The 287,286-nt window shown below is 36.5% G+C and overlaps 1 protein-coding gene across 1 annotated transcript; it reads left to right on the top strand.

The window, feature by feature from the left end:
• The first annotated feature begins 61,986 nt into the window (after positions 1–61,986).
• BMP5 (bone morphogenetic protein 5) lies at positions 61,987–235,885 on the top strand. Its single transcript, XM_036769333.1, has 7 exons — positions 61,987–63,164; positions 136,324–136,516; positions 177,854–178,002; positions 210,165–210,359; positions 218,649–218,725; positions 222,395–222,505; positions 234,073–235,885. Exons 1-7 carry the CDS (start codon positions 62,672–62,674, stop codon positions 234,220–234,222), a joined length of 1,368 nt encoding a protein of 455 aa, XP_036625228.1. The 5' UTR covers positions 61,987–62,671; the 3' UTR covers positions 234,223–235,885.
• Positions 235,886–287,286: the final 51,401 nt, after the last annotated feature.

Below are 287,286 nucleotides of genomic sequence, written 5' to 3' on the forward strand. Positions count from 1 at the left end.
GTTTGGACCCTTTTCAGATCAGTTGTTGTTTATTTTTCTAGGCAGTTGCCAAAATGTATATACTAAGATGGTACTTTGTAGGTGTTAATAGTCCTCCAGGTTACCATCCTCAGTGCTCAGGTCATACAAAAATTGTTACCCAGGTTATAGTTAATAGACTCCTGATTAAGAGCATGAAAATTACTTTTACTTTCTGAATTTCATTCCATATATTTAATCATTGATGTCTTTAATGGGGTGATATGATGTACAGGTTTTCTACAGGGTGTTCCTAAAGTCTGGACATGGCAAAAATGCATATTTTCAAGAAATGAAATGAATGAAATTTTAAACAACATTTTATTTAATTGGGATAGTAACAAATAATGTCTTCAATATGATTTCCATCATTTGTAATGCAAAAGTTGGTGCGCTTTGCAAGATTCACATGAACTCGATGCAATAACTCCACATTGCCTTCAATTTTCCTATATGTCCAGTCTTTAGGAACACCCTGTCTTGTGTATACTAGTTAAAAATTGACACAGTCTTCCAATGTCTTTCTTCAGGCTTTGATTTTATTTGGGTTGCTTCCATAATGATAATGTTTGATGCCTATTCTTAGGAGAATTCTTAGAAAACTCCATCTTTTCTCCTATATCTATGTCTTTAAAAGACAATAGCCATTGTAGATACTCTTGTATGCAGGTCTTGAGATTATTTGCATTCTATGTCAAATATTATGAGAAAATGCATTCATTCATGAAGGATAGAGCAGTTATCAAGTATTTTTTTAAATTTATTCTGTTTGGGTATAGTTTGCTGTTAATTAGATATAAGACAACAAACTCAAAAAGGTCTTTTAAAATTTCATTTAAGTATGCCATTTCTTCTATTTTTCAGTTTTAATTTTTTTTATAAAGCAAACACAAACATTTTCATATAAAAAGAAGAAATGATTACATACAACTCTGTTGAATAACAGCTTACTTCCGAAGTATGTATTAAACACAATAAAAAGTACCATTTTGCCCTCCTTGTCATTGTTCCCTTGTGAGCTACATTTTGTCTTCTTCTTGTGCTTTAAATCTTGCTTTGACACTCTTTTCCTTCTTTTCACATATTGGCCAGGTCTGAATAGGTGTCCCTCATTCTTTAACTCTAATCTATCAATTCTCTAACAAGAGGTAGGAAACATGATTTAATAACAGTGTTCTCCAGTTATGATTGGTCACCGCATTAATCAATTTTCTTGAGTTTTTCAAAGTTGTTTTCCCAGGTTGTAATTGTAATCATTGTATCAACTGCACTCCTGGTTCTATTCCATTCACTCTGTATCAGTTGATACAAGTCTATCTCCGTTTCTCTGAATCTGTCCTTTTACCTTATCTTTTAATGTAATAATATCCTATTACATTCATGTAATATAATTTGTTTATCCAAAGATCAATTGACAGGCATCACATTTGCTTCCTGTTCTTTGCCATGACAAAAAGAAAGTACTGCTATGAATATTTTTATACCTATGGGTCATTGCCATCTATATTTGACCCCTTTAGGATACATGCCTCCTAATGGCATAGCTTGGTCAAAGGGTTTTTGTTGTTGTTCAGTTGTTTTCAGTCATGTCTGATTCTTCATGACCCCATTTGGGTTTTCCTGTGCAAAGATATTGGAATGGTTGGCTATTTCCTTCTCCAGCTCATTTTACAGATGAAGAAATGTATTGGTAATTAAGGTGGGACTTTTTTTACTGTTTTCTCTTTTGGAGCACTTAGGTAATCAAGTTCCTTTGATGAGTCTGGCCTTTGTTTCTTTGATTAAATCGGGAGAATTTGATGACCTGCTTACATCAAGGGAAAGCCTAGTTCACATAGGTTTGAGTCGTAAGATTGTGATGCCCTTTGACCCTGAACAGGGTATATAAACTCAGAGGTTAGCTTTTGATTGGTGCTCTCACTTACTGGAAGAGCGTCCTGTGATTTGACTAGATGAGACTCTGGGCAGCCATTGTTAAGAGCTGCCCGCACCCCGGCTTTGAAAAAACCCAAATGTTGGTGCTTCTCTGGTAACTACGTATTGCTATAGATAAATTGGTTTGTGTTATTTGCTGTGTTTATAATGTATGCTTGTAATTTCTGTTTGTATTTTCTCTGAAGTTCTGGGTACTGGCTTTTTTCCCCTGAACTAAGTAAATGATATATGTTTGTTTGATTAAAGTGAGATTGTTAAGCCCTTAAAGTGGCTTCCCTTAAAAAAGCAGATCAAAGAATCTGTGCTAGCAGCCTTTCTGTGTCCTGGTGTTGTTGGTCTTTCACCCCAACAGCAGCGACTAGCAACATTGTTGTTAGAAGAAAATGAGGCAACAGTTTCAAATACAATACTGTTTCATTTCAACTGCTCAATGGGTCTGCATAGTTTAATGACTTGTTTGAGTATTATTCCAAATTGCTTTCCAGGTGGTTGAATCAATTAACAACTCACCAATAAAGAGTTAATATCCTTTTCCTCTTTCAGGACTCTCCAACAAATGCCATTTTCTTTTTTGTCATCTTTACCAATCTGATGAGTGTAAAATGAAACCTCAGTATTGTTTTAATTTGCATTTCTGCAGTAATTATTTGGGAAATTTTTCATATAGTTAATAGCTTGGATTTTTTTCTTTGAAAAATGCCTGTTCATATCCTCTTTAAGAAGTGGTTCTTGTTCTTGTATTTATATTTCAATTCTCTATATATGTTGAATTTAGTTCCTTATCATAACTTTGCTGCAAACATTTCCACCAGGTTACTGTTTTCTCTTCTACTTTTGTGTTGAATTTGCAAGTATGAACATTTTATCAAAATTTTATGTAACTGAAATTATCCATTTTATCTTTTGTGATCATCTATTCCATTTTAAATCAAATGCTCTATAGTTGTTAAATATATATTAAATATATATTTGTTAAATATATGTTAAATATATAATTTGTTTATGACATGAACTTTATTATCTGATCACCTATCAAATTGGAAATAATTATACTATGTGGGTGTGAGTCTGAACTTAATCTCGGTAACACTGCCTTACAATTTTCCCATAAATTTTGTCATTTAAGAAATTCTTATACCAGTACTTTGTGTCCTTCAGTTTGTCAAACACTATGCTTTTGTATTAGATTGCTTGCATGTCAAATCTGTTCTACTGATTAACATATCTATTTTTAACCACTAACAAATGGTTTCTGTAATTATTTATTTGTCATAGAGTCTGAAATCTAGTATCACTAAGATCATTTTTAGGTAATATTTTTCAATTAGTAAAAATCCACCTTCTCTCCATCCCACCAACCATCCTCCCCCAGACTCCCACTGAAAAAGAAAAAAAAACCCTGTTACATACATACATCATCAATCAAAACAAATTTCTATGTTGACGATGTCCAAAAAGATGTCTCATTCTGCATTCTGAGTTATTCCCATATCTGTTAGGAGATGGTTGCATGTCTCATCATGAGATTTCTGGAATGGTCCCTGGTTATTATACTAACAAGAATTCCAAGAATTCCAATTGTTTGTCTTTAAAGTGTTTTTGTCATTGTATAAGTTATTCTCTTGGTTTAACTCACCTCATTGTGCATCAATTCATTCATGTCTTCTCAGGTTCATCTGAGTACTTCAGTACTTCTAACAACGTAGTAGTATGCCATCACATTTATATATCATGATTTGTTTAGCCATTTCCTAATATCTTGGCACCTTTTTCTTTACCACCCCAAAAAGATCTGCCATGATTATTTTGTACATCCTTAGTGTTTGTTTTGCTTATGACTAATCCCTCCCTTCATCTATCCTCTCTCTTAACTTGCCTTCCTATTTCTCCTTTTCCTTCAGTTTCCCTGTTTATTGAACTCTCTCTCTGTACCCAATTATATGTGTCTTCTTCCTTTCTTTAAATAGTTTATATAAGAGTAAGGTTCAAGTGTCACCCATTTCCCCCACCCAGCCCTTTCTCCTTGCTTATATAGATTCTACTTGTGAGCTCAGATTATGTGAGATTATTTTCTCTAACTTTCCCCTCTCTTTTCACCCTAGTGTATTTCCCTTCCCCTCCCTCTTCATTATTTTTTAAGATCATCAAGGCACAATAAAACCACTTCCAGGTCCTCTGTCTAATTATACTCATTCCATTACTCTTGATTATTATGGGGTTCAGAGGAGACACATGTTATCACCTCCCCATATTAGAATATAAATGGTTTATCCTTATTTTAGGTCCTTATGATTGTTTTACACATCTACTTTTTTGTATTTCTATTGTGCTTACACTTCAACAAATCTACGCATCTGGTTATTTCATCAAGAGGGCTCAGATGTTCACTATTTCATTTAAGGTAATTTTTTTTTCTATTTTACAATTTTACTCATTTTTTCATGGTAAGTTATTCTTGATTCTAAGCCTTTATCTTTCTCCTTCTAGAATATCATATTGTAATCTCTCCAGTCCTTTATTTTGGTGCAGCTAAGTCATGGGTGGGTCTGACTGTGGCTCCTTGGCATGTGGATTCTTTCTTGTCTGCTGCTTGTAGTATTTTTAAAAGTTTATTTAACCTTGAATCTTTGGATTTTGGCTATAATATTCCTAGGTGTTTTCATTTTGGGATTTTCTTTCAGAAGGAATCAGTGGGTTCTTTCTTTTTGCTTCTACTTTTGTTCTCTAATTGTAACAGACAGAGGCAGTTTTATTTAATGGCTTCTTGAAACATGAGGTATAGACTCTTTTTATGACCATGAGTTTCAGGTAGTCCAAGAATTCATAAATTGTCTCTTCTCAACCTGTTTTTCCAGGGCAGTTATTTTTCCTATGTGGTAGTTTGCATTTTTCTTCTATTTTTCAGTCTTTTGACTTTGTTTTACAATGGCTTGTTGTCTCATGGAGTCATTAGCTTCAATTCAATTCATTCTAATATTCAGAGAATGTGGTGCTTAAACAAGATTTTGCACTTCTCATGCCAACTTGTTAATCTCTTTCCAATTCTTTCTTCCATAGCTCTGTTTTAATTTCCATTTTCCCTCTATTGCTCTCATTTCATTTGTAAAAAAAAAAATTAATGATAGCTTAAAAAACCTCTTGCTTTACTCTAGGAATTCTAACTGACTTTCTGTCCAAGCTGTGTTTTTCTTTGAGGCTTTGTTTATGGATGTTTTGGAGTTATTCTCTTCTGCTAAGTTTGAGTCCTGAGAGTCCCTGTCACCAAAATAACTTTTTTATGTTGGAATTCGTTTGTATTTGCTTATTTTTCCAGCTTCCTTTGAGTCCTTGTGTTTTATATCAGGGCCAGGCTCTGTGCATTTTAAGAAGAAATTTCTGGGCTGGTCCTGCTACTTTGTTTCTTGGGGTATTGAGTATTGTATAATTCTAGGGTCTTAACACAGGCTAAGGAACTGCCAGCTTTCAGTACTCCCAAGGTCACTGCATCCAAGGCAAAGTCTCATTGCTATCCCATTCTCACCCTCACCCCGCCCCACCTCTTTCTGTGCTCTGAAGTTCCTGACATCCAGGTCAGGAACAACAAGCTGGTGGGTTTGTCCTATTTGGAATTCAAGTAGACTGCTGCTATACTCAGCCCTTGTGAGCCACCTGGAAAGTTTTACTAATTCAAAGTGAAAGAACTTCAGGCTTCCTGTTTGTCTGGAATTCCTGCTCTATTTATTCCCATTCAGGCTTCAGACTGGGCTAGAAGTTAGAATTAAGATCTTTTCCTCCTGGGGTCCAAACCACACAGCTGCTGCTTGCTTCTGAACTTATTCATTGCTCATTACATAGCCTAAGATGTGGTCACACCTTACCTTGGACTGCCACTTTTGCAGGCAGGTCCATCCTGGGTCTATGACATAGACCGAGGTAGTAAAAATAGAGTTGCCGGTTGGCACCTGCTTGTCTGCCCTATACAAATTTAGGTTCTTCTGTGCTTGATCTGGGATCTCTTCTTGACCTGATGGATATTCTCTCCTTGTGTTGGAATGCTCCCAGATGTGTGCCTTAGCCAGTCCCCATATTCAGTTTCTGCAAGCTTCATTACTGTTTCCCTATGCAGACCTGGGCTGGAGTGGGGGAGTGGGGAACCACCACCACCACCACCACCAACAACAACAACTATGATTTATTTTTTCTTGGATTTCCCAATGAAGATTTGGTCTGGTATATTTTCCAGATTTGTTTGGAGTAGTTGGGAGTGGGATTTCTTCCTACTATCCTGCCATCTTGGCACTGCCTCCTGGCATCCATTTCCTCCAGCTTTTTCATTTTTTTTCTCATGAGATTCTTGACCTTTTATTCCTTCAGATATATTTTGTTCTTCTTTTATCTAGTTCTGTAAAGTAATCCTTTGGTAGTTTAGTTTTTATGACACTCAATCTGTTAATTAGTCCCGAGAATGAAATATTAGAAATATCAATAAATAGGTGATGCCATTCCCACATCCTTTTTGGAAGGGTGTAGATCTGAATCTCACTTAGGTGTGTCCTTTCTAACCAGGCTGATTTAATACTCATATGTTATTTTAACAGTTATTTTACTTTTAACTTAGGGACAATATAATCATCCTTAGATACATGTAGCCCTCATGTTTTCTGTCCTGTGGAGTTTATATAAGAAGATAATTTATCTAATCAAAATTGGGCAAGATTTCGTCTTTCATTGTAAACCTGTTGTTTAGTCATCTTTCAGTTGTGCCGGACTCTGTGACCCCTTTTGGGGTTTTCTTGGCAAAGATACTGGAGTGGGTTGCTATTTCCTTCTCTGAATTATTTTACAGATGGGGAAACTGAGGCAACATTTTCTTATTCTGAGCTATTTTCTCCTATTTTTCTTCCTTCATAGCTTTGGTTTCACTTCTAACTTTATTCTCTAATCTTTTTTTCTTGGAAGCCCTAATGGGTAGGCAATACTTTTTTTTCTGAGCCTATATTTATATTCATTGTAGAGCTACTCTCTTCTTCTGTGCTTACCTTATGGACTTCTCTTAACCCATAATATTTTTTCATTATATTTGGAGTATTCTCTTATTTTCTTCCATAGTTTTTGGATTTGGACTTTGTGCCTGGGTCGTATTATTTTTTGTAAGTGGTGGGGAGGCCTTATTTGGTTCTGCCCCTTCTATAGTATGAATGCTACTACCATTGAATATCCACTCAGACCCCTGGTCTGGGATTAGTCCCCATATTCTGCTTCAATTTATGGCTTCCGCTTCCATAGTTTAAATATTAGCAATAACAGTAATAACTAATATTTATATAGTGTCTTCTAAGTGTCAGCACTGTTTATAATTATTATTTTATTCTTATAACAATCCTGGGAATTAGATGCTATTATTATCATTTTACAAATGAAGAAACTGAGGTTAAGCAGTGATCAGAGTCACACAGGTAGGTAGTAAGTGTGTGAAACTGGATTTGAACTTTGGTCTTCCTGATTTCAGGTTTTGTGAGCTATCCACTGTGCCACCTAGTTATCTATCTTTTGGTGGTTCATTCAAGGTGTTGATCTTCACCCCATCTCTGTCTCCCTTTCCTTGTACAATATTTGATTGGTAGTTATCTCTCTCTCCTCTGTGTCTAACAGGCCTCAATCAGATGATGTTAGAAATCACATCGCTCTCAGGCCACCTGGTGCAGTTTTTCTGGCCCCCTCTTCTATTGTTGTTCTGGGAGGCACATTGGCTTCCTTATTCTTGGAGGTTCCTATATAGAATTCAGACCTATTCCATAATGCTATTCTGACATTCCAGAGTTTATATCCCATTGGCTTCAAAACTATTTTCTAAAATTTGGACTGATTTCCATGTCCTATAACAAGTTCCCTCTCTAAGTATTTGAAGCCTGCTCTCATATCCCCTAAGGCTTTACTTCGCCAGGCTAAACAGCCACAAGCCCTTCAACAAATCCTCATATGACAAATTCCTCAGGCTTTATCATGCTGCAAACTCTCTTTGGGACATGCTCCAGCTTATCTATATTCTTGCTAAAGTGTGATACTCATAACTAAATACAGTATTCCAGTAAATACCCTACAAACTCTGCTCTAAGAGCCAGTCTCAGAGCCCAGAAGACTTGTTCAAATCCTGGTGGCACACAATGGTGTATACCTAGGAGCAAGTCATATAACTTCTCAGTGCCCCCCTGTTAACTTTCAAAGACTATAAATTGCAGAGAAAGTAATAAACTGCATTGTTAAAGTGAATTACTTCATTGGGTTTGCTATATCAATGAAGTCATGGGTCCAATCCCTATTCCTCTCTATGTTCCATACCTCATTACTAAAGAAGATTACTCGGCAATAGTCAATTTCAAAATGAACCTGATCAGATCTATTAAAAACAATTTTTAGGGGGGCGGAGCCAAGATGGCCGCATGAAGGCAGCGTCTTACCGGAGCTCTCTCACAAGGTCTGTCAGATTCCTATAAAAAAGTGAATTTGAGCAGATCTGAGAGAGTCAGAAACCGCGAGCAGTCGGCGTGGGGCAAATTTCCGAGCCGGGAGAGTTTGAAAGGCCGGAGGAACGAACCTGCAGGCTCGGAGAGTGCTTGGTGCGGAGCGGCTCCAGACCAAGGCGGAAGCGGCTGGCCGAGAAATCCATGTGGGAGACGGGCTGGGAGAAAGCTGGGCGCCCGAAACCGGCGGAGATCCCCAGGCCTCCCAACACAGGACGGCAGTCTGTGGGAGCGATGAGAGGCAGCACAACGCCACCGGCCGTGAAAACACCTACTCCTGAGGCTTGCAAAACCCAGGAACTCGGCTTCTTGAACTTCCGGAAGACTCAATAGCCAGGTAAAAGGCTCTAATCCCTCCCCCCCTCACCCAGAGAATTCCTGGGGAAAAAAAAAAAAAAGAGAACTGAAACAGAGGAGAGAGTAGTGGGACCTCACAGGACAAATACTAGAAGCAGGGGTCAATGCCAGGAGCCCAGACATAACCTTGCTCCCCCAGGGGAAGTGCCAGACATCAGCTCAAACAACAAACAGCTGAGACCATTGCTGAAAAGCAAGTGCTGGAGAGCACCTACAGGGAGTGAGACGCCAGGGAGCCAGACCCCTCCTCCACACCTCAGGAAACTGAAGGTTTTAATTCTAGACTCACAACCCCCAGAATAAGAAAGCTGGGGCAGAGAGCCCAAAGATAGAAATTCATTGTAACACCTGGAAAAGGGAAAACAACAAACATGAAGAAGAATACAAAAAAACCGAGGACAATAGATTCTTTTTATGGAGACAGGCAGGATCAAAATATTGATATGGAGGATGACGGCATTGACACGGTAGATACATCAGATACCTCAAAAGCTAATATGAACTGGTCTCCAGCCCAAAAAGCACTGCTGGAAGAGCTAAAGGAGGATTTTAAAAACCAAATTAGGGAGGTAAAAGAAAACATGGAAAAAATGGAAAAGTCCCTAAAGAATAAGATTGGCCAAATGGCTACGGAGATACAGAATCTAAAGAGAGAAAATGACACCCTGAGAGGTGAAATCAACCAATTGAAAATGGAGGCTCCAAAGCAAAATGTAAACACTAACTCATTTAAAATTAGACTTGAGCAAGTGGAAGCTAATGAATCTATGAGGCATCAAGAATTAATAAAACAAAACGTAAAGAATGAAAAAATAGAAAAAAATGTGAAATATCTGATTGGCAAAACAACTGACCTGGAAAATAGATCCAGGAGAGACAATTTGAGAGTTATTGGTCTACTGGAAATCCACGATGAAAAAAGGAGCCTTGACAGTATCTTCGAAGAAATTATCAAAGACAACTGCCCAGAGGTCCTAGAACCAGAGGGCAAAATAGTCATTGAAAGAATTCACCGATCACCCCCTGAAAGAGATCCCAAACTGAAAACACCAAGAAATATTATAGCCAAATTTCAGAGCTATAAACTCAAGGAGAAAATACTGCAAGCAGCGAAAAAGAAGCAATTCAAATATTGTGGAACTACAGTCAGGATCACGCAGGATCTCTCAGCTTCCACATTAAAAGACAGGAGAAATTGGAATATGATATTCCGAAGGGCAAAGGAGCTGGGACTACAACCAAGGATCAACTACCCAGCAAAACTAAGCATAATTTTCCAGGCAAGGTGATGGACATTCAATGAAATAAGGGAATTCCAGACCTTCCTGATGAAAAGGCCAGAACTCAATGGAAAATTTGATCTCCAAATACAAAACTCAAGAGAGACATAAAAAGGTAACCAGGGGGAAAAGCCCCACAAACCTCATTAACCAATAAGCTTAGGTTGTTTACATCTTTAAGTGGGATTATATCATCTTATGTATGTTTTTTATGTATATATATATATATATATATACATATTTAAGTCATTCTTGTGAATGGTACAACTATTATGACAAATGAAAGGGATATACATAGGTTGTGAATGCCTGTATAAATTAACCGATGTAAAGATATAAAATATAAATAAGAGATATAAAGGGAGGGCTATGAGGGAAGTGGTAAGGAAGTAGTAGAAAAGGGTAAATTACACCAAAGGAAGTGGCAAAAAAACATATTATAGTAGAGGGAAAGAAGGGAGGGAGAAGAGCAGTATTTGAGCTTTACTGTCATCTGATCTAGTTCAAGAAGGGAATAACATACTCTGATAAGTTTAGAAATCTAACTTGTCCTACGGGAAGTGGGAGGGAAAGGGGAGAAAAAGGGAGGGGGGAGGGCAGAAGGAAGAGGAGAAGTAGCAGGTGGGTAACGGTTAGATAAGGGAGGGGAATAAAGAGGGAGGGTTAACTGAGGAAAGCGGCGGTCAAAAGCAAAACTTTGTTGAGGAGGAGAAGGGGAAAGGGAGAAATAAAAGCATAAACAGGGGGAATTAGGATGGAGAAAAAGACACAGATAGAAATCATAACCCTGAACGTGCAGGGGATGAACATTCTCACAAAACAGAAGCAGATAGCAGAATGGATTAAAAACCATAATCCTACAATATGCTGTTTACAAGAAACGCATCTGAAACAGGGGGATACACATAGGGTTAAGGTAAAAGGCTGGAGTAAAATATATTGTGCCTCAGCTAAAGTAAAAAAAGCAGGTGTAGCAATCCTAATCTCAGACAAAGCAAAAGTAAAGATAGATCTAATTAAAAGAGATAAGGAAGGACATTATATCCTGCTAAAAGGCACCATAAACAATGAAGCAATATCATTGCTTAACATATATGCACCAAGTGGTAAGGCATACAAATTCTTAGAGGAGAGGTTAAGGGAGTTACAGGAAGAAATAGACAGCAAAACTATAATATTGGGAGACCTCAACCTCCCCCTTTCTGAACTTGATAAATCTAACCTCAAAATAAATAAGAAAAAAGTTAAGGAGGTAAACAGAATTTTAGAAAAGGCACATATGATAGACCTCTGGAGAAAACTGAATGGGGATAAAAAGGAATATACTTTCTTCTCAAAAGTACATGGCACATACTCAAAAATTGACCATGTACTAGGGCATAAAAACCTCACAATTCAGTGCAGAAAAGCAGAAGTAGTCAATGCATCCTTTTCAGATCATGATGCAATAAGAATCATTTTTAATAAAGTACCATGGAAAAATAAGCTAAAAACTAATTGGAAACTAAATAATTTAATTCTAAAGAGTGAGTGGGCCAAAGAACAAATCAGAGAAACAATTAATAATTTCATTCAAGAGAATGACAATAATGAAACAACATACCAAAACTTATGGGATGCAGCAAAAGCAGTTCTTAGTGGGAGTTTTATATCTCTAAATGCCTACATGAATAAAATAGGGAAAGAGGAGATCAATGATCTGGGCATACAGCTGAAAAAGCTAGAAAAAGAGCAAATTGAAAACCCCCAATTATATACCAAATTAGAAATACTGAAAATCAAAGGAGAGATTAATAAAATTGAAACTAAGAAAACTATTGAATTAATAAATAAAACAAAGAGCTGGTTTTATGAAAAAACCAATAAAATTGACAAACCTTTGGCCAATTTGATTAAAAAAAAGAAAGAAGAAAATCAAATTACCAGTATCAAAAATGAAAAGGGTGAGGTCACCTCTAATGAAGAGGAAATCAAAACAATAATTAGGAATTATTTTGCCCAACTGTATGCCCATAAATTTGACAACCTTAGAGATATGGATGAATATCTGCAAAAACATAAACTGCCCAGACTAACAGAGAAGGAAGTGAAATTTCTTAATGACCCCATATCAGAAAAAAAATTGAGCAGGACATCAACAAACTCCCTAGGAAAAAATCTCCAGGGCCAGATGGTTTTACATGTGAATTCTATCAAACAGTTAAAGAACAACTAATTCCAATACTTTGTAGACTATTTGGGAAAATAGGTGAAGAAGGAGTCCTACCAAATTCTTTTTATGACACAAATATGGTACTAATACCCAAACCAGGTAGAGTTAAAACAGAGAAAGAAAATTACAGACCAATTTCTCTAATGAATATTGATGCAAAAATTTTAAATAAAATATTAGCAAAAAGATTGCAGCAACTCATTACGAGAATAATACACTATGACCAGGTAGGATTTATTCCAGGAATGCAAGGCTGGTTCAATATTAGGAAAACTATTAGCAAAATTGACCATATCAACCACAAAACTAGCAGAAACCATATGATCATCTCAATAGACGCAGAAAAAGCCTTTGACAAAGTACAACACCCATTCCTACTAAAAACACTAGAAAGCATAGGAATAAGTGGAACCTTCCTCAAAATTATAAATAGCATCTACCTAAAACCATCAACAAGCATTATTTGTAATGGGGATAAACTAGATGCATTCCCAATAAGATCAGGGGTGAAACAAGGATGTCCATTATCACCCCTATTATTCAATTTGGTACTGGAAGCATTAGCTGTAGCAATAAGAGAAGAAAAAGAAATTGAAGGAATTAGAATAGGAAAAGAAGAAACTAAATTATCACTTTTTGCAGATGATATGATGATTTATCTAGAGAATCCTAGAGAATCAAGTAAAAAACTACTTGAAATAATATACAACTTTAGCAAAGTTGCAGGATATAAAATAAACCCACATAAATCCTCAGCATTCCTATACATTACTGACAAAGCCCAACAGCAAGAGATAGAAAGAGAAATTACATTCAAAGTTACTGAAGGCACTATAAAATATCTGGGAGTCTATTTGCCAAGACAAACCCAGGGCCTATATGAACATAACTATGAAACACTTTTCACGCGAATAAAATCAGATCTAAATAAATGGAGAAATATCACTTGCTCATGGTTAGGCCGAGCTAATATAATAAAAATGACAATTCTACCTAAATTAATCTATCTATTCAGTGCCATACCAATCGAACTACCAAAAAATTTTTTTACTGAGCTGGACAAAATAATAATAAAATTCATTTGGAAAAACAAGAGGTCTAGAGTATCTAGGATATCAATGAAAAGACATGCTAGAGATGGTGGCTTAGCCACACCAGATATTAAACTGTACTACACAGCAGCAGTCATCAAAACTGCCTGGTACTGGTTAAGAAACAGGGGTGTGGATCAGTGGAATAGGATAGGTACACAAATAGGTGAAATCAACAAGTTTAGCAATCTACTCTTTGATAAACCCAAAGAGGCCAGCTTCTGGGCTAATAATTCACTATTTCACAAAAACTGTTGGGAAAATTGGAAAATGGTAGGGCAAAAACTGGGCATAGACCAATATCTTACACCATATACCAAAATAAAGTCAAAATGGGTTCATGATTTAGGAGTAAAAGTTGATACTCTAAGTAATTTGGGAAAGCAAGGAATAGTTTACTTATCAGATTTGTGGAAAAGTAAAGAATTCATGACCCAACAAGAGATAGAGAGCATTACAAAATGCAAAATGGATAATTTTGATTATGTCAAATTGAAATGTTTTTGTACAAAAAAAGCCAATGCAACAAGAATTAGGAGGGAAGCAGAAAATTGGGAGAAAATCTTTGCAACTAGTATCTCTGATAAAGGCCTCATCTCTAAAATATACAGGGAGCTGAGCCAAATATATAGGAATGCAAGCCATTCCCCAATTGAGAAATGGTCAAAGGATATGAACAGGCAGTTTTCAGAGGAAGAAATTAAAGCTATCTACAGGCATATGGAAAAATGCTCTGGATCGCTGCTGATTAGAGAAATGCAAATCAAAACAACTCTTAGATACCACATCTCTCCTGTCAGATTGGCTAAAATAACAAATCAGGAGAATGATAAATGCTGGAAAGGATGTGGGGAAATTGGAACATTGTTGCATTGCTGGTGGAGTTGTGAGCTGATCCAGCCATTTTGGAGGGTGGTTTGGAACTATGCCCAAAGGGCTATAGAAATGTTCATACCCTTTGACCCAGCAATACCACTTCTAGGGTTGTATCCCAAAGAAATCACGCAAGCGGGAAAAGGACCCATATGTACAAGAATATTTATAGCAGCTCTCTCTGTGTGTAGCCAAGAATTGGAAATCAAAGGGATGCCCATCAATTGGGGAATGGCTGAAAAAACTGTGGTACATGAAGGTGATGGAATACTATTGTGCCATAAGAAATGGGGATGATGCAGACTTCATAACAACCTGGAAAAACCTACACGACATAATGCTGAGTGAGTGGAGCAGAGCCAGGAGAACGTTGTGCACAGCCACAGATATATGGATTCCGTGAGGACCAACCCTGACAAACTGCGCTTTTCTCAGCAACCTAAGGGGCAAGGACAACTCCAGGGGACTCACGATGGAGAATGCTATCTTCATCGAGACAAAGAACTGCGAAGTTTGAATACAGACTGAGGCACACTACATGCTCGCCTTTTCTGCTTCTCTTTTGTTTTTGTTTTTGGTTTGTTTTTTTTTTTTTGGTTCTGTTTCTTCTTTCTCATGAATCATTCCATTGGTCAAAATTCTTCTCCACGACTTGACTAGTGCATAAATTAATTCAATGCGAAGTTATACATGACAGTTATATGAGACTTCATGCCATCTTGGGGAGGGAGGGGGGAGGGAGGGGAGAAAAACTGGAACTCAAAACTATGTAGAACCGTGCGTGGTAAACTAAAAATAAATAAAGAAATTTATAAAAAAAAATACAAAAAAAATTTTTTAAAACTGTTAAATGTATAAAGTACGTATTTGAGGAAGAACATATGAATATGCAAAGAAAAAACTTTTCAAAAGAGTAGTGTAATATTCCAAGGCATTTATAACGATAACTTTTATGTAGGTGGTGGTGATGGGAATAGAATGAAGAGAAAGGATTTTCCAGAGGCAAAATTCACAGGAACTAGTACCTTGAGGCACTAACACAGTTCCTGGTACATAGTAGGTATATAGTAAGCACTTAATAAATGCTTATTAGTTGAGTGGTTTGTGAGTATAAGATGTGAGAAAGAGTGAAATGTCACTGAGAAAATGCCACTTACCTAGGGGACAAGTAAATCCTGGTGATAGGCAGATAGATAGACAAACAGATAGATAGATAGCCATAATGAACTCAGAAAAGGGAGGAAATTTAGTTTAGAAGATATGAGAAGATAATGATGACTTGGGCACCTAGGTGAGCAGTAAATAGAGAACTGGGCTTAGAATCAAGAAAACTCATCTTCCTGAGGTCAAATTTGTCCTCAGTCACTTACTAGCTGTGCAGCCTTTGGCAAGACACTTAACTTTGTTTGCCTCAGTTCCTCATCTATAAAATGAGCCGGAGAAAGAAGTGGCAAACCACACCAGTATCTTTGCCAAGAAAACCCCAGATGGGGTCATGAAGAGTCAGACGCGGCTGAAATGACTGAACAGCAGCAACAATGGTGACTTTGAGATTCTGTTGAGACGTTTTTTGGAAAGTTATCATAGGTGTTTGTGGCTCTAAGCTGGAGTTTAATAGAGGTCATATAGATTGAGAAATCCTTGCATGAAAGTGGTAGTTTAATAATTATCTGTTACAATCCAACCTATCATCCATGCCAGACAGGTACGAGATAAGAGCAAACTAAGGGGATCTTTGCCAAGGAAAGTATAGCAGAGTCTCTCTGCGCCCTGAAACTGCTGCTGTAGCTGTGAAGTCTTGGCAAGATCCATGAAATGTTGGCCATTTTGGTTCTTGCATTACTACCGATGATATTAACGCCTGGTTATTATCACAAAATTGTTCCTGTAAACTAAGGAAAAGCCAAGGCAGCATAGGGTTGCAAGATGGTCATACTCAGAACCATCTTTACATGGCAGACAGCGGATCAAGTGGTGCTTTTTCATGATTTGGTATGATAAGAAGGTGAGTTATACCAGAGTATATCAGAAATTCCCATATCCCATCTGTTGGAAATATTTCAGTGGAGATGAATCTAACAACTAAAGAGGGCTCATACATGAAATGGACTGAATATATATATATATATATATATATATATATATATATATATATATATATATATATATATATATATTCATTATATTCCAGAGCTCCATCATAACAAAATGGGATATAGGGATAATCAGTAAGGGCAAAGACCACCGTTGTTTTTGTTATTTTATGTTATATAGGGTGGAAGAAGAGGTTCTAAGAAGGCATGAGACTAAAGCTGCTCAGAGACAACGGGTCAATGAAAGTGGTAACAGAGGAAATGGACTACAGACAATAGAATGAAAATGGCTAACAGAGAGTTGTTACCCAGGATAGGGGAAAAGATATTAAGAAAACACTTAGCTGTCCTGGGTCTATTCAAATTACTTGTCCTAGAAGAAGGGCATCCTGGGATAGCATGAGAACTGGCAGATGTGCTGTCATTGATATTTGAAAGATTTGGGAAATAAAGGGAGAGCTATTTCAGGACTAGAAAGGGGCAAATATTTTAGGAATTAAAACTTCAAACCTTTAGCAAATGAACTTGACTTTGAATCTTGGGGGAGGAAGGGAATCTAGAATATATTGTTAAAGAGATGGTAGTAAATATCCCAATGGAAGAGCAATAATCATACGGCTTCAGCAAGAACAAGTCATGCAGGTAACTTTATTTTCATCTTGAAAAGGGTTACTTTCCCCTGGTCGTTCTAGGGAATTCCATACATTTATGTCACCTAGACTTGCACAAAGTGTTAAATACATCATCTAATGCTATTGTTATAGAAAAGATGTTGATATATGTGCTAAATTTGGTAGATCCAGAATTGATCAAATGACTAGTCATTAATGATCTAATATCATACTAGAATGTCTCCAGTTCCCTGAAAAAATCTGTGCTGTCATGTATTGTTAACATTTTTTTTATCAGTGACATTCAATGGGAAGAGGGTGTATGTCATTGGTGCTAAACTAAACAAATAGAAATTTTCTCCTAAGCTAATTATGCTAAGAATTAAAGCTTCTAAATTGGATCATAGGATTATAAATTTGGAGCTGGGGAATGGAATGCCTTTGAAGATCGTGAGATCCCCTTCTTTTGGACCTTCCACAGAGTGTGGATGAGGACACTGAGAAGATCGGAGTGGTGCTCCTTTTCCTGGTATATGTTAGACTAGATGACTTCTGAGATCATTTCCAATTTTGAAATTCTCTGATTCTCAGTGTTTGCGATTCTGTGATCATTTAGATCCTATTTGACGTGTATATAAGTGCCCAAGCCCTCAGGTAGTATAGAGCTCAAATCTGTGACTCTCCAAGACTTTTAAACAGAATACTCTCAAGCTTCCCTGACTGACAAATCTTTAGTGGTTTTATTTTTTTTTCTGCTGAGTAAAGTTGAGCCTCCTTTGAATGTGATTTGGTGTCCTAACACATGCTGCTAATTAAAATAATCATGAGAGCTGAAGGAAAATTCTTCCTGGGGACAAGAGGGATGGGGCCAGAACCGTGATTCAAGTAAGCACAAACCCAAAGTCAGTCCAGGTCAGGAACCAGGGTTTCTTAGCAACAACAAAATCCAAAGGGCTGAGATGGAATGGAGAGAGCTGTGAGCCTTGGCAGTGCTTTCAAGCTAGGGAGGTTTGCATGGAAATGAGAAGGCATGAATCTTACCAAGAGTGTTAGCAGAACAACTATTGGCCTGATGGAGAGTGACTTACCAAAGCTTCCAAAGAGACAGGCTACTTCCCATTGTGTTTGGACAGATACTATGTATGGATTCAAGTGGTAGTCTTATGATTTAATGCTATAAGAGAACTTAGAGGTGATATAGATGAAGCTCTTAATTTTATAACTGAGAAAACTTGGTCCAGAAAAATTAAATGGCGTGATCATAGTAGAGTTCTGAGTTCTTCTGATTCCAAAGTTTAAATTCTCTCCAAAACACCATTCTACATAGAGGTTCTTAACTTTTTTTATGCCATAAACCCTTTTGGTAAAGTCTTGTTTAGAAGATTTCTTCTCAGAGCAATGTTCGAATGCATACAATAATAATTTGAATGCATACAATAAAATATCTAGGATTATGAAGGAAACCAATTATATTAGAATATATTTATCAAAATATTTTAAAATAAAACAATTTTATGTATGTCAACTTAAAATGTTCAGCAGAGTTCATGGGAGATTATTAGGGGTACCATCAAATGGCTATGTTGAATATGCCTAGAAAGGAGACAATTGGGACTAAGTCTAGGGATTCATATCTTGCATGTTGTCTCTAGTAGGAATAATAAAACTACATATTTTATAGGCAGTAGAAAGGCTGCCTTTAGGATAATGGAACCGTCAAGGGTCAAGTGATGGCCTTTCAATATAGCATATTTATCCGGATTATGATGTCTAGGGACATAGAAGATGATCAAAAAGAAGAAGATACTAAAAATAATGCCAAGGTAATTGGAAATTAATTGAGTTGCTTGGCAGTCCAAAGGATTCTTATGATCAGTGCTATTAATGATGGGGCATTTCATTCCCTTAAGATGGTAGCTCCACAATCCAATATAGTTTTGTGTACCTATAATTCCTCACATTTCACATAGTTCCTTAGAGATTGAGTCACCTTGTGATAGAAGTACACTCAGGTCCAAAGCATAGCAGTGGGTAGTCTGACCAATAAGAAGTTTGTTTCCATGCAAAGATTGGCAGGATAGGTAATTATAATGAACAGCTTCTTCAGATTTTTTTGTTGCTCAGTTGTTTCTTAGTGACCCCATTTGGGGTTTTCTTGCAAAAAATACTAGAGTGGTTTGTATTTCCTTTCCGAGGTCATTTTATTTATGAGGAAACTGAGGCAAACAGGGTTCAGTGACTTGTCCAGGGACACATGGACCAATGTGAACTCAGGAATATGAGTCTTCCTGACTCCAGGCCTGGCACTCTATTTACTTTATCACCTTCAGATTTAGGGGTACCTAAAGAGAGGCCAAGGTGAATTAGTTCTTCAAGTCATTTAATGGAACATCCACCTTCAGCATCAACTAGAAAGCTGTTGAGAATGGCCTTTAAGGTGAAATACCTAGGGATAAAATATCTGTACTACTTTACAAAACTAAAGAATTTATTTTATTTTTAAAATTATGTTAGTAGTATTTTATTTTTTCCCAGGTACATGTCAAGAAAATTTTTAGCATTCATTTTTTTTTTTTTGCAGGGGGGAAGGCAGGGCAATTGGGGTTAGGTGACTTGCCCAAGGTCACACAGCTAGTAAATGTGTCAAGTGTCTGAGGTCGGATTTGAACTCGGGTACTCCTGACTCCAGGGCCGGTGCTCTACTCACTGCGCCACCTAGCTGCCCCTAGTATTCATTTTTAAAAGATTTTGAGGTCCAAAATTTTCTCCCTCCCTCCTTTACCTCTCTTCTTCTGAAAATGGTAGGCAAAAACTGAAGAATTTCTTCAAGGGTTTTGTCCTTTTTTTCAGTTTTGGAGGTCCTTCTCTGTATTATAGCTTCCACCTTATATGAATCCATATGATTTTGTTACTGATCCATCATGTATCCAAGAAATTTTATCTGTTTGTTCTCAAATTGTAATTTTCCTCATTTTTCAAGTAGCTGGGCTGAGACAAACTCCAGCAAATAATGCTCTGTAATAAATGAAGTTATCATCAAAATTGATCCCCCCCCAGAAGTTCTTAAAATAATTGAATTCATAATTATTTGAAAACTGTGGGCTTGTTATAACAACCAATTGGCATAAACTGGGATTTAAATAGATTCTGCTGGGATAATAAAATAATAATAAAAATAATAATAATAATAATTCAATTTACTACCCTTCATATTCTGACTAGGTTGTATGTACCATGGGATTCTAATTTGCTCAATATCACTCCTCCTGAACAAGAGTAATGGGTAGGTACCAGGTCCAAATACTGATGGTATTCAGGGGTTGTTGTAGCCAATTCACAATTTACTGGTTTTCTTTTTAATGGATAGCATGTAGGGCCAGATGAATGCCTTTTTTCACTTGTTTTCTAAAGACTCCCTTAAGGCTAACATTATAACTTAGTCAACAAGTAAATCCAGCTGGCCAGGCTCTGAGTTCTCGTAAGTAGATGGGTGGGCAATTATTCTGCCTCAGTTCCATTAAGTGCATTCTTAAAGCCTTAATATTTAGGACTGGGGGAGCTCTGGCTCCTGGTCCAATTGAGAATATGGCTGGGTACAGCATAGAGTATTCCAGGCAATGGATTCCATAGTGCTTTGAGAAGACTCTCATCTTCTTTGAGTACCATGTGATGAAGGGATAAATTATTCAGTGCCAAATGACACTGCACTCTTGGAAAGATGGGAAAGTTATATTCTGGCTGAGGAACTCATAATGTATTTACATTTGGGCTTGTAGGGGGCTTTATATCTTGGTCTACCAAAGCCAAAATGTCTCTATTTTACAGGCATTTACTTTTTTTTCTTTGCAAAGGTATTTATTTTTTAAAATGTTTTAATATAAATTTATTTATTTTCAGTTTCAACATTCGCTTCCACAAGACTCTGAATTCTAAATTTTCTCCCCATCTCTCGCCTTCCCACACCCCAGGACAGCATGTATTTTGATACCCTTTCCTATAATCTGCCCTCCCTCTTATTATCCCCCACCCCCTTTTCTTATCCCCTTTCCTTCTATTTTCCTGTAGGGTAAGATAGATTTCTATACCCCATTTCCTGTTTTTCTTGTTTCCCAGTTGCATGTCAAAACAATTTTTAATATTCATTTTTAAAGTCTTAAGTTCTATCATTTTGTGGCTTCTGCTGCTCTAGAATTGGTTTAGAGTCATTTTTTACAGGGATTTCAAGAAGATTGGGGGGGGAGCTCAATCATGTCCCTACTTCTACTCCTCCATCTTGGCTCTACCCTTATTCACTTTTTTTTCGGGGTCATTTCTGAACCTGTAAAGATCAGAGTCCCTAGAGTCCAAACAGTTAAAACCTAAAATATTTTGAAGTCCAGCAAGTCAATCTGGATGGTCAAAACCCAATGGAACAGGATGTGAGGATTCAGTTTGGGAATGACTATAGGAATGCCTCTTTACCTGAGCCAGTGAGAGGGCTAGTCTATGCAATAGTCTCCTGCTTGCATGAGTGGAATTTTGTACCTGCATGGAGGTTGGGAAGTAGACCCAACACAGGAGCAGTTGACCCGCAATAACTTTTCCTTGTAATGTAACAAGGTTCAGGTCAGTCAATAATGAAAGAAAATAAAACTTGGCTGCAAATAGAGGTGGAATTTGGAGTTCATACATTGCTGAATAAATGTAGACAAATGGCAGGAACATCTCTTGGGCAGAGGACTCCCAATTGGTATTCTTACATCAAGACTCTCCCAATCCAACCTAACCTCTATATAGCTGACAAAATGATTGTCCTTAGGTGCATGTCTGACTATTCCACTCCGCTACTTAATAAATGTAATAGTTCTCTATTCCCTCTAGGAGAACACATAAACTCTTTTTTGGCTTAATTTTTTTAATATGTATTTATAGGTATCTTTTGCCTATATGCTCTTCCTTGTGACTCTTCCTAGTAACCATGACTTATAACATAGGATAAAAAAATTAAAAAGAAAAATTTAGGTAAAACTAATTAGGACATTCCAGAAATCCAATATCATATGCGATGTTTCATGTCCATAGTCCCCCACCTCAATAAAGAAATTAGCTCTTGATCAGGTCTAAGCATGGTCATTATAATTACATAGTATTGAGTTTTAATTGGTTTGTTCTTATTTCCATTTATATTGTTGTATTCATTGAGAATATCCTTTTCCTGATTCTGCTTACTTAACCTTTCATCAGTCCATATACAATACATTGATCAATCAACAAGGATATATTAAGTACCTACTGCAGGTTAGGTACTGTGTCACATGGTAGGTGCAAATAAAAAGACAAAACAATGGCATAATTACTGCTTTCGTGGAATTTGCATGCTACTGAGGGAGACAAAGACAACATGTATTTAAATGAATATTATAGCAAAATATAAACAGAATAAACACAGAGTCTTACCATGCTTCTCTGCATTTTCACAGTCACCATTTCTTATGTTGCAGAGGCATTTCATCACATTCATTTACTGGAACTTCCTTAGCCATTGCCCATCAATGGGGGTCTACTTTGTTTTTGTTTCTTTGCTACGACAAACAAAGCTGCTATAAATATTGTGGAACATATGATCCCTTCCTCTTTATCATTGATCTCTTTAGCATATATTCCTATCAGTGGGATCTCTGAGTCAAGAATGTAGACATTTTAATCACTTTATTCCCATAATTCCAAGTTGCTTTGTAAAATGATTGGACCAATTATAAGCTTCACTAATAGGGTGTTCACAGGCCTTTTTTTTAAAAAAACATCTCCTTCAATATTAACTATTCCCATTTTTTGTCATCTTTACCAATTTGTTGAGCTTGAGGTAAAACTTCAGATGTGTTTGCATTTCCCTAATTTTTATTTGGAGCAGTATTTCATGTAGATGTTAATAGTTTCCATTTTTTTGAAGAACCTTTTTCTATACTCTTTGATCTATTGGAGAAAAGCTTGTGGTCTTATATATTTCTAGTAGTTGCTTAGATTTGTTGGATATAATACTCTTTTTGGAGATATGTAATTCAAAAACTGTTTTCCCAGTTCACGATTTCCCTACTTATCCTATTTGCATTAATTTTGTTTGTGCAAAAGCTTTTCAATTCCTTGTAATCAAAATTATGTTTTATCTTTTGTGGTAGCCTCTATTCCTTGTTTGCTTAAGAATTCATCCCAGCCACATCTGTGGAAGATACCTGATCTGGTTAATTTTTAATTTTGTTTTGTATTTTTAACTTTCATATTCAAGACACATATCAATTTTAACATAATGTTACATACAGTGTAAAATGTGAGGACTTAGAGTTAAAAGACATAGGTTTAAAAAGCCAGCTTTGCCAAGTACTTCCTCTGTGAGGCTCCTTCCCCTCTCTGGGCACCAGTTTCTTCCTCAATAAAAGGAGATGTAACTAAATGATTTCAAAGTCCCTAAAAGATCTAAACAACTAAACCCATGAATCCCATTTCTGCTTCTACTCTTGGGACTTGAGATCACTGTAAAGATAATTTCTGCCAGAGTACTTCACATAAATTCTTATTGAATAGAGAGTTTTTCCTCATGTAAAGTTGTTTTCATATTTATTGAATACTCTATTATTTTGTTTCTTATTCTTCTCTATTGTTTCAGTATTTTACTTTTTTATTTTTTTACCCACATCAACTATTTTGGATGATTTCTGTTTGATGAATATAATTTAATTCATATTTTTCTCCTTTTTTAAAAGATGCTGGATGTTTTTCATCTTCCAAATTCATTTTTACTATTTTCATTAGCTAGAACTGTCAGTTAACAGCTGAGAAAGGGGGCATTCTGATTATCTCTTATATTTGTTGGGAAACTTGTAATGTTTCCCCCTTTATACACAAGGCTAGTTTTTTTCAAGATTAATACTTTTTATTTTGTTAATGGTTAATAAATAATTACTCATTAATGATCCTCCTATTTTTTGGCCTAAAAGAGTTGTAGTTTGTCAAAAGATTTTTCTGTATTTATGAATATAATTATATAATTTTGGATACTTTAAAAATTATACTGGATTCTAATATTGATTCATTCTTACATCCTTCATATAAATCCAACTTGATTGCAGTGACTAATATTTTGTATTAATTGCTGTAAAGCTATGTGCCAGAGTTTTATTTAAAGTATTTGTCATTATTCATTAATGATCTTGGTCCACAGATCTCTTTCTTTGTTTTACCTTCCCTTCATTTTAATATTAGAACCATATTTATGTAGTGAACAGAATTTGATAGTGTATTCTCTTTCTCAATTTTCAGGAACATAGTTCAATATAGATATTAATAATTCTTTTAAAGTTCAATAGAATTTTTATAAAATACATATGCATCTGTATTCCCACTTTAGTAGTTGCTTTTCAAGTACTAATTTACATTTATATGATTGAATTATTTAAAATCTCTATTTTATGTTTTGCTTATTTAGGTATTTTGTACTTTTATAAGTAATTCTCTTTATTTTTTCTCATGTGGAAACATAACTATTTGTAATAGGTTCTGGTAGTTCATTTTTTATTCCTCACCTTTACAGCATTATCTCATATTTCTTTTCACTATATACTCTATGCTCCAAACAAATGACTCTACTTTTTGCCCATCCTCTCCCACTGTTACAATGCCTGGAATTCTCCAGTCTATATCCTTTTGCTCAAACTGTTTTATATTCCTGTACTGCTCTCTTGTTCTGCCCTTCCCTTGGGGAAATCCATTCTTTAAATTCCAGCTAAAACACAAACCATTTTATTAATTTTTGAAGTTCCCTTCACCTATTAGTAAGAATTTTTTTTACTTAGACCTCACAGAATATTTAATTTTGCATTTCTCTGGTGAACACAATATATAATATTGAATATTATAGTTACTTGGGGTTCTGTCTTATCCCATTACTTTATCACAAATACCACGAAGGCAGGAACTGTCAAGTAAATTTGTATTTCTGATGTCTAGTATAGCACTCTGCAGGTATTTTTAAAAAATTGGCTTGACAGTTAATCTCACTTTATTTTTTGAATAAACTTTCTCATGATCATTCTTCTTTAATTTTGTTGGCAGTCCACAGAAAGGCAAATCATTTTATTGTATTTATTTTGAAACTTTCGACTACACTTAAGCTACCAATTGTCTTAATTCATTTATGTGAGTTTTTAAAGCAAATCATATTTGACACAAAGAAAAATATTATATTCCTCTTTGCCAAATACATATTCACTTAATTTCTTTTTCTTATTTCAGCATTATAGATAGCCTTCCTAGTACCATTTCTTATTCTGATATCTTTAATTTTCTAGTTTTCTAAGTATTAAATTGCATCCTTAATTCATTAGTCTTTTTCCCGGTTATTTGTTAATATGTATTCAGAGATAGAGTTCTTTATTATAAAAAGCTACTCTAGTTACATTTGCACATTTTTTATATGTTGTCTCACTACTTTTATCTTAAAAATATTTATATATTTTCATAATGTATTCTTTGACCCACTTGTTATTTAGGATATCATTATTTAGTCTATATGTACATCTGAATATTTGGTTCATGACTGCCTTGTTTATTACAGGTTTTATTGGATTATGGTCTACAAGAGAGGCAACATGGATAGAAAGCTAACCTCAGTCTCAGAAAGAACCAGTTTAATCTGTGCTTCTGATACATACTGGCTGTATATAGCCCTGGTTAAACCATTTTGTCCTTCAGTTCTCCTAGGAACCTCTGTATGACCTTAACTTGCAGAGTAGCAACTAATCTGCATTTTTAGATGTAGTATCCTCTTTAGGAGTTCCCTGTACCAATGAAATCACAGATTTGTTTTTAAAAAATAGTGTAAGGTATGTTTTAAATTTCTACTTTTCTTTTTTTTAATTTATAACTTCTTTTTTCCCAGGAAGTGATCATATCTTGTCAATGTGCTACATGACACTGAAAAAAAGCGTGAATATCCCATATAATTCCTAGTCAATAATCACCATACATCTATGAAATCTGGTTTCTCCTTCATCTCATTTAGATGTCTAATTTCTTTCTTTTTTAGTTTTATGTCAGATTTGTCAAAGCCTAAAATTAGTAAAGTCTCTTAAAATTTCTTAATATGTAAAATATTTTATGTCAATATGCATTTCCTTAGATTTTAGGTCATTTGATAGATTTATATTTAGAATTGATATTTTAAACTTTAATATTTCAAAGACTTGTAATTTTGTTGGTATGGGTACTCTCTATACTAAAGCAGACCATATTCCTCAGGAATTTTTCATATAGTCTTTGAGAACTAACATTGTTAAAAAAAATCACCCTGTGGCCAATCTATACTATAATAAGCATTTTCAAACTTGGATTGATCCTCAGACGATAAATGTGCAACTTATCATCAGGTCTATATTTGCATATTGTATCATCATTAGGGTCTTTAGGCATAATGAGTGTTCTCTTTGTCATTTTTGATGGCAGAAATTTTTATTTCTGGTTCATTTTAAAACATGATTGGAACTGCTCCTTTTCAGAATCAGTAGAAGCATAATAAATTTGGTTTCACTGTTACTTTAATTTTATATGTGTTTCTACGGGTTGTGTGTATTTCTTGTGTGAAGCATACTGCTGAATTCCGTTCCTTCTTATATTCTTCAACTCCCTTCCTATTTATAATTGAGTTTATTCCATTGATATTCAAACCTATAATTGCTAAGTTTACTTTGTCCTTCATACAATTCTATCATTAGGCTAGTTAAATTTGGACTTCTTTTCTGGTATCAACCTATAGATTTCTGTTTTTAAAAAGAAATTCTGAATTTGAAACACCAAATAAAATGAGCATGTCCATTTTCAAAATAGAACAGAAAAAAGAGCATTTTTAATAAATGTATGACTCTATTATATATAATTTTTTCCTTTTAAATATATAATAAGACATGAAAATTATTTGAAAATTATTTCAAAGCTATATAACAGCTTGCTTTTTTCCTTCTATCCTTTCTTATGCTATTTTCTGCATTTATAAATGTTTAAATTATTATTTCTTCTTCTTTTTATTTTTATGTTCCTTGGCAACACTGTTATTAACCTCCAACTCCTCTACCCATTCCCAACCCTCTGAGAAAAAAAAGAAAAACAAAGTTATCATAACAAATCTGAATGGTCCAGCAAATTATTCCACTATTGACTACTTCTGAAATTGTACATTCTTCTTCTGTACCTCGATGCCATCACTTCTCTGTTAGGAGGTGAGTAGCATGCTGAAGCTATAGGTCCTCTTAAATTAAATTGAATAAAATCAAGTTAATGAGCATTTATTAATGGCTTACTAGGCATGATGCAAAGCATTTAGAATACAAATATAATAAAAAATATAGTTCTGCCCTCAGTGATATACATTCTAGGGTGGTGGGGGCAGAGGAGGTGAAGAAAGACAACACACAAAATGAACCCAGACATCAAGAGTTGGGGAGAAGTACCTACATGGGTACGGGGGGCATCATGGAGAAAGTCTAGAGAGATGAGGGGAGCTCTTAAAATAATGAAGACATGGCAGGCCTGGATACTTTCCTTAAATTAAAATTATATGAGGAAGAAATCAATCACAGGAAGGGTCTGCAAGAATGAAGTGAATTTCCAGTGTGAGAGGGCCAGGGGCCAACTCCAGTTCCAAGGTGAGAAGACTACTGTCATATGGCGGACAAAGTCATAACTGGTCATTGCATTGACAAGAGCTCTTCAGGCCTTCAGATTTATTTTTCTTTAAATTGTTTTGCTATTGTATATATTGTCCTTTGGGGTTTGCTCACTTTACTGTGCACCATTTTATAAAAGTCTTCTCTGGTTTTTCCTGAAACTATGCCATTTGTCATTTCTTAAAGCATATTAATATTCTATTATATTTATACATCATAACTTGTTGAGCCATTCCTCAATTGATATACCATCCAATTGTTCAGCTATTCCCCAATTGATAAGAAAGCTGTGTGGTGAAGTGGTTAGAGTGCTGACCCTGGAATCAGGAAGACTGGCATTCCAATCAAGCTTCAAAATACTTACTAGCTATGTCACCCTGGGCAAATCATGTAGACTGTGTGCCTCAATATCCTCAACTGTCAAATGTGGATAATAATAGCATATACTTCACAAGGTGAAGATTAAATGAGATAATATCTATAAAATGCTCACTGCAGTGCCTGGAGCTTCATAGGAACTTAATAAATGCTTGTTTCTTTCCCTTCTTTTCCCTTCCCCATCCTGCAGGTTCTACTTGATCACGCTTTTTCATCTATTTCCCATAGTTTTTTTAAACAATTTTCTCATATGATTTCCTAAAATACATCATTTGGGATCTTTGTTTCATCATTTTTTTCTGAGAGGCCAATGCTTACCCAACTGTGTTACTTCAAGGTCAGATACTTTGATATAGAACTCAGATTTTCTAGTGATTTCATTTTCTTTTGCTCTGATATATTTTTTGCTCCTTTTCTGCATTTCAGTGCTTCAGCTCTCCCATTCTTTTCTTAGTGACCATTTTTTAATAAAGGTTTTTGATCATCTCATCTAAATCATTTCTCCCTTCTTTAGCTCATTCTTTAATAACTCTCTCTCTCTCTCTCTCTCTCTCTCTCTCTCTCTCTCTCTCTCTCTCTCTCCTTTATCTCTCTCTCTCTCTCCATCTGTCTCTATCTCTGTTTCACTTTTTCTTAGCCTAGTCTATACCTGCAATGTAAATATCTAAGATGAGCGCTATAGATCAACAAATCATCTGGAATTTATTGTTTGAGGCACTGAGATCCTAGGCAACTTGCCACACAGCCAGTATGTCTTAGTGTTGGTAATTGAATACAGATTTTCCTGAATTTGAAGCTTGCTCCCTATTTCTTTGTCATGCTGTGGCTTATTCCTACTTATATCTTCCTGTAACTGTGAAAATAGCACTCTCTAACCTTGTGGGTGTCCCTGCAGTTATTCTGTTTTATTTATAGCATTATTGCTTTTGCTTCAACCCCTCTCCCACCCTGAGAATTCTCCATTCTTTCATCCACTCATCTTATTTGTTGTACTCTTTTATACACTCTGTAAGATTTTCTTTCAATCAATCTATGATTTTCTTTCAGATTTTCTGGGATGGTTTCTGTCATTTCCTGTCTCTATTGCTTGTTGTGGTTGTTGCAGTTGTTTTACTTTATTTGGTCCATTTCTTGCCATCTTAAGGAGGCAAAGGGGAGCTGGGTTTGAATATGGTCACTCATTCAAGCCATGTTACCAGGAATCTCCCATTTTTTCTATTTATTTACTTTCAATTTAAAAAGAACTACTAAACTCAGTGATGAAATATGGAATAAAAAAGAAAGAAAGCTCAGAGTGTTAGCCAGGGTTTTTTTTGCAAGGGCAATTACTAAAACACTTTGGGCTGACATTGCAGGTACCAAGTCAGTTTGCTTTTTAATGTACAAAACTGTCCAGTTACAGAATTCTGAAATTTGACCTTGAAATCACTTTTGAAACTGACAAGATTGTAAAAAATATATTTGGGGCTTTATTTATTTCACTACTTTGGACCCCTTACAATATGAAGAATGATTAGATCACGCAACAATCTAGCTGTGAGGGGAAACGGATTGTGCTTGAAAAGCTATTTCCCAAAATTGCCTTCCCCTTTCCTCAAAAATCTTCCCTTGTCACTTCATTATAGTGTCTTCCAATCTTTTTGTAAGAGGACTCTTTGAGTTTCTAATCACTCTATTTTGTTGGAATTTAAATTGTCTCAATATCACATTATTTCTTGTGTAGACATCAGGAACACTGTATCTTATAGCACATAATATTATTTTATATAACTGAAGGAGGGGAAAGAGTGAGGGAGGAAAGAGAGAGGAGGGAGGGGGAGGGAGGCAGAGAGAGAAAGAGAGAGAGGGAGATAGAGATAGAGAGAGAGAGAGAGAGAGAGAGAGAGAGAGAGAGAGAGAGAGAGAGAGAGAGAGAGAGAGAGAGAGAGAGAGAGAGGAGATACTATGATGGATGTATCAGGTACAGTACTAGGCAATGTGGTTATGAAGACAAAAATTAAATAGTACCTGAACTCAAAATGAATATAAAAAAATCTAAGGGTTAAGTGGGATCTTAAAAAATATTATGAGAATCTTGGAAGAACCCAGCCTTTAGCTAGGGAGATTAGGGAGGGCCCCATGGAAGAGCTGGTACTTGAGTTGTGCTTTGAAGGAAGGTAAAGACTTGAATAGGTGACAGTTGTGATGGTGCTGGGGAAGAGGGTGGATTATAGGCACAGGAGATGGTATCATCAAAGGCATAGAGGTGGCAGAGGGAAGGATAAGAATAGAGGATAGAAACTTCTCCTGTCTGACTATATGGTAAAATACGTGAAGGGTGGCAGTCTGGATTTACTCTTCAGACTTTTTTCCTCCTTTATCTCACTTGCTTTCTTGGAGCTATGAAGAAAGTTCTGTCTGGAGGCCCTGTTCTCATGACCGATGACTCTGCCTAGAGCCACCATTGTAGGAAGAACCCCAGATAGACCTAATTTCACTCATACCTGGGCTCGTTGTCTGCACTTCACTGGCCTTCTTGGTGTTGTTCCCCTCACATGACATCCCATTTTCCATGTTTCTGTCTGATGCCTGAAATATTCTCTCTCCTCACTTCTCCCTCCTGCTTTCTTAGCTTACTTCAAATCTCAGTTTAAAATCTACCTTTTGCAAAAGGCCTTTGCTGGTTCCTCCCTCATTATTAATGCTTTTCCTGCGATATTGCCTCCAATTTATTTTTGTATATTACTTATTAGTACATAGCTGTTTGCTTGTTGTCTCCTTCATGTGAGATAGGTGAGGTCAAGGATTGTTTTTGACTTTATTTCATTAGCCAAAAATTAGTATAATGTCAGTCACATAAAAAGTGCTTGTTGATTTTGCTTGACTTATCTTTTATTTCACCTACTGTCTTGAGACCCGGGAGAAACCTCTGCCTTGAATGCATGCTCTGCCAACTGCTGACTTTCTCCCTGGTACTACCATTCAGGAAGTATTCCAGGAAAGGTTCACCTCAATCACAGTTGGACTTACTGTCCAGATTTCTGCTTTTTGCTTTCTGCCTTGTCTCCATGTGGTTACCTTCTTCCTCTTTACTAGCTCTCCAATAAGTATTGTCTTCCCCCAATAGAATATAATCTCCTGGAGGCTAGGAATTATCTTGTTTGCTTGTATTTGTATTCCCCAGTGCCTGGCACATAACAAATGCTCTCTCTCTCCTTCTGTCTTGGTCTGTCTGTCTCTCTGTTTTCGTCTCTATCTCTCTATATCTGTCTCTGTTTGTGTTTCTTTCTGTTTCTCTCTGTGTCTCTTTCTGTCTCTGTCTCTCTGTCTCTCTCTCTGTCTCTTTGTCTTGGTCTCTCTCTCTTCTCTTTAGTATAAAATCATAGAACTAGAGGTGGAAAAGACTTCAAAATCCATGAAGAGACTGAGGCCAACGGAGGATAAGTGACTTGCTCAAGGTCAAACGGTAAGTATCAGAGACAGTATATAAGGCTCTTTGGAAAAATTTGCCGCATAACAGATTATGCTTCAGTAATTTAGAAAATGAATTTATGTAGAGTATCCCATCCCTGAGCAATCAAAGATAAATGAGATGTTTATTTTTGTCTTGATAAACTTTACTCTTCCACTTTATTTACAATTAAAACGGTGGTGGTGGGGGGAGGAATACCAGGGGGAAACAATCTGTCTTCTTTTCTGTGTATGCTCTTCCCTTTGCCTGAGATAACTGGGGAGCTGAGTGACTAAAAGCTTCCAAAATTGTTTTAGAAATGGAAAGGGATTTTTAAGACTCGGAATTGTATAATATAAGGCTGTATTGTATATAGTATCTCTTTGTAATGACTGCCAGTAAAACCTGAAGCTATTAAACAGATCGAATTTATATGTGCGGAGCAAAAAATAAATAAGTCTACAATACTGTATAGTACTGTTTGAGACAACTGGATGTGGATATCTTAAGATGTGGACCCATTAGGATGTGAGTCCCTGAGGAGTCATGCTTTCAATGCTGTGTAATGGACTTAGTCTTAATATTATTTAAAATGTGGCCATTTTAGTTCTTCTGTTTGCAAGAGGGTGGTAACAATAGGCTGTTCTAAGGTTGCAGAGGGAGAATATTGCTCTCTGTCCATAAATTTAGGGAGACAAAGGTAGGCCTGGCCTATTAACAGGTGGATTTAGTAAAATTTTGCAAGTGTAGGGAAGACTTCCTGTGCCACAATAGTTTACTCACCCAGTCACCACAATGTGTGAAAATAATCCTGAGAGTCCATCCTGTTAAACTGTTAGTGACTTAGGTTCAGCTTCCTGAGAGGTGGGATCACAACTGCATGAGAACACTAGATCCCTAGATAGAAGGAGACATGAAGAAGAGGAAGTAAATGATAGAGAGAATGGCCCCTGAAGGCAAACTTTCATTACTTCACTGTAGCCCAGGGCCATGTCTGGGGGAAATTTATACTCCACTCATTAAGGCATAACACCAGTATTGAGGGTTGAAAATAATAAGATAATAGATTTAGAGTTATGAAAAGCTTAGAGGTCATTTAATCCAAAATCTTCATTTTATAGATAAAGAAACTGAGACCCAGGAAGGTTTGGTGATTTGCCCAATGTTACAACAGTAGTAAATCTCTTAAGTGGGATTTGTAGCTGCGTGTTTTAATTCTAAAGGCAGCCTCTCAGGACAAAGGCTTGAAGGCAGGCAAGGTAAGAGGTAATGAATACTTTCTTCCCAGCTTCTTTAGAGTAGAGGTTTCCAAATGTCTTTCCATGATAAATTTTTAACTCATGCACACAACTTTTACTTTTAAAGGTCCTTACTTCTTAAAACCTATAAACTTAAAGACAAACGAAGAATGTCTCTTGTCTTGGCTCTGCCTCTTAAACTCTGTGTGGTCTTGGAGCAGTCTCTTTATCTCTCTGTTCCTCAGTTTTTTCAATTGTAAAATAAAGGGTTTGTAGTAGATAACAGTTATGGCACTGGCTCCAACTCAAATACAAAAGGGGTCCACTAATCCATATATAAGGATTCTTTTGGAATGTTCATTGACTTAGTTCTAAAATGTAATGTTATCTAAATTTTATTGTATTTTTATTTATTTTATATATTAATTTATCCTGTTATTTATATTATTTATTATTTTATTTATTTTTATTGTTATTTATTTTGTAAATTTATTCATTCATTCATTCATTTACTTATTTACTTATCTATCTACCTATCTATCTATTTAATCTTGACAGGCTAAATAAATTTGTTAACAATAGCCAAACACTGACTGTTTGATAACTGCTGCTACCTTCCATCCCAGTTCCCACACTCCCAAAATGCTTCATTATCTCCTTTTTTCTGCATCCTGCTGTTCTCACAACCTAGGTGCCTCTTTCCAAGCTTCCCATGTCTTCCCTTGAAGCCACTGAAGCTATCATACTGAGAGCAGCAGATGAGGGATTGCAGATAGTTTACCAATTCTCAACATAGTTTAAGTTGGGAAATACTTCTTTAAGTTATGCTTTGGTTTCTCTGCACAAAACGTGTCTGCCCACTGCTGCCAATAGTAGTGCATTATTTTAATCAATGGCTATCTATCTTTTACTTTGTACTTGGTCTGGGAATAGGAAAAAAAGCATAAGAAAAAAATCCCTTCCTCATGAAACTTGTAATCTGTGGGACCTATGTGACTAAATGATTTCTGAGATAAAAAATCTACAACACTATTTTGTAATCCTTTTTCTGTAATTGAAATGCATATATAAAATACACAGAAACCCCACCGAATAGGAGGGTGGTGAGATACTAGCCCTCTTGCTTTTCATTAACGAGGCTCTCTCAGGTTTCTGTTGACAGTTTTCATGAAGTAGCCAGTCCTTAGGAGAGAAGGATCAGATTCTTTATTTCCCACTCTTTAGCTCTTTATACTGCTAACCTGGAGCTTCGGGCAGAATTGTTTAAAGTTTAAATTTGGATAATGCTTAGAGTCTCCCCAAAAGGGGAGTTGAAAGGTATTCATTGTACAGTGTAAATCAGATCGGCTATATAGTTCCTCCTTACAAGAAATGCTTAATACTAGAGAATCAAAGTATACAGTAACAAAGACTTAAATGAACCGAATAATAACTTATGACTATTATTACACTTTCCCAGGCCAATGATACTTTCAACATTAAAACACAAAGCATTTTATGGAACTAATGAATTAGCATTTCAACTGCACTTTGATAATGAAGTATGCCCAAAGAAATCCCTGTAGGTCCATATCATTTGAAAACCAGGCCTGGGCTTGTGCTATCAGTGGATAATTTCTATCAGCACCTCTGGAGTAGTGGTTGGGGGATTCTTCCAAAGTGCAGCTGGCACCAGCTGAAGGTGGTGATTAAAAAAGTTTCATAAGAGAAGGGATTTTTTCATATTTTATATATATGTATACATATACAAACACACATACATACACTATGTTTCTATATTTTTATAGTCTACATAGAGACTAGTAGTCTATCTATTTGAGAAATTAGGCCTTTATCAGAGACACTAACCGTAAAAATTATTACCCCCCCCCTTTCCTTTTAATTGTGAGTACTGTCTTAAGCACCATGATAGAAAGAAAGGTAACAGTATGGTTCCTGCCCACAAAGGTTATACTGTAATATTAGAATCAGGACATCACATGTGTATGGGCATATATACTTCCTGATTTAGCAGAAAATTTTGAAAAGGCATATTTTGGTTGAAGATAGGTGGGTGTGCCAACTTTCTCATGACAGGCTGAATACTTACTTCAGCCCTTTCAGCTGCACTTAGAGTGATCATTCCTTTGTAATTTCTTTTTCCACTGTTATATTCCTGAGAGTAGAAAAACTGTCAATCAGTAGAAAAACAGATTTTGATGCAGTAGCATGCTTGTATTGTATAATTTATCATTGATTTTTTATCATTCCTTGCTTTATTAGGGATATTCTATTTCCAGTGTCAGTTGTGGGAAGATATTGCTAATATCTATCTATCTATCTATCTATCTATCTATCTATCTATCTATCCACCTATCTATCTATCTGCCATTGCATTCTCTATCTCTCCTCTGTCTCTGTCTCTCTGTTTCTCTCTCTCCCTCACTCCTCATCATTTTTCCTTAGGTATCTTGTTGTGTAATAGCATATATTTTTTTGGGAGGGGGTAAATAAAAAAAGCTTTTTTTTTGGTTGGAATTTGCTACCATTCTTCCTAAATCAGGCATTAAAGTGACTCTTCACAAGCTTCAAAATCTGGGCATTATCTTTCTTTTGGGAATTACTTTCTTTTTCTACCACTTTTTCTGTTAGTATGCAGAACAGCACCTCAATAATGTCCTATTGGTGGAGTTGTAAACTAGTCTAACCATTCTGGAGAACAATTTGGAGCTATCGCCAAAGAGCTACACAAGTGTGCGCAACCTTTGACCCAGCAATGCCACTACTAGGTCTGTATCCCAAAGAGATAAAATAAAAGGGGAAAGGACCTATTTATGCAAAAGTATTTATAGCAGCTCTTTTTGTGGTAGCAAAGAATTGGAAATCAAGGGTTTGCCCGTCAGTTAAGGAATGACTGAACAAGTTGTGGTATATGATTATGATAGAATACTATTCTGCTATAAGAAGTGATGATCAAGATAATTTCAGAAGAATCTGGGAAGACTTATATGAATTTGTGCAAAGTGATGTGAGTAAAACCAGGAGAACATTGTACATAGTAACAGGAGTATTGTAAGGAAAATCAACATTGAAAGACTTAGCTAGTCTGATCAAGATAATGATCTCAGACAATTCCAAAGGACCCATCATGAAAATGCTATTCACCTCCAGAAAGAAAACGGATGAACTCTGAATGCAGATTGAAGCATACTTTTTAAACTTTCTTTATTTTTCTTATATTTTTACCTGTGTTTTCTTTTGCAACATGTCTAATAGGGAAAAACATTTTGCATAATGTCACATGTATAATCGAAATCAAATTGCTTGCCTTCTCAAGGAATGGGGAGGTGTGAGAGGGAGGGAAAGAATTTGGAACTCAATTTAAAAAAATAAATGTTACCTTTCTACATACAATTGAGAAATATTTAATGAAATAAATTTTAAAATATATTAAAAAAAAAGAAAATGAATTTATATGAGAAAACCCAATAATCAGATGGGGGAAACATCTTGGGTAGCATTTGGATGAAGATAAATGAAGGGAGAAATAGAAGTGATATTATCTTCAGAAAATAGTATTGATCATGTGGACAGAAAAGAATCAAGGGAGTTCAGTAAACAAGTCATAATCCTGACAGAGGGGCAAGATACTGCATGGAATGTAGAACAGAGAAATGGATAGGCATATCAATTATTTATTAATTTTGAGCAATGTCTCTGTGCCTCAAGCAGCACTTCTAATAATTTCTTAACTTGCCTGAATGACAATTTAATTGTGCAAAAGGTGGGGAAACCAATAAGGAGAATTATTCTTGATCTGACTCTTAGGAACTGGTTGCTAGACTTGAAATGATGGAAACTTTGGGAAGAAGTAACAATTTCATCTTGAAATGTTTGATAGAGGAGAGGAAAATTGGACATAGACTGATGTGTACCATAGTTTTTAGGGAAGCAGGTATCACAGGGATTAGAGATTGGAAAGGAAGTATCTGAAAGAATAACATTTCATAGTAGTAAACAATCGTGGAAGATGTGGAAAATTCCCAAGAATGAAATTCTGAAGACATAATGAGAGATTATTCCAATTAGGAAGAAAAGGTAAAGTTGCCTAATGAGATGAGTATGGATAGACAGGGAGCTCATCAACCAACTTAGAACTTAAAATTGTTTTAAAATAATGTAGGCACAAGAACAGATAATAGAGAACGAATATATAATGTGGCACTAAAAATGATGGGAGTCATTTAGCAGGAGCTGATAAAGTACAGAATAACCTGAGACTTGTAAGAAAAGATAAAGAAAATGGTTTTATTTTTTTAAAATTTTATTTAAAGCTATAATGGGGAAAAAAGAAAAGTATTAGAAGGGAGACAGGACTGCTTCCCAAGGTAAATATGATAGTGAACAATGGCAGAGGGAAAATAGAATAGCTGAAATCTTCTATTTCTTCTAGGTTTTTTTTTCTTCTGTCAACAACAGAACAAAAATAGTTAATATGTATTTGATATACCAGATGAATACAAGAATAGGAAGAGAACAGGGAGCTGTCCTTGATGAGTTTAAGTAACCATGCCTAAATGCATGGTAGCTTCAAATATTGAAAGATCTGGTGGATAATATTGCTGAACCACTATAATCAGTCTTTTACTGGTCATGGAGAATTGGGTAGGTACTTCAGGGTTGACAAAAGATGATTTGTCTTTGTTTTCAAAAGAGAAGAGCATAAGGTCTGACTACTCTTGGCCAGTAAAATTGACTTTGATTCCTAGCAAAAATGAACATTTGGAAAAAGGATTTGGTGATCACAAAGGGAGAGCATGGCATAATTAGGGATGAGTTTTTCCAGACTAACTTCATTCCTTTTTTTCTTTCCTCCTCAACCATTTCAGAGCACTTCATTGCCTCAGCCAAGGGACCTCATCTCACACTACACCAAAACAATTTAGGCCATTTGTCAAGAGCTCCTTATTCTCCCCTTCTCTTCACTGTGACACTGTGACATTTCACTGACATCATCATCATCAACTATTTCCTCCTTCATTCCAGTCTTTTTGTGGAAAGGTATCTCTTCTCCATGCCAACACCAATCCTTCTACATGTACTCCCCTTTCCCTCTTGTCTTCTCAACATGTCCCCTCTGTTTCTCTGCTACCTAAAAGCACTTTCATATCTACCCTATCTTTAAAAATAAGCGTAATAAACAAACAAAAAGGCAGTAGTTCTACCATCCCCACAAGTTATCATTCGATATCTGGTCTCCACTTCTCAGATAAGCTCACTAAGAAAGGAATCTATTCTCCATGCCTACACATTCTCTCTTCTTACTCTCTTCTAAATCCTTTGCAATCTGACTTCCAACCTCTTCATTGAACCAAAATTATTTTTAAACTTACCATAGAACTCTTAATTGCCTAATCCAAGCTTTTTTCAATTCTTATTGAATACTCTAAGCACTCTACACTGTGGATCATTTTCACTTCCTGTATACTCTCTGAATTTTTATGACACTGCTTTCTCTTTTTTTCTCACCACTTTTTCACCACTCCTCAGTCTCCTTTGCTGGATCTTCATCCGTGTCATGTCCACTAAGTGGGCATAATTTTGTCTTAGATCCTGTTCTCTTTTCCATCTTTATCACCTGGTGATCTCATCAGCCCCCAAAGATTCTATATTATCTGTGCTGATTCTCCCAGGATCTATAATACAACCCTACTCCCCACTGAAATCCATTCTCACATCACCAGTTGTCTATTGGACATTTCAAATCGCATGCTCTATAGTATCTCAAAACAGACCCAAAACAGAACTCACGTTTTCCCCTGTCCTTCCCTAAGCCATGCTCTTTCCAAACTCCTCTAGTATCATGCTGACTTCTATTTAGCTCATACTCTACAAAAGCCAAGATCTTTTAAAGAAAATCCATTGATCATTAAAATCCTTTCTATATGTAATCTATGATTCTGTGACTGCCACCTCCTTTCTGACTCACTGGATATCAAATCAAAATACTATCTACCAGTAGATAGCCTTCATGTTCTGTCATTTCTCAGCACCCCACAGCCCCTTCCTTTCTGTAAGTGCCACTACAGATAGGTAGCCAATAAGAGATAATCCATGTGGAGGCCAGTCTGGACCTCTACCTCTTCCCTGTTACCGCTTCGTCTTGATGAAACCCCCCACTTCTTCCTGTGGCCCACTGCTGAGATTGCCACCAAATCAGTCCCCTTACCCAATTTGGTGAGTATTTCCCACATATTTACAGTCAAGCCTAATCAACTGATCACCAAACCTACTGATAAAAGATAAGAAATTCATTTTTGTTTTCCAACATTATTTATTTATACATATCTTATCAAACTGAATGCTGCTCAGGTTTTATTTTAGGATCATAATCTAATTTCAAGGTGAAAGGCCCCATGGACATTTTTATCCACCTGGCTTATTATTAGGATTATAATAATTCCTATATATTCACTACAATCTTCACATTGAAATTCAATTATGGGAAGGTTGTTTTAGGATAGAGCAGACCTGTGCATGTTTGTAGGCAGAGGGGAAGAGCCAGGGGAGATGAAGCAATTGAAGATACAAGAAAGAGAGGATAATTGATAGACCAAAGTCCCAGAGGGTCTGGGAGGAGATGAGATCAAGAACACAGGTGGAAGGATTAGCCTTGGGAAAGGAGGGACACTTCTCCCTCTGAGACAAGAAAGGAGAAGAATCTTGAGGTTGAGGGTAAAAATCAGGGGAGCTCATGTCAGATGGCCTCAATCCGGAAGCAATTTCATCCGCTGAGAGGAAGGAGAATGGAAGGACTTTTGGGGCTGGAGGAGAGAGGATATGGTATAGAACAACCACCAAGGGGAGTGAACTGTAGAGTCAAGCAAAGATAGAGACAGAAATGCAGATTGACACGTGGGTAAAGAGGAAGGTCAGAGTGAGACCTCTGTTTGCAAGGTCAGTGCACATAGAAACAGCAGGAAGCCAAGAAATGGTATAACTTGAGAGACACTTGCCTGAAGAATTTCTCTCCTCCAAATTTTCCGCATGCCTAGGATTTTTAACATCAGATTCTTCCTCCTGGGGTTGACTGTTTTTGGAATGATCTTGCTAAGAAGGGAATGATATTGATAATAGTGTACAGGAGAAAAAACGCAGGCTTTGGACTTGGGTTCAAATCCCACCTTTAACTCTTACTACCTCTGTGACTTTGGGTGAATAACAGCTTATCTGGGCCTCAGTTTTTCTATGTGGATGAATGAGAGAAGGTCCCTTCTCCCCCGGTCTAAATCATATAAACCTTTGGTTCCAGAGGTGACTATTAGAGAAGGCTTGAATCAGAATCTTCAGAAAAATTCTAAGTAGTTAATTATTCTGAAAGCTTCTAATAATCATGAGAGAGATTTCCTGAAGGTACACTAGGGTACATTTAGAAAGTGAGATGGCACAGTGTTATTGTTTAGTCATTCCTAGTCGTGTCTGACTCTTTGTGACCTCATTTGGGGTTTTCTTGGCAAAGATACTGGAGTGGTTTGCCATTTCTTTCTCCAGGTCATTTTATAGTCGAGGAAACTGAGGCAAACAGGGTTAAGTGACTTGCCCAGGTTCAAACAACTAGTAAGTTTCTGAGGCCAGATTTGAAGTCCGAAGATGACTCTCCCCAACTCCAGGCCCCACACTCTATCCATTGTGCCACCTAGCGGCATTGGAGTTAGGAAGACCTGTGTTCAGATTCTGCCTTAGAGTGGCAGAATACAACTTGTGTGAAAATAGACATCACTTAATTTCTTTCAATTTCAGATTCTCCATCTGTAAAATGAAGAAGTTAGACTCAGCCTCAAAGGCCTCTTACAGCTTTATATCTATAATCCTATGAAATCTCAGTTGCTTATTGACTCTGTGGCCCCTGGCAGACAAATGATGGTTCTGCAACCACAACCCAGGGAATATTATACATAACACAACACCTTGGGACAGGAGATGCTTCAGTGTGATATAGAGACTTAACACAGAAGAAAAGAAACCAAACATCCCAAAACCGCTCTGCCCACACCTGAGAGGCAGTATGGGGCAGCAGGAAAAAAAATACTGATTTTGTAGCTGAAGAGCACGGGTATGAATACAGGCTTTCTCGCTTACTACAGTGTTTGTGTAACTTTAGGTAAATCACTTAACTTTCCTAACTTAAAACACATCACCCTCTGGTTCTGTGGCTTCTAAAGATGAAGCTTCCTAAATAATAAAAGTGAGTTTTTATATATGGCTTGAAGGTTTCCAAAGTATTTTATATATGTTATCTTGATTAATCCCCACAACAACCCTGGGAAATAGGTGCTACTATTATCATCCCCATTTTACAAATGAGGAAACTGAGGCTGAGAGGTTAAGTGACTTGCCCAAGGTCACACAGTTAGTGTCCAAAGTAGGATTTGAACTCAGATCTTCTTTTTCCCCCTACTGAATACATCTTAAAATTTATCATGTTTGTTTTATTGTCTTTTGTTAATTAATTTATTTTTAGTTTTCAACATTTACTTTTATAAGATTTGAGTTCCAACTTTCCTCCTCTCCCTCCCCTCCCCCCTCCCCAAAAAGGCATGCGATCTGACATAGGCTATACATGGACAATAATATTAAACATATGTCCACATTATTCATGTTGTGAAAGAAGAATCAGAACAAAAGAGGGAAACCATGAAAAAGAAAAACAAAACAAAACAGAGGAAGAAGTATGCTTCAATCTGCATTCAGACTCCATAGTTCTTTCTCTGGGTGTGGATAGCATTTTCCATCATGAGTCTTTTGGAATTGACTTAGATAATTGCATTGCTGAGAACAGCTAAGTCTATCAAGGTCAGTCATCACACGATGTTGCTATTGCTGTGTTTGACGTTCTCCTGGTTCTGCTTGAACTCAGATCTTCTTGATCCAAGTCCCACTCTCTGTCCACTACATCACCAAGCTGCCTTTAATATGCTATCTGCAGACTGTTCACTCTCTTGACTCTACGGTGAAAGTCACAAGCATTTATTAATCACTTACAATATGCTAACCACTGTGTTAAGTGCTAGGGATAAAAAGAAAAGCAAAAACAGCTCCAGGATTCAAGGAGCTCACAGTCTAATGGAATAAGCACTTATTAAGGGCTTCTTACGTTCTAGGCACTGTGCTAAGGACTATATGTACACACACGTACACACACACACACACACACACTTGTTTCTCATAACAATCCTGGGAGGTATTATTATTATCCCCATTTTATAGTTGAGGATACTGACACGGACAGCGGTTAACTGACTTGCCCAGGTTCACACAGGTTCTAAGTGTTTTGAGGCTTGATTTGAACTCATCTCCCCAAGTCCAGGCCCAGTACTTTATTTGGTGAGCCAGCTAGCTGCCTAGCTGTGGGAGACAATATACAACTATGCACAAACAAGAGTTTATACATACATACATACATATATATATAATGTATAGGAAAATTGGAGATAATCTCATACAGAAGGTAAAGCATTAAAGGGAATTAGTTAAAGCCTCTTGCAAAAAGTGGATTTTAGCTGAAACTTGAAGACACAGGGAAGCCAGCAGATGGAGCTGAGTAGGAAGGGAATTCCAGAATAGGAGAAAGCCAGTGAAAATGCACATAGTCAAGAAATGGGGTGTCTTGTATAAGGAATAGTTCAATAGGATAAGGAATCCAATGTCACTGGATTATAGAGAAATATAAAGGGGCATAGGGTGCAATAAGATAAGAGGGGACTAGGTTATAAGTGGCTTTAACAGGCAACCAAAATTTTCTAGTTGATTGTAGAGGCTGCTGAAGTATAGTGAATGAAGGGGTGGGGTTTGACATGGTGAAACTTGGTCTTCAGAAAGATTACTGTGATAGCTGAGTAGCCGATGGGCTAGAGAAGGGAGAGACTCAAGGCAGAATAAATAACCAGAAAGATACTTCAGTAGTCCAGTGGGTTGATGAAGGCACTGGCATATCAGTATCAGAGGAAAGAAGGGGGACACTTATGAGAACTTTTCTTAACTAATTGGATGAGAGTGAGGAGTTGAGGATGATAACGAAGTAATGAACATGGGTGACTAGAACAATGATGGTGCCTTTGAGAGTAATACTGAAGTTAAGAAGAAGGGAGGGTTTGGGGGAAAAAGATAATGAGTTTAGTTTTGGACATGTGGAGTTCAAGATGTCTACAGCACATCCAGTTGGAGATGTCTAATAGGTGAGTTAGAGACACAAGACTGGAAGTTTTAAGATATACTGCAGCTGGACAAGTAGATCTGAGAGTCATCTGTATAGAGATGGTAATTAAATACTCTGGAAGAAGTGAGACCACCAAGAGAAATGCTATCTGCTTCTTCCAGCAGATGATGGAGAGGTGGGAATATCCTAAATCTTAGGGTGTTTCTTAGGGAGAGTTCCAATAGAGGGGATGATGAAGTTAGAAGGAAAGGTAGATAGGAACTGAAGCCAAAAGTAGCCACTTTCACAGTTTTACCAAGGTTTGGCCCTGGCTCACTTTAAACTGCGCACACAGGCCATCTATGTCTCTCTCTTAACTGTTTACTTTGTTTCTTGCTTTTCCATGGGTTTTTTCAAAATATTAAATGTTATAAAGAATTAGGGGCAAACTAAATGCCAACACTGTGAAATTCTCAGGTTGAAATTAATTTTTTCTTTCAATTTTGAATTTCACAATCACAAACACAAATATTTCATTTGGCTAATCTAGGAGGCAACTTGCCAAAAGAAAGAAATGCCTTTATCGCTTCACTCACCATTGAGAGTAGGACATCATAATTTACATTCATCATAGGAAAACAAATTGGAAGGTATGAGATGTCTAATATTTTGTTATAGGATTGGAAAAGCATAACCTTGACATGGCTATGTCACTTAATCTCTAAAGTACCCAGCTCCATAATCTATAAAATGAGGAGGGTTGGGTTAGGTGATAGCTAAAATCTTGTCCAGCACTAACATTCTAATTTTGATCTCTGGAAGTACAAAGAAAATAGAAAACATCTTCTGAAAGTCCACTGTCTCCTTCTGTTTGAATATTTCCACTTTAACTATTTCCTTTGTAAATATATTTTGATCTCTCTTAGTTACTATTATTGTTTTTTCTTAATTTGTTAATTAGGCAGCTATGTGGCATAGTAGATAGAAGACCAGGCCTGGATTCAGGAAGACTCATCTTCCTGAGTTCCCATCTGGCCTCAGACACTTACTAGCTGTGTGCCCTGGGCAAGTCACTTAACCCTGTTTGACTCGGTTTCCTTATATATGTAAAATGAGCTGAAGAAGGAAATGGCAGACCACTCCAGTATCTTTGCCAAGAAAAGCCTAAATGGTGTCACAAAGAATCAGACATGATGAAAATAATTGAATAATTAAAAAATTGTTAACTCTAAACTCAGATAATCTTGGAACCTCAGACACTGTTCTCAAGGAGGTCTTACCTACACACACAATGACCTGCTCTGGTATGTACATATACAGGGTGTCCCAAAATTCTTAGGGCAGCTTCAACCTTTAATAGCTTAAAATTGTCCTAAGACTTTTGTAAAACCGTGCATATCTTATATCCTTTATAATGTAGCAAGGTTTAACAAAGTACTGATTGCAAAATTTTTGCTATACTGTGTGCTTATCTTTGTAGAAGATACATGACATCCAGTGGATATATACTGAGGTTGGAGATAGGAAGCTGGGTTTAAATTTTCACTATTGTACAAAGGATCTGTGATTTCATCAAACTGAAGAGCACCTGATGTGGGAATTTCTTCCACAAGTAAATCTCTCTCTCTCTCTCTCTCTCTCTCTCTCTCTCTCTCTCTCTCTCTCTCTCTCTCTCTCTCCCCCTCTCTCTCTCTCTCTCCCTCCCTCTCTCTCTCTCTCTCTCTCTCTCTCTCTCTCTCTCTCCCCCCCCCCCCCCCCCCCCCTCCCCCCCCCTCTCTCTCTCTCCCTCTCTCTCTCTCTCTCTCTCTCTCTCTCTCTCTCTCCCTCTCTCTCTCTCTCTCTCTCTCTCTCTCTCTCTCCCTCTCTCTTTCTTTCTCTCTCTCTCTCTCATACACACACACTTATGTAGGTATTATCTATTATATATGTATATAGACACACATAACATTTATTAGCTATGTGACTATGGGCAAGTTATTTTATCTCCTTTTGCTTCAGTTGCCTCATCTCTAAAATGGGGTCAGTAATAGCACCTATCACCTAGGGTTGTTGTGAGGATCAAATGAGATAATAAATGTAAAGCACTTAGCGCAGTGTCTGGCACATAGTAAACAGTATATAAATGTTAGCTATAACTATTAGTATGTAACTGGTGATTTTACATAATCTTTCTAAACTTTAGGCTCTTATTCTGGGTTAATAATATTTTCACTATATACCTCATAGAATTATTGCCTTCATCTTCTTCTTTTCCTCCTCCTCTTCCTCTTCCTCCTTCTTCTTCTTCTCCTTCTTCTCCTTCTTCTCCTTCTTCTTCTCCTTCTCCTTCTCCTTCTCCTTCTCCTTCTCCTTCTCCTTCTCCTTCTCCTTCTCCTTCTCCTTCTCCTTCTCCTTCTCCTTCTTCCTTCTTCTTCTTCTCTTCTTCTTCTTCTTCTTCTTCTTCTTCTTCTTCTTCTTCTTCTTCTTCTTCTTCTTCTTCTTCTTCTTCTTCTTCTTCTTCTTCTTCTTCTTCTTCTTCTTCTTCTTCTTCTTCTTCTTCATCTTTGTCTTTATCTTCTTCTTCCTCCTCCTTAGTATGTTTCATTCTCCCAGTGTTCTAGAAATCGGGACAAATTATTATACTAATATAATATATATATGTATATATACAATTAATTTTAAATGTTCTGTGTGTTGGTTAGTAATGGATAAAAAAACTTTCTCTTGTCTTTGAATATGAGTATTCAACTCTAAGATAATTTTCTGTAGGTTCGTTGAAAGCTTCTTTGGAATAATTCCAGTAGCAGACATGATGGCAGTGATGGTATGTACCTTATCCTCATCCCAGATGTTTTTGATTTCTTCTCTTGGGTCTCTATATTTCAAAAGTTTTTCATTCTATGTATTTTGGAAATTATTGAATATTTGGTATGGTGAAATCTATTAAAAATTTTGTTCTTAAAATTTTAAGAATCAGTGTTATGTCCAGGTGATCCAAGGTAATAGTGCTAGTTGTGAATTGAACTCTTATTTCACTACTATTTATTTGGTGAGTTATCTAGTATATTTTGGAGTCTGCATTTAATTAAGAAAATATAATATATGTATAATTATGTATATCTTCAAGAATTTATGTATTCAGAACTTAGAGGGTATAAAAGTTGCAATCTTATAAGCAGAAAAAGTCCATTGAGTACTTTCTTTTAAAGGGAGTATATCATTACTGAGAACCATTGTGTAGCATAGTGGTTTGTCTTGGTATGGAGAGAAATAATAGACATGTTCATAGACGAGCCCTAGGACATAAAAGTGCCTTTGTGTTTTTCATTACCAGACCAGTGCTTGCCATTCTTTACAAAATAAACAGAGAGAATTGTTGCCAGGTTCTAGAGCTCAATAGTTTCTGGACAAGCCAGGCTAAGCTGGAAAAGAAGTATTGAAAAGTGAGACAAGCTAAAAGAGCAACAAATGAAAAAATAAACAAACAACTCTCACCCTCAGATTCTAAACAAGACCATTTGCACAAAGCTAGAGCTTTATGAAATGAAAAAAAGTTTTCTAAGTATTTGTGCTCAATAGAGTTTTGAAGAATCTATTTCAACATTCACAATTTATAAAAACCAAAAGGTGGCAGTGTTCCATTCAGTATTCCCACATCCTTTATGTTGCAGGGGAGCATATTTCAGGCACATCCTGATCAAATTTACTCTTAAAACAGATATTAAACAATGCTACCATTATCATGTCTATTCAACAACAGCTCCACTTGAGGGATGAATTTATTTTGACAATTGCAGAGTTAAAAGATGGCTTGTATACCTAGACAGTATGCACAAAAGCATGATGTTTCCAAAAGCATTGTATGGGGTTTTCCCATCCAAGTCATGTTATTTGTTACCAGAGTATCCCCATGTCTCTTTTATACTTTGCCTTGAAAAGTGATCCCTGAATGACTCAGACACTGACACTTTCTGATCCAAGGATTTATTTTCACAATAAGATGTGTGCTATAGGGGATAATGCAGGTATTGTGTAAAAATCAGGTAATGGATCCAATGAATATGGTAGAACCATATTTTTCTTCCCCTAAGAATTAGATAATTAACATTTTAGTCATAGCTGATTGCAGTGAAAAATGACACAAAAGATTGTCCTGGCCAGTTGATAGTTCCCTGATGACAGGAAAGGGAATACAGGGAGATACAATTAAAAGAATATTTCATTCAAACATTCTTAACGTGATTTTAAATCTTTAACCAGGAAAGATCACTTGAGGCAAAATCCTCTTTTGTCCTGGCAAGAGGTGGCCTTCTAGTCAATTATTATAAACAAAATCCAGGTTTCTTAATTAAAATATAAAATATTGGCTCTGCTCCCTAGCCTGCAATAAGTTATGTCTTAAGGAGACTGCAATTACGGCGGCGCCTGGTAGTGCCACTGATGTTCAGTCTGTCATTGTTTGTATTTCCAATGCCATTTTTCAGAACTTTGCAACTATGCTGTGTTGTGGGACCTCTCCCTCCCCATCACTAAACCCTGTTAAGCTTTCAGCTGAAAAATCTTAAAGTTGAAAGTTTGCATATTTCATGTTTTGACATTGAACCAAAAAAAGGTTTTCATTTTCAAATATTAAGATTGCAAACAATAACAAGGGGGAAAATTATCCAGAAATTTTGTACTTATTACTTTTCTTTGCTTATATTTTTGAAGTTAAGACTTACTATTCTTTTCTCTCTCTCACTCTTCCAAACTCTGCCATCTCCATCATTTCTCCCCCCCCCAAAAAAAAGTCTGTAATGACATGTCTAATATCTAATGAGATAATATTTAGAACTGACTCTCTTTTAAATAAGTGAGTGGTGTGCATGTGTGTGTGTGTGTTTACTAGAAAGGCTTTTGGGTTTGGGTTTTTTGGCAAATGAATTGTTTTTGTGTTTGAGCCATAGGATCATAGATCTAGAGCTGAAAGAGAACACGGATGTCAACTTTGCCAGCCCCTTCATTTTGCAAATGAGGAAACTGAGGCCCACGAAAGTCCAGTGACTTGCCTAAAATCACACAGGTAGTAAACATCAGAGTTGGGATCTGAAACCACATCCTCACATTCTAGAGTGGAGGTTCTTAACCTGACGTCTTTGAACTTTAAAATAAAACAAAACGAAATAACTGCTTTCACTTGTAATACTATGTATCTTATTTTTTATACTTAATAATATTCTTCTGAGAAGGGGTCTATAGGATTCACTAGACTGCCAAAAGGGCAGCTGGGGGTGCAATGGAAAGTGCTGAGCCCGAAGTCAGAAGACATCTTCCTGAGTTCAAATCTGGTTTCAGAAACTTACTGGCTTTGGGACCCTAGGCAAGTCACTTAAACTTGTTTATCTGTTTCTTCTGTAAAATCAACTGCAGAAGGAAATGGCAAACCACTCCAGTAACTTTACCAAGAAAACCCCAAATGATGTGTCATGGAGAGTCAGACAGGAATGAAAACAACCAAGCAACAACAGACAATCCCCACCCCTTTCCTTTCTTTTAAAACAAAGGGCCAAAGAAGGCATCTGCTATCTTTGATTGATCAAAATAAGTCAAAAACACACTTCTCAGTTACCTCTGTTAATATTATCATGTCACCCTTAAGTCTACTGGTAATCCTAAGCCTTGAGTTAGCATGGTATATGAGAGAGTGCTGACTTTAGAGTCCAGAAGACTTGGGTTCAAGCCCCACCTAAGACACATACTGGCTCTGTGTCACAAACTTTTAATGCCTCAGGGAGGACTCTCACTAAGACTTAAATCTAAATATACTCAAATTAAGTACATATCTATGTCTACACACACACACACACACACACACACATATATATATATATATATATATATATATATATATATACACCTGAAAATATATGTATACACACATACCCAATATATATACTTATTTCTTTATCCTTTATCTATCTATCCAACAATCCAAAACCTCCTTAGTTTTAGCCTCCTTCTCTACCTAAATTAAATGGATTTGCTAGGGAGGAATCAACTGCCTTGAGTTCCTCCTCCTCTCTCTTCCCTTCCCTGCTGACTGATGAGGGGGCTAATGATCAGTGAAATTGTCTACAGGTGGTCAGGAGGAGGAAGAGAGATAATGGGTAAAAACCACAGACTGATCTTTATACTTAAATTTACAGTGTTATTCTCTTTAGGTTGTTAAGATATGATTCATTTCCCTGACCAGTGTTTCCCAAGGTATTAGCTGGGGGAAAAAGAGAGAGAGAAAGAGGGAGAGAGACAGTATTTAAAAGTTGAAGCAAATAGCGTTACTCAATGGACAACAGCTGTAGAAGCCGTTCAGAGTCTAACTATGATATAGAGTCCCTTTTGACTTATTTGTCCAGTGGCAATGCATTACATGTTAGCACAAGGAGACACCTTTGAGAAGACCAGGAAAACCAAACTAGTGTGGTCAGCAGCGCACCTGAATTGGTTCAGCTCTCTATTATCTGTGCTATAGAGAGTATATATGCCTCACTAAAAGCATATCTAAAATTCTCAGATTTTGAAATGATGCAACTAAAGACAATGTAAATGACTATTAGTGTTTTTTATATCACTTTGAAAGTTTTAAGGTCTTCATTTTCAACAATTTAACATGTGAACAAATCCCATACCTAAATTGAGAAAGAGAAAGGATAAAAGAAGGAAAGAATATATAGCTACATAAAAATTAGGGTAGAAACAATTTAAATGGAAGAATGGGGGGACTTGTACCTGCTTCTAACTCATAAACTTAGCATATTAGAATTTTTTATTCCCCAGCTTAATAATTCAGAAGAAACACTTAATACTAGCTGCAATTTCAGAAGTAAAAAAATTAATGTTTCCATTCCCTGTCTCCTCATCTGCCTTTTTTTGACTCAGAGATGATTTTAATAATGGGAAGAATGCTTGTTGAAAATTAAAAACTCCCTCCACCATTGGGAATTCAGAGTCTTTCTGTAATTTCATTTTATATAGTTAACTAGAACACTGAAATGTTAAGTGACTTGACCAGAGAGTCACACCACTAGTATTCCTCAGGGCCAGAACTTCCTGACTTCCTGACAAAGTCAGCTTTCTTTTTACTACCCTCACTGTCTCTTTGTCCCCCCATGCTCTGTACTCCCCCTCTCCACACACAAAATCTTACCATTTTATGGGATGTAGGATCATAGATTTATAGTTGAAAGAGACTTAGTCTAACCTCTTTGAGGATGTTATTGATAGGAAATAGCCTCCTGCTAATGAAGATCAGCATCTTCTCTGGAACTTAGTTTTAGAGAGTTACTTAAGACGATGAGAAATCAAATGCCTTGTTCACATAGTCCATAAATATCAGAGACTGGATGTGAAACCTGCCTTGGAGATTGGCTCTCAAGTGCTTATGCCAAACTGTTTATTGAATCTAGCATCTATTAATTAATAATCATGAACTCTTGATATGTTGGGAGACACAAAACTACAAAATCTTTAAGTAGGCTCTGTGAACACAAGGGTTCATTTTTATCAATGCTAATATACTATCCACACACATATATTAATATTTACTGTTATAATATACTAAATTATACTGTTTTATTTGTAACTCTCGTCAAGTCACTCCAATAAATATTTTGTTGTTAAATTACTCCTCAGCATTATGGATGATATAACCATACACAACTGGCATGATCTGTACCTTCAGGATGCTTATAATACAGCTTCTGCGTCTAGTTCCTTACTAAGCTGTATATGTGTATAGACATATATTTTGTATAGACATATATGTATACATTTCTATATACACATAATGCAGATACAGGGACTGGGCCTGGAATTTAATTAGTATAGATAATTCACATCCAAGGAAACTCCTTTTCCCTGTATAGGTCAGGACCTTTTCTGCAACATATTTTGAGAGAGTTGCCTAAAGCACTGAGAGATTGTGATTTGTCACAATAGGCAGTATGTGTCAGAGGTAGTACCTGAACCCAAGTCGTCTTGGTTCTGAGGCTAGCTCTCTATCCCCTAGTCTCATCCTCTCTGGGTGTCTCTCTGTCTCATTGCCTTTTCTCTCCTCCTCCTCCCTCCTTCCTCCTCCCTCCTCCTTCTCTCTCTCTTTTGTTCAAATACACACACATACATACACACACATATAAATGCATACATGTACACACATATATATAAATAGATACACACATACACACATATATGTATATGTATATATGTATGTATATATACATATACATATACCCAATGTCATTCTGAATCCATATTTCACAAGTGGCAAAATAATGCCATAAATACATAGTTTCTAATGTGTAAATATTTCGGGTCACATTGATTCAGTTATGAATTCATCACATATTACATGCCAGGTACCATCCTAGGGACGTTTTATATATAAATAACAAATGATAGTTCTTGTCGTTTCTGATAGGGAGGGTGATAAAAGTGCCCAGATAAGTATAATAGAGTTAGCTAAGAACAAAGGTGAGATCCAAACAAAATGTTCTAGGAAAATGTGAAGAGATAGAAGCATTTTTCAGCTTAAGGGAGCATAGAGTTAGCCTCCATGAGAAAGTGCCACCTAAACTGAATGAGCACCTCTAGTCCAAAAGAAATGCCTAAAGGAGAGAGATGTTTCTATAAGAATTACAGAGCCATCACTTTTAGCTCCATGATATAATCAGTGTTTACAGGTTAGATTACAACTGCAGGGCATTGGAAAAAAGACAATATATGTTGTCAAGTAAAGAAAACAAGCATTTATTAAGCAACTACTGGGAGCAAGGTGCTTTGCTAAGTGCTTGACAAGCAAAGAAAGTTTTTTTTTAATTCTGTTCTGAAGGAGCTCTGGATCTAATAGGGGAGATAACATGCAAATAATTTTATATATATATATATATATATATATATATATATATATATATATATATATATATATATATATATATGCAGGATAAATTACACTTTCTATTAAAGTTTTTATTTTTCCATCTTTCAAAATCCACAAGAAAATTGCACTTTTCTCACCTGATTTTTCAGTACAATTTTTATAATTTCTTTCTCTTCTCTTTCTTCCTCCAAGCTTATGCATGTTTGATTAAAGTATATTTTTAAAGAACTATGGAAGTGTGTTAGACTGTATGAAGTCCTTGGAATAAAAATTCCTATACAAATAGAAAGAAAAAGACTTGAAAATGGTTTCTCATTTTGGCTCTACTTTAATTCTTGAAAAAAATCTACAAAGGATAATGGATTTGCAAGCCCCAGAGCTGTAACAGTCTGCCAGAAAGCAAGAGTGGTGTTATCTCTATATATGGCTACCGTATGGGCTGATGTCAAAAAAACATTAATAGTAAGATTTGAGAAGAATCCTACTTAATGTTAAAATTCAACCTATATTAAGATAATAGAAACATTTCAGTAACTGGATGGCTTATTTTCATCATATCTTCACTATTCATTTGTAGATTTCAGTAGTATTTAGGGTTTTGTTTTGATTGGAATTAACTTCTAAAGATGTGACTATTTCGAGGCAATTTACATCTGGATCTGAGACATACAGAGCTTTTGGAGCTGGGCTGATAGATTACTAAATTTGCATCTATTTTCCTTGTGATGAACTATAGGCCAAAATGCCTTTATCAGAATAGAAGACAATTTCTGTAATGCACTCTAATGTCATTACTTCCTTGGTAATGTATTTGCAGCTGTAGAAAATGCAACTGCTGTAGTGAGAAAAAGGTATAAGTAAAGCTTTAGTTTGGAGGGAGAAAATAAATTCCCTCCATGTTGCAAGAGAGGAGTGGTGAAAGGTGAGAGATAAAGAAAGCAGAGTTACACACTTGAAAGAGAGTTGCAGATAAGGGAAATAGAGAGGATAAGAGATTTTTTTCTTAAATGGAAGCACAGAGATAAAGAGTATTTTGTAAACCAGTGAGACTAAATATATAACCAAGAGAATATAGATTTCAGCAAGAAAGAAATCAATAGATTTTCAACAGAGAAATAACCAGAGAGAGGTTTAAGGGAGGTAAAAAATGTAGAATTCAATCCAAATTTTAAAAAAAATTTATATTTTATAAATATACAACTGCTAGACTCATTTACAAATTAAACTGTAAAAACTGGAAAGTGGAAGGAAATTGATAAACCTCATATTTTCTGTAGAACCACTGATTTTAAGCAATACTGGGCTCAGATAATAGGATTTTTAAATGAATAAGAATTTAGTTTTTTAAAGATAGGTAATGAGGTGTTAATTTATACGTTGAGTTACATATAATAGGAGAGTCCAATTCAACAAGATCACGGATCCATGAACATGTTGTAGCATATGTAATAAAGGTGGTTACATGATTTATTTAGCCTTTGATACTCAAAGGACTTGTTGTTTCTTTGATTGTGGGAGCTTCTTCCACCAATTCAGGTAGTGACCCTTCTAACACAATCTCCATGTGCTGCTATAGCTCAAAAAATTTTTCACTCTGTGGCCAATTTGGTAATGAGGTTCTCTGTACTTAAGTAGGCTTGTCCTTGAATGTCAGACATACAATCCAGAATTGACAGGACCCACCAGAGCTTGCCTAGCCCTTGGGAATCCAGGATTACTTTCTTGCCCCAATAAGGAACTGGAGGAAAACTTTAGTGGACATGCACTCCATTCAGATCAAAGAAATACTGAATGAGGACCTTATGAGGACAGTTTAACAAACAGATGTTTGGGGAAACACATGCTTATTCAATGTGGAGCATGGTAGCACCTCATGCATGAGAACCTGTAGTTTATAGTCAGGATACTAAAGACAGGCTTCCAAGGAAAACTTTCTGAAAATAGCAAAACAGCTTTAATGCTTGCTTAAATTATACATGTGCATGTGTGTATGTGTGCATGTATATACACGTACACATTATATACTCATACACACATACATATTAAAACTGCATGAAAACTTTTGAAACACTGTGTATGCATACACACATATAGGGTATGTGTGGGAGTACACAAAGGAGTACACAAAGATATATATATATATATATATACATACACATATATGCATGTGTGTATAGATACATTTATTAATATATTTCTTTCCTAAAGTGAAGCTTTACCATAAATCAAGGGAAATAAGCAAACCTTATTCTTGTTTCTCAGATCTGCAACTAGCAATAGTAGGATTTTGGAGCACGTTATCCATCACAGTGCGAAGAGTTTTTGTTTGAGAAAGTTTCAGTTTTTCTGTCTTTCAGAATCAGTAAGAAAAATACCCTTTCCATCATCAAATTCATTTTGCTGATATATGTCTTGGGAAAATAGAAGTAGATGATATCCAGTGATGCTATGAAATAGACTAATACTCAAATACACAAAGGGATTGGTGATATCAGTGAATAATTTAGACACGGCCACTAATGATATAAAGGGAAACCCACTCTTCCTTAGTTACTCTTATCCGTGTTCTCTTGCAAGTTCACCCATGGTGCCCATCCAATGCGCCATCTGATTAGTCAATCAACTAGCATTTATTAAGAGCCTACTATATGCCACAGTGAGGGGGAAGAGAACAAACATTTAAGTGCCTACTATGTGACAGGCATTATGTTAAGTGTTTTACAAATATTATCTCCTTTGGTCCTCATAACAACCCTATGATGTAGGTGTTATTATTATCCATATTTTACAGTTGAGTAAACTGAGGTAGAAAGAGGTTAAGCTACTTGCCCAGGGTCATATAGCTAGTAAGTGTCTGAGACAGATTCAAACTTGTCTTCCTGACTCCAAGTTCAGTGCACTCCCTGGCTTCCAGATTCTGTGCCAAGCATTAAGAATGCAAAGAAAAGCAAAACATAGTCCATGCTCTCAGGGAGTTTACACTCTATTGGAGGAGACAACTGTGTCTATGAATGAGATATATACATGGTAAATTGGAGGTATTTATAAGAAACAATAAAGGAGACCTAGGAAAGGCTTCTTGCAGGAAGTAGGACTTTAGCTAGGACCTGAGGGAAACCAGAGAAGCTAAGAGGTAGAGATGAGGGTGTTCCAAGAAGCTTTCCATGCTTTCTTCTATATACTAAAGATAGTAGTAGAGAAATGAGACAATATGTGCCTCTCTCTATGCAACTGGCCTATCTTTCTCATTCATACATTTCCCCCCCATCCCTAAGATCATTATGTTCTATTAACGGCAAAAACCTGCTCAGACACACTTAGGAACATCTGTCAAGTTTTAAGCAAAATAGAGATAAAGGAAAACTGTAGCCTTCTTGTTTCTTGACATATGAGATGTTCTATTATCCTTTCTTCATAAAGCTCCAAAAAGAAGAGTCCATAAATTGATTAGAATAGTGGTAGTAGAAAATCATGGTGACCTCTGATCTGTGCTGGATTCTATACCACTTGCCTCAGAAACAGACTAGTTGAACTCTGGACAGTAGAAGTCTGTCAGCCTTGTTCCTTTTAAATTGTTCAACTGAGAAAGATATTCCCTCTTGCTACCCAAGGACACAATGGGAAGAGTTTTTCTAGATTCCTTGTTTGATATAGGTCCCTGCTGTTTTTACCTACCAGGAAGGCCAATTATAGTCTAATGTTTATAAAGTCCTATTTATCCACTATCTCATATGAAACACTGAACTACAATATGAGTTACTATGGGTGCTACAGATATTAGTTCTCATTCCTACTGTACAAATGAGGAAATTGAAGCTTAGAACAATTAAATGAATCATTTGTGGTCACACAGCTAATGAGTATTGGAAGTAGGATTTGAACCCTGGTTTTCCTAACTCTATGTCTGTCACTCTAATAATTATGCCACACCATTTCTCTATAGCAAGTTGAAGAATAGAAGGGTAATTGGCTGGGAAACATAAGATGCTGCTTTTGATTGTTTGTTGTTTTGTTTTTGGTTTCCTTATTGACAGACAATATAGCATTTATCACCTCTTTATACTTAAGCTGTTGAGACAATGATTTCAAAATGATCTAGCAGGCCTCTATCTCTATCTCAGAAGGCTACTACAAGAATTAACTAGAGAGTGTTTATTGATTGTTGTCTTGCATTCTGGAGCAAAGGATAAGAGAAAGGCAAGATCATTTTGTGAGAAAATGAGTGACAACGCAATGGGGTTTAGTAGATCCAGAACTTTCCTTGGAGTGAGGAAGATAGAGGATAAAGATTGGTCTCTGTGCAAGATATTGACCTCAGTGTCCCTACTCAACTCTCTTACAAAAGGATTTTTAACCTATGGTCCATGGACCCCAAAGGGATGTGTGGATAGATTTTAGGGGGTCCATGAACTTGGATGGGAAAAAATTACATCTTAATTTCCACTGACCTCTAACTGAAATTTGATATTTCCTTCAGTTATTTAAAAACATAATTCTGACAAGGGTTCATAGGCTTCCTTAGACTGTCAAAAGGTTTTACAAAATAAAAAAGGTTAAGAACTCCTGCTCTAAGATTATAGAGAAAGTTCTGATATAAGTGGGTCAAGGGAGGTTTTTGTATCTGAAATTCTATGTAACAGTGATGTCACAGGTCCAATTAAAATGTCAATAATAAGTATACATTAATTATTTTTCCTTAAAGAAATACTACTATTCATTTGACTATAATTGAATTATCCATACAAAAGCTGTAGATTTTACATTGAAGAAAGAATTAACATGGAATTAAATGGAATCATCGAACAAAGTGGGCAGTAGTATTCTTGTTCTGGGAGCTGTTACATGTAAACAATGTTCAGTCTAGTTATTATGTGGCTGAGAAACCCATAAACAGGGCCCACCCACTGCATAATTGTGAAATCAGCCAAGTTTGTCCTTAGTGCCCTATCACATCTCCTAAGAAAGCTTCTAGTCTCTTCTCTACTTGGATCCCACTTCTGCTGATCCTCACTAAAATGGTAACTAACAACTGAGAGCTTAGTTGATAAGGACTGATGTCTGTATTTTTACAAGGCCCTTTTTTTTCCCTTTGGATCTCTAGTGCCTATCACAGTCCCTGGCAAATAGGACTGCTTATTAAATTCATTTTAAATTGAATTGAATGGAATTGAAGACTTAGGAGTCTTCAAGATTTAGTGGTCCTTATGTCCATATGAATTAGGTAGCCACCTAATTCTACCTACTTGTAAAGATGGCCTTGGCCCATCACCAAAGTAAATTTTCCTAAAGTACAATTTTACCCCCATCCCTTATCTCGCTAAATTCCAGAAATTCCTTATTACTTCAAGGATCAAATAAAATCCCCTATTTATCTTTAAATGATAATCTGGCCCCATCCTGAATTTCTCATCTACTTTCACATTCAACCCTGCCCACAATCTGGAATCCAGTCACACAAACACAGAAATTCGATGATATGGTGTTTCTGTTGGTTATTCAGCAGAGTTAGATTTTCTTTTTGACTCAGATATCATACTTGTCTATCATCTGTGAAATATAGTACAATCAGACTGCTTACCTTCAGGTGAGACATAAACTAAGTGCCTTTGTGAAAGACCCTATGACACCTTAATGAATACGGCTGAATCAAGGGGTAAAAAGAGACTTTGAAATGTCAACCAGTTTCCCTGACCCACCCCCACCATCACCCAGCATCCAGATAAGACTTTTTTTAAAATATCAATAAAAGATATATGCTCCTTTAAAAAAGAAATTTAACATCTAAAGAAGAGGAATAACAAATTTCCCTTACTAATTAATCACATACAAGCAAAAGTTTTTGGTCCACAAATTCATTTAATTTCTTCGATAAATTCTTCTGTTATACAGTATTACACTTCATTATTGAATTCAGCTATGGAAACATGACTCCTTAGTTACCAGTTGGGTTAATTTAGTATCAAACTCTTTCAATCTGGATGTTTGGCACAAGGGAGCTAAAACATCTGGATGTTTGGTTGAATTTATCTGGGCTTTTGTCATCAGCTTGCAGCCAAGGTGTTAGATACCATCCAACCTTGAACTAAAATTCCACTAAATCAGTTTTAGCATTTTCATTATTACACTTTGTCCTGGAAAGAACACCGAAACCCCATTATCCATTGAAAGGGATACAAAGCATTTATTATGTAAATATATACATGATAAAAAGCACATTACAAACATAAAATAATATCCTCCTCTACTAAAAATAATAAGAAACATTTCAAATGTGCTTAGTGACTGTACTTTATTACTCATTGCCCAGGTCTTCGAAAGAACATCTAATCACATACACACACAAATAGCCTATGCTGTCCAGCTATTAAAATCCCTTTCAGGTTACTGCAAGCAAATCTAAGTCAGATGGTGGTGTTGTAGCACTACTCTGCCTTCCTCTGGACCACTACTATGCACAATATAGTCTCTGTTTATAAATGTGCAATGTTTCTGGCTCACAGAGAGAGAATGAACTAGGGGCCATATAACACAGCAGATGGAGCTCTGATTTACACTTGTACACAACTCCGTTATTATTATAGGACATAGGAAGAGGATGCCTCATCTGAACCTCTTGATTCCTGTCTCACCAATCATCTCATTGTTGTCACAGAAACAAAATACATAGACGTCTTTCCACTGAAGCACTCCAAGGCCATACCCACATAGTTAAGTGTCATTTAGTCATTTTTCAGTCACGTCTGACTCTTTGTGATCCCTTTTGGGGTTTTCTTGTCAGAGGTACTGGAGTGGTTTGCCTTTTCCTTCTTCAGTTCATTTTACAGATGAGGAAACTGAGGCAAACTGGGTTAAGTGACTTGCCCGGGGTCACCCAACTAGTAAGTGTCTGAGGCCGGATTTGAACTCACAAAGAGGAGTCTTCCTGACTCCAGGCCCAGAACTCTTATCCACTGTGCCCCCTTGGTGTCCTTGATTAGTAGACAAGTATTGTCTGGCTAATGCTGAAATAGAACTTTGTTCACTTTTTGTATCATGAATCCAATTATTATACCATTACTTTTATCAGCAGTAGCCAAAATCTTTCCATAGAAATCATTCTTGTTAGAACAATGACCCACCTGGTTTGATGCAGATTCACACAATGATTCACATCTCTTTTAAACTCACTTGTGGGAGAAATTTTTTAAAAAGGGAATTGGACAGAAAATCGGTTTCTACTATTGCGGACTAAACTTGTAAAATTATATTGGGTTGGAGTTCCTTTAATACAGTGGTTCCCAACCTTACATGGTGCCCATACCCCTTGACTTTCAATAAATTTGAATATAAAAGTACAAATAAAACAAAATACGATGTATTATTTTCCAAATAGAAACATCATTCAGTACATTTTTTTGCTACTGTAAAATTGTTCCCTCTCCAATCAACACTTTCCCCCCCACTCACACTGCTCCTTTTGTAATAATTCAAAAAGACAATAAATACATTTACCACATATTTCTTATACCTACTAGGTGAGCATCTTTTAGGTCCTGAAGGTATGCATGCCATATATATAGGTTGGGAACCCCTGGCTTAACAGAAGGGGTGATCATTGAAAAACTTTTCCTACTTAAAAATGATTATTATATCCCTTTTCAGAAGTCTTTGATGTGAGGTCCACTTTCATCCTTCCCAAGCAGGTTTTACTTTAAGATAATTGAAAGGCAACTAGGGAATGGTATGAGACAGAGACACATTAGAAAATTTCCTTTTTCAAGCTTTTGCTAGTCCTTGCCCTATCATCACTTTTCTTTTCATTCCAAATGAAAATTGCTACTGGGAATGCCCTAAGCTGAAAATAACTTTTGGTCTCCTAATCTTGGGCTGATAAACCTTGCAGTGATCTGATGCATTCTATCTTTCAAAGTACTTTCTCATGCTTGGAGAGAAACCCTATGTGTAATTCAAATGATGTGTTTGTGTGGGTGTACCATTTAATTATTAGAATTGAACTTTGGAGCTATTTTTAGTCTTGTTCATTTAGATTTACAGATACACTCCTTCCCTTCACCCCACGCCTATATTTTGTTTTTCTTTTCTTTCTCGAACATAGAGATTATCATCACAGTTTCATGGAAGTTGAGGAAAAAGGGAAAATTCTGACTTTTCTCTTAAAAAATAAAAAATAATGTATATTTGAAGTAGAGAGACACCCTATATAGCTGGTTAAGCAATTAAATGAAATTATGTTGTTTGAGACTATAAATCATCATTTGAAAAAAGAAGCATTTATATTCTTCTCATGGATATTATGCACAACCATGTACATAGGTTACACATGTGGAAGGCCATAATTCTTATATTTCTTTCCCCTCCAGTGTGGCCCATTTTTACTTTATTTTTTGCTCTGGAGCTCCTCTGCTAGGGTTCAAGGGGCAAATTCATAATCTTGGTACTTTATTAAAAAAATACAGTGGGAGAAAAACAGTCTGTTTTATCTGGGGTATGTTTTATAAATCTAAGAGAAAAGCATCCTGCCTCAAAGTACTTGATTTGAAACTGTACTAGTGACCAAGAATTCTCATTATGGTTTGGACACTAAGTGAGTTATTTGAAGTATTTAAGTGGTTTTGTAGACCAGTTCTTAAGGGAATGGTATCCCTCCACTTAGCCCAACAATTTTGCACCAGGGCTCTTTAGGATATTCCTATTTCTCAGGGATATCCTATCAACTTTGGGAATCTGGGGCTATTGCAGTATAGCACCTGACCTGAGTCTTAATAAAAAAAAATCAGTGGGGGAAATATCAGTCATTCTAAAAAGGTTTTAGCAAGAAGCATTTTAACAAAAAGCCAATTGCTTTTCTAAAAACTATTACTTTCATAAAGTGTAATGCCACTGAACTAGACCATTGAGGGAAACAACCTAGCTTGTAAAAAATATTTGGAGAGAAAACAAGAGGGGAAAAAAAATGAAGAAAACATTGCCTCCTCCACCCCTAAGAAAAGTGAAGGAAAAACGTGACACTATCCAGCTGAGTTTAGAATCTGATTCAAGCTATTCCAATGATATCAGAATATCTGAAACAATGAGATCTCTGATCCCTATGATTAAAAGGTAGTAATAAAACTTACAGCTATGCAAAAATACCCATTTGGCTAAGACATCAAGGGTTAAGGATAAATTTGCCCTATACTAATTTCTCCTGATCAGTTAGGTAATCTTAAATGCATTCACTTTCCCCAGTGATTCCCAAAGTTTCCCATCAACCTTTAGAAGAAGCGAAATTTGAATCTGTATAATTTCAGACAGAGTGCAGAAAGGTCACTTGCTTTTTGATAAATGGGTGGCTTAACAATTAAAATGTTCCACATAACAGAGTTAAAAAGTAGTAATTTTTAATTATCTATTCTCAAGTTTTATGATTTTAATTTTTTAAGATTATAAAACTATGTATTATTTCAAATTGATTCCTATGTATAGATCCATAACACACACACATATTATATCATATGTACATAACAAAGAGAAAAAGAAAGAAAAAGAGAGGGAGAGAGAAAGGGAGAGGAAGAGAGAAAGGGGGGTTGTAGTTAAAGGGATAAAAGGATCCTTTTACTAAGTACAAATTAGTTTAAACTTTTTAAACGGAGGCTGTCATAACCCTCAACTTGCTATGTTTATCATTGTGTTGGGTAAAGTATATTTCCTAATGACAGGTTTCAGTTTTATTTTATTTTAGAATATACAGTAGGTACAACTTAAGAAACAGAAAATTAACCTACTTTTTTAAAAAAATGATTTCATTTTGTATGTTTTCTCAGTGAAAACGAGTTCAGATTCTTAATTTAATCAAAACAAGAACAGCAGTCAGACATAAAGCTTAGTAATCCGATGATATCTCAGCTATTACTCAGGATTTCATATTGAAGTATACTAAATTTGTGTCTTTAAAAAAAGATCCAAAAAGAATCCTATGAAGAACAGCAGTCAGAATTTTTATTCTAATATTTGAAAATATCCATATTCTGGGACTTATCTACAGAAGGCAGCATAATGCTAAATTAGGTGTGTGGTTATAAAATGCTAAAAATGGAGATTTTTTTCTGGCAGCCAAAGGGTTAAGGTCTTTTTGCTTTACCAGTTTCAAATTACAATGAGAAGCCTCTTCTTTCCCAGCAGGGTTGTGCTTACATTAGTCTTTAGATCTCTCTTGAAGAGGGCTGGTATATTTGTGCCTGCTGGAGGTGGAAATAACAGTAAGAAGGAGAAAGGAGTTGAATGGACTTTCGAGAAGGTTTGCAAGTAAACTCAGGAAAACACATTTACTTTACTAGTACAACCTTAAGTCTCATTTTACACTAAGAGGACCCAAAAGATGTTAAAGTTATCACCAAGCTGCCGGAAAAATACATATGACAGCACCAAGGTGCAGATCAGGATAGATCTGTGATTCAGGACTTTGTCTTGGAAAGAACACAAGGGTTGTGAAGAAGTTTAAAACAAGTGAAGATAACTCTGGGAACTGCAGTTTATCAGAAGATCAACTTTTGTTAATCCAAACACCAAAGAGCTGATTGCTTTACATTTCTATAGGAATGCATAGGTCATTTGACCAAATCATATTAGCCGTCTTCTGCTACATAAATGCAGTACAAACTATAACAACTGTGGATAATTGGAAATCCGAGTTTCAGCTTTCTTAGGAATAACCGCAACTTGACATATTCCAAAATACTTAAAATAGAAAAGGAAAATCATTAAGGATGTTGTCTTTAGAAAAGTCACTGACATGAAGAATAGGTAAATTTGTTTTTCAGCTGCTGGGGAAGCATACCTCTTAGGAACACAGATTTTAAGAGAATAAGAATTAAGAACAACCACCAAAAAAAAAAAACAGAACTTTTCCTTTTGGGGAAAAATGTATTTGACTGTACTTTTACTTAGGGGTATTGTTGGTTTGCTATGGAGCTGCTGGGTTCTAGTGGGTTATGCAAAAGGAGGATTAGGAGATAATCATGTTCACTCCAGTTTTATTTATAGGAGGCTACGGAATCATGAAAGAAGGGAAATACAGAGGGAAATTCTTTCTATCTTGGGCTTACCTCACAGACCCAGACCATTTTCACCTGGAAAGCAAGCTTCTTCTGCTCCTCTTTTTATGCTGAATCTGTACAATGCCATGACAAATGAAGAAGATGCCGAGGAGGAGCTGGAATATTCAATAAGGGGATCCATGGGAAGAGAAACCAGAGGAGTAAGAAAGGGATACCCTGCATCTCCCAATGGATATTCTCAGAGAATACAATTATCTCGCACTCCACCTCTGACCACCCAAAGTCCTCCTTTGGCCAGCCTACATGATACCAACTTTCTGAATGATGCTGACATGGTCATGAGCTTTGTCAATTTAGGTATGTTATTTATTTGTTTGTTTGTTTATTTTTAATCTACGTTATTACAAAGTGGAAGTTTCACTAATGGCGAAGTAGCTGCATGGTAGGTGGTCATGTTTATATAAAGTCATTTTCTATAACTCTCCTCTCCTGGCTTCTGTTTCCTTTCTTTCATTGATGTAATGTAAATTCTTGCCTTAGGCAGCAAAGCTCATGTTTTTTAAATATAAAAAGTTAAAATTAAACACTTATGGTTTGAGTAGATTTGAGTCTTTTCAGAACTTGTTAAAATCTCAACCATGCCTAAACATATGAACAAACAGATGCCATTGTGGAAAGCAGAAATCTATGAGAACAATTATAGGGTTCATTGAAAAAGGAGCATTAAAGGATGAGAGAAAGTGAGAAAGCACTTGTTAATTTTGTTTACCATTTAAGAAATATCTTAGATGCATCTTAAATTATGCATACATTTTATATCTTTTTTAAAAATTCCTTTGCAAGGAGGATATTTATAATAAAAATTATTTTTGCTGAATTCATTATAGCCAAATAATATCATTAAATATTAGTAATATTAGGGAATTCTGATATGACATTTCTTTTAGGAAAGTGGGGGAAGGCAGACCAATACTTTCTATCTGCAATAACATACTCAATACATATTATTGTTCTGAGAAAGGAAAGGAAAATGTAGATCATGTATTTAGTGACAGTTGTTGTCCATACAATTTTTCCTTTAAATCCTGAGATTAAGCCCTGCACCCCTTCTCTAATGAAAATCTCTATAATTAGTACCATTATTAGCTAAGATGTGATACATAAACACACATATTAATTCAAGGCTAATTAGTAAGTGTTACTGATGATGTTAAAACATTGGAAAATGTTTGGAATTGATTTCAGATAATCAAAAGCATTTTCTGCATTGTTAGTATCCATTATAATTTTCCTAATAAGAACATTAGTATTATAATGTATTTAACCATAATGATTTCATAGAAGCTGTCATTTCACTTAAGTATTTCACTAAATTTTTCTATTTAATACATTGATAGCAACATAAATTATTACTTTCAGACCTATTTAGAGATAAGTAAACTGTATATTTTAATGATCAAACTTAAACATTTTATCTCCAAGTTTAACAGAAAAAAGAATTAAATTTCTATATCAGTTATCTTTTTTATAAAAATGTGTCTAACTTACTTTTAGTTTAAAGTGGATTGGCTCTTTGAGAAATTATTATTTTTTAAAAATTCTAATGCAATATAAATTTTCTGCAAAAGTCATATGGTCTCAAAGGCCAAAGAATATCTGTATGTTTTTATATTGTGTGCTGCTCAGTGGGCTCTGCTCATTTGGTATCAGCCATCCTTGCAAGAAGGATAAGGTGTTTTCTAGGGTCATATGTTTTATGTTACCAAAGATTTAAAAATTGTGAAAACTTTAATAAGGAGAAGTTTTCCAGTGGTTGAAATAATCAGATATCCTTGAAGTCTGTTCTCATACATTATAATTACCAGGTTTCATTTGGTCCTTACAAGCCATTAAAATGTAGCTTAACCCTAAATTAGTTGGAATACTCTTCCTTGCTCCGAATTCTATGTAATTGTGGTTTGTGGAGCATTTTACTTTGCAGCTTTTGTAAGAAGTATTCATGAGGAATTCAGATTAGCTGGAACAGTTTTATCTTAACATTCCTTATTTAGACATAATTAACATATTCACAAATAAATCATGGAAAGAAGGAAACAGTTTTATATGATTTAAGATCTGATACAGAAGGGCAAACTAAATTACTATGAGTGGAAAAAAATATTACCTTGGTCATGAGTTAATCTTAACAATATATTTTCAAATCAGAGGAAGTTGCTGACTGGATCTTTAAGAAGAAAGCCAAATTAATTCATATTTAAAAATCATCCAGCACCATCATTCTACTTTGTGAGCCATTTGAAAGCTTCTCTGAAGAAATAAAAAAGACCACTCATCAACCAAAAAATACAGTTTCATTCAGCAATTTCTAGGACCTCCTTGTTATCATTGGAGGACAGTTCCATTTGGAATTAATGTTTTGGTGTACAGGGAATGCTCAGTTATAATTGTTTGGATTACATTAGTAGGGTAATTCAATATGTATGTTCTGGGATATATTTGGTCATGTTATTCTGGAGGAGGAATATTAGATGTGAGCTTCAGACAGGAATATTGTTTGTATCATGACTTGCAATGAAAAATAGAAAAGTGAGCTATCCTGGGGAACAAACCACAAATTTCCCGACTTTATTGAATCATCTTAAATGAAACCTCTCACTTGAAATATGTAGGCTAATTAATTCTCACTGTAAGGTGAGTTTTTGCTAGTTGGATAAGAGAAAGTTAAATTACATATATATATATATCATTCTCAAAGCTATTTTGCAAATTCATACGTCTGAACTCTGTGATCAAGGACTATTTATTCAAGATAAATTTGATTGCATGACTTCTCCCAGAAAACAAAAAAAAAAAAAACAAAACAAAACAAAGGAAAGATGTACTAGAGTTCTCAGCATCATATTATTATGGATAATGTTCACCTATTTTGGCATGTTTAAAAAGTTGGCATTCTTAAGCATTTTTGTAAATACTACTTGGAGCTTTGCCTAAGTTCCTACCACCTTTCCATGCCCTGCCAGTAGCTGATTTTCCAGTGTCCCAAGTGGCATCTCATAAGGAGAGAAATAAGTGTAAATGAATCACATAAATAGTCCAAGGGTAATTTGGCCTGGAGTGGTTATCCGGATATAGATAATTGTCAGGAAACTAACCTATTTACATGTCCAGTAAAAAAGATGAGAATGTTCCTTATACAGCTTCCTGCTTTGATCATTGAGGAAACTGTTGGCATTTTCTGTCAAGGGACCTGTTTTCTGCTGTTATTTTGAAACACAACTAAGATATATTTTTCTAAGTTGATAACTTGCTGACAAAGGATGACTGGGTTCCATACAAAATGTGTATGAGCATTTCTTGAAAATGGCTTTAGGGGAAGTTACTTTTGATTCCTATTATTGGAAAAATGCCCTTGAATTTAAACAACAGCAAAAGTTTTGAAGGTCAATTGATAGGTTGATGGTTTCCATTTTCATACTACATATTTTTAAATGAAGTCAGCAGCTCTAGCATTAAATGTTAATATGTTACTTTAATAGTAGCATGTGCTTGTCTTACTAGACTTCTGCTTGTGGTTCTGCTTGGTTCATTTTGGAAAAGTGTTACATATGCAAACCATGAAAACCTCTGTTCTCTGTCTTCATCCCTTTCAATTAAGACATAATTATCACTGCATTCTAAGCCTTCATCAACTGTTTTCTCAATGAAACTATAAATAGCTGCAGAAATTTTAACTACATTATAGGTGCTGGTACTAGCAATAGCTTTGTGAGGGGAATATATGATTTTTTTAACCATCTATTTTCCAAATGTAAAGAATTTGGGCTTGCTTTTCTAAAACATATGAGTTCAAGATTATGATGTCAATTTTAGAAACTTAGGGAACATTATTTTAAATTCTTATATATGTATATACATATATATATATATATATATATATATATATATATCATATATGGACTCACTTAAAAATAATCCAGTCAGTCTAAGGTATTATAAGTCACATTTTATCTGATCCTTTGATTATAGTATTGTTAAAATGACACAAATATAAAGACCTAAAAAGATTAATTTTTAATTAAACAGAAATAAAAATGTGATTTTAATTTTTTGCTATTTATTATGTTGAAAGGAATTGAACTTCATTCAGTTTTTTCTGCTTAAATTCTCTAATTTAGTCATGGTTTTTGACTCACTGATGGACTTTGCATGGTGATCTCAGCACTAATTAATAAATACGGTTGATTAATACATTTAAATTCATGTGCCTAGAAGGAGAACTCATAATATTCTTTTACAAAACTATCTTGTAAAACTACTAAATACAATAATGTTTTTATAACCTTATTGGTCAATTTAATATTTAAGGTCATTTTATATTACTCAAACTTGCAAAGACATCAAACTCGTAGTTAACTGAAGGTTTTTGGGGGGAAGGGCAGAAATTATTTTCCTTGTTGACAGCTTAGAAAGGCGTTATGGCTATCTGCTATAACATATTGTTTTCAGCTTATTGAAGTATACACTGGAGAATTTTAACTAGGTAAAGTCAAATGTAACGTGTCTTGATAGATCAATGTGGAATCATACAATCACTCTGTCAATATAAAGACATTCACCAAAATTGAGGGTTTTTTTGGCAAGATGGCTTGTTTCTAAAGTAGATTTGCTTCAGTCAAATAATCTCTTGTGACAGCTAGTATTTAGAAGGGACTAACAACAACCATGACCACAACAAAGTTGTTTTGCATGGATGGAAAAGTAAAGGTGGCTAAGTTGCATCTATGATTTATCCTTTCCTTTCTAAACTATTACATTCAGAAGTCTGAGCAAAGAGTTTTTCTTTGAAGTTCCCTTGTTCTTAGTTGATTCCCATAATTAGTATTATCGCTATTAGTAGTAGCTGAATTCTAATCTATCCCAAGTTCGAACTGATGCTCAAACATAGCTCTCTGTAAATGTTTTATCTGTGTATGTGCCACATGAGGAATAAACCACAATAGTTTCAACTTTGAAAATGCTTCTGTCACCAAAACCAGCTTATTCTTTTCATTTTCCCTCTGCTACCCCACCCCACTCCTACCTTTTTTTTAAAAAAAATAACCTTCATTTCTGCAATACCTGTTTTGCCTCTGGTCTTAATGGTACCTTTTTATCTTTCCCTTTCCTTTTTGGGGGGATTTTTGGAGTCATAGTTTTTTTCATCCCCAAAGGGTTAGATTAATAGAAAATCAATTAGTTACAGTTTCATCCTTAACAAGATGCCATGGTCTGCATTCTCTGAATCTGAGAGCAAAGAGTTTAGGAAGTGCCAATTTCATCCTCCCCACCAAGAAGAAAGTTTTCCCAGGGTTTTGGAGTAATTCTGGCCATTGAAATCCTCTGTAATTAATTCCCACATCCTACTACCTAACTGCATCTTCTACTCCCCACACCCACCCCCTAGATCTCTCCTCTTTGATTTGCCTCTAGTCTTATCATGGGCAATTGAACTTTAAGTCATTGTAAGGCTTCTTCTGGCTTCTAATGCTATGACTTTGGGAAAGAGATGGATTTTTGAATGGAGAGAAATGTGAAAAAAAGATCAGGAAAATACTGTAGTGAAACAACGAAAAGAAATGTAAGAACATTGGGACTGGGATATGGGAATGGGACAAGTATTGGCAGCAAAAAGGGAAAGAAAAAACATAGAATGTGTTAAGGAAGCTAAGGGATATACAGAAAAAATCAGACAAAAGGCTAAAGAATAAAACATACAAAGGTACAGAAACGAACAAAAATGAGACAAAAAGAAAAAATGAATGAGGCGAGACCTCAAGTCCTGCTTTTCAAGTTGTGCAGGTGGAGGGTGGGTTGGAATTCCTCAGTCTACCTCACACTGACAAGACAGCTAATTCTACATCCCTAAACCAAATCAGGTCCAGAGACAAACTCTTTCATCCTTACAAACTAAAATACCTTAAAGGAAGAAAAAAAGTTTAAAAATCCCTCGATACGTGTACAAGGAGCACACAGACGGGCTACTAACATTTACAGTCATAAATAATGTAGTAGCTTAGCTTTTAAAAACCACAGGTTAAAGGATGAGGCCTGCCATGACGCACAGAGAGGGGCTGAGATCAGAGGAGCAACTAAAAGGGTTGGGGAGAAACAATGAATCCCCTTGTTCTAAGTAATATTTATGAGTGCTTCTTTGCACCTTAAGTTCATATTTTATTGGCTAGGCCATGGGGTTTCCCCATTTGCTCATCTCTTAAAATAACACCCTTGGCTAAGATTTCCTATAAAACATACAAGTAATACAGCAGGCAGAACTCACCGATCTTGACAACCAACTCATTTATTTAGGGAAAGAAGGAATCCGTTATGATTTGGGTGTCACATTTGGACTTTTGAGATCCAGCTCACACACTCAAAAATGTGTCAGTAAAATGAAAACAGTAATAGGAGTATTCACCTGCCTTTGGAAAAGAGATGGAAAGAATCTAGAGAAGTAAGATCACAAGAACTGGCAAATTGTCTAAGGTTATGCAGTAGTCTAGAAAGATATAAAGTAAACCTAATAGGACCTCAAATCTCCATATTGACTAAAGAACATAAAGGCTTATCTATAGAATTAGAAAACAGGTCGTACTCTAGGGCCAAAAAGCTTTAGTGCAGTTTGAAGGTTTTGTTACACTTTGTATAACCAACTTGAATTGGAAGCTTCTTAATTAATTGAGAAAATAGATAGGTAGATAGATAGATAGATAGATGGATAGATAAATGATAGGGAGATAGATTAAAAAATCTTAATTTATGGAAGATTAAATACAAAAGAAAAAGCTCCAGAATATCCATATTTCTCAGTTTTTGTTATAATGAAAGCTTTGTTAAGTATTATGACAAAGAGTTTCAAAATGATGATTCTTAATGTAACATTGATACATACACATGTATTTACAATATACAACCTATGTTTGATGAAAAATATGCACAAACCAATGATCAACTGATGAAAGTCATCATGAGGGTATAATTTTAATTTTTATATTCAATTATATTCAATTAATTTCTCTAGGTAACACATGTTTTTCCAATCAAATTATCATTGCTTTTGATCATAGGATCATTTATAGCGAGCTAAAGAATGATCTCAGAAGCCATCTAGTCCAGCTTTCTATTAGTAGAAACTGAGGCCCAGAGAGGTTACATGACCAAAGTCACATGGGCAGTAATTTTCAGAGTTAGAATTTGAACTCAGTCCTCTGATTTTAAATCCAGCTTTCTTTTTACTTTGCCATTATAAATAACTAACTCTTTAAAAAAATTGGTAAGACAACCTGTGGGATTTTTTTAGCACCTATCAAAAAATATCTGCCTATAATTAAGCAACAGAAAATCTGTCCCCCTCCAAACACTAAAAATTTCCATTGCCAGATATTGGACTATGTTTTGTTATGATGATGAAGATGATGGTGATGATGATGGTGGTGGTGGTGGTGATGGTGGTGATACTCATCCTCACCACCATTATTGGTTTTTTTGGCTTTATGAAAGTTGAGAGAAAGTCATAATTCTGCATACATACATGGATGCATATCCATACTTATACACATATGTATGTGTGTGTATATATATATATGTCTATATAAACATCCATGTACACATATATTTTATGCTTTGGCAAGTACCATGGAAGAAATATTATCTGTCCATGGCAAAGTACAGTTTGAAACTCTTTACTTCAGGTATTTAGCAATAGACTATGAGGCTGCACAACACTGATAAAGACACTGGAGCCAATTTAGTGAATGCAATAATTCACGGGAGGTCATTCAGTCTAAATACAATCCTAGTCCTATTTTTGTCATATAGGTATATGCATATGCATGCATGAATAAATTAAACAGTTGTTTAATTTCTAGACTGCTGACTACCTAAGGTGGGCACCAATGTCCTATGACATGGTCAAAGAAAAGAAGATTTTTAAATTTATGGGCAGATTCTCCAAAGGCTATTTGGCACTGACACTGTCCTAATTGCATAATGATGTGAAAGTGATTTGTCTAAAAGCCCAAAGGGGTAAAATGAAGTGGAAGAAAAATTCATATTGCCAATACTATGGAATGAATCTGGAAATATAGCCCATGAAACTATTCCACTAATATGTGTATCTTGGATATATGTTATTGATGGAGAATCAGACGAACAATGGAACTGAAGAGTTAGCAGAGGTGAGGCTGGCTAACATTTTTGATAATATTTAGTGATATTGATGATTTTAAATTTCTATCCATTCCATTTCAACATCAATATTCTTTCTTTAAATCCTTTAAGGGATTCCTTTAAGGTACTTGTGAGTAAGGGTATCCCTGCCATTGGTATCGGTTGCAACCATTATGCTTTCTCATCTAATGTGTTTCTTTTTCATGTTATCTCATTCAGTCCTCCATGGATGAGCCATGTAATGTATTAGAAGGAAATAGTTTGACAAAGGAGAAAGGAAACTGATTCATTCTATAGTCAGAGGACCTGAGCTCAAATCTTGCCCATGAAGCTCAATGGCACAATCTCTGTATCAAAGAATATGGACATTTTAGTTGATTTATTTGCAAAATTCCAAATTGTTTACTGAAATGGCTTTATTGTGTTATAGTTCCACAAATAATGCCCTCATGTGCCTGTCTTTCTATAACCTTTCTAACATTGATTATTCTCATCTTTCTTCATCTTCGCCAATTTCCTGGTTGTGATGCAAAAGCAAGGTAGTTCTGATAAACATTCGTATTATAATTAGTGATTGGAAGCACTTTTAATATGGATAAAAGCTTATAGATTTTTTCTTTTATTCATATCCTTTGACCTCTTATCTATTTGAGAATGACAAAAAAGAAGGTACTAAAAATGAGAGATGAAGAGAGAGAGAGAGAGAGAGAGAGAGAGAGAGAGAGAGAGAGAGAGAGAGAGAGAGAATGTACAGGCTTTGTGAAGGAGATAGAGAAGGTGTAGCCATAGAATTGAGACCAAAGTAAGACAGCATAATGTCATGGAAGACAAGGGAGGAAAGAGCTTTTATGAGGGGGTAATCAACAATGTGGAATACTGCTAAGAGATTAAGGAGAATAAAGACAAAGAAAAAAATGAGAATGATTTGTCATCGTATATATTTGTTAGTCCTCTTCGTGTCTTTGGTACCAAACCCTTTCCTGAGAAATCTGATTCCAGCCCCCTGCCCCTCCACCCCAGTCAACCACTTATCTTCTTATTCTAAATGCATTAATTTTGTTTGTGGAAAAACTTTTTTGATAACTTGCAAACAAGATTAACTCTTTTAATTTCTGTAATTACCTCTATACCTTGAGAATTGTTTAGCTGAGAATTCATGCCTTACCCATAATTGTGAAAGATGTATGATTCGTTTATCTCCTAATTGTTGTGATATGAGCTTTAATATATATTAAATGTGCATATTTAATATTTAATGAATATTAAATTAATGACCTAAACGGGGCAGCTAGGTGGCACAGTGAATAAAGCACCAGCCCTGGAGTCAGGAAGACCTGAGTTCAAATCCGGCTTCACACACTTGATATACTTACTAGCTGTGTAACCTTGGGCAAGTCACTTAACTCCAATGGCCAGTCTTCCCCTCCTCCAAAAATAAAAAAATATATTTAATGACCTAAATAGGTTGTTTATTGTTGAGTCTGGTATAAGATCTCAATGCAAAGCTAAATTCTACCATATTGCTAGGAAAATGCTTTTCTATCCCTTAAGTGCTATAAACAACATTTGACTAAATATAAGCTGTAATTATTGTGCCACATCTGTAGTATTGAGTTCAGTTTAAAAATTGTATTTTAGAGGAATCACTGTCACCTGTGCCTGGCATGTTCTGTCTCCTCATCTCTACCTCCTAGCTTCACTGTATTCCTTTAAGACTTCAACTCAAATCCAACCTTCTAGTAGGTTCCACCTGCTGCTATTGACTTCGTCTTGAGATTACTTTCCATTTGTACTGTAAATATTTTGGGTACTTGGTTATGTGAATGTTGTCTTCCCAATTAGTATTTGAGTTCTTGTAAGCAGGAAGTATTTTTGCCTTTCTTTATATCCCCAGGGCTTAGTACATTTCCTGTATATAGTAAATGCCTAATGCATGGTTGTTGACCAACAGACTGACCTTGTCAAACCAGAAACCATCCAAAGAAAGGTGGTTATGTTAGTGAGTGGTCTGGAAACTAAGAATAATCAAAAGGAAATAGGAAATTTGCACCTTTAAAATAGCCTTTTTGGAGGTAAATATGAGAGTCGCCTTCAAATATTTGAAGAGCCATCATGTGTATTATGTATTTGAATTGTTGTACTTGGTTCCAAAGGGCATAAGTAGGATGAGACAGCAGAATTTGCAGAAAGACTGATTTCACTCAAACCTGTTTTGTAAGAATTGGAGCTAGATTGCACCATGAAATAGTGTGTTCACCATTTTTGGAGGTCGTCAAGTCAGTAGATGGATGGCTATTTTTTGGGCATGTAGAAGCAATCTTGTGTTGGTTATGTGTTAGACTGATCAGTTTCTGAGATCCTTTCCAACTCAGATTTTATAATTCTGTGAGCCTGTTGCATCCTCTGGGATATGCTTCTGGAAATTACTTTTCAAGTGATCTGGGGTCAAATTCCTAGGGTTATACTATTGCTTCCACTAAATCCTGAATATTTCTTGCATGCTTTCTTCCTTTGGGGCCAAAATCTTACTACACAGTTGAAAAATACTTGGCTTGCATAGATGTGCCCATACACTAAGGAGCCCCTTTGGAACAAAGAGACATTTAAAAGAGTTATTTAATACTCCTTCCATCAACAGTATTTTTGAACATGTTCAATTTTTATAAATTTGATTCATGCGTACAATCTGTAGATAAAAATTGCTGACCTGGCAGATAGAAATTCATTCAGCTCAAATAATCATAAAGTCATTGAGTTTTATTGTGTTGTGTATGTGTTTGTATTTTGTTAATTTGTAATTGTTCTCTTACCATGTTGAATTAGTGTAATATGAATTTGCTTCTACTTGGGATCATTTAATCTTAAGTGACCTTGACCTTTCCAGGCTACTTGTTTAGGTTCATGTTATCCAATGACCATTTGACCCTCTGGTTAATTGTCCTTAATAGTTTCCTGTTGTATTATTTTGAAATAGATATGAAAATTTATGGAGCTGATCCAAGGAGAAATACAGCACATTTTAGGGCACCCTAATTCCAAGCTTGGGTAGCAAGGTGGTACAGTGGATACAGTGCCAGGCCTGGAGTCAGGAAGACTCATCTTCCTGAGTTTAAATCTGGCTTCAAACACTTACTACTTGTGCGACCCTGGGCAAGTCACTTGCCTCAGTTTTCTCAATTGTAAAATAGGCTAGAAAAGGAAATGGCAAACTATTTAGGTTTCTTTGACAAAAATACACTAAATGGGGGTCACAAAGAGTCAGACACAACTGAAAAACAACTGAACAACAACAGGAATTCCAAACTATTTTCCCAATGAAACTATGTGATAGAGGCAACTAGATGGCGCAGTGGATAGAGTGCTAGATGTAGAGCCAAGAACGCTTGAGGGTGAAGCTAGCATCAGACACTTACTAGCTCAGTCAACCTGGGAGAGTCATTTAATTTCTATCTGCCTCTTTTTCCCCATCTATAATATGATGATGATAATAGCACCCACCTCCCAGGGCTATTGGGAAGATAAAGAGAGATGATAATTGTAAAGTGCTGTGCCAACCTTAAAATGTCATATAAATTGTATTATTATTAATTATTATTCTACATAGAAGCCACACTATCTCCTGGCTCTGCCTTCATGCTAGCTGACCCCCATGCTTAAAATGCACTTCTTTACTAATTGCTCTTAGAATCTCAAGTTTCAATCACTGTCTTCTCTATAAAGCCTTAATTGTATTACATTTGCCCCCAATAAATTTAATCTTAATAGATACTGTCTGTTATTGAAGTCTGATGAGGATTTTTCCCAATCTTAGCTGTCACCTAATATTTTATGTCATCTCCAGTTTTGATAAGGAGTCGAACCATTAGAATATGAGCTCCTTGGAAGGTGGGGCTGTTTCACTCTGTTTTTGTGTCCCCATCCCCTAGAACAGTTTCTGGCACATAGCAGGTTTTTGTTAAATGCTTACTGATTGATTCATCTGTACCCTCACCTAAGTAATTTATACAAATATTGAATAAAACAGTCTATGACAAATTCCTGGATTGTTCCACTAGAGATTTTCTTTTAGTTTTTCATTAATTACTTACTACTTGTGGCTCCAGTCATTAAACTGGGTCCAAATCCACCTAGATGTCCAATGACATGGTTTACATCTCTCCTTTGTTTGTAGATATTATGAATCATAGAGGAAAAAGCAGCTTCCTTAAAGTCATGTAGGTAGCTTGTGGAAGACCTAGAATTTGAACCCAGATCATTGTACCATGTATCATCTTTAAGATTTTGTGCAAAGTTTCTCTGAAGATAACCTGTTTATATCTTACTGGCTTTGCCAGCCTTGATCTATGCTTTGATAAAGGAAATGGTAACTCAAAATGAACCGTGAAAGATTATTTTTTTGCTGACCTTGTCACATACCTTCATCATAATCATTTCTTATGGTTATGATCTGTGCCAAGATTTTGTACTGCCTGACCAAGTGGAACACAAGCTGACAAAACATAACTTGGGAGAGTCAATGGGGCCATTGCTCTCCTGGAGCCTTTTTTAAGGGGCAGGAATCTAGGTAATGAAGGGATTAGACAAAATGGGAAGCACCTCGGGGAACTTTCAGATGGTTGCATCCCCTTATCTTCCTCTCACCAAGTCTTCACTTTACAACAGGAGAAGAATTATATGGCACTGGTTTCATGATCAAAGGGTTAGTGCCAACACCATTAATTGCTCCCGTGTAGCTTCAGGATATCACTTAGTTAAAAACACAACTTAATTTAAAGATTGTGGGATCTTCCTGATGAAAGTAGACCTATTCACATTTCCATTGCCTAGCTGCCCTATTATGCTAAGACAATTTAATTGGTGGCAATAGACAGTGTTTGGATAGAAGGGCCTTATTTCTTGCAAGCCTTTAGTTTAGAAACATCCTTGAGGGAGAAGGGCACCTGTTTCCACTGTCTTTTCAATGTCTACAGAAAGGTAAAGATTATAGGTCTTTCATACATTTCTTGGAGAGAAGAGAAGGACAGTTTCCCACTGGGAAAACAGATGGAATTTGAGGTCTATAATCACGGAACATTAGAGCTAGAAAGGTCTTAAAAAGATTCATTTTTTCCTGTTCAAACTACACCCCCTCCCCCAAATTTTACAGATAAGGTACCTGGGATCCAGAAAAGTGATAGGATTTATCTAATGTCAGACAACTGCTAAACATGAGAGCTGGAAACCGAGCCTCAGTCTTCTGACTTCCAAGATGATGTTCTTTGTACAAGATCAAAAAACTCTAGGTCAGGGTTCTAGCTCCCCCTATTAAAATTCAGAATAACATGGTCCTCAGATTCCCAGCTGGCAGGGTGTGGCTCTGGGAAAGAGGGTTACACTCCTAAGAAGTATTTTATCCATCAGAATTAGGCAAAGAATTTCATTATCATGTATCTTATGTAAGCACAGTTGGTTTTAAATTACAAAGTAGTAATCCAAATTTTTCTTAAAAACCTAACTTTTCTGAAAAAGGAAGCAGATGAAAGGAAAGGGGAAGAAAACCAGGACCAAATAAAACACAAAGGAATCCACATTAAAAAGCAGAAAAAATACTGTGTGACAGAGTTTTCCAGTGTTCTTTAAACATTGGGAGAGAATGAACTTCCTGAGGGGAAAACCCCTGCCCTTTATCAACACTTGGCTGGCTTTAGAAGTGACCTGCTGCCAGGAGAAATGGGGAGGCCCCTTCTCTTCCCTCCCCCTACCCCACCTAGGGAATAAGAAAACTGAAAGAGCTAGCTCGTTCTTGAGAAGTCAACAGTAGCAACCAAAGTGGGTCACATAAAGCATGCTAAAAGGGGAAGCTTCATGGAGTCAATGGCAGGAGTGTGGTGGGGGTGGGGACCCCAAAGAATTTTACTGTATCTGCTTCCCACCAAGCACTATGGAATCTCCAGATTCCAGAGGCTAAGTGCAGACTTAAGTTCTCCTGTTATATTTTTGTGGTGTGTGAAAATATGGATTAAGGACAATATTCTTTCTGTCCTTCTAGAGTGTAACTTATGAGCCAAGCTTCACTTCCCTAAAAGTATGTAAAGAAGGATCACATTTTTAAGTGAATAAGATTGAGGTCAGCTTTCTCTTTGATTTTAAGCACAAGACAACATTTATCTCTATTAGGCTTCTTTTTACTAGATTAAAATAGAGAAGGATCACATAAGGAACTAGACCACTGCCTTAATTGGGTAAAGTCACATGTTAATACATAACTCCAAGATATTCCTCATATGATTTTCTAATCTACTGAATGGGTCTATGCCTTTAACCCATTCATCTTCATCAGGTAAAATATTTAAGCATACACTAAATAAATAGATAAAGTTTCTCAAAACAATGGCAGACTTGAATATTGAATGCTATTATCAGTCTTGGTAGAGGCAGTGTGATGTAGTAGATAGCCAGTGCTGGGAGTCAGGAAGAATTGGGTTTAAATGCTACCTCTGACACAGTGGCAATTTGATCCTGGACTGACCATTTAATTTTTCTGTGCTTTAGATAAATCTCTGTGATTTGCAAAGACAGTGCCAACATTCATTGGCACAGGGAATTTCCCCATTTGGCATTTCTCTGATTCACTAAAATCACAGGTCCTATTCCTATACCTAGCCCTTTATCAGTCTCATCCTTTGGTGATCAGCTCTTCCAGCCTAAGATAGCAAAGAAAATTATGTTATTATAGACCGATTCTAACACCATGAAGCATAATGGGATAATGGATGCAGTGTTGGACTTTGAGTCGATACAGTCTGACTTCTAATCTGCCTCAGATACTTACTAGTTTTGTGACCCTGAAGAAATCATTTAACCCCTCTGGGTATCAGTTTCCTCATTTGTTAAATGAGGCTAACAAAAGCAGCCATCTCACCATATTCTTTTGAGAATCAAAAGAGATAATTTATGCAAAGCATTTTCCAAACTTTAAACAGGGCCTCTTAACTTTTTTAGTATAATGAATTTCTTTGGAAGTCTAAGGAAGCCTATGGACCCCTTCTCTGATTAGTTTTTAAATGTATAACATACATAGGATTACAAAAAAGCCAATTATATTGAAACATACTTATCACAATTTTAAAAAATTCACAGATCATGCCTTTTTTCATAACATAACTAAGATGGAAATATGTTTTGCGTGACTGCACATATGTAACCCACCATGTATGTGTGTGTGTGTGTGGGGGGGATTTGGAATTTTAAAAAAATGTTAAATGAATGTTAAAAGTTGCCTTCACATGTAATTGGAGGAAAATGAAATCTCATTTTAAATAGTAAAATTTGTAGACAACAGGTAAAGAATCTCTTCTTTAATTTTTATTATTAGTTGTAGTAGTGGTAGTAGTAGTAGTATTTGTATTAGTATTCCTAGTATTAGCCGAACCTGTTCCTAAGTAAGAAGCAAAAGGAAAATCATAAAGCACATCCTGCATTCATTTCTCCCACAAAGATTCAGGGAGGCGCAACATGAACCTTCTGTTAAATGGGAGGCAAGATGTCAGAACTGCAAACAGCAATAGGCCTCTTTAGAAGTGGTTGGAGCTGCAAACCAAATAATAGTGAGTTCATTTGGAAACTGGAATTCCTCCAATGTACTAGCTAGGACCTAGGGCCACACAAGCAGCAGTGCCCTACAGCTTGATTGGAGCCCCTCACCCAGATCTTCGTCAGCTGAGCCCCTGATTGGCCAGGGCCACTTATGAGAGGAAGACTAGAAGAGAGGTTTGTCCTGCAGAACCCTCCCCCAGACATTAGGGGACCCCTGCTGCTGGGAATTTCCCTCTGGCAAAATAGCTCTTCATCACTCTGCGAGGTAATGGTAGAAGCCTCCTCTGTGTTCTCTGTAACACTGAATGCACACACCACATTTAATACAAACCCTCGAATTGTAGCAGCTGCAGCCCTAATCTCTTGCATGTGTCAAGTGAGCACTTTTCATGAAGTTCACACATTGTCCACATACTCTGCAATGGCTAAATATTTTATTTCATTTTCCATATGTAGTCTATGTGTTCAAGGCTAACTAGACATGTGAGGCATTTCAGAAAATCAAGATGTGTTTTGTTGATAGAATATTTAGTGCTACTAGAGTCATAAATAGAAATTTTTTCATACTTATGGAGCAGGACCAAGCATTGATTGTTGAGGGGATGGGTGAAGGTGGAGGGTGGAAGCTCACCTTGGGTGAGGCCATAGTGGAGAGGAAGCATGCCGCAGAGACACTTGGAGTTTTCTAAACTCACATTTATATGGTGTTTTACAGAGCACAATTATCCAAACGCCTTTGAGATAGGTATGACAATTTCTGTCAAGCCCGTTGTACAGGTGGGAGAATTAAGGATTAGTGACTTTCCAATATGACTTTCCAATAGTCACACAGCTAGTGAGCATTACAGTTAGATTTTAAACCAAGGGCAGTTTCAATTTTATTGCTGCCTCCCCAAATAATATTACTGCTTTATAAATGTGGAAACAAAAGTTTATAGAAGTTAAGAGATTTGACCGTGATCCCCCAGATAGTAAGTGGAAAAAGCAAGGATTCAAATACTGGGCTTTCTTGGCTTAAAATTAAGCAATCTTTCCTTTATAGCATGTTGCCACTGGCAGGTGATAATCACGTTCTTTGTTAAATAATTGTCACTCAACTATTTAGTGAGTACTTACATAAGGTGACTCACAATATTCTTGTGGAAAAGACGGAGAGATGCGGGTTCGATGATTGAACAATTCAGTGAATAGCTGATACCATGACTGAACTAAAAGAACAGTCTTATTGGCTTCACTACAGCTTGGTAGGAGGTCTTCATTGGAGCGTCTGAGGGATTTCTGCTTGGTTCTGTGGTACTTAACATGGTTATCAATGATTTGAATGGAGTGACAGGTACATTGGTTATCTAACCTGTAGATGATGCAAAGCTGGAATGGGGACTCAATATATTGAATAATAAAGTCAGGATGCAAAAGATTTTGGTTAAGTTATAGCACTGGGCTGGACCTAATATGATAAAATTCAGCAAGGACAAATGTAAAGTCTTACACTTGCGTACAATGATGGTAATAATATAATATAACATTTCTACAGCACTTTAGACTTTGCAAAACACTTCCCATATATTATCTCATTTAACCCTCACAATAATCCTGGGAGGTAGGTGCTACTATTATACCCGTTTCAAAAGTGAAGAAACAGACTGATAGAGGCCAGTGATTTACTCAGGGTCAGACAAGAAAGAAATTATAGCAGATTTTGACTCTGGTCTCCCCAATTCCTAGTCCAGTACTCTATCCACTAGGCTTCCTAGATGCCTAAAAGTCAACCTTACAACTACAAGGTAGGAGAGACATGGTTAGACAATAATTGACCTGAAAAAGATCAACTCCAAACCCAGTATGTCAGCAGTGTGAAATGGGTACCAAGAGAACTCAGACTAACTTGTGCTCCATTAAGAGTAGCATATTCCAAGAGTAAGGAGATGATACTACTGTTTGACTTTGCCTTGATTAGACTGTGCTCCAAGTATTGCATGCAGTTCTGGGAACTTGTAACAACAATGCTACTTGCAGTTGCTGTGGGGGGTGTAAGACCAACACCAGCACACAAGAGGGCTGCTAGCACACATTATCTGTTCTGCTTTTCTAAGGAAAGCAACTTTAAAGGGGTCAACAATCTTATTTTAATCAAATATACATATGTATATGTATATGTGTATGTATATATGTATATGTATATATATATATATACACATATATACATATATATAATTCACTTAGTTCAGGGGAAAAGTCAGCACCCTGAACTTCAGAGAAAATACAAACAGAAATTACAAGCAGAAATTATGTAAACAGAGCAAATACAAGCAGTAAAGACCAACAGACTGTAACTGTCTGACCAAAAGCAATATATACATAGTTATCAGAGAGAGAAGCACCAACATCTGGGTTTTTCAAAGCCAGGGGTGTCTCCTTAATGGCTACCCAGCATCTCATCTGGCTACATCACATGAACACTCTTCCAACGAGTGAGCCCAGAGCAAAATGGTAACCTCAGAATAAATATACATTTCTTCAGGGCAAAAGGACATCAAAGTCCTTGTGACCAAGGTTCATTTGACTCAGGCTTCCATGTGACTCAGGTTCAGAACAGGTCACACGGACCTATTAAGGGGTGGGGAAGATTTTCAAATTATATTAACATTACAGAACCATACATAGTTAAAAAAAGATATTGATAATAAACCACAAAGCATCCAGAAGCAGGTACTTGGGTTGATGAAGGGCCATGTTGTATGAACGTTGGTTACAGAAACTGGGGATGTTTAGCAAGGAGCAGAGAAGACTATGTGGAATATGGTAGCTGTTTTCACACACTTTTAAGGGCTGTCATGTGGAAGCAAATTTATATTTGACCTGTTTTGTGCCAGAGACAATGACAAGAAATGGTGCATGATAGTGTATAGAGGTAAATTTAGTACTGATCTCACTAAAAGGAGGAGGTGATGCAGTAGTTAGTGCCTTGGACCTGGAGTCAGGAAGATCTGAGTTCAAATTTGGCATCAGATACTTCCTAGCTGTGTGAACCTGGACAAGTCACTTGACTGCTGTTTGCCTCAGTTTCCTCAACTTCAAAATGGTGATAATTATAGTCCCTGCCTCACAGGGATGTTAATAGATGCTTGTTCTCTTCCCCTCACTATTAGAGTTATCCCAAAGTAGTACTGGAATGCTTTGGAGGGTAGTATGTTTCCCTACCATCAGAAGTCTTCAGGCAGAAGCCAAATGGCTTCATGCAGGGTACTGTTCAGTGGATGCTCTTTTCAGGTATCAGTTGAAATGCCCAGCCTCTGAGTTTTCTTCCAATTCTCAAATTCTGTGATCCTTAATTAGTATACTAAATTGAGAACATTAGTCACCCTGGATATTAGGCAAACAGCATTAGCAATTGTCATCTAAGCCTTTGATTAAGGTATGAATGACTTTCTAACATCCATAAAAAAGCAAATATAGCCAGAGTCCTTAGGAGAATAAATTGGTTTTACTCTGTTTTCCTCAATTTGATATAACTAAGTGCTTGACTGCAATTGAAGAAAGGTGGAAATCTGTAGCTTTAGAAGGTATTATAAGCTGAATATTTTTCTTTTGATTCAAAAATCTTTTCTGAAACACAGAAAAGACCAACTCACATCTTAGCATAAAACCTAGATGTTCAGATTTTACTCTTTTGACTTTTTTTTTTACTTTACTCTTTTGACTTATTTTCCAAAAACTTAGTGCTGTTCTAACTCCATACCAACACCATTCCCTTTCTAGAAAGTATGATCTGTCTCCAGATAACTTAAGATTTAAATGATATGTAAAAATTACTTTATCCTTACAGCACTGAATCCTGACTCAGGGGACCTGGGTTCTAGTCCATTCCAGTCCTTATGAGTAATCAGGAGACATGGTGGAGGGAACAGGCAGACAAATAGTCAATAAAGCAGTAGTGCCTTTTATCATGGCATGTGTTATGAGCTGTATACCAAGGAAAGCTCAAGGCTTAATACAAAACCCCCAAGGACAGTGTCAATGGAATATCAGGAGTGACAAAATAAGGGAAGGAGACAATCTGGAACATTAGCTATTATGATCTTCAAGCCATGTCAGGAAAGGGTCTTTCAGGTTGCCAGAGCTGGTCTCTTGAGCCTCATTCCAGCAGTACTTCCTCAAAAGCAACAATAGTATTTCAGAGAGATTGTCCTTGGACATGGTACAACTTACTCTGCCAAATATTATTCACTCTTCCTAATGGCTATGGCATGCCTGCTTCACAATCATGTTCATGCCAAGGCTTCCTATGGTATCTAAAAGTCATGTGTTTTAGTTGAAGGGGGTGGACTCTTATTCACATGCATTCAGTTGGTTTCCAACTTCTGATGTAACAGACAGGGACATGGAAATTCTTGCCCAAGAGAAGGTCCATTTAATAAAGAGAAAAAGAAGAAGTTTAGAAGTTTCTGGAGAATGTACAGTGTAGCATAAGTGAGCCCCATGGGTCTGAGAGAGGCTCAGAGGCTCTAGGTTTTGTGAACTATAATATGATCCTCCTTGTTTAGCCATCAAAAGTGTTGTGTGACCTTGAGCAAGTCTCTCAGCTTTTCTGGGTCTTCCCATACGTACAAACTTAAAGCAATCAGCACAATGTCTTCCACAATTCCCTGCAAATCCCTTTGCATGGGGATATGAAAATACATTGACGAATCTGAGGATGACTCTAAATTTGGGCCAGAGGGTACACCATATTGATCTGCAGGTAGGCTGGGAACACTTGGTTTGTGGCTGTTGAGATTCAATGTAAAATTAGAATGAAGGGAAGAGATCTGGGTGATTAGATGGTTAGAGTTATAGCAGTGTTCGGAAATCTCTGAAGATACTTTTTAGTTTTAACAGTGTGAGATATAATGGGGTCCATATGGACCAGGAAAAACATTTTCTCATCTACAGTATATAAAAATGAGGGCTAGAGGATGTGGAGAAATGATGAGAGGCACAGCATGAGGAAAACAGCAGAAAATTCATATTGAATGGATTTACCTATAGGTATCCAAAGGTAGGTTAGGGATTTCGTGCAGTAGACTAAAGATTTGGATGTGGTACGACCAGAATTGAATTCTAGGGAAAAGTAGAAAAATGTCTGTAGAAACAAAATACAAAAAATTATATAGGGATAGTCTTTATTGGGCAGAATATATCTTGGTTCGAGTTCTGGCTCAGGCATTTGTTAGGCATATGACTTTGAGTAAATTATTTTAACTTCACTTAAGCCTCAGTTGCATGCACTACCTATTTTAACAGATTGCTGGGAAGTTCTTTATGAACAATATTGTGGTTTTAAACATGTATGGTATTATCAGCAAATAATATAGGTGTAATCCTTTGAAAGTACAAAACATTCATTATAAGATATTGTTATCAGTGCTAATGTATGGACAGAACCTGAGTAGGTAAAAACATATGAAAATTTAGGATTGGTGCTAAGAAGGAATAGAGTACCAGCCAATGTTTGCATCAGGAAGTACAGTGGATTTGGAGTCAGAGTACCTGGATTCAAAATCTAACTGTGTTACTTCACTATTTTTGTGACTTTGGTGGTCACTTCACCTCCTCTGGGCTCAGTATCCTCATCTGTAAAATGAAGGAGTTATATTAGTTGACCTCAGAGGTCCCTTTCAACTTTAAATTATTGGCCCTTTGATTTGTCATTTTCTATGTTTCTAACATAATTGAATTAAACAAAATTTTACTGTCTACTGCATGGGAGGCACTCTACTAAGCAGCAGTCTTCAGTGGTTTACAACTGGTTGGGCTGAACTGAACTCCATTTACAGAAATGAGGTTTTTTTTTCAACCATTTTGCATGGTCTGAAAATTGTCTATCTCATTAATTGGCTATACTGACCTACAGCTGGCAGTATTCAGTACTACGCTTTCTGGCAATGGAAAGAGATCTCCCTCTTGGCATTCCAAAGACCCTTTTTGTAGGTTTCAAAAAATTGATGGATTGGCTCTGTGTTTGGACATTTTCCCAAAATGATAATGACAGATATCTCAAGGTAAAGGTATGTGGTCTTTAAGTACTTTATAATGATGAAAATAAGGATGTATGACATCTTGAAGCTTTGGGAAAAATACCCACTCCACTTTTTGCCATACAAATATAAAAAGAATACTGTTTCATTGACTTGTGCTTCCTGAGGGGAAGGCAAGCTACTCTGATACTAAATTATGTGCTGGTAAACTGAGTCTTTGGCTTGAATGGTCTTGATGGGATGTTAGCTATGCTCCATTAAATATACATCAGAATTATCATACCCTCCACCTCATTTTGGCTGCATAAGCTTAGTCAAGTTATAACCAACATCAGTCTATTGCTTTGATGAAAATCTATTGCTTTTAATGAAAAAAATAGGTTAAACAAACTATTTAAGAGTTAAATTATAAAGAAGAACAATTTAGAGCTCCTCCTGGTTCTTGAACTGGCCTGGAATAGAATACTGTTAAACAACAAGAACTGAATGACCAAATAACAGGTCCCTATCATTCCAAAGAGACGGTGTGGTGTCATAGAAAGTACCTTTTACAGATAAGAAAACTGAGACTCATGCAGGTTATAATCACTTTCCCTAAAGTAGAATTTGAACCTAGATCGGTTCTGAATCAAATACTACATAATAGGCAAAGTACTTGGCACATAATGGGTGCTTAATAAATGCTCATTGATTGGTTGATTAACCATGTCTCTTGCACTACCTGTGCAACCATGGGCATAACAGATCATTTTTCTCATCTTTAAAATGAGGGAAAATAATACCTGTGGTACTGAATGAGTCACAGAATTATTATGAGACAGATAAAAAAAAGTCACTATGGCAAAGTCTGCAAAGTTTAAAGCATTATACCAAAGCTATTTGGTTTTAAATATTTATTAAATGCCTAATAGGATATGGCATACTACAACCACCAGGCAGATTTTGTGTGGGTCTTAAAATTAAAATAAAATAAAAAGAGGAAGCATATCTTTGGCTTTTTGATGTTAATGTTTATCCTTATTTCTGTTGACTATCAAGTCATTTGAGAGCAGTCTATAAATCAGGGGTCAGCTGAATTGTAGGTAGCAGAGTGAATAGAGTGCAGGGCCTGGAGTCATGAGGGCTCATCTATCTGAATTCAAATCTGACCTCAGACACTTACTAGCTGCGTGATCCTTGACAAGTCACTTAACTCTGTTTGCCTCCATTCCTGATCTGTAAAATGAGAGGGAGAAGGAAATGACAAACCAGTCTAGTATCTTTGCCAAGAAAACACCAAATGAGGTCACAAAGAATTGGACATGACTGAACAACAACAAATTGTTTCATACATTTGGATGGGCATCATGACAATAGGATATCAGATTATTTTACAAATGAGAATATTTAAAACCCCTAAGAACTTGGTAGATATTTATAATTAATAAATACTGGCTGAAATGAATTGAAATTGCAGAGTACCTCACATAACTTTCAGCACAAAAATCTTCATGTAAATTTTTTCTTATCATTTTAGCAGTCAAACTGACAGATTGAGCTGGACAAGGGTAAATAGGGGAGGCTCAGTGGTGCAGTAGAAAGATCACTTGCTGTAGAGTCAAAAGACCTGGGTTCAATTCCCACCTTTGATGCTTCCTGTCTTTGTGACTTTAAGCAAGTTACACCACTTACAGCCTCTAGTTCTTCATATTTAAAATGAGGTGGTTCGATAGAATGGCCTCTGTAGTCCCTTCTAGCTCTGGTACACCCATGATCTTTTGATTCTGAAGAAAAAACTGCTTGTCAGAAATAAATATTCATATTTCTAAAAGTGAATTAGAAATTACAACAAGGAAAATGTATCTCTCTGTATGGCATTGGAGGTCTTGCCCTTAAAAAAATCCACAGGATTTGCAAATTATATTAGCTCCTTGTAAAGAATAGTGATTTGGAGGTAGGGCTGGATCCAAAAGTCCTTAAATTCTGATTGCTATAGTTGCCAAGGTAGAAAAACTTCGTTTCTGAGCTCCTTAAAACAAATTAGCAGAAGGGTGGTAGAAATAGTTATTTATATTTACTTCAGTACTTCAATAGATTTATTCCATATTAAACTTAACATGTGGGAATACTACTACTATGTTATAAGAAATGAGGAGCTCAGTGATCTTAGAAAAATATAGAGACTTACACAAGATAATGAAGAGCCAAATGAGCAGAACCAAGAAAACATTGTGTGTAGTAACATTAATATTATTTTAAGAACTACTTTGAACAAAGAAGTCATTTTGACTATTACATATACCTAAATTTATGAAGAATATATGAATATAATTATAACATCATATCTGATACATATGACATATATCATATGTAATATAATCATATAAGAATATATGAATATTATAAATGTGAAGAAAGATGCTATCTGCATCCAGAGAAAGAACAGATAAATAGAAATATGTATAAAAGAATTTGACATTCATATGCCTATGTACATATATATGTATGTGTGTGTGTATCTATTTGTTTCTAATAGTAGCCATCTCTAGGGTGGAAAAAAATAAAAAAATAAAAAAATACATGACATTATTCATGTCTAGGCCTTCAATAACTCTCATTATTCTAAATCCCTTTGCACATAGCAGGTGCTTAATAAGTGTTCTGTAAATTGAATTAAATGATGTCATGCCAAAATTCACACTATTGCAGAAGTCCATATCTCTATCGCCATTGTTTTCTGGGGGATACTCAATATCTGTGTTATGAAATATTATACACTTGGAAGAAATAAAATTTGCAAGTATCTGGAAGAACAATGGAAAAATGCATGGTGGCTGTACTACTTTGCCAATGGTAACATGCATGAGAAATGGCAAAAAAGTCACCAAAGATAAGTATGATGAGAAAAGGATGAAGGCAGGTGTGGAGTGAGAATTGGAGACAGTAGATGAATAGCCTGGGCACTACATTGTTACCCTAGAGTTATTTTTGAAAAAAAAATAAATAAGAGAAATGGTTTTAGGACCTTTGGCAGATCCTCTATGGAAGACTTAGGAAGGATATGGACAAGATGGAAATCACAGGGATTGTAATGCAATTTGTGCTGGTGGAAAGATTACCCTCATTGATGAGCTCATAGAGCAATCAAGGTAAAGGAAGCCTTGTGAGGACATTCATCAGCTTTCTTCTCTATTTCTGGCTCCAGAGGTTCAAAAACACATCAAAACACATCATCCACAGCCAACGAATAGGGGAAAATGTTCTTGGGTTTTCCTGTTCTTAATGTGAAGGCACAACTATTTTATCAGTCTTCTTACTGTGGGATTTGTAACAGTTAAACCTTTAAACTCTAGGCTATAGAATTAAATTGATTCCTTTGGATAGCATTTTCCTTCTAACTTTGATTTCCTACACTCAGAGAATCCCTAGTGAGCAATCTCCTTCGACCAACGTGGACCAGAGTCACAGCCAAAATATGTTGGAAGCTGGGACTTGAACCAGTTTTGTTCTGACTCTGAGGCTGGTCACTATGCCACTCTTGTATGAAAACGATCCATATATACCTGTACAATATTTTCTTCTAAAAAGTGTCTTCATTTTATCATAAATCTAGAGCTGGAAGAGACACTGATGTTTGGTCCAACCACTTCATCTGAAACATGAGGAAATTGATTCTTAAAGGAGGTAAATGAGTTATCCATGATCACACAGCTAGTATCAGGTTTTCCTGAATCAGCTTAGCATTCTACCCACTATTCAGGATAACACAGTGGGTAGTATGCTGGGCTTGGAGTCAGGAAGACCTGAGTTCATTCCTTGCCTCTGAAGCTTCCTCTGTTTCACCATGAACACAGTACTTAATTTCTCTGGGCTTCTGGCAACTCCCTAAGATGTAAGTACTAGGCCAGAAATGAAGTCTACATTGGCAGAGAGAATTCCCATACCTGGAGCTGCTGAATCTGATGAAATTACAGATCTTTTGTGTATCGCCATATTTATTAAATAGCTACATATATAAGGCTGGGCTGAACATTGGGGATTCCAATAGAAAATGAGACATATACCCTGTTTTTTAGGGAGATTACAGCTTAATAGATGGCAAAGGAGACAAACTGCTATGATGTAAAGTAGAATGAGGTCACTACGAAGCCTACAAAGTTCCATGATGGTATTTTTTGAGAAATAACTAAGTCAGAAAGATCAAACAAGGCTTTATGGTGGAGGCAGAATCTGAATTAGATCTTTAAGGAGAGGACAAATGTTAATAGGAAGAGGAAGAAAAGCCCATTTCAGATATGGAGGACAATCTGAACAAGGGTATGGAGTGAGAGGCAGAACAAGATATAGGTATATTAAATTATTGGATCATCGTGCTAACACTACATGGTAGTTAAGACAGATAGTATTGTGCCCAATTTACAGATAAGGAAACAATTTTCATATAGGTCGTATCGCTTGTTGACTATCACTCAGTAAATTGCAAAGCTGAAATTTGAACATGTGCTTCTTGACTGCATTTCCTTTATACCTTCCAATTACTCAGGGATGTGAGGGGAGAGAGAGAGAGAGAGAGAGAGAGAGAGAGAGAGAGAGAGAGAGAGAGAGAGAGAGAGAGAGAGAGAAAGGGAGGGGGAGGAGAGTTGGGGGAAAGTGAAGGGACAGAGATAAAAAGAATGTTTTGGTAAGCAACAATTTAAGAGTTTGCACTAAATCTTACCTGTTCTACTAACTTAATTTGTGAACTAGAGCAAGTTTATTCATCTCTCTGAGTCTGGACTTCAGGTTTCTCATCTGGAAAGTAAGGGGGAACAAGGATCTTAATTTTAATTCTTTGTAAGCAATCTATTATGAAGTAATAAGACTGATTAATGCAAATGTACTACAGAACATTTTGTAAAGAAGACACATTTAATAGAAGTCTCAAGAAAGAAAAAAATTGCTATTGCTAAACGTCACAAAAGTGCATGCCAAAAAAGGAAAATCAGAGATAAAGTTTCAGACACCTATGTACCATCTTAATCTTAAAAAGGATAAGACGTTTTGTAAACAGAGGCAGTCAGCTTTCCTACATTTGCCTAACGTACAGCACTGAAAATGATGGAACATTACTGTAGCTATTTTTATACCTCTCCACTGGCCAGATGGGTAGAGAACCATTTAAGGACACTTGATACCAAATGAACTGTCAACTGTATTGAAAGAAGATTAATATTAAGTCAGGTTACCTCTGACTTGAGATGAACTTAGAAAGCAAAACAGTGAATCCATTAGAAGGTACTTATGAAACCTTCAAGCTTTAAGAAGTTTACTTTGATGGCTGTAAAAGGCAGAAGGATTAGGGCCTACTTAGACAGGGTCTTATTTATTCTACTTAGTTTAAGTCAGAGCTAATGGCAGTAAGCAGTTTACACGAGCCAGGTCCACCTGGCTATTCACTAAAGGGTACTCCTATAATGATTTTTAGATTTCTCCACCTGTGCTGTAACATACATGAAGTGCTAGAGAAGAAGATAGATGTTCACATATATGCTACAGGAGATAAGTTTTGGGCTTTGGACCTGTCATCCGTATTGGTGCAGGGAAATTCCAGTGAGGAAATTCTCTATACTAATGCAAGTCATCATCTCTTCTACAATTTATAGTCAGAGATTTGCCTAGAGCACAGAGAGGTTAAGTAAATTTCTAAGGGTCACACAGCCAGTATGTTTCAGAGGCACTACTTGAAATCAGGTTTGTCTCATTCCAAGGCTGGCTTTCTATGTATTATGCCACAATGCCACTCATGTAATATTAGATTAATAAAATCTCTACCCATATTTTAAAAAAGAAAGTACTTCAATCCTTTTAAATTTATTTTACATAAAACTAGTTTTCTTTTTGAGACCATGAGCCTCAGTGTCCATTTTTCTGTTTTCTCAATTAAACCAGTGTCCTCCCATGAGATTTGAAATTTGGAAGAGGAAAAGTACGTAGAGGTTGGAGATGGTCCACTGACAATTTATCTACTCTTTTAAAGGCAGCAGCTTGTTGGAAGCTATCATCATGCCTCATTAATCTAATCTGGATTTTGGTGAAAGAAAGGAAATGTTGTCAGGTTTTCTCCACTAGATCATTAATCTAAGACAAATTTGTGAAATAATGCATATATAAACATAAAAAGTCTTATATTTGTGCATGTGCCTCCCAATATGGAAGGCATAGTTGATTAAATGTAGCATATGTTGAATCAATTAGCTATTACAAAAACTTTTGAACCAATTGTCAATATTATTATATACAAAACACAAAAGGATCATTTTAAAAATGATCTTGTCTTTGTAAAAATGATCTTTGTATTTATATTGTAGCCTCTACAAATTGTCTGATACTTGTTTACCAAAATTTCCATTCTCAAGAGAGGCAAAGGTTCATAGATTTAGAACCAGAAGGGAACTGAGAGATCCACCCCACTCACTTAAAAGATAAAGAGTCTGAGTCCTAATGTCACAGATAGTAAGTGGCAGAACAGGATTTGGTCTTAGTCTTTCTAGCTCCAAATTCAATTATTTTCAAAAACTAAACAACAGTGTCTTTAACATGATGCTGAGAATAGGACTAGCCTTGGAATCAGAAGACAGAGTACAAGTCGTGTCCCTAACATATACTAGCTCTATGACCCTAGGCAGGTCAGTTAATTTCATAATGCCCTAGACCAATCTCTAAAACAAAATTAACATCAGGGAGTTTCTAACTGGGAGTTACCCACTTAGATGAAATCTCAGATCTGAGAAAAAAAAAGTTCAAAGTAATACCTGTAACATTGCCACACCCTCAGTGCATTTGTAGGTTTGTAGTCTTAAAGCTGAAAGGAAAATGACAGAGCATCAAGTTTTATTTCCTCAATTTACAGATGAGGGAATTGAGGCATGGAGAGGTGAAGTTCCTTGCCCAGAACTGGGTGACTGAAATGGATTTGAACTCTGGTCTTCTTGACTCCAGGTCCAGTGCTCTGCCTACTTAGCCATGCTACCTCATTTTCATAAGTACCTTCCAATGAAGTAGGACTCTGTAGATTTTTCTTAATCTTTAAAAGTATATGTATTCATTCGCATTCTAACCATACCTCTCCAGTATGATATTTGTGAAGGTATTTTTAATAACTCAAGTGTAAGACTTTATGCTTACATATATTGAATTTTTTTATTAGGTTTAGTCCAATGCTCTAGCACAGTAAGATCTTTCTGGATCTTGACTGTCCTCCATTTTGTTAGCATTTCCTTCAAACCGTGTGTTATGTGAAAACGTGATATCATATATATTTTTCTAGAAGTTTTTGACAAAAAAATGGCAAGCAACACAGGCCAAGTGCAGGTCCCTGAAGTACAGCATTGGAGACCTTCCATATTAACATTGAGCCATTAACAACTATTCTTTGAGTCTGGCCATCTAACAAGGTCTGAATGCATCTGATTGCATTATTACCTAAGCTAGATATCTAATTCATTTACCTAATCCATATCTCACCATCTTTATCACAAGGATAGTATGAGACTTTATCAAAAAACTTTGCTAAAATCTAGGGGAACTACAAGTAACCTATATTCACAGCATTCTCCTCATCTACTAGTTTAGTAATCATGTCAAAAAAGAAAATGAGATTAGTCTTGCATGGCTTGTTTTTCAGGAAGTCCTTCTTATTCTTCATAATCATCACTTCTCTTATTTGATGTTTATCTCATTATGATGAGCCATCTCTATGGATCTGTTCTTGAGATGCCATTCACTCATTCAAATCACAACCCATCCCTGCCTGCCTATCTTCTATGATTTGACCATATTCTCCCATTTTTACACGATGCTCTGGAAACCTTTTCTCCTGATGGAGGGGGATTTCCAGTGGAGCACTGTGGCTGTAAATCTTTCCTCCTTTGCCCTTGATATTTCAGTAACTCATTTTCTTTTCCTTTCATACATGTCATCAATGACATCATTTTATCTTCTTCAAAGCTCCTCACTGGTTATATGTTCTAGTCAGCTCATGTCCACCATGCACCTCTCTATTGCCCTTTTGATTCCCTCTGCTATCTTCCAGCAATTGCAAACCTTCTTTAATAAACTCAAATTTCTCATAAAAGCAAAAGATTATCACTTTAATATATCTATATTACAGAAAGGTAGCAATCCAATGCTCTCAAAAGGCAAAGAAGAAGTACATGGTGGTTGTGAGCAGACTGCAATATGTAACCAAATGGGTTATGTGCCCATAAAATATTGGATCTTCCAAATAAAGATAGAATTGTCCTTGCCATGGACTGGTTGAAATAAAGCTAAAATAGTTTTATAAAATACATCGATTCACGTTTCCTCTCAATATATTTTATTACTTCATTAAATATTTCTCAATTATGTGAAAAAACATTTTAAACATTCACTTTTTAAAATTTTGGATTCCAAATTTGCTTCCTCCCTCCTTCCTTATCCTCATCCCTCCTTGAGAAGGCAAGCAATTTGATATGAATTAGACATTTTAAGTGATGCAAAGCATATGTCCAGATTAGCCATGTTGCTAAAGAAAACACAGACCAAAAACAACAACCAAAGCTAGAAAGTTTAAAAAGTATGCTTCAATCTCATTCTGACTCTTATCAGTTATTCTTCTGGAGGTGAATACAATTTTTCATTGTAAGTCTTTTTGGAATTTTCCTGGATCATCGTATTGATCAGAATAGCTAAGTTATTTACAATTGATCATCTGACAATATGGCTGTTACTGTGTACAAGTTCTCCTAGTTCTGCTCACTTCATTTGGTATGACTTCATTTAAGTCTCAGGTTTTTCTGAAGTCATACTGTTCATCATTTCTTATTCTGCAATACTGTTCCATCACAATTGTAATACCACGACTAGTCCATCTATTCCCCAATTGATGAATATCTACTCAGTTTTCAATTCTTTGGAACCACAAAAAGAGCTGCTGTAAATATTTTTGTACATTTGGCCCTTTTCCTTTTTATTTGATCTCTTTGAGACACAGAGCAAGTAGTGGTATTTCTGGGTCAAAGGGTATGCAGGTTTATAGCTATTTGGGCAAGTCACCCTTCAGAATGATTAGATAAGTTCACAACTCTATCTACAATGCATCAGTGTCCCAATTTTGCCATATCCCCTCCAACATTTGTCACTTTCCTTTTCTGTCATATTAGAAAATCTGATAGTTGTGAGATAGTATCTCAGATTTATTTTAATTTGCATTTCTCTAATCAATGGTGATTTAAAGAATTTTTTGTCTGACCATAAGTAGTTTTTATTTCTTCTTCTGAAAACTTCCTGTTCATAATCCTTTGACCATTTATCAATTAGGGGATGACCTGTATTCTTTTAAATTTGACTCAGTTCTCTATATATTGGAGAAATGAGGGCTTTATCCATAAATCTCCCACCCCCTGCCTTGTTTCTCACTTTCTGTCTGATCTTAGCTACATTGGTTTTATTTGTACAAATCCTTTTTGACTCAACATAATCCATTTTACCTCTTCTAATGCTCTCTACTCTTTTTTGGTCAAGAATTCCTCATTTATAGATCTTACAGGTAAAATCTTCCATGTTCCCCTAGTTTGCTTTTGATATCATCCTTTATTTTGAAATAATTTGTCCATTTTTTGTTCATCTTTGTATATGGTGTGAAATGTTGTTCTGTATCTAGTTTCTACCTAACTGCTTTCCAGTTTCCCAGCATTTTTTGTCAAATAGTGAGTTCCATCCCCAAAGCTTGAGTCTTTGTCTTTATCAAACACTAGATTACTACGGTAATTTACTACTATATATTATGTACCCAATCTGTTCCACTGATCTATTTCTTAGCCAGTACTAGATTATTTTGATGATTATTGTCTTGTAATACAGTTTCAAATCTGCTACTGCTAGTCTACCTTCCTTCACATTGGTTATTTTTTCTTCCCAATTTTGGTGTTTAATTGGGGATTTTAAATTTGTTCTTTTTCTTTTTTTTAATTGCACATCCAATTCATTGATCTGCTCTTTCTCTATTTTACTGATGTTAGTGTTTAGAGATATAAATTTTTCCCTAAATACTGCTTTGACTGCACTCCATAAAGTTTGGTATGCTTCTTCACTGTTGTCATTCTCTTTAATGAAATCATTTTTTGTTTCTATGATTTGTTCTTCAACTCATTGTTTAGGATAATATTATTTAATTTCCAATAATTTTAAATCTATGTTTCTATAGCCCTTTATCAAATGTAATTTTTATTGCATTATTGTCTGAAAAGATGCCTTTAATATTTTTGCTTTTCTGCATTTGGTTGTGTTGTTTTTATGTCCTAATATATGGTTAGTTGCTGTGAAGGTGCCATGTACAGATGAGAAAAAGGTATATTCCTTTCTATTCCCATTCAGTTTTCTCCAGAGGTCAATCTTACTTATCTTTTCTAAAATTCTATTCATCTCCTTAACTTCTTTCTTGTTTATTTTATGATTATATTTATCTTGTTCTGGGTTGGGAAAGTAGAGGTCCTTTACTAGTATAGTTTTACTGTCTAGTTTCTCATGTAAATCATTTAACTTTTCCTTCAAATTTTGAATGCTATTCCATTTAATTTATATATGTTTATTATGGACATTACCTCATTGTCTATGGTCTTATTGTTGAGGCATTTCAGTTATATCTGACTTTTTGTGACCCCATTTTTTGGCAATAATATTGAAGTTGTTTGCCATTTTCTTCTCCAGCTTATTTCACAGATGACAACTGAGGCAAACAGTGTTAAGTGACTTGCCCAGGCTCACACAGCTAGAGTAAGTTTCTGAGGCCTGATCTGAACACACAAAGATAAAGTCTTCCTGATTCCAAGCCCAGTGCTCTATCCACTGTGTTACCTAGCTGCCCGCTGTCTGTAGTGCCTTTTTGCAAAATATAGTTTCCTTCATTATCACTTTTAATTGACTCTATTTTTGCTTTTGCTTTGTCTGAGATTGCTACCCCTGCCTTTTTCTTTTTACCTCAGCTGAAGCATGATAGATTCTGCTCTAGCCCCTAATTTTTACTCTTTGTGTGTCCTCTATTTCAAGTGTATTTATTGTTTTTATTGCTTGCTCATTTTTTCCAGTCTATTTATTGACTTTTACCTTTATATTAAAGTTGGGCTCTGCTCTTGGGGTGGAGGGAGTACTCTCCCAAGCTTCAGGTTTTTCTTACTGCTGTTTTCAGAGCTAGCTTGGGGTGTTGGTAAATTTTTGGTGCTTTCAAGGTGGTATGATCTAAGGAGAGGTGTGGTCATTGCTCTTGTGGCTTGTGCTCTGATCTTTATGTAGGAAGGGACCTTATTCTTCTGTAGCCACAATTGCTAGTGCTTCTTTTGTTCCTGGAACTGTGACCAGGTCCCCTACTGTACTGAAGCCACAAGTGCTAGTGCTTCTTTTTGCTTTGGAACTGAGATCTGGGCCTCTACTGCCTTGTGAGTAATCACAAGCAATATTCTCCACCTTGGAACTGTGACCAGAGTCTCTGCTCCCCTGTGTCTACAAGTGCTATCATTCATTTTGGTTCTGGAACTGTGACTTGGGTGCCTGGTCTCCTGCAGCCACAGTTGCTAGTGTCTCTCTTATCCCTGGAATTGTGACTAGGGCTCCTGTTCTCCTGAATTCACAATTGCTAATGCTCCTTTCTGCTTTAGAACTGAGACCAGGGCCCTTGGTCCCTTGTGAGTGACCTCAAGTACTCTTCTCTGCCCTGAAACTATGACCAGGGCTACTGTTTCCCTGTGGCTGAAGTGCTAGTACTCCTCTTCACTCTGCAACTGCAACCTGGAGCTGCACATGGGCTATGCAGCAAGGTCCTACACCAGTGCCAGCCAAGAGTCCTCTATAATCTCTTTCTGACTGGTTGTCCCATCTTGTTACCATTTGTGGGCTGACAGCTCCTGAAGCTGCTGCTGTCTCTGTTGCAACCACCTCCAAACCTTGTTGCTGGTGTTGCCATGGTGTGCAGCACCATGTCTGACCACCACCCTGGGATGAAAGATCTTTCCTGGATGAACTCCCAAATTGTTCTGGGCTAGAAAATTTTTTTCACCCCTAGCTTTTGTTGGCTCTGCCACTCCAGAATTCAATTTGAGGCATTATTTAAAAGTTCTTTGGAAGGGAATGTTGGAGAGTTCAGGTGTTTTCCTGTCTCTACTCTTCCATTTTGGCTCCTTCCCCATTGATTCACTTGTGATAATTTATAATGGGAATCAAATAGCACAGTGCAGTGGACAGTACATTGGATTGGGAGCTCATGTCAACTTTTCTTTGTAAGACCTTGTGCAAGTCATTTTATTTTTCTAGAACTCAGCTACCATGTCTGTAAAATGAGGGACTTGGACAAGATGATCCCACTTTCTAGCCTTAACTTTCTATTTTCTTCTATATAAAAATTTCCATCCATAAACTTCCATGAATAATGTCAATAAATTAGGTACAAGTTATTCCCCCCAAAATAACAACAAAATCAGCATCAACTTCTCTTTCCTCATCCTTCTAATTCTTTTTTTCTGTTACATATAATGGTAGTTTTTAAAGAAAATGGAATAGTGGGTTTCTATAGTCACCTATATCAATAATTAGGATATTAGGATATTAGGATAAATACATGTCTATTATGCTTTGTTATAGGAAGAGGTAATACTGACATATATGGAAAAATATACCTTTGTAGGCTGGAGGAAATACTTTTTTCTGAAATTATTTTAATCTAAGGCAATGGGAGCATATAACTAGATTATTCATGTACAGAAATGAAATGAATGCTATGGCTGATCCAGACAGATTTTGTACCCCCTCACAAATCCTCTAGGTATCACAGTCACCTTAGGTACTGATAGATAGAACTCAAGTAGATTTTGCTATATTGAATACATTCTTCTAAGGTCATTGAAAGAAACGTACAGTATTTACATATCATTTGTTTGATTGTTTTGGCCAGTACTATAACTTCATTAATATAAGGAATTCCTAGTGAGCATATTCCTTGACCAATGCCAATCAGCAACTGTTCTGAAACAGAGAGTTGGCTGAGGCACTGAGAAGGAAAATGACTTTCCTAGGGTCAAAAAGACAGAATGGATCAGACGTAGAATTGGACCCACTTCTTCCTCATTCTGATGAACTCTATCCATTATGCTATTATGTATAATAGCCATTATGCTTTTCATTTATACATATCGTATAGCATATGGGGGCAGAGGGAGGAAGGAATAGGTATTTTTTAAGCACCTACTGTGGACAGCTAGGTGGTATAGTGGATAGAGCAGTACTCTATCCTGGAGTTGGGCAGCCTCATCTGAGTTTAAATCCCACCTTGGACACTTACTAGCTGTGTGACTCTGGGCAAGTCACTTAACCCTGTTTGCCTCAGTTTCCTCACTTGAAAAATGAACTGGAGAAGGAAGTGGCAAACCACTCCAGTATCTTTGCTAAGAAAACCCCAAATGTGGTTGCGAAGAGTCAGATACAACTGAAAATGATTCAACAACAATGAAAAATTTTGTGCCAGGCACTATTTGTTGTTTTCCAAATAGTAATCATACGGTATAATTTGCTTTCATTGGACCAAAATCTTTCAGTGCATAACAGTAGACCCTAATAGACTGATTGCAAATGCCCAAATGTTTATCATTGGTCAGTAACCACTATCACAAACCTTCCCCGTGGCCCACTAACATTTTAATGAGAAAAATGTAGAGTAGGAGACGTGACAACAGCCTCCAAACACACTTTTTTCCTTACATTTCTGACATTTCAAAACTAGCAGTAGGGGATCAGGGAAGAGACAGTGGAGAATATCATGGCATTGGTGGATTCTGGAATAGAGCAGGAATCCTCCCTCCCCAATTTTCTACCCTTATAACTTTGTCATTATGAGGTTTGGTAAAGTGGTCTCCTTACCATGAGAGGGACTCCATTACAAAACAGCAGGTACTGATGTGACTAAAATAAACTAAAGATCACAGCAGATTAAATTAAAATGTATGGATAACAATCATGGATGGCATGACCAGGCATATTTCCTTCTTCCTGTTTCTTCATAAAAGAATGGTGGAAAGAGAGGGCAGCCAGCAGCTGACCAAAATGAGTTCATTTGGAAGTTCGTATGGAAGGCACATCATCTCCAAACACATAAAGTATTTTCACATGGAACCCAGACCTAGAACTGGAAGGGACATCAGAGGACATCTAATCTAACCCCCTCCTTTTACAAATGAAGAAACTAAAGCCCAGGGACATTAAGAGACTTGGCTAAGGCTATACAGTTAATGGTAGACAGAAGCAAGATTTGAACTAAGGTTCTTGACTCCATAGCTAGTTCTGCTGCCTCCTACTGCTAACACATCAGGGCAGGGGCTGGGGGAGAAAAAATCTACCACAAGCTTTGAATCATGAAAAATAAGATCTAAACAAATAACAAAAAGAAAAACTATCTAGTGTGCACAAGGTTGCCATATTTGTAATTCACTGCACTTAGGCTATCAGTAGCTCTGGGCTACAGAATGTGGCAGTCTGTTCTATCATTGTGACAAACAACAGCAAGTTCAGATGGAAGAATGGCAATAGTACCATTGCTAAGAAAAAAGATGTAGTTAATACTAATGTAAGGATAGAAGCATAGCATATAAGACCTTCTCTTCTTTTCTTCTGCACACATGAATATTTTAAAATATAATTATTTACATTGATAAATTTAAAAGAACTGTTGTTCTTTCCAGTTACATGCTTCCTTTTCTGCTGATGTAGATTGCAACCCCAGTCTAGCTTTGTAATTGGTTAATAAATATTCTTATGGCTAAAGTATTCATTTCCACCCCCTTCCCTACAGCCAACCTGGTGATGATAAACATCCCTTAACTTGACTAAGCTAGTCTCAGAGAGTGGGGAAAGGTCAATAATTGTCAATCACCATGCCAAAACTTCAAGCCTTTCCAGTTCGGCAAGACTAGCTCTGGTTAGGGGCTCCTCATCTGTGGTCTCCTGGGTTAGCCTTTAAGGTTTCAGGTTCCCTGGGGCGTTGGAGTGGGGTGTTCACAGAGGAAGTGCTCACAGCAAAGGATTCATGAATTCTTAAAGTATTTAAGGATCATTAGTAACAAAAATCTCTCAGTACAAAAGATTTATAAGACTCCAATGCACAACTTACTTATTTTCAGCAATAATCAGTATGACAGAATTCCAGTGCCATCAAATAATTTGGATGGACCCTTGGAGTTCAGTGGGATGGGATTTGGTTTGGGTAAGGTTCATTAGCTAACTATCCATCAAGGCACTGTTTGGGTTGTATGGAATTCCAAAAAGCAATTTGAAAGAAAAGCATGCTGACCATACTGTTATTTCTAAGTCTTAATGGTTCACAGAGGTATAACAGTGAAAACAGTGTGAAAATACATGTATGTATCAATGTTACTCTAGGGTGACCACAGGACAGAGAGACGTATTATTAAGAGAGATATAAAGAACTTGGAGAGGGTCCAGATGAGAGCAATGAAAATAAAAGGTTGTAAAGTAGTTTTTAATGACAAAGGTTAAAAGGATTTAGATTGTTTCACCAAATGAAAATATTTAAGGATATGAAAAATTATTGTAAAATCCAGTAAAAATTTGTCCTAGTCAAAAATGTTTCACAAATACCCTGCACTTTACCACTGGCATAAAAATGAATATATTGTCATGGAATTTTGTAATCTAAAGAATAATAACAGGAAGGACTGACACATATATCACTTTAAAGTTTAAGCAATCACATATTATCACATTTTCATCTCAGAACAGCTATAGGATCTAGATAGTAAAAGTATCCCTACTTTGCAGATGTGAAAACTGAGGATGGGGATGGGAGTTAAAAGATATTCCTTATCAGGAAGTATCAAAATCAGAAATTGAACCCTAGGCCTTGCCAGTCCCTCTATGCCATTCTGCCTGGATGACAGGTGAACTACTTACTTGTCCTTAGTTTGAACTATTTTAATTTTCCTGAGATTCTGGCCAAATCCTTTTCTCTCTTTTTCTCCCCCCTCTCTCTAAATCTGAAACAAGAAGACATAATTTTAAAATGCATCAAAATTTAGGACAGCTATAAGAACTTCCTGACAGTAATCGTTAAGTATAAGAATGGAAAATTGTGAAATTACAGATACTTGAGAACAAAATTGACAATACTCTATCTGGAATGTCTTAGCTTATTTCTATGAAGGAAGGGGGTTTGACTAAGTGAGCCTGGGTAAACTTAAGCACTTCTGCACATAGCTAATATGGTAGCCTGATTCTCTCCCCATTCCTCCCCACCCCCAAAACAAAATAAAGTCAGTTTTACATGAAATCAAAGTATGGCTGATTATTGTTCTTTTTCATTATAGACATTTTATTTTTCTTTCAAAGAGATTTCATTTCAAAGGCATCACCTACATTTGAAAGCTTCTGAGTTTCAGACCAATATGGTAGATTAAGAACCTTATGTTTTCCCAACTGAAGGGGCCCTTACAAAAGGAATGCTAGAAAAAAGACCAAAAAGTCTTGTTTCCAACTCATCTCTGTTAATGATTCACTATGTGACTTGGCAAGTTACTTTTCACCAAGTCAGATTTTCCCCCTGTACAACTGAAGCATTACTCCTAGTTCCTGTACTTCCTCACAAGGGTGTTGTAAGTTTTGCTTTGTGCATGCATGTGTGAATGTGTGTGTGTGTGTGTGTGTGTGTGTGTGTGCTCTCGTGTGTGTTAATGTGCTACACTCTTCTAAGGGCATGTAAGATAACTTTCTAATATATTATGTGCTCTAACAAAGTGTTTTTTTTAATGCCAGCAATTTTAGTGCAAAAATAGTCATCTCCCTTTCCTAGGTGTCATTTTTCAAATTTAACTCACTCAATTCATGATGCGCCTCCCATGTGTCAGGCACAGTGTTAGATCCTGGGGATACAAGAAGAAAATCAGAATCTTTAAAGTAAGAAGGTTATAACAGAAGGTCTCCAAGTTCTCCTATCATTCTTACATTTTGTGAACCTAAATAATGTTTCGAGAAGTACCTATTAAGACATATATTCAACAGAATGTAGCCCATTCTCAGATCATCAGCTATTTTGTCTAATGGGAGCACTCTAGTCTCCTACCAGTCAAGTATCTGATGACCTCTTTCCATGTGCCCTCAGCATCCACCACACCTCTAAGTGCTAGGCACCTAGGGAAGTAGATAAGCTGGGTCAGGAAGCCAAAGTCTTGGCAGAGGTGCTAGAAGGCTCTTGTTGTATTTTCTGCCTCAGAAACATAGACTGGGTTAGTTAAGCCTTCCAGCTTTTCCTTACCAAGAGTTTATGGGAAGTATTATTGATATACTTAATAGTTGAAAAGGTGGATTCTTTGGTAAGCATTCATTCGCCCTGACTTAAAATACTGTGTTATTAGCAGCTGCCCAGTGGGATTGAACACAAGCCCAGTCCTTCCTTCTAATACATTAACGAGGCATCCCACATGCCTTTAACTATCTTTCTTATCTTCATCTGATAGTTTCAGTTGAAAATTGTTTTTAAAGGCAACATACAAGTTGTCCTTTATTGATGTCTGACAGCTATTTTAAAATGTCTCACAATAAGAACAACATCCAAGTACTTGTATATTGTATGTTGTTTCCTGGATTCCTCTCCTTTCAATAGAGGCAATGTTTATTAGGCTAGAGAAAAGAAAAGGAAAAAAAATGTAAGTCAGGTCCAGGGATTTTCAGTGAGAAGCCAGGTAAGTCTGAACTTTGAAATAGTGGGGCGGGGGGGGGGGGGGGAGGTGTGTGTTATAAATTAGAAAAAAGTCCAATGCCGAAGTCAAGGAAAAAATAGAAAACTAATAAACCCAAAATAAACTTCCTGTTTCTGAGCCTCAGTTTCCCTGTTGGTAAAATGAAGGGGTTAACTAGTGTTATTAAAATAGTCTCTTCTAGCTCTAAGAAAAGATATGAGAATTTGTTTATGAGATATTTCTAAAATGATGGTGGGGGCTTTATTTTATTATATCTTCATATCCCATTTTTATATCCCAGAATGCCTAAGCCAGTGACTCATTTATGTGCTTAGTGAGCATGTTTTGACTTGGATTAAACTGGATTATTATATGCTTCACAGAGGTATCTTTTTTGACTTCTAAGTAAAAATCATAGAGGAAAAATTCCCTTGGTCATGGGTCTTTGAGAGTAGGCAGAGAAGACTTACAGAAATGTAAAATAATTGCTATAAATCTGCTTGTTAGTGACTTCTTTGATTATGTTTCCAAGTTTTTTGAAATACTTTCCAAGTTTTTAATGAAAGTTTGATATTTTGCCTTCTGTTTGTTAGGAAATTGGTTGAGAAGACTTGAGTCAGTTACTTGTTATGTTACTGGATCTTATTTTCCTGTTAATTTTGTCTGGAGGGATGAACTAGGCACACAAAAAAATCACTTAACGGCCTAAGCCTCGGTTTATTTGTAATATGGAGGTAATCATTTCTATAATGCTTAATCCATGGGATTGTCGTGAGAATCAAATAAGATAATCAGTGTATAGTACCTTATAAACCTTGAAAGTATATTTATATATATATATGCATATATATATATATTATTTTATTGGATGTAATTTTCAGTGTCTTATATTATTCCACAATTGTGTATCATATCTATTAATTAATTCATTCATTAATTGATCCCACAAAAATTTATTTAGCATAGCAAGTTTACAAAAGTCATGTCCCCTTCCTACGTGGAATATTTTACTACCTCTTTACCTTTTTGTTGCAATAGATGATTATAATGTGATAATTATAATACATAGTATGCTAAAGTAACTTCACTAGAGAAGTTCAAATCAAAGTACTTTCAGAGATAAGTGACAAGGAATATATATGCCCAATCTCCCCAACTAAAAGACAAGTTCCTCAGGGGCAGTGGCCATGACTTTTATTTCTTCTGTATCCCCCAGAGTACCAAGAGCAGTGTGAGACACAATGCAGGTGCTCAATAAATGCTTATTAAGTTAAAATTTTTAAATAGGTATGATCTATATGGAAAGACATAGGTCCTGAAAAAAGTTATTTGAACCAGCTGAATCTGATGAGAAGGTTGTCCTTTGGGACAAATCAAACCACTAAGAAAATAAAGTTGTTCTTCAATGTCAGAGACAAGATGCAAGTAATGCTAAACACATGGGTAGTTCAGCTTTACTTATCAATATAGAACTGAGAAAATTATTAGGATTTTGCTGTGATTGGATTCTGGCATTCTGAATGGGGATGAATGAAAACCAGAATTTCAGGAGAAGAGAAAGGAAAGCAGCAGCTAGAGCAAAAATGTCGCTCATGACTTCTGGAGTGCAGGAAGGTTATTTCTTTAATATTTCTTTAATAAGCAAGATATCTGACACTTAGGGAAGAAGGAAAAAAGGATCATAGGAAACTCAGAAATTCAAGATTTTATAGAAACCAGGAAACATCTATTTAATTTAATTTAATATCAGCTTTTTATTAAGGTTGTTTCCCAGGTAATGTTTAGTACCCCAGGGCACACATAGATAAATGACCGATGGTTTCTGTTGTTCCTTGTATGTTTTATGGTATGGCGGGGGAAAGAGAAGTGGTGGCCTGTAACCCTGGGAAACTGTTTCATAGCCAGTTATTGCGGAACATTGCTGGCTTCTTTGATCAAAGTATTTCAACCCATTTACCCTTCATTGGGGTCACCATGGTTCTGCCAGCCCATACCAAGTGGATTCTATGGGAGACTTAATAATTGTAATTAAATATTTTACAATGCTAAACTTAGTCATCATCAAAAATAGTCATCCATATAACAAATATAAATTTTTTACACTTTTTTTAAAAAAATTATTTATTTTTAGTTTACAACATTCAGTTCCTCAAGTTGCTGTTTCAAATTTTCTCCCCCTCCTTCTCCTCCCCTCTCCCCTCCCAAGACTGCATGAAATCTGATATAGGTCCTACGTATATCTTTAAACATCAAACACAATTTTTAAAAGATCATACTTAAATGATAAAATCCTAATTATTTACAATTTAATTTTAAACTGTTTAATGTTTTATTGATGCCTGTTGTTTTTACACTAGTCATTTCTACACATCCCTCCCTTTTCCCCTCTCTTCCAACTCATTGAATCACCCTTTGCGATGAAGATTGTTGAACAAACAATAGTGAAAACAAATGTAATGATATATCACATATTTTGGGATTGATCAGTGCTAGTATTTGACATTTACATATTGTTACAAGGTTTGCATAAATAGATAAGATAAAATCTGGCAAGATAGTACCAAGAAAGACAATAGGCATCATGGTGGTAAAAGGGAATACGCATACCTGTTCCATGTATTAAAAAGCGAAGCCAAAAGTTTTGTAAGCATGACAGGATATTTGTTAGCATGACATTTTGTTAGCATGGCTGTCATGCTAAGCAAAATTTTTGTGCCTTAATAAGCTTTATAATTCACCACTATGCTTACTTCATCTCCTTCTAGGAAGCTTTCCTGATTCCCCTAGTAGTTATTTCTCCACATCTCATCTATTGATGTTCATTTGGGTCTATAACCTGTATTTGCTTACACTGAGAGTATGTAGCAGCCCTCTAATAAAATGTAAGATCCATGAAGCCAGGGGCTCACTTTTTTTGTCCTCAGAACCTTCCACAAATCCTGGAACATAGTAGGCACTTAATTAATGCTGACTATGTTTTGGTGCTTGCTTACCTATTTATCTATACGTTTGGTGAATTGCTAGAATAGACCATAAAATGCTTTTTAGGAAAATTGTTTCTCCTTTGCCTTTATCTCTAGAACCTAGCAGAGTGGTTGCCATAGTAGGTACTTAATGCAAACTTATTAGATTGAATTTAGTTGGATGGGTATCTGAGCAACTTTCTATTTCCCTTCTGCTATGGGTGCATATGCCTGTCTTTGTATATAAATAGCCTAGTTTTTTAGTAAAATTGTTGATAGCCATCTGTAACACTGATACTTATATTGACAATACCAAGAGGGGGTGTATTTTCTTGAATTCCTATAGTTTGGATTTAATGGTCTTGATTGGAGGAATGCCATTTGTCTTCAAGCAAGATTGTATCCGACTTCCCTAAAAATAAGAGGAAAATCATTATTATTAGCAGGCATATTCAAGATATTCAAGCTTCCGCCCCTAAGAATCTAACTTAAACATCCATAGAAATAAATAACTTGGACACTTAATTGTCAAGTCCTACTAATTCTTTCTTTATAATATCTTCCAAATTTACCATCTTCTTTCCATCTCTATTGCTACCCACTTTCATTCGGGACATTATGGATGTACATCTGGGATATTGGGATAAACCTGACTCTCTACTAGTCTTTTCCCCTTCAAGCAAACAGGTAAACAAATTAATCTTCATAAAAGATGGCTTTCACTTAATCTCTCACCTACTCAAAAACCTTTCATGGCTTTCTCTTTCCTATAGGATAAAATACAAACCTCTCATTCTGCGATTAAGGCCTTCTACTATTTAATACCTATGTGCTGTTGTTCAGTCATTTCGTTTGTGCCCCACTCTTTATAACTTTATTTGGGGTTTTCTTGGCAAAGATACTGGAATGGTTTGCCATTTCCTTCTCCAGCTCATTTTACAGATCAGGAAACTGAGACAAACAGGGTTAAGCGGCCAGTTAAGTGTCTGAGGTTGGATTTGAACTCACAAATATGAGCCTTCCTGACTCTAGGCCTACCACTCTATTCGCTGTGCCACCTATATACCTTTCCAATTTTATCTCCCATTACTCCCTTAAGAAAATAATTTCACTCTGGCATAGCTGCCTACTGTCATGATTTTTTTTACACATTCTTAGCCTCTGCACCTTCACACACTTTGTCTGGACAGACTCCCTCTCTAATTACCTGGAACTTATTAATGCTTCTAGCTTCAAATATAAGTCCCACCTTTTCCACAAAGCTTTTCTCTGCCCAATCCAGGCAGCAACAGATTATCTGTTCTCAATATCTAAACTGATCATATAATATGTGTCATTTATTGTATTGTAATGATTTGTACAACCTTTATATTATGCATTAGACTGTGAGCTCCTTGAGTGCAAAGCCAACATCTATGTTTCTTTGTATCTACCATAGTGCATAGGACAGTACCAAGAACACAATAGGATTCTTATGTGTGTATAGATGTTGCATAACAATTTGTATATTTATATATTGCTGTCATGTCTCACCTTGGTGTATATAAAGTAATAAAAAGCCTCTATTTTGGAGCAGCTAGGTGGTGTAGTGAGTACAGCACCAGCCCTGGAGTCAGGAAGACCTGAATTCAAATCCAGCCTCAGACACTTGACACGCTTACTAGCTGTGTGACCTTGGGCAAATCACTTAACCACAATTACCCTGCCTTCTCCCTTCCAAAAAAAAGCTTCTATTTTATAGGGTCATTCTTGCATTTTAACATTTTGTTTCGGTATTTCTAGATTTCTTTAAATGACCACAAATTGAACATTCTCAGCCCCTGCACCTTTGCACATATCCTCTGGGCTGTCCCTCTTTTCATTTACCTGGAACTTATTCTAAATTCAAATCAAATTCCATGAAGAATTAGAGTTAGAAGGGTCTTTAGAGCTCATCTTGTCCAAGACCTTTATTTTAGAGCTGGGGGATCTGAGGTGCAGAGAGGTTAGACAAGTGTCTAAGGTCTTGTGCAGTATTCTAAGATTCTGAGTGTTGGATAAAAAAAATGTCTCAGGTTTATCTAGTGATTAGAAAATGTGCTTGTATCTGTTATTGAGAGTAAGAGTAAGAGCTGGAGAGGCCTGAAAAATCTTGGCCAGCCCCCACATTTGAGAGATGAAGGAATTAAGGCTTAGAGAGGCCAATTGACTCACTAAATGTTACAGAGACAATGATTGTCATATTGCTTTTTGATTTTTCAAATATATATGTATATGTATATATATACATACATATTCATAAATAATATCTATAAATCCCTTTATCTGTATATGTGTATGTGTATATATGTGTATGAATACACATATGCATACATACATATATGTATATGTGTGTATATACATACATGTGTGTATGTATGAATACACACTTCCTTGCAATCACCATATGAAGGAGGGAGGGCAATGCTATCATCACCATTTTGTGTATTAAGAAACTGGGTCTCAGGGAGGTTAGTAACTTGCCACGGGTTTTATAACTAATAAGTGAGGCAAATCAGACTACTCAGGATTGTTTTGTTTTGTTTTTTATACATAGGTCTCTTTCTTTTATTACTCAAGGCTTGTTTTTTTCCTCAATACTAGAAATCCTAGATTGACAAAATGACGCGTAATGCCTAATTTTCCTATATATAATTTATATATATACTCAATGTCTACTGGCAGATAAAAATACATACAGATTAAAACCTTAATTTTAGATGATGGTTTCATATCTTACCTGCTCTTACCACAGCTATTAACAAGAGGAAAAATATTAAATTTCAATTAGACTTCTCTTTCTATACCTCTATTTATCCTATTCTGAAAGAAGTCTCCCGCTGCTCCAATCTAGCTGTTTCCCATGTGGGAAATGCTGGCATCTGGGAGTGTCAACAGTTGAAGCTAAGTAGAGAAACAAGGAGGATAGGGTTAGCATTACATGCTAGGGCTTGAAAGGACTCAGGCATATTCACCTTGCTCAGTGGGACAAATTGTGTATGCTCAAACTTAGGCCCAGCTGTGCATCTTATTTCTTTAACAAAAATTTGACCCCTGACTGTGTTTCCCTGCTTGTCCCTTGATGGCTTCTTGATGACCTGCCCTTCTGGTCCCTGAATATATATTCTGATGTCAGCCCTCATTTTCCTTGCTGCTTTTAACTTCCAGAATCTCCTACTTTGCGGAACCTACCTTTATCTTCCCGCACTCGTGAATGAAGTCACTACTATTTTGAAGCATCTTAGCCAATGAGGCAGAGTCAGGCATTAGCATGGCTTGTGGGATGATTTTCTTTGGATGATTATCTACTCTTAGCCATTCTCCCCCGCCCCCACCCCATTTCCTGCCCTCTTGTAGTGTGCTCAGTGACAATAAACTGGTAGGAAGGGCAAAGGATAGGGAAGATAATCTGATGGGCCTACATTATCCTTGAACCAGACCCTTGTATTCAGAAATGGCTATGTCTATGTTGAGAATATATACATACATACATATATATATATATATATATATACACACACACACACACACACACACACACACACACACAAATATACATATACATATATATATATATATATACATATATATATATATATATACATATTTTACATATGTATATTTCTCCCTGAACCAATGAAAACATAGGTCCATTCTCCTCTCCCTCCCTCCCGCCTTCTCTCTCTCTCTCTCTTTCTCTCTCTCTTTCTCTCTCTCTCATATACACACACATATATGTTATGATTTATGTTATTATATATGCTATTATATATTATATTTGGATGTATATACTGAAACATATACACACATCTATATACATATATGCATATATACATATATATTTTAATTGTCTTAAGATGTGTGTATATCTATATATACATACATATATATATGTATATATCAATTATATCTATATTTATCTCTGGAGGTGGTGCAGTGCATAGAGAGCCAGGCTAGGAGTCAGGAAGGCCCAAGTTCAAATCTGGCCTCTGATACTTACTAGCTTTGTGACTCTGGGCAAGCCATTTAATCTTTGCCTTAGTTTCCTCATCTGTAAAGTGATGATGAGAATAGTACCTGCTTCCCGTGGTTCTTGTGAAGATCACATGAAATAACAATTATAAAGTCCTTAGTGCTATAAGCACAGTGATTGGAACCTAATAAGTGCTATATAAATGTTAGCTAGTGTTTCCTGGAGAGAGTTCTTACACTTGTTCTCTATAAGAGACACTGATCAGAATCTTGCATGAATTAGATAATCTAATTTTAAATACCCTAAAATCTAAAGATAGTTCTGGAGCACGTTAAGATGTCTTTTTTCTATTTTGTAAATTTTATTACCTTAAGTGGAGTTTCTCTCATTGCTGTTCTTTTCATGTTTACACTTTGCCCAAAAATCAATGATTTAGTCAGACATCAGTTTCATTCTTACACTTTCAAAATATTCAGCTTATTTTTGCCTTTGACAACAGCTCAGGGAGGGAGAAAAGAAGGCTCCAGTCTCAAGTGGTTTTGCCCTTATTACAGAAAAGATTGCGTAGCTGGACATGGGCGCCACTGTGGGAAACAGCAGTCCTTCATAGGCTGATCATTTCCTGTGTTGAGATTAGGGCTGTCTTGACTGTGGGACACACTGAGTTTTATCAGAGACTAGAAGCCATAATGTGTGAAATTCTGCCTTTGAAGGGAGGGGACAGTAGAGAAAACAGAGAGACAGCACAATTTTGACTTAGAGTCCTGGGCAGAGTACTAGGAGAAAGGTCAAAGAGGAACACAGCCTACAGGGAACTATTTAAAGAACCCTGTGAGAGATATTTACATTGGATTGGTTCTAATTCTTAACTTGCCTACTCTTTGTCATAGCTGTATGTTTCACGGTTATAGGAGAAACTTTTACATTGATGATAGCGGTCCAAAGTGGCTCTCCCTAGTGATGTCCTTATTTCTTTGTCTTCCAACATGATGTATAATCCATGATGTTGGGATAATTCACTATTTTTTTCTCTTTTCCATCTCCTAATTTAAGCACCAGCATTCTGCTTAGGAAAATGCTACACTTGTGGCCTAGGATTGTCTTAATCTGTAGTTTCAAACTCAAATCAGCAATTTATAGTTGTTACAAATAATACGAAGGCAAGGAGTGTATACTACTGATATCCAGAGAAGGCATTAGGGATCCATGGGAAACTAGGTAGCATAGTGGATAGAGGGCTGTGCCTGGAGTCAGGAAGACTCATTTTCTGGAGTTCAAATCTGGCCTCAGACACTTAGTAACTTGGTGACTCTGGACAAGTCACTTAACCCTGTTTGCCTTAGTTCCTTGTCATGAAAATGAGCTGGAGAAGGAAATGGCAAACCACCCTAGCATCTTTGTCAAGAAAACCCCCAAATGGGGTCACAAAGATTCAAACACAACTGAAGACAAAAGAATAATTAGGGATCCCTAAACACTGTCTGGCTTGGTTTTAAAGTTCCCCAATATGGATCCTCAGACACCCTTCATGGCTTGAGCATTTTTGTTCAATCTTCTCCGTGCCCTTGGAATACCAAGCATTTTCAATAGTCAAGCAATGCCATTTCTTCCAGACTGTAGCTCGAAATTTATATGAATGGTTTGGACTCAAATCTGTGGCTTCCTTGTCCTTTAAGGGACAGTCAAATCATTATTCTTTTTGGTTTTGTGGTTCTTGGCAGAATAACTGAATGGCCTGAAAGTTATACCACCTCCCAGAATGGTTACTAAAGAATCACATGCTCAGTGACAGGATCTGGCCAATTGTGCGACTGTGTATGTATGATTTAGTGGGATAGCATATTAAATGATATTTAGATCAAGTAAGACTTTCAACACAAACTCAAGCCATTGAATAGCCATTAACTTTAAACTGGATTGGATACTTAGGGAGTTGTAAAATTGGATTTCCAAAATAAAGTGGCCTTCCATGAAACTCAAATAGCTTATCGTTCCTTCCAGGTGTGTATCTTTTGAAACTTGAAGAGTTCACATAACTTTGACTGGAATCCAGATGATTGTCATTCAGTGGTTTTTCACTGAACTGTGCTCCGAGATTTGTGGTTCACTCTAACATCCTCCCCCATGCAAAAATTAAAGCCCAGGCATATGAAACCAGATGAACCAACATATAAGAAAGTTTGCATAAATGCTTTGTGTCTTAAAACCACCAAAGCTCCCTTAACACTAATTATTATGTGTCTTGATTCCCTGATATGTCAGAAGACTTGGTAATTTCCTTATTGAATCTGGCACCTGGTACATATTTATTGAAACTAGTTCTTATTCCATAGTGGCCCTCTCATTACAGAACAACATCCTCTAATACAATATGTTGAAGTATATAATTCACAATTTTAATAAAAGGCAATACTGGAAGATTATGGACAGAGAATTGAATTGAGAGCCAGCAAGCTGGGATCTATTACTAGCTGTGTAACCTCAGGCAAATTATTTAATCAACCAGTGTCTCAATTTCTTCATATGTAAAAGTAAAGACATGGGTACCTAGCCCTTCCTACCTTTCAGAAGTGAAATTAGGCTAAATATAACCACTGACAAGCAATTAAAATAAGCAAAAACAATCCTAAAAAGGAAAACTATTTTCCATGAAATAGAAATTAAATACTTCTTAGGTAATAGAATATAATCACAGATTCATCAAAATGTTATCAACTAATAATTATAATAAATAACAATCCCTAGTTTTCTGGTTGTATAGAACACACACACACACACACACACACACACACAAACACACACACAATTATCAATATGGGTCCCCCATCCAACTACGCAGTTTCTAACCCATCCATGATTGTGTATCCTGTGTGACTCTTGTCCCTGTCCTCTCATAATATTCCCACAGGGGTGGTATCTTAACATTTTGTGGATATATTGGGATATATTGCTATGCATCAGTTATCTATCACCCCCCTTCAGCACAGAAATTGTTCATTTTGGTCTTTCTGTTGCCAGCCCTTAGAACTTCAGCTGGCACATAGTAGGTATTTAATAAATGCTTCTTGGTTGATTGGTTCATTATCCCATGACATGTTTCCTTCTTTTATGTCTTTGTGGTGACATCCTCATAAGTAATTACAACCTATTTACACCAACGGTACATCTCCACTGCCCTTCAACTGACTTTCATATTTACAAATATTTACATTTACATTTACATATTTACAAATTCTGAGATTCAATACAGTGCAATCAGAACAAAATATTGTTGTTAAGGAGATGGAATATAACTTAATTCAATTTTCCAGTGGCCTTTTAAAAACCAACATTGTTTGTTCTTGCCTATTTATTTTAAATATGTGTTGTTCAAGGTTCTTATTTTTAAAAATTTGACTTTGTCCATTTACAGTCTCTGAAAATGCCAACATCCTTTCCATGCCTTAATACTTAATTAGTTATTGTGGTTAAAAAACACAAAATACAAAAAGAGTCATTGTTGCTGGTTGGTTTTTGTTCTGTCATGTCCAATTCTTAGTGATCCCATTTGGGGTTTTCTTGACAAAATACTGTGGTATGCCATTTTCTTCTCCAGCTCATTTAACAGATAAGGAAAACTGAGGCAAACAGGGTTAAGTGACTTACCCAAGGTCACACAGCTAGAAAGTGTCTGAGACTGGAGATGAGCCTTCCTGACTCTAGGCCAGGTTCTCTATCCACTGCGCCACCTAGCTGCCCTGGTGTTTCCACCTCTCTTTTGTTAAAATATTCTTTATTTTTTTGTTTCTATGTAAAACATATTTCTCATTTGTTGCAATCTTTACCCTCCCCCGCCACAAAAGAGGCAATCTTTTTAACAAAATATAAGGAAAGGAAGAAAAGAAAAAAATGTTCTGTAGTGCTAAACAACATATCAAAAACATGTATTTTGATTATGTAGCTTTTGATTATGTAGCAAAAATTATGCAGCATCCTACCCCCATGGTCCTCTATCTCTGAAAAGGAGCAGAGGGCAATGTTTCCTCATGTCTCTTCTTCTCTGGGGTGAAGACTGTCCATAAAATTTTGATTGTTTTGTTGTTTTTCTTCCCATTTTCATCATTATTGTCCTTATGTGCGTTGTTTTCCTGGCTCTAATTACTCTGCTTTGTACCCCTTCACATACTTCTCCGCATGCTTCTCTTCAACCATCATTCGTCACAGCCCAGTAATAGTCCATTATATTCCTGCACCTCAACTTGTTAAACTATTCCCCAATTATTCGTTATCTGTATTGTTTCTTGTTTGTGTTTGTTTGAGATTTTTCAGTTAATCTGTTGCTGTGCTTAAGCATGTTTTTTTTTTCTTCCCTCCTTGGTAAGGACCTACCAGAGCTTGCGTAGACTTGAGACTCCATGGTCATTTCCATGTCATCTTGTGGCTTTAGAGGAGGACCATAGGAAAATTTACTGAGAAAGATTTTATATTTAAAGCATACATTTTCCAATAGCTAAAAATAGTGACCGTTAAACCACCATTTTTGGACTAGAATAGTGATTTCCTTGGTGAAAGGAAATTCTGATAAGGAAGCTTCTTTATCAGGATGGATTGGCTTCTGCTCTGCAAGCTATTATCTTAAAGAGCTTCCCTAAGCAGCATGGAGAGCTTAAGTGACTTAGAGTAACCTAGGGAGTGTGCATCAGAAGTAAACTCTGAATCAAGGTCTTGCTGAATCAGACGCTGACTCACTATAAACTATACCACTTTATCTCCTTAAATTACCATGGTTATAGTAACATTTGGACTGAATTTTAAGTCACCCTTCTAAGAAAGAGAGGAAGAAGGAAAGAAGGAAGAAAAGAAAGAAGGAAAGAAGGAGGGAAAGAAAGAAAGAAAGAAAGAAAGAAAGAAAGAAAGAAAGAAAGAAAGAAAGAAAAAGAAAGAAAGAAAGAAAGAAAGAAAAAGAAAGAAAGAAAGAAAAGGAAAGAAAGAAAGAAGAAAGAAAAGAAGGAAGGAAGGAAAGAAGAAAGGAAAGAAGGAAGGAAAAAAGGAAAGAAGGGATGAAAGGAAGGAAAGAAAGAAATAAAGACGGAAATAAAGAAAAAAAGTATAATCAACCTTGAAAGTATAAAGTCACCTTCCTGACTGCTATGTACACTTTCCTAGCATTCATTTCAATACATGGATTGTAAAATGGTAGCTAAATATGAACTGTTTATGTGTTCATATTTGAAAATTGGATTGTACAAAAATATTCATGTATTATTAGAAAAATAATCATTGTAGAAGATGCTAACTTATTGAAATTTTTTTCTTATTATAAATAATCATAAATATCCTCCTTACACTAGGTATGGTGCTATATGCTTGCAATCCTTACTTTGGGGAGGGTGAGACTGGTAGATTCCTTGAAGCCAGGAATTCTGAACTGTAGGAAGGCAAAAGCTAACTGGGTATGTACACTAAGGTTGGCACCAAAGTGATGGGTCCCTGGGTGCAGGTAGACACCATACTGCCTAACTACTGGTGAACCAGCCAGGGTCAGAAATGAAACAGGTCAACTCTTCTGTGCTGACCAGCAATAGGATCAGATCTATGAGCAGTACCTGCATTTTTTCAGCTTGGTTGAGATAAGGAGATTCTATCTATGGGGGAAATTCCCCCTAAAGTCCTAATATGGAACTTCATGGTGTTCCGGGTTAGGAACAAAATGTCCTATACCTATACTTGTAGAGAGGAGGCTCTGGAAATTACTACAAAGCTTATGGAAAGGTTTTAGTTATGGGAAGTGCAATGGACTGTACATGTGCAGTATCATGGCCAGTTAGGTAAGTTTGTAGAGGTCAGTTACCAGAAGCTTTGCCATCAGGCAATAGCATTTTTTGACCACAGAAACTCACGAAAACACATGTACCAATGTTGAGAGAAGTTGTGATCTATGTCAGTAGAAGTACATATGTATTTAAAATCACAAATCATTAAAGCAATTAATTTTTCTTTAAGTTTTGTTGATACTTTTTATACCCCAGGAACTTCCTGTTACTTCCAATCCTGAACTTCCTGAACTTCCAATCCCCTCTGAAAATTTGAAAACAAAACTAAACAAACAAATGGAAATAAACAGGGAAGCAAAATCAACAAAACAAAGTTAGATTGGTTTATACTGTGTATATGTATATGTATATGTCTGTATATATGTATATATATGTGTGTGTGTATATATATATGTATATATATACATATATATATGTTTGTGTGTTTGTGTGTGTACTTTTGATTTCTCCAGAGCATTTGAATAACAAAGGACTATATTATAGTACTGCATATGTGACATTTATTCTTGTAATCTCCCATCTTGCTACAATATGAAGCAAATACTTTTCATCATCTGTTTTCTGTGATCAAGAAAAGTTATTCAAATTAATCTAAATTTGGGGGCTTTTTAGGGTTGTTCTCATTTGCATATTTTAGTTGTGTGTATTTTCCCATGATTAAGCTTAGTTTGCTCTGTATCAGTGTATACAAGTCTTACCAGTGTCTTTGAATTCCTTATATTTATTATTTCTTATGGGAAAATACTTTCTTAAAGTAATTAAGGTATATAATACAAGGTTACTTTTAATGCAGTTATATATACTATTAAACTGTAATATATCACACAATCTAGAATAATGTATCAGTAAGGCAATAAACACAACATCAATGATAATCGTAAATATGCCTATGTAGCTCTGTATCACAAAGCTTGAGAGACTCTCCATATAGAAGATAGAATAAGTAAAACATTTATTCAGACACCAGATAATCATATCCCGTAACCAAATGTTCAGCTCCCACAACCCATTGGCCCACATTATCATAACAGCAAGGAACTTAAAACACAGTATCACAACGTGGAGCCTCACCATCCCAAAACCTCTCCAACCCCCTTCTGGGGTCTTCCCAAAAACAAACTCACAATGCAGCAATCATGGTCGATTTTCTTTACCTCATCTCTAATTATCACAACTGCCTTTAACAGCCATAACATCTCTCTCTCTCTCTCTCTCTCTCTCTCTCTCTCTCTCTCTCTCTCTCTCTCTTTCTCTCTCTCTCTCTCTCTCTCTCTGTCTCTCTCTCTCTCACTCTCTCAGCATTTCCTGTGGCAATTTCCTTTTCCTCTCAGTGAGTTCCTCCCACCACTTGTGACTTAGGCTTCCTGTGACATAAGCAGGTCACATGACCTATTAATGGGTGGGAAAGATCTTCAAATCTAAGTTGCTATTACATATGTGAAAATACGTTTCTTTTTTTCTAGCTGTGTCTTTATACAAGCTATTGTTTCCTGAGTAGATTTTAAGCCTATCAAGTAATAGACTGTGTATTCCACTATTTTCTATCTTTCATAGTTCAAACCATGCTAATAATACTCCACTTATTCAGAGATCAGGCTTCTGACCAAAACAAAAAATTGTCTAGAATATTGAAAGGCAAAAATTTCTTGACCTCTTGAAAGTTTTTTTTTCCCTAAAGAGGCCCAATCCAGATCTGCTCCCTTGGATACTTTACCTAAAAGAGTATGTTCCCTGATAAATCTCAAACTTAGAAAGTTAGAATGTTTAACTGTTACTTTGTAGGGAACCACCATCTTCCTAGTAACCCATTGTCTAACCTAAGTGTCCTTCTCAACTCCTCACTAACTCTCACCACCTCATATCCAATCTGTAGTCAACTATTGCCAATTCTACCTGCATAACATACCTGATTCACTCCTCTGTTCACTCTTTGTTCACTTTGTAACATTTTTGATGAATGCTACCCACCAGATATTGGTGGTACAGCTAGGTGGCATAGTGGATAGAGCGCTGGGCTTGGAGTCAGGAACACTCATCTTCCTGAGTTCAGATCTGGCCTCAGACACTTACTAGCTGAGTGACACTGCCCAAGTCACTTAACCTTGTTTGCCTCAGTTTCCTCATCTGTAAAATGAGCTGGAGAAAGAAATGACAAACCATTCTAGTGTCTTTGCCAAGAAAACCCCAGATGGGGTCCCAAAGAGTTAGATACAACTGAAAAATGACTGAATAAAAACCATTCTGGTATAGACCCTCATTACCTCAAGACTGGATTATTGCAATAAAAAATGGTTGGTCTCCTTGCCTCAAATTTTTCTTCATTTCAGTTTATTCTCCCCTCATGTCTCAGATTGGTCTTCCTAAAGCTCAGGTCTGACCATGTCACCCCTTAGTCAATAAACTCCCAACTCCTCAAGGATCAAGTATAAAATAGTTTAACCTTCAAAGTCTGGTCCCCTTCTCTACCTTTTACCTCATACTCTGAGATCCAATAATATTTCCCTCTCTGCTGCACTTCCTACAAGATACTTCATATTCCAACTCTAGGCATTTTCACAGGCTATTCTGATGCCTGAAATTCTCTCCCTCCTCACCTTTGCCCCATGGCTTCCCTGGCTTCCCTCAAGTCCCAGCTAAAATCTTACCTTCCACAAGAAGCCTTTTCCATTCCCCCTGTGTCTTCCTTTTGTTGACTTTCTCCAATTTTTCCTGTAAACATTTTATTTATACAAAGTTGTTTCTATGTTGCTTCCCAAATGAACTATGAGCTCCTTGAGGTCAAGGACTATCTTTTGCCTTTCATTATACCCCCAGTGGCCATCTCTAGTCATCTTGACTTATGGCTTGCCCCTAGACTCAGCTGACTCTGGAGGAGAGAGTGAGGCTGGTGACTTTGCACAGCTCTACCTCACTTAAATCCAATCCACTCACAAGTCAAGACATCATCTTCATGATGTGATTGGTTCTCTTAGAGAATAAAGAACCAACAACAATCTCTAGCATTTAGCCTAGCGTCTGGCACATAGTAAGCACTTAAGGAATGTTTGTTGCTCGACTAATTGGTTTATTGGTTTTAAATAATTTTAAAAGTAGGGAGAAATCAATGCCACAAAACACATGTACTTTCCTATAATTCCTCACCTTGAACATTACCAAACTAAAAGTGTATATCAATAGGTTTACTGATTTAATAAGTTTAGTTATCAGCATTACTAGCCAGTAGTTTATTAGAAATAGAGATAGAATTAGGAAGAAGATACCTGCTAGAGCCTTATAGTAGTGAAGAATGACAATAGGAAATGCAGGATTCAGAAGAATTCTAAAGGCATTGCACTCTGTATACATTTAGTGCAGGGGAAAAAAACTGAAATGCAAAATCCATTTCTCAGTGATTAGTGAGCATCATTAACTGACAGAAAAAAATTCACAGTGATCATTTTCCATAATGGTGACCCTTAGTAGTTGAAAAAGTTTAAGTTATGTTTTCTGTGCTCTTTTTTTGAGTCAAAGAAATATATAATCCATTTAAGACTTATTTTCATTGATAACCATTAGAATAAAAATAAATTTGGCATCCTGAGGGATATGTACCAGTTGTCTGGAAAATTAACTTATGTATTATACCTCATTTCCTTACAACAGGGATATCCAGGACCCAGCTTTATGTGGGAAAAGTGTACTTTTCATTTCCCCAGAGCCTTTGTATTACCAAGGTAGAGGGACAGGAGGTAGATGCCACTGAACCATGAGAAAGGGTCATGCTAGCAACATATGGTTATAACACCCTTCCTTCAGCCTTGGTCTTCCTACTTTAAATTCCTGAGAATCCAGTTCTGGGCTATGCCTCACTCCTTGTTGAAAATACCCTCAGGTCACAAGTGAACTGTTGGCAGACCCCTGGCCTACAGGGCACTATGCTTTAGGAGACACTAAGTACTTAATAAAATGTCTTTGACTGCTAATTTTTACTTTCTCCTAGAAATCTAATTCTAAGACAATCCTTTATTCCATATAAGACAGCAACGGTTCAGTAAAGAGTAGGGTGTATATCATATAATCATATTTTCCTTGTCCCCTATCCATGTAACAAATGACCTTGAAGCCTGTATAAAATTACAGAACATTTATGCTTTTGAAGATGTTTCTTGGCTGCCATTTTATTGCAAGATGTCCGATTAAATCACAATTCAAACTTTGGCTCTAGCTTGCTGGTATATGAAATGCCATCAAAAAGAATCAATTAAAGAAGTTATCACAGAAACAAAGTTGGAAGGCCCAAAGTAATGAAACAGCTTTAGTATTGTTTTGGTCAACTAAGAAAATAAATTATTACCTCTCTTGGTATTCAAAACCCAGTCATCTTTATCTCAAATATCCTTTTATTTTAAGAGCTTGAATTTGGAATCAAATGACCTGATTTCAAATCCTGCCCTGCTATGTGACTTTGAGCATGTCATCTTTCTAGGCCATGGCATATTTATGTGTATGATAAGAGGACTGGACTTGATGACCTCTGAGATACCTTCTAGCTATATATCTATGGTCTTATGGTTTATGATTCTACCCAGACAGTCTTGCATAATTTTTAAAAAAATTAATATTTCATTTTCCCTAACTATGTGTAAAAACAAATTTAACATTCTTTTTTTCAAATTTTGAGTTACAAATTATCTCCTTCCCTTACTCTTCTCCCTCCTTCATTGAGAGGGAGAACAATTTGATATAGGTTATACATGTGCAGTCACTGCATAATTCTTTGGGACTCAGTTTCTCATTTGTAAAATGGAACAATTGACTTAGTTGATCTCTGAGATCTCTTACGTCTCTACATCTATGACCTCACAATCTTCAGAAACTAGGAAGTTTTCAAAAACTTAAAGCTAACTTCTCACTTGAGTGTAGAAAAAAGAATTCCAAAATAATATAACTTCAGCTTCTTAATATACATTATAAAAAGGAGCACAGTTACCCAAATTGAGTACTGCTGTACTTCTAAATATCCGTAATTTCATTGGTATAGTTCGCCTACACAAAATATATAACAACCAGCCCATGACTTCAGCTTAGATCAGAAGACCTGAGATTCATGGATAGATTTCAAGAGGATCCAAGAAGATCTTTATCTTCATCAAATTCTAACTGAAATCTAGCATTTTTTTCAACATATGTTTTTAATGTAAGTAATAAAACTATTTTGAAAAGGAGTTCATAGGGCTTCGACCAACTTCTAAGAGGTCTATGACCAAAAAAAGTTTAAGAACCCCTGGGTTATATGGTATTTGAGTATTTTTTTGCCTGAAAAATTCATTGTCCTGAAACCAACGTGGGGATGTCTCTCTAATTTTACTTAGGCTGACCTTTAGGTATTGCACACATTGTGCATTAGCAGGCCAGTACTTAGAACCACAGATTCAAAACTGAAGGGATCTTAGAGGTCAATTAGTAACCCTTCACCTGCTCTCCCCCGCCCCCCAAACTACTTTCTACCAAACTACTGCTCCCTTTTAAATTAGGAAAATATGGTCCAAAGAGGAACAGTGACTTGGCAAAATTCACACAGTGCCAGAACATGAACCTTGGTGTCCAAGGCACTTTCCACTGTCTCATTCTGCCTGTTGGAAGCATGTCTACCTTGGCACAACTCACCGAAGCTCATTCTTGGTTGGCAAGGTCATTTTTATACTCTGAACAGGAACCTGAGGAAGACTTTTGTGGAGGAATTCCACCACCAAAGTATTTGGGTAATAAATAAAAATCTGTCAGCTCTGATTAACTATACACCTTCAGGGGCTTCACCATGTCATTTGGGGTAAAAATAATTTTGTGATGATCTGGAAAGTAAAAACAGAGGAAGCGAGAATGGATTTCAAGCTCGAGTGTTTGAGAGTGAAGAGCTATTACTGGGTATTAGCTGTTTGATGTCTGTCTTTTCACAGTAGCACAAGAGCTAATTCCTGTGGCCTTTGACCTCTGAGTGTCCTGTAACAGAGGATTTGAATGAATCTGCCGCTTATCTGTCACCCACCACATTTGATATTTCTAGGCTCTGCTTTCAATTATCAGTCATTAGGGACAGCACTGAGTCATCTCAAGAGAAAACTCAGAGAACCTTTGACCTGTTTTTGTCAGATAACCACAAATATTCGCTGCAGATAAACTATCATTCATTGTATTCCAGATGTAACTGAGGGGACTTTGTTGTGTATCAGCTTACTGTAACCTCTCTCACCTTGAGGTGGCTGGAAATGGACTGGTTTACTTTACTGGTCCTGGAGAAGAATTCACAGGGTCAAACAGTGAAATCTGGTCACATTAGAATAGTTGACCTCCAGCTGTCATGAGATCTGTTAAACCCACAGGTTTTTCCATTTAAGAAGAAACGCAATGAATTATTTACTACAAGATAGTTATCAGAAATTCACATATACTAAGTAACTCCATTATACTTGCAGGATATTTTTCTAAAATTCTTATAAACATACCTTTGACCACAATCAATTGTATTTTTTAAGAGACATTAATATTGCTTTGTTTGAGGCAGGATTTGAATCCAGGTTTTCTAACTCTAGATTCAGTACATCGTGTTTCCTTTTGCAAATGGCAAGCCTACCTTAAAATAGACATAACCTTCATTAGACAGCTTTTAATATCCATTTGTGCATGCAATAAAACAAAACTTGTTAAATGTATACCTACGAGGTACTACCCTTCTAGGATCTTATCCCAGAGAACTGTCTTGATGCTTTGTTGACATTAACTAGGAAAAATTTTTATAGCATTAGAGATGATTCTTTTGTCATTGCTGTTTACCACAGAACTAATTATTGGTAAAACTATGGATAGTAATGAATTTCCTAAGTCATTCTATATATTCTATTCCCCCATTCCTCACAGGAAAAAATCTTATAAATGAATATAACCCTATTCAAAAGCACCCATAGATGTATATACATCAGGATCATCGCTATTGGTTGGTATAATTTTTCAGAGATTATGTGAGTAGCAAGACTGAGAACTGGTTCCAATGTTCAATTGAGGTATAGAACTGAGGCACTAGAATTTTTCCAGTGTGGTCAGTTTCATTCATAGATGTATGGGCCCAACTTGTATATTTTTTATATTTATTTAGTAGCCTCAGAATAATTTGGACATTATCCCATAAAATAAATGTAGCACAGTTATCAATATGTCTATGTTCCAGATAAAGAAGTTGACTTTCAAAGAAACAAAATGACTTACTGAAGGTCAGAGAGCTCAGTTAACTGTTTAAGTAAGTAGTCACTAATTATTGTCAGAACAGTGGAGAGGAGAGTGAATATTTGTCATGCTTGGGTTCTGCTCCTATCTCTCTCCTTGGTTAACTTTATAATTATGGACATATAATGTAACTTTGCTATGTGTCTTCAGGAAAAGGAGAATTATCATGCTTGGCGTAACTCATATGGTTGTTGCAGGAATCAAATGACAAAGAATGACAAAGAGTATCATGTTTTATTTTCCTGTATGTTTGTTGTTGTTAAATTAAACATCACTCTGAACTGATTGTTATATATAATATTAAGCTCACCTGATAATAATAGACAAGCCCTCAGGCTACAATTATTTCAATTTCTAAAGCTAATATTATACTAAAAAATTCTTTATGCCCTAAGTTGTCTCTTTAAGAAATAACATTTCAATTATGTAATTGTATATTATTAAGTGAATTGTTTTCTAAAAGGCCTTTAATTTGTGAAGATTTGGCTCAATGAATTTTTAAAAAAATATTTACATGTAGGGGTATTATCCAGATAAATCAAGACTGCAGATGTTTGAAGAAATTCAATATCATTCTTAAAGACTTTCAAGGAGATAGCTGTGTGTGTGTGTGTGTGTGTGTGTGTGTGTGTGTGTGTGTGTGTGCACCCCAGAATTACACATTCTGCTGTGATAATACAGGCTCCTAGTATTACTAACCTCTGAAATTTGCCACATTCTGCTTCTATGGAATTAACTTGTACAAAATGCTTATCTTAGTTACCTGTCTACAAGAATGAGGTACAAACTATTAATAAAATTTCATATGGCTAGCCTTATGTTCCTTAGCAGAATAGCCAATAGGGGATGTTGCAGAATAATAGATATTTATAACCATTTAACACCTTTCCCCCCATTTCTTATAAAATACAGCATAGATAAGTAATAGTTTTGTAAGTAATCTCTTAATGATTTTTACACTCAGCAGCAAATTATGATCTGTATTCTTTCAACAGCTGGTTGAGTTCCTAGGAGAATACTATCTATTCCATTGCGCTGTCTATTACAGCTACTGAAGTTGTTTTGGTCTTCCAAGTTATAATTCTTGTGTAAGAGAATAAGACAGATTGCATATGGATGTCATTCCTTACAAATTGAAGTTAAATAGCCATACAGATAAAACCTATTATCTCCTGTGTTAATTCCTCTCCTCTGATATTGCCAACAGACACATTTGCTGCATATAATTTTTACACAATGCCTGATATGATAAAAACATCCAGACAAAACTTCATTGTTTAAAAAAATTATCACTCATTATTTCCTGCTAAATTGTATCTCAACAATAAAAGACTTCAGCATACATCTTTAAAAACAAGTTTAATCTTTGTGTAACTTTTCCAATTTTAGACAGTGTTGGCGCCCATATGCGGATCGAATCCTGTTTCTTTTCACTGTCAACCCATTTATCGCTGTGAAACATTCTATGCACTTTATCTTTCCTTTTTACATTGATATTACCCTTGTAAAATAAGAAATAAAATGGCAAAACAGCCCATCTTTTTTAAACTTCAATCAGTATGGTTTCGGCCATCCACCTTAAACAGGTGAAACATGTCAGCAAAATGGAGTACTGAGATACAGGTTAGAAATTTCTTGTCAGAATTATTAAGCTATTTTAAGGGCAAAGATAGTTTAAAATCCACCTCTCCTCCCTATAACCTTTTTCTTTTCCTCCCCCACCCCCATACACCATGCTATGTATGTCCTTTTAGCACTGAAGTATTTTTTTAAAGCCCACTATAAACACAGATAATAAGAACATTCTCTTTTCATTCCTGACCTGATTTAAGTGGTGAATGGCTGAGTTTGATGTCTTGGCATTCATGACCAACAACTGAAATAGCTTCTTAAGTGGAAAACTTCAGAATATATAGATAATACTAGGTGGAGGGAATGGGGGTAGGGAGGAAGATACTGATAACTTTTCTCAAGTATTTGAACGGCTATCATGTGAAAGAGAAATTAGACTCATCCTGTTTGGCCCCAGAGGAAGGGATAGAAGCAATGGGTAGAAATCACTGACTGAAAAATCACTTAACCTCTCTATATCTGTTTCTTGTTATGTAAAAGGAGAAAGTTGAACTAAGAGATCACTAAAGTCTCTTTCAGCTCTAGCCCTGTTATCATAGACCCCTGTCTGTAAAGTGGCTCTTTGGGATAATGGCGATGTCTTTGGCTCAAAGACAGAGTAAGACTGACTGGTCCAAAGGGTTACCTTTGATTCCATTTGCATGGTATTATAAGTATTTGAGCCTACTAGCAAAATTTGGCAGTTGCTTTGCATAGAATTATGGACCTGAGGTTGAGGTTAATGAAGTAGGTTGGGGAGAGGTATATTTTCTTGCCCTAAGAAAGCTTTGTAGATTGAGTTTATAGGTTTAAATGAACGAAAACTTTCGCTTGAAGTTAGAAGAATTGACCGTTTCTGTTTTCTCCCCAAAAGCATAAAAATAATGGGAAAACATACTGCATTTATTTGAGAATATTGTGTTTTTCAATAAGAAATGTATCTTTTCCTGCAATGATTAATGAAACGATTTGAGAAATTTAAAGGTTATTAGTAAATAGAAGTATATGTTGAACCATGAATAAGAAAAAGACAACACATTGAATAGATTTAGAGCCAAGAAATAGAAACAGGAAGACATAGATAAAAGTCTTGCTTCATACATATGCTAGCCATGTTATCTTAGATAAGTTAGTTAACCTCCGAGTCTCCAGATTGGTCTCTAAGACTACAAGTTACTACAGAACTTCTAGTCTGCAGTAATGAAGGGAATTGTCATACAGTATTTTACCTAACCAATAAAATAGAGGTCTGGGCTAAAAATCATAATAACAGCACCAAAAAACCATAAAAAATAAAGTTATTCATGTCCTATGTTATGCTTTTTTTACATACCTTTCCATGGTCCCAAATGATTCATTTTTGAGTTTCAATGCCTAGTTTATGGTTAGTTTTTAAAAAAGGAAGCAAGTAATTTAATGTTTACAAAGAGTTCAAAACAGTACGGTCTACATAAAACAATGTTTCCTTTCACCCCAAATGTGCGTTTTAGGAATGTAGTTCAGAATCTTAACTCATTCTTCTGTAGGGAGGCCAGCTACTTTTCACCCCCACAGGAATCTATGGGAACCTCAAGAAATGGCAGGAGAATTTTCTCTATTGCTACCAGTTGAGCTGCCATTCCAGTGTATTCTCTGCACTGTTAACTTCTAGGGATAGCACCGCAGTTACATTGAACTAATTATTATCAAATATTTTTTACAAAAGGATGTTTTCTGAGAGGATATAACAAAAGCATACATTAAAAAGCATTCCCCCCCAACATCAAGGGGTTCACTAATTCTATACTACCTCTGTTGCTGGGGAGAGTGGGCTCAAACTTAAAACAGTTTTTATATAGAATTTATTCAATCCACCAAATTCACTTTGAAATTTGGCATGGGCAATGCATGGGTAATTCTCTTTTTGTTTATACTGGGTCAAAAGAAGATCACTCGGTATTTGGGTCCTCACTGTCTGGGTTCTGAAAGACTTTAAGCTCATACTCCAATTCCAAAACCTTAGGGGGTCCAAATGTCCTGACCTTTTGCAAATTTGCACAGTCATAGCCATCTCCAGTGCTTCTTCATCTAAAAGCTGGAGAAAAATAGACAGAACAGAGGTAGGATTAACAGGAGCGCCATTTCCAGGTTGTGTTACAGACCTGTTGCAAGATAAAGGTCTAAGACCCTTCTCCTGATGAAAAGGCTCATTCCTTCCATCTGTATTCAAACATAGCTAGGCAGGAATAGACAATGTCCAAAAGGCACTAGCTAGTGTCTTTTGAATGGACTCCAGTACTAGCTTAGCAGCGAATCAATAGTCTGTACTTAACAGACCAGAACCAATTATAAAAGGCTTGCTCTTGCCCCAAATTAGGGAGAATGGCCTTTCCATCACAAATTATCATGCCTTCCTATTTGAAGACTCCCTATCTTCTTCCAAAGGGAGACTGAAACAGCTAAGGATATTGCACATGCTTATAAGGACTAGGCTGAGCCAGTCCTCAATTATAAGGAATGAGAGTGGACTTATATTGTTATGCCTTTTGATAAGCATGCTACATATATTCTTAGTGTCTTTATTCTTGATATCTGGAATACTCTACTTCACCTCCAACTCTTAAAATTCCTAGTTTATTTCAATGCTTGGCTCAGATAATTTGTTAGATGAGACAATTCCAGACACTCCCCACCTCCCATCTGCCACCCCGAGGTATGCGTCCCCATTACCTAGTATTTTTAATATGTTTTATTTATACTCATATATGTATGTGGTGTTCCTTCACTGATAGATGTAAGCATCTCAAAGTCTGAGACTGTTTCATTTTTTTTGTATCCTTGACCCTTATCACAGTGGCTGGCATACAGGAGCCACTTAACAGAAGCTGGTTGATTGATTAGTGCTTTGGTGAGTTTTTTAACCCTCCAATTTGTTACATGTTGCAGTGGTTTTTATAATGGGTAGCTTGTCCAGAATGAATCTTACAATAATAAAGGATGGTCATGTGAAGCCGTGACACTCCTTGATTATAAATGGCATCTGACAGTCCATTCAAAATCCTTTCTGGTACGAAGGAACAATTATTTGGATGTGGTTTAGAAACATGTGATGGTGGAGTAGGAAGAGTGATAGATTTGGAATCAGAGAATCTGGATTCAAATCTCATCTCGGTTCCAGGGTGATGTTGGATGATGTGAACTCTCCTAGGCCTCAGTTTCCACATCTGCAAAATAAGAGTCTTAGACCCAATGATATTTATGGTCCTTTGCAACTTTAGAGGCCAGAGTGTCTTCAAATTTGAAGCTTGCTAGCTGTATAACCTTAGACAAGTCACTTAATCTCCCTATTTCCTTATGTGGAAGTAATAATAGCACCTAACTCACAGGGTCATTATAGAGTTGAAAATGGTCACTTATATAGAGTACCTCACACATTAAAGTGCTAAATAAATATTAGTTATTGTTGGTAATTAAAGAAATTTAGAGGAGATATACATCCTATCTCTGTGCCATCGAATACAAATAGGTTTCCTTACATAGAATATATATAATAATGGATGAGTTAATGAATAACTTAGGTATTAAGTAAACAAAGATTATAAAATATCTTGGCAGGTATAAAGGGGAACACTTCCCTTATAAGAGGTAACACAGAAAAATGTCAAAAAAATTGGATAGATCCTGATAGAAGCAGAGAAAGGAATGGAGAGAAAGAGAAAGAGAAATATAGAGACAGACAGTGACAGAAGCAGACACAGACACAGAAAGGCAGATGGAGACAGAGACAGACACAGATAGAGAATGAGATAGAAATGGAGGCACAAACAGAGATAGGAGGGAGAGAGAAATGGGGGAGGGGACAAGATAATGAATCCCAGTAGAATATGCTGATGTAAGTTAGGGAGCCTAATTATATAAAGTTGGGTGATAGAATAGGATGATTTAGGAGTACAACCACAGTCAGATGACAGACAAGTCCCTGAAAACAGAGATCTCCCAAGGAGTGAGTACAAAGGGGAAAAAAGATATTGATGATCCAATTTGTGATGGTAAGAACACTAGGTTGGGAGGCTAAAGACCCAAGTTTTAGTCCTTTAAACTCCCTGGGCCTCTGTTGTCTCATTTGTAATGTGAGAAACAGTGCTGTAGTAGATAGAGATCTTGACACCAATGAGATAAGGGTTCAAACTCTGTCTCTGACACATACAGCCTATGTGACCATGTACAAATCACCTGATCTCTCAATGTCCCCAGAAAAGTCTTTAAGAATATAAGTTACAGAGCAAATTGTGGTAGAGAAAGTTTCCTCCCTGAGAGTTCCCTGAACAAATAAAAACCACATTGGTATAAAAAAGTAAAGATGTTGGACTAGATGATCTTAAAGTTCCCTCTCAGCCCTGATAGTATATGATTCTATAAATACCAGAAGGATACCTCTAGCCCACAGGAGGGATGAAAAAAGGTCAAGTTCATATCCAGGACAGGTATAAGAAGACAGTGGAAAAAATGAGGAGCTTTTGATCCTACTCCTGGTTGCCTTGTAGTTTTCATAATTTACTGTCTACATCTGTATTCCAAAATGACTGAAATCTTAAAATGTAGCCCCAAATGTACTAAATTCCAAAAGGGGAAAATAGACGTAGAACCTTGTTATGTAGGTGGTATGAGCTACTGAATGCGGCTTTGTACTGGGTATTAGGAGACAGAGTTCTGTCACTAACTTGCTGTCATCACCTAGCTTCTCATTCATAAAATAGGGATATTAATTCTTGTCACCTCCTACTCTCATTGATGGAGGCAATCGAGACTACCTTACTGAATATTTTGGGCTTCATTAGGAGAATGAGGCTATGTAAATACCAGTCTCATTCCATTACTCTTTCCAAAGTGCTGCACGGAATTTATTGGCACAATTATGATCCAAGTCAGTGGGATTCAGGCATTTGACATCCTGGACAAATCTACAATGCAACTTTATTCTGTGTGGTATGTTTAATATAAATTTTATGAAACCCTTTGAAAATGTGCCCCCTTAGGGTTTAGGTTAAATAGCCTGGATTAGAAAACTGAAAATTTATAATAAAGGATGAAATTCTAGCTTTCCACTTTATTACACTAACATTTCACAGGGGAATTTTGAACAGTAGATGACTTTACATAATATGGATTCAATACTCATCTGAACTATGCAGGTGCATACTTTATAGCTAGTCCTAAGAAACTCCTTGCTTTGTGGTTATTCCCAGGAATACACTTTTTCCTACATTTCAAATCGGAAATTAATTGTAAATATGGTGTAACATTATGTAATATCTCAAAGTTTGAACTTCAGACTTTTCAGATGTTATCTGAAGACTGTGATGATGGTGATTTCCCTTTTGGGAAGGTCTTGTGATGGAGTTTACAGGTCCAAGCAGAGCTGAGTCTATTCATTGGAAGAGATGCAGTCTTCTCAGAAAACAAATAACTAGAAAATTGTAATATGTATATTATACAACAATAATATATGTACATGTATGTATGAATATATACATATTCATGTGTGTATATATACATTCATTATGAATGCACACATAAGGAAAATATATAAAACTTGCTCAGATATATTTCTATGTTTATTTCTGTGAAGCCAGCTATAGTTGGTTGGATGAGGGCTCAAATAACTGTAAAAAAGAATAAATGTAGGAGTGAAAAGGGGAGAGTGTATTTTTGGGTTAGGTGAGGGCCAACTCCCACCCCACCCCCTGTCCCCAAACAAAAAAAGGTAGAAGAAGATAATGGAAAATCTAGAAAGAACTTTTAATCCTACTCCTGGTTCCCTGGGAGTTTTCATATTTTATTGTTTATATCAGTGTTCAAAAATGACTAAAATTTAACAATGATAGGAGGAAAACCCTTGTGTGTCTTCCCAGTGGAGGAAATCCCTGTTTGAAAATCCAGATATCACCATTCTGAGCTTGACTGAGCCACTGATTTGTTATGAAAGTTTTTGGCAAGTCCTTTAATCTACCTACGCTTCAGTATCTTTATTTTAAAAATGAACCTCACAACATTTCTTTCCCTCTCAAAGTTCTAAGATTATTTATTTTTCCATTAAAAAGTTACTGATGACTTGTTTTTAGACAACAATAGTTTTCCCACATAGCCCCTTTCCCATTTAACTCTCTCTTATAACGAAAAACAGTAATTAAGCAAAACCTATGATGAAATGAGCACATCTGACAATGTGTGCAATATTATAATTCTGTGGCCCCTAGCCTCCTTATCAAGAGAGAAAGGATGTGTTTGTTCATCTATTTTCCGGGTTTAAAATTGGTCATTGCAGTTAATCAGAGTTAAGCTATTTTTAGTGGCTTACATTACTACAGTGATTGGTGCATATTTTTATCTTGGTGCTGCTTACTTCACTCTGTATCAGTGCATGGAAGTCTTCCCATGCTTATCTGAATTCCTCATATCCATAATTTCTTATGGTGAGGTAGGAATTCATGCATTCTTATGTTACAATTCAGGCAATCTCCAATCAGTAGCCGCCCATTTTGAAAATTTCTCTTTCATAGTTTCTACAACAAAATGCTAAAGGAGCAATGGAAAAAGTTATGGCAGCTGTAAATGGGTGGCAGTATATACCTGTCAATATTTTATATGCAAGAAGAAGTTGCAGAAATGATACCTAGTGCATATATCACTGGAAACAGAAGACAGCTGTCTATGTAGAGAGAATGAAGTACTATAGTTGGACAATCCAAATGCCATATTGTTAACATCCAGATATTCTGGAACAGTGAGTAAGCCCTTTACAGAGGTTTTACCGAAAGTATAGATAAGAATGATACAAAATAAAAAGCTATGGAGGGGTTGCAATCTGCATTGTGTGAGGATCCTTCACTCAGATGAAATAATAGATGCATCTAAATACTAAAACAATGAAGTATTAAATACTTAAAAAGTAGTAAAAGGAAAACAACTGAAAATATTAAATACTGCTAACATTACGGAACACAACAAAGGGGCTATTTCTTTGTTTGGATTTACATTTAGAAAAAGCCAGATGAGAGAGAGAGAGAGAGAGAGAGAGAGAGAAAGAGAGAGAGAGAGAGAGAGAGGCAGAGAGAGAGAGAGAAGCAAAGAAGAGAGAGGCAAAGAGAGAGAGGGGCAGAGAGAGAGAGGGGCAGAGAGAGAGAGAGAGGATAACAGAAAGTTAGATGACAGATTGTTGTTGAGTTGTTCAGTTGTGACCAAATCTTTGTGACCCCATGTGGGGTTTTCTTGGCAAAGACACTGGAGTGGTTTGCCATGGTCTTCTCCAGTTCCTTTTACAGATGAGGGTATTGAAGCAAATAGGGGATGGGTGGCTTGGCCAGGGTCACACAGTAAGTATCTGAGGCCAGTTTTTAACCCATGAAAATGAGTCTTCTTGATTCCAACCCTAGTGCTCCATCCACTGCACCACCTAGATGTCCCAGGTCATACATAGATAATAGATACTGTATATAATTATTTAATCAATGCTTTTTCACTTTCTGTGATTCTTTATAGGTGACAAAACACTTTCCTCATAGCTACTTTGCAAAAACAGGAGTATATTATCATTCCTTTTTTATAGACAAGGAAATTGAGGTATAGGATTGGGTCTTCACTAAAGTCACTTATAAGCAGTATCCAAAACTTTCCCCTCCCAGCTCTTAGGAATAACTCCAAGCTGTTTCTCACAATTAATAAAAGTCACAGTTATTTCTGGATTTTCTGTGCTATCATATTCTTTTCTTCCTTTGTGTCTCTATGGTAAAATGAGCAATGGGGTAAGACAGGAGAAAATGTTAATGATAGCACCCATTTAAATATTGAATAATTCAGCAATCATTTATTAAGTACCAAATAGCTGCAAAGTATCATATGAGGTCATGGGTATATAAAGAAGGAAAAAAGGAGGAGTGGTGAGTGAACTTCCCATCCCTTCCCCCAATGACTTTTCATTCTCCTAGTCAGCTAATATTCTACCTGAGGGCCATACATGTCCCTGGACACAGCTTCTGTTTGTCCATTAACAGACTTTCTTTAGTCCTTTTGGGGTGACTGAGAGAAATCAAGATTAAAAAGGGATGGTTCTTTATCTCTTCCCTTGGAGATCAACCTTTTTTCTTGACAAGAATAAACCTCAGAATCATAGAACCTAAGAGTCAGAAAGGATCTCAGAGGTTATCTAGTCCAACTCAACTGAACAAGTATTGTCTCTATAACTACCCTGACAGGTTTCCATTCATTTAAGATCTGGACTGGGGTCCTGTCATTGTCTGTTCTTTGGGATCTAGAGAACCTTCACTTCTGCCCTAGTACTGTGATTCCAAGTATCCTTTCTCTCTCCAGAATATCCCTTTACCTTCACCATTACCATCTTTGCCTATTAGGTATCTTCTACCTTTTCCTAACATTAACTCTTTTCTGTATTCTGAGATTCTCAAATGCAAACATTTGTGTTTTCTGGAACATTTGACAATAATTTTGTAAATAATATTTTTGTATCAAAACATTATATCATGAAACAAAAATAATAACATTCATACAATCTTGTGATGGAGTAATGTAAGGGCAAGCAAAGTGGGACTTTTTATTGTTTTTTTTCTTTTGTAGTGCTTCTCAGCACTAAGGCAATCAAGTGCCTTTGATTGAGTCTCCCCTTTGTTGTAGGAAGGCCCACACCCTTTTGCTAATTAGCTCACTAGAGGTGTGAAGCCCTTAGGCCCTGCAAAAGGGTATATATACTCTGAGGGTAGGCTAGAACTCTCAGAACTGTGTGAGGAGAGGTTTTGCTTTGAGGCTCACTTGTTGAAAGAGTGTTCCTGTGATTTTGCCAGATGAGACTCTGGGTAGCCATTAAGCAGCCCCCCAGCTTTGAAATTCCAGATGTTGGTGCTTTTCTCACTGGTAACTGTATGTATTGCTATAGTCAGATGGTTAGAAATCCTGTCTGCTAATTTGTGTTATTTGCTCTGTTTGTATAATTTCTGTTTGTATTTTCTCTGAAGTTCAGGGTGCTGACTTTTCCCCCTGAACTAAGTGAATAATATATGCATGTTTAATTAAAATGAGATTGTAAACCCCTTTAAGTTGGTTTCCTTACAAAAGCATATCAAAGAACCTGTGCTAGCAGCCCTCCTATGTGCTGGTGTTGTTGGTCTTACAGAGCCACAGTAGTGGCAAGTAGCATTGTTGTTGCAGGCAGGTAGGTGGCACAGTGAATGGAGCATTGGGTGTGGAATTAAGAAGACTCATCTTCATGAGTTCAAATCTGGCCTCAGACACTTACTAGATGCGTGACTCTAGGCAAGCCACTTAACCCTGTTTGCCTCAATCTCCTCATCTTTAAAATGAGCTAGAGAATGAAGTGGTAAGCCACTCTAATTTCTTTTTCCAGGAAAACCTCAATGGGGTCATGAAGAGTCTGACATGACAACAAAATCCTGTGATGTCATCAATGGGGGTACTCAGTCTAACCATGCAACTCACAATCCATCTATAAACCTTTGTGACTGTTGTCCATGGACTTTCATAAATTTGCCATAAGGGATCCATCTAACAAGCTGAGACCCTTCTGTGATTACACTGACATCATGAAGACACTCATAGATTCAAAGGAAAACACTAATCAGGCCTGTCAATTATTCCTCACTGTCAGCACATGACTGCCCTCCCTTTTTTTTGAGACAAACATCTCAATTCAACAAACATCTATTTAGTGTCTGCTGTGTTCTGGGCACTGGGCTAAGTTCAGGGAATACAAATAATGAAAGTAATGAAACAGCCCTTGACTGAAAAGCAGATGGGGGGAGGGGCGGGGAGAACAGAGGACAAATGTTCCATGGAGTGGAAAACAAGCAGAGCTGCTGATGGAAAATGGAAAGTTACTTGGAAAGTTCTGAGCCCTCTAATAAGGAAGGCTTTGGGAAGAGTGCAGTGCTCAATTCCTCCAATCAGAGGGGAGAAGCAACTGAGGGAGTTGAAAAGACGCTGAGTATCAAAAACTGAATCAATCTGAATGATGAGATTTTAGGTGATTGGCTTATTCTTGGGGAGGCATGATGTTCTTTGGAATAGAAACCAAACAGAGCTGCTGATGACATACTTCAAAATTCTCTATAATTCTTTGTTTCTAATGTGTTGCATCAGGCAAATGCCTTTCCATTGAACTTTGGCAAGCATCAGTTTCAATTCTTTGGTGTCTCATAACTCACAACCATACCAAAAACAAATATGTGGATAAATACGTAACTCACATTTATATACTTTTTAGAGATTACAAAGTGCTAACTCCCACAGTAATTGTGTTATATATGTAATACACCCTCCCCAATTTCATATGAGGAAGGTGATTTTTATTTAATTTGTCCATAGTCATATGACCACTAAACGGCAGAGTCAGACAGTATTCAGATTCTAAGTCCAATGCTTTTCCCCCAACACTGTATCCTTCTATGGAATGTATTCCTAAGGCATATATTTTATGACTTCCTCTGGTAAGTCTAGTCAATAGGCATTTATTAAGCACCTACTATGTGCTAAGTACTGGGGATTCAAAGAAAGGCAAAAAGTCCCTACCCTCAAGGAACTTAAACTCTAATAAGAAACTTTCTGGCCATCGTCTGTTACTGTAAGCATAATTTTTCAATAATTAAGATGTCATTCTACTATTTTACCTGTATCCAGTGTGGTGGATTGCAGAGTAGATACTCAATATTTGTTAACGTATCAGTGTATTTTTATTTCAAAAGTTCTTTTACAAAAAATAATCTTGTCCTTTTCATAATGTATGTGCCATTATAACAGAAGTTAGGGTTAGAATCCATTATAGAAGGATTTAAATCTTCATTAACAGAGAGCATCAAAAGCAAAAAAAAAAATCACAGATCCATGAAATACCCAAGCATGTGGATTTCACTTGACATTGAAACTTTTTACCATGGCTAATTGAGATTTATGAACCCAACAGTTCTACAAAACAGATAGGACTAACAAAGACATTGCATCATTTTAAATGAACCCAGTGGCCAGGCAGCCTGTTTAGTATTTATGTGATACCTACCAGATTCTGTAGTCCATATAGTGCTTGCCACGTTGTCTGAACCTAATCCAAACTGTTGTAGTCTATTCTGAAGCCAATCCATTGTTGCACAATAACCTCTATGTAATGATCTGCCCAACATGTAGCATTCTAATTTCTTCAACATTTTAAAATTCCCTTAGGAGGAAATGTTCCCTGACTTCCATTGGTGGTGGCTGGTGAAGTTGTTTTCTCTTAGTTAAAGAGCAAACAAACTTGTTTTTTCCCCTAAGAAGGCAGCATGATGTAAGAGAAAGAATATTGATTTGGTAGCCAGGAGTCCTGGGTTATTCACCTTACCTCTGAGCAGTCACTTAGCCCATCTCTAACTCAGTTTCTTCATGTGTGAAATGAAGAGATTGGATTAGACTTCTCAAAGTCCAGCACTAAAATCCTGGTCATGTGCATAAGTACAAATACTTCTTGAGCAAATTTGATTTGCAGAGTGGAGGCAGAAGACCAGCCTTCTGCTAGAAGAGGTTAGGAAGACTCTAAGAGACAATATTGACTATATAAATGAAGGGATTTTTTTTTTGGTTTGTTTGTTTTTTGGATTTTTTTAACCATTTCACGTCATGGATCCCTTTTGCAGTCTGGTGAAACCTATGCGTCCCTTCTAAGAATAAGGATTTTAAACAATGGAAAGACATGTTAAAATTTAATTGTTGGTTACTGAAAATAAAGCTGTATTTTACAATCCATTTCTGTGAACCTCCTGAAATATATATTTGAACCCCCAAGGGATTAGGAGCTAAGAACCTCTGATGTAAATGAATTTATTCCCATTACTTAGCCTCTTAAAAAATACCTTATGTCAAAGTATTTGTGTACATATGATAACTCAGGTAGAAGCCTTTACCTTCTTTTCTTCCTTACATGTGTTACCCAATTCTAGCTTCACCTGTAATTCCAGTTACTTCCTTCATATCTGCTTTATTCAAATAAAGTTTGAGAGTGTCCCATGCACTTTCATTTGGTCCACATTTCTAATTACTTTACAACATTCAATTTTAAAACTTTTTTGGATATTCTTTCCATTCAGGTTCCTGGAATTTGTATGAAACCACAGAGGTTTTTTTTTCCCTTTTGAACTGAAGACTGTTGGCTCGTGGAATTTCCTTTAACTGGAAGCATGTCTGGCTTTGTGGTTTTAGTATTTGCCCAGTTTTTATATCATCCTGCTTGTTTGTTTTTATATTTAAAGCTGTAGAATTTACTGTTAATTGCCATATTTTTAAAGGGCTCACTTTTTCCCCTTTCTTTCTTCTTTTTAAACAGTCGAAAGAGACAAGGATTTTTCTCACCAGCGAAGGCACTATAAAGAGTTTCGGTTTGATCTCACACAAATTCCTCATGGAGAAGCAGTGACAGCCGCTGAATTCCGGATATACAAAGACCGCAGCAACAATCGGTTTGAAAATGAAACTATTAAGATTAGCATATATCAGATCATCAAGGAATACCCAAATAGGTATATTTAATTATTTGCTTGTTTGTTTATTTGTTTGCTTATTCATTTATTGAGGTAACTTCCTATTTTTGAAAACTAATTTAATGTTATAGCTAAACACCATTTCAAAATATCTCATTATGCCATGTATTTGCCTATACTAAGAGGTCAAATCATGTTTCCCACCTCCAAAGTGATGTGCGGTGTAGCTCCAGCTCCTGCCAAAATTGTAAAGGGGGTGAAATTTATAATTGATGTCCTTCAATTCTCCCTTTCTCAGCCTTTCCTCCCTCTCCTTACATCCTTTCTTTCATACGAGTCATCCGTGCTGTCAATGGCCATGGCTCTGGATGTGAAATTATCCCTACATCCCTCCTCCCCCAGTAAAATTCACATTTCTTCAAAGCCAGATTTCATGAGGAAATACGTTACTAAAGTACTAATTACTGGTAACAGTTCTAGGAGTTGTCCTTCCAAGGGACATCTATGTGAGAGCTTTCATAATATCATAGGATCATAAATCCTAGGAAAGGCACATTAGAGGTCATTCAATTCAACCCTCTTATTGTATGGGTGAGGAAACTGAAACCTGTGAGATTAAGTGATTTACCCAAAGTCCCCCAAGTAGTAACAGAAATAGGATTGAAACTTAGGTCCTCTATTCTCAGATCCAGTCCTAAAAAGGACTCTGTCAGATTATGGCCCCCTGGCCCAATCTGGAGCCAAGCTCCAGCAGTGGTAGCTGGCTGTCACAATCTAACCAGATCACACCAGCCCCTAGGATCCCTCCTACTACGTTCTGACACCAATTAACTAGTTCCTTTTTTCTTCACGTGCACGGACACGACATGTCTCCATGTACCCCAAACCCAAATAGATAGGTTCCAAGGGAATGACATCAACTCGAACAACCCAGTAATAACAGGGTATTATCAGAGCAATGTGAATGAGAAGCTGTTTAGATCACACGGTTCTATGAGCATTGCAATTATGGGGTACCAAATGTTATTCAATAATGATCTATTCCACTGAAACAGAAGCAAGTTGCCAGACCAAGATCAACAAAGTTAAGGATAATAATTAATAATAATAATGATGATGATGATGATGACGATGATGATGATGATAATGATAATGATGATGATGATGATGGTGATGATACTAAAAGTAATAGCTGACATTAACTAAGAGACCTTTACTGTGCTAAGCATTTTATAAATATTATCTCATTTGATCCTCATAATAACCCTGTGAGGTAAGTGCTATTATCCTTTCCATTTTCAGATGAAGAACCTGAAGCAAACAGAGGTGGCTTGCCTAGGTTCACACAGTGTCTGAGGCTTAATTTGTTTGTTTGTTTTTGGGGGTTTTTTTTGGAGGGGGGAAGTCAGGGCAATTGGGGTTAAGTGACTTGCCCAAGGTCACAAAGGCTAGTACATGTGTCAAGTGTCTAAGGCCAGATTTGAACTCAGGTCCTCCTGACTCGAGGGCAGGTTCTCTACTCACTGTACCGCCTAGCTGTCCCCTGAGGCTGAATTTGAACTCAGTAAGTGTTCTATCCGCTGAACCACTGCCACTGACCCTTACAGGTTATCAGTTTCCCAGAAACAGGAACATGCCAACTAATAGAGCTTATCTTTGCTGCATGAACCCCCAAGGAGCTAGGTTAAGAACCTGTGATATAAATGAATGTTTATAGCTTTTTTCTCTTTTCCTTCCAAACCTATATATTTGTAGTTTGATGTTTTCTGATACTCTTTCCATCCACACCTTGTATGGAGAGAGATGCGTGCTTTTTGCCAAGGGCAGAAGATTGCGTTTAGATCTCTAAATCCCTTAACATTTGCAAGGTGGCGGTGGAGGTGTTTAAGGGTTAATGAGTGTGTGGTGGAGACTAGACTTATCACCCTTGTTGTTTAGTTGTGTCCTACTCTTCATGACCCCATTTGGGGTTTTCTTGCAAAGATAATAGAGTGGTTTGCCATTTCCTTCTCCAACTCATTTTGTAGATGAGGAAAACTGAGGCAAACAAGGTTAAGTGACTTGCCTAGGGTCACACAGTTAGCAAATGTCTGAGACCAAATTTGAATTCAGGTCCTCCTGACTCCAGGGCTGGCGCTGTACCACCTAGCTAAGTAATCGCCCTCGTAATTTGAATTATTAAAGATTACAGAGAATATAAGCCTTAACACAAAGCAAAACTTATCTAATTGTAAAATTCAACAGTTTGGCAAATAGATGATGGAAGATGTTTTTGGTCTTTGGATCCTTCCAAGGCCCCTAAAATCACACAGCAGAGTCAACCGCCTACTCTATTTATATGTGAGCCATGGTGTGCATTTTGTTTTATTTTATTCTACCATAGAAAGCTTACATGGGCAATGATCTCATCTTGTGATAAAAGCATAATATAATTGTCATTGTGGGTTGATGAATAGAGAAACTTCCTCAGAGTCAGGAAAACCTGGGTTAAACTCCTTTCTCTGACATATTGTTTGTATCACCCTGGGCAAGTCACTAAACCTTTCACTGTTACTGGCAACTCTTTTAGATAATAAAGTGTTGATCTGCAAAAGTATAAGAAGTTTCTCAATAGGAGCTCGTTATTTTTAATGAAATCATAGGTCTATAAACATATATATATATGTGTGTATGTATGTATGTATATATACATCCACCCACCCCCCACCCCCCCACACATACACACAAGATTTTTATAATTTCATTCCAACATCATTACCATTTAGTTCCTAGGAAGTGATAGATTAAAACACCATTTCATGTGTGATGGGAACAACTATTTCATCACTGCTTATACGTTGTGCAACTGCACTCATAGAAGAATTTATATTTAGTTGCTCCTAATATAAACTACCATAAGCTATTGCTACAACAGTTGCTACTATTTCTTACCTCTGGACCAGTTTTGTGACCTATACCATGGAAGTATTTTCTGTATCCCCTGGGTGGCCACCCAGTCTATGGTAAACTGTCGTATCAGTGTCCTTTCTTTGTCTCTCTGCGCTTTCTTTTTATCCTCATTCAAATACATACCTGGATTCCACCTTCGCATTTCTCAATTTACATGTAGTTGTCTATTTTTTTTTTTGATACTGGGTTTCCCAAACTTAGCCAGGCTGAAAGCACAATGGCCAATCACAATTCTGATCTCACTGCCAACACATGAGCTTTGACCAGGTCCATTTTTAACCTGGTTTATCCTTCCTTAGGCAGCTAGTTGTCCACCATCACCACCACCCCACTCCTAGGGTGATTGACGCTGGATTTAATTTGGACACTTGATCAAATTCAACTCTTTTGTTTCAGTCATTTTTCAGTCACTTTGTGACCACGTTTGGGGTTTTCTTGACAAAGATAATAGAGTGGTTTGCCATTTCCTTCTCCAGCGGAGATAAGGAAATGGAGGCAAACAGGGTTGAGTGACTTGCCCGGGGTCATTCAGCTAGCATATGTCTAAGGCTGGAGTTGAACTCAGAAGATGAGTCTTCCTGATTGCAGGCCTGGTGCTCTAACCACTGCGCCACCAAGCTGCCCTACTTCAGCTTAGAACTTCTGAGCTCAACAAATTCATCAGCTTCAACTTCCCCAGTAGCAGGGATTTCAGGCCTGTACTACCAAACTCCATGTCTATAAAACCAGGCCCCCTTCTACCTTTCCAGTCTTCTTATACCTTACTCACCTTCATGTATTCTTCCATTTAGGGACAGTGACCCCTTTGCTATTTCTCAAACAAGACACTCTCGTCTTTCTTTTCTGGGCATTTCCACTGCTTGTTCCCCGTTATCTGGAATGTTCTCTCTCCCCATCAATACCCCCTGGCTTCCCTGACTTCTTTCAGGTTCCTGCTAAAATCTGACCTTCTATAAGATACCTTTCCCAACTCTGCTTAATGCTAGTACCTCCACTTTGTTTATTATCTCCAACGTATCCTGTATTTATCTTGTTTGTACATAGATGTTTTCACTCTGTCTTCCTCATTAGACTGTGAGCTCCTTGATAGCAGGCACTATTTCTTCACCAATCTCCCCTCTACCTTTTCTTTGTATCACCAGAGCTTAGCACAATGTCCAGCACATAGTAGGTACTTAATAAATGTTAGTGGAATTTCTGACTGACCATATACATAGTAGAGGGTGTTTAAGGATTTTTTTGGGGGGTGGGTCTAATCAGTGATTCTAAGTACAGAAACTCCCTCTGTCAATGCAGCTGGTAACTTTTTTTTTGAGCGGGGACAGCAGGGTAATTGAGGTTAAGTGACTTGCCCAAGGTTACACAGCTAGTAAGCGCGTCAAGTGTCTGAGGCCATATTTGAACTCAGGTCCCCCTGCCTCCAGGACTGGTGCTCGACTCACTGTGCCACCTAGCTGCCCCACAGCTGGTAACTTCTAAAGAAGTTCTAGTCTGAGAATTGTCTGGAGGCAGGACAAGGTTAAGTGTCTTACGGTCACACAGTATTACTGTTTGTCATTGACAATGCTTGAACCCAGGTCTTTCTGACTTTAAGAGTAGCCTTCTATTCAATATATCATGCTGTCTCTCTCATAGGAGATGCCCAATATTTAGACAGGGTGGGTCTATATAGTTTCGCCTCCATTCCTTCCAGCAGGAAGTCACTAACCCCCACTGCATAACATTCTTCTTGGAGCTGGTAATAGGGTTTCTCACATTCAGACTATAATCTTGTTGAATTTGAGGATTGTATCTGTCTCACTTTTTGTATCTGTTTCTGCAGTGCCTGGCACACAGTAAAAGCTTAATTAATGCTTTTTTTTTCTTCCTCCCTCCCTCCCTCCCTCCCTTTCTCCTTCCCTTCCTTCCTTCCCTTCCTTCCTTCCTTCCTTCCTTCCTTCCTTCCTTCCTTCCTTCCTTCCTTCTTTCCTTCCTACCTTCCTTCCTTTCTCCCTCCCTCCCTCCTTCCATTCCTTCCTTCCTTCCATGAAGTTCTCATCCTTTTGAATTCCTATAGTTCTTACAACTCATCACACATTTGGCAGTAATCATTAACTACTTTTTCATGTAGAATGCTACATAGAGAATCATTCTCTTGAGTAAAGGAATGGTATTTCCTATCTCTCTGTAATTGCCACATCGGCCTCCCCGGTGAAAAAGTGATAAGGTAGAATTATAGAACATAGACTTGAAAGATATCTTAAATATCAGATAGTAAAAACCTGCCTCATTTTATAGATGAGAATTTAAAGTGAAGTGCCTTGCCCATGGTCATACAAACAGTACATATAGAAGCCATAATGAGAAGTCACATCATCTCTCCCAAATCCAATGAACTTTTCTCTACATGGTACTCTGCCACCCCCAACTCTCCTATTTTGCACTTTGTCTGGATGGCATCTCTTTTTCTTTCTTTTTTTACATAAAACTATTTTTACATATCTTGCTTTTCCCCCAGATTTATTGTTTACTTATTTTATTGTTTTTTTTTTAAAAAATTTTGAGTATGAAACTCTCTTTCCAACCATATCCTCCTCCACCCACTGAGAAGGCAAGCATTGTGATATCAGTAGTACATGTGACTTAATACAAAACACATTTCATTATTAGCTACATTTTTACAAAACCAAGAAAAAAAAAGTGAAAAAAGTTCTACTTCAGTTTGCACTCAGAGTTCATCAGTTCTCTCTCTGGGGGGTGGATAGCATTTTTTTCATCATGAGTCCTTTGGAATTGTCTTGGATAAATTGTATTTATCAGATTTGGGCTGCTTCTCCTAATGAAGGACTGGAAAAAGCATTGAGTGAGTCTCTAGTTTTAACTATATTCTTCACACACACACACACACACAGACACACAGACACACACAGACACACACACACCCCGATTATCTATTTATTTATTTAATATTTTAGTTTTCAGCATTGATTTTCACAAGAGTTTGAATTACAAATTTCCTCCCCATTTTTACCCTTCCACCCACTCGAAGATGGCATGTATTCTGGTTGCCCTGTTCCCCAGTCAGCCCTCCCTTCTGTCACCCCACTCCCCCCATCCCCTTTTCCCTTACTTTCTTGTAGGGAAAGATAGATTTCTATGCCCCATTGCCTGTATATCTTATTTCATAGTTGCATGCAAAAACTATTTTTTGAACATCTGTTTTTAAAACTTTGAGTTCCAAATTCTCTCCCCTCTTCCCTCCCAACCCACCCTCCCTAAGAAGGCAAGCAATTCCACATAGGACACATGCATACCATTATGTAAAACCCTTCTACAATACTCATGCTGTGAAAGACTAACTGTATTTTGCTCCTTCCTATTCTATCCCCCTTTATTCAATTTTCTCCCTTGACCCTGGCCCTTTTCAAAAGTGTTTGTTTTTGATTACCTCCTCTCCCTATCTGCCCAACCTTCTATCATCCCCCCTTTTTTATCTCCTTCCTCCTTCTTTCCTGTGCTGTAAAATACCCAATTGGGTGTGTATGTTATTCTCTCCTCAGGTCAAATCTGATGAGAGCAAGATTCACTCATTCCCCCTCACCTGCCCCCCTTTCCCTTCCTACAGAACTGCTTTTCCTTGTCACTTTTATGTGAGATAATTTGCCCCATTCTATCTCTCCCTTTCTCCCTCTCTCAATATATTCCACTCTCATCCATTAATTTGATTTTATATTTTTAGATATCATCCCTTCATATTCAACTCACCCTGTGCCCTCTGTCTGTACATACATACATACATACACACACACAAACACACACACACACACACACACACACACACACACACACATATATGCCACACCAGCGCTACTCTTCCCCCAAGAACTGCCAACCTGGACTGGATTCAGATCTAAGACACACACACACACACACACACACACACACACACACATATGTATGCATGTATGTATATATGTGTGTATGTATGTATATATGTATGTATGTACGTATGTATGTATGTATGTATGTATAGTCCCTTCAGCTACCCTAATACTGAGGTCTCATGAATTATACACATCATCTTTCCATGTAGGAATTAAACAAAACAGTTCAACTTTAGTAAGTTCCTTATATTTTCTCTTTCTTATTTACCTTTTCTGGCTTCTCTTGATTTTTGTGTTTGAAAGTCAAATTTACTATTCAGCTCTGGTCTTTTCACTGAGAAAGCTTGAAAGTTCTCTATTTTATTGAAAATCCATATTTTACCTTGAAGCATTATACTCAGTTTTGCTGGGTAGGTGATTCTTGGTTTTAATCCTAGCTCCATTGACCTCTAGAATATCGTATTCCAAGCCCTTTGATCCCTTAATGTAGAAGCTGCTAGATCTTGTATTATCCTGATTGTATTTCCACAATACTTAAATTGTTTCTTTCTGGCTGCTTGCAGTATTTTCTCTTTGATCTGAGAGCTCTGGAATTTGGTGACAATATTCCTAGGAGTTTTCTTTTTGGGATATTTTTTAGGAGGTGATCGGTGGATTCTTTCAATTTTTATTTCACCCTCTGGCTCTAGAATGTCAGGGAAGTTTCCTTGATAATTTCTTGAAAGATGATATCTAGGCTCTTTTTTTGATCATGGCTTTCAGGTAGTCCAATAATTTTTAAATTATCTCTCCTGGATCTATTTTCCCAGTCAGTGGTTTTTCCAATGAGATAGTTCACATTGTCTTCCATTTTTTTGTTCTTTTGGTTCTATTTTATAATATCTTGATTTCTCATAAAGTCACTAGCTCCCACTTGCTCCAATCTAATTTCAAAGGTAGTGTTTTCTTCAGTGGTCTTTTGGACCTCCTTTTCCATTTGGCTAATTCTGCCTTTCAATGAATTCTTCTCCTCATTGGCTTTTTGGAGCTCTTTTGCCATTTGAGTTAGTGTATTTTTAAGGTGTTATTTTCTTCAGTATTTTTTTTGGGTCTCCTTTAGCCAGTCCTTGACTTGTTTTTCATGGTTTTCTCACATCACTCTCATTTCTCTTCCCAATTTTTCCTCTACTTCTCTAACTTGTTTTTCCAAATCCTTTTTGATCTCTTGCATGGCCTGAAACCAGTTTATGTTTTTCTTGGAGGCTTTTGATGTAGGCTCTTTGACTTTGTTGACTTCTTTGCCTGTATGTTTTGGTCTTCTTTGTCACCAAAGAAAGATTCCAAAGTCTGAGTCTGAATCTGAGTCCATTTTTGCTGCCTGGTCATGTTCCCAGCCAACTTACTTGACCCTTGAGTTTTTCGTTGGAGTATGACTGCTTGTAGAGTATAGAGTACTTTGTTCCAAGCTTGAGGGGCTGTGCTGTTGCTTTCAGAGCTACACAGCAAGCTCTGCCACACCACTACTACTCCTCCCCCAAAAACCACCAACTTGGACTGGGCTCAGATTTTAAGCAGGCTCTGCACTCTTGCTCTGTTCCGCCACTTAATTCCCCCCACCAGGTGGGCCTGGGGCCAGAAGCAACTGCAACTATAGTTCTGTCCTCAGAGCTGCAGCAACTCTGCTGCCCCCAGGGTGGTGGCCGAATTGTGAACTCCTTTCACTCCCTGCAGCTTTTCCCATGACCCTTCTCTGTTGTCTTTGGTGTTGTGTGAGTTGAGAAGTCTGGTAACTGCCACAGCTCACTGATTCAGGGTGCTAGGGCCTGTTCTGCCTGGCTCCCAGACTGGTTGGTCTGTGGCAGCCCATGCTGGGCTCAACTCCCAGGTCTGTACGATAGACCTTACCCTGTGACCATCCAGGCTGTCCTGGGCTGGAGCCCTGCTTCCCTCTGCTATTTTGTAGGTTCTGCAGTTCTATAATTTTGTTCAGAGCCATTTTTATAGGTGTTTGGAGGGACCTGAGTGGGAGTTTATGCAAATCCCTGCTTTCCAGCCACCATCTTGGCTCCACCCCCCTGCCTATATTCTAAAAAAAAAAAAGTCTTTTTTATTCTTTGTTACAGGGGATGGCTTCCTGAGTAGGGAAGAGGAGGTATATATTTTGGGAGGAAAACATAATATAAAACAATGAAAAACATCAATAAAAAATTTTTAAGAAAAATGAATAAGTGAATAAGTTCAGTAGCCTTTCCTAATTTAAAAGATGGATAATCGTTTTCATTTAAAGTAGGATTATATTAAGAAAGTTGATACATATTTATGTAAATATATGTATATTTATATTCTATCATCTATTTATCTATCTATCTATCTATCTAGAGCTATCTATCATCTATCTACACTTTTCCCCTTTGATTCCACCACCATATCTTGGCAAAGCATGACTTGCTTGCTCTTTCACAAATTTTTAATGAGAAAAATACCAACAATCATTATTTCACTTAGCTATGTTAGTAATATGCAATTATAGAATATTGGGACAATATTAATTTAATAGATAATAAATTAGAATTCAGTAGAATAAATCTAGTGCTTAAAAGTTTTTAAGGTGAATTTGATCTGAAAAGAAGAAAAACAAATGATTAAGATACAATACTACTAAATATTTGCATGTTTCTTTTCAGTGAAATGACTGTTCCAACTTCTCCAAAACACCTTAAGCCTTTGTAAGCTAACAATTTTCTTATAGCCTTTCACAGTCACATTTCAAAATAATTTGGGTATAGTGACATTTTGAAGCCCTATGTTTCATGTGAATTAATATAGCTAAGAAAATTGAAACAAATCTGAGTACGATATTGATTTGTCACTGTTCCCTTCTGTCCACTCTTCACAAGGGGCTATAATTTTCCTCTCCATATAGTATTTATACTCTTGAAAAGACTTAATGCGGTCAATAGCATTTCCAAAGAAATAAACAAAAATACCATATAATAAAAAATTTTGCCCTCTCTATACATATTCTTTTCTCTTCCTCTAACATTCTTTTACTATGGTCATTGTCTCCTTTTTTCCTCCTTCTTCTGACTACTATCCTCCTCTCAGTTCTTATCTTTGTTCCTCTCTTTCTTTCCCAACATACGAGATGAAAGGATCATAGAATTAGAGCTGGAATGGATCTTAGAGGCCATTTAGTCCAACCCTCTGATTTTACAGATGAAGAAACTAAGGCCCAGAGAGATAAATGTCTTATAGGTTACACAGGTAGGAAGTAGCTTAGCCAGGACTTGGAAAAATGAACTTGATTTGGAGTCAGAGGATAATGGTTCTCTGTTCTTCAGTATCTAGGACTTTGGGCCTCAGTTTCTTCATTTGTAAAATGAGAGTATTAAACCATGTGGCCTCTCAGATCCCTTCCAATTCCAAACTATGATCTTGGGAAACAAAGTGTTCATTTGTCCTTTAATCACTTTTTTTTTTCCCATACCCAAAAAAGAACAGCTTTTGAAAATCTTACTTTAATTTGTGTTGTACCATACAAATAATTAAATTTTTTTTAGATTGTGTATTCATAACAAATTTATGTGATACTTTAATGTTTGCAGAATATCTCCCTCATGATGGTCCTCTGACATCAGTCATGCAAGTAGTTTTATTCCCATTTTACAAATGAAAAATTAAGCTTGTGATCAACAGCTAATTAAGTACCTGAGATTTGAATCCAGACCTCCTGACTCTTGGTTCCATTTTCTTGCTGCAACATCATATTTTCCTTTAAGTTCTGAACTATACTATGGAAACGCTGCTCAATTTTTCTTCAATTTCCATTTCAGATATAATTAGTAAGTGAAAATTTATTGGATCTTCATTTAATAATTAACACTGCATATTCCATACTAATCTTTGGTTTTGTTAAGTTCAAAACAGATATAGACAGATAGATAGATAGATAGATAGATAGATAGATACATAGATACATAGATAGATAGATACGTAGATAGAGTCATATCTATATCCATATATTCCATTTTCTTTAGGATTGATTATTACCTGAAGGAATTTAGAATAATAGTCTATTCAGACTTTGAAAAGAATTATCCTGGGGAGAGAGAGACAAGATGGGAAAAAAAGATCCTAACACACCATAAAAGAAATTATTGTGGAACAATTTTTACTATAATTTTACTTCAAAAGTTGCTCTAAAATCAGATATTTATAAGAAAAACAACCCGGCTTTTTACTGAAATCTTATTGATCCCTTTCACTTGTACTCCTCAGTGAACCCTTGCCTCCTCACAGTGATCCTTCCAAAGCAAAATGTAAAAAAAAATAGGGGAAAACAAAACCTCTTAGCCAAGACGAACCCATATAGCAACAGCATCTGACAGCGTGATACAGTCTTCCACATCCAGTGTCTCTATTCTTTTGAAAAGAGAGAAACGATTATAATCTGTTCTCTGGATCCAACACTGGTCACTGCAATTACTCAAAGTTTGAGTGTATTTTAGTATTGCTTTTGTTAACATTAGTGTAGTCATTGTATATATTATACTACTGGTTCTGCTTACTTCACTCTGAATCATAAGGTCACACAGATTTTCCCATGCTTCTCTGTCTTCCTCATATTCATTATTTCTTTCATAAAATATAATCTTCCATTACATCCATATACCACAATTTGTTTAGTCATTGCCCAATCCATGGTTACCTACTTTGTTTCCAGTTCTTGGTTTGACACTGCACATATACACACACGCACACAGACACACACACACACACACACACACACACACTCATTCACAAAGAGAGAAATATTGCTATGTATATTCTAATATAGATGGGACCTTTTCTTATGTCTTTGACTTCTGTGCACAGTGGGTGGATCACTAAATCAAAAGATATGAATAGCTACTTTTCACAGATAATGTCAAACCATTTAACAGCTAGTTTGGACACAGTCAAAAATCTACCAGCAGTGCATTATTGTTTCTGTCTTTCATTTAACACTGACTGATTCAAGCTTTTATCCTCTTTGCCTATCTGATAGATGTGAGGAGAAACTTTGGTGTTGTTTTAATTTATATTTCCGTTATTATTACTGACTTGATTGAATATTAGTTTGGCTGTTGATAATTTCCAATTCTTTAAGAAACTTTATTCCTTTGACCTCTGATCTGTTGGGGAATGGTTCTTGATCTCACATATTTGTGTGAGTTCTTACAACTAGCACGTACTTGGAGCTACTCTTTCCAAGCCCCATTTTCACTTGCATCTTGGGTCCTTAGACAGTGGCTGAAACATTTTTTCCATTAAGGATCCAGATTTAGTTCTGAAGGATTGGGTAAGGGGAGGCAAGACACTTTCTAATTCTGTGACTCATGAGCTCCCATCAATACACTCCATCCCATGGTTACTTGTTGATATCAATGAGTCAGCTGGACTTTTAAAAATAGATATTTAGTATGGCAGCATAGGAATGGAAAAAAAAAAACACTCCCTGCCCCCTTCAAAAAAAAATCTTTGACAAATTCCTCTTCCACTAGTATATTCAGTATCCAAGAAAATGTAGGCTCAAACTTAGAGACATATGTGGCAAAAGGATATCTTAAATCTCTTAGCTGCTGGAAGTCCTGTTTGTTGTTTTCCTTTGTGGTTAATTAGAATGCAATCTGTAGGCAAGGTGTACTTCTACTGAGCTCCTCATATATCCTTAAAGGTGTCTTTCCTCATAATATCCAGTCCATTCTTGGGTCCCAATACAGATATTGTATCAGTTGCCATTCCATTGACAACAAGAACACTGATGAAAAAGTCCAAATCCTCTAATGCTCCAATGTTTATGAGATCATCCAGTCAAAGGGGAGAGTGTAGTGAACTGAGACCATGGCTGAGGCAATGCTTTTCTTCCCTCACCCAGTGATTCCTTCTTAGAAGCTTTGCAAGCCTCTTTGCTTATCACCAGTTTGATTCCATGATTCCAAACTAACTTTCCAGTTCTTTTTTTTTTTTTTAACAAAGCCCTCAGAGGCAGGGCAAGTCCCTCAGTCAATTCTAATAGACTTCCTGCTTGCTGCATCTAGCTCATACCTCTAATTTATTGAAATGATCCAGATGTGTTGTCATCTGATAAATGTATCAAATGGGAGGAGTGATTGAATGAATTGCTCTGTCAAAATATATATACTATGTATATATTACCTATTCATGTATATATACATATAACAGATATAATTTTATCAAAAACTATTATATGCAAAAGTTTTCTAACTTGACAGATTCCCTCTCACTTATTTTAACTGAAATGATTTTGTTCCAACAAAAGCTTTTTAAATTTTATGTGTTCTAAATTGTCCATTTTTTAATAGTCATCTCTTTTTAGTTAGGTATATGAAATGAACCACTTAATCTCTTCTAATAGTTTTATGGGATGATTTTTTTTTTATTTTTAGGTCATATATCCAGTTGAAACTCATTTTAGTGTAAAATTCTGAACTAAATCTAATTTCTTTCAAATAGCTTTATAATTTTCTATTTTCTTCCTAAAGTTATATGTATGTGTGTTCTTGTATTTATTGAACATTGAACTACTTTGTTCAGTTGCTTCTGGGTCTTCCTTATCTAAACTGTCACACTGATCTACCTTTCTATATATTAATGAGGTTCAAATTGTTTCAATAATCTAGTGTTTCTATGGGTCCTTCACTCCTGCTTCTTTTAAAATGTTCTCTTGAAACTGTATAACTTTTGTTCCCCCAAATGAGTTTTATTTTAATTTAAGTAACTCTTTGACCATTTGATTTCTATGATGCTAAATCTGTAAAATACTTTAAGTAGCATTGCCACGTTTGTTATACTGGCATAGTTGAAACATGAATAATGATTTTCTCTCAAATTATTTAAATTTTACTTTTGAAAATAATATTTCATGGTTGTATTTATGTAGATTCTGACTGTCTTCATAGGTTTGTTACCAGATATTTTATTAATTTCATCATGAATTAAATCAAATTTTGATTTCTAAAGGTTTTTCTCTGCTTTTTGTTGTGTTTACAAATGCTGTTATATGTATTTATTTGGAATTCTGCTACTTAGCTGAAGCTACTAATTGCATTGATGAGTTTTCATTGATTTCATGGGGTTTTCTTAATAAACTATAAAGACCTTTGCAAGCAGAGATGATTTCTCTTCTCTTTGCCAATATTTATACCTTTTATATATCTCTTTCTTTCTTGCTATACTTTGCATATCTAGAAGTATATCAAATAATAGAGAGGAAAGGAACCATGCTTGCTTTACACTTTTGCTTACTGAGAATGCTTCAGTAATTCTCCATTGTATATGTGTGTGTATATACACACAGATATATACATACTATATATGGTATATATTATATGTACTATATATTATATGTACATATATGTGCACACGTATATGTATAAAGAAAGGTCCTTCCATGCCTTTGAGTTTCATAAGTTTAACTAGATCAGTACAGTATTTTGTCAAGGAAGTCTTCTTCACAGTGACATGAGTTGGAGAAAAGAGTTTAATTTTTAAAATAACTTTTAAAAACCCCAAACTTTTCATTTTTAATTAAATACACAGATGTAGAAATTTCCAGTAAAAGAAAAAAAAACTTCTATAGTCCTTTTATTTTCCTTTGGAAAGTATAGGTTCTGTCACCAAAGTTGTAGTCTTGATCCTTTCTGTGCCTTGAACTGAAATCAGAAATAAATCATAATGTGTGTAGTCAACACTCCCTGGACTAATATGCTCTGTGGGACACATGTACTTAAATAAGTAGGCCACACAGTTTTGAAATATCAAGATTCCTTTCTGAAAAGTATCTCCAAGGTAGGAAAAAAAAGTACTCTGGAATAATCTAAATTGAAGGGTTATAAGATTGTTTTGAACTCAAAGTTTTCATCTGAGAAAAAGTTATAAATAAAAATTAAAATGCAACTAACAAAGTATGCTCAGAGTATCAGACCTGTCTATGAATCATGAAATATGAGACAAATTAAAGATTTATTTATGCATTTGCATTTCCCTTTATTTATCCGAGCCTAATTTTAGAAATCTAAGAGTCCCTTTTCCTATTTCATTGTCTCATTCATCTCTTCCTCTTTTTATTATTTTTAAAATAGAGCTCTAATTTAGAGGAGTATCAAGAGGCTTATCTGAAATGCCCTTTAAAAAGTAAGCCGCCTTTTCCTTATACCACTTATCCTAGTGATTTTTGCATAGTGGGCAGTTAAATGGTTAAAATGAATTAAAGAAAATTAAAATTTAAATCCTAAAACATGGACAAATATCTTGGATAACAGGTTATTACTACAATTTGCTTTCTTGTGTTTGTGTGTGTGTGTGTGTATTATCAGAGTGTTCTGAACCACTGAATTTTTGTCCAATAGCTAACATTTATTGCTTTGAAATTAATTTTAATTATGTATTAATTTTGAGTAAAATATTTCTTTTTTTCTTTTTTATTCATTTTATTTTATTTTATATATTTAGTTTTCAGCATTGATTTTCACAAGAGTTTGAATTATGAATTTTCGCTCCATTTCTACCCTCTCACCCACTACAAGATGGCGTATATTGTGGTCGCCCCATTCCCCAGTCAGTCCTCCCTTCTGTCACCCCACTCCCCTCCCATATCCCTTTCCCTTCTTCTCTTGTAGGGCAAGATAAATTTCTATGCTCCATTGCCTGTGTATCTTATTTCCTAGTTGCATACAAAAACTTTTTTGTTGTTTTTGAATGTCTGTTTTTACAACTTTGAGTTCCAAATTCTCTCCCCTCTTCCCTCCCCAGCCACCCTCCCTAAGAAGGCAAGAAATTCCACATAGCCCACATGTGTATCATTATATAAAACCCTTCCACAATACTCATGTTATGAAAGATTAACTATGTTTTGGTCCTTCCTAACCTATCCCCCTTTATTGAATTTTCTCCCTTGACCCTGTCCCTTTTTGAAAGTGTTTGTTTTTGATTACTTCCTCCCCCTGTCTGCCCTCCCTTCTATCATCCCCCTCTTTTTTATCTTCTTCCTCCTTCTTGCTGTGGGGTAAGATACCCCATTGAGTGTGTATGGTATTCCCTCCTCAGGTCAAATCCAATGAGAGTAAGATTTACTCATTCCTCCTCACCTGCCCCCTCTTCCCTTCCTACGGAATTGCTTTTTCTTGCCACTTTTATGAGAGATAATTTACCCCATTCTATCTCTCCCTTTTTTCCTCTCTCAAAATATTCCTCTCTTATCCATTAATTTGATTTTATTTTTTTAGATATCATCCTTTCATATTCAACTCACCCTGTGCCCTCTCTCTCTCTCTGTCTTTCTCTCTCTCTCTCTCTCTCTCTCTCTCTCCCTACATATATATACATATATATATGTGTGTGTGTGTGTGTATATATATATATACACATATATATAATGTATATATATACATACACACACACACACACACACACATATATATACATATACATATATATGCATATTCCTTTCAGCTACTATGATACTGAGGTCTCATGAATTATACACATCATCTTTTCCTGTAGGAATGTAAACAAAACAGTTCAGCTTTAGTAAGTCCCTTATGATTTCCCTTTCTTGGTTACCTTTTCATGCTTCTCTTGATTCTTGTGTTTGAAAGTCAAATTTTCTATTCAGCTCTGGTCTTTTCATTGAGAAAGCTTGAAAGTCCTCTATTTTATTGAAAATCCATATTTTGCCTTGGAGCATGATACTCAGTTTTGCTGGGTAGGTGATTCTTGGTTTTAATCTTAGCTCCATTAACCTCCGGAATATCATATTCCAAGCCCTTCGGTCCCTTAATGTGGAAGCTGCCAGATCCTGTGTTATCCTGATTGTTTTTCCACAATACTCAAATTGTTTCTTTCTGGCTGCTTGCAGCATTTTCTCCTTGATCTGGGAGCTCTGGAATTTGGTGACAATATTCCTAGGAGATTTCTTTTGGGGATCTATTTGAGGAGGTGATTGGTGGATTCTTTCAATTTCTACTTTTGCTCTCTGGCTCTAGAATATCAGGGGAATTCTCCTTGATAATTTCTTGAAAGATGTTATCTAGGCTCTTTTTTGATCATGGCTTTCAGGTAGTCCAATAATTTTTAAATTATCTCTCCTGGATCTATTTTCCAGGTCAGTGGTTTTTCCAATGAGATATTTCACATTGTCTTCCACTCTTTCATTCCTTTGGTTCTGTTTTATAATATCTTGATTTCTCATAAAGTCACTAGCTTCCACTTGCTCCAATCTAATTTTTAAGGTAGTATTTTCTTCAGTGGTCTTTTGGACCTCCTTTTCCATTTGGCTAATTCTGCCTTTCAATGAATTCTTCTCCTCATTGGCTTTTTGGAGCTCTTTTGACATTTGAGTTAGTCTATTTTTTAAGGTGTTGTTTTCTTAGTATTTTTTTCAGCATTTTTTTGGTCTCCTTTAGCAAGTCATTGACTTGTTTTTCATGGTTTTCTCATATCATTCTCATTTCTCTTCCCAATTTTTCCTCTACTTCTCTAACTTGCTTTTCCAAATCCTTTTTGATCTCTTCCATGGCCTGAGACCAGTTTATGTTTTTCTTGGAGGCTTTTGATGTAGGCTATTTGACTTTGTTGACTTCTTCTGCCTGTATGTTTTGTTCTTCTTTATCACCAAAGAAGGATTCCAAAGTCTGAGTCTGAATCTGAGTCCATTTTTGCTGCCTGTCCATGTTCCCAGCCAACTTACTTGACCCTTGAGTTTTTCATGGGGGTATGACTACTTGTAGAGTAAAGAGTACTTTGTTCCAAGCTTGAGGGGATACGCTGTTGATTTCAGAGCTATTTCTGTACATCCACCTCTGCCACACCAGCACTCCTCCTTCCCCAAGAACCGCCAACCCGGAACTGATGCAAATCTTAAGCAGGCTCTGCACTCCTGCTCGGATCCACCACTTAATTCCTCCCACCAGGTAGGCCTGGGGCTGGAAGCAACTGCAGCTGTAGTTCTGTAGCTGCACCACCCCTGCTGTCCCTGTGGTGGTGGCCAAACCATAACTCTTTTCACTCTGTCCCCTGCAGCTTTTCCCACTAACCTTCTCTGTTGTCTTTGGTGTTTGTGTGTTGGGAAGTCTGGTAACTGCCAAAGCTCACTGATTCAGGGTGCTAGGGCCTGTTCCGCCCACCTCCTGGTCTGGTTGGTCCTGCTGCCACCCACGCTGCTGGGCTCCGCTGGGCTCCGCTCCCCTCTGCTCCATGCATGATAGACCTCATGCAGCAACCATCCAGGCTGTCCTGGGCTGGATCCCTGCTTCCCTCTGTTATTTTGTGGGTTCTGCAGTTCTAGAATTTTTTCAGAGCCATTTTTATAGGTTTTTGTAAGAACCTGGCAGGGAGCTCACACAAGTCCCTGCTTTCCAGCCGCCATCTTGGCTCCTCCCCGAGTAAAATATTTCTTAACAAAATTTGCCATCCCTAGAGAGGAGTCTGAGTGGAACATAACCTTTCCTTGATGCTCTAGATTAATAGCACAAGTTTCTATACTGTCTATAACTTCACCTAAAGGGTTTAGCTTATAGTTTTGCTGAATTCCTTTAGTCTCTCCCCCACCCCCACCTCCCTCCCTCTCTCTCTCTCTCTCTCTCTCTCTCTCTCTCTCTCTCTCTGTCTCTGTACTCTGTGTGTGTGTATCTCTGTCTCGATACACACATATATACATACACATATGTATATATATTTTAGTGGTACATCAAAAATTCTTAATCCTCTCATACTCTTAGTTGTCACTATTATAGTATTGCTTTCTAAAACCCTTCCCTACCTCCATCTTCAACACAAATCTACTAATCTGTTGCCCAGTGTAGCCTTGGAAAATTTGAAGATTGTCAAGATCAATCAGTTATTCATACTGATTAGATCAGTAACCTTCATTTTAAACACATTTTTGAGTCAACTGACTGTGCCTAATGGTGGCTCCATCTCTCTATCTGTTGTTTCTCTGGAGAAGGGCAAGAAGGCTAGCAGGCTTCATAATCGGCCCTATTATAAGACAATCAGTCAACAAGCCTGAGTAGGTAAGGCTGGATGTGATCCTAGTAAACAACAGAATTCAGATAATCAGCACATCAGAAAAAGTGAACACAGTCCAAATGCCATGGTCATGAATTCAAACGTACCTAGAGTGATCAGAATCAAACATTAGGTCAAACACACGGTCTGAGTATCAAAAAGTCCAATGAAGATGGCTAATATAAAGAAAAACATAAGAAAGGTGCAAAGAGAGTTAATAGTGATTATTTGTTTTATGGAAAGGATCAGTGGTAGGTGGTGTGTTAGTCATGCCTTTTCTCTAACCCCTCCACTCAGCTGAAGATAATATACAGTTATAAACTCTGAAATCACCTTACCTTGTAAAATGTTTCTACTTTGTGATGATTATTTTCTTCATTGCCTAGGGACCTTTTTTCCCATTTATTTCAGGGTTTAAAATTTATTTCATGTGACAGAACTTGCCAGGAGTCTGACTCCCTCCACAGTTTAAATGTTATTGTCAAAGTTATTCAAGACACATCCCTTCTTAATGAGCTAGAGTTGAGTTTCACAGCAAAAGTCAGCCACTTTTTATTGCCTTTTAAGAATCCTAAGGTGAAGGCATCTTTGTTAATCAATCAAAATCCCAGTATCATGAGAATGGATTCACAGTGAAAAAAGGCATTCATTGAATGGAGAAGGGTCCGAATTACCTTCAGTCCACAATGAACATCTCAATGGTCCAGGAAATGAAGGGGAATTTCCTCTTGATCTGAAAATGATACTAAACCAATTCTTTCTTCTACAAACAGGGACGATGCTGATTTAAAGCCATCCCTTTAAGTGGGAGTTTCTCCAGATGTGTGTATATCTCCATCTCTCTTACCTGCTCCCATGAGACACCACAGGACTATTGTATTGGATTTCTTTCAGAAATTGAAGAAAACAATAATGTAATAATACTGTTCTCACTAAATTCCAGGATCAAGGTAGATCAATATATAATGAATAAAGAGCAGCAGAGCATAGATTTGGGAAGAGTTTCTGGCTTCTAGGGTTTTCTCTTTTACTTTTAAAGAAACCAGAAAATGATCTTTTCTCTACCATTTTATTTCTTCCTTTTTTTCCTATTAATGATAGTGGTTTGCTTTTCCCCTCTAAAATTTGCTCTCTACTTTACCAATAATCCTTTTTCCCCTAAATCAAACCATCCTGTTCATATTATCATTTTGAAGATAGTAATAGAACCCCTGCCTTTTTTTAAAATATCCTTATTTTAAATTTTACAGGATGATTCAACAGTGTATTGGGTAATATAATAAGATGGCCTCATGGATGGATGAGGATGTTCTAAGCTCTGAAAGTCTGGGCTTAAGCAAAATCATGCCAGGTGCAAAAGAAATAAGGATGTGAGTTTATGAGAATTTTGTTTATGAAGATGAAGTTTTATTTAGACTCTAGCACCAGTACCGTATGTTTTCAGGCTACTAAGTGCCATGCAACTGTTGTGATTTCTCTGCAAAGTGTAGCAAGGGTTCTTGGAAATCTTTGCATGCCAGTTAAACATTTTATGGAGTGCTGGAGGTTTTTAAGTCAGCCTGCACAACTTCATTAGCAGCATTCACTTCTTAGATGAATTTTGTTAAATGGTAATCTTGTTCACGTGCAGGTCTGTTGAAACCTGTGATTCCTTTTTCTTTTCTTGAATATTTAGCTACTGTGGAAGCTTTATTAGGTAAAGCAGTAACTGGATATTAATTGGTTTCTTATGGGTTCCCTTTTCCCTCTTTATAACTTATTTATTTATTATAGTGTCACAAATAGATATGGGGTGTTGATAAAAAGTGGAACAGCAATCATGTATATAACTTGATGGAAAATCATTATTGTGTATGAAATAAGGAAGAGGACTGTCTCTTGCGAATCTTGAAGAATGACCTGTGCATCAAGTTCCATTATTTGAGGCAAACAGAACAATGTCTGTGCTCCATCCCCTCTCCCTCTTTTTTCATTTGTCCTTTGGTCTCACAGACAGAAAGTTATTCAGATATAACTACAATAGGACAACTGGACCTTTGTCCCAGGGCAAGAAATTTAGAGGCTGCTGAAAACATCATCCTCAGTTATGCTTCTTCACCTTGGAAAAGGCATCCATGGCTCCTGCCCACCCTCCTACCTTCCCAGTCTGACCCATACTTCAAAACCATAGAAATATCTTTTTTGTCCTGAGATTGCCTCACCTCATATCAGCTGAACCCCAGGTGAGCACGTTTTCTACCCAAGCTTGACCCCAGAACAATGGTGTCCTCATCCTGATATGAACTTTTCTCTCTAACAAATCACACTTTCAGGCCCAAAATTCACCTCTGGTCTTCAACAGCAGCCAGCCATTGAGCAGTGCATAAATCTAAAGGTATTATAGGAGGATTTCCTCTAGCTTTTTCCCTCCCCCCTTCCCTTATTCTGTATGTACATAGTGTTGTTTGTATGTTGTCTTCTTCCATAAGACTATGAGGACCTTGAAAGCAAGGACTATTTTTGCTTTTCTTTGTATCTCCAGCAATTAGTACAGTGCCTGGTACACAGTAAATGCCTAATAAGTGCTTGTTGACATGATTTCCATGCTTTTCTTTTTTACACTACTGATTCTCTTAGATGTCTCAGCATTCTCTGTTTCCAGAAACAAACTTTCTGAACTTTCAGGTGAGGGAAATTGTGAGATTATGCAGCACTGGAATGCTCAATACAAGCTGAAAGTGTCTTAGTAAAATCTAAATCTTTACTAGTATAGCTATTCTATTTATTCTTCTGTTAAGGCCATATTTATGATTGAATGCTATCACTCCTATTTCACCAGTTTATATCTTTGACTCTTTGACTCTAGTGCTCCCTACATTGTGATTTTGGGGGCAGCTAGGTAGACGAGTGGCTAGACTGGTGGACCTGGAGTCAGGAAGACTCATCTTCCTCTGGCCTCAGACATTTAACTTAGGTATGAGACCTTGGACAAGTCCCTTAATCCTGTTTGCCTTGCTTTCCTCAACTGTAAAATGAGCTGGAGAAGAAAATGGCAAACCACTCTAGTATCTTTGCCAAGAAAATCCCAAATAGGGTCACAAAGAGTCAGACACAACTGAAATGACTGAACAACCACAACAACATTGGGATTTTATAAGTCTCAAGAGCACCTGGTAAGGAACTTCCTCTACCAATAATAACATGCAATTTATAGAGAGTTAAAAGATTAAATAATTTGCCCAGTCATACAACCAGTATGTGTCAGACATTGGACTTGAAAGCAGGTGTTACTGAATGCAAGGCCTCTATCCTCAATGTTTTGATGCCTCCCTCATTTGGTTATTCTTGAGGCAAATCAAAAGGAAGAATAATTTTTAAAAGCAAGAAAGAAAATGAATTCTTAAAATTTTACTACATGTGAGTCTTACAGAATAGAGTGTTACAATTACATACTTCTTTCTTTAGGATAAATATTTATCAGTGCACATTAGAAAAGATCATTCAGTTAATAACTCAACTTCTAGCTCTTTCAAGTTAAAACTGTTTGTGAGAGAAAGTTCTGGCATTTAAGACTCCAGAGAATACCATTTATTAGTTTGTTGTACCTTGTTAATGTATTCAGTACTTGAGCAGCAGGTCGGGGGCTCTTGAATACTATGACTGTGTTCATGTGCAAGATACCCAGAGGGAATTTTATTCTTTCTTCTTGTGTGGTCATTAATATATTTCTATTAGACCATAAAAATCTGAATGGGCTGAAGGTAAAATGTCATCACTGATATGAAAGAGATCAGAAGTAACAAATGTTAGGTGACTAGTCTTTTCAAATATACCCTAATCAAAATTTTTTATTTCATTGGTAAAAAAACGCATTAATTCTTACTCCTTAGCTACTTTTACATCATAGGACCTACCTGAGAATCAGTGATCTTAAGTGTGAATTGCCAAATCCTGGGTCCTTCACAAAGAAAATTCTCACAGAATTAGACAATGCTTTACCTAAACACTGTTCTGTACTCTATAGTTGAAAGAGGGCTGCTGTCTCAGTCACATCTTTCTGCATGTTTCTGGCATACTTCTGTGCAAAGAAACAATATCCCATCATTCTCAGGAGGGTATGTGGTATGTGTACATGTGTGCATATATGTGTGTGTGTGTATGTGCATGTCCATGGTAAAATAAAATTGTTCTGAGGAAGATAGACTATGCATTATTTCCTTAGTTCTGTTTTTAATGTTACAAATACAACTTTTTATAGTCTAAATATTCTAAAAGTGAATTATGTAACACAATCCTGAAATGTTCTTATTTATAAAAATGTGATGATTCTCCCCTTGTGCAAAAGAAAATACAAACAAATTGATCCTTATTCTCTTACTTTGTGTCATCATCAGAGTGCTGGCTAAATCTAATGCATCAGGAATGTACAATTTCATCAAGCATGTGTATTGCCTTACTCAATGTACATTACAAGCGTTGTGTGACTTAGTAGAACGTCATTAAATTTCTTTGGTTGAAACAATTGGCCATTTGGTGATCCAGTTCCAGTGATAAGCTGCTCCAAATGTAGCCCTGCTGTTATTTGGACAACAGATATAGATCTTCCTATCATCTAGCTCAGGGCTTCTTAAATTTTTTCCACTTGAGACCCCATCAGCACTTCTTAAATTGTGGGTTGTGACCCATGGATTGTGTGAAGCAAGTGGATTACAGCAAAAGTCCCTTTCCAAAAGAACATGCCAGGGTACTGCAGAAATTGTACCCTTCCACCTAATCTACTAGGGGTCTTCTTGAAATCTTTCCATTACTTTTTGAAGCTCTGCATATTGACATCAAGTATAAGACAAGTAGGGTATGAAGTCGTCAAAGCTCTACACAGGGAAGATTTCCTCAATGCAACTCCACAGAAATCTTAGACATCTTGCAGTTGGTGAGGGCACGTCTTTATTTTTCCTCCATTCTGATAATCTGACCCATGGGGTCACGACCCACAGTTTAAGAAACACTATCTGTCTATCTCCATACCTATGACTATAATTATATATGTAACTATATACATATTTGTATGTTATGTATACATATATGTGTCTGTGTATATACATCTCCATCGCTGTGTTTCTCAATATATGGACATAATAGGCTATAAGTTCAGAAAAGTAACAAAATGTGATACTTGTTGATGGTCTAATGGTAAAAAAGAGGAGGTTTACTTAGCCATAGAATAGAAAGGATACTCAACATGGATATGACATTTTCCCTCGGTAGTTGTCACCCTCCACCCCTCTCCCCCCTTGTCTCTATAGAGAAAACCTTTTTTTTGAAATTAGCTAAATTGGTCCTCTGTTAACAAGTATATGATACATTCACAAACCTAAGCTCAAAGCCTTTCCAACTTTTTAGGGCATGTCAGAGTTTGTGCTCCTTTGGCATGAACTTTGAGAACTGGGCATTCTCCTCTGTGTCATGATGACATTTCTGAAGAGAACCTTAGTAGAAAAGCTGAAAGTGGATTTCTATTCTAAGATAACATTTGGTCTCTGATCACACAAAGAGATCCTGCAATGTCTTGAAATTGTTTTGGGGAGATGAAAAAGAGATGTTGCAATGTCTTAAACTTGTTTTTGGAAGACGGAAATTTTATTTCCACTTAAAACTCCTTTTTTTGGCCCAAGGGCAGCCAGAATGAGCCTACAGTGATTCAATCCGCTGAAATTAGAAGCCTAAATCGATGTAGTCTGCTGAAATTAGACAGGTGACAGTGAACCCAGAAAAAAGTACAAAGCCCTCCAGGGGAAGTTCAAGTCTTGGTGCTCTAAAGCACTAATTTTCTCCTCTGTGAGCCTGAAAGACACTAATGAGAAGTGTTTGAGAATTATATTCGTACTCAAGTAAGAAGATTTTATAACCCTGGAATTCTGCTAAAATACTTTGTGATAGAGTAGATTTCTATATGTGATGAACTTTGGATCTCATTCAACTGTGTTTAGTTAATGAAGTAAAAAAGTACCTTGTCATGAAGTGTTTTCACTCGCACAACAGGCTCACAGACTGACTCCCAAGAAGAGAAGTATAATGAAGTTCTAGTATATTTGCTTAATTCATAAATGTTTCCAATGTTTTTGTTAATGAAAATTTTCTCCAATTTTAAAATGGTAAGAAATACTCCATTTTGTAAGAATGAATTTAAATGCATGATAAGTTACAGTGTGCCTGTTAGTTTCAGGAAATGCTGTACATTATCAGTATAAGGTTCTGTTTCGTATATAGGAAGGTGCCCTCCAAGGACCCTCTGAGAAGGAATGAAGAAACACTCAGTTCTTCTGTAGTAAGTGTAGAATTCTTAGCAGGAGAGATCTGGAGTTAGAGGCACCTTAGAAGCTGTGTAGTACTACCCACCCCCTCATTTTGCAAATTCAGTAAAGCCAAATAACAAAAATAATAATGATAAATTAACATTTATATAGTGCATAACCATGTAACAGACACTGTGCTAAAGAGCTTTACAATTATTAACTTATTTGATCTTCATAATCCTGGGAGGTAGGTGCCATTATTATATCCACTTTACAGATGAGGAAACTGAGGCAAATGGAGGTTCAATGACTTGTCCAGGGACACATAACTAGTAAGTGTCAGAGGTAGAATTTGAATCTAGGTCCTTTGACTCCAAAACTTTTTTGTTGCATAGGTCAGCAGTGACAGCAAGGTAGGACCACAAAATACCCACTGAGAGGAACACAGACATTGAGTCATGTTATCCATAGAGTATTTGAGGAGTGGGATGACTTGTCCAAATCCCCTTTAGGACTTTGTTTAGATAGTTAGCCAAGAAGGAGTAACTCTTCTCCTTTGCAAAGTTCAAGTTGAAAAAGTAAAATATTTCAGGGAATAGAGCAAGGTCACTGACCCCCTGAAATTGATCCATGGACCCCAGGTTAAGAAGCCCTTGAATAGGATAGTTATGAGGAGAGACTAAAAAGATTAGAACTCTAATCTGTAAGACATACACATTCAGCCAGGGGTTCTTAACCTAGGGTCTGTGAATTTAAAAAAAATCATAATATATTTTTATTACTATTTGAATATAATTATTTTCCTCTGTAGTACTAAAAACTTTAATTGTATGTATTATTCTGAGAACATTATTCTGAGAAGGGGTCTGTAGGATTCACAAGAGTGATCTGGGACATAAAAAATTAATGCCCCCTGGCAAATGCCAAAATTCAATTCATCATTGAGTGTGTAGCATATCGTGTCCTAAAAGGCAATAGAGAGCCTTCTTCTTCAGCAATATCTTCTAGAGTAAAAGAAATCATATGTTCAGACATATTTATTTTGGCAGCTCTGTGGAGGATGCCTTGTAGAAAAGAGAGACTAGAAGCAAGGAGACCAATTAGCAGTCTATTATAGTTCAGGGGAGACATGAGGGTGGGCCTGACCTAAGGTGGTGGTTGTGGGAATGGAAAGAAGTGGGGAGATGGAGAGGATGTGGAGACCGAATGCATGAGACATAGTAAAGCTGGTTGACTGCAAAGTTGTGGCAACTTATACAAACAGAAAAGAGGAAAGAGGAAAAAAGAGCCAAGAGGATGGGTGGGGTAGATTTAGGGTGAAAGGTGATGGGGACACGTTGCATTTGAGATGCTATGGGAAATCCATGTAGAAACATCTAGAAAAAGTTAGTGATATGGGACTAGAGTTCAGGAGGGATGTAGATTTAAACTTCAAATGAGACTTAATAGAGAGGAGAGAGAAAATGAGAAAAGATGATTGAAACCTGCCTGTGACAGATCAGTACAATTGTAGGGAGTCTGGACACTCCTTGGTTTTATGTATTTTCTTTATATCTATATATCTCCATCTTTTGTTAAATATTTCCCAATTACATACAAAAATTTAACATTCACTTAAAAAAACTGAGTTCTAAATTCTCCCCCTCTCCCCATTCCCTCCCTTTTTGAGAAAGCAAGTAATTTGATATCAATTATACATATGAAATCATTCAAAACACATTTCAGTATTAGGCATGTTGTAAAAGAAACCACAAGGTTTTGCCTATTTTCATAGTCATGTGCTCTTTGGAGAGTTCTACACTGTATTGCAATTGTTGAAGGCCTTTAGGCATAGAAGGGTTTTGGTAATGTCGTTGTGTCACAAGGTTATTAAAAGTTACACACTTGATGATATTATCAATTTGTCAAATTTTGATTTATATACAGTTTTTCAGCAACACCTCAATCATTAAGTATTATTTGATCACTAAGAATATGTCAAGCACTGTGATAAGTATTTTGTGGGATACTGAAGTGGAATAAAACAAATCTTCTTGAGAAGTTTTGTTGTAGCTCGGTTGTTCCAGTCGTGTCCAACTCTTCATGGCACCATTTGGGGTTTTCTTGGCAGGAATACTGGAGTGATTTCCTTTCCTTTTCCATGTCATTTTACAGAAAAAGAAACTGAGGCAAACAGGTTTAAGTGACTTCACCCAGGTCACATTTCTAGTAAGTGTCCGAGGCCAGATTTGAACTCAGGAAGATGAGTCTTCCTGACTCCAGGCTTGTCATTCTAACCACTAGGCTACCCATGTGCCCACTTAAGAAGTTAATATTGAATTAATGGACCAGATTATAGAAAGCAGCATATATGAAAGAACTCAGTGATATAGTATAGACAGCATGTATCATATCAAGCAAGTCAAGTTAAAGAACATTTATTAAGTACTTATTTATTGAATGGCAGGCACCATGCTAAGCACTGGAAATATAAATACAAGCTGAAGGTAAGACAATCCATGTCCACGAAGAATTTGTATTCTGATCGGAGAAGACAATACAAAAAAGAGACCTGAAAAGAAAAGGTTGTATGAGGGTACCAGGCATGGTAGAGCACGTCACCTTAAGCATTGCTCAAAAAAAAATTTTTCAATGATTCACCACATAATGAACAAACTCCAGACTCTAGCTTGGCAGTCAAGACCTCCCACGCTTTGATCTTAGCCTACCTTTATAGTTTTCTTTTCCATCTTTTTATGCTCCTTATGCTACAAACTTATGAGAATACTTGCTCTTAATCTATTTTTATCCTGAGTATTTTCCAGGGGGTCTCATCTCTGTGCCATTCCTCACGCTACCTTCTTTCCTTTTATCCCCTACTTCCACCTGTATGATTCCTTTAAAATTTAGCTCACATTAAAATTCCTCCCCATAGTTTACACAGTCACAGAATAACTAGCATTTTAATTATTTACAAACACTTCTTATTTACTCTACTTTGAGATCCATATTGGGTAGGAAAGGTCTGGAAATATCTTTGTGGCCCACACAGTGCCAAGTGTGTAGTCAACCTTCAATAAATATTGGTTGAATTAATGAACAAATGAATAACTATAATACAAATTCCCATGTGGGATGTGTGCGCGCGCACGCGTGTGTGTGTGTGTGTGTGTGTAATGTATATATTACTATTATATGTATATGTTATACTACATATTATATAGCATGTGTATAGATGTGTATATATATACACACATATATATATATATATATATAATTATTATACACAATAAGTATTTATGTATGAACTCTTGAAAAGCAGGTGGGAGGTTTAAGAGGCAAAGTTGGGTGGAGAAGGTATTCCAAGTAAAGAAAAGACAACTTTAATACAGTTTGATCACAGCATAGCTAGGGTTTATGAAAAATAAGACAGTATATAATGATTCTGGAACTCTATCTTAAAGCCAAATTTTGGAGGAGCCTGAACTTGAGTTGAAGATTTTTGAATAGTGGAGCGACATTCCTAAGTCTGTGAATTAGGAAAATTAATGTGGAAGAATTGTAAAGGGTAGATAAAAAGACCAGAAGTAGGAAAATCAGATAAGAGGCTGTTGATAGAAAAGGAATGATAAGTAACCATGAAATGAATTCATTTACTGGCAGTCTGAAAGATTAGAAGATTTATGAGATGATGTAGGGGATGCAGAGGGAGGAGCCACAGGACTTGGAAATGCTCAGAGGTTTCAAGCCTAGGTGACTGGGCTATAGATAGAAAGAGAGGAGGAGGAATAGATTTTGCAGGGAAGATTGTTGAGTTTGAAATGTCAATGAGATGTCCTGGTGGAGATGTCTAATGGACAGTTAGAAATTTAATTTTGGAGGTGAAGCATCTTCTGCATAGAGATGATGGCTAAAGACAAGGAGTTGAAACTGTCAAAGAAGATTGTATATTGTGAAATATAGCATAGTCCTTTGGGGGGGATGTTACTGCATTAATTTTTATTTTATTTTCATCAATTTAATACTAAATATCAATGTCCCTGAGAGAGGTGATTCACCCAAGATGCAGAATAACACATGCATTTTCAGAAACATCAATGTAGAAATGTGTCTTGCACTATTGTGCATATTGGTTATAAGGTATTTGTTTTCATTTTTCCCTAATACGAATAGGTGAAAAGGAGAGAGAAGAGAGGAATGGAGTAGCAAAAGATGGGAAGAAAAGAAGAAAGGAGAAAAGAAAAATAGAGGGTTGTTGAGGCATCTTTTTTAAAAATGCAATGACTAAAACAAGAAAACACTAGAAAAAATCATAGGCAAATAGGACAGCTTTGAAATTACATGTTAAAAGTAATATATATATATATATATATATATACATATATTTAAAATTAAAGCAAGTCGTAAAGAGTAGAAATTCACAGTTTCACATTCAATATTGTTGTACCATGTATATGGAAATACTTGTTTTATTTGGCGTTTGTTAAGTTCAATTTTTTTAATTAAGAAAAAAAATCAAAAGTTTAAAAAACATATCAATACAACTGATTAATGCTTTGCATTATTTTCAGTTAAATACAACAATTCTCCATACATATTAAATAGGGAAGTCTATCTTTCTGCTATTAGTTGATTTATAGTAATAGAACAATATTTTAATAAAATAGACATTTTTCAGAAGGACTAGTCCAAATTATTTTAACTTTTAAAATACTTTATTGGCATGCTTTTTCCCCCCATATCTGTCTCTTCCCATTGACTCCCTCCTCCCATAACAAATATGAATAGTCAAAGCAAAAACAAAAAATCCAGGACATTGGCAATATCTGTGAATGTATGGTTTTGTAACTCTAGCCTAATCCATCCCCTTATAAAAAGGAACAACATATGCATCATCAGCAGGACTAGGAAGTCATGACTGGTCACTTCTTTTGTCAACATCCTGATGTCTTTCATAATTATTCATAATTCTTTTATACAAACATTTTCGTAGTTGAAAGATAAAAAGAGTAGAATAGAAGGGGACAAATATTTTCAGTGCCTTATCCTCAACAGGTTGAAGTCAGAGCAGACAGCTATCCCCTTCTATAGAATAGTTCTGCCCATTCTACTTTCTATTTCTCTCTTTTGTATTTTATGTGACATCAGCTATAATTCTTGGGTTACCTACAATGGAATGGTGATTCTGCCTACTCCAGCAGCTTATAATGCACCATACCTAATCCTCCTCTCCATTGATTGCTAGGGAAATCAGAACCCTCAATTTATATTCAGAAACCACTGCTTCCCTCTTGACCTTAGTGATCTTGCCAACTCTCCCCCACCCCACCCCAATATTGGCACATGGAATAAGTCCTATAGGTGGCTGTAGTCATAATAGGAGTTACTATAACTGAGTAAAAAGAGCACACAACCCTGAGGTGGAAAATTAGGCTCTTTCTCTTATGTTTGATGCTAATTTGCTGGACCTTATAGTGTCTATCTATTCTTCTAGTAGAGAATTCACAGGATGGAAATTCAAGCAATATTTGAATAACTGGAATTAACTAAAACAGGACTGTCCAACCTCTTAGGTTTTTATTGAAATAGTAGACAATATATTTTGATTTGCCATTTTACTGAGAGCTCTGAGATACTTCCACTTCCTTTACTAAAGCATTTATGTAAATTTCTATGCTTGTAGGCAGGCCACATAAATCACACTGCAGGCTGCACACAGCCTGAGGGCTGCATTTTGAATAGCTCTGAACTAAAATATCTTACAACAAAACCATGGTATTGTGGGGTTCCAGAGTTGACTGAGAACAATGCTACATATCATTGTTGTTCAGTCATTTCAGTTGTGTCTGACTTTTTGTGACTCCATTTGGGGTTTTCTTGGCAGAGATACTGGAATGCTTTCTCACTTCCTTCTCCAGCTCACTTTACAGATGAGGAAAATGAGACAAACAGGGTTAAGCGACTTGCCCAGGGTGTTACAGATCTACTAAGTGTCTGGGACCAGATTTGAACTCAGATCTTCCTGACTCCAGGCCACACGCTCTATTCACTGTACCTTGTAGCTGCCCCATGCTACATAACCATGAGATTATTTATATATTTGAGAAAGAATTATGATGCTACCTGCTTTTTAATGGGGTATAGGTTGTGTTCAGGGAAGACTAGTATCTTTGCTGAGAGGGCTGCTAAGCCCTCCTCAAGGATGCTTTTCCACATCTTTAATATGACTCCCATTTTTATCATTTTGCCACCTTAAGAAATCCGAATTCAATTATATATTTTATTAATGGAAAATTGTCAGTTTTACAGGAAGACTTGTATTAACTGATAAAAAATGAAGTAAACCAGAAAAAGCATATTATATATATATACACATATATGCCTATATGCATAAATAAGATGACTTACAACAGTGTTAACAGAAAGATTGATAAAATTGAATTCCATGTAATTTTAATTACTAAGGTTGGTCCTGGAAAAGAGGTGGGAAATGTTCTCCTCTTTCATGGTATAGATTTGGGGAATGAAGCCTTTTTATTAATATGGTGACAAATAGAAGGTGGTTCAAGTTTGCTAATTACTTTAAGATACATGTTACTATACATACATGATATATCTATAATACATAAGACATATACACATAGAGATATGTGTTTGTGTGTATGTATGCGCTTGTATATATATATATATACATATATATATATACACAAAGATATATGTGTGCATCTATTTTCCTCTTGATCATTTGAAATTCTAATTTGAATTATTGACTCTAGTAAGATCCTTTTAAGAGCAGTTTTATTCTAGTCGATGTATTGATGGAGTATAGACTTGCATTGTTCCTTTTAAATTTCAATTTTTAAAGAACATACCATTTTAGCATATGCTAAATTATAGCTATTAAGATATTTTATCTTTGAATATTTCTTTTCTGCATTCTATATAATACACATATTTCTTTTTATTGTCTTTTATTGCTATAGTGAGAATTTCCAAGGAAATGTCAGGTAGGGAAGGTGGGAGAGGACAAATTTAATAAGTTCATTTTGTACTCTATATGGGGAATAGTTATGATATTCTACCACTCACAATGACATCAGCACTATTCTTTTTGTGGTGTAATATTATCCTTTCAAAGAAACCACATCCAACCACATGCAGGATGGAAAAAGAGAAGTTTGTCTTTATTGAGGCACTGTTATGGAAGGTGCTATGTGAGAGCAGGGAACAGCATTATTACTGTTATGTCTATTCTCCTGGGCCATATTCTGTCATCTGTGTGGAATACTTCATTGTACTACAGACCACCACTCATTGCAAGCAAAGCGGGGAAGACATTTCTTCTCTTTTCATGGTTAATAAAAGCCATTAGTGAAAAGCAAATTTGTTACTACTTACCCTGGGTAACTATGGTCCATAGTATCATATAATCATAGTATTTAGTACTAGAAGAGACCTTGAACATTACCAAATCCAACTCCTTCAAGACCAACAGATGAGGAAACTGAGGATTAAAGAAATAACAATAGGAGGTTGTGTGGTGTCATGGAAAGACTGATGTATTTTGATTCAGAGAATCTGAATCTGATTTGTACTTCTGCAGATTAATAGCTATCTGACCACGGTAAAGTCATTTAATCTCTCTTGGCCTCAGTTTCCTCATAATAAATCCTTGGTGTTCAGAACTTGGTAAAAATAAACACAGAGCAAACACATACATTAACAAAAATCATTAGTAAGCAAGTTCTAGATCTAATCCCAGAGTAAATAATAAAGGAGGTAGAATAAGTGACCTTGAAGGTCCATGCCTGCTCTAAATCTATGATTTATAAAGTGACTTTCCCAAGGTAATAGAACTAGTAGATGGAAAACCAGAGATTCAAGAGATCTAGGTTTGAGACCTAGCTTTGCCTTTGATTGAGGGCAATCACTTAATGTCTCTGACCCTCAAGATCATTCTTTGAAGTAGGTATAGTAATATTCTACCTTGCTACCTCATTCACAGGGCTTGGGAAAGGAAAATTCTTTGTGAAGCATAAAGTTCTATGTAAATGTGAGTTAGTATTGTTCTTAGAACCAATCTGAAGTTTTTGTCAACTATCTTTAAAAACCAAAGGCCATCAAGAATTATAATAGAGTTTTGACTTTGTGTGTTCCATTATATTTTTTTTCAGATTTGTCTTATATTTGTTTTACAATAACTGGCATTTATATAGCATTTTAATGCTTCTACATTTACTACATTCACTTCTCCCAACAGTCCTGTGGGGTAAAATTTATTGTTAACTTTCAGGAAACTGAGGTTGAGAGAGTTTAATTGACTGATAAAAAGTGTGAGGCAGAATTTGCATCTTCCTGTCTCCAAGTCCAACACTCTAATCACAGTGCTACCTACCTGTCTCTAGGTTACCTAACTTGTGATTTGCATCACCAAAAAGGCCCCAGATGTTTTGGACTAATTTGAAATATTGTGTTAATGTTTGTTATAAAACTGTTCATTGGATCAAAGTCTATATTTTTATTGGTATCATCCTTTTAAAAAATCATATTTCTATTGATGCCTCATGATTTTGTGTCACCTTCAATCTGAATATAACCAGTAAGGTAAATTCAACTCAAACTGGATGGCACATCTGATTATTAAATTTTAGACATGCTACCAATTGGCATATAACACAAATCAGGTCTTGATTTATTTTATTTGTCGATTATCTAGAAAATGATAGGTAAAGTGTCAAGAATGCAAATTAAACTTAAAAGTACATCCCAAGAATCTTTTCGCAGAGATTCAGCTGTTAAACATTTACCAGAACACCCCTACATATGCCCCTCCATTGTTCCCTATCCAATGGTAATCCTTTCTAAAAAAAGTATTTTAAAAGGCACAGAAAATACAAGGTCAGCAAAACAGACCAAGTCATTGACAATGTCTGACAATATATGCAATATTCCATTACCAATCTGTACCCATCTCTTCAAATGAGGTGTATTTTATTTTTCTCTCATTACACACACACACACACACACACACACACACACACACACACGCACACACACTGTTTTAACAACATCTTCATTTCTTTTTTTATAAATTTTTTTTCATTTTTTAGTTTACAACACTCAGTTCCACAAGATTTTGGGTTCCAAATTTTCTCTCCCTCCCTCTCCTCCCCTGTACCCCCCAAGACAGCATGTAATCCAATATTGGTTCTACATGTACCTTCACATTGAACTTATTTATATGGTAGTCCAGTTGTAAAGAAGAATTATAACCAATGGAATGAGTCATGAGAAAGGAGAAAGGAAACCAAAAAAGAAGGAAAAAAAAGAGAGCTAATAGTTTGCCTCAATCCGCATTCAGAATCCATAATTCTTTCTCTGGATGTGCATAGCTTTTTTCTGTCATGAGTCTTTTGGAGCTGTCTTTGAATCTTGCATGGATGAGAAGAGCCAAATCTATCAAAGTTAGTCTTACAGATACCATGTGTCTATAATAGTGTATAATGATCTCCTGGTTCTGCTCCCCTCCCTCAGCATCAGTTCATATAAGTCATTTCAGGTTATAATGAAGTCTGTCTGCTCCTCATTTCTTGTAGCACAATAACATTCCATTGCATCTGTACACCACTTGTTTAGCCATTCCCCGATTGATGGGCATCCCCTTGATTTCCAACTGTTTGCCACCACAAAAAGTGCTACTATAAATATTTTTGTACATACAGGTTCCTTTCCCACTTGTATGATCTCTTTGGAACACAGCCCTAGAAGGGGTATTGCTGGGTCAAAGGGTACGCACATTTTATAGTCTTTGGGCATATTTCCAAATTGCTCTCCAGAATGGCTGGATCTGTTCACAACTCCACCAATAATATAACAATGTTCCAATTTTCTCACATCCTCTCCAACATTTATCATTTTCTGCTTTTGTCATGTTAGCCAATCTGACAGGAGAGATGTCATACCTAGGAGTTGTTTTGATTTGCATTTCTCTAATCAACAATGATTTAGAGCATTTTTTCGCACAACTATAAATATCTTTAAGACACAGTAGTCAACGACGATAGCAATCTACTCTTTGGTAAACCCAAAGAGTCCAGCTTCTGGGCTAAGAATTCACTATTTCACAAAAACTTCTGGGAAATTGAAAAATGATATGGCAGAAACTGGGCATAGACCAATATCTTATACTGCATACTAAAATAAAGTCAAAATGGGTTCATGATTTAGGAATAAAGGTTGATACTATAAGCAATTTGGGAGAGGAAGGAATAGTTTGCCTGTCAGATTTCTGGGAAAGGGAAGAATTCATGACCCAACAAGAGATAGAGAGTATTACAAAATGCAAAATGGATAATTATGATTATGTTAAATTGAAAGGTTTTTTTGTATAAACAAAGCCAAAGCTACAAAGATTAGGAGGGAAGCAGAAAATGGGGAGAAAATCTTTACAAACAGTGTCTCTGATAAAGGCCTCATATCTAAAATATACAGGGAACTGAGCCAAATTCGTAGAAATACAAGTCATTCCCCAACTGAGAAATGGTCAAAAGATATGAATGCCTTCATTTCTGAACATCTCTCTGCCTTTTCCTTTACTTGATCAATATAAAAGATAGATATAGTCAATCTCTCCAAAACTACATCCATCTTTTTTTCATCTTCTTAGATCTGTATTTTTCATAGCATGTAATATTGTCTTTTCGGTTTGGGGATATCTATATTGCCCCGTTAGAGTTACAGTGCAGAAGGGAAATTAGTTCCTAGTCAGGGTATTATCTCCTACTCATCTAAAAAAATGAATCCAATTCCAACCAATGTCAATATACCAAGTGGATGGATAATTAAAGACATTTGTTCAATAGAAGAAATTACCTCTGGAATTTCTATTGTTGGTTTCGCTTTCTAGATTGTAAGTATTTATAAATATATCATGGGAGAGAACAGCTTCATGGACTCTACACTGAATCAGTTTATTAGAAATTCTTGCAATGATGATAAAACAAAACAAACAAAAATGCCTCATAAGAGTCTGTGTTTCTCTGATTATGTAAACTTAGTGTATTTCCTTTTATTCAATTGAAGTGAAAGCATAATGGTTTCTAAAAATTTCCTGACCTTTGACTTCCCAGCTTATGCAATTAGTCAAAGAGAAAGAGAATAATCCTAGAATTATGATTTTTGCTACATATATACTAATATGTGATGAGGCAAAGTGGCTTAACAGTGGAGAGAACTTAAAGTTTTGGATTAGAAAAAAAAAGCAGGTATTAAATCTTGTCCTTGACACTAACTGTGAGACCTTGGACAAGTCTTTACCCTTTATGTGTCTCAGGTAATTCCTTAGAATTTATCTCCTAAGACATAGAAGAGTTTCTGATCTAATAAGGTCCCATATCTGGAATTTCTGAAACTGACAAAATTATGGATTCTTTCCATTTTTTCCATATCCCTGGGGTAGATTATTAAAAAGTATATCTTCCGTTTTTTGGTCAAACCTATGATTTCATTTATATAGGGAATTCCCAGTGAGGAAGCTTCCTCTATCATTACATGTCAGTGGCTATCCTGAAACTTACAGGGCTTTCTTTCCTTTCTGAGGAAAATTCTCTGGTGTACATGTAATGACTGGCTCAAGGTCATACAGCCAACATAGTTTAGAGGTGGAAAAAGAAGCCAAGTCCAACTAACTACAGGGCTGGTTTCCTATCACTACACTGCTCACGTATCAGCCCTCCCGCACTTAAATCCAATTCACTTGCATGTCATGGCCTCACCTTCTTGATGTTATGGTCCTCTTCGAGAATGAAGGACAAACAACAACAACAAACAACAAACAACTCTGAAAACTTTTCCTGATTCAACTCAATCCAACAAAGATTTATTTATTTTACAGCTCCTATACGTAAGTAGTATGCAAAGTGCAACTATTACAAAGCTAAAAATGGAATTGCCCTAGCCATCAAGGTGCTTCTGTTCTATTGGGAAAGTCTACAGAAGCATAAATAGAAAAGTATGTGCTGATCATGTGACTGAATGAGAAACAGAGGAGGGAGAGACAAAACAGCCTTCTATTTCCTAGGACTGGAAAAGTAAATTCGAATACGGTCACAGTTAGTTTATACTAATTAACTTATTTATATTTTGCCAATTACCTTGTTTTATATTTTTCTCTTCCTTTCTCATCCCCTATTGAGTATAAGTGTCTTCCCCTTTCTGGACCTCCCTTTTTTCATCTGTAAAATGGAGGTGGAGAAGAAGGAGAGGACTTAACAAAATTGAAGGTGCCTCCCAGCTCTAGATCTCACAAAGGATACCATGAACTCTTTTGCCTGGAAGTTTTCTAGTTAAATTTTTTTAGACAGGATGAAGATGGAGACCTAAATTGTTCTGAGCCCTTATTCTGATGAATATTACATTGGTTGAACTAAATTACAAGGCAGATGTTTGAATCATTAGGAATGGAATGACTGGTTAGTTTAATTGAGGAGACTTTTTATCTGTAGTTCAATAAAAGAATGACAAGGTAGAGTCAACAGTATTGATTGAGACATCTTATTTCAATACTTAAGAAATCAATTTTATCCTGTTTATATAGAGCTCATACATAACCAAAACCAAATGAAATTTCAACACTTAGCTATCTTTAACATTCTATCATTTTCTCCCATGCCTATGACAATGCATTGGATGTGCTAGGTGCTCCATCATCATCACACTTGAGTCAGAAAGGCTTTAGAGCTCATGCAGTTTAATGTATACCCAAATTATGAGTCCTACCTATAACATCCACAGAAGGGGTCATTCAGCTTTGTCTTAAAGACCTCTTCAGTGATTAACATTACTACCACCCAAGGCATGCCAATATATCTCTGTATATTTCAAGTTTGGGATGGTTTTTTTTCCCTAAAATAAGCCAAAACCTGCCTCTTTGTAGCTTCCTGTCCACTCCAGTACCAAGCTAAAGAAAAAAAGTAAAATCCCTCTTCCACAGAGTAGATTTTTATTATATTCTCCCTATGTCTTCATTTCTCTAGAATAAATATTCACAGTTCCATGACTAAGTCCTTGCATATCATGGCTTCTATTCACATAATCACAGAATTTTAGAGTTGGAAGAAACCCTGATGACTATACATAACAACCCATATCCCAAAAGACCCCCCAGGACATCATGACAAATGAGGGGCCATCCAAATTCCAAAAAGGAGTTCTCATTTTTCTGACCCTTCCTCAGTATAGGCCCAGTTTGTCAATGTTAGTGCTATTAACATGTTCTCCTGAAACAGACTACAATATTCTATATATACTCTGACCAGGGGAGGTCACAGCAGGCTCCTCTACAACAAATTTGTTAAATACTCATCTAGAATTTACTTGAAAACCCCCACTGATGGGGAACCAGTCCCTCCAGACAGTTCTACCTTGGAGACAACTCATTTTGAGGGAATTTTTCCTTGTGTCAGACTTTTTTTTTCTCTTTGAAACTTTTGCTCATTGCCCTATTTGGCCCTATTGAAAGAAATAACAAATTGATTTCCTTTCCCTTCAAATAATTGAAAGTAGCTCTATTGCCCTCTCTAAGTTTTATTTTCTTTTCTATTTAAAAAAGAGGCTACATTTTATAGTAGAAAAGAGCTAGAAGCAAAATAGGAGCTCGTTGATTAGGGAATGACTCAACAAATAATGGTATATGAGTGTATTGCGCCACAAGAATTGAAGACTATGACTAAGAAATATAAGAAGACATAAGAATGGAAACCAAGTAAAATGAGTAAAATCAGAACAATTTAGGCAAGGGCAATAATAATACCATGAAGGAAAACAACTTTTCAATCTCAGAATTGTAATCAAACCACCTAAAAATAATTATTTAAAATGACTTGAAGCTGCAACCTCCTATATGTGTTGTCTCCCCACAAAGATGAGTTCTAAGCAAGTGGGGTGTGCCTTCTCTGTGTATTACCAGTGTTTAGCATTGTGCTTTATATGTAATAAACATGTTTTTATGTTCATTCATTCATTCATTCATACATTCATGCCTTCCTTCATTTTTGGAACCTATTCTGACCTCCTTACATGACTGAGATAGACTAGAGATGTAGAATGAATTTTCAGACATGGTCAATGTGTTGATTTGTTTTGTTGGATTATACAAATTTGTTGCAAGGGAAGGGAAGAAGTAGTTTAATGGGAATAGGTATGCAAAAAACCCAATAAAACATGTTTTAAGTGCATAGAAGCAAAAACAAAATGCACAAATAGCATACATATAGCAGTTTTGTTACTGCCTTGAAATTATACACACACATACATATGTGGGTATATATTTATATATATATATATATACAATATATATGTATATATACACATATATATTATATATACATATATATATATATATATATATATATGTGCTTCTTTAAAAAAAAAAGGTTACTAAGTCTTTTTTCTCCAGATGCCACTTTCCCAGTTCCTTTATCCTTACCATAATACTAAAGTTATTATCTATATAGCCATTATAAAATACTGAATTTTTGGTATAATGGAGGGTATTTGTATTATACAGTGTACAGCTCACATGACCTCTTACCTCCAGAAATTTGAGAGGCAATGTGCCACTACACAAAAAGAATTATTTTGTGTCCCCGTGTGAGTGGAAGGAAGCACCAGATATGTGACTGCATATAGGGAACTCCAGTTAAGAAACTCCCTCTATTGGTGTTGGTCTGCATGGGATCTGCAATTTACAGTCTTAGAGGCTTTCCTGGAACACCGAGAGGTCAAGTGACTTACTGAAGGTCACACAGTTATTACATGTTGGAGGTAGGGCATGAAGAGAAGTCTTCTTAACTGCATCATCTGCTCTCTATCAAATATAACAAGCTACCTCCCAAAGATAACTCTACAGTACTTATAAACAAAAGACCTGGGTCCAGATCCAAAATGCCAAACCCCAAATGACTGAAAACACAGTTTACTATCCATGTGATCAGGGGTGTACTAATAAATGTTTAACAAACAGCTCTCTGAAAAAAAAAAAGTATACTTTTATTTTTGCACACAGTGTACACAGTAAGTTTAATCTGTATCATTAACATTTTATTCATTGCTTCCTTAAGTCTGGACAATCCACAAAACAATAAATTAAACCCTCATATGTAACATTTGATGATTTCTGATACGTAAGTGCTCACACAGAAACTTTAACAATCATAGCTGGCTCCAGCATACCCCTGAATGTAACCGAGTCATTTCAGTTCTCAGGATTCTCATCAGTAAAATGAGGATTATAATGCTTGCTTTACATTACCCATAGGGGTTTCTGTGAAGAACATACTTTGGAAACTATAAAGTTATGAGCCATTATAATGATGTAAATGCAGTCAGGAGCAGAACTGAGCTTTCTTTATTTGCTTTCCTTTTCTTTCCATGCTGAATCTAACGAAGAACCTTTTTCCTTAAAAATCACTGAAATGAATCATTCAATGTAAAACGATGCATTACCAAATAAGGTAATTTATTTAGCATTTAGCACAGTGTCTAGCACACAATAGGAGTTTAATAAATAATCTTTCCCTTTCCTTCTCCATTAGGAAGCTAGTCATTGAAAATATCCCACCAATGCTCCAACCACCATCAAGAACTATACAAATCCTGAGACATTTGTTTCATTTTCAGGTCTACTTAGACCTTTCCATTGTTCATGAAACTGCCAGGAAAGGTTATAGGTAGTTTAAGGGACCTTTTCTCTCATTCTAATTCAGTGTGATACAGTAGACACAATGCTGGATTTGAAGTTAGAAGACATGGCTCTCAAGTTTAGCTCTGTTATTTGTGCCCTGTGTGATCTTAGATTAGCCACTTTCATTGTCCACAGCCTCAGTTTCCATTTCTATAAAATAAGGGGGTAGGACTTGATGAAGTCTAGGGTCTAGTCTGGCTCTAAATCTATGATCCCATGCTTAAGAAGAAATAAACTAAGACTACTGAGGAAATCCTCATTCACCAATGAAGAGCAGGAAGATGGTAATGACTTTCAGAGATTACTAATCTGGACCAGATTTAGGTTGGAAACCGAATTTTTAAAAAGGCTCTGTATCTCGTTACTCATCCCTACAGTCAATGATAGCCTTTGTTCCTTTAATTAATTTGTGTTATTTTAAGGAGCTCCTTTAAAAATGTTTTCACTTAAATATAGGAAATGATGAGCTTTATTGAAACCTTTAACTTTCCACAATCCCCTCCCTTCTTCTTTTTCTCATTAGGGATGCAGACCTGTTGCTGTTAGACGCGAGAATGGTCCCAGCTCTCTATGTGGGTTGGCTGGTCTTTGATATCACTGTGACCAGCAATCACTGGGTGATTAACCCACAGAACAATCTGGGCTTGCAGCTCTGCGCAGAAATGGGGGATGGTAAGCTGTGAGAGTCACATGTTGCTCATTGGGTTTGCCCTGTCACCAACATTTAGAGCAAATATCTAGAAGATCCTTAAGTATGAGCCCATCCAGTGAGAAGGGTTGGGATAAATCTCACTCAAATCTTATTTCATTTTAACCACAAAGATGCAGCTTTTCAATGACTTTTCCCAATTGAGAGGCAGGGAGTGAGAGAGTAGGCAATGTGAAAGAAGATAGCAGTCCTGTATATTATTTTTTCCATGCTTGTAATTTATTATCAACTGGTAAACTAGGAAAGGTAATTGTATATGGCTGTATTGTAAGTATAAATATTTTCTTATAATGGGCTTGTTTTGGCTCAAAATATGCTTAGTACAATGGAATACAAGCCATTGAGAGTTATTAACTTTTTTTTCTTGGTGAAATGGACCTCTTTGGCAGTCTAGTGATGTCTTTGGACTCCTTTTCAGAACCGTATTTTTAAAGGAATAAAATAGAGTACATAGTATTAAAAACAGTAGTATAGAAATATAATTATCCAAATATTAAGATAAAAATAAGTTATAAAAAATTAATTTCACAAGATCCCATGTGAAGAACACCCTCTTTAGAGTCTTTCTCAATAGTATGTAAAATTTTTGTTAGTTCCATAGTACCAAGCAAAGTGCCAGGCACATAGGGAGAGGTTAACAAATTCTTCAGTTCTTTTGTTTTTGTTGTATGTTTTTCTCATTTTGCTTTATGGTAATAAATGTTATAGGTTAGAGCATCAATGTGAATCAGGAAAATCAGGGCTTGACTCTCAAAATCAACATGTACTAATTCTGTGACTATAGGCAAAATCTCTTTTTGCTTAGTTTCCTCATCTGTAAAATTAGTCTAGTACCTGCTTAGAGGATTCATGTGAAAGTGAAATGAAATAATATACACAAAACAATTTGTAAGTCAAGAGCACCATGTAAATGTCAGCTATAGTATAGTTATACTGGATAGAATACTGAGTTTGGAATCATGGCTTAGCACATAGATAATAAATGCTAGTTGACTGCCTAGCTTTGCTAACTGCAATCTATGGATCTTCAAAAAAGCCACTTAACCTCGGTGTCCTAGTTTCTTCTTCTGTACAATGACAAAAGTGCATTAGATTATCTCAAAGATTCCTTCCAGCTCTAAATCTATGATACTGTTGAGTGATATAAATTGTAGGTCTGTCTTGGAACCCATCCAGTCTGGCTTATAAGTGGAAGCAAAAGACCTCATTAAAATATCCTTTCTTTTATAGCATTGTCCCATAGCATGGTCCTGAGGACAGAACTATATCAGAAGCTTATAAGTAGAAATAGCTTAAAGAATTCAGCAAGGGACAGAATGAAGTGAGGCAGAGTGCATGGTTTTAGCATTTAGACACTGTATATTATCATAAAGCATTTCCAGAAAAGGCTTTGCCTATTCCAGAACTTGACAGATCACTTTTGCCAAAAAAGTGCTTTACACAAAGATCCAAACTCCATTTGTGAGTGCAGAGTGTTCAGTAAGTTTCTTAACTGAACATACGGAATGTTTGTATTCCCTATAAGCATTTGAGATTGTTTTGAATTATAGGCTATCTGAAACTTATGGCTTTGAGATTATTGTTAGGGATAGCCATATTTCAAGGGCTTATGAATTTAGACTGAAAATAGTATACATGTAAGAAGTTTCCAAGAATACCTAGAATTTTCAATTGCTATATGTTGATACTCAGAAATGTGACTGTGAAATCAGCATTGTGGTGGTATGTTTCTCCCCTTGGATGTGACTCAGAAAAGAGAAATTAAATTACCACTATTTTTCCCCTTGTTTTCCCTTTTCTCTCTACCTACACCCAATAGGGATGAGTCTGAAATCTCGCTCCAGATACTTAAGAATCTGTTCATACCATTTCTTTCCTAGAGACAAATTTTCCAAGTCTTAAACATCCACATTGCCTCTTATTTTCATTTGGTTTTCTTCTATTATCTATTTCCTTTCATTTTTCATGTGTTTCTTTTTCAATTTTTTAAGCACTATTCCCTGCTTTGATCTTTTTCAGCTCCTCATTGCATTTTCAGAACTGTCATTGAGAGTTTCTGCATTGTTTCTCTTTGCTCTTCCTTTTGGTGGTTTTTGTATCAAGGCTTGATTTCCCCCATTTTCCCTTTTATACTTCTGTAATGTTAGACATCAAAATTCCCCTACTTGGCTATTCTTCCCCACCGTTCTCATACATACTAATGAAAAGAACAGTAGTGTATCTGTTAGTATCCCTTGTTTCACTACTTCTGATGTCATGGTTACTGGTTATTAGAATCCTCTGCTCAGTTGCTCCTCACACATGACATGGCTGTTATGATCCCTTGCTCAGATGATGCCCACACCATGGAGGCTGGTGAATATATTTACAATGAAATAAAACTCAATAAGGATCTTCAATTCAGACTTAAAGTAGTGCCACCAAATTAGATGTGACTTCAGGCAAAGACTTACTCTAGTCGTCTTCTTTGAAATGGAATGAGGATGACTTTGTTGTTGATAGAATTATAGATTTAGTCAATCAATAAGTATTAACCAAGCGCTTATGTCAGGGAACTATCCTAAACACACACACACACACACACACACACACACACACACACACACACACACATACATAGCATATGCAAAACTTAGAGTGTTCTATATGACCCAGTCTGTATGAACTTGTATAATACCACTGTCCCATTCACTGGCAGGAAATCCATCATTGATGCTGCTTGCTTCATCATAGTTCTGCCTGCTCCAAAATGACCTGAGTTTCAGCTATTTATAGTGAAGTATTCTGGTGAACCTATTCCAACAGTGTCACCCTACAGCTCCTGAGGATGAATTCTAAAGCAATTTGCCCTTGCTGCTTCTCATACTGCAATAAAATCAAAAGGAAGAAAAATGTCCCATGAAGAAATATCCTATACCAATGAAGGTGGATTGGTTGCTCATTCTTCCGGGAGTCAAAGTATCACCCCATTACCAATTTTATATATGAGTAACTAAAACCTTTCATTTAATTTTGTTCTGTTCATCTTTGGGTCTATTCTTGTTTCTTTGAAATGGAATGAGGATGACTTTGTTGTTGATAGAATTATCAATTTAGTCAATCGATAAGCATTTACCAAGCATGTATGTCAGGGAACTATGCTAAACACACACACACACACACACACACACACACACACACACAAAGAAGGGCAAAAGACAGTCCCTGTACTCAAGGAACTCATAAGTTTTAGAGCTGGAAAGAATCTCAGAAGCCATCTAGTCCAATAGCCACATTTTGCAAATGAATAAATGGGCCACAAATATTATATGAATTGCCCAGAGTCATACAGACAGCAAGTGCCAGAGTCAGGATTTTATCTGAGATCCTTTAGGTCCATGTACAGCAATTTTGTTTGTAGTTTGTCAGAAGCTGAACCATCCTGGGGATTTATAGCTTTGGTCCTTACCATACCCAAATTTAGAGAGATAGAAAGTAGAGTTAATACAGAGTAGCCTTACAGTCAGAAAGACTTGGGTTAGAAGTAGAAGTCCCAGAGTGTACAAAAAGGGACCCTGGGCATCATTTAGTCCAACTCATATATGAACAAAAATCCCTTCTACAGTCAGGGCAGAGACATTTTCCTTACATTAAGCCAAAATTTTCCTGTTTGTAATTCTTAGTCTCCAATACACAACATGGAACCATGAACAAGTTGCTTAACTTCTAACATCTAGCAGCTCTCAATAATTACACTATAGATGAGTTCACACTCCACATGAGTGGAGTTCCCTACCACAAAAGAAATGATATGCCCAAATGGGACTTCCCTTGACAACCAAAAATTCATACTCACACTCACCTGCTACCACTCTCCAACCCCTTCCCCCTCCCATACATAACCATGCCATCTAGATGTAGAATAAATTAAAATCTCATTTTCTAAATGAGAATATTGGAGTAGATGATCTTTAAGAAATCTTTCAACTCTAATGGTCTATAAATTTATGACTCACCATAAGGAAGAATAGGTGGCCATTCATAATGGCCATTGGTAACTATCACTTTTCTTGTGTGAGATGAAAGCAATAAGAAATTAAGTTGTAGTTTATCCTTGTACCCAGCGTATATCCAGAATAACTATGTATGTTGGTTTTATGAGATCCAACCATGCTATTACACTGATTAGCCTCAATGAATGTTAGTAGTTCAGAATGACTCCAGTTTAGAGACTGCCTGGTGCTAACTCTAACTGAACACCTAACAACAATTTCAGAAATTGTCAATATGTAGATTTAAGGCAAGAACGGTAATGCAGAGAAAGTATCATATTTGTATTAATAGAATATGAGTTTATATCCTTTTTTGCCACTTATATGTAGAATGTTGGAATTAACTTTCCTGGTCCTCAGTTCCCTCACCTGTAAAATAAGAAGGTTCTAAAGATACTGTAAAGGGGGTCTGGAATTCTGTGTTCAATCTTTAACTCTTCACTAATTAGCTGCACAGCTATGGGTAAGTTACTTTACCTTGTGCTTCATCTTTCCTATCTGTAAAATAAAGGGCTTGAACTGCATTATCTCAAAGTTCCCTTTCTGCTCTAACACTTTGTGACTAGATTTCACATAAGATTCCTCTTAGCCCTACATCCTATGATCAATGAAACTATATTATTTTGATCTGGGAGAGAGAGTTGAGAGCAAACTACATCACGATAGCTGTCAGTCAATCAACAAGTGTTTAATAAGTACTTAAAATATGTCATGCACCAGATTAGTCACTAGGAATACAAGGAAAAACATAACAGTCCCTGTCCTCAAGGAATTTACAGTCTATCAAAAGATACCGTATGTATACATTTAAGTAAAATATACGTATATGCCAATATGCCATAATATACATATATTTACATGTACATACACAAAAAATGAATTTATGGGAGGACACTAACAGCTGGAAGGAAAAGGAAAGGCCTTGTATAAATGTATGATTCAGAGGATGGATTATAAAACTATTTTCTTTGGCTGCTTGCTATACTGCAAGAGAACAAAAAGGAAGAAAGATGTCCCATGAAGTAAAGTCCTATACAAATGAAAGATGATAGGCCTGTCATACACTTGAGTAGAGTTTTGAAGGAAATAAGAGATTCCAAAATGTAGCAGTAAGATGTAAGTGCATTCCAGACAGAGATGGTGTGGTCCATGAGAGAATCAACAAAATGATTTAAACTTAGTTTACCCCACTCTTATGGAGGAAAATAGCTGAGAAACCTGGATATAGATTTGAAAAATTGGTGTTTTGGAAATTAAAAGGCTGTTGAAAATAAAAGTAGCATTATAATTCCTTGGAGATTTTGGGGAAATGTCAGCTTATGAAATACTATTGTTACAGATTTGACAACTGAATGGGAGAACATTTGGCAGAATTCACTTGAGGCTAGTCTCTTCTGACTTGTTTTTCATTTTGTATCAATAGTTTGCCATTTTTCATATGCTTTGCTTACTAAAGTGAACAAAAAAGCAAAACTCCTCTTTTGCTTTGCAAAGGTAAAGAATCAAATAGCAAGGTTGTTTTCACTCCTGAAAAATTAGTTCCCCAAATCCTAGAAGGTTTTTAAAGATAGAAGTTATATTTCAAGTTGACAAATGAAATTATTTTTATCTCCATGACAATATAAGTGGATTATTTCTTTTTTCATGAAAAAAATTATTGAAAGGGAATATTTCAATAAGTCTTCTCTTGCTTTTGGATTTATTTTTGGGGTGAACCACTTGGAATGATTTCAATTACCTAACTTGGAACATTTTGTTAATTGCAGTTGATAGATTCTTATTCTTTTTAATATTTTAATTGAAAATAACATAATTACAAACTTCTATGCCCTATATATTCTTATGCATATGTTTGGATAAGGAAATAGTGACATAGCCTGTATTTCAATACATCTTTTATTTTAAGACCAGGATGTTCTTCAGATGGTATAATTTGCTATTGTTTGATGCTTTTTATAGTTTTAAAATCAACCCAGCAAACTAGTTCTGTTTTTGAAACTTGGGTTTATAGTATAAATTAGAGGTGGAAGAACAAAGTGGTATTTGGGGATCATCAAAACGTCTTGAAAAACTGTATTTTCAGACATTTTGGGTTTGGCAAAACTCAGAATGAGTTTGCCAATGATTTTTTTCTTCCTTTCTGTTCAAACCCGCGTATACGTCAAGGAAAATTCAATCCGTATGTTTCTGATTCATTTGTATTCAAGTCATCAAAATGTTGTTTTGTCAGTGCATTGTTTGATGTCCAAGAAACATTATGAGTCTTTTTATAAGTCTCTGAAAGCCATTTTTCTTTGAACCAGGAAGTGATATATTTTTTCCAACATTGGATTGACCAAGATCCAGTCAAGGCACAAATTCAGTTCAAAAGACAATCCTCAAAAGTTTGAATGAGCTCTCCTCTTATTATAGCATGTTTTCCCATAGCCAAGAAAAACACATTCAGAAGTTTTTAAAGCATTGAATTAAATGGAGTTTATTCTTCTAGAGCTTATTGATGTTTAAAAGTAAAGATGACTATGTACAAAGTTGTTTTTCTTTGCTGCTGAGTTGGAATCCAAATGATGTTTGATAATTCAATATAAATTAGTAGACTAGAGCACCATTTTTAGTAGTCTTAGGAAAGAAGAAGACTGAGATAGATTTCAGTCAATATGTGTAAAATCAGGAAGGATGGATCAACTCATCTCCGGCATGAATAGGAACTTGTCAATTTGATCTGGAATGCTAGAATTAAATTCAATAAGCATTCAGGAAATACCTACTATGTGTAAGGAATTCTGTTAAGTGCTTGGGGAGATAGCACTTAGTTCAAGTAGAACAATATAAGGGAACTATTTAAATAGTGAATAGGAAACTTGTGGGGCTTTTACCTGACATATGTTATAGGAAACATAAATAAGTTTAATTTATGGCTTGTTGAACCATGTTTGTGCCACGTCTTCAAAGGTCTTTGCTACAGAAGTCAAATAAAAAACCAATATTATGTTGGGTGCATTCACTCATGGGACTACTCTTATAGAAAAAAATGGGCTGAATGATCATAGAGCAATTCTAATTTATTTAGATTTTTAGATCTGGAGCTGGAAGGGACCTCAGAAGCCATCATTCCCAACCCTTTCATTGTGCAGATAAGGAAGCTGAAGCCTAGGGAAGTGAAATGGTTTGCTCATGTAAATGTTAGAAGTAGGATATAGACTCCATCTTTTGGTTCCAGAGGTGGGATCCTTTCTACTACACGACACTGCTTTATGTAATTAGACCCTGGGTGAAAACACCAATAAAGGGTGAGGTGTGTGTGTGTGTGTGTGTGTGTGTGTGTGTGTGTGTGTTGGTTATGCTTTTCATTTTTGTAATTCATAATACGATATACTATATAAACGGTAATGAATATGGTATTGATGTGGTTGACTCTAGTTTATTCAGCAGAGACAGCCACATGGTGTAACAGACAGTGTGCTAGATTTGACCTCTGCCATATCTTACCTCAGACACTTGAAGGCTGTGTAATTGTGAGCAAATCACTTTCCCTTACCATATTACAGCTTTCTTGTCTGTAAAATGAAGGGGTTGGACTAGATGGCGAATAAAGCCTCTTATACAGTAGCTCTGAATCTATGTCCCATGGATGTTTATTAAATACTTGTTCTGTATAAGGTTATATGGATAAAAGATAAAAACAAAACAATCCCTGCCCTATTGGAGTTTACAATATATTGGAAGTATATAACATGCACACAGGTAAACATCATTTGAGGAAAATCCAAGGATACAAGAGTAGCACATGAGTGGTAGGGTCCAGAGGAAGTTTCTCCAAGAAGGTGGCATTACTGCTAAAGCTTGAAGAATATAGGGTGATAGAAGCTTGTTGTTGTTCAGTTGCTTCAAACATGTCCCACTCTTTAGGACCCCATTTGAGGTTTCCTTGGTGAAGATACTAGAGTGGTTTGCCATTTCCTTCTCTAGCTCATTTTGCAGATGACAAAACTGGGGCCAACAGGTTAAGTGACTTGCCCAGGTCATACAGCTAATAAAAGTCTGAGGGTAGATTTGAACTCAGGTCTTCACGATTCCAGGCCTGATCCTCTATCCACTAAGCCACCTAGTTGTGTGTTCTGTCTATAGGGGAATAGCATGAGAGAATGCACAGAGGCAGCAGATGTAATTGTGACTTCAAGGAACACTTCATAATCTAGCTTACAGAAAATTATAATTTTTGAAGGGGAGACAATGCATGGTACTAAATACTTAATAGAAGATTGCCTGTATTGGGAGGTTTCTTGGGGGCAAAAAACTCTGCAAATGGAGAGGGGTCCTCTTGGAAAGGACTTGTTGAACACAGAATCTTGAGATTTTGTGTCCAGTGGAAAGATATCCCACAGTGATCAACAGGTTTCTTTAAATGCAGAATCATTCTGTTGACAGTATTCTGGACAATCCTGACCACCAGATGACTTTTTAAATCTGTTCATGCCTCTGTCTCATATTACCGGTGAATCTGGACTTGTCAAATCTTTAGCAACTTTTGATCCTGACAAATTGACAGTAAGGAAAATTGAGAGTATACAGCTGGACCACTAGTTGTAGCATACAAAATAAAAATGAATGTTAGAATTTTAAGGTTTGCAAAGTACTTTAAAATATTATTGTATCTTGTTATTTTGGAAAGAGTGCTGGGTTTGGAGCCAGAAGGACTAAGTTTGAATCTCAACTTTGCTATTTAATCCTTGTGTGAGCTTGGACAAATCATTTTTCCCCTTTGTGGTCCTCAGTTTCATCATTTGTTAAAATGAAGGAATTGGACTAAATTTCCTCTAAGTTTCCCTTCTATAGGCCTAGAGAATATTACTTTGTTTAAAAAAATTTGCTGTAATAGTCAAATAAAAAAATTGAGATGAGATAAATGTATCAGCTTTGGAACCAAAGAATCCTAAATATGAGTTAAGCTACTATAGCTCTCTTGTGAGCAGCATAATGGAAATACTATAATGCTTATGTAACCGAGTGTTAAAGACACCCTGATTGTCTGCAGAAGATAATCCATGTGTCTTGGGAACCAAAAGCTATCTTCTTGATTTATGTTGTGCTGTTCACATAACAAAACCCACAAAATTCCCAGTATAAACAAGAAATTTCCCCTTAGTGGACAGGGAAATTGACTAGCTCTTATGCTTTGATTGGAAGGACATCACAGGTGAACTTGAACACCAGCAAGAAAAACTTTTCCAAGATTATGGTTGTTAGTTCATTCTCAAATTATAACCCAAATGAATCAGCAGCTCTAGGCTCCTACATCTGTTGTGAATGAGACAATGAGGGTATCTTGGATACATTTGTTCTCCTTGCCTTTGGCACTTGCCATCATTTCAAAAGATATTCTCTATTCTATTTTTCTAGAGCATGTAAATGATTTTTGTAAATGATGAATAAATTAAACATATTAATTTTTCATGAGGCCTTTCATCATTCAGAAAAGAAACATTTATTAAGTGCCTCCTACATGTAAGGCACTGTGCTAAGTGCCTTACAAATATTACTTCATTTGATTCTCACAACAACCCTGGGAGGTAGGTGTTATTATTAGCCCTACTTCACTCATGGGGAAACTGAGGCAGAGAGATTAAGTTATTTGTTCAAAATCACATAGCTAGTAAGTATCTGAGACTGAATTTAAACTCAGGTCTTCCTGACTCCAGGCCCCCTGCTCTATTCACTGGGCCACCCAATAGCCGTTATGCAGGTCTCTTCTTTCAAAGCGAGGTAATGGTGGTGGTGGTAGGAGTCGTAGCAATAACTGATAATTATTTAGTTCTGTAAAGATTGCAAGGTGCTTCATGTTCATTATATTTCTTTCAAAAGATCATTTAAATGAAAGACCATTGCCATGGTGGGGAAAGGAGAATCTATACTTAATTTTGAAAAATATTCATAGTAGATATAACTGTGATATAGTGGAAAGAGAGTTGGCTATGGGATGAAAGGGCTTGGGCTTGAATTCTACCTCAGCTCTTTTCTTTGGACAAGTCACTTGTCCTCTTTGAGCCTTTGTTTCTTCATTTAAAAAATGAAAGAACTAGAGAAGATTGTCTTTAAGGTCCCTTCTGATTCTGATTCATCTCTCTCGGGAGGTAATGTGGTATAATGGAGAAATGCCAGAGTAAGATTTGTAATAACCAATAATAATTATAGCTAACAGTTACATAGAATTTTAAGGTTTGCAACATTCTTTACAAATACTGGGTTTCCTCAAATGTGTCAGTGCAGTTTTAACCCTTAATAGCTGAGAATTGCACTAAAACTTTTGGGACACTTGGTATTTTCTCTCTTTATCCTCAGCAGCTTTTAGGGAATATGTGCTAATGTCATCTCCACTTTACAGAAGAGGAAAATGGAAGAGATAGAGGTTAAGTGATTTATCCTCGGTTACACAGCTATTATTTATCTGGAGTCACATTCGGACTCAGGTCTTCCTGATTTCGGGATACTTCCCTATCTATATGCCACCTGCTAGACTTCCAGTCTTGGCTCTGCTACTCAACTCCTTACATAGCCTAGGTCAAGTCCAACTATCTATTCCTCTTCAGTTAAAAGAACAAAGAAAAAAGAAATTTCTTGGACTAACTGGACAATAAGATTCCTTTCAAGTTTTAATCTATTATCTTATGGAGTATTTTTTGGAATTAAATTAATTCAATAAGTAGAGGCAGCTAGTTGGTGCAGTGAGTAAGAGCTCTGTACTTGGAGACATGAAGACCTGAGTTCAAATCCCATTGTACACATTTGCTAGCTTTATGCTTCTGGGCAAGTCACTTACCCTCTCAGCCTCAGTTTCCTTTTGTAAAATGAAGGTAATAATAGCACCTACTTCCCAGTCCTGCTGTGAGGATAGAATGAGGTGACAGGTACATTGCTTTTCCAACTTTAAGTACTCTGTTAGCAAGCACTTACTACATGCAAAACATCATGTTAGCCATCTCCCTCAATGCAAAGATCATAGCCCTTGCCCTCAAGAAGCTTATGATCTAGTACTGGGCATTGCACATACATTCAAAGGGCTATGGCACAAAAACAGGAAAGGATGCATGTGAAAGGCTGGTTCAGAGCGCTCTTTGATGTCTGAGAAAGGTCATTCCTATCTGAATGGGTCAAAGAGAAGGCAGTCGAGCTGGATCTTGAAAAGATGTGAAGATGCCAATAGGCAGGGGAGAGCATTCTGCAGTAGACAGAGGGGATGGTGTGAACTAAGACATGGGATGGGGAAAGCACAGCTTCATGCCAGGCCAAAAGCTTCATTTATCCATATTCCCTTTTACTCATGATGTAAATTGTTCCCTTGTCCCTATGTACTGATATTTACATGTAGATATTACTGAGTACTTTTACAAGCATAACTGCTGCACCATTTCCTCTTGTGCTCCAAAAAGTATGTGAGTCATCTGAGGGATTAAGGTGATGAATTAATGATGCAACAGTAGGATGACATCATGGATAGGGCGCTGGACTTGGAGTCAATAAAAGTTGGGTTCAAACCCCGTTTCCGACCCTTTTTAGGCATGTGACCTTGGAACAAGTAATTTTACCTCTCTGTGCCAAGGTTTCTTCATCTGACAAATGAAGGAGCTGAATCCAATGGCCTCTAAGGTACCACTTAGTTCTAAATCCATGATCCTGTGATTATCTCTCTCTCTTTCTCTCTCTCTCTCTCTCTCTTTCTTTCTCTCTCTCTCTCTCTCTCACATACTCAAATATATATGTATATTTGTGTATATGTATATATGTACATATATATGTATATATATACATATATATTTGAGTATGTGAGAGAGAGAGAGAGACAGAGAGAGAGACAGAGACAGAGAGGGAGAATTTGTAATATTTAGAGTAGGAAGGAAGGTCATCTTGTCCAGTTTCCTTATTTTATGAATAAGGAAGTTGAAGCCTCAAAAGATTAAAAAGTGTTTTATACTTAACAATCATTCAAACCCGGGCCTGTCAACTGCAAATTTTGCTTCTCTTCCAAACTACCACCCTATCTTCTTTCTCAAACTCACTTATGTACAAATATGTGCATAAATAAACTAAACCCATTTTTGAAACTGTTGTGATATCCCTTTAGTTAAGTTGGAGATATTCTGGAAATCATTGTTTCGGGGAAGTTGAAGTTGCACATTGGCATAATATTCATATTCCAAATTATTGATAGCAGGAAGTTGTTTTTAATAGGTATTGATAATATAGCCAAGCGTTAGTGGAAACTTCTAAGTGGATAAATGCTTGCGCTTATTGGACAGAAAGAGTTGGATTCAAATCTTACCTCTGACACTTGCGAGCTTTGTCACCCTGGATAAGCCACTTAACCTCAGTGTTCTCCAGATATTGGGCCAGGACTTATGAATTGAAAGATGAGTAATAATATAGAGATGGGAAGTTTTCTCTCACTGGGAGTTTCCTAAGATGATGGCATCCTTTATATTTCGAATGAAGGAGATAGTAAGCAACACATCTCATCTCCTTCACTATGTTTTTTCAATGATCACTTCCTATGATTCCAAAATTAAAAGGGTATGTTTCCAGTGCTTTAAGCAGTGTAGGTGTCTAAGAAACAGACACATAGGAAAGAAAACAGTGGACATGGCAAGGGTAAGGACTAGTGTGGGTTGACCAAGACTGCAGGTATAAAACAGTAATGCTGAGTTCAGAAATTCATTAAATATTTTCCTTTCAAACTAAATCATATTTCCTAATTCTCAGTGAAAATGGGATTTGACCTTCTGTGGAAAATCATTGTGTAGGTTCTCATGAGTTCTTTAGATGACATCTTCTCCCCCAAATTTTGAATATCTCTTCTAAAAACTCACATGTGATTTTGGCATTCATTGAAAATGATCAATTTAGTAACCACCTAGATTTATTGAGTATTGAAAACTATGCCCATTTAAAAAGAAATTTAAAAAGGAAGCAGCTGGTGAATCCAGTTGCAAAATTATCCTGCCTATGACTTAGAAAGAACACTATTTTAACTCAGGGGAAATCTCTAAATTAAACTCTGGTCTTGTCAGATGACTATTTAATCTATGTCAAGGGTCAGATGATCTATGATGCTGGTTAATCTGAACATCAGTTGACATGGTGTTAATAAGTAGCAGAAGAAATTCAGGGATCAGAGGTGATATTTTTTTTCTCCTTTTGTTTTGACTGCAGTTTCTCATTATTATTTATCTAAGTTCCTAAAGCTGCATTTCTCCCATTTTTCAGTGAATCTTTTCAACATCTTGTGGTTTAGAGATCATCTTTTAAATTATCTGTGATGAATCTTTCCATACATACATAAAGCTGTGTCTTCAAAAGTGATTAAATATTTTGTTTATAAAGCCAAATGGTTGCTTTTAGCTAAATTTATAGTGGCAAAGCTTTGTTTCAAATAAAAGAACATAAAAGAGTTTCAATATCTAGGAATCTGTGCAAATCACATTTCTGATGATTTCCTCTCTATGATAAATGCATAGATAAATAGATAGATAGACATATAGGTAGATAGATAGATACACACACACACACATATATATGTGCATGCATATGTGCTTAGAAAAACAGATACATATAAGGTCTATTCTATCTAAAACCATGTAGATCATATGTGTGTATCTATATAATCTACATGTATATATGGATACATAATATATACATGATTGATTTAATTGCATATTAGTTAAATTTAAATTCTTAATATGACTGTTACACATTGAAAATATTCATATTATATTTACCCTTACTTCTTGGGGAGATGGAGTAACATTGTCAGAGTGATCAGCACATGAGAAAATGCACAAAAAGAAGGAAGCATAGTAAAGAGCATTTATCTAAAACTCTAGAAGGAAAATGATTGATCTCAAAAAGGGTGAGATGCTCTGAGGGATGAGATATTTGTTCAATTGAAGAAAATTTTGATGATAAAATTGTTCTGATGAGGAAGACAAAGGGCGAAGTAGTTAAAGTAGATGCACAGAGAACTCATTGAAAAATTCAGAATTTTAAAAGAAAATACCTAGAAAATGAAAACAAAAAATGGAAAGATATGAACGACTACAGAAGAGCAGTACAATTGTTATTCAGTAGCCTAGAATGAGTTACAGTGGATGATAATTATGAACAGTGTATATGGGGCGGGGAGGGTAGAGGACAACATTGGTAGAAAGAAAAAAAATCAAAGAAGGGATGGGGGCGTCATTCAGGATAAATGGAATGATGATAACAGATGACAAGGAGAAAGAAGTATTTAGCTACTATTTGACTTTTATCTTTTCTACCAAGAAGGACAATTTTCAAAGCAGAACAAAGATTGTTAGCAGGCTTATGAAAACCAAGGAAAGCAAAGAGATGGCAATAGCATGTCAAGCTTTAATTAGTAAAAGTCACAACGCATAAATGAACTTCATCCTACGGCACAGATGAGACTGACAGACACAATTTTTGAGTTTATTGGTGATAGTAAAAATAAAAACTGTGGAGGTGAGGAAAGATGGTGCAAGTCTGGAGACAGACAATTGTAGTCTCAATTTTCAAAATAGGAAGACGTAGGTTTTTCAAACTATAAAGTACTTAAATTTTCTTCTATTCCTGGTAAAGTATGGAATACATAATTAAAGAGCTTATTTATAAGTATTTGTAAAGGAAATGGGTGAACTTTCAAAACTGATAAAAATTATTAAAAGCAGATTAGTCCAGAAGAAAGTTATTACTATTCTCAACAGTTACTACACTGGTAGAACAGAAGAATGTAAATGATAATATAGTTGGATTTGGAACTATTTCAAAGACCTGACAAGTGTACCGATTGGGGAATTGACACTGATCTGCAAGAAAGTACAGTGGAATTCTCCAATGTTCTTTTCTCGTTCTATTGAATATATTTGTCAAAGACTTGGATGAAAATATATATGGTATATACATTAAATTTGCAGATAATATGTAAAACTTGGAGATGAAATGATAAGTATATGAAAATCTTGACAGGCTATTACTTTGTGTTAACAATAATGAAACATTTAATCCTGACAAATGTAGTATCTTCTATTTGGCATTTAAATGAATAATTTAAAAATAAAACCTTGATAAATATAATGTGAGAAACATAAGACTGTACAGCATTTTATGTAGAAAAATGGATCTAGGGGTTTTAGTGGACTGCATGTTCAATGTGCCTTACCACTGTGATGTGGCAACAAAAAAAAGCCTTTCTACTAGTAATGGATTGAGAAGTTTCTCCCACCCCTTTTCTTTTGAAAAAGTTCTTTCTTTTGAAACTCCTAGTTCTGTAAATTATTGGTGTTACTGTCACATTGATTTCTCACAGCAAAACTCAAAATGGTAGGTGAAGGCTAGCATGCAGAACTTTCAGTTACTGGCGTGGATTATGCAGTTAGTAATCCCAGTTTTTATTAGCTTCTTGGCTTTGACCCAATCTGTGAAGTCTTCAATGGGGTGGATGCAGAGCCAGGCAATCTTGGTTGTAATGGAGCAGCTGCTAGGGTGGACAACTAGCTAGCCAACCATCACTTCCAAGTAGCTCAGATAGGACAGATATCAAGATATATAATAAGTCAGTTTGTAACTCCCAAGGGAAACAATCTCAGATCTTCCCTCTGAAGAGTAGGATTGACTATAGTCTAGATCTATTAGCATGGTACTTTTTTTAATAGCTGCATTTTGTTTGAATTCTCCCTCTCTCTCTCTCTACATATATATGTGCGTGTGTGTATGTGTGTGTGTATATATATGTGTATATATGTATATATATGTGTGTATATGTGTATACATATATATGTGTGCATATATATATGTGTGTATATATATATATATATATATATATATATATATATATATATATATATATATATATATGGATACATCCGTAGTCTCAAGGGTGGAAGTCAAGCAGGAGGGAGTAGTCCCTCGTCTTTACAGTACCTGTTATGTAACAACCTTACCAAGCACTTACACAAACAATTATATCTATCCTGGTGTAGTAGATAGAGTACTAAGTGTACAGTGAGGAAGACCTTGGGTCCAAATCCTGCCTCATTTCTATCTACTGGATGTATATCTCTAGTCAAATTACTTCACCTCTCTAAGACCTAGTTTCTTCTCTTAAAAAAGAGGACAGTAATAGCACTTGCATGGGGACTGGGCCCATTACAAATTTCTGCTATTGTTTTTCAGTCATGCCGATTCTTCATGACCCCTTTTGAGGGTTTTCTTGGCAAAGATGTTGGAGTGGTTTTTCATTTCCTTCTTGATCTCATTTTATAGATAAGGAAACCATGACAAACAGGGGTAAATGACTTGCTCACAGTCACATAGCTAGAAGGTATCTGAGGCAGGATTTGAACTCAGGTCTTCCTGACTCTAGGCCTGGTACTCTATCAACTGTGTCACATATTTCTCCTCCTCCTCCTCCTCCTTTCAAATTTATATTATGCAACTTTAACTGGGCCATCACTCCTACAAGGGAATCTGTGCATAAATCCCTAATTATCTCACCAGCACATTGCTCTTACAAACTTTTTCATGCCTCTTCATAGTTCCCTTTTCCCCCAAACCTCTCATAAGAGTACCTTGCCTCACATTTTAATGAAAAAAATTTAGCCATTCAACAAGGCCTCCCCTTTCTCCCATCATCCTCGTCTCATACCCCTCAGATGCCTTCTGCCACCATTTCCTCCTTCGCTCTTATCTCACATAATGAAGTGACCCTTCCTGCAAAAGGCAAACCTCTCTAGATATACAAGGAATCCCATTTCTTCCTGTCTCCTCCAACAGATTGCCCCCTCCATCATCCTCCCTATCTCTTCAATCTCTCACTGTCTAGCAGCTGCATCCTTTCTACCTATAAACATACCCGTGTCTCACTAATTCTTAAAAAAAACTCACTTCATCTATCCATCTCCATTAGCTGTCATCTGATATCTCCCCTACCTTTTGTGACTAAATTCCTTGAGAAGTTCCATAATAGGTGCCTCTGCTTTCTATTTTTCCTTTCAATCTCTTCTTTACTCACTAGAGTCTAGCTTACACCTCATCATGCAACCAAAACATCTCTCTCCAAATATACAATGATCTATACATCCTTACAGCCTTTCTAGTCCTCATCCTTCTTGACCACTCTCTAGCCTTTGACACTGTTATCACATTCTTTGCAATACTCTCTTCTCTCTAGATTTGTGTGACACTATTCTTTCATGGTTATCCTAATACCAAACTGACCCCTCCTCAGTATTTGCTGGACATTTATCCAGGTCATGTGTATAGGTCTCTATCCTGTGCCTTCCCATTTTATTTGCTGCTATCATAGATTCCAATAAATTCAGTTATCATCTCTGTATGATGATTCTCAAATTCACTTTTTTAGCCCTAAATTCTCTGCCTACCTCTCCAACTCTCTATTGAACATTTTAAATTGAATGTACTATAGACATTTTATACTCAGCTTTTTCAAAACAACTCTGTCTTTCTCCCAAATCTCTCCTCTTCTTAACTTTTCCATTGCTCTCAAAGACATCACCATCTCCCCAGTCACCTAGACTCAAAACCTAGGTGTCATCCTGGACTCCTCACTCTGTCTCTCTCTCTCAATGCACCCTGTCCAATCTTGCCAAAGCCTAGAAATTTTTTCCTTTGAAACATCTCTTGCATTTGCCCCATTTTTTCCTCTTACATTGCCACCATTCTGGTGCAGGACCTCATCACATCACATTTGGGACCACTGTGATAGCCTGCTGATTGGTCTCTCTTTCACAGGCTTCTCCCAACTCTATCCTCCACTGAGTTATCAAAGTGTCATTCCTAAAGTAAAGATATGACCATGTCACCCCTCTAATCAATAACTCCAAATCCTCTGCCATGCAAAGTCCTTCATAATCTGTACCCTCTCCCCACTTTTCCAGTCTTTTTATACCTTAAACCCCCCTTCTGTGATCTAGTGACACTGGCCTTGCTGTTGTTTAAACAAGATACTTCATCCTCTGTCTCTGCTCATTTTCACTGGCTGGCCCCTAAGCCTGGAGTGCATTTCTTCCTCATCTCTACCTCCTGATTTCCCTGGCTCCTTCATGTCCCAGCTTTCTATGGGAAGCTTTTTACAATACCACTTAACCCTGTTGATTATTTCCAATTTCTCTTGCATATGGTTTGTTTATACATAATGGTTTTCACGCTGTTCCCCACTCCCCTCATTGGACTGTGAGTTCCTTGAGAGCAGGGATTGCCTTTTGCCTTTCTTTGTACCCCAGTGCTTAGCACAGTGTCTGGCACATAGTAGGCATTTAATAAACGTTTATTGACTGACACTATCTCACAGTGTTATTGTAGGAATCAAATGAGATACTGTATCAAAAGTACTTTGCAAAACAATGTCCTGAGTTACTACTTACTACTACTCTACTACTATGACTATGACTACAGTTACTACTACTATTTCTATTCTTATTCTGCTTGTCTTATTATTTCACTTCATCCCTGCCTCCCTCCCAACTCATCCCCCCCCATGAAAGCTGTTAATTTTAGGCTCTTTTTAAGTACATAGCAGAAGCTTTGTAAAAAGGTAGAGCAAAATCCATAATGTCAAACCTTGAGGAATGGTTTGTGAGAACAAAAATTGTTATCCAAGGCAAAAAAAAGTCCAGTTTGCCCTCGGCTCACTAAGTCAATGAATAACTGATTCCTCTCTGAGGCAGTTACATACTAATTTGAACAACAGGGGAAGCTCTGATCTGCCAGGTTATTGCTTTAGGGACAATGGTATTGGTAAAGTTGGGCGATTTCCCTTGAACAAACTGAAAAGAAATATCTCAAGACATTGAAGCATATTAGAATGTCTCTCCTCTATGCCTGTCTCTCTCCTCTCCAACAATCTCTCTGTCTCCATCTCTCTTCCTATCTTCATCTCTGTAGTCTGCCTCTTTGTCTGTTTCTGTCTATATCTCTCTGTCCTTGTTCTTTCCATCTTTCATCTCTGTTTCTGCCTCAGTTTGTCCTTATCTCTTCGTCTCTGTCTCTTCGTGACTCTCTGTCTCTGTATCTTTCTCTGTCCCTTTCTCTCCCTCATTGTAAAGAACTTCAACCGTTTTTCTATAAACCTCATATTCGGTATCAAATGGTGGAATGGGGGTTTAGTAACACATATGAGATCTATCAACATATAATTTGCAGCTACTTTGGGTCTCCAGTAAATAAGGTATTTTTTTTTAAAATTACTTTTTAATATCTACACATCTTTTCCCTGTTAATGCTCCAGGGTGCTCTTCATGACCAACTGCCACCCTTTGATGTTTGTATTCTCTGTAGTGGTCCATAGAAAGGAAAACATTTTTAAAATGATGAAAAGCTTTTGATGAACTACATCCTAAAATGTATGTATAAATAAAGTGGAAAACCTCATTTCACACTTTCCCCTACCCATTTCCCACAAATCTCCCAGAGTCTTTTTTTGTTTTATTGTATTCTCTGAATCGTACCCTTTGTTTTAATTTTCAGCAAGTTTATGATTGACTGTAAGTAGCACTGTGAATATCACCTACTGAAGAACCATGAATTTAGCATCGTCTGATATAGATGCAGAAAAATGAAGGTTTGAAGTATAGGGTTTAGAGTACTCCAAGAAGCAAGAAGCAATGATACTTAATCTGGGGGAAGAGCCTTATGAGAATATTCAGAAGAATTTATTTCTTGAAAATCTTTGGCTACACCTGAATTCTTAAAGTTTTTTTTATACTATCAGTCTTTTTATACTATTACTGATTAATTTTATAGAAGGAGAATCTATGACACAGAGAGTTAAGTATCTTACTCAAGATCATGGAGGCAATGAATGGCAAAGTTGGATTCTACCCCTAGGGTCCAGATTCTAAAGCATGCTACCTTTCTGTAACCATGACCATCGGACACATTGATAATTAGGTTGACATACACATTGCCAGGGCTAGTTCAGTGTTTGGGAGGCTCCAAAGGAAAGTATGGGAGAGAAGAGTTATTAGAAAGACTACCAAACTGAAGTTCTATAGAGCTGTTATGCTGACCTTATTGTAGTATGCCTGTGAAACCTGGACAGTCTACCAGTGCCAAGGCAGGAAACTCAGTTCCTTCCCTTTGAATTGTCTTAGGAAGATTCTGAAGATCACATGGCAGGGATAAGATACCAGTCACTGAGGGCCTTTCTCGAACTCAACTGCCAAACATTCAAACTCTGCTTCAGAGAGCACAACTCTGATGGGCTGGCCACATTGTATGCAAAACGTACACTTACCAAAAAGACTATTTCATGGAAAACTCACACAGAGCTCACACAAGTGATTCCAATCAAGTTTTCTATTCAGTTCTGGTATTTTCATTAGGAATGCCTTAAACTCCTCTATTTCATTGAATATCCACTTTCCTCTGAAGGATTACACTCAGTTTCATGGGGTGGGCGATTCTTGGTTGTAATCTTAGCTCCTTTGACTTCCAGAGCATTACATTCTAAACACTCCAGTCCGTTAATGTAGAAGCTGATAAATCCTGTGTAATCCTGACTGTGGTTCCATGATCTTTGAATTGTTTCTTCCTGGCTGCTTGTAGTATTTTCTTCTTGACTTGGGAGCTCTGGAATTTGACTATAATATTCCTGGGGGTTTTCACTTGGGGACTTTTTTCAGGAGGTAATCAGTGGATTCTTTCACTTTCTAGTTTACCCTCACATTCTAGGATATTGAGGTAGTTTTCCTTGATAATTTCTTGAAATATCCAGACTCTATTTGATCATGGTTTTAAGGTAGTACAGTAATTCTTAAATCATATCTCCTGTATCTATTTTCCAGGTCAGCTGTTTTTCCAATGAGATATTCCACATTTTCTTCTATATTTTCATTCTTTTGATTTTGTTTGATTGTTTCTTTATGTATCATAGAGTTATTAGTTTTTACTTGTTCAATTCTAATTTTAAAGGACTTTCTTTAGTTAGATTTTGTACCTCCTTTTCCACTTGGCTAATTCTACTTTTAAGATCTTTGCTTCAATAAATTTCTGTACATCTTTTTTTCCATTTTTTGTTCTTTTTTCATGATCTGGTTTTATCACTCTCATTTTCCAATTTTTCTTTGACATCTATTATTTGATTTTTTAAAATCCTTTTTGAGCTCTTCCAGGAGTTCTTTTTGGGCCTGAGACCTTTTTCTTTGAGGCTTTGCATGTAGAAGTTTTGACATTGTCCTCTTCTGAATTTGTGTTTTGATCTTCTTTGGCATCATAGTACCTTTCCATGGTCAGGTTCTTTTTTGTTTGTCTGTTTTTTGCTTTGTTTTGTTTGCTCACTCTTCTAGCCTATTTCATTACTTTTAATTTTATGTTAAAGTTGGGAGAAGAAATGGAAGCAGTGTTAGATTTTATGTTCTTAGGGTTAAAAATCACTACAGACAGTGATTACAAACACAAAAATTAAAAGATGCTTACTTCTTGGAAGGAAAGCTGGCAAATTTGGACAGTATACTAAAAAGTAGAGACATTACCTTTCTAACAAAGGTCCTGTTGTCAAAGCTATGATTTTTTTTCTAAAAGCAACATATGATTGTGAGAATTGGTCTTTAAGGAAAGCTGAGCACTGCAGAATCTATGCTTTTGAATTGCAGTGCTGGAGGACTTTGGCTATTCACTGGAAGGTCAAATACTAAAGCTGAAGCTTAAATACTTTGACCAAATAAGGAGAAGACAGGACTTGTTGGAAAAGACCCTGATGCCAGGGAATATTGAAGGCAAAAGGAAAGGGGACAGTAGAGGATTAGATGAGATCAAGGAGTCTTGCTGCTAACTTGCTAGGGTGTAACCTGCTGCTTGTTTGCCCAGACTCCATCTGCCCTGGACTGTGCTTCCCTTTACCCCAGTGAAACACATTTTTTCCTGTTGACCTTCTATGTTGTGTTGTAATGGAAAGTTGTTTCACCCTGTCATTTTGTTGGCTCTGCCACTCTAGAATTAATTTTGAGGAGTTATAGTTTTTTGGAGGTGAATTTGAGAGAATCCTGCCTTACTCCATCAACTTGGCTTCCACCCCTCTGCCCCCAATCCCCTCCCCCTCATCCCTTGCCATACACCTTGACTTCATTCATATCTTAGAAAGTTGCCTGGGGCACTGAGAGGTTAAGGGGCATTTTTTTTTTCCCTAGATATAACACAGCTAGTAATATGGCTCAATTAGAACTTGAACCCAGGTTTTCTAAACTTTAAGGTGAGTCCATTATCTACTTCAGAGCTGTCCAAAATACAGCCCACAGGCTGCAGGCAGCCTACAGTATGATTTATGCAGCCAGCCTACAAGCATAGAAATTTACATAAATGCTTTAGTAAAGGAAGCCGAGCTACCACAGAACTCTCACTAAAATGGCAAATCAAAATATATTGTCTATTGTTTCAATCAAAACCTGAGATTGGACAGCCCCGATCTACTTTATCTTACTTTCTCTCACTAGAATATTAGTTTCCTTTATTCTCATTACTAGGTATCAAAATCATTCATTTCTTTTCAGTATTTGTGGCATTAGTGTTACAAAAATTCTGGGAGAATCCTACACTTACTTCACAGTTTAATGCATCTAGCTGAAAGAGAATGTCAAATATTTAATAAACCATGTTCCTCTGCATGGTCTTCTTCATCTGCTAATAACTTTTCAAAAGATCTTGACTTTAAGTGTCTTTCAAAGATCATTCTTACCAACCATAGGTAAAACACAGTAGTAAGTTAAATTAATTTACTGATAAGAAGCAAACTTAAATTAGTTTTAGCCTAAAAAGCTTCCTTTTATTGATATTAGAATATATACAAATCGTTTTTAGAAACTATTTGGTTGAAGTTAGCCAATTAATTCTTGATTTTAGAATTTTGTTTAAAATTTATATTTTAATGCTTTTAAGGCAAAGATATGTGTTACTTTGATGATAGATTGTGTTTTAAACACATGCATAAAATAAGCAAATTAAAAATGAGTAATTTACCACTCCCATGATTTTATGAAAGGGTGATTTCTGACTTCTCCAAATAAACGGGGACTATAAAATCTCCCAGTAATCAGCCTCTTTGGGACATGATAAACATTACTTAAATGATGTCCATACAGAACTTTGGGCCACAAGAGGAAAAAATACTGTATAAAGGGAAGTTATTACTGAACAGGAAGTGTTTATGTGGAAGTAAACTGACATTCTTAGCATGAGATCCATCTTTCCACTAGCTGAGAATAAGTTCCAACTAAAAATTCATTTTTAAGGCTTGTCATGCCTGGGACATTGTGCCTCCTCATTTGCAGACTGATGGTCCTATAGCAGAAGCCGGTAATCGTTTTCCATCACCTCAGTGCCGCTCTTTATGCCGTAAAACACTTCAGCCTTCTGGACAGCTTCCAAAACTAGGTACAAAACCCTGGCCCTGTTCTTTTATGGTTCTATCCCCTTATTCATCCTCCCTGGAGTCTCACCAGATTCAATTCTCAACCCTTTAGAATTTTCTTTCCTGTCACTGCTTTAGTCATAATGCTCTTTTTCTCTTCCTGTGTTTCCAACCAAATAAACCCCTCATCACTTCTAACATCTGTAACTTCTTCTAGGTACAACACATTGTATCTTTCTCAGAACATCTATGGAGAATTTAGATTTGTGTAATCACACTTTTCCCTTTCTTTCTCTTAGGAAGCTGTGGGTAAAAATGTTTCCTCTTACCATCTTGTGCAAAGAAGGGCAATGGAAACAATCCATATGCTCAAATGGCTCTACTATCTTTGTGTTCATGTCAAGATGATGGAATTCAACTTGAAATTATCCTCCATAGAAAACTTATTGAAGAATTCTTTTTCTCTTCTTTATTCATCAAATATAAGTCTCTTATATCTTGCCTCAGAATTTCTGAAAATACAGGGTGTCCCTAAAGTCTGGACACATAGGCAAAAATGCATATTCTGAAATATTTGAAATATTAACATAACTTAACCCCCTTAACTTCTTTTTCTGGGGTATGCTAAAAGAGAAGGTATACTCAACAAAAATCACAGATGCAACACACTTGATTGAATGCATAGTGAATGTGCTAAAATTGATGGCAATGTGGAGTTATTGCGTTGAGTTGTGATGCAACCTTTGCATCACAAATAATGGAAATCTTATTGAAGATGATGTTATTTGTTAATACTCCAATTAAATAACATGTTGTTGAAAATTTCATTCATTTCTTGAAAATATGCATTTTTGCCTATGTGTCCAGACTTTAGGAACACCCTGTAGATTTCTTCTCTTTTTTGGCAAATTACCATTTTCCTCTTTGGTGGTCTTTTATATTAAATTTGCAACAGTTTTAATTAAAATTGGGTGCCTTAAAGTATAGCATTATGGAATAACCCACATTTGTTCATATATTAAAGACCTTTAGCCCTATAGAACAAGGGAGGTTATAGGCTTGCTGCACTCTGCCGTGGTCAAACTATTAATGAAATGTTAGGCACAACATTGATAAATTGGTGAATATTGAGTAGAAGGCTCAGTGTTAGTGAAGGGCCTCAAATCATATCATAAAAATATGACTTGAAGGAACCTGGACACATTTAGTCTGGAAAATAGAATACTTAAGTGGAACTTGATAGCTGTCTTCCAATATTTGAAGAACTCTTGCATGGTAGAGGAATTTAAATCATCCTGCTTGGTCTCCTGGGATAGCTGTGAACCACCAAAGTTGCAAGAGGTCGATTTCACCTTACAGAAGGAAAAATTTCCTGTCTTACATGGATTTTCCAAAATTTAATGAGGGAGTGGGTTTCCCCTCACTGGAGGTCTTCAAGTCAAGCTGAATAGGTAGGTATCAGGGTTATTATAGATTTGATTTTTTTTCAGAGTCAGATTAGAGTACACAATCACTGAGGTCCTTTTTTCTGCTTCTAAATCCCATGATTCTACAAATCCATGAAGAAAATGTTATCATATAAATAGAATCTGACCAAATTGGAGGAAAGCTCAAATAAGGGGTCATGTGGCACCTTGCCTGAAATCAGGCCAACCTTGTGTATTCAAAAGCCCATTGCACATAGTTGAGAACTATCTTATTACAGGGGACTATGCTTTTGTCTTTCTCGTTCTTTAAACAAATCATACTGAACTTTAATAATCAATTGCCATTAAATTCTACAAAGCTAAAGATCACCAGATTTTTCCTGATTTGGGGGAGACCTACAAGAACATGTAGATTAAGTATATAGTCAGTTGCAATTTTCTTCTTAATCCTTTTAAACTATTTAAAATAATTTATTCAGTCTATATAGGATATAGTCCATAAACTATAGCATAAAACCAGGTGAACTGATTCATTTTTCAATCAAAGCATATTTCAGATAACATAATGTGGAATGTAATTAGTTCAAGTTTGCATTGAGACGCAGTATGGGCAGTGAGAAGACTTTGAATAGTCTAAATTCACCTTCTCACTTAACTTTAAACTGTGATCTTACCACAATTTAGTTTATATTATAAGAAAAAAAAACTCTGCCCTTTTTAAATGATCAAGTTAAAAGAAGAAACTATGAAACTAATGCCTCTGAAGATCAAACTGAGGAAAGCAATAGGAAATCATATCTCAGGAGTGCCAGAATTAACTCAGCTTGTTAAGAAGTAGTTCTTTAAAAAAACAACCTATGCATAACAGATTTTAACGGTTTATTATACAATTCATTTTTGTATTCTCTGTTTATTGAAATACATATGTTTATTGTTAAGTTCAAAATAAAAATAGCTTTTAAAATGTAGTTTAAAATTATGTACGTGGAAGAAAAATGAAATGCACTTTTTCAGGGGTCCATACTTACGAATTAATTTCTGACCAAGAGTTTGCTGGTAAATATTCAACAATCAGCTCTCTGAAAAGGCGTGACACAGTTTTAAGTTTAATATTCCTAACAACATTTTTCTCCAATTTTCTTAAGTCTAGACAATCAACAACAAAAATAAATCAAGCCCTGATTTGTAGCATTTGCAGATTTCCAAAGTGCAAATTTTCACATTGAAAATTTAACAATCAGCTCTCTCAAGTCTAGAGGAGCCAGGTCCAGCACATTCCTGGTTGTAAGGAGCTTGTCATTACAAAATTCTTTACAGTAAAGCAGACCCACAATTGTCCTGCAATTTAGCATCTTAGAGATTTGCCTAGGAGCACTGAAAAGTTATTATTTTAGGTAATCAAAAAGGATTTGTTAATAGCCTTCTATGTACCAGAAGGCGTTTGGGACAAAATACAAATAATGAAAAAATCCCTACTTAAAAGAGCTTCCAAAATATCCTATGAAACATATTGACTCTGACTACTCTTTTGAAGTGAAAGAAAGGTAGTCCTTGTCTCAAGTATCTTCACAGGTGTTTTGGGTTAAGCAGTCAGTTGCTGTGCGTTTACTGGAGAAAAGAAACAAACACAAATTTATACTAACATCTCGGAAGAGATATCAAAGTTTGGAGACTGATAAACCCCCAAGTGCATTTTTCCCCCAAAGTGTATATCCTAAAGGGAAACTAAATGCTCATATTTTGACTCACTTATCCTTATAATATCAACATGTCTCTAAAGAGCTGTTTCATGTCAGGGTCTCCTTAATAAGCCTGTTTTTAAGAAATAAACATTTTGAAAGTCACATTTTCCAAAAGTACTGATCTGAAACATAAAACCAATGGATTTGGGATGGGGCCTCAGTTTGCCAACCCACCTTTCCACAGCAAATTGGAATTTTCTTAGGTTTACCCTTAGGCAGATATGACTGGTTTTACTGGCTACACTGCTTATACAACAAAAATCTATGAGGACTTGGGTCAAGGCTCTGGAAGTCTTGACACCCCATTCCTCATGCTGGTGAATGCAGCCATGTTAAAAGCATATCTTATGGGCCTTACACATACCCTTACTAACTCCTGAGTAAAGAGAGTAATCCTCTAAGTAGTAAAATGTCTCTTACTCATTTAAAACCTTTATTTTACACTTTCACATTATAATTGAGAAGTAAAAATGTGTCATGACTGAAACATGGATGGATGTATTTTAAGACCTTTCTTGTCTATTCTACCCATTTCCCAAAAATCTACCAGTATAATTTTTACAGAGTGTTTCTTTCATTCCTGGTAATTTTTTTTTCTGTTTTTGAAAGTCTGTTTCAGGTGCCAAAACCTGAGTTTCTGAATTTGTTCCCACTGCCCCTTTCCTTTTTCTGGCTACTCCCCCCTCCCAATCACACATTTCCCAGTTTCCTATTTCCAGGCACATTCAGTGATGTAGTGCACAGCCAATCATTATGTCTCTTGGCCATAAATTTACCCAGAACTATGGATTGGTTTGGAAAAGCTAATCCCTTATGCCCATTATGGCAATATATGCATACATGGTATTCCAAAAAAAAATTTTTAATGCTTCAGTCTGGACATCTCAGAATATGTATGCATTTGTGGTTTCTTCTGTGATACAGTTAGGAATAAAATATGAGTTACAAAAATAAATATTGTGAAAGATTTGTTATCTACAATACACTAAATACAAAATGCTAATATACTCTAAGCTTTCATTCAGGCTTAAAATTGCACTTCCTACAAAAATTACTCTTTGGTCTCTCAAAAGATCTAGTACCTCGAGGTACCCATAATCTATGTATGCATAGGCTATGTCTAAAGGAGTAGGCCAAAAGAGTTAATTTTTCTACTGAATGGCTTGATACCTGGGGTAACTAAGCAAACCTTAACTTGTGGAATCTTAATAGCCACCTCATTGCTGAAGTCAAAAGGAAACCAAGAGGAAACTTAATAATATTAAAAGTTATTTTAAAGGGAGTTCACATTAGTTTGAAGGGTATTTTGCTTCTCACACAATATCCACCTTTGTAAAGTTGAAAAATACCTAGATTTGTAACCTACCCACATCTTTTCAGTCTTCAGGACATAAATCTAATAAGTGATTCAGGCCAGTAAAGTATTAATCCCATACCGATAAAAAATTAAAGTATTCATTGGAATAATATTTTAAAGTTCTCTAAATCTAAAGGAAGATGTGAGCTGTGTGTTGAGTGCTTATTTCCCTCTAGCATCCTGATGATTATTTTAACAAACAAAAAGAAGACCTTACAGCATTTTACCTGTGAATATCTTACTAGACTTTCATAGCCAAAGCATCAAATTGTAAATTTGATTTCTACAACCATAAATGTATACAAGCAGCAAATTTGGCTACTGTTAAATTAACACTCCATTAAAACACACAGTCAAAATAAAAGCTTCCAAAATTGCATTTTACTATTTTATAGAGAGAGAGAAGATGGGAGGGGGGAAGGGAAAGAGGGAGAGAGAAAGAGAGAAATAGACGAGAGACTCAAAGTTGTGCTGTCTAGGTTGCCAGTTATTCTATTCCATAACTGTTAACTTTCTCAGTTCTTCTTTTTTCTCTTTGCTGAGCTCTCTGTCACTGGAAACATCTTAAACCAATTTAAAGTGCTACACCTGAATAAACATGTTGTAAAAGTGTTTATGTATTGAAGTGGGTCAGTTCAAGGTATGGTATTTGGCTGGGACTTCTAATTTCTCTTTTTACAGCAAAAGGGCTGCCAGAAGGAGGAAGTCTGAGCTGAATTAATACATTTGTTACAGTGGAAGTAGAATGGAAACTGCTTTAGCCACAAATCAAACTGCCTCTTTCATTTATGCCAGTGATAGAGTTTTTCTAAGAAATATAGACCCTGGCAGAAAGCCACTGTAAGTTTGCATTTAAAAGGGAAACCTATATGCTTATTTGTTTAAGGTTTACAGCCCTGGTTATTTGTGAGTTCTCTTCTCTTCTCTCCTCTCTCTCTCTCTCTCTCTCTCTCTCTCTCTCTCTCTCTCTCTCTCAATCTCTTTCTCTCTATCTGGATGAAGCCTAGTGGCAGTACACATTTGGAAGGCAGATGACTGTTTAAGTCCTTGGAGCTCTTGAGCAAATTTTTCCAATCTGTTCTAGAACAATCATTGAGGACACTGATGCTGCCCAGACAAGTCAATGCTCTCTTACCAATACCTTCACATTTAAAGGACCTCTGTGTCCCCCTTCGAACAGCTGCACAGCCTCACATGACACTGTCTCATTTCCTGATGGTCGGAGGGTCCTGCATAATACACGTACACACAAAAGTGTTTATGCTGCCAAAATAAATTCTGCTAAGAGCAAGGGTTTATTTGCTAAAATGTCATTGATGCCATTTCAGGGGCTTGTTTTCCTTGCTTTTCTTCTAGGGTGGGTCAGGTCTGAGAACACAGTCAGGCTCCTCCACTGTCTTTGCTGGATAAATATTTTAATAAAATATGCACTTCCCTCAGGAAGAGAACCAGAGTCAATCATGAATAGATTTCAAACCCTATTATATATTATTCTTGAATGTTGAGTTCTATATCCAGAAAAGTTTCTGTACATGCATTTTTGAAACCTCAAATATATTGTGACTAGAGTTTTCACATTTCATAGTATACCAATCTCCTTGGTTCACTTGGATGAAATGAAATTAATAGTTTGATCATTTGTTTTGGATGCAATGTATCAATCACATAGTTATGTTTTTCAAAAAGGGAAAAATATCCAATTAGGAGAACCCATCCATATATAGTTTCTTGGTGATATGAATTATATTTGTCCTGTAAAATTTCAGTCCTAATCTTCCCAGAGGATACTAGTATATGCTGACATGTAGTTACTCAGAGAGCCATAGGATGAGTGGGCATTTGGCTTTTGTAATTAACATTTGCAATTCTGAGCCCTGGGTCACTTCCCCATCCAGAATTCATTCTAAATGAATTCTGGGGCTCAGTTAGTGTGAGTCTAGGCTGAAGCTAGGATTTTGGGATATATCTTCTGCCCATACTTGCCTAGGGATTGGTGACAAATGAGAAGTAATCAGTCTGTCAAAAAAACATATATTAAGTGCCTACTATGGGCCAACAACTGGGCTAAGCACTGGGGATACAACAGGAGACAGAAGTCTCTGCCCTCCAAAAGCTCACAATTTAATGGAAGAAATGACTTGCAACAAATATCTATAAACCAGCTATATTCAAGATAAATAGGAAATAACTAAAAGAAGGAAGGCACTAGAATGAAGAGTGGTTGGGGAACACTTCCCATGATGTTGAGTCAGATTAAGTAAGGTGATACTGTCTTGGGCTAGACAATCTTTTTAGACTGAAAGACCACTTCTAGGATTCACCTGAGATTTTTACATGCTCAGAAACCTACAGTCAGGGTCTGTTAATCCTGATAGCATTTCAAAAATTTAACTGAAAGTTGACTAGGATTTGGAGCAAAGAAACTCCTCCAGTCCTGGGTTTCCATGCCAGTACTGGGGAGACATCAGAAAGGCCTATGTTCAATCACAGAAGGCAAGCTGGAATAGTAGGAGGTGAAGGTCACCAATTAGATAACCAATTAGGTTGCCAATTAGGATTTGAACTAGACTGCAGGTTCTCTGAAATACTCAGATTCCAGATGTATATCGAGTATCTTTTCAATATGCTTTGGAAAAAATGACAGGACATTTAGTTAGTGGGTGGCATAAAAATACACATTTGTAGGTTGTATTATTCTGCTATTGTTTTAACAGATTGAATTGTAATATTTATTTCAAATAAACACCACTTTTTTTCTTTAACTACAGTAATCCATATCCTTGGCAGATTTTGAATTAACGATGAAAATAAATTCTCTTTCTTAACTGTGCTAAAAGAGGTTAGCAATGGAGTGTATGATTTAAGCAACAGCAACAACACCTAAAAATAATAGTATAGCTCTTCGGTTAAAGAATATATTATTATTTATCATACTCTTTTATTAAATGTTCTTTTATCATGAACTTAATAATCGTTAACAAATATGAACATATGAATATACAAAGTATAAATAAAAATCATATACAAAACCGAATATGTTTTTAAAAGTGTATCTTTAAAATTACTTAGTAGTAACAAAACTTCTCTGCTCGTGTCCTCCTCTAAAACTCTTATTAAAAAATTTCCTTCTCTGTACCTTGGAGTCAGTGTGTAAATTATTCTCCTGGTTCTGCTCACTTCACTCTGCATCATTTTATATGTTTATTTTCCTAAGGATAATTAATCAGCAACATGATTAATTAGTTTGCATTTCTCAGAACACAAATGAAGGTACATTGAAAATTTTCTGGCTAGTAAGTAGAAGTCAAAAGAAAATTAAAAGTTGTCCATGGATTAAAATGTAAGTCATGGTTTTCCTACATACTACCCCTTGATCCAAGGACACTGGCTTCATGGATCTTCCACAAACAAGACACTCTTAGCTCCAGGCATTCTCTCTGTCTGTCCCCATAACTGGACTGCTCTCCTTCCTTCTCTCTGACCACTGACCTCCCTGGCTTCCATTAAGTTCCAACTAAAATCCCTCCTCCTACAAGAAGCCTTTCCTAACTGCTCTTGATTCCAGAGCATTCCTCCTTTAATTATTTCTTATTTATTCTGTATACAGCTGGCTTTGTATATATTTGTTTGCATGTTATCTCCTTTATTAGATTGGGAGCTCTTTGAGGGAAGGGACTGTCATCTTCTATCACCAGTAATTAGCATAGTGCCTGGAGCATAGTAAGCACTTAAGAAATGTTAATTGATTGATCTTGATTAAATCCCTTACTCTTTCTAGGACTCAATTTCCTCATATGCCAAGTATTGTACTGAATGACCATTGAGGTCCCTTTCAATTTTCAAATTCTGTGATCCTGACTTTTAAGGTTCTATGTCCCTTCCAGCTCTATATCCTATTATCTCTGATGTTAATCCACAAAAGAAACATTCTGCCTCTACGTAATCACCAGTTGATTGTAATAGCAAATATACATTCTTTATTAGAAAACTTCTTAATGGCATTTTCCCCTTCAAAATGTTATGTTAGGAGTTAGTTAAGTGTTATCTTGACAATGAAATGAAAATTTACTTTATAAGGAGCTCTGTTGGAGAATCCCCCTTGTGACTAGTTTCCTTTTGCATTTCCCATGCTATATCATGATCTATGTATCCCATTTTAGGGCGCAGTATTAATGTTAAATCAGCTGGCCTTATAGGAAGACATGGGCCTCAATCCAAGCAGCCTTTCATGGTTGCATTCTTCAAGGCAAGTGAAGTCCTTCTCCGGTCAGTCCGAGCAGCTAACAAAAGGAAAAATCAGAATCGGAACAAATCAAGTAATCACCAGGATTCATCACGAATGTCCAGTGTTGGAGGTAAGAAGGAACCATAGCAACATATGTAGGCAGACTTGTGAACATAAGAATCGTGTGACAGTAAACCTAAGCTCCTTTATCTCTTTACTTGGTCTATTAAATCATTGAACAATGGTCATAGCAATCCCCAGAACATCTATCTGGTCAATGAATCAATCACTAACCTACTCTTAAAAAAAAAAAAAACAAAACTAGAACATTCTTTGAAATGTTGATTCAGCTTAAATTAATATCAAACTGTCAGCAATGAAATTATAAACTGGCTAGATCAACAGGGGCTAGCCAATCACTGAAATATACAATGTGCTAACCTAATTTTAAGGGTCCTTTGGACCTCTCAAATATGGATAAATAGGGTAAGCAAGTATGGGTAAGCAGGTCAATTCAGAATAAAAAGCTTATTTGAGTACTTAAAGCAGTTGAAATTGCTTCCAATATTGGAAGCAGAGTAATAACAGATTATTTTTATTTTTATTATTTATTTGGTTCCATTTATGTATATTAAGTGCTGTTGAATTTATTATCATAAAGATTTTATCAAAATAATCTGATTTTTACTGTATATTCTACCTATGGAATGGCATAACTCCACAGATGATATCATTGTAGTTGCAATTTGACCAGGTAGATGACTGTAAAGAATAGAGAAGGGAATGTAAGAAGCATTTACTGAGTGCCTACTATGTGCTAGATTGTATTAGGCACTTTTAAGTATTAATTCATTTGATCCTCAGAACAACCTTGTGACACAGGTGCTATTATTTTCCTCATATTTCAGTTAAGGGATCTTAGGCAGACAAAGTTTAAGTGACTTATTCATCTTCTCATAGCTAGTAAGTATCTGAGGCTGGATTTGAACTTAGGTTTCCTGATGTCACACCCAGCATGTGATCCACTGAGTCACCCAGTTACTCAGAATGGACAAATGAATACAAGCAGAGAGTTTCCAATTGACTGTACATGTAACAAGCCTCAATCGTGCTATTTTTTCCAACAAATACCTATTTTAGTCTAGTACATGTAACCAACTTCTCCTCAAAAGCTGACTTTGGACAAAAATCAAGAATCCCTTTAAAAATGGAAGAGGATGTGAATTTAACTGGGACCATTCATACCCAAACAATTTGGAGTGCCAATGTTATAAGCAGACACAAACAATCTATGACCTGGAGTGTGGCTTATTTCTTCATTTTCAAAATATTTCTTTGGGCCAAAGGAGGAGGGAACATGATTATTCTAAATGACAACTTATTTTCCACAGCCACTGTGGATTTTTTAAGGATTATTTTATTCTAACTTTTCAATATACTTCCACTTTAAAAACTCATTCTTTAAACAGCACCATAATATAGTTCTTTGGCAAAATGAAAGTATGACTATAGCAGCAATAGAAGGTCAACTAATATTCCCACTTACATTTCTTGAGCGCTATCATTTCTCCTAGAAAATCCCAAAGTGTCAAACCACACCTACATTATTTACTGTATTCAGTCATCCCTTCTTTACTTATTCTGTTGAATGCACTAGAAAAAAACAAGGTATGATTCTAAGTAGAATGAAACCAGTTAAGACACATCACCTACTTTTTTTTTTCTATCCAATAGTCTTAACTATGAAGTAGGGGAAAATATATTAGAGCTTCTAAAATGCACCACTTAAACTCTACCTCAGCATAATCAGAAAAAAGTCTGAAGGCCATTAAGTGTATATAAGTCCCAAGTGAATATTGGAAATAGAACCAGGGGAACCAGTCATGGTCCAGCCATGAAAACTTGTTCTGTCTTTATTGTCCTAGCACATCTAGCAACTGAGCTGCTATAGAAGGATCTTAGATAGACCTGTATTATGTTGGACTTTGATTCTACAATATTTTTAATGAATGAATAACAACTTTACAATTTGAAAATGAAGCTAGATCTTTATAACAAAAATTTCCCGCAAAGCAATTTCATTTGGTTGAAATATATTCTAGTTTTGAGAGAGATAACTTTAGAAAATCCTTCATTTCTTTTCCTTCTCTTTACATACCACATTTATTTCCCAATATATCATCTTCCCATCCTCACCCAAGGAGCCACGTATTTTTAACAAAGAATAGAGAAGAAAAGAGGCATGATACCATTCAGCAAAACTAAAAAAAAAAAAAAATGAAAACCATGACAGTATATATTGTAGGAAATCCTTTCTTTTTCTTATATGTCACAATCTTGTATTTTTTCTTTCTGAACAGAAGGCTCAAAAAGTAAGTTAATTTTTTTCTTGTATTTCCCTCATCTGATTTAATATAACAGAATAGGTTAAGAAAAAATGCTCCTTAATTGTAGTAGAATAGTTATAGCTTGGTGGATGGTAAGTCATTGTGGAAAGAGAATGATCTTTGAAGTTGGGAAGATTAGAGTTTGATTTTTGAATCAGAAACCTACTGGCTTATGATAATAGGCATTATTATTAACCTGTAAATACTTCCAGGCAACTCCATAAGACTGCCAGTTATATGTTACAATTTACATAGTTAGAAGATATTTCCATAGTGAGATCCAGACCCTCTCATAACATGCCTCTCCCACTAACACCACCCCCCTGACACACACACGCACACACACACACACACACACACAGACACACATAAAGTCCTTGCTTTTGGTAAAATTACAAGTGAAAAAACACAATTGCATATTTATCATTAAGGTTCATAATGAGTCTGACAGATATTCCAGGTATTGAAATACATAAAGTCCACTTCCTTATTGGTGTACAGTATTTAGCCTCCTCTTGTCCCTTTAAGTAACAAAAGTACCTTCATAACAAGAGATGGATAAAACACATGAAGAAAAAGCACAGAACATTTTTCCAGTTTCCCAACACTATTTGGAGTGTTAAATTAATCTAATATGAACCACCATTTACTTTTTAGAAAAGAAAAAGGAATTTGATAATTTCATTCATTTTTTCACTCATTATTTCAACAAAGATTTATTGAGTGCCTACTATGTACAAGACACTATGTAGGTGCTGGATTTATGGTGAGTAGTTTGTGACTTCATAATATTAAGCAAGAAAGCAGGTTGTTTGTGTCTGGATAATAGACCTTTTAAATATTTAGTGATAAAGCAGAAGGGGAAATAAAACACTCAAAAAGGTGTTTCAGTAGGTAAAATATGAAGGTGAGTGAATTTTAACATAAACAGAAATGAGTCTGTATAAGAAGGGACATTTTAGTGAAATTTTATATTATGAAGGTAATTTAAAAACAGATGATCAACATTGAAAAGGACAGAACAGAAGTTCATAGTAAAACATCGTGAGTAACTTCTGAGGTTAGACTAGGGTTAGGTGGAAAGAGTTGCTCCAAAGGATATTTGAATCGCTTGTCATATCGTGTTACACGATTGGATTGTAGACATAGAGATAGAAGGGACCTGAGGGGCCATTTAACCCAAGTCCCTCACTTTGCAGATGAGGAAACTGAAGCCCAAGTAGTTTGTAACATTCTCAGGGCACGCCAAGGAGTAAATGTGTGATTTCAGAGTATTTCACTAAGGTGTTTTCCTTAATCTAGCAGTCTAGTAAACTAGCAGCTTAGTAAGCTTGTCAGAAAAGGTTATGAGGTTAGCATGCTATGATCTGTTCTTGATGAGGTGTTGTGGACTCATTGGTTACCAGACAGAATCAAACAATCAGAGATGAATAGGCCCTCCTCAGGTATTTTGTCCAAACCATATCGAAAAATACTGTCTTTGTCATTATGCATGTGATGGGTAGTCAGTCATTCAGGTGTTGTTGAATTTTTCAACACTACCTGAGGAGGCCCACTCCAATTGTGGACAGGTCTGTAATTGTTAGGAAGTTTTCCTTATATTCCGCTGTGATCTGTTAATTTTCAATCTCCCACATGTTTTGACCTTCTGAACTAAAGAGAGTAAGTCCAATCCTTCTGACATGACAGGCAAACTTTAAGCACTTCCAGACAGCTATATCATTCTGCCCTCTTCTTCTAGTCATCTCTTCTCCTGGCTAAAATCTTTCCAGCTCCTTCAACAGATCATCATAGGGCAAGGGATTGAGGCCCTTTGACATTCTGATTATTCTCCTCTAGAGAGACTCTCCAATTTATCAGTGTCCTTCCTAATCTATGGTTCCCAGAACTAAACATAGTTCTCCCAATGGGATCTGACCAGGGCAGTAACAGAGACTAATACCATCTAATTCCTGAAAGTTCTTTTCTCCTAAGGCAGACCAAATTTGCATTAGCTTAGCCATATCACACTACAGACTTACATTGAGCTTGCTGCCCCACTAACTTCCTTTTCTCAATGATTACAATATACTTATAAAATAATATATTTTTTACAGTTTTTCCAGGGATTAGAAATGAAACTCAAATGGTTTCGCATTCTATCCTCTTGCCTTCATGACTAATCATAGTATTCAGCTATCTCGAACCTAGCATCACCTTTTCTCATGTTGCATGATTTTTCTGTCATTCAGAGAATACTGTCACAAAATTCCATCAGTATTTTTGACTGTACTTCCCCCCAGATTGATCATTTAAATTCATTGAGGACAGCTAAGTTTTTCTCTTACTATTTCCTCATTTGCCTTCCGTTTCAACTCTGTTACAGTAAAGATCATTCTCCTTGACAGAGAAAAGATTAGAAAAACACAAACTTTGTCTATGATCTTCATCCTGCAGGTATCTCACACCTTCTTTCCATCTTCCTCTTGTCCCAACATCTCTAATTTGGGATTAGAGCTAAGAAAAAACCTAGTATTTCCTAGTTTGAATTCCAACCTTGGAACATTGGAACAACATTTGAGGTGTGTATGTAAGTGGAAAAGAGACATGTGAAAGACTAAAAGGTAATAAATCTGTGAGGAGCTGATAGTTAAAAAAAATAAAACAAAATAATGAACAACTGTGCTTAATATAAATGGAAGCTATCACATTCAACAAACTAAAGAATTCTCAAGCATTTATTAATTCTCTTCCTCATACAGACACTCATGTTCTGAAATTCTCAGATGAATTGAGCTAAACTGAATTGAATAAAACCCAGACTTACAGACCTAAACACTGGCACAGTTCTAATATGTTTTAAGCTTGTGGGAATCTCAACAAAGTGAGCTCCTTGCCTCAAAACTATAAATTTTAGCCAGTTCATGAGACAATTTTAAGCCCCATTCCTCTAAGTCAGTGGGTCAAGCAGTTAGTCAACAAGCATTTAATAAGAGCTGTGCATGAGGTACTGGCTATTGGGGAACTAGAGTGGGGGAAAAAAGCAGTCCCTGTCCTCAAGGAATATACATTCTAACCTGGGTGACAACTTGGGACATTCAAGATGTAGCATATGCAAAAGGTAATCTGAGAGGATAAAGCTCTAAAAGGTGGGTCAGGGAGAGTGACTAGAAAAGGCCTCCTATAGAAGCTATGAGTTGAGCTGAGTCTTGAAGGAAATCAAAAAGCAAGGTGAGCGAGCAAAACATTCTAGGCATGAGGGACAGCCAGCGCAAAGGCAGAAACTGAGTTTGAGGACCTGCAAGTTTGTCATTGGAGGGGAGTAAAGTGGTAGAGACTTTCTCCCTTGCACTTTGATTGACTCTGTGAAAATCGACTTAGCCTTCTCCAAAGAACTAGTCCAAAACAGCTGCAAAATTGTAGTCTGATATCAGAAGAGCTCTCTTGGCTCCTGTTCTATTTTCAGACATAGATTACTCTCATTTTAAAATAGGTTTTCCATTTTAAAATAGGTTAATTTCATTTATTCTGTCAGACGAAACTCTTTCCTTGACGTCAGGGCTACCTTCCTCTTTTTCTTTTCATCATAACAGAAGGGCTCCATTCACTTCTTTGGCTTGAGTGTTTCAAATGGTGAAATTATATTGTGTTTACCTCATGTTTTAGGTGCACTTAAACATTCATTTCTCTTTTAGGATTCTCTCTCTCTCTCTCTCTCTCTCTCTCTCTCTTTTATAGATTTACCTAAAATCTTTCCACCAAATGCGCAGATTTTATATTTTGAGGAAAAAAGTAAAGAGTAACTAAAACAGTTAAATGGACTATTTTTCATACTTGCTCCATCCACTCTCATCACCCCCACCCCTTCACACACACACATGTAAACAGACAGGGCCTTACTTGTTAACATTTATTCTTTCAAGGGCTCTCTTGAAGTCTAGGTAAGCCCTAGAGAGAGCAGAAAACATTCTTTTCTCATCTGAAACCTCCCTGTATTTCCTTTCCCCCACTGCATTTTTTATTTTCTCCTAGAACAAAATGCTCTTTAAATGACCAAAATGACTAAGGGGAAAAATTCGAATTTGCACTGGTTCCAAAAATTGGTTACAAGGAAAATCTGGCTGCTCAAGAGTATTTTCCAATTGCTGGCCTTGTTTTACCAATAACATGCCATGAAGAGACAAAACAGAGGAATGCCTGCTCGCTTCAGAGACTACATTTAGGTACAGGAAAGTTGAAATACTTTTCTGGCATCTGCTATGGCAGCAGAGAATTTTCATCTAATCACTATTAGGACTTTCCTTCTCATACGGGAAGATTCATCTACAATAGCTTTATTTCCATTCTCATTTAATCTTCGGTGGCCTGCCAATGATTTTTTTTTTAAATTACAATTCTGATTTCCTTGCCTTTTCTCCCATAGCTTTTTTCTGCCATCTACTAATTTTCAACCTCACTGCAAAGTTGGCTGCCTTGGGTAAAAAGTTTACTCCTTTTCCCTATCCGTTACTTTTTATTCTTGACAGAATAAGCATATGGTCCTAAAGCTCTGTGAAATTGGATCCTTGGAACCGATTTCTGTTGTAAATTTCATTGCTGGTTACCTTTATGTGATGTTACATTATATATAACATTTACTGTACATAAAAGGCTGAGTAGAGAGGATGAATATACTTTGAATTTTCTGTTTCTTTTTGGATATGAAATTCAGATGATTACACGTTTAATTTATAGCTTATCCAATGCATCTAGTTTATCTTATTGAATACATTGCATAATTTTTATTCTCAATCTTTTAATTAAGAAAAGGATGAATTAATACATCTCTAATTTTTGCCTCAGGCACATCTCTTAGACACATGGTTTTCATTCGGAAATTTTGTTTTTCTACTCTGAATTTCAAAAGTTACATACACTAAAAGCTGATACTAGACTCATTTTTAATTCTTTTCCCCTAAAGCATGGTATGGGCCATTTTGTGTCACTGTGTTTAATGGTCCAGTATAATTTCCTGGACAGCATCGTTTTACTCTTTGGCATCACTCAATCTATCTTAGGAAGGATAAGTCCCAGAGTCAGAAGTCCGAAATGCATAACCCCTATTCCCTTTTGGTTGATTCCTGCAGTAATAGTACAGAGTAAAAGACTTTAGAAGTTTCCTTGTTATGTAGGGTTTCAGACTGACATCAAAGGCTAGATACAGATAGATTGGGCCCTTACATAATGTCTTTATCTTTGATTTCTATGCATTCACTAGTAATTGAGGGCACTCAGTTGGAGAGTGTGGTACCTTTAACTAATAGTTATCTATTGTTATTTAACCAGTTAGTTAACTACCGTTATTCACCAAAGTCTATCACTGAGAAAAAGAAGCTCCTTTAATTTGCTGGGGATGGGGGGAACATAGCCTCTCTTTATTTCAAAAACAAAACAAAATTGCCCCTGCTCTGAATCTTTGGCTATTTCCCTCTACTAGCCCAGAAAGAAACAAAATGAATAGTTTCTTGGAGTAATATCAATCCAATGTGTGAGCCAAGTCTACCAAATAGAGTCTATGGAGAGACAGTTCTCCTATAATAATTGCACAGCTGTGTTTTACTCTGGATCACGGGTGGGTATATGGAATTACTTCTAAACAATTATTGTCTGAATTCTCATTGACAAGCTTCAAAAGGGAATAAGTTTTCCAGTTTTCTTCTAAAATATGCAATAGATAATGACAGACTTCTTCATTGTATGTTCTGCCAAGAAGTGAGCTAGCAAAGCATAGAAAATAGAATATTAGATTCAAAGTTAGGAAAACATGTGTTTGAATCCTGCCTCAGACACTGGTTAGTTTTGGGACTCTGGACAAGGGACTTGAAGTGTCTGAGCCTTAGTTTCCAGTTCTGTAAAATGAAGAGATTAGACTTAATGAATTTTGAGATTCCTTCTAGGTCTATGACCTCATAAATGGGATCTATTTAAGTGGGATATTTTGATATTTAGAGACCCTACAAAATGAGTATTGAGATGGCAATTAAGATATGATTTTTAATTTTGTTTTTCTCCAGATTACAATACGAGTGAACAAAAACAAGCTTGCAAGAAGCACGAACTCTATGTAAGCTTCCGAGATTTAGGGTGGCAGGTAAGAATAAAATGCATGCTGAAGTCAGCTAAAGTTTTTGCTCCCTTGAACACAACCAACCCCTCAGTTATTGTGAATTTTTGTGTGTTAATCTTTATTTTTCTCCTCTTTCTAGAGCTTAACAGTAAACAGCTGATGACATAACTTAAGTTTTATCTGTCATCTGTATTTTTTTTTTTTTTTGCTGCTGCTTCTTTCTCCTTTGGTCATTTAATTACAGCCAGAAATTGTCAAAACAGTTGGTCCCTACCCTGGAAAAACCAAAAAATGGTACTGAAGAAGAGAGGTGAAGCCTTTGTGTATAAGATTGATTTGCAGACTGCTTTTTCTTTTTAATTAAAAAAAATCAGATTGGATCTCCCCATTTCACTCATGCTCAAAGTTCAGAGACTACTCATATGATTGGTCCCACTCTGATCATCTTGTAACCTGCTCCACTTTCCAACCTGGGCTGGTTTTCCCTCCTATGTTAATAGAATTATCAATCTAGAATGGTAAGGAACCTCAGAGCTCATAAGGTTCACCCTCTTCTTTTTTCAGAAGAGGAAACTGAGGCCCTAAAAAGTCATATAACTTGTCCACAAGTCACAGAGCTGGGTTACTCACAGACTAAAATAAAATGTCCTTGTGTCAAGGGAGGTAGGACCATGGTCTGCAGCACTTTCAACCTCAATCCATCTATCACGATGTTTGCCATTGAGAATGTTTATGATGTTGATATAGAGATAGCTGCAAAAAACAAAAGAGAAAAGAAAGGGGATTTAGTTTTGTTTAGACAAAGAATGAGGTTGGAATTTGGCAGCTTTTTGCACACAGCTACTATCTACTGACTTCCCAAAGTATGGAAAGTTTAGAATTGGCTAGTCTTAGAAATATACTTTCTTATTAACAGGATTAAAAAATGTCGTTAGCCCTTTTCATATCCAAACTTTCAGATTCACAAATGGATAATTAAGTTTGTTTCTTAACTCTGCCCACTAATGTTGGACATTTAATGGAGAAATGCTATATTTGTACAGGGGCAAGATATAACATATGTCTGCAGTAACTGTTTTAATTGATTAAACATTTTCACTTTCCTAAGCATTCTTTCTGGGTCAATTCCAGTTTAAAAAGAAAAAATATATATACACATACACATACACACATATCTGTATTATAGTATACATTATATATTATATGTGTATGTAATATGCAATGTATATAATAATTATATATGTATAATTTCATATATATTATGTATATAACATATAATATATTACACACATTATATCATACATCATATATGTAAATATTTATATTATACATATTTTATATAATACAGAACTTTATAAAGGTACATGAAATTTTTTAAAATAATATATATTAGGAGATGGGACATGTGTGGAGACTTGACATTTTGTCTGAGTATCCAGGATTCAAAATGAACACATTACTTTTTTTTTTTTTCAGAAAGTAATGACGATCATCTAAGTCTATACTTCTCTCTTCTCAAATTCTATTTGAACTTGACCGAATTAAGTAGTGTACAATGGAAGGAGTGTTAGATTTGGAGTCGGAGGAACTGAGTTCAGTGCTTTCTCTGCCCCTTATTACCTGTGTGACACTGGGCAAGCCACTTAACTTCTTTAGGCCTCATTTTCCTCATCTATAACATTATGGCCTTTGAGGTCCCTTTCAGCTCTCAGTCTGTTACTATGCAGTGAATACAGTATGGGCCCTGGAGTCAGGAGTCAAAAAATTCAGCCTGGATCTCCCCATTTCACTCATACTGGAAATGAGGAAGAGAGGTGACGCCCTTGACTATACTGTATATAAGACCGATTCATAGACTCAGGAGGACCTGAGTTCAAATCCCAGCCTCAGACCCTGGGCAAGTTATTTAACTCTGTTTTGTTTTCTGTAAAATGAGTTGGAGAAGGAAATGGCAAACCACTTTAATATTCTTACTAAGAAAACCCCAAATGGGGTCACAAAGAGTCAGACATGATTCATCAACTAAACAACAACAAAATTTATAATATATAATCCCAAATGTATGATGTTATAAACGGCTCTCCTATGAAGTCTGTTATAGGCTGTACTCCTGGGTTATCTAAGACTATGCCAGTAGATAACAAACTTCTAAAGGTTCCACCAAGCTGGAAGCATGGCCCTGGCAATGCATGCCTATTGGCAAAGTTAAGGGTGATGAATCTAGTTAAGTGGCTTGCTAGCTAATGAAATGTAGAGAGGCTCGGTTTCTAGAAGTTCACCCTGAAGTGGTGTTGGTTAATGTTGTCATTTTACTGCAGCAATTCGTGAATTCATTCCACTGTAGTGTGGAGAGGAGGAGCTCTGAATAAATAGAGGGAGTGCCCATTGGGTTTGTCCTTTGTTCTCCAAGAGGACCATAAACATCAGGGAAAAGAGGACATATCTTGCAGATGACTTTGATTTGAGTGAAAGAGGGCTGTGCAAGGTCACCAACCTCACTTTCTCCTCCAGAGCCATCTGGGTCCAGTGGCCTGATATTCACCAGGACGACTGGAGATGGCCAAAGATACATTGGGAGACCCTGGCCCTTTCAGGTTAAGGTCTTTTCAGGTTCTTTGAGTGAAGTAACATCCATTCAGTGAATAAGCCTCTTTAAGAAGTTAATCAAGGCAAGGCCCCTTTAATCAAAATTAAAAAAAAAAATCAAACAGGGAGGGAAAGACCCTCAGGGTTCCTGGCCAGAAGAGAAACAGTTACTATTTAGTATTTACATTCACTCTGTACTAGGAGGGCAGGGACTTATTTTCCAATCTATGAGCTCCAGAGTGAACTAAGTTTAAGGCTTGGTTTTTGGGAAAGAAATCTAGCCAGTAAACCCAAAGTTAAGGAGGCAGCCTTCAGCCATAGAAATGTACCTTCCTCTGGGCAGAGGAGGGAGAGGAAAAGGGAGAGGGAGAGAATTAAAAAAACATTTTTTTATGTTGAAGAATCTAAATAATATTTCAGAATACAGCTGTTAATAAGCAAAAATTTACATATAATTTGTATGTGTAGGTGTGTATCTATACACATCCACATACATACACACATTTTTTTTTTTTACTAAACATTATTTCATTGGTGTTTGGAAGGCCCCTGAGAGAAAGTTCCTTTACCAGTTGAGATAGATACCTTCCCTTACAACTTCCAATCATAGAAAGTTCTCTTGGGCAATGAATGACATTTGTTACTTGCTTAGGATCAGGCCACCGATATATGTCATAGGTGGAGCTTTAACTCAGATATTTCAAACATTGAGGGAAGCTCTCTATGCAGTATACCATGCTACCTATCATATGCACACACATAAACCAATATTATATGTAATATAACATAAATAATAGTATTTTATAAAGTATACTTGGGAACATTGAAAAGAATTAGTGAAAATTTGATTTATAATCTTATTGTGAACTTTAAATTTAACAATAATAGAAGTTGTCCTTCAATGATTGATTATTGGAGAACACTGAGAAAACTGTTTAAGGAAAATCTATTAAAGTTTGAAAGATCCTTTGAATATTATTTCTTTGGTAATTCAAATATTTATTAATTTTGCACTTTCAAGGTAAAGAGCAGTGCACTTCATTTACATATGAAATAATTCACACATATATTCATTTGATATTATCTTTTTTTGCTGACATATTTTAGGATTGGATTATTGCTCCAGAGGGCTACGCTGCTTTCTATTGTGATGGAGAATGCTCTTTTCCATTGAATGCCCATATGAATGCTACCAATCATGCCATAGTTCAAACTCTGGTAGGTGCTTTTCTCCTTGTTTATTATTTTTGTAAGAGTGAAGCATTTCCTAGGAGGGGGGTAATAAACGATATGTCTCAGGGTACCAATGTCTTGGGCATGCATCCTTCCTGTTGCAGTTTTCCAATCCACCTTCCCCTGACTATACGCAAAGGCCAACACCCCTCTCCTATAAGCTACCTTCCACCACTGCCACATCTCTTGCCTTCAATACCCACCCACCCCCTTCTTGTTCCTGGATTGCTATTTTTGAGGTGTATCTTTTTTTAGATAGAAAGCTATTACTCAGCCCCCTTACTTAGTCTGTTTGCTTTTAATAAATCACATCTTTTCAGAGTCACATTCCAGATATAAGTTCCATAAGTTCACTTCATATTCCAGCTATGCTCTAAGTTCTTTAGGATTTTTTCCCAGGATTTCATTATCTTTACTGATTCTTTCTTGGTGTCATTTATCTACATAAATGACTAGGAGAGGGTTGTGATCATTGCATTTGTTAGTTCCCAAGGATCTATCTCTCTATCACCTGTCAGAGAGTATAAATCTTCCTATTGAGTGAAGTTGACCATAACAGAACAACCTGGTACCCTTCATAAAAGAGTCATCAGAAACCAACATTCAAATTTCTTTTCTATTGCTTGACAACTTCTCATGCAGTGGCACCTGAATATTCTTTAGCAGGAAACTGATTATCTCCATTCTACTCTCTCACCTCAACCCCTCTCCCCCAATCTAGCTGCCACCTTTATAGGAAAATATATACCTATTACTTAGCTCCAAGTATTTGGTAATCCTTCCCTTTTTCCATTCTCAATGTCACATTTTTCTACCATCCAACTTGCTCTCACTCCAATACAAACTCTACTACAGGTCACAATTCCCCTCTGTGTCTTCATAGATTGCTTTCTCCTAGTAGGACTTTTTCCTTGTTTGTTTTTTAAGAAGCATTCCAATTTTCCTTTTAACCTATAGTGAGTGGAGACACATTCCTCTAGAACTGAGATGAATTTACATTTCGCATATACATAGATGTTATATGATACTGATAGAAATAAAATCATAGCATGTTCTCTGAAAGTCATTGTAAAAATCCTTTTTTACATTTGTAATTCATACTTGCTTAAACCCTGACCCCCAGTCCACGTCCTGTTTCTCATACTTTTTGGTTAAGCTTTGTTACTAACTGTAGTGGTAAAAAAAAAAAAAAAAAAACCTTCCAGCCCTAACTATTGGCTTCCCTGAGGGCTCAGTAGTTGACAGCTCATGAGACTTAATTTATTTATGAGACGTTCTTACCTTTTTCCCTATAGGATGGTGGGATCTGTTCAACTGACATTCATTTTCATTGAGCACATTCCTCCTATGCTCTAACAAAGACAGAAACATATAGAAACTGATCCAGGAGCATGAATCCAATTTCGAGATTCACCCATTTTGTTTTTCAAGCGTTGATTTCCTGATGTCTCCCTAGACTTTACTGGACTCCTGTCTCTCTCTACACTCTACATATTTGTACAACCCAAATCACTAAAAGTAGTTATTCGCTAGTTACTCAGGGACTCCTAATGTCAAAGAGCAGCACAGTAAGTTAGGAAAAACCACTGCAAAAACAAACTCAACAGCTAATATGCTTTAAATTCTGACCAACTTTCAAGAAAATTCCATGTTACTCTGTTATCACGAAAGAGCCTTAAAAGACTCAAGCTCAAATCCGAACTTTACTATTTATTAGTTATGTAACCTCGGGCAAATGACTTAATCTAATTGAGCCTGAGATTTTTTCTTCTGTAAAATACAGATAATGAGGCCCGCCTCACAGGATTGTGAAGAAAGTCCTTTGTGAATATGAAAGTAAATAACTATGAATTATCATACAGAAAACAGGTTAGGTTGCCTTTCTTGGTTACTTAATTTTGGCAAAAATCTCTGTATAAATTAGCTTTCTTTTCCATACTCTGAAGAATTTTTGACCATGATGCAAGGTTTAGAAGTAGCATTGAATTGCTTGGTAAACTATGCTATATAAAAACATGATGAAAACTATAGAAACATTTCTGTAAAAGGATATGAGAAAGCAGAAGAATTTAGGAGAAAGAAGTGCTGCATTCAGAGTTGGGAGGAAGACTGTAGGGAACCTGTCTTTATACATATTATCTCAGTTGACAGCCCTGGGAAGTAGGTGCTACTGCAGTTCATTTTATAGTCGATGCAACCAAGGCAGACAGTAGTTAAGTGGCTTGCCCAGAGGCAGACCTTTAGAAAGGGTCTGACTCCTGATTTGAACTCTGGTCTTCCTCACTCCAGGCCCAGTGTTCTATATAACACATAGAATTCTTAATAAAAGGATTTGTTCTGTAAAACTTGGACCCAGTCAAAAGGCTGCACCCAAGTACCTAGAAGGCCACATATAGCCTCAAGGCCACAGGCTCCCTACCCCTGTATGCCATCTAGAGACCTGGACCTGACTTCCTACTACATGTATAGTAGCTATTCATGCATAGTTCTCTAACCCAGGGCAAGTTACTTCAACCTTTTAGGCTCAGTTCTCTCATCTCTAAACTAGATATAATGATTCCTATAGCCCCTATAGCAGAGGGTTGTTATGACTGTCAAATGAGATAATACGTGGAAAACAATTACAAAGCTTAAAGGAATTAATCAGTCAGTCACCATACACTTATCAAGTATTTACTATGTGCCAGGCCCTGTGCCAAGCATTATCTAAATCACAGTGATAATAATAAGCATTTATTATTATGAATTGAATCAATGATGGATGAATCAGATAATAATAATGATAGTGTGCACATTTATATAACATTTTAAGTTTCATAAAGCAATTTTTTTCACAAGCTGTGAAAGACAACTGGTATCTCTGTTTGCCAAAGTGGCAAAATACTTACACACTAATAATATATAACCATTCAATGAGCCACTAATATTTGCTACTGACTGCTGTTGTTTTATTGAAGTGAGTCATTCTGCAACAGTAGTTCACAACAGAAATATAAGTAAAAGGCCCTTGGCAAATGTCACAAAGTCTCAGAGCATAATTTGATCCATGATCATATGTTGTCTGAGTAAATTTGGTAACTATCCTTGAGAAAAAAATGGTTACTGAATTGAAATATTATAGAATATTGTTTAATGGTTAATAATAATAAAAATATCTAGTATTTACATTGCACGTTAAGGTTTGCAAAATGCTTCACAAATATTGTCTCATTTTTTCCTTACAAAAACCATGAAATGTAGGTACTGTTATTATCGTCCTTATTTTACAGATGAGGAAACTGGGGCTGAAGGAGGTTAAAGGACTTATACAGGGTCACACACCTAGTGAGCGAATGTCTAAGGCTACATTTGAACTCAGGTTTTCCTGTCTCCAATACAGTGCCCTGTCAAGTTAGCTGTTTAAGAAGCAACAGCTGTGGGAGAGGCTGAACTATTTGCTTGTATATAAACATAAGCTGAAGGATGACAAGAAACATCAAGAGGTAGTCAAGCTGGTGGAGACCTCGAAAATCTGTGTCCAGACTTTGGTATATCATCCTAAGAAGACTTAAGACTCTCTGAATCACGTGAAACAGGGCACTGATGGTGTTAACCAAAGATTTTAAATAAGGCCCTTAAGATATCTTATAGGAGAAAGAAACATGAATGAAAACTAAAACCAACCAATGAATCAACAGATATGTCTGTTAGGCACTGCATATATAAAGCAAAAATGAATTAGTCCCTCCACTCAACGGTCTTACATTTTACTGGGGGACGCTATAGATTTTTATGTGTATAAATATAAAGTATTTGCTTGATTAGCACAGTCCGACTAACAAGGAATTATCCTGTAGAAGTAGTCATAATAATTGTTTTGTTTTTTTTTTACTGAAAAAGAAAAAGAATCTCAAGGGAACTTATGAAAAAAAAAGTGGAATGAAGGAAGTGTCTAGCAGTACCAGATCTCAAACTATATTACAGAGAAATAATCATAGAAACTACTTGGCACTTTTTAGAAAAAAAAATGTAAAAGAAATGATCGGAGAACTCTGAAATAATTCAAGGCAGGGGAACTGGGTCTTTCTGTTTGCCCTGTTGACTGACTCTGCAGTTTATGTATCTTCCCCTGTTAGAAATTGAGTTCCTTGAAAGCAGAGACTGTCTCACTTTGCTTTCTGTATCACCAGCATTTAGCATAGTAGTGCCTGGCACATAGAAATGGCTTAATCAGAGATTTTTCTTTCATTTATGTATAAACTTCAATAAAACAACTACTGCTGCAAAGAATTCCTCTTTGACACAAATGGCTAAGAAAACAAGAAAGCAGCCTGATAGAAAGCATAGTGGCATAAAAATTACCAGATATAAAGGAAAATTATTATTTTCTTGACTTATGTAATGAGTCCTACAACCGATTACATCTTTAAAAATTGCTGAACTCACTTGTTTGACATGATTTGGTGATGAGTTCACAAATGTTCTTTAATTCATCATCATATTTTTATCATATTAGATGCAAAGCAAATAGATCATTTTTCGCCCTCCCCCCCCAAAAAAAATCTGGCCTTGATTATGGGCAGCTAGGTGGTTCAGTGGATGGAATACTGTACTTAGAACCAGAAAGACTCCTCTTCCTGAGTTCAAATCCAGTCTCAGACAGTTACTAGCTGTTTCACCCTGGGCAAAACTGTTTGCCTCAGTTTCTTCATCTGTAAAATGAGCTGGAGAAGTAAATGGCAAACGACTCTAGTATCTCTGCCAAGAAAACCACAAATGGGTTCATAGAGAATCTAAACTAAAAAACTGACTGAAAAACAAGCCTTGAACAAACCCATAGGTTCAAGTATGTTTAAATAAGGGCAATTTCAGTCCCATTTGAATAAATTTTATTCTATTTATTTCTAGAATAGAAATGAGAAAAAAACAGCAATTTAATGATATCTAAAATATAAAAAATGAACGTAACTATATAAATACATTGAATGCAATTTGGAGGAGGGGGAACTAATAGCTGGGTGGGGGATGGGAATGGAGAGCATGAAAGTCTTCCTGTGCACTAAGAAGATGGCAGTTGAGCTGATTTTTAAGGGAAATTGGGGATTCTAAGAGGTAGAAGTTATGAGGGAGTGCATGCCAGCCATGGAGAGAAAGGAAGGTTTCAATAAGCCATGAAAAATGGTCAGAACTGAGGCAAAAATTCTTGTGGTGGTGATAGAGAGAAAATGGAGCAGTTCTATAAAGTGACACCAAATGATGTAACTTGTCTATTTCTGAGGATAAACCAGACAGCTGTAAAAGATTACATGACATTTTGAATTTGTGGAACAGAACATCCAAAAGAAGAGACAAATAAAGTTGTTCTCTTTGCCATGTTGAGTACTAGTTAGACAAACCTAGTGCCACAGCAAATTATCATGGAAATGTGCCCATGGTTTTTAGTGTGCTTCATTTTAAAGAATCACATTCTTTCTTGTTTCTTAAGCAGAAAACCAGAAATGGCACATGGCCAGGGAAAGGAGGATATAGCTAGGATTTGTGAGTATTTCACTATTAAGAATGCCAAGTGGTCCTTGCAACCAATTCCAGGTTTTAACTTTGCAGGATGGACTAACCCAACTTCCTTCTGAGTAACTCGGTTGCTAAGAATAATCACTGTTGTGGCTTAGCAGTCCGGTTTCCCTGACTGCTTAGTGTGTCACTAGTATTTAGATTCTATGGTTTCCCAGATTTCTGTGCTCCTTACGCTATGGCTGGACACGTACACAGTGCACAGGATGGCCAAAATCTGAGGAGATGGATTTATGTGATGAATGGAAGAAAATGAAAAATACAGACTTTATTATTAAAAAAAGGTTTTAATTTCTGGCTTACTGTATTTGCTTCAGAAATATAAACCTTACATTCAGGGGAAAAAGATGAGGAAGGGAAAGGCCATCACAATTAGACAGTGCTAGGTATTTGACCTACCCCTCTCTTCTTAAAGACAATGTGTGTGTATGTGTATCTCCACTCTACCCAGTTGTGGGAGAATACAGCTCTAATTTATTGATGGAATATTATGTTACTATTTTTTATGATGATGTATCAATAAATACCTTTCTTTTGGAAAAAAAAGGCATGCAAATGTTATATCTGATAGTCTACAAGGAAAGGTGATTAAGTTCTTAAGCAAAAAGGGCAATGTTTACAGTAAAATGAATTTAGATACTTGGGGTTCCTTAGCCAGTCTCCTGTAGCAGATATATATATATATATATATATATATATATATATATATATATATATATATATATATATATATACACATATATATGTATATGTATATATACGTATATATGTATATATGTGTGTGTGTGTGTGTGTGTGTGTGTGTATATATATATATATATATATATATATATATATATATATATATATATATATATAATTATATCAGGAAGAATAGGTGTCTTAGCTTCACTCTCGTACAAAACAGCAACTATAGCCTTACATTATAATCTATGTGTGGAAATTTTTCTTGGAATATCCAATGGTCTACGGATCTTAGCCTTGAAGAATATGGCTCCTTTAAGGGCCTGGAGTTGGAAAATAGAAATACATTATAAAGGAACAGCACTGTAGGAGCTCAATGCTTAACAGGGCAAATTCCCCATAAGACTCAACTACTCTTGATCTGATTGGCTCACTCTCAGTTTTATAGTAAGCTTCATTTGGATTTTTCCCATTCTTCCCTCTTTGGTCGATCTCAGCTCTTTTCTACTAAGTGAAGTGAATTTGGTAAATTTTGACTTATGTTCCTTCTGTTATGAGATCTCTTCTTTCTGACACCACTCCTTAGTTTCTAATATTAACCACTTTTTTCTGCTTTTTGTGCAAACAGCACTTCTTTCTTTCTCTGCTATAAGATGTGATCTTTAAGTGATGTGAAGAGTGAAGGCTGAAGAATTCTGCTACTGGACCTTCTGAAATAAACCATAGTCTCTCATGCCCACTTCCACAGACAGCCATTCTATTAACAAGCATTTATTAAACAACTAGCATGCAACAGGCATAGTGTTAAGTGCTGAAGACACAAAGAAGTGCAAATTTCTCTGCCACCAGAGAACTAAAAATCTAATGGAGCAGACAATATGTAAACAACTATGTACAAACAAACTATCAAATATAAATTGGAAATAATCCAAAGAAGGAAGACACTAACATTAAGGGGAGATGAAGAGACTGGTAGATAATGAGATTTCAGCTTGAAATTGAAAGAATCCAAGGAAATCAAGAGGCAAAGATGAGGACAGAGAACATTCCAAGCGTAGGAAAAAGTCAATTAAAATACCTGAATTTGGAAGGTGTGTCTCGTTCAAGGAGACCAGTATCACTGGATTTCAGAGTACATGGAGTGAGGAGTATAAAGTGTAAGAAGAGTGGATTGCTGTGTGGATTGGAGGAAGTCCGGTTAATGAGGGTTCTGGGGTGAAAGGAAGCCACTGGAGTTTATTGGGTAGGGGTGTGATAAGGTCAGACCTACATTTTAGAAAGATAACTTTGACATCAAAGAGAAGAATGAACTGAAGTGGGGAGAGGGTTGTGCCAGGCAGACAAAGTAATAGGCTATTGGGATAGTCTAGGAGTAAGGTGATGAGGGCCTGGAGGTGGTGGCAGTGACAGAGGTGAAAATGGGACAAATGCAATAGGTTATACCAAGATAAAGTGGACAGGCCTTGGTAACATATTGAATATGGAGGGTGAGAGAGAGGGAAGAGTCAAAGAATGTCACCTAGGTTGTGAATTTAGGTGACTGGAAGCATCATGTTCTTCCAAAAGTAATAGGGAAGTTAGGAAGAGGGGAGGGTTTAAGGAGAAAGATAATGAGTTCAGTTTGGGACACATTGTGTTTAAGATGTCTATGCAACATCTAATTTGGAATTTCTAGTAGGCAGCTGGAAATGCAAAATTGGAGGTCAGTAGAGAGGTTTCAGTTCAAACATTGTATGTTATTATAGAAGAGGAATCTTTATAATCACAGAGTAAGAATTAATTGGAGAGGAATTTATCAGGGAGCATTTGTCCCCAGTATGGATGTTCTACAGATGGCCTATTTTTTTTGGAGGGGGGAAGGCAGGACAATTGGGGTTAAGTGACTTGCCCAAGGTCACACAGCTAGTAAGTGTGTCAAGTGTCTGAGGCTGGATTTGAAATCAGGTCCTCCTAACTCCAGGGCTGGTGCTCTACTCATTGCACCACATAGCTGCCTTTTTTTCAATGTCAAAGTTTTCAAATCCGACCTCAGACACCTGACGCTTACTAGCTATGTGACCTTAGGCAAATCACTTAACCTCAATTGCCTTCCCCTCCCCCCAAAAAATAATAATTAAAGAAAAAATAAAACAGATGGCCTATTTTTAAAAAAAATATAGCAACTCTTTTTGGGGTGGCAAAGAATTGGAAATGGAGGGAAAGCCTATAAATTGACAAATGGCTGAATAAATCATAGTATACAAAGGTGATAGAATATTACTTTAAAAAAAGTTATATTGATACTCTTTCATAAAAAAAATTCCTGTCACTTCCCAGTGATTCTCTCTCTTTCGATAGAATCCTCCACTGTTAACAAAGATGCAGTTTAGCTAAAGAAAACATAGGCCATGTCTAACAATTTATGGTTCATTCTGCATCAAACGTTCTCTTTGCTGAAAAGAGAGGGAGAGGCGTTTTCCAACAACAATTCACTGAAGTCATTGAGTTGATGTGAATCCTTGCCTTTTTCTGTTATTTTCTTTTGCATTATTATGGTCAGCAGGCAAGTGGTTCTGGCTCTGTTGACTTCTCTCTGAATCAGTTCATACATTTCCCTAACCTTCTGTGATGTCTTAATGCTCATTGTTTCTTGTAGTGCCATAATCACATAATCACAAGGTCAAATATTTACAGCTGGAAGGGGTCTTAGAGGTCACCTAATTCAACCTTTCTTTTTACAGATAAGAAAACTGAGGCCAAGAGAGATTAGGGGCTTGCCCAGAGTCACACAGGTAGTAATTGGCAAAGCCAAGATTGGAACTCTGGTCTTATGACTAAATAAAACAATACTTTTTCCAGCTATTCCCCAAATGAGTTATCCATCCCCGCTTTTTTAAGTTATTTGCTATGACAGAAAGTGTTATTATAAATATTTTTATACCTTAACTATTGACTTTCAGTAGTGACCTCTCCATTCATTGAAGTATATCCAGTAACACCAACATTTCCCTCAAGCAAAACAGTAGTCAGCATTTTTTTAATAGAGAAAATACACTCCTCTCCTTAAAAAATAATTTTTAAAGGTCATTAAATACCGTCAGCTGTAATGGGCATAGAGTCTTCAAGGCAGTGTCTAAAACAAACAGAAAAAATAAAACAAACAAAAAAACCTCTGATATGGATTTGGAACAAACTCCTGCTCTGCATCACTGCCCTGGGATATTACACATAAGTCATAGCACAACGCCAGCATACATGGGAAGTGGGATTTTTCCTGGCATTGTGCACCATAAATGCAGAACGCTTGTTCCATAAAAAGACACAGAACAAGACAGGCATGTTTGTTGTTAAAGGAAACCATGTTTGTGACTAATACGTTAGAGATCCCGTTCAAGAACAATCCATCCTTATGTAAAAGTTACTTTTGGAGGCTGCCAACGTCATTGAAATATGCAGGTTATCAATCATATATGTGGGTTAGGGAAGATAAAGCTGATGAGGGACACAAACTATATCTGAAAGTCTCCAAAATCTTCCAAGTTTTCCTTTTGTGAGGTCGTAGAAATTTCAAGTTTCTGTCAGCTCACCTCATTTTTCCTGACTTTTCTCTGGAAATTTCAGTACTTTGTATATCCTTTCAGCCAAGGCTGGATGTGTATTTCATTGTGTATCCAGAACTCCTGGGGGCTCAATTGGCTTTCTGTAAGCCCCTCATGGCTCGTCAGTGGGACTTCCCATAAACTTTGTAGGGAAGGGGGTTGAGGGAGTCTTGGTGGGGGGGGGTGGTTTGGGGCAATATAGAGGTGGGAGAGATCAGTGAACTGCCTCTTTGCTAAATAATTTCAAATCAATCCTTAGGTAAAATGCCTGTCTGATCAGAATTAGTAGGAACCATTTTTATTCATATGTAGTTAACTTTTCAATTTCTTTTTTTTTTCATTCTTAGTCCATTATCTAGATGTTCTTCCCCTCCCTTGCTGCCTTAGCTTTGCTTGCTTTTTAATATCTCCTACAAAGAGCTTGAGGCATAAAACTGAAATAATCTCTAAGTAGTCCAAAGACACTTTTTTGCCCTTCTTTGTATCCCTAGAACTTTACAATACCTGGCATATTGTAGGTACTTAATAAGTGCTATTTGACTGACTAGTAAATAGATTCAGCAGAGAAAAGAGGGAAGTTAAAAACACTGATCAATTTTGAGTTGTTATTTTCTTTTCTGCATCCTTGAGGCCACATGTGGCCTTCTAGGTCCTAGGGTGTGGCCTTTTGACTGAGTCCAAGGCTTACAGAACAAATTCTTTTATTAAGGGAATTTGTTCTGTGAAGTTTGGATTCAGTCAAAAGGTCTCATTTGAGGACCTAGAGGGCCATATGTGACCTCAAGGCTGTCGGTTTCCTACCCTTGAACTCTATGGCATGAATGGATTCATAATATCTATGCCCCCACTGCTGTGGGTAATAACATTATAGGAGCTATTACCTGCATTCTACTTACATTCTTATTTTACATTTCTTATACCTGTCTACCTTCCACACAGAACCTAATCTGATGTCTTTTCATGGAACAAGATCAGCCTTGGTCCTCAGTGGCCATGATAGTACAACAGCCATTTTTGGGGGGAGGGAGGATGAGGGTTCTGTCAAGCTAGAAAATCTTCGAGCCTGGACTAGGTGACAGACTATCATCTGAAGATCAAACTAGATAATATTGACGATGCTCACCAGCTAAAGGTTAACCACTAGGTGATATTTTTTTTTCAGCCAGAGCAACTCATGAATGTCTCTGCTAAGATGTGAAAGCATTCTGACCTGCACTAGTGAGGGGACTACTAAGGCTAATGACATTGTGAATGCATAAAGCAATAGTTTAAATATTTCTGCTCTTGATTTCATCCTCCTTATTGGTGTCAAAGTCTTGTTCCTAAAGTCTAGTTCTGTCCATGTCAATCTCTGGCTCAATAAAGGCCAAAGGATGCTAGTAGTAAATACAAACTCATCTACTTAGCATCTAAAGCCCTCTGCAGCTTTGCTCCGATGTTCCCTTCACACAATCTTTGATCCAGCCAAACCACCTTCTTGATGTCCTTTATATGAGACACTCCATCTCCCATCTCTACTGGGAATGATCACTGAATATTTTTCAGTGAAAATTTCGCCTAAGTACTTCAAAGATCTTCTTTGGTAGACACACAAGGTTAGGAATGAGTTTAAACTTCATGTTTAAGACAAATATCATTATTGATTATAAAGACTCAAGAATTTTACTTCTGAAAAGCCACAAAATACAATAAATAATTGAATGTATCTGTTTTTTAAAAAGCTCTTTCTTTATTTTCCAGGTTCATCTAATGTTTCCTGACCATGTCCCCAAGCCTTGCTGTGCACCAACTAAGCTGAATGCAATCTCTGTGCTGTATTTTGATGACAGTTCTAATGTCATTCTGAAAAAATACCGAAATATGGTCGTGCGTTCATGTGGTTGCCACTGAAATTAAGTGATAATATCATAGCAAAAATGTTAAATTTTAAACCAAGGTTTATCAGACTGCAATTTAAAAGTATATGTTTGGAGAAGAAGGAATTCTCTAAATTCATTCCAGTTCACTCCATCTTTCATCCTATGTACAGTATTATGTATATAGATGCTTTTTATTTATTCACAGGTATGTAGTCTCTTTAATGGGCGAATTATCAGTACAATCTATTTTCTAGATCATCACAGTATATGATAGATCTGAGTTTTGGTGGGTTATGCAGAGAGCCATAAACCCATCCCATTTCAACATTAAAAAAAATCTGTACAGTTTTCCTGAAACTAGAAATCCTGTGACTGTTTTATATTGTTGAAAGAAATTGAATACATTTGGAAATGTTGTGCCAATGAAAACCATGGTAGGATATTTATTTAGAGAAGAAACTAAAGAAAAATAATAATACCAACTCAAACAAAAGTGCTTTGGATCAACTCAATTTGTCTTTGAGGGGTCCTGCTCCATTCGATAAAATGAAATGTTGAACCAATGCTGAGTAAATAAATGGTAGGTAGGACATAGAAACTGAAAGATTGCACATAATTGTTATAACTGTTTGCTTTAACAGAATCAGTGTAACTCTAGGAGCATTTTACTTCTTGGCTAGTGGAGTGAAGATTTTGCAAAGAGCTCAAAGCTTCAGGAATTATGTGGAGACAGGCTTGAGACTGTATCCATAACTTTCCAAGTTAACACTAAAAAATTGTAGTACAACCGTCTTACCTCAAATAAATCATGTCTGTCTATTATCTCAAGCACTACTGCTGCGGATTTTTTTCATGCTTAATAACTTAGTCCAAAATAAAGAAACACATACATGAGCCACCCTGTCCCTTAGACAAGAGTTACTGTATGTGTCCGGGAGCAGAAGGACTTCAACAGAGCCGTTCTCTTGAGCTCCCTGTTACATATAACTAGGCTTGTTGATTGATGTGATGCTAGACTTCCTAGTTGGGGGAAAATACTGAAATTCAACTGAATAAAATTACCCAGAGCAAAACCCCCTAGAATTATTTTGACACACAACTTGACACATTTAAACAAAATGTTCTTAGAGAATTTTTCCATTGAGAAAGAACAGCTGAAATCCATTTTTCATATCTTTGAGAATGTGTTCGTTCACATCCATGTTGTTGTTGTTTAATGGATATTTCATAAAACTTCTTCCCAGCACAGTCGATTCCAAGAGGAAAGGTTCAGTTGTGTGTATGTGTGCATGTATGTTCTTCCCTCTGAAATTAATTTATTTTCTCTCACTGTTGGAATGTCTTCTCAAACCATTCTAAAACATACATTTAACCTTTTGAAGAATGGGCTGTTGTTTTCCAGGACAGTTCTCTTTATGGACTCACCTTCAGATTTATAAGTAGTGACTTCATTACCTTCCATAACTCTGCCTATTTGTAGTTCATGTGAAAATGAATAAAGCACAGTACCACTTGTGAGTTTTCTCACTTGGGGTCATTTGGTTAAAAAGTGATATCAGGAATAACTTCAAAAGAGTTATGAGTTTGTTTGTGATTCAGGTATATGGCTATGCTGTTTTAAACACAATTTATCCTAGAGAAAATTTGATGGTAACTGTATTTTGGGGTACATTAAGTAATATATTTTTGAATAAAAGTGTACCATTGTGAGAATTTTTTTAAAAACTGAAGTTTATAATAATATTCTTTAAAATGTGCTGTTTAAATATATTTCTATATTTTAAAATATAATAAACCTGTAATGCTATTGGGTGGCTCTATTGTGCAATTTTTAAAAAAGTCTGATTTTCATTATAAACAAATGTAAAGCACAAATATTGGAGACATTCTGGAGACAAAAAGTTTAGAGGGATACGTTATTTCTTTATTTTTTAAGGTGTCATATGAAAGAGTGATTATACTTGTTTTGCTTGACCTTGAAATGTAGAACTGAGACAAATTGTGTGGGAATTACAAGGAAACAGATTTCGCTCAATATAAAGAAAAGATTCCCGACCATTAGAGTTGTTCAAGCATGAAATGTTTTGGCTTGAAGTGTGGTCAGTTCCCATGCCTCAAGGCTGGAGAGACATTTGGTGACATTACTGAGGAATTTCCAACTTTGGATCAGTTGATGGCCTAGTGCACCAGTGAAGATCCTCTATGAAAGATCCAGAAAAGTCATAAACCACATAACATAGAGACAATGACTGGGATTTTCATGTAAGATTATATGTTAGCTAGATTTCATTATCTCTCTACTATATCAACCTGGAATGGGATTCCTTAGGAAGTGATGGGTTCCCCCTCACTGAAAATGTTGAAAAAAAGACTAGATGGTCACGATTCAAGTATGTTGTAGAGGGGGGTTATTGTTACTGAAATCCTTTCCAAATCTGAGAGCCTGCAATTTTGTGACATAGCCACGAGTTACAACTTTGCATTGATATACAGAAAGCAGATTCATCGTCTGACCTCTGCAATATCAAATGGATCACTGCTTTCCTTAAGCTATTCAAACAGCAAGGGTAGTCAAAATACATTAGAAAAGAAGAAGGATGGAAAAAATGTTCAAAAAATGCCTCACTTTCCCTCTCTGTGGGGGATGGAATTTTCATCAGCATTTTCCCATACTCCAAAGTCATATATAAGTATACTGCTGGATTTAACTTCTACATATGCTGGAGTACCTTATTTTAAGATTATTTTAACACTTTCTATCATTTTGCACCTTCCTTCTTTGACTTTAACTTGTTCATATTCAGAGTTTAAAAGACCTTGTATTTATTCCTCTCAGGGTCCTTACTGCATTCTTTAAAACAGAAGGAAAAGAATAGAACATATTGGAACTGAGAAAAACAGGACAACAGAAGGGAAGAAAGGACATGATTTATTTTTCCCTTACAGAGTGAACTGTGTCATTTTATAATCTTTGTATCACCATTGGACAAGCTAAACCAGATTCAACTGGCTACTTTGCAGTCTGGCAAGTATCAGCTCCCAAGATATTTTGGAATGAATAATTAGCTCACAGAGCAGTCCCATTCAAAGCAAAAGAGATCCAAATTCCAAACTACAAGTAACTATCTCGTAACCATGTAGTCAAGTGTTCTACCCATCATTCAGTGGGCATCTCAAGTTACCTGCTTCTCTATCTTTTTTTCTTTCCCCTAATCTTCACTGTATGTGTAAAACAAAAGAAAATATACCTTCCTGGATTTTTTTCTGGATTGGTGATGGGTTTCCAAACCTGTGACTTTATCATGATAGTGAATTTTTGCTTTTAAATTCTCTCCTACTGACGGAGCATTTCAGCAATTGTGTAATACACCTTGTGTCATCAGATAGGTGGGTTGTAATAAATCTAGAAGGATTAATTAAATATGAATCATTAATTCACATTTTATAGGCATAGTATACAATTAATGTCAGTGGGGCAAACACCAGTGCAAATGGAAGGGCCTTTCTCTCCATTTTGGAGCAGGTGTAGTTATCCTATTACTACTTTGGTCAACCATGAGTACTCTTTTCTTGGCCTGGTTTCCAAAGAGCCAGAACAAATTACCATATTTCATATAATTATAACTTCCAGTAGTGCAAATCTGCCTATGCATTGAAGGGGCTATCTTCATCCCTCAGGACTCATTTTTTCTGCTGGTCTTGTAGTATAAGGATAACAGTCTGTGTGGCCCAAGGGTTGATAGCGGGTGAAGCATGAACCATTCAGCTTATTGCTGAAGAGCATCTCCCACCTTGTATAGTCCTGAGGTCAGGAACTTAGGTCAGGAAGACCTTAGTTTAAATCTGGTCTCAGTCATTCACCAGATATTATTGTCCCTGATAAATCACTAATGTCTGACTCAGTTTTCTCAACTGTGAAATGGTGATAATAGCATTCCTAGAGTTGTTGTGAAGATCAAAAGACGTGATATTTGTAAAGCGTTTACTTAGCACAATGCCTGCCACATACTTAAAATGAATCCCTCCCTCCTTCCTTTGCTTCCTTCCTACTTTCATTTCTTCCTTCCTACTTTCATTTCTTCCTTCCTTCCTTCTTTCCTTCCTTCCTTCCTTCCTTCCTTCTTTCTCTCCATCTCTCCCTCCCTCCTTCTTTACTTCCTTCCTTCCCTGTCTCTTTCTTTTCTTCTTTCCCTCTATTTCTCTTTCCTTCTTTCCTCTTTTTCTCTCACCATTCCCCAGGATCATGTTTATACCTCCAGAAAATACAGAAGAAGTTTAAGGGAGTAATATTTACTATTTAAAAAAAATCTCATTTGGCATTCAAATAGAGAATATCTGATCTGCTCTGAATGGTGTGTGGGGATAGTGTGGGATTTGAGTTGGGGGGGTAGGACTGAGAAGGGAACCTCCATTATGTGACACCAAAGGAGTGCTGCACAAGAACAGAAAAGGTTCCTGTGTGTATTCTTGCAATAACCTTTGCTCTGTTGCAAATCATGTGGCTAGAAGATGAGGAGGGCCCCAAATAGTGGGAAAAACAGATATAGTGTTTATGTTAAAAGAAATGATAGAGACAAGAAGGACACAAAATTATAGAATGTTTAATTTAATTTTGATGCATGTTGCATCCTTTGGCTTCATCCTGGATTGCAGCCTTGGAAGCAGCCAGATTTGCAGCTTTTGTGAGAGAATGGAAGATGTAAAACCCTTGCTGCAAAACCCTAGTATACAACACATAAGGGGAGCCAAAGCATAGGGCAAGGTGTTGGAAGAGGAGATGGGAAATGGCAAATGCTATAAATCATGCCTTGATTATTGTTTTGTTCTTTGTCTAGACTCTAGACCAGGGATGGGACACCTGAGGCCTGAGGCTACACGTGGCCCCCTAGATCCTCAAGTGCAACCCTTTGAATCCAAACTTCGCAGAACAAATCCCCTTAATAAAAGAATTTGTTCTATAAAATTGGACTCAGTCAAAACCTAGAAGGTCCCATGAGGCCTCAAGGCCACAGGTTCCCCATCCCCGACATAGACTAAAGAAAGCTCTGGGGAAAATGTTAATAATTCAGATCAAACTTAAAAGTGCACCATTCCTAATCTTTTTCCAGGGAGCTGGTTGCTAACCATTCTTAACCACTGCTACTGAGACAGACTGACTGGGTTATTTTATTTTATTTTATTTTGGGGGGTAATAACATTTCTCTGATGACATCCTTTTCATTACTTCTCTATGATTCCTCACTTGCAGTGTGTCATCCTACTCATACCTATTGTGCTCCTCTCCATCTTTGCTTGGTGACCCTCAACTTCATATCTTTGGAGATTCTGTTATTCTATGATTCAGCCATACAGCATCACAAAATTGGTATTTGTAATCTAGCTGTTATTTAATGAAGAAGTTTGAGGTCATTTAAAAAAATTATATTATTATGTGATATAACATTAAAATTAGGCATTTTCCTTATCCTTATTTTGCTCCTCCACAGCTGGGAAAACATTTCTTTATAAAAATCTAAGTATGAGCATGAGGTAAGATTCTCCAAGAAAGGGAGAGTACATGGTTTGTCTTCCTTTTGGCCTTTGGACACAAAAGTGCAAATGCATTGGAATTCACTCAACATTATTTAACAAATATTTTTGTCTCTTTCCTTGTGTGAGAATAGAAAGCAGTGAGTGAAAATTTTCAACTTTTCTAAAACGGTGGCATCCTATCAGATTGTATTGATTTTTTAAGTGGATTTACATGAAATTTACATGACAAAACAATCTTTAAAATTAAATCACATTTCAAAAATTTGGGGATTTTTGAAGACGACAACCCTTTGATATGATAGGGATGTGGTGAAGTCAGGAATCACTTGTCTTGTGGTTAGAGGTAGATGTCAACTTCTAAAAGACCTCTTTCTTGGACTCCTGGCTGTGAGTGCCCTCTCTTTCATCAAATGACCAGTTAGAATCTAGAGTCATGTTGATCTGGAAAGAAACTAGGAGGCCTGCTAGTCCAACTGCTTCATTTTATAGGTGATAAAACTGAGGCTCAGGAAGCATAACCAACTCAATATATGTTTACAGGTGTTATCGTCTGATAAAATTTAAATTCCTTGAGGTCTGGAACTATTTTTTTCTTCTGTCTTTGTATTACCAGTGCCTGGCTTAGTTGCTTTCCCATAGTGAGCCCTTAATAAATTATTGTTGAATTGGAAGAATAGATGCCATCTATACTGGCATTATTAAGTCTTCTGAATGTGTCATAGGACATTTATTCCTATGCTTCTGATCAGTATTGTCGTTTCTTCAGACTGGTCTATAGTCTCTCTCTCTCTCTCTCTCTCTCTCTCTCTCTCTCTTTCTCTGTCTCTCTGTCTCTCTGTCTCTCTCTCTCTCTCTCTCTCTCCTATTCTCATCTATAGTTTCTTGAGTTAGGTAGGTGGCTCAGTGAATAGAGTGGTGGACTGAAGTCAGGAAGACCAGAGCTTGACTCTGGCCTCAGACACTTACTGGTTGTATGCTTCTAGGGAAGTCAGTTAGCCTCTCTCAGCCTATTTCCTCATCTGTAAAATGGGAATAATAGCACCTAACTCACAGGATTATTCTCTAATGAGACAACATGTAAAAAAAAAGCTTCGCAAGCCTTAAAGTATTATATAAATATTAACTATAATTAAAAATCTAATAATTATCAATAGAAGTTGTAGTAGTAGTATTCATGTTTTTATTCAAAGATATTAGAAAAAACATTTTAACCTCAGTGGTAGGTAGATAGATAGATAGATAGATAGATAGATAGATAGATAGTAGTAGTAGTAGTGAGTGGTAGTGGTAGTAGGAGTAGGAGTAATATTCATACCCATCCCCAAAGACATTAGAAAAAGCATTATAACCACAATGATGTATATAAATAGCTTTCTAGGCTATTGAATAATAATGTCCATTTTCAAATTTTAAATTTTTAGAGGAGAGAAAAAATAGGAAAGTCACGTCAATCAGTAATATACTCCTATAAAGCTATAAAGAATAGCTACAAACAATACATTTAATTAACCTTGGGAAGGAGAAGTTTGTAATACATGAAGAAATAAGTAACTAGTTATTAATAAGTGCATCTTTTAAGCATCTGATTGATACAGATTGCAATCTTTCTGTAATTAAATAAAGAAATCCTCAGTGAGTAGCACACTGGCCCTGGAGTCAGGAGGACCTGAGTTCAAATCCGGCCTCAGACACTTGACACATTTACTAATTGTGTGACTTTGGGCAAGTCACTTAATCCCAGTTGCCTTGCCTTCCTCCCTCGAAAAAAAAAAAAAGAAATCCTAGGGAATTTGGCTGAGATACTGAGACTTGCCGAGGGTCACAGAGATAATATAGTATGTGTCAGGTCTACCTGCCTACAAGCCCTGTACATCATCCACAACACTGTGTGTGCTTCTGTAGCCATAACGAAAAGTAAAAGTTTCAGATTGCAACATGAAAGATTTAGATGAACCATAAGGAAATCATTTTGAATGGTAGTAGACACTGAACCAGGGTTTCCAAGGGAGATTTTGAAATCCCTTATAAAATAGGAAAGGCAGCATCTGTTTAGGATTGTCTGCGTACAGATTTGCTTTGAGGACACTTACAGCCCTATAATTTCAATTGCATGGCATTGAAAGTCCTTTGGTTCTCACACTCACCTTTCTTTTTGGCTAACTCTTAACAGCCATGATTCACAAATCAGGGGATCATGTTTTCAGCTAAGCTTAAATAGAATGAAATGGTGTTTTCTAGAGTCCATTCCAGCCCAGAAGATAGCTGCCAATGAGAGGACCTAGGTTTTAGCACCCAACATGGCTAGAGCTAAATTTCAGAGAGCAGGAGTCTATGCTGAGTGAAAATTATAGCAAGTTGGACCAGGGATTCCAAGCTATGATTAGCATTTGATCTGATAATATATAATCTGTCATTGCTGATTATGCTAGCAGTGTAAATCTCTGATGTAAATTTTCCTGATTACTACCTTTTTCTACATCTGTGCTAAGCATACCTCTTTCATTCTCCTGAATTTAAAGATCAATGTTCCAACTTCTGCCTCTTGACCCTGAAATGGTTGCTTCAGTCTGCTCTGCATTTTATCTGTTTTATTATTCAAGAGTCTTAACAGCTCTCCCAGGGAATGCTATTTCCTAGACAATGTTTTGGGAGATGATTGAGAAGAGCTTAGCTTCCATTGCTCGTTTAACTGAGACACGCATCTTGAAAAGGTCTGTTTTTCTCACTTCTGCCTTCTAGCTTTCTGCCCATCAAAACAATCCCCTGCCTATCTCCTCTCCATGACAAAGGGAGCTATAACTTCCTCCTGCCCCTGCCTCCCCCAAAAGGAGTAAGATACTCAAAATCAAGCTGTTGGAAAATTTCCCCAACAACTTAGCAAGAAAAAGCAGCAATGTAGAAAACAAATGAACAAAAAATCCATGGAATGAAGAAATCCTATAAATTGAAAGCCCAGAAGTTCAATTTATGGTCCAAAAATAGCACTTAGTGTTGCCCAATAGAAATCTGGGGTATTTATTTGAAAGCTCATTTTACCATATAATTTTGACAAGCATGTGTTTGTGTTGTGAAGGCCAGATACAATACACTTAAACACGCACACACACACACATACACACACACACAGAGACAGAGACTTCCCAAGACTGAAAATAAAATTGTCAAGTAAAATCAGTAAATGGAGATTTATTAGGTACCTACTATATGCTCAGTGATGAAGATACAAAGGCAAAGACTGTACCAGGTCTCATTATTTCACAGTCTAATGGCACACACAATATAAAAACAACTACGTACAAAAACCAAACACACAGCTTTGATTTGTACAAATTATCTACTGTGTGGGGGAGTATGAAGATATTATCTTTAATTTATCTGCAGCATTAAGGACATTTATGTAGTATAATTACGCTTTCAGGTAGTCCAAAAATTCTCCCATTATCTCTCCTTGATCTATTTTCCAGGTAAGTTATTTTACCAATGAAATATTTCACATTTCTTCCTTTTTTCAGTATTTGTGAGTTTATTTAATTGTTTTTGTGTCTCATGGAGTCATTAGCTTTTACTTGACCAATTCTAATTTTTAAGGAGTTATTTTCTTCAGTGAGGTTTTGTACCTCTTTTGCCATTTGGTCGATTTTAATTCTTAAGGAGTTATTTTCTTCAATATATATATATATATTAATATTTAATTTATTTGTTTTCAGTTTTCAACATTCATTTCCATAAGTTTGAAATTTTCTCCCCCTTGCAATCTGATATATGCTCTACACATGCATTTCTATTAAACACACTTTCACATTAGTCATGTTGCATAGAAGAATTATAATGAATGGGAGAAACCATGGGAATGGAAACAACATAAAACAAAACAAAAGAGAAAAGAGTCTGCTTCACTCTGCATTCCAACTCCATAGTTCTTTCTCTGGATTTGGATGGCATTTTCCATCATGAGTCCGTTGGAAAAGTCTTAGGTCCCTGAATTGCTGAGAAGGGCTAAGTCTATCAAAATCAGTCCTCGTACAGTGTGGCTGTTACTATGTACAATGTTCTCCTGGGTCTGCTCACTTCACTCAGCATCAGTTCATATAAGTCTTTCCAGGATTTCCCAAAGTCCGCCTTCTCATCATTTCTTATAGCACAACAGTATTTCTCTTCAATATATTTATGTGCCTCTTTTATCAAGCTGTTAATTCTCTTTTAATGATTTGCCAGCATAGCTCGCATTTCTTTTCCCAATTCTTCTACTTTTCTTATTTGATTTTTAAAATCATTTTTTATCTTTTTTTTATCTCTTTCTTTAGCTCTTCTAGGAATTCTTGTTGGGCTTGTGTCTAATCTGCATTTTCTTTGCTTACAGATATTTTCAAGTTGTTGTCTTCTTCTGAGTTTGTGTCTTGAACTTCTCTGTCACCATAATAGCTTTTTTTGGTTGAGTTCTTTTTTGTTGTTGTTTTTTCTTCATTTTTTTCAGTCTACTTCTTGACTTTGTACTTAATCTTAGAGTTTGGCTCTATTCACCTCTGGGGTGAGAGTGGAGGTGGGAAGTGGGGAATGACTCCCCTGGGCTTCTCTCTTTCATATTTTTTTGCTTTCACAGCTCAATCTGAAGGTCTCTATGTTTTTGGTCCTTCCAATGTGGTTTGATCTGCAAAGAAGTCTAGTCACTGCCTTCCTGGTCTGCTCTCTTGTCTTAGTACAGGTAGGGCCCCTGCTCTCTTGTGAATATAACTGTTCCACTCTGCCCTGGAATCATGACCTAGAACTGGATAATGGGAACTAGAGCTACCAAATGGTGTCTGATCCTGTACCCAGTACTAATCCTGGAACCTTTCAGTCCTCTTATGATCTCTGGGTGCTGATGTTGCCCCACAGTCTACAACAGGAGTCATATCTACCCTGCTGTGCATCTGGCCAGCCCCCACCCAAGTATACACAGACCTTTCTTTCTGTCTTCCTAAGTTGCGCTGGACTAGAAAAATGATTCACTGTGAATTTAATTGGCTTCAGAACTCTGTTCAGTGTTTTTTGAGGTTGTTTTGTTGGAGAGATTTTAGAGGAGGTTTGGAAGTCGCGATCTTTGACTCTACCATCTTGACTCCATTTTTGATATTAATGTAGTACGTTAGAACAAAGATGAATTTTGAAATAGAGGGTCTTTATTCAAATCCTAGTTCTTCCATTTACTCCCCTAGTGACCCTGGACAAGTTAATTTACCTCTCTAGACCTCAGTTTCCTCATGTGAAAAATGAGGATTTTGGATAATATGGTCTTTAAAGTCCTTTCTAGCTCTAAATCCTATAATATAATGTTGACATCTTACTCATTTCCAAGAGAAGAGTACACAAAAATAAGTATTAAACATACTTTTTGAATGATGAGAAGGCTCTGTCACAATGTATGAAGCAAGCTAAAGTTCATGCTCTGGGTCTGGATTGGTCAAATACAGAGTATAGTTCACCATAATTCCTCTGTCCCTAACCCTTAACTACAGTTTTGCATAGTAGCACTACATTTTAGAATCACTGGTTTGAAAAAAAAAGATTCTTAAGTAGTCTATTTCTTCTCTTTTCCCATGAAGGTTTTTTTAAAATCTTCACAACATATCTTGTTTTCTGTCCTTTCTCATATTTACAAAGAAATGAGAAAGTGTACATAAATACTTCATAAACCTATATGCATATCAGTTGTCATGATTATTATTTTAACCATCAAGAGTTATATTTAACAAAGGGCAAACCTTGGAGTAAGAAAGATCTGGGTTGAGATCCCACTTTTGACACATAATAACTATGTGACGAGGATAAGAAATTCCTTCCCCCCGCCCAAGCCCCTGGCAACTATAAGATTACATACAAGTTGCCAATCTGTATACATGGAGTGAGTGCCCACATCAAGTTCCTGTTTTAACAATCTGGCTAGCAGCTTCTGTGGGGGCATAAGACCCACCCACACCCAGCACCCAGAAAGCTGGTAGCATGCCAGGAAAGCACAGGTTCTTTTTATCTGCTTAACCAAGGAAAGCACAGTGAAGGGGTTGAGAAGCTTACTTTAATCCAGCATTCAGTTAGTTCAGGGGGAAAAACAGCCAGCACCCTGAACTTTAGAACATTCATTTAGTTCGGGGGAAAAAACCAGCACCCCGAACTTCAGAATAAAATACAAACAAATTACAAACATCAACAGACAGACCCAATACAATTCATAGTTACCAACATCTAGGTTCAGCCCAGAAAAAGGGCTGGCCCAGAGTCACGCTCGCCACTGCTCCCACTGCTGCTCCAACCGAAAAGGGATCTTCAAGCTGTCTTCTCCCCTCTTATAGAGTTTTTGACATCATCAAGCACCGCCTGAATGACCAGGGCCAATTGGTTCTTGAGTTGGCCCCTTCCCCTAGGACCCTGGGAGGTTCACATCCACGCAGACCAGGTCAACACCCAACAGAGGTGGACCCAAACCCATGTGGTCCAAAAGCCTCTGCTATCCCCGACATGCAAACCAGGCCCTCCCTGGGCCCAGCACCTAGTAAGGCTCAATGAAATAAACTGAGTTACTCAAAGAAAACAAAGGCCATTTTGCTTGCCGGCACAGTTCCCCCTTCTGATGAAATGACAGATCTGGATTCTCCCCCAACAACACCTAAAAACAGCAACAGCAACAGCATTAGCTGTTGATTCCTGTTCAAAGTATTCCCTTTGTCTCTGCTTCTATCCCTTATCAGGTATTTGTCAATCATTATCAATAAATACCTCCAATTTTTGCTCATTGTCCAATTCTTCTCTTGTAATTTTTGTTGTTTCAGACATTTGGGGTTTTTTGACTTGCTCAGGGTAACAGAACTAGCAAGTATCTGAGGTCAGATTTGAACTCAGGTCCTTCTGACTCCAGGGCCTGCACTTTATCCACTGTGACACCTAGCTGCGTCTCCTCTTGTAATACCATAGTCTAGATATTGTGGTAAGGGAAGAGGACTAGTGCTTCACTGAAGCCATCTTATTCATTGCAACAGTCTCATTTCTCTAGTCTCAGCCATCTTCTTCAACCTAGTTTCCCACCTTAATCTGCCTATTCAAGGTGCATGTCCTGATTGTTACCTCACCACAATCAAGCTCGCAAGGTTGGGAATTTTACATTTCATAGATTGATGATTCCATTGTTGTGGTAACTCCTTCCATTTACCATGAATCTAAATCCTTCTACTACTTAGTGGACTCTCTCTCTCTCTCTCTCTCTCTCTCTCTCTCTCTCTCTCTCTCTCTGTCACTCTCTCATCTATCTATCTATCTGTCTATCTATCTATCCCCCCACCAGTCTGGTGACCTAACCAATCTAAGATGGATGCCATTCATATGATCCACTGCCAGGTCCATACTCATCAAAGCCTTTCCAGGATCATGAGACTTTAATTTTTAAAAAAGCTTGCAAGGTACTAAAAGAGGCTATAAGGGTCCAGATTCATCTCTACAATATGATAAAACATTGATGCAGGACTTTAATTGAGGTCAGAAATAGCAGCATTTAATTTCTTACTCTGTAACATCATAGAGTCCTTTTTTCTCAAAGCTGAAAGTGATCCATTTTCATGAGTTCACTTTTTATCACAAGTTTCATCATCATAACTGTGAGACGTAGCTGACCACTGAATCATAAAACTTGGGTTCATAGCTTATCTTTTCTACCTTGGTGACCTTAGGCAGATCACTTCCCCTCTATTTCCCTCAGTTTCTTCATTTGGAGGCTTAGGAATCTGAATTCCAAATACTATTATCCAATGATGGAAGTACCACTTCCTGCATCCCTGAGTATTAAATTCATAGGATTGTAGAGTTAGAAGGAAACTTAGAAGCCACAAAATGCAATTCCTTCATTTTACAGATGAAGAAACTAAAGCCAAGAGAAGTTAACTGATTTGCCCAAAGCCAAAAAGATAGTAATTTGGAGTTAGGCTGTGCAGGGCCTAGAGTCAGGAAGATCTGAGTTCAAATGTGGCCTTAGACACTTACTGGTAGTGTGACCTTGGGCAAGTCACTTAACCCTGTTTGCCTCAGTTTCCTCATCTGTAAAATAAGCTAGAAAAGGAAATGGCAAACCATTTTAGTCTCTTTGCTAAGGAAACCCCAGATGGAGTCACAAAGTGTTGGACATGACTAAAACAACCAAATAACACTGACAAAGTATTAAATACCTAATAGAAAGAAAAGGATGGCAGCTCTATGTTACAGGCAATTAATATTGCCCAAACCATGATGAAGAAGAACTCCACATGGGACAAAATGTTGCAGGTAGGAAATTAGGTCTATCAAATGAGTAGTAATTGTGACCAATTAAAAGTTGAGATCCTGCGTAGAAACTCAGGAAATGTATTATAAGCAGTTGCTGGAGGGAGCTCCGAAGGTTTAGATAATTGGGGATAAGCATCTGAATTTATCTAAACGAAAAGTAAACTTTAAAAGCCACTGAGGTTTGCTCATGACTATTGTTTATCTTCTCCTGTCATATCAGAGCTGTATGCAGTATAAGCCATGAGGCCTTTTTAATGACCCCATAATGAAGTTTTGAAAACAGATGGGTTTGCCTGCTACCCACTTTGGCTCCATCCTGCCCCATTGCTGCTGAGGAGAGGAAGACCTAGGCGGAAAGGAGCATACAGGGATAGATGGTGGCAGTCCAAGAATATGAAAACTTAGAACCACATACCTTTCTTTGTTTAGGATGTTTCTACGGGGAAGTTGTCACAAGGGAAGTGGTAGGTAGATAAAAAATTAAGCTCCAGTTGCCCAGAGGTATGGTAATGCTAATGCGTAAGCTTTTTTGTAAGCTTACTTTCTCATTAGGATATTAAAAAAAAAAGTTTTCCACATGTTTATCCTTTTGCCCAGAAATCTGAAGTGACATCTTGGCATTTAGGATCATTGTGAACTGACCTAGAAACGGAAGTCACAGATCCCCAGCTGGATGTTGCTGCATTATTCAGATCATTCTCAATGTGGTTATGAAATCAACGAGCTAATTGTTGTGCCTGAATTCTCCCCTTAAAATTGGGAATGCATGATTATTGTTTCTTTCATTTTGCAGACAGGAAATGTAGAATCCAGTGTCTCATGCTTTATTTTCCATTATTTTCCAGAAGTCCTCTTGACAATGAAAGGAAACCAGTACATTTTTGCAGAATGCTCCTAAAGTTTCACTAAAGAGAACACGAATCAGAATGCTCTCTGCAGAGGAATCTAAACCAGCTCTGCACGGTGGTGTCACAGCTAGTAGGTTAGCAGGCTCAATTCTGGTTCTGACATTTATTATCTTGGATAAGTCACCTACCTTCTCTGAATATGAATTTCTCCATTTAAAAAAAAACTGGATCTCATCCAGGTCCAAACAGATGATATTATGATCTATAAGAGGTCGTGTGGTAAAATGGATATAACTCTGGCCTTAGAGTCAATAAGACTTTGATTTGAATTCCTATTAGACACTTACTAGCTATGGGACCTGAAGCCAGTCACTTAACCTCTTTGAACCTCAGTTTCTTCACCTGTAAAAAGGGAGTGATAATAAACGCATTTACCCTATAGAGTCATTATGATGATTTATCTATATTTCTAAATAAAGGAAAAAGAGAGATAGGTATAGGTGTAGTATAGGTATATATGTGTAGATATACATATAAAGATGTAGAAATTGAATTAGAAATAGAGTTAGAGAGATAATATATAGCTAGAGATGTCAAGATGTAGATGGATTCAGGTGTAGGTATAGAAATATAGAGATAGAGATAATGATTATATATATATATATATATAAAATATAGATGTGGATGTATACAGATATATAAATATACATATGTAGTTATATTATATGGCAAACCTTTATAAATATAAACTACTAATATGTATTTTAGAAGATGATTGGTGATTGGGTACCATAAGAAGGCTATAATTTGTGTATTACAATATATTTTTAATTATAATATTTATATATATTTATAAACATCCATCATTTTTTCTGCTTCTGTTGTTATCAGTATTTATCATTTATATAATTCCCCATACCATGCTGCTAAACAAGAGGTTCAACTTTACTTAGGGGAAAAACCCTAAAAATTCATTGTGAAATCCAAAAACACTTGCGTAAGTGGGATTATTATCCCTTTGTCACAGGCTCTAATCAAATAAACATATCATGACAGTCATAGGGCATATTGTCAGTTAACATTAATTTGGGGAACACCATCCTTATGCTTGATATTGATTTCTTTACAAAATACTTTTCCACATTCCTCTAATAATTTTTATTCTCACTCTCACTCTCTTGAAATTACACTGTATTTCTCAGTATTTTGTTTGAATTTACTTATTTATATACATGTTGTCCCTTCCCCCAGGAGAATGTAAGCTCCTTGAAGGGAGGGACTTTTCATTTTTATCTTTGTACTCCTGGTACCTAGAGTAGTGTCTCGCATATAATAAGGTCTTAATAAGTATCTTCTGAATTTGAATAGTTAGTTGAAAGGAGCACATTTCCATGAATAAACTCCATTAGAATAGTGCTGATGTGGTATTACAGAGGCTGAGTATCCCTCACATGTAGCCCATTCTTTCCCTCTTTCACTCTAATTCAGAACCTCTCTCGTTTTCACCTAGACTGCTCATATTTTGTCTCCCTGATTATAATCTCTTCCCTTTCAAACCACCCTCCACAAATCTATCAAAATAGTTCTAAATCTAACCATCCCATTTTTCTCCTGCGCTAAAATATTGAGTGGCTCTTCATTATTATAGGATAAATTATAAATTACTTAACCTGGCATATGTGTATTTTTCCAACCTATTGTCATGCTCCTTTACTCTATATAGACAAGAATCTGGGACTCCATTTCCATATGTCTTCCATTTGTCTTGGATGCAAAAGTCCACTTGCTGCCCTTGGGTGTCCTCTGAACATGAGAGGAGGGTCTTGTTTCCCTGTTACAATGAAGTGTGGGGTTTTATAGACAGTTTTCAAATCAGTCAAAAGAGAAGCAGAATCGAGATGGTGGATGAGGATATATTATCTATTTCCCAAATTCAGTACTATATCTTTAAACTCCATGTGTTCAAATCATGACTATTTCATGATGATATCAAAATGATAAATATTGATAACAACAGAAGCAGAAAAATGATGAATATATTTATAAATCAACAAATACATTGTAATACACAATTTATAGCTTTCTTATGGTACCCAATCATCATTTAAGGATCGAATCAGATACTACCTCCTCTTTGAAAATTTTCTTAATCTCCTCCCCCATGTTGACAATGCTTTGCCTCCTCAATTTTCCCTGCACCATATTTACTTATGCCTATCAACTCCCAACAGAATATAGCCTCCTTGAAGGCAGGGAATTCTATTTATCTTTGGATCACCAATACTTAATGCAGAGTAGGTGATTACTAGGTGTTGGTTTAATTGGTTTATTGAATATTAATATTGTGTATATGGCATGGCCCTTTCCAACTTTGACACTTCAAGCTCTTCTCCATTTCAACCCTATGCCCCAAATAATCAATACCTAGCCCCTCTTATTTTCCCAAAGCAACACCCTTTATGTCTTATCTTCCCTATTTCCCATCAAGAAAAAAAAAACAACTATGACTATAAGGACAATTATTATTAGTACTACTACTACTAATTTTTTAAAATTGTTTTAATTTTTTAAAAATTTAAAAATCACTTTAGCATTTATAAAGTGCTGTTCTAATCATAATGCTATGAGAGAAGGATTATAAGTCCTTGTTAAAGAAGCAGTTCGGAGAGGCTAAGGTACTTCTCTGGGGTCATTGTTGTTATTGTTCCTCCTTTGTTCTTGAGGACCATATAACATCATGAGGGTGATATCTTGACTTGCTTGTGAATTGGATTTGAGTGAAGCAAAGCTGTGCAGTCATCAGAGTTCAGAGGCAAGACAGAGGTCAAGATGACTAGCCACTTTTCCAGGGTTACAAAGTGAAGGTCAGTCAAGATTTCAAACCACATATCCTTACTTTGTCTAACACTTTCTATTTCTATCTAAACGTACCTCTCCTACTGTTCTATGTAGGTTTCTTTTTCTGCTTACTTATCATCTCATCTGGTCCCTAGGATTTATTGTGCTACTTGATTCATTTGTCACTCTTTCCCAGCTTGTCCTTTTTATTTTTTTGTCAGGGCTTCATAGGAGAGACAATGCCTCAAATATAGTAATTAATCTAATTGTTAAAAATTCAGATAATACAGTAAGTTGTAGGTAGGATAAATTTGTTGGAATGCCAATCTTTTGGAGCCCCTAAAATAATACAACCTGTGCACCTAATTATTCTACCTACTAGGCCTAGATCCAGCCTTTTGGGGCCTACACTTTGATCTGTTGTGTTTGCTCATAAGTGAAACCAAATTTCTGGCTATCCTTCAGAAAGAACCAGACTATTCCAACTCAAATTGGATCTCTAGAACATCAAAAGAATCAGCCAATCAATGAGTGAAATGACTCTGGGACTCCATTTCCATATCTATAAGATGAAGAGGTTGGACTAGATAATTTCAGAGATCCCTTTTCAATCAAAATCTATGATCTTATGATTCTAAGTGCTACAAGACTGAGTTACATAAAGATCACCCAGATCAAACCAGCTCACCAGTGCCAATTATTAAATTTTCAGTGTCAATATTTACACCAGGGGAAGTAGAAAACACTACAAATCAGGGCTTGACTCATTATTTTGTTGATTCCAGACTTAAGAAAGTAAGGGAGAAAAGGAGGATGAGGATGATGCAGACGAAAAATAAGCGTCTCTAGCTTACATTGCCACCAAATGTTAAACATTTGCCAAGACACCCACAGATTCTGAGAAAGGAGTCATTAACAGTGAAAAGGCAACGATATATAATAAATCACATTTAGGTTAGGGGTAGTTAAGTGGTACAATAGATAGAGAACTAAGGGCCTGGAGTTAGAAAAACCTGAGTTGATATTGAACTTCAGGAGTTCACTGGCTACGTGAATCTGGGCAACTCACTTTGTGAGTTCTAATTTCAAAAAGGTCTTAATAATAGCACCTACCTCAATAAGTTGTGAAGATCAACTGAGTTAAATAAATACTTGTTACCTTGCCCTTCCCCTTATTTGAAAAAAAAAAGAATGAATCACAATGGATATTTTAACAAGAAACTCCCGGAAACACAATGAATTAATCCAAAGGAAGAAATAACTAATAGCAGAATTTCAGACCTATGGAGTATAGTCAGAAAACTTGTGGAGAATGCTCTAAGGGAGGTAACCACCTACTCTACGCAAAAGGAGTATTTAGCTTCCTAGCCTCTCCTGTAATTACCGAACAGTATCTTTAGAGAGCTTCAGTTAGCAGAGATAGCATGGTGGTGCAGTGGATAGTGCATGGCCTGGAGTCAGGAAGATCTGTCTTCATGAGTTTAAATTCAGCTTCAGACACTTGCTAGCTGTGTGACGCTGATGAAGTCATGTAGCCCTGTTTGCTTCAGTTTCCGCATCTGTAAAATTAGCTGGAAAAGAAATGGCAAACCACTCCAGGAAACCCCAAAAGGGGTCCCAAAGAGTAGGACACGATAGAAAACCAACTGAATAACAAGTTAGCAGAGAACATTTGGGGATGGGCAGGATGCATCAATGAACAGGTATTAGAAAGCAGGCCTACAGACACAAAATGATTTTGTTCAAGGTTGAACAGGTAGTTAGAGGTAGGCTGAGACTAAAACCCATTCTTCTTACTCTTGGTCCAATACAATTCTTATTATATCCAGATGTAAAGGAGTTAAAAATGCATCGCAGGTACTCAAATTACTTACAAGTTAGTTGAGATGATTCAAATATAAATATAAAAAGTAAAACAATTATATGTTAATTCCTATTTAATTCCCCTTTTATATCTCTTTGGGGCAGCTAGGTGGCACAATGGATATTACAGGCCTAGAGTTAGGAAGAATTGAGTTCAAATATGATCTCAGATACATGGTAACTGTGTGACTCTGGGCAAGTTACTTGACCCTGTTTGCCTCAATGTCCTCATCTGTAAAATCAGCTGGAGAAGGAAATGGCAAACCTTTGCAGTATCTTTGCTGAGAAAACCCAGATGGAGTCACAAAGAGTCAGACACAACTGAAACAATTGAACAGCGACAACGTTTCTTCACCAGAAAAATTTAAAATAGGAAGAGTGGCAGCCCTGCTGGTAGAGTGATTATCCCAAACATATGGAACATTTTTCTTACTGTCTTGTTAAATTTAATATATATTCTTTTAAAATTAGCCTCACATAAATAGTCTCACGCAAAGTTTATACTTCCATATGCAAGGCTTGTTTTGGTACTACTTTTTTATAAGATAATTTTTGTGTTGGTTGAGGATTATTAAGTTTATAATTAAAAAAAGAAATTTAATGAACAAACAGAATGATTGTTTTAGATTTCTTGACTGGGGGTTGAAGGTACAGCGATACCCCAAAAGAAGGATAATCTAGCCTTTCCTATACTCATGTCCCTAGTCACAGAGTTGTGACTTAACAGATTTCAGACGTCTGTTAATCCTTTTATGTCCTCTATTTTGGCAGGATGTTGACTTTTAGAGCTTTCTCTGCTCCTCTAGTGCCCTATTTCGGCAAGAGAGGGTGCTTGTATAGGCTAATATACATGGTATGAACGCTCAAACTTCCAGTCGTCTCATTTTATGAATGTAAAACCAATTTATTTAATCCAGGTCAATCCTATAAATTGTTGAAATTGCACACAATGATAGGGCTGTGCACACAGAAGCAGTGGTTAGCTATGGAGTTTATAAAACAACCTGAAAAAACACCATTAATAAATAATGAAAGAGAAAAAAAAAAGCAACAAGCCAAGTATTGAGGAATGAGGGACTGCACATAGGTTGAAAAGGGCTTTGGGCTGCTTCACTTTTAGAAACAAACGTTCCCTTTTTTCAAGACTCACTTTGATAAATATCCTCATCTCGTCTCATTGCATTTTTAAGGGTTTTCCATAAAAAGACATTTTCACAGGAAAGGAAACTATGAGGAAAGTAGGTCCTAACAAAACAGTGTGTGGTCCAAGGGCTTGTAGAAGGTTTATTCTTCTTGCACCATGTAGCCTGGGAGTCCCTTATTGGTGGTACAAAGCCAAAATCAGTCTTACTATATTTCCTCCTACCTCATGGGGATTTTATGTTCCCTTGTAAGTCCTATCCCTAAAATTACTATTGGTCATGCAGAAGGGAGGCCAAAGTAGCCGTTGCTGTCATCTTTGTAGGCTGGTCTCCCTGCTGTTCTTGCTACTGCTTTTTTGAATGGAGGTTGAGCGTTCCCCTTTTGACCTCCACTTCTCCCCCTGGAAGTTAAAGAGATATGTAGGAAGTTGAAAATGACTTCCTCCCTTTGTAGAATTGAAGGTTCCTGTGGGGATACAGAGTTATAAAGGGCCTATGGAATCTATACTGGTGAACTTGGACTCTGTCCCAATCAGTAGCACAAAGGGTCCCAAAGCATTACAATTCAGGTTTTTTTTTTTTCATAAAGTGTTTTCCCTTCTTTTTTCCTTTAAAATAGAATTAACATTATACAAGATCAATTCTAGGCCTGTCCATTAAAAAAAAAAACCTCTTAGGAGCAAGTTGTTGAGCTAGAGGTAGAGAATGATACATGCATTCTCAGACAAGGACAATGTGTTAATTTACTTTATGTGTGTGTATATATATATATGTATGTATGTATGTGTGTGTGTATGTATATATATATATATGTGTATGTATATATATATTACAATGGAAGCCTTCTCTTTGGTGGGCTGCTGAATGTAGGTTAGTGGATAGTGATAGATTTGAAAAAAAAAATCTCAATAAATCTGTTACTTAAATGCTTGGCATAAAACTAGTTAAATTTAATATTTGTAAATTTAATATGTGTCACCACATATTGCTACCTTGTTAAATTTAATCATATATAATATATATTGAAAAAAATTAATAATAATGTTTATAATCCTATAACTTATTTATATATCAAAATGTTTGTATATTTTGTTGATTATTAAATCATATTTCTTTAAAATATTTATAATAAATTCAAAGCAACATTATTAACTTGTCCTGAGTAATGGAAAGGTCATGGTGACTTTTTAGTCTGAAAAGGTATCATAGAAATTAACTATCCCCCTTCCTCCCTCCTCACCCCCAGTTGTAATTCTCATTTATTACATATTTATTACTATACTATAGCATTAGTATAGTCACAGCAGTAACTAGCATGAGAAGTAATACAAGGCTTTTCTATAGGATGCCAGTAGAGACAGATAGACAGGGAGGGAAGGTTAGTAACTGTCATCCCTACACATTTCACAGGCCTTTTGGAGGTACAGGACACAGCCTCTCCTTGCTGCCAACCTCAGGGTCCAGTAGCCCATCTTTCCTCCCTGAAGAAGAGAGGGAGAGTACTCTTTGAGGGGAGCCACTCCCTTCCTGCCAGTGTTGGAGATATTAGCAATGTGCCATCCATTCCACCTCAGGTGAATTATCTCAGAGTCAATCTTAGTTATGTAAGGTTCTGAGTATAATCATCATCCTCATAATCATTAATAATACTGCTTATATTCAAATAACTTTGCAGTTGAATGAGAATGTACTTTTAAGAAATAATTAAACATGAATTATTTACATTGATCACCAATAATTAGTTTATATTTCAAAATTTGTATGGTTTCATTGGTCTGGGTAAACCTAGCTACACTTTGGTAAATGTTTTTCTATGTTGCTATAGTTAAGGAAATCAGTTACATCATGGTCAGCCTTCTCATGATAAGCCCATTAAAATCTGACTAAGTTTATTTTCAGGCAATAAATATAATCCCTTACCTGGCCCATACTCTAAACTTGGCTTAGGCGACTACCTACCTCAGTGGTAGTTATAACAATGTGGAAGGCAAAACACTTCAGCTGGGAGGGAAAGAATGAAGCATTTGTTGAGTAAAGTGCTCTGCTGGCATAATCTCTGAGAACCTAGAATAATCTCCATGCCTTATAAGGCATATATATGAAGATGTGGAGAAGTATGTATATCTTTATTGATCTATCTTGTTTTAATATTGCCTATGTTTTCCCCTCTATCATTCCTCATCCCTTCCCCCAATGAGCTATGTCTTATAATGAACATTTTTTTAAAAAAAAGAGAGAAAAAAATTCAACAAAACAAATCAACAATTCTTTTTAATCTGATGTTTTATATTCAACATCTATATTAGATTCCCACATCTGCAAAGAAGATAGGAAAGGTATTTTCTCGTATTTATTCTTTATGGCCAACCTTGGTCATAACATTCTTTTTTTTATTATTTTGTATGTAACTTTTGGCTCAAAGGCTGCAAGGTACTCTTACCTCATTGGTACAAATGGATTACTCAGTTTCCTGAACCTGTGTGAGAGGTGGTCAATTAGTGAGAACTGGAGAAATAAAAAGAGATCTGGGCTTTTCTGGCTTCCAGCTTCCAGAGAGAAGCTGCACCGACCCAACATCTCTTCGGGTCATTCACTAAAGGGAAAGACTCTAGGAAGATATCAAGGTGTAGAAGCAATCCCTAGCATGTTTCTATACCTAGTAAGTTCAGAGAATTTCCCCAGGGTTGAAATTTGGGACGCTCTCTCAGATGAGTTGAGTTATCTCACTCCCAAAGGGAGAATTCATTCAATCTTTATTGTATGGTGTATATTCTTTTATGTACACTTTTTCTGATTCTTGCTTTGTTATTGACATGGATAAATGGATGTATTTGCTATTTTTATGTATGCTCATTGTGGAACTAGCTTTTATATTATATTTTGCTAGCTATTATGTTTTATATAGCTTTTGGGGGGAATAGAGTTAAGCCTTGGATATATGGCTTGGGGCACTTATTTCCCATGACCCTAAAATTATTTCCTTTAGACCAACCTTATTTAAGGGAACAGATAATTCTTAAGTAACCAGAGATTTTGTAAACACTGAACCCTCATTAAAGAACTCCCTCAAAAGACAACAAGCAGAGGGGCCAACCACTGGCTCCAATCTCCTACTTTCTTCCATGGCAGGAATTAAAGTCTCCCTTTGAGAAGGGTGGGAGGAGGAGATGCTAGAAATATCTTTTCTTGCCTTCCTGACATCCACATCTCAATAGAACTATGTGGGTGCAAAAATATCCTATGTGGGCAAAAACAATGTAGCTGACCTGCACACACAGCATCTCTATATGTAGTTATGTTCTTTCCATTTTATTGTTATAGTTATTATTTTCCTATTTCTGCATACTGAACTTTGCATCAGTTCACATAAGCCATTCCATGTTTCTTTGTATTCTTGTTAATTATTTCTTACAGCACAGTAATACTCCATTGCATTTATGTTATCACAGTTGGTTTAGCCATTCCCTAATTGACAACATCTACTTTGTTTCAACTTCCTTCCTATTACAAGAAATGCTGCTAGCTTTTCTTTTTGTCAGTGATCCGTTCGAGGTATATGCCTAGCAGGGAAATCTTTAGGTAAAAGCATGTGGACATTTTAGTCACTTTATTCACACAATTCTCAATTTCAAAAAGGCTGTACCTATTCACCACCCTACTGAAAGAACATTAGTATTCCTGTCTTCCCACAACTTTTCCAACACTTACTATTTCCATCTTCTGATAGGTTTGCCAGTTTAATATGAAGTGAAACCTCAGGGTTGTTTTAATTTGAATTTCTCTTGTTACTAGTGATTGGTATGTTCCCAGTTAATAGTTTTCACCACCTATTAAAATTTATCATATGATAGTTCTTTAGTAACCAAGATTTTATAAACACTGAATTCTCATTAAAGAATCCCCCCAAAAGGCATCCAGAAGAGGATGTAAATATTTCTTAACAAACATACTGGAATTTACATAGGTGAAGGAGTATTCTCTCAAAGTAATTACCAACAAAGTTTAAGCAATCATTTAAACATTGCTGCCAACTTCTATAATACTTTAGAAACTTCTCTTCCAGGATCCACTTAATGATATACATCAGATTATGTTGAATATGTGTAATGATAGAAAGTAATTGTCCTTTGAGGATTAACTGATTTGGGGAAAATAGCCAACCACAATTCAGACTAAAGTCTGATGAAAAAGGTGGCTGATCACACTAATATCACTTTTATAATTAAAAAAAACCCACAAGATGATGACATAAAATAACAAGATTAAATTTTTGTGATATTCATCAAATGTCTCTGATGATAATTTAAAAATAGGTATTACAGGTGTATTTTAGCACAGGTGCATCATTAGAATGCACATGGGCCCATTTAAGGGGATTTTATTTTTCTAAATAAAATTTTATTAATACCTTTTGGTTTTATATCACCTACATTTTCTAATGTATTCCAGCCTGGAACCTTTCCTTACCTTCCCTTAGTGGGTTGTAAATGTGTCCAGCTTCAGGGGACCACTAGGAACAGAAAGAATTTGATGTCCATTAGGAGGAAGATACCCAAAACTGCTGTGCTGATTACAACTGTGTAGTAAAGTATAGGAAGAAACTGGCAGCCCAAAGAAAGATTGAGAGAAAGCTGCAGATGCCCAGCTGCAAGAGTTTCTTAGAGTTTCCTTTCAATTATATCTGAAGGGTCACATCCCCCATTCTACTTCCTGGATTAGAATGAATGAATCCACCCATCCCTGAGAGTCAACCCATGGACAGAAGAAATTTGGTCCCTGAGAGAAAGCAGTAGCTTAGAAGAGTCAGTCCAGTGAAAAATGCAAAACAGTTCCAGCTGCTATAACCTTTCAGAATCCTTCCATGACAATGATCTCTGCCTCTTGAAGGCCATAGATTTACCCCAACTCTGAAAGACTGGCACTTTTTAGGTCAACCAGTTAATCATCTTAACTTTGTTCTTTTCAACCAATTTTGATCCTGTGTAGGTGCAGCATCTCCTCCTCCTCCTCCTCCTCCGCCATGTTTCATGATAGGAGGATCAGATTTCATGACTGTATTTTCAACTCAAGCTCTCTCAATACCCCTACTAACCTCCTATTCCCTTTCAGTGATACAAGTACGGAAAGTGATAGAATGCTTGTAGACGTCTAATATGCAGTGTTATCAGTGATTTGGGGGAAGTAGAACAACACGTGCTGTCCTTAAAGCCAATAGTTATTTGAGTTTTCTGTCCAAAAAGTAAAAACATTGCCTCTTTAGGGATTTTGAATTGATGGGACAGAGGGTAGGAAAGAAGAAAGGAAGTAAGGAAGGAGGGAAGAAGGAAGGAAGGAAGGGAGAGAAAGAAGGAAGAAGGGAGGAAGAAAAAAAGGAAAGAGAAAGGAAGGGAAGGACAAGCATTTAAGCCACTGTGTCCTGAAGAAACTACAGGGTGTTCCTAGAGTCTGGACACATAGGCAAAGATGCATATTTTCAAGAAATGAAATGAATGAAATTTTCAACAACATTTTATTTAATTGGAATGTTAATAAATAACATCTTCAATGTGATTTCCATCATTTGTGATGCAAAGGTTGATGCGCTTTGCAAGATTCACGTGAGCTTGATGCAATAACACCACATTGCTGTCAATTGCCTATGTGTCCAGACTTTAGGAACACCCAATACTTTGAATCTTTGAAAGTAGAAAATTAAACTATAATTTAAAAATCAAAGCCCATTAAAATAATGAAGACAAGGAAATTTGGGGTATTTTAATTTTGCCATAATAATATCTTGCATTTGCATGTTTGTTATTTGAAAAATAGAATTCCCTGAAAATTTTATTTCATGAGAGAAAAACTAGAGAACATTCAATAGAACTCTATGAACAGAGTTCTTGTGTTATAATGGTCGTAGAAGGTTAGAGCTAGAGCTAGAAATCACTTTTTCTGCTACCACTATTACTATATCTTAAATTTGTCAAAATACACTTTCAAATGCTAGTACTGGATTTAGAGTTCAGTGTCTAATAATACGATGAGTCCAATTTGAACAGCTGGAAAATTTCTCCCCCTCTCCCCCCTTTTTTTTTTTTTTGCAATTTCATCCTCTTTCAGTGCTGATTTGTTACTGTTTGAAATTCTGAGAATGTTTTACACACGTTTAAAAAGAACAACATTTGGAGACTGATAAATGCGTGACAAGCATGATATAAATGTTCACAGAGGATCTTTTCAGGTCTATGAGGGTGAATTGCACATCTGCCTCCAGCTGTGCATTTATTTAGAAGTGAAATGACTAATCCTGGTTTGGGCAGAGTTGGTAATTATTTTTTTTGTTGATGTGAAGATCAAAGGTTATTCTCAGGAAGTAAGGCTGGAGCAATGTACTTTGGTATCACACCACAGAAAAGATTTATGTGGGCTATAATTTGGTGCATGGTTTGCACATTAACCTGGTGTTAATGCATATGGATGACAGATGAAATGTAAACAGTCTTGATCTAATATTAATTATAATTGGCTAAAAGTAAATTAATCTACTGGTTTAGAATCAGCTTGGTCCCTACTCCCCCTTGTTAGCACAATCTCTAGCAGCTGTGACATTCCAACCTCACACTTATAGGAGAGGATGCTTAATTTGAACATTCCTTACTATAATTCAAGCAGCTTATTTGTACTACCCTGATGCAATCCCTCTGCACAGAAGCCTCTTGGTTTCAAAGAGTATACAGCAAGGAGCAGCCATTTATCAGGCCTTGCTTCAGTTCAAGTGGGATACTAGGGGGTTGGCAACATTTGCATGCAAAGTGAAAACTCAAAAGAAGTTTATGAATGTCTTTTCATTATGTAGTGGGCTATGACCTCACGGGCAATACTTGAGATGGCCTGTTTATTTCTCCACAGCTCCCTGACACCAAGCCAGAATCCCATGAACTGATTTTCTTATGTTCCCAGCTCTGAAGACACACAAACATATGCACATGTGTGCAAAAAACAACCCTTTAATATTTAAAAATTCTCTAATGCAAATGAGGAAACTGAGCTATGACCAAGAAATAAAGTATTTAAATATTAATCCTGCATATTTCTATGTGAGGATCTCTTGTAGAGTTTAATTGAAGATCTGTGCATGCAGTGTATATAAGACTGGGGCCTAAGCAAACTATAAAAAAGGAAATATGGGTTAGGGATAACACATACCACATATGACTTTGATTTTCCCCCCAATGAAATATATTTGCATGACAACTTGACATCCTAAAGGTTATTTCTTAAACATGACCCACAAATACCTTTTGCTGAATGTTTGCCTAACTATTGTTTTTAAAATGACAGAATGAACATAATTTTGAATTCCATCTGAGGAGAGACACACATCTTGGCCTAATGAGTAAAGAGCTGGTCCTAGAGTCAGAGAGACGTATTCAAATCCCCCCTCTTTGGCATACTAGCTATGTGACACTGAGCAGTTCACTTAACCTTTCAGTGCCCCAGAAAAAAAAATCTCTCAGACTATAAATTGAAAAAGAGGTGTTGATTTGTGCAATGAAATCACAAGTCCTTAACCCCTCTTCCCCCATGCCACCTCACAAAAAAGGAAATGTACCTAAAATACCAATATTGAACTATAAATGATGCTAATAGTTTTCTCATATTTGAAAATGAATCTCTTACTCATTTAATAAATTAGTACTTAAAGAACATAACACACATACAACACTATTAATGCTTGTATTAGTTGGAATGTTCAGGATAGTTGTGGTTCTTTAATATTATCAGTGGTTGGAGTTAACAACCACTTAATTTTATCAGACCCAAGAAACCAAATCCAAACACACCTATTCCCACAAGCTAACACACCAGAATGTTCCCTCTGTCTTGGGATGTATTATTACCCAATTATTGCTGGAAGTCTCCTGTTGATGGAGGAGATAACACACATGAGTACACCTCATATATACAATCCAAAGGTATCTGTTCAGTGGCATCTTTGTATGGGTCCACTATTGCAGTCATACCTACTTGTTACTCTTTGTCAGGAACTTGTAACTATATGAGTTTTGCTGCCTAATCTGACTATTCTCAGGCATTACTGACTTTTGCCTCGAGAAATGTTACTAGGTAAATGCACAGGAAAACATTTTTTTCCTTTTTTATGAGAATTAATTGTGCTGTTTAGATTTACTAACATTTGTTTTTCTCAGGACAGTCTATAAGCAAAGCAACATAGTGTGGTATATAGAAAGTAAGTCACATAATAAGGAAGAAGCGTGCTCAAGCCTTGCCTTTGACGTGTACTGTTTGTGTGACCCAAAACAATTCACTTAACCCTCCATGGCCTCAAGTAGTTCTGAAAGACTGCAAGTTATAGGAAAGCTGCTGACTTGAATTCAAAGAGGTTTCCTCATAGGAAGTGCCTGAGTGTGTGTGTGTGTGTGTGTGTGTGTGTGTGTGCACGCACGTGTGCATGCATGTGCACACACATATATGTGCATACTCTGACTCTCCCTGTTTTATCCAGGCTGGAAATATAGTGGTTAATTATGGGATGCTACTGATTGACTTTGGACCTTTAACCTGTAATATTTCTGACCTAGGTGGGTTTACCCCTCCTTAGCTAGACCGTTGGCTCTTTGCTACCAAGGATTAACCATATTGATGCAGTACTTAGTGGGGAAACCTTTGCCTACTGCAGTTCAGAATTCCCAGGCTCTAATAATCCACCAGACTCAGTCTTCTCAGGAGTAGGAATAGCAAGCATTTGTCATCATTCCTTGTGTCCACGTAACTTTTAAAATGAATGTGTTAAAATCATTAACTAAGAATAATGAGTTGATGTTCTGATTTGATAATTGTTATAGAAATTGGAGAGGTTTCATTTCACCCTCTGAAGTGGAATCCTATTTCTCATTTTATTTTCAGGTGAGTCCTCTGTATTCCTGTCAATATCATGGTCAAGGATAATCAACATCAGTAACATAATACAGCATTGTATAAGTGGTATGTCTATTTGGGTTGGCATATGGTCTATAAAAGTCCCAATATGATTAGACAATCATATGATAAATACAAGCGAAGATTTTTTTCTTTCTTTCAAATACTCATTCTTCTTCCATCCTGTCATTAGCTCTTGTCACAGGGCACCTGAAAAACAGCGGTCATTTGCCATCTATGGTCAGAAATGCTTGCGACAATTTTCTTTGGAATTCATTCTGATATCCAAAATTGGCCCCCATACCTTTCTCTTGGATCATTATCTCCTATCCTGGTTTCCAGGATGATTTCAGCTTGATTTTAAGATTCAGCTGATGACACTTAAGATTGCTCATGTCCTTGCTACAGCTGCTTCTTATTTGTAGGAATTTCTCACTCCATATTCTCCTCTCCATGACTTATGTACCACTTTGAGTGATTTATTAGAATCTTTAGGACATAGTTTCTTAAATATTATAGAGTGAGCTTTTTGTGTTGGTACACATAGGGGTCTATTCTCCTCTCCATATGTCTGCTTAACTCCCCATTAATCTGATTAATGGGGAGTTAAGCAGACATATGGAGAGGAGAATAGAGCCCAAAGGGCAAGGTTTTATTTTCCAATATATGCTATGTGTATCACCAAATACCTTGGGAAACCAGCTACTAATCATGGGTACACAAACCCAATTCTTTTCTGTAATACATATGACTGACTTATAAGACAGAGGTTTAGAAAGGTAGTCTGGTATAGAGTTTTAGAGACCTAACTGCAGGATCAAGATGATCTGGGATCATGTCTTACCTTTGACACATACTAGAAGTCGAGTTCCATTTCACACTGATGGGATCACAGGTTTGGGGAAAAATAAAAGGAATGAGAGGTAATATCAAGAAGGTCTCTAAAATAACCTTTCTGTTCAGATGTAGTCATTATATGTCAAATTGTGTGCATAAATTCAGTTTAAGTAGCAGTGTGGTACAATGAAAAAAAAAACCAATGAATTTGGAGTTAGTAGGCCTGGGTTCAAACTCCTCTTTGACAATGGGCAAGTTTTCCATTTGACCATATGAACTCTCTGATTCCTTCAGTTCTAAATCTAGTATCTTAGTAGGATCCTTTAGCCTCCCCCTTTAAGAATATTATTGAGTGAAAAACTCAGTATCCAGCAGACTTTTGCTAAGTTCCAGAAAGGCCAAATTGGATGATGGTTGTGGTGTTCATCCTTTGATGTGTCATGTTAGGTAGAGCACTATACTGGGGGAAGAACGAAGTTCAATTTCCATCTCAGACCCTTGATAGTTTTGTCATTTAAGCTCTTTCTGCCTGTTTACTCATCTGTAAAATGGGGGTAATAAAAGCACCTACCTCACTGGGTTGGTTTGAGGATCACGTGGGATAATGCATGTAAAGTACTTTGCTAACCTTAAAGTGCTGTATTAAGAATTAATCATTATTATTTTAGCTAGATACTTGAACTAAATTGAAAGATCTCAAACAAATTAGAATGGACACCTGGCTGGTTTCTTAGCAAAACTTTTAGAGTTTTTTGTTTGTTTTGTGAGTTGTATTATTTTCTTTTTCTTTACTTGTTTTGGGGGAGTCTTAAAAAGGAAACTGAGGAGAATAGTTATTAAATGATAGAACTTCCACTATCAAATGTTCATATTTTAATGTCTCCTTAATCCTTTCGGCACTGGTTCTGAGAATATATGTGAATGGATTTACTCATGAGCTACATTCTCTCAGGAATAAAATAATTACTATATGAAAATCTCTACTCTGTAAAAAAAAAAAATCAAATGCCTACACAAAGTTTCATGTGAAACCTTGGCTTTGTCTTTAAAATGCCAATTCACAAAGCAGCACAGATAACCAGGGACAGCATGGGTTAGCAGAAAGAATACATACTCAGAAAATATGAGTGCAGATACGACCTTGGCTGCAGCCTCTTAATAACTCTGGGCTTGTTTCCTCATCTGTAAAGTGAAAGGGCTAACTTGGCTTATACTGAATGACCATTTTAGTTCAATCTGTGATTTCCTATGAATAAATTTTGGGTAGAATATCATAATTTTTGATATTTTTAATCAGACTGACTCATTTAATTCAATTAGCTTAGGCTGGGGCTGGATATATAGAAAAATAATTCTCAAAATTTGTATATTATGCAGTTTGAAGTTTTGAGTAGTAACTAGAGTGAAGATGTATTTTCTTTCATTCTTTTTTACTTGTTTTTTTTTTTTTAGTCAGGATCACAGAATCTCAGTTGAAAGGGACCTGAGAAGATACTAATCTCACTTTTACATGAACAACAATTATATCTACCATCAAACCCAATTAGTGGCTATCACTTCTCTGCTTAAAAACTCTAATTGGAGAGCCTATTACCCTCTGAGATACTTTGGGATAATTCTAATTTTTAGGAAGTTTTCCCAGCATTTCTCTTATTTGTTTTCATAAGTGAATAACCAAATATATTACATTTTGTAACTATTTATAAAAAAACACATCCATAGGAGAGATTCTTTTTTTATAAATTATTATTTACTTATTTAACGTTTTTAGTTTTCAGCATTGATTTGCACAAGAGTTTGAATTACAAATTTTCTTCCCATTTTTACCCTCCCCCCACTCCAAGATGGCATATATTCTGATTGCCTCCTTGCCCAGTCAGCCCTCCCTTCTGTCATCCCACTCCCCCCCCCCCCCGATTCCCTTTTCTCTTACTTTCTTGTAGGGCAAGATAGATTTCTATGCCCCATTGCCTGTATATTTTATTTCCTAGTTTTATGTAAAAACTTTTTTTTGAACATCTGCTTTTAAAACTTTGAGTTCCAAATTCTCTCCCCTCTTCCCTCCTCACCCATCCAACCTAAGAAGGCAAGCAATTCAACCATAGGCCGCATGTATATCATTGTGTATAACCCTTCCACAATACTCATGTTGTGAAAGACTCACTATATTTTGCTCCTTCCTAACCTATCCCCCTTTATTCAATTTTCTCCCTTGATCCTGTCCCTTTTTGAAAGTTTTTGCTTTTGATTACCTCCTCCCCCTATCTGCCCTCCCTTCTATCGTACCCCCTTTTTTATCTCCTTCCTCCTTCTTTCCTGTGGGGTACGATGCCCAATTGAGTGTGTATGTTATTCCCTCCTCAGGTCAATTCCTATGAGAGCAAGATTCACTCATCCCCCCTCACCTGCCCCCTCTTTCCTTCCAATGAACTGCTTTTTCTTGCCACTTTTATGTGAGATAATTTACCCCATTCTCTCTCTCCCTTTCTCCCTCTCTCAATATATTCTTCTCTCATCCCTTAATTTGATTTTGATTTTTTTTCGATATTATCCCTTCATATTCAACTCACCCTGTGCCCTCTGTCTCTCTGTCTCTCTCTGTCTCTGTCTCTCTCTGTCTCTCTCTCTCTGTCTCTCTCTGTCTCTCTGTCTATCTGTCTCTGTCTCTCTGTCTCTCTCTCTCTCTGTCTCTCTCTCTCTCTCTCTCTCTCTCTCTCTCTATATATATATATATATATATAGATATATATATATATATATTTGTATGTATGTATGTATTCCCTTCAGTTACCCTAATACTGAGGTCTCAAGAATTATACACATCATCTTTCCATATAAGAATGTAAACAAAACAGTTCAACTTTAGTAAGTCCCTTATGATTTCTCTTCCTTGTTTACCTTTTCATGCTTTTCTTGATTCTTGTGTTTGAAAGTCAAATTTACTATTCAGCTCTGGTCTTTTCACTGAGAAAGCTTGAAAGTCCTCTATTTTATTGAAAATCCATATTTTGCCTTGGAGCATTATACTCAGTTTTGCTGGGTAGGTGATTCTTGGTTTTGATCCTAGCTCCATTCACTTTTGGAATATCGTATTCCAAGCCCTTTGATCCCTTAATGTAGAAGCTGCTAGATCTTGTATTATCCTTATTGTGTTTCCACAATACTCAAATTGTTTCTTTCTGGCTGCTTGCAGTATTTTCTCCTTGATCTGGGAGCTCTGGAATTTGGTGACAATATTCCTAGCAGGTTTTTTTTTGGGATCTTTTTCAGGAGGTGATTGGTGGAATCTTTCAATTTCTATATTATTCTCTGGCTCTAGAATATCAGGGCAGTTCTCCTTGATAATTTCTTGAAAGATGATATCTAGGCTCTTTTTTTGATCATGGCTTTCAGGTAGTCGAATAATTTTTTAAATTCTCTCTCCTGGGTCTATTTTCCAGGTCAGTGGTTTTTCCAATGAGGTGTTTCACATTGTCTTCCATTTTTTCATTCCTTTGGTTCTGTTTTGTAATATCTTGATTTCTCATCAAGTCACTAGCTTCCACTTGCTCCAGTCTAATTTTTAAGGCAGTATTTTCTTCAGTGGTCTTTTGGACCTCCTTTTCCATTTGGCTAATTCTGCCTTTCAAGGTATTCTTCTCCTCATTGGCTTTTTGGAGTTCTTTTGCCATTTGGGTTAGTCTATTTTATTAAGGTGCTATTTTCTTCAGTATTTTTTTGGGTCTCCTTTAGCAAGTCATTGACTCATTTTTCATGGTTTTCTCACATCATTCTCATTTCTCTTCCCAACTTTTCCTCTATTTCTCTAACTTGCTTTTCCAAATCCTTTTTGAGCTCCTCCATGGCCTGAGACCAATTCATGTTTTTTCTTGGAGGCTTTTGATGTAGGTTCTTTGACTTTTTGACTTCTTCTGGCTGTATGTTTTGGTCTTCTTTGTCACCAAAGAAAGATTCCCAAGTCTGAGTCTGAATCTGAATCCATTTTTGTCACGGGCTTCCGAAGCCTCGTAACTACGCTTGGGGTTCCCCCCAAGCCCCAGGCCTCTGCCTAAGCAAAGGGCCTGATCTCACGGACAATGTACGGGGCGGGAGCCGAACAAGATGGTGAATGACTCCGTTTATTATTTCAGCAAGCAGCACATTTATACCTTTAGTGACGTAGGTACATTCTTTGGTTACGTGGGTGAAAGATAGGTAAAGCTAATACACCTGGGTCCTAGGACCACCCTGACTCCACCTACTCTGCTCCCCTTCTCTTCCCACACTACCCAAAGCTCCCTGCGGGCAGGCAGTCCAGGCAAAGACCAGAAACTCCACGTGGTCAGGCAGCCAGAAGTTCCACGTGGTCAGGCAGGTCTGACCTGGAATCGCTAGGGAGGCAACAAAGGCGAGACCCCTCCTCCTGGCTCCACCCACATCCCAAAGCCCTGAGTTTATCTCAGCAGGCCCCTGGGCCTGGAGGTCTGAGGAGGACAGGGCTCAGCTCTAACTCAGCCTGTAACACATTTTCACTGCCTGGCCATGTTGCCAGCCAACTACTTCACCCTTGAGTTTTTCTTGTAGAGTAGAGAGTACCTTGTTCCAAGCTTGAGGGGATGCACTGTTGTTTTCAGAGCTATTTCTGTACAGTCAGCTCTGCCACACCAGCACTCCTCCTCCCCCAAGAACCGCCAACCTGGACAGACTCAGATCTTAAGCAGGGTCTGCACTCCTGCTCTGATCTGCCACTTAATCCCTCCCACCAGGTGGGCCTGGGGCCAGAAGCAACTGCAGCTGTTGCTCTGGAAGCAGCCTCAGAGCTGCACCACCTCTGCTGTATCCAAGGTGGTGGCCAAACCATGAAACTCCTGTCATTCTCACCCCACAGTTTTTCCCCACTAATCTTCTCTGTTGTCTTTGGTGTTTGTGGGTTGAGAAGTCTGGTAACTGCCACAGCATGGTGTGATAGACCTTACCCAGAGACCATCCAGGCTGTCCTGGGCTGGAGCCCTGCTTCCCTCTGCTATTTCGTGGGTTCTGCAGTTCTAGAATTTGTTCAGAGCCATTTTTATAGGTGTTTGGAGGGTCTTGGGGGAGAGCTTTAGGCAAGGCCCTGCTTTCCAGCCACCATCTTTGCTCTGCCCCCCTATAGGAGAGATTCTATAGATTATATTGAATCTATAGATTGGGGATTCTGTTGTCTCTTGTATACCAACCACTAGGACATTCTCATTCTTTCCTTGGGAAGTTCAGTGTCTGGCTCACACACACACACACACACACACACAGATAAAGAGAGAGGGAGGGAGAGAGGGAGAGAGGGAGAAGGAGAGAGAGAGAGAGAGAGAGAGAGAGAGAGAGAGAGAGAGAGAGAGAGAGAAAAGAAAAATAGATATAGCTAGATATACACATATGTGTGTATATATAGATAGATAAACATTCCCTCAAACACTCTAATCTACAAATTCCTCGATTTACTCATTTTCCGTGACCTACTCTAATACCCTAACCCAGCTACATACAGAGATAGTTATATGCTAGATCTTCTTATTTCTCACAGGTATCCCATGAACTCTCTGCCTCCCATCTCCAACTGTCTATTAGATATCTCAGACTGTATGTTCTGTAGACATTTTAAACTCATTTAAACTCAACATGTCTGAAACTGAACTCATTACTTTCCCCTAGAACTCTTTGCTCTACCAAACCACCCTATTCCTGTTGAGGGTTCTACTGTCCTCCTAGTCTAGTCATGCAGGCTCACAACCTAGGTATCCTCCTCAACTTGTTATTCTCATACCCCCTTTCCCATAACTAAAAAGTTGACAAGTCCTGTTAATTTTGCCTTCCTAACATCTCTTCTAAATACCCCCTTCCTTCCTCTGTCACTGCCACCATTGGAGTCTAGGCTCTTGTCAACACATCTGGACTACTGCAATAGCCTACTAATTGGTCTTCCTGCCACAAGTTCTTCCTCACTCCATTCTATCATTTAATCAGTTATCAAATTGATCTTCCTAAAGTGCGGGTCTAATCATGTAATCTTCACCTCTCCCCATTCAATAAAATCAGAGTTTCCCTATTACCTCCAGGATCAAATATGAAATCCTCTGTTTAGCTTTGGAAGTCCTCTGTAACCTTGCCCTGTCCTACTTTTTTAGTTTTCTTATACCTTATTCCATCTACTCTATGATTTAGTGACTCTAGCCTACCTACTATTCTTCACAAATGACACTATATCTCCACAATCCTCTAACTCCAAACTATGGACATTTTCACTGGCTGTTCCCACCACCTGGAACTCTCTTCCTCCTCATTGCTACCTCCTTGATTTGGTCAAAAACTTCAGCTAACATTATACCTTCTACAAGAACCTTTTCCCAGTCTTCCTTAATCTTAGTGACTTCCCTTTGAGATTATCTCTAATTTATCCTGTAGACATCCTTTGTCCAATTATTTGTATATTGTCTCCCCATGGACTCTGAGCTTCTTGAGAGCAGGGACTTTTTTCTGGCTTTTCTTTGTGTCTCCAGTACTTGACAAATACTAGTTATTTAATAAATACTTGTCTTGATTTGTTTTCCCAGATTTTGTTGGTAGTATAAAGAAATAGAGGGGTTCTGTGCATTTATCTTATAGTCTGCTACTTTTCTAAAAGGCATTTAAAATTCTTTTTTGTTGCCTATTTTGGATTTCCTAAGCATACCATCATGTCACCTACAAAGAAAGACGTTATTTTCTTCATTACTAAAATTATTTTTGAATTGTTTCTATCATTTAGTTACTATTGCTAATAATAATAATAAATATTTACATAGTGCTTAGTATTTGTCAGACACAGTAATAGTGCTTTATAATTCTTAGCTCATTTGATGCTTACAACAACCCTGTGAAATAGGTGCTATTCTTATCCCCACTTTACAGATAAGAAAATTGAAATAAACAGAGGTTAAGTGACTTGCCCAGGGTTACACAGCTAATAAATGTCTTAATTTGTATTTGAACTCAGGTCTTCCTGACCCCTGACCCAGTGCTCTATCCTCTTTGCCATCTAGCTGTCCCTATTCTAAGATGATTGTTTTGCATAGAATTCTGTTTTAGAGAAAAAGAGAAACTCCTGAAGAAATACCTTCCCTCTGAAATTACCTATTTTTTTTTAAAAATAATCTTGCATATATGTTTTTATCTCTTTCCTTTTTTTTTGTATCCCCAGAACTTAGCAAGCCAAAAACATAGTAAACTCTAAATAAATACTTATTAATAAAGGAAAGTAATATGGAGTAGACCAGGAACACCAAAGGTATTATTTGGAAATAGGTTTCTCATACATTCCACCATTAAGACATTCATACTGGTTTTTGAGTTCCTTATTTGGGATTCAAATATCCCCTGGGAGGTGACGCTAGTCTAAACACAATCCTCATTCTTATCCAAGTAAATATTTCTCTTATATTGTCTTCATCCACTTCCTCAAATTCTGTCTATATCTATATCTTTCCTATTCTCCCTGTGCATGTGTGTGCATAGTGCACCAGGGCATCCCCTGTTGCAGGGCAGGTCCCCCAAAGGACTGATCTCCTGGGTCAGAGGTGGGGAACCTTCATCCTTGAGGCCAAATGTGGCTCTCTAGGTCCTCAAGTGTGGCCCTTTGACTGAGTCCAAACTTCACTGAACAAATGAGGATCTAGAGGGCCACATGTGACCTCAAGGCTGCAGGTTCCCCACCCCTGTCCTAGGTCAAAGTGAGTCTGGATTCTCTAAAATCATAAATCGAAAATTCTTTCCAATGTATATACCTTTAACAGTTCAGAAAATACTGCTGAGTAGAGATACATTTAATGAAATTTAATAGCAAGAAAAAAGAGCAATAAAACTTTTCCCTCACAAACATGGGTCAGACTTTCCCATGAATGCACACAGTGACAGTGAGAAGAGTGAGGACAAAGAGAAAACACACATGAAACTACACACACATAGAAAGAATATGTGAGCAGACTTCATGTTTGTGGGGCTGTTCATAAGAAACCTATATGTACTAGGTATGGGTATTGTAGGGAAACACGCCTCCAGTGCTGCAAGGCTAGTGATGTCTCCTGTTGCTATTGCTTCTGAGCTTGTTCCCCCATTGGTCTCATAGGCTCCACTGGACATTGCAACACCAGATGGTTGCCAGATGTTGCTTTACTGGACACAGTCTCCACCAGATGCTGTTCTGCTGGACTCTTACTTTCTTTAGCTTCTGATTCACTCAGGTGTAAACCTTGGCTAATTCCTGCTTAAGGAAAGACCAGTGACTGTCATGTTCTGTCAACTTAAATACATAGGCTTTTTCCAGATCTTTTAGAAAAGGCAGGTGCCCTAGGACCAGCAAAAATTTAAAAAAATTTCTCTTGTCAGAGGTCTCTCCTCTCCCTGCCTGGAGAGCCACAGCTCCAGGCCTCAAGAGCTTTAAATCTAAAACGGGATGGTTCCAGCTAACTTATGCTCTTAGGATTAGTCTTTTATTTCTTCTAATCACTGGTCCAGGAACTTAGACACCCATGTCAGTGAATATAATCTAGCATATGGTGAATGTTTCATATTCTTCCCAAGTTTTAATCTCTAAAAGTGGGATGAACTATAATTCGTATATTACTTATTCACTCAATAACTACCAGATATTTCTAGGATTCAGTATTCCCCAGTTTTCAAAACCTAAAAGCCCCAGAAACAATTGAAACCCAGAAGGTAAGGTCATTGTTTCAATGACTTATCTACTATATTCTTGGCCTTTTTGTATGCAGATGTAAATAGCAAATTCCTAAAAGTGGGATTGCAACCCACTATAGAGATATAAGAATTCACATATTCATGTGTACATGTGCATATACATATATACGTATACACACACACATATATACACACACATATGTGTATATAAATATACAGGTATGTATGTATATATGCATAAACATATATATATGTACATATACATATACACGTGTGCCTGTGCATGATTTGAAAATGAAAAAAAAATATAGAGAACATCTTTAAGCTTATCCATGAGGCAAAATTAAGGGAAAGAAATGTCAAAGGGAAATATGGGGTATAATGTTGCTTTCAAATTGAGATATATTGATTTGGATCTTCTGATCTAAGTAACTTTAAAACATATCTTTGAAGTTTAATAAATCACTATGTAAGTAAACTAGTGATCATATGCCAATAATCTTATTATGAAAGTTCCTTGTTGAGAGGCATGAGATGAAGTCTTATCTGACTTTAAATTTTCTCAAACTTTTTTTTCAGCTTGTCTTCAGCCTGATGCAGTGAAGGCTTTTGTTTTTTTCAATTATTTCATTCCTTCTTAGAGATTTCTCACCTTTTCCCCCAATTATGCCATATTTTCCCTCCCTTTTTATTGGCTTATCCCCTATCCAGTTAACTGGACTTCATAAGGAACGTCTAACTGATGTCATAGCCCAAGAGAGCTGGTATACCACTGAGAAAACATAGTATTTTCCAAACAGAATGATAAATTTGACCTTGTGTTTGCTTCTAAGCAGACTACGGTGTTGTGCTTTCCATGAACAGACTCCGTAGGGACATGGAATGGCCCTGTGGAGGGAATTATGAATGGAGTCCTAGATATCCATTCCAGAGAGGTCACACCACAGGTATTTTACTCTTGACAGTCATCAGGAAAAATCAATGTATGAGGACTCTTTCTCAAAAAAAATAAGATGAAGAAGAATATGGGCAATTCACACATGTTATGTTTCCCAATTCCTTTGAAATCAACAGGGAACAGTTTTTCCTAAGGTCACTTATTTTGTGGTAAAATCTGTATATTTTATGTAAGTCAGTCGACATAGGTTTGTCAAATCATTTGGAAATGTTCCGGGAAAAAAATTCTCCTCTGTGACTTCTCTTACTAAACAAAGTATTTACCTAGCCTTCCCTTTAATGGATTGACTATTCATCAGCCTGAGTCTAAACCTTTGCATGGGGAGTACTCCAGGCCTGGATTAAATTCCCTGCTCACCTCTGACTCTTATCAGTTCAGAAGCCATTTCCTAATCCACTTAGTTGGTAGTGCCCTCTCTTTCCTCAAATTATCACATACTTCATTTCCCTTGATGTACTCAAAGATCCAGCAACACTGGCCTTCTTGTTGCTTTTTGTTCACACTCAGTCTCCAAATCTTGTGCCTTTTCACAGACCTTCCTCCATCCCTGAATATTCTTCAAGCTCAACTCTACTAATTATCTTTTTTCAGGTTGTATCCCATCCCCACATCCAAGTGTAGCACTTAGGGGTCCTGAAGTCAGGGACTGTTTTTCATACAACATACCTAGCATAGTACCTTACTTTTTTTAAATCACATTAACCCATGATTTTATTGGTGTAGGGACCCCTCCCCTCCAAGTGTGGAAGCTACCTCCACCAGCACCAGTCTGAAACTGTTTTTTTTTTTTCCTTTTGAAGTCTTTGGGAGTTGCCTGAGGCAATGAGAGGTTAAAGGAATTGCACTTGGTTAACCATTTTTTAAGTATCTGAGAAAAGCTTTGAAACAGGTAGTGCTTTCTGATTCCAAGAAAAGCCTCTCCTGCCTTGAACCTAGTTTGTTGTTCTTCAGTAGTGTCCAACTTTTCATGACCCCATTTGGGGTTATCTTGACAAAGATACTGGAATGGTTTGCCATTTCCTTCTCCAGGTCATTTTACAGATGAGTTAAATGGGATTAAGTGACTTGCCCAGATTCACACAGTTAGTAAGTGTCTGAGGCCAGATTTGAACTCAGAAAGACGAGTCTTCCTGACTCCAGGCCCAGCCCTCTATCTACTGAGCCACTTGGCTGCCCTCTTGAAACTAGTAACTGTCTCTTAAATGTTTGTTGGGTTGAATTGGAGTAGAAATATCCACATTAAAGCTATAGAAGTGAAAATTAACCTCAATTTAAGAAAGGTTTAAAGACATAGTTTTTAAAAATATGTTCTCTATAGCCAAAGCTGAAATTTAGATTCACGATCATCATTAACTTACCAACTCTTCTACAGTATACTTATTTGAAGGTGAAATGTCATTTGCCTAAGGAGCATACTTCTTTTGAAAGTCAAGAAATGTCGCCTTTCCAACAAGTAACAGCGATGGCTTTGGAAACTCATTTTACTTTGTGTATACAAGAACAGCAGCAACAGGTCTGGCCAATAAGACCTTTCATTAGCCAGGAATGTTTATGATCATCAGCCTCCAGGCTGTAGTCATCAAAGTGAAAATATGCAGCATCTCCCAACCCTTTTTTGTTTTCTTTTACAACTTAATGACATCCCTGTTCTTACTCATAGATGTTAAAATATCAAAAGAACTAAGAACATGGTAGTTATAAGTAAGATTAAAAGTTTTTTCTCCCTTTTCTTTTCAGAACAAGAAGCACATGATGTCAATGATACTATAAACTCATTTAACAGTCGTTAACTCTCATAAAGCAGGACAGATCACACTCATTCATGATAGAGAATTTGAGGCAGTGTGTAATGTGTGTCAGCTACTGTACAAATGTGAAGAAAAATAAGGTCCCTGTTTAAAAGGCTTATAAATTTAATGAGACTGAACCTGGCCAAGGAGCGTAAATAAAAATGACAAGGTACAGCGGATATGAGTGGAAAGTTAGAACAATGAATATTCCTTGAAGTTCTCATTTCATAAATAAGATCGTTCCTTGTCTTCTAAGTGAAATGTTCTGGAATCCGCAGTATAGTTGGAAGAGAATTATGGGAGGAAAAGGGAGTGACTTGAAGAAAGAATGTATTAGTTTAGTCAGCTGGAGCCACAGGGAAAATGCAGAATGAGAACATGCCAGCAGGTTCAAAAAAGAAGAGAAAATTGAAATTTCAAGTGTAATGGTGTGGTTTCAGCCCTAAGATGCCACCCAGAAAATGAGTTCTGCCATCTATCAAGAAATGCCATTTCTCACAATGTGTTATAGATATTTTGAAGATTTCATCTGAAGTAAAATGATAATGTTTAACAAGAGGACTTTTGTCATGATTTTGGGCCCTCTATAAGCAACTTTTGCCCTTCTATGCTGGCCATATGAAGTATGAAGATACAAAAAGCCATTTGTGTTTCTTCGTATCACCACTAGAGGCAGTGTAGCATTGTAGATGGAGTACAGTCTTGCTTCAAAGCCAGAGACACTTGGTTTCAAATCTTGCCTCTGACACCTATTAACTAGATGACCCTGGACAAGTGACTTAAACTCTCAGTGCTCTAAGAAATTCTCTAGGATTATAAGATGAAAAGAAGGTGCCAGCCTATATTGGTGGAAAGAATTTCCTCACCTGGGTATTTCTCATATAAATGAAATCATTGATATACTCCCTACCCTAACACAGTAAAATCACTAATACTTAAAAGAAACTAATAAGAAACACACCATAATAAAGTAAAATTGGGGCCATTAATTTATTAGGTATGTTGTTATTCAGTCGTGTCTGACTCTTCATTACTCCTTTTGAGATTTTCTTTGCAAAGATACTGGAGTGATTTGCTATTTACTACTCCAGGTAATTTTACAGATGAGGAACTGAAGAAAACAGGGTTTATTAACTTGCCCAGGGTCACACAGATAAAAAAGTGTCAGCCCAGATTTGGATTACAAAGGTGTGTCTTCCTAACTCTAGGCCGGTACTCTATCCACTGTGCCACTTAGCCCTTTCTAAAAGCTAAGTGTGTTACATTTCAGCCCTCCACCAGGGTTCTTGGAAGCCATAAGAAGATTTTGAAGTGTCCAGTCTCTCTTCCATGGACTCTAGTCTCCACTTACTGTTCCCTCAATTTTAGTATTTGCTAGTACCCTCAATTCTATTTAATAACTTTAAGATTTACATTAGCTTTTATATAGGAATATTTAAATAAATATTGCCTAACACCTGGGGGTATATTTCCCCCCTGTACCACTTCAGTCTCTGGGGGGAGGAAGGGTATTAAGTTTACCACTTAGCTCAGTTACTTGCCATCACCCACTTACATTCAGGGTGTTCCTGCTGTGGGTGAATAGCATGATGAATCCTTTCTTAACACATCTGGAAAGAGAGTGAGAGGGTCACAATTTGGTTATTTTAAAGACAGCCTGTTCTGTTTACTCAGCCAATTGAGTTTATTCCCATCCACATGGTAAGAAAATACAGAAAGGCTACTCTAAGAAGCTGTTCATTGGCCTTTGCCACACAGGTTCCTCCATGTCAGATATTCTGGGCATATGCAACTTTAGAATAGATTTGCTAGAAATCAAAGAAGAACTTAAATGGAGAGATATCTTTGTGTCAGGGTTATCTAAGTGTAATGAATAGTAAAAACACTAATATTTTCCCAATTAACATAAATTTCATGCAACATGAGTCAAAATACTGAAACAGGATTCAATAAAGTCACACAAAGTTCACACGGAGAAAAACATGCAAATATGAGGAAGAGCTATGGAAAAAAATACCTGACCATGGGTGAATGGCTCTACCAGATATCAAATATATTATAAAGCTGTGATTATGATAATTATACCTCAAGAAAGTTATTGAAAAAATGAAAGCCACTATATACTTATACCAAAATATTCATAGCAGAACTTTTATGGTAGCAAAGAGTTAAATACATAGTAGATGCCCAAGATTAGCAGAATGGTAACCAAATAATAGTACATGAATGCAATGGAATATTGCTATGCTATAAGAAATAATGAATACAAAGAAGCACAGAAAATTTTACATGAACGGATGCAAACATTTATAAGTAGAGACAATAAAAAATGCAAAAAAATAAGTACAAGGATCTAAAGGGAAAGTAAAACAGCAAAAATAACATAAAATGAATGTTACAAAATTAGGAAAAATAAATGTGATAGCAAAGAAAAGAGATGAAACAGTAGATGTTAAATATTGCATTTTTCCAGGTTTTTTATACATGTTATAGCATCTGAGGAGTGCAGAGGGAGAGATGTAAAGGGGAATCTCATAATACATAAGAAGCTGGACTCAAGAAAAACCCAGGTTCAAATCCTACTTCTGATACATACTAGTTGTGTGGCCCTAGAAAAATTTTTTAAAAATCTCAGTGCCCTATACAACTCTTGAAAGTTGGATTGTAGAGGGAATTTCCGCACCAGAGTTACCTTTACCAATGAAATTACAGCTGTGGTCCAAAAAATGCCCAACAAAAATAACAACAAATCACTTTTTTTTAAATAGAGAAATAGAATTGTAAATCTATAAATAGAACTCAATGGGTATCAAAGATGAGTGTTTGAAAAAGCCACACTCAAAAATGATAAGGGATACAAAACATGAGCTTTGGGGGCAAAGCCAAGATGATGGCTGGAGAGCAGGGACTTGCTTAAGCTCTCCCCCAAATCCCTCAAACACCTACATAATTTTTTGTCTTTTTTTAAGATTTTAGTTTTCAACATTGTTTTCCACAAGATTTTGAGTTGCAAATTTTCTCCCCATTTCTACTCTCCCCCCCCATTCCAACATGGCATATATTCTGATTGCCTCGTTCCCCAGTCAGCCCTCCCCTCTTTCGCCCCACTCCCCCACCCCATCCCATTTTCCCTTACTTTCTTGCAGGGCAGGATAGATACTGTGCCCCATTCCCTATTTATCTTGTTTCCCAGCTGCATGCAAAAAAACAACTTTTTAAAAATTTGTTTAAGTGTCTGCTTTTAAAACTTTGAGTTTCAAACTCTCTCCCCTCTTCCCTTCCCACCCACCATCCCTAGGAAGGCATCATTACATAAAACACTTCCACAATGCTCATGTTGTGAAAGGCTAACTATATTTCCTTCCATCCTATCCTGTCCCCCTTTATTCAGTTTTCTCACTTGACCCTGTCCCTTTTCAAAGGTGTTTGCTTTTGATTACCTCCTCCCCCTATCTGCCCTCCCTTCTATCATCTCTCCCCATTTTTTCCCTTTCCTTTTATTTTCCTGTGAAGTAAGATACCCAATTGAGTGTGTATGTTATTCCCTACTCAAGTTGGATCAGATAAGAGTACGATTCACTCATTCCCCTCACCTACCCCCTCTTCCCTTCCAACAGAACTGCTTTTACTTGCCACTTTTATGTGATAGAATAGCTGAATCAAAGGGAATGGTTTAATACCATAGGCTCATCAATAAATTTAATATGAAAAATATCAAGTTTTTGTAAATAAAATCTTCACTAAACCATTTATTTAAAGATACTCTTCTCCAGATAATTTGTAAAATTAAGAAAATTGGGCACATTTCATCTGCTTCTTGAATTCAAATTGTATATAGGGGAAATTCTTAAACTAGAGTACACCTTTTTCATTATCTGTTTTGTTTTTGATGGAAAATAAAATTTCAGTAATATTTTAGACTTATTTTTTTAATTCAGCTGTTTTATTGACAGGCAATAAAGGTAATGGTGAGCAGCACAGAGGTAGAAAAAGTATGAATATAATAATAATAATAATAACATCTAAATTTATGTAATGCTTTAAGGTTTTCAAAACACTTTACAAATATATTATCTAATCCTATTCTCACAATGACTTTGACATAGGTACTGTTATCCTCATTTTACAGAAGAGCAAACTGAGGAAAAGAGTCCTTAAGTGACATTCCCAGGGTCACACAGCTAAAAAGCATTTAAGGGCAGAATAGAACTCAGGTCTTCCTGACTCCCAATTCTGTGCTTTATCCTCTGCATCACTTAGCCACAAAACTAGTAATATTCCAGTGATTAGAGTGTACAGTAAAGAAAGGGATGCATAATGAGTTAAAGCTGCCAAGACAGCTTTGATCCAGATTCTGGAGAGCTGGTGATGCCAGGCTAAGGACTTCAGAATTTACTTTGTAGACAACAAGGAATCTTTGCAGATTTTTGAGCTATTTAATGGCATTATTTGATCATTATTCTAAGATTAATTATGCAATGACTTGAAAGATAGATTCAATGAGTGAGACCAAAAAGAGAGCAGATCATTTAGAATGTTATTGCAATGGTCCAGACAACAAATGATGAGTAAATGTAGTATACAATGACAGTGGGAATGTAAAGAGGGACATTAAGCGTGGTTATGTGGGGACAGAATTGACAACTAGATGAATATGGAGGGGGGGAAGATGAAGGAGAGGAAGTGGAAGATGACATTTTTAAGATGACTCAGAAAATTGTGATGTCATTAATAGAAACTATTGTATAAACACTAACAAGATTATAGATCAAGAGATGGAAGTTACCTTAAAGAACGTCTTAAACAGCCCTATTCTTTCAGACATGAGGAAAGTGAAGCCTAGGGAGGTCAAGTGATTTACCCAAGATCACACAGGTAGAAAAGGGGCAGGGTGGGATTCAAGAAGAGAAATAGACTTTGAAAGACAGTGAGTTGACTGTCGCATAATTTAAATTTGAAGGGCCATCCAGGGAGATCAGGTCCTTTTTGTAAACTGAATTCTTTTGCCTTTGATACTTTCTGATTCTAACTGTACTCCCAAAGCACAGTCTTGTACCAAGGCTAAAAGCCTCTTCACAACTATTCAGCCTGTAAGAAATTTGGAGGAGCCTAAATAGAGCAGGTGTTTATAATAGAAATGTTCCTAACTCTTTAATGTGGGTCACAATATACGGACAGCTGTGATGCTTTGATACTAACTCAATAGTTGAAATAGAAAACAGAGGAAAAATTAGCTGAAGTTCAGTCACTGCTTATTACAATTTGTAAATGGATTCAATACTAGGAAGATATGTAAACCAATGCTGTCATTGAAGTACTGGAGAAATCAAAGTTCTCAGCAAGCTAATTTTACTCCATAACAAAGCACAGCTTCCCAGCCATTAGGGTTAACTACCCATGCACTCTCCTTTCCTCATCACCTTAGATTTACAGATAGCAGCTAAAATTGCAATCCTTTATTTCATGGCAGTTTCATCATTAGATCTTTTTTATATAACAAACTCTCTTTTTTATTCCATTGAAACCAATGAGATTTTTCTCTATTATGTTAAAAAGAAAAAGAGGGCTCTTTCTTTAAGGCAATGTCTTTTGTCCTCTTAACATTCTTTGAAATAACTCAATTTTTTTTACTACAAGATATTTTAAATTACATATACTTTCAACATGATTTTCTCCAGCATAGAATCAAGAAATTGAAGAAATGTGGAGGTAATAGAGAGCAAGTTCCCTCTGTTGTTTCCCACATTTGAAAGCTTCAAGGTTAGTCATTAAAAATGTTGCTATTTCCATTTTTTCATACTATCCTTTTGGATATGGAAGGGAAACAGGTCCTGGCATTCAATATACTGTAATTTGGATCCTAGAGTTCCCTGGCTTCAATATAAATGCCTAAGGATTTGGCTCAGTGAGCCTCTGATCATTATAAATAGATCCCTGGCTTCTGAAATACAAGGGGAGTTATGTTAATAATGAAAGGAAGGTTAAGAACCTCACTTTTTATTCTAATTGGAGTTGATATGACAATACCATGGATATTATGTGCATTTTTGGCATCATTTTTTCTGGGTTCTTTTTTTCTATCTTACACATTCATTATAATCATGGTGGGGGGAGACTTGATGTAACTAAAATACATCTATACCACATAGATGGGTAAGGTATGGAGTAAAACAAAATTAAAAAATAAAAGTGGCTTGAGGCCTAACTCATCTGGGCTGGCTATTGATACTGTCCACTTGAATTGGGTAATTTCCACTTTTCTACTTCACTTTGTTTTCTGTAACTCAGATCAGAAATATTCTTTTTTGAATTACATAGAAGGAAAATGCAGCCATATGGAGAACCCCTCATGCAGATGTATTGCTATGGATTTACATATTAGGAATAATAACCAGATTGATTCAACCATGCCTGACTTGTTTAGAAATGGGTATGGCAATCAAGTAATCATTGAATAGAAAATCCTAAGAAATCAATTGCTTATTTTGTTTTAAAACAACAAATTGAACATTTTAACTGATTTCGTAGTTTAGTGGCCAGTAATTAAGATTTTTCTACCTAGTAAAAATTATAAGATTCTAGATTAAGAGCAAAAGGGCCCTTGGAGGCCATATGTATGTGCTCTGTGATTTTTCAGTTGTAACTTTATTTGAGGTTTTCTTGGCAGAGACACTAAAGTGGTTGGCTTATTATTAGCTTATTTTACAGGTGAGGAAACTGAGGCAAATGGGGTTAGGTGACTTGTCCAGAGTCACTAGTAAGTGTCTGAGGCTGGATTTGAACTCATGAAAATGAGTCTTCCTCACACCAGGCCCAGTATTCTATCCACTGTCCCCCCTAGCTGCCCTTGAAGGCCATAGAGCTGACCTCATTATTTTACAGATAAGCAAATCAAGGTCCAGAGAGGTTAAATGATTTGCCTAAGGTCATCAAGCTAAGGTCAGCTAGGTGGTGCAATATACGTCCATTATCTAGTGACGCTGGTTTAACATAAGTAATCCCACTCTTCTTCAAGTGCCATTTGCTACAGAAAGCCCTTCCTGTTGCTCAGTTGGTACTCTCACTTTCTCTTCCTTTCTCTGTCTCTATTCCTCTCTTTCTGTCTCTATCTCTCTTTCTCTCTCTGTCTCTGTCTCTCTCCATGTGTCTCTGTCTTTGTCTCTCTCATTTTGTTAACATGATATAGTCTCTACTAAAATGTAGGCTCTTTGAGGGAATGATCTATTTTCATTGAAGCTTTTGTATTCACAGCACACCCAACAAAAGGACTTGAAGTAAAGGTTCAATATATGTTTGTTGAGTTGAATTGAGCCCTCGGAAATTTATGGGGGGAAAAAAAGAAAAGAAACAGATTGCTAGACAGTTTCATTTTCTTTATTTTAAGGATAAAAATTTCTGATACCTTTAGTTCAGGCAACCAGAAAAGTAATGCAGTAATTGCCTTCTACTTTAAGAGATGAACTGCCAAACTTGGATTTAATAAAATTGCTCCATTTTCTGAAGACATATGAGGCAGATACAATCTCAGGTTGAGATTACAGGTTGACCTTAAAGCCACTTAACATCATTTCTTTAAACTAGTATTTTTATTCTCACAGCTGTCAATTCATTTTAAATTACAACCAATATTGGTCCTTCTTTTTTCTTTTTCTTCCTCCTCCTTCAGGAGGCACTTCGGTATATGGGAAAGACCAGGGTCTCAGAAGCTTTGGTTTACAATCTTGGCTATTTTACTTATTAGAAATGGGTTCTTTGGCTCAAAGCTTAAACTCAGGCTTCTGTTTACTCACTTGTAAAATGAGGTGGAGGTTTGGACTGATGCATCTCTAAAGTCATTTCCAGCTCAGCAATTCTATCCAAAACTGTTAATAATGGAATTGCTTCAACACATTTATTAAGCACCTTCTAAGTATCCTGACCTAAAATCAGAAATGTTATGCTTTTATATTTTCTTTTAAGAAAAAAACACATTTTAAAAAATTACACCTATTCTGTTCCTTAATTTATCTAGTGTTCAGTTATGCAACTGGCCATGTTAAAGTTACCCATTTGAGGTAAAAGACTTTTTTTGGTTAAAGTATAAAATTACTTTCAACTTGTATCTAGCCCAATAACAACTCACTGTGTGAGGTTTGTCAGCCTTTGGTGCAATTAAAAACTAACATACACACTTGTTCAAATTTGGTTTGACCTGGATCTCCATTTATGAAGGTCTGTGTTTTCTATATTTTTCTCCAGTATTCCAAATGGATTTATGATCTCATTGATGTGAATATTTATTTACTCCAGAGATGGCAACTGGAGTCCATCAATGCCTGCCTAGAGTCAGAAACTGTCATATGAGTAGGAATTTCAACAGAAATTGAGGTTAAGAAGAAAGGAAAGTTGGAAGAGAAAGCTGATGAATTCTATTTTAAATATTTTGGATTTAGGATGGCTATGATACATCAAAATCTTTTTATACCCCCTCAAACTCCCATGGCTCCTTTTGACCCCACCCTCTCAGAATAGAATCTTGACTCACACTTTATAGGGAAAAAATGGCACCAATTGCTATGAACTCCCTTTGCTCCTCTTCCTCATCTCCTTGTATGCCTTCTGTCACTATTTCTTTCTTTACTCCTCTCTCACTTGTTGAGGTGGACTTTCTCCTTACCAGGTCCTCTACCTGCTCAAGTGATCCCATTCCATCCTGTCTCTTCCAACAGATTACTGCTGCTATCATTCCCACTGTACCACATCTTCAATCTCCTCCTGTCTACTGACTCAGTCCCAACTACTTACAAACAGGCCCATGTTTTCTCTATCCTGAAAAATAAACCTTAGTTGATCCTTCCATCCCCACTAATTATACTCCCATATCCCTTCTGCCTTTTGTGGTTAAAGTCCTTGAAAAGGTCAACAACGTTAGGTGCCTCCAACTTTCCTTTTACTTTCTTCTTAACCCCTTGTAATTCAGTTTCTGACTTCCTAATTCCACTAAATGGATCTCCAAAGTTACTAATTATCTCTTAATTGTGAAAGCCAGTTGCCTTTCCTCAGCCCTCATTCTCCTTGAACTCTCTGCAGACTTTGATACTGTTAATTACCCTCTCTGCCTTGATATGCTCTTTTCTCTAGGTTTTTGGGACACTACTCTCTTCTGGTTCTCCTCCTACCTATCTGACCAGTTCTTCATGCTCTCCTTTGCTGCATCCTTACCCAGATCATACCCTTTGGTAGTGTCCCACTATTCTGGAACCTCTGCTCTTCTCCCTCTCTACTGTTTCACTTAGTGATCTCATCAGCTGCCATGGACTTAATTATAATCTCTCTGTTGCTGATTCTCAACTCTACCAATCCTCCCTAACCTCTCTACTGAACTCCAAACACGTATCTCCAACTGCCTTTGAAACATCTCAAACTGGAAGTTAGGTAAACATCTTAAACTGCACCTGTCCAAAACAGAACTTAACCTTCTTTATTACTGTGAAGGACAATGCCATCCTCTCAGTCTCTAAGTCTCTCAATTTAGGTGTCATCCTTAGCTCCTCACTCTCTCTCATCCCTCCAGATCCGATCTGTTGCCAAGGCCTACTGATTTTACCTCTGCTACCTCTCATATATGACCCCTTTTCTCCTTAAACACTGCTGCCACTCTCATTAATACCCTCATCAACTCACACCTAGATTATTGAAACAATCTGGTAGTGGGTCTGCCTGCCATAAAGCTCTCTTCATTCTAATTCATCCTCCATTCAAACACTAAAGTGATTTATCTAAAGTGTAGGTCTGAACAAAATTTAGCAGTTAGAAACTTGGGTCTCCATCACACTATAACGAGGGAGGGGGACTATAGAGGTGAGTTTTATTGTAAGCTTGCATTGGGTCCTTGGGTCAGTTAATGCAACCTCAATATCAGCAGTGTGGGAGGTCAGGGAGGGGTGCTGAGTGTCAGAGTCAGTGAGCTTCAGTTCACTGAAAAAAAACTTTTGAATTCTGGATGTCCTAGACTGTGGATACAGCTGAAGTTATTTTTCTTTTGCAAATAATTTATTTTCAAGAGGTTTAAAAGGTCATAGGGGTCAATCTTGTTGCTCACATGATCCAAAAATCTATGGAAAAAGTACAAAGGGACAAGAGAACAGAGACCATACAGATCCCTATATTATATCCATATACAGAGATTGAGGCATTGTTCATTATCACCAAGTAAGAAAGCATTAAGGCATAAAACATGAGGGTCTAGGACATATGCCCTAGTTGTAAACAAGGGAATGCTCAAGCCAGAACAAACTAGCTCTTGAGACAATTGTTAAATTTTCAGTGTGAGCATTTGTACTTCTGCAATAGACTAACACTGCAAATCATGACCTGATATATTGCTTTATTGATTTCTAGACTTGAGAAAGTGATGAAGAAAATGTTAACAATTCATATTAAACTTAAAAGTGTGACTTCTTAAGTCCATCATTGTTTTCTCTCTACTGAACTGTAGGTGAGGAGTTATATTTCAAATGTTGTGGTTCTATTCTCATTTGAATGACAAGGGAAAAAATTACAATAGACATGGCAGAAAATATGTTCCATTTCACATCTATTGATTGTCTTCATCATGCTACTCTAAAATTATCTCGGGATACCTGATTCATGTCCTACCCACTAACTATGGAGGTTATTCAAGACTTATCATGGATTCTTTTCTCCTCTGTCTACACTCTCGATCTCACATGATTTCATTATGATCTCTACATGGATGAGGCCTAGATTTGTGTCTCCTCTAAGCTCCAGTCCTCTATCACTTACTACCCATTGGATATTTTGAAATATATCTGTAGTTATCTCAAGATTAATATTAAATTAATAATTAATTTTGAATAGTTAAATAAGATAATAAGATAAATTAACATTGATGCTTAAAATAGAACTAATTTTATTTTCCCCCAAACCTCTTTTGAGCTCCCTTTTTTCTTTGATGGGTACCATCTTCCTGTCACCTAGAATCAAAGTCTCAGAGCTGTCCCCAAGACTTCCCTTTCTGTCATTTATCCCCCATACGCAATTAATTCTCAGTCTTGTGACTTCTACCTTCATACTCTTTCATCTCTCCCTTTTTCTCCTCTTATACACATTGAATTTTAGTCTGGGCAATTTTCACCTCTTCTAGAATGAAAAAGAAAAAAAACACTTATTAATTATTTACCATATATCCAGCAATTTGCTGAGCATTAGGAACCATGTCTATGCCTTGAACTCTCTCCGTCCTCATTTGTATTTTCTGGTTTCCCTGAATTCCTTGAAATCTCACCTAAAACCCCACCTTCTACAAGCCTTTCCCAGTTCTCCTTAGTGCCTTCCCTCTTAGATTTTCTTCAATTTGTCCTTTATATGTTTTGTTTCTAGGTAGTCGTTTGCCTA

The sequence above is a fragment of the Trichosurus vulpecula genome, chromosome 7 (genome assembly GCF_011100635.1).
Source record: "Trichosurus vulpecula isolate mTriVul1 chromosome 7, mTriVul1.pri, whole genome shotgun sequence".
NCBI lineage: Eukaryota > Metazoa > Chordata > Mammalia > Diprotodontia > Phalangeridae > Trichosurus > Trichosurus vulpecula.

Coding starts and splice junctions, on each gene's coding strand:
- BMP5 (XM_036769333.1), top strand. CDS start 62,672: ATGTATTTGACTGTACTTTTACTTAGGGGTATTGTTGGTTTGCTATGG. Junction 178,003..210,164: donor CTGCGCAGAAATGGGGGATG/GTAAGCTGTGAG, acceptor ATCCCATTTTAG/GGCGCAGTATTAATGTTAAA. Junction 218,726..222,394: donor TCCGAGATTTAGGGTGGCAG/GTAAGAATAAAA, acceptor GACATATTTTAG/GATTGGATTATTGCTCCAGA.